General features: G+C 40.7%; 6 protein-coding genes across 7 annotated transcripts; 1 reads left to right on the forward strand and 5 right to left on the reverse strand.

Moving 5' to 3' along the window:
* Positions 1-65,603: 65,603 nt before the first annotated feature.
* bloc1s2 (biogenesis of lysosomal organelles complex-1, subunit 2) lies at positions 65,604-72,657 on the reverse strand. The gene is made up of 5 exons (XM_063001308.1): positions 72,516-72,657; positions 69,988-70,104; positions 69,122-69,241; positions 68,855-68,959; positions 65,604-66,222 (listed from the first exon to the last, which is right to left on the reverse strand). Exons 1-5 carry the CDS (start codon positions 72,655-72,657, stop codon positions 66,191-66,193), a joined length of 516 nt encoding a protein of 171 aa, XP_062857378.1. The 3' UTR covers positions 65,604-66,190.
* A 3,455-nt stretch (positions 72,658-76,112) lies between these two features.
* On the forward strand, positions 76,113-166,322 carry usp24 (ubiquitin specific peptidase 24). Of its 2 annotated transcripts, XM_063002166.1 has the most exons (67): positions 76,113-76,464; positions 99,958-100,126; positions 100,204-100,271; positions 100,370-100,513; positions 102,814-102,936; positions 105,118-105,153; positions 105,358-105,423; positions 111,836-111,901; positions 112,029-112,103; positions 112,199-112,357; positions 113,891-114,005; positions 119,339-119,442; positions 119,605-119,712; positions 119,814-119,909; positions 121,586-121,747; positions 122,915-123,007; positions 127,412-127,519; positions 129,184-129,333; positions 130,041-130,172; positions 130,254-130,365; positions 131,242-131,318; positions 132,008-132,148; positions 132,249-132,302; positions 132,382-132,497; positions 132,586-132,652; positions 133,661-133,771; positions 133,946-134,044; positions 134,934-135,107; positions 135,603-135,688; positions 136,572-136,680; positions 136,833-136,991; positions 137,366-137,463; positions 137,589-137,684; positions 137,850-138,078; positions 138,369-138,531; positions 138,685-138,840; positions 138,927-138,997; positions 139,089-139,249; positions 142,513-142,574; positions 143,173-143,364; positions 144,625-144,739; positions 145,909-146,053; positions 146,778-146,897; positions 147,180-147,305; positions 147,415-147,513; positions 148,281-148,363; positions 149,684-149,825; positions 149,952-150,071; positions 150,198-150,418; positions 151,067-151,191; positions 151,290-151,431; positions 151,521-151,671; positions 152,555-152,650; positions 152,750-152,853; positions 152,951-153,064; positions 156,243-156,450; positions 156,964-157,053; positions 157,226-157,328; positions 158,397-158,518; positions 158,920-159,033; positions 159,112-159,177; positions 159,613-159,679; positions 159,774-159,852; positions 159,975-160,050; positions 160,156-160,242; positions 160,863-160,973; positions 161,642-166,322. In XM_063002166.1, exons 1-67 carry the CDS (start codon positions 76,189-76,191, stop codon positions 161,702-161,704), a joined length of 7,872 nt encoding a protein of 2,623 aa, XP_062858236.1. In that variant the 5' UTR covers positions 76,113-76,188; the 3' UTR covers positions 161,705-166,322. The 2 variants fall into 2 exon arrangements, with proteins under 2 accessions (XP_062858236.1, XP_062858237.1); XM_063002167.1 differs by lacking the exon at positions 122,915-123,007.
* Positions 166,323-170,263: 3,941 nt separating this feature from the next.
* pcsk9 (proprotein convertase subtilisin/kexin type 9) lies at positions 170,264-180,925 on the reverse strand. The gene is made up of 11 exons (XM_063001309.1): positions 180,887-180,925; positions 178,714-178,837; positions 178,447-178,580; positions 176,274-176,415; positions 175,942-176,138; positions 175,176-175,359; positions 174,911-175,087; positions 174,152-174,300; positions 173,774-173,936; positions 173,142-173,314; positions 170,264-170,616 (listed from the first exon to the last, which is right to left on the reverse strand). The coding sequence occupies exons 1-11, from the start codon at positions 180,908-180,910 to the stop codon at positions 170,407-170,409; spliced, it is 1,677 nt and encodes a 558-aa protein (XP_062857379.1). The 5' UTR covers positions 180,911-180,925; the 3' UTR covers positions 170,264-170,406.
* Positions 180,926-194,501: 13,576 nt separating this feature from the next.
* bsnd (barttin CLCNK type accessory subunit beta) lies at positions 194,502-212,998 on the reverse strand. The gene is made up of 3 exons (XM_063002168.1): positions 212,822-212,998; positions 211,533-211,618; positions 194,502-194,889 (listed from the first exon to the last, which is right to left on the reverse strand). Exons 1-3 carry the CDS (start codon positions 212,996-212,998, stop codon positions 194,637-194,639), a joined length of 516 nt encoding a protein of 171 aa, XP_062858238.1. The 3' UTR covers positions 194,502-194,636.
* An 8,483-nt stretch (positions 212,999-221,481) lies between these two features.
* On the reverse strand, positions 221,482-230,368 carry si:dkeyp-51f12.3 (uncharacterized protein LOC107988041 homolog). The gene is made up of 4 exons (XM_063002499.1): positions 230,341-230,368; positions 229,951-229,980; positions 227,029-227,392; positions 221,482-221,664 (listed from the first exon to the last, which is right to left on the reverse strand). The coding sequence occupies exons 1-4, from the start codon at positions 230,366-230,368 to the stop codon at positions 221,490-221,492; spliced, it is 597 nt and encodes a 198-aa protein (XP_062858569.1). The 3' UTR covers positions 221,482-221,489.
* A 4,836-nt stretch (positions 230,369-235,204) lies between these two features.
* Positions 235,205-240,777, reverse strand: si:dkeyp-51f12.2 (uncharacterized protein LOC100151460 homolog). Its single transcript, XM_063001310.1, has 2 exons — positions 240,094-240,777; positions 235,205-235,633 (listed from the first exon to the last, which is right to left on the reverse strand). Exons 1-2 carry the CDS (start codon positions 240,375-240,377, stop codon positions 235,387-235,389), a joined length of 531 nt encoding a protein of 176 aa, XP_062857380.1. The 5' UTR covers positions 240,378-240,777; the 3' UTR covers positions 235,205-235,386.
* Between the last annotated feature and the right edge of the window lie 5,338 nt (positions 240,778-246,115).

Raw genomic sequence — 246,115 nt, forward strand, 5'->3', positions numbered from 1 at the left:
AATGTTTAGTGAGTATATTGTGGCGTCCGCCACTGTGGATTAGGGGGGAGGGCGGAGCGAGCGTTACCCAGAGGGACTCGCGGCCGCGGTGTTAATAACTGTTGCGTTCTTTGTGTACATGTTTATTGGGTTTGTTTATGTTGTTTGGTGTTCTGTTTAATGATGTTAGTTTGTGCATAGTGTATTTGTTTAATTACATGTTGAATCTAAAACCTACCGTAACTGTGTAGCACGGGGTTAGGAATAACGTGGCTGCAATAGCGGGGAATTGGGGGTGTGTTAACACGTGTCTTGAACCGTGTAATCAATAAAGAGCTGATCCTGTTGTCATGGCAACTCGCAACTCCGTCTCTTCTTCGCAAACGCCACATTTGGTGTCAGAAGTGGGATCGCATTGCCCTCTAGACGACATGGGGGTAATTGCTGAAGAAATAAAGTTTAGATAGATGGTTTCTCTGGCGCACGGCGAAAAGACGGCACGGCGAAGACCAGGAAACAGCTCTCTTTCGAACCGGATGGATCAAGCCAGCTACGTCCGAAGCGGCCGAGTCCGGTGGTGACGACAGCAGAAGCGAAGACGACGGCGGCAGCAGCGGTGTCACCAGTGGCGGCGCAGCTTCGTCTCCCCAGCTACGACGGTGGAGCGGATTGGGAGGCGTATGAGGCCCAGCTGGAGATCGTCGCGGCCCGCTCCGGATGGACGGACGGCGACACGGCGGCTCATCTCTGCCTCGCGCTGCAAGGAGAGGCTCTGAGGGTTCTGGTGGAGCTTCCCCCAGAGTGCCGGGGTAATTTGGCTGAGCTGACGGCGGCCCTGCGGAGCCGTTTCGGGCGGTACCGGTGGCAAAGCAGCTGTTGGCGGCAAGACGACGTCGCCATGGTGAGCGGATCAGCGTGCTGGCGTCCGAGGTGGCGCTGTTGGTGCGGCAGGCGTACCCGACATTCCCACGTTCCGTGCAACGGGAGCTATCTCTGGATTACTTCATAAATGCATGAGCTACAGAAGCATGTGCAACTAGCAGCTCCAAGTTCCCTGGGAGCGGCAGTCAAGGAAGCAGAACGCGCAGAGCTTATCTTTTTGAGCCATGCTCGCCAGTCGACAGCAGTAGCCTGGTCTGCGCCTCGGCAACAGGGGTGCTGGGTGTGTGGTGAGCGTGGACATAGAGCCACCCAGTGCCCCACTGCTAGCCCTGCGGGAAACGACCCAGCAGCCACCCAATGAGGGGCGTGGTGGCTCCTGACCCACCTGTCAATCCCTCCTGGTTTTCGTCGGCCAGGGTCGGCGGAAGTAGCGGCCCATATGTAGAATGTTTAATTAATGGGACTCCGGTCATGGCGCTCGTGGACACCGGGTCGTCTGTGTCGCTGATCCGACCGGGAGTTGTACCGGACATCGGGGGCCAATTTTAACTGTCGGCGGTCACTGGCGACCGTGTTGGATTACTAGGGCTGGGAGTACCAACAGACATGGCAGGGGACACGGCAAAATGGAAGCAGGTCCCAACTGAACTGTCGACGGTCACCGGCGACCGTGTTGGATTACTGGGTTGCCGAGCACTTGCGGTCGATTTCGGGGGTGGGCCGGTAACTCATGATTTCTGGTTATGTCCCATCAAAGACTCGTGCATCTTAGGGGCGGATTTTTTTGGGTGCTTGGGCGCTATAATCGACTTTAACAGGGGAACCGTGCAACTGAATGGGTTAACAGTTAAGGTTTGTGATGGGGTTACGGTGTGGGACTGCTCGAACACACAGTTCCCAGCAGAGTCCACCGACACGGGTGGACCACCAAGGGGGCCAGAGAAGTCCCCCAACACCCAAGCGCTGCGTGACCTATGGCAACGCAGTGGTGCAGGCCTTTCGGAGGTGCAGAAACAGCGGCTGTGGGACCTGCTGGAGCGTTTTGCAGGGGTCTTCGCGGCTTCGGAACAGGACTGCACCAGGACCGGGTTGGCGCAGCACGACATCAACGGGCGATGCCTTCTCGATTCGTCTCAGACCACACCGCCTTCCCCTGGCGAAACGACTGGCGGCCGAGCAACAGATCCGGGCGATGGTAGCCTCCGGAGTCATCGAGCCGTCACACAGCCCCTGGACGTCTCCGGTGGTGTTAGCCAAGAAGAAGGATGGGAGCTGGAGATTCTGCGTTGACTATCGCAGGTTGAATGCTGTGACCAAAATGGGCTCCTACCCACTCCCGCGGATTGATGATGCACTCGACCGACTGTCTGGTTCTGCCTGGTTCAGCTCTTTGGATCTACGCAGTGGGTATTGGCAGGTGCCTTTAGCCCCAGGTGCCAAGGAAAAGACCGCCTTCACGTTAGGAACGGAGCTATGGCATTTTAACGTCCTTCCCTTCGGACTTTGCAATGCCCCGGCCACGTTTGAGCGCCTAATGGATCGGGTCCTGGCAGACATCCCCCGTGACAAGTATGTGGTGTATTTGGACGACGTACTCGTGCACGCAGCAGAGTTCGACGGGGCCATGTCTAATCTAGAACTAGTCCTGACAGCGATCCAAGCGGCCAATCTAAAGCTGCACCCCGGGAAGTGCTCTTTCCTTCAGCGGCGCGTGAACTTCCTTGGGCATGTTGTCAGTGGGGCGGGTATTGAGACAGACCCTGGGAAGACGGAGGCTGTGCAAGACTGGTCGACCCCCAGGAACCTCAAGGAGCTGCGGAGCTTCCTGGGCCTCGCGTCTTACTACAGGCGGTTTGTGAAAGGTTTCACAGACATCGCGGCTCCTTTGCACCATCTGACCGGGGGTGGGGTTAAGTTCCGGTGGTCGGAGGACGCCGATCATGCATTCTGTTCTCTGCGGCAGCGGCTGTGTAACGCACTGATCCTGGCGTACCCGAGGCAGGGTGAGGGTTTCATTGTGGACACCGACGCCAGTAACCATGGGTTGGGGGCTGTACTGTCCCAGTTGCAGGATGGAGCCGAGCGTGTCATCGCCTACTTCAGCCGGCGTCTGAACAAAGCAGAGCGGAACTATTGCGTGACACATCGGGAGCTGCTGGCTGTTGTTGCTGGCCTGAGGCATTTTCGCCCTTACCTGTACGGAGTACCCTTTGTGTTGCGGTCGGACCATGCATCGCTCATGTGGCTGATGAGATTCTGGGAACCAGAGGGGCAGCTGGCGAGATGGATTGCCAGGCTGCAGGAGTACAGTTTCCAGATCGAACATCGGGCTGGCCAGCGGCATGGCAACGCAGACGCCTTATCCCGTCGGCCTTGTGTGGACACTGACTGCCGCTACTGTTTGCGCGCGGAGGAGAGATATGTCGGACCCGCCGGTTCCTTGTCTCCAACAGATGTCTCTTGAGGATTTTAGACTGGCACAGATGTCTGACCCAGAGCTCGCCTGGGCATTACAGGGGCTGGACGCATCACACCGACCAGATTGGGCCGAGATATTACCGCACGGACCAGTGGCGAAGGCCCTGCGCTCGAACTGGGACAGTCTTAGGCTCGAAAAAGGACTTTTGTGCCGGGTTTGGGAAGAACCGGTGCCAGGGGGCCGTGTTGTACAGACTGTTGTCCCGCGCGCCCTGAGAACGTTGATACTGCGGGCCATGCATGGTACACCGGGCTCGGGGCACTTTGGGGTCACCAAGACTCGGCAGCGGTTTTACTGGCCTGGCTGTCGTACTGATGTTGAACTGTTTGTTCATTGCTGCACGGCAAAGAAGGGGCCGCCACAGCGAGCAAGGGCCCCGCTTCAACCCATGCGGTCAGGTGCACCGATGGAGAGAGTGGCTGTGGACATCTTGGGGCCGTTTCCGGTGACAGACTCGGGGAACCGCTACGTGCTTGTGGCCATGGACTACTTCACCAAGTGGCCAGAGGCCTATGCTCTGCCGGACCAAAGTGCAAACACAACAGCAGAGCGGCTGGTAGAGGAGTTTTTCTGCCGGTTTGGAGTCCCTGAAGAACTACACAGCGACCAGGGCCGGAACTTTGAGTCCGAGGTGATGAGTGAAGTCTGTCGCCGGCTTGGGGTGCGCAAGACCCGGACAACCCCACTTCATCCACAGAGCGACGGCCTAGTGGAACGTTTTAATAGGACCTTGGCCACGCAATTGGCCGTAGTGACCGCGGAGAACCAGCGGGATTGGGACAAGCAATTGCCTGTGGTACTTCTCGCGTGCCGCTCGGCCGTTCAAGAGACGACAGGGTTCACTCCAGCAATGTTAATGTTTGGGCGAGAGCTACGGACACCTGTGGATCTAGTTTTTGGGGCACCTCCGGATGGGGAAAGTGGTGTTGTACCGGGACCAATCTTTGTCTCAGAGCTCATGTCCCATTTGCAAAGAGTGCACAAGCTGGCCAGGACACATCAGGCGGATGCAGGGGTGAAGCAGAAGCGGGCCTACGATATGCGCTGTGTCGGGGAGCCTCTCATGCCTGGCACCGAGGTCTGGCTGCACAACCCTCGCCGTAAGAAAGGTCGTTGCCCAAAGCTACAGTGCGCGTGGGTCGGGCCCTGCACCGTGAAGGGTCGTTTAGGGGAGGTGGTCTACCGTATTTGTTGGGGGAGAAGGCGTATGGTGGTGCATCGTGATCGGTTGGCCCCGTACAGGCCCAAGGTACCAGACACTGAGCGGGGTTCGGATGCGGCAGTTACAGTACCGGCTCCAGAACGCCCTGAGGCCGTGGTGGATAGACCGCGGCGCGAACGGAGACCGCCGTGCAGGTTTCGGGATTTTGTTGGGGGTTGAGTGAGTCACCGGGACGGTTGACTTTTGGGAGGGGGGCTGTGTGGCGTCCGCCACTGTGGATTAGGGGGGAGGGCGGAGCGAGCGTTACCCAGAGGGACTCGCGGCCGCGGTGTTAATAACTGTTGCGTTCTTTGTGTACATGTTTATTGGGTTTGTTTATGTTGTTTGGTGTTCTGTTTAATGATGTTAGTTTGTGCATAGTGTATTTGTTTAATTACATGTTGAATCTAAAACCTACCGTAACTGTGTAGCACGGGGTTAGGAATAACGTGGCTGCAATAGCGGGGAATTGGGGGGGGTGTTAACACGTGTCTTGAACCGTGTAATCAATAAAGAGCTGATCCTGTTGTCATGGCAACTCCCGACTCCGTCTCTTCTTCGCAAATGGCACAATATCACAGCGTTTTAGTTACAAATTTACCGTCATTAAATACAACTGTTACCGTTACTACTGCAATTAATATCTTTACACACAATTTTAACTCGTTATTTTACCAGATGTAACACTTGACTACAGCTGTGTGCTTTTAGTGTATTAAGTTCTTTATTGTTTTTATTGTTTGTATTTTTACTCTATTTTGATGCACACAGTGTATCACACAGCTGGGGAGCAAATAAAACCGACTGTATTCTGAAGGGAGCTGTCTGTCTGTCTGTCTGTCTGTCTAGCTGATAAAGGGGGATAAACTATTAGTGAGGGCAGAATGATTGTCTTAAAATACACTACATAACCTGCAGTTCTCAGAATGCATGCTAATTTTATGAACTGCAAAGTGACACATCCCACCAGTAGATGATGTTAAGAAATATTTACACATAATCCCAAAATGTACAAGAAGATAATTAAGAAAATTAAGCAGAAGGAGGAAATTTAATGAAAGTGAAAACAAGTTAGTGCTTCAGGAAGAAAAACCGGTGCGTCTCTTGTGTTATGAGGCCGTGTCTGTGGTAAAGTAGAACAATATAAATGCAGAAATCAGCCTCCAAGAAAAACAACAGACTGAAATCACAGCAGGATACGTTACAATCGGCCCTTTGAGGGCCACCATAATGCCGATGTGACCCTCTGTGAAAATGAGTTTGACACCCCTGGTCTAGATGATGACCAACTCAAACAGCAGCAATAGATGATCGATCGTCTCTGACTTTACATCTACAAGGTGGACCAACTAGGTAGGAGTGTCTAATAGAGTGGACAGTGAGTGGACACGGTATTTAAAAACTCCATCAGCGCTGCTGTGTCTGATCCACTCATACCAGCACAACACACACTAACACACCACCACCATGTCAGTGTCACTGCAGTGCTGAGAATGATTCACCACATAAATAATACCTGCTCTGTGGTGGTCCTGTGGGGGGGTCCTGACCATTGAAGAACAGCATGAAAGGGGGCTAACAAAGCATGCAGAGAAACAGATGGACTACAGTCAGTAATTGTAGAACTACAAAGTGCTTCTATATGGTAAGTGGAGCTGATAAAATGGACAGTGAGAGTTAATTTTATGGCTGATCGGTGTAGGAAGAACATCATGTCTTTAGGTACTATGTTGCTGTGCTGCACCCAATCTAGAAAATACACCCATGTGCTTCCCCAGATAATTTAAAGTTTCCAACAACACCCAAAAAATAAAATAAGTAGTGTTGTTCCTGCAGAGTGTCAGGGACCTGGAGACCTGCTTTGATCCTTGTCTTCGGTTACTATCTGTGTTTGGTATGTTCTGTCCACATGGATTTGCAAAGGAGCCAGTATGAAAAAGAGTGAGTGTGTCCGCTCTATTTTGAGGAATTGCTTTAATGTACCCACACTGGAGAGATTTTAATTGTATGTAAATGTAAATTATGACTGTCAGTTCCTGCCACATGCCTTGTGATGAACTGGTGACCTGTCCGGGGTGTTTCCTGCCTTTCACCCAGTGAATCAGACCCAGCGCAACTGAGCGCAAGATAAGACGGCGGTAAAACAGACAATGAATGTATGAATGAATGAGTTCCTGCCAGTGTATCAACAGGGTTCAGTCAGTTCAAGTTTGTTTGAAGAGCTGAAACAATTAAATGTGAGAAATATAAACAAAAAGGAATAAAAAATGGACAAATTTTACGCACAACACTTAATGGATTTAGGCCAACCATATCCATGTATGAGGTTGTGTACCTGGGGGACATGCATGGAGCACCAAAAATAGACTGTGTGGGTCAGAAAAGGCTGAAAACCCCTGGCCAAGCGTACTTGCCCCGCTGCAGGTAGGCATGCTTTTCTGAGTAGAAGGGCCGAAGCACATTTACAGCCCTTCTTTTCATTTATTAATAAACATCCATTCCTACAGTTGGGACAGTAAAGCATTTACCACTTTGTAATGTTGCTATTCCTTTTCACCACACTTTTCACTACCAAGTGATTTAGTGTTTCAGCTTTTATTTTGTCCCATTCTTCCTGCAAACACGTCTTAAGATGTGCAACAGTACGGGGTCGTCGTCGCATTTTTCCTTTCAAAATTCATTATTGGGGACAGGTCAGGACTGCAGGCAGGCCAGTCCAGTACCCGTACCCTCTTCTTCCACAGCCATGCCTTTGTAATGTGTGCAGCATGTGGTTTTGCATTGTCTTGTTGAAAAATGCATGGTCCCTGGAGAAGTTGACGTCTTGAAGGCAGCACATGTTGCTCTAAGATCTTAATGTACTTTTCTGCATTAATGCTGCCATCACAGAAGTGTAAATTACCTTTGCCAAGGGCACTGACACAGCCCCATACCATGACAGACCCTGGCTTTTGGACTTGTTGCTGTTAACAGTCTGGATGGTCCTTTGGTCCGGAGCACACGGCATCCATTTGTAAAAAAAAAAAAAAAAAAAAGACCTGGAATTCTGATTCATCTGACCTACAAAACACATTTCCACTGTGTGATGGTCCATCCTAGATGCCTTCGAGCCCTGAGAAGTCGACGCTGCTTCTGGACATGGTTAACATAAGGCTTCTTTTTTGCACAGTAAAATTTTAGTGGCATTTGTGCATGTAACTCTGTATTGTAGTGCTTGACAAAGGTTTGCCAAAGTAATCCCTCACCCATGTGGTTATATCAGCTATTGTTGAGTGGTGGTTCTTGATGCAGTGCCGTCTGAGGGATGAAAGATCACGGGCGTTCAGCTTAAGCTTGCGCCCTTGGCCTTAACGCACTGAAATTCCTCCTGATTCCTTGAATGGTTTAATGATATTATGCACTGTAGAGGGAGAAATATTAAAATCCCTTCCAATCTTTCTTTGAAGTTCATTGTGTTTAAACATTTCAATCATTTTCTCACACATTTGTTGACAAACTGGACATCCTCTGATCATCTTTGCTCATCAAAGACTCAGCCTTTCCTGGATGCTGCTTTTGTACCAAACCATGATTACAATCACCTGTTGACATCACCTGTTTGGAATCACGTCCATTATTTAGTTTTTTCACCTCATTACTAGCCCTAAATTGCCCCCATCCCAACTTTTTTTGGAATGTGTTGCAGGTCTGAAATGCAGGAATGGAGGTATATTAACAAATGAAATGAAGTTGAGCAGATAAAACATGAAATATCTCAGGTTCATCCTGTCTGCAATCAAATAAAAGTCAAAGTAAATGTGAGGAACACTGCATTATTATTTTATTTGCATTTTCCATACTGTCCCAACTTTTTCTGATTTGGGCTTGTATTTGTATAGCACTTTTTAGGAGGAGGAACCAAACTCAGCAGGAACCCATCCTCCTTGGGTGGCCTGGAGAATAATTTGAATCAATATAATTTACACAAATCATACAAACACAGAATTAAATTAAACTAAAAGTTATAACTAGCAAAAAAATACTAATAGACTAAACAAGTAGTTGGAGTTTTTTTATTTTTCATTCCAGTCCAGAACGAAGTTCGTATTGAGTTCTGGACATTTTTGGTGCAAACATGAATCTGTACTTCACGGTAGACAGTGTTCCAATAAGCAACTCTTATTTAAATTTAGAGATATTAATCTTACACACTTCCAGGTAATACCTCCTTGTATCATCCCGGCGTTCATGCTTCAACCTTTTTAAGTTGTATACAGCAATACGTCTTTATGAACACACTGAACAAACGTCTATCAGATTTCCCACTGGACATTTGACAAGTTTATTTGTGTATGACTAATATTTAATCTTTTGTTGTTGGAGACCAGTATAAATGGAGCTGAGATTTGAACCCTACATGCATCTTTAATTTCTATTGGCCCCAAATCCCCAGAGATCCCCCAGAGCTCGATAACTGCAGTAAGACCTGTTTAGTGTTTACTTCAGATCTTTCTCCGCCAGGAAGAGCTGTCAAAACAAGAGCTTTGACCAACACAAACATATTACAATGACGTAGTACAAGCCTGAGGCCTTAACATGTGTTGCACTCAGTAGTATTAGCCCAAAACCTGACCTGTCTAAAGATATACAACGCCATTTGATTTAGAAAAAAAGGAAACTAAAGCCAGATGGGTCATTAATTTATTATTTGGTGCTTATTATTGCAAACCAGCATCAAATAGACTGGTAAATATGATCAAATAAATGTAAATATTGGCATTAAAGCAAAAGTACTGTATAACTAAGAAAAACACAGAAGCCAGACTGTCCTGTTTACATTTCAGTGGGGAGGTTCTGCTACTGTATTTCTGCTACTGTATGTCTACTTGTGACCCCTAGAGTGAGAACCTTTAATTACTTATCAAGTAATAAAACCTCTTAGGTAGCTTGTTAGTCATTAAAGTTCATTAAAATTAATTAAAATTACATTAGTTTTGGGACAGTGGTAGCCTAGTGGGTAGAGCTTTGGGCTATCAATCCGAAGATTGTCGGTTCAAATCCAGGCTCTGCTATGCAGCCACAGCTGGGCCCTTAAGCAAGGCCCTTAACCCTGCCTGCTCCAGTGGCCTGTGCTCTGACCCCAACTTTCAAACAAGCTGGGATACACGGGAAAAGAATTTCATTGTACTATACACCTGCATAGGGCGGCACAGTGGCTCGGTTGGTAGCACTGTCGCCTCACTGCAAGAAGGTCCTGTGTTTGATCCCCAGGCGGGGTGGTCCGGGTCCTTTCTGTGTGGAGTTTGCATGTTCTCCCCTTGTCTGGGTTTCCTCCGGGAGCTCCGGTTTCCTCCCACAGTCCAAAAACATGCAATCAAGCGTTACAATTATATAGAAAATAAAAATAAAAATAAAAATACTTGCATTAACAATGTAAGGATGCTGCAGCTTGTAGAATCGATGCTGCATAGCAACATGGTTTTGATCCTCTCCTCTGGTTGCTATCTGTGATGAGTTTTGCATGTTTTCCCCATGCCCACTTTGTTTGTTTGTCTGGATGGTCCTTTGGTCCGGAGCACACGGCATCCAATTTTTTTCAAAAAAGACCTGGAATTCTGATTCATCTGACCATAATACACATTTCCACTGTGTGATGGTCCATCGTAGATGCCTTCGAGCCCTGAGAAGTCGACGCCGCTTCTGGACATGGTTAACATAAGGCTTCTTTTTTGCACAATAAAGTTTTAAGTGGCATTTGTGCATGTAACTCTGTATCCATGTGGGTTTTGTCACCCTTTTTGAATACATGCAGAATAAGCACAAGCTACTAAATAACGTAATAATTAAGAAGGATGATTCATGTTTATTAGTATTTTAACGTCATGTTTTACACTTTGGTTACATTCATGCTCCCAGAGGAAACCCACGCGGACACGGGGAGAACATGCAATCTCCACACAGAAAGGACCCGGACCGCCCCACCTGGGGATCGAACCCAAAACCTTCTTGCTGTGAGGCGACAGTGCTACCCACTTAGCCACCATGCCGCCCGAAGGATGATTTAAAGCAATACATTTAGCATATGCAGTAAGTACCCACCTCTGATGGAATACTTCAGCAATGCCGTGTGGTCGGTTATATGGCTATATTTATAGACTTGTATGAGGTATAGGGCTAGAGGGCTCGGGGGGCTCGGGGTATAAAAATGGCATTTATTTATGTGTGAGCTTGTTTGTGGTGTTTTAATTCATACATAAGCTTTGATGGTGAGATGATGTGGTTATATATATTAACATATAAATGTATAAATAATGACTAATAACCAACCAACTTTTTCCCTTTAAGCAGCAGAGATGGAATAATGCAGTAAAACTGGTGTTTAATATAGTGTGAGCCAATGATTGTTTTGATGAGTATGCCAAGTTTTGCTTTTAATTGGTTTTAATTTAAGGAGTACTGGCATAAATACTAGCACAGCTTTATAGTTTAGCTTCAAAAGGAAAATGTAGTTGAGTTGCTGTTTCTGTTCCAGTTACACTGACGTACATAATGTTAACAGATTCACTATGACAAGATAACACATCCACTAGAGACAAAACTCAAATATATTTCACAATTTCTGGTCCTTGGGTGGCATGGTGGCTTGGTGGGTAGCACTGGCACCTCACAGCAAGCGTGACCTGGATTTAAGTCCCAGGTGGAGTGTTCTGGGTCCTTACTGTATGGAGTTTGCATGTTCTCAGCGTGTCTGGATGGGTTTCCTCTGGAACGTATCGGTGTATATTCGGAACATGTGCTTAGATCTTCTTATTAAGACCATTTTTTGACCATTGCTGTTTTCATGACCACATGATTTGTCTTGTCCTTATCATTCTGTTTATCAATCCACCTACCCTTGCTTTTGACCTCAACTATAATTTTGGATTTGCCTTGCTTGTTCTTCGTATCTCTGTAAAAACGCACCTGTTAATGGGTGGGATATATTAGGCAGCAAGTGAACATTTAAGCATGCGTAAGGATTTGAGCGAGTTTCACAAGGGCCAAATTGTGATGGCTAGATGACTGGGTCAGAGCATCTCCAAAACTGCAGCTCTTGTGGGGTGTTTCCGGTCTGCAGTGGTCAGTATCAATCAGAAGTGGTCCAAGGAAGGAACAGTGGTAAACCAGTGACAGGGTCATGGGCGGCCAAGGCTCATTGATGCACGTGGGGAGTGAAGGCTGGCCTTTGTGGTGCGATCCAACAGATGAGCTACTGTAGCTCAAATTGCTGAAGAAGTTAATGCTGGTTCTGATAGAAAGGTGTCAGAATACACAGTGCATCACAGTTTGTTTCGTATGGGGCTGCATAGCCGCAGACCAGTCAGGGTGCCCATGCTGACCCCTGTCCACTGCCAAAAGCTCCAACATTTGGCACATGAGCATCGGAACTGGACCACGGAGCAATGAAAGAAGGTGGCCTGGTCTGATGAATCACATTTTCTTTTACATCATGTGGATGGCCGGGTGCGTGTGTGTCGCTTACTTGGGGAACACATGGCACCAGGATGCACTATGGGAAGAAGGCAAGCCGGCGGAGGCAGTGTGATGCTTTGGGCAATGTTCTGCTGGAAAACCTTGGGTCCTGAAATCCATGTGGATGTTACTTTGACACGTACCACCTACCTAAGCATTGTTGCAGACCATGTACAGCCTTTCATGGAAACAGTATTCCCTGATGGCTGTGGCCTCTTTCAGCAGGATAATGCGCTCTGCCACAAAGCAAAAATGATTCAGGAATGGTTTGAGGAGCACAACAACGAGTTTGAGGTGTTGACTAGACCTTCAAATTCCCTAGATCTCAATCCAATAAAGCATCTGTGGGATAAACAAGTCCGATCCATGGAGGCCCCACCTCACAACTTACAAAAGTTAAAGGACCTGCTGCTTACATCTTGGTGCCAAATACCACAGCACACCTTCAGGGGTGTAGTAGAGTCCATGTCTTAATGGGTCAGGGCTGTTTTGGCAGCAAAAGCTGAACTCAAAACATCCCGTAGAAGTAATGCTTCATGTGGACATCACAGAGGTGAGTCGGAAGTGTTCTCCTGCTGTCCACATCTCTTTCCTTACCAAGCAACACAACCAAAACCACATGCTCTGCTACAAATGCCACTCACATTTATCAGGAGCGATAGCTCATATATAATGAGCTTGGGTCGAGCTTGAAAAGCGGATGAGTTGTGCCCCAGAGTAGAGGTTTTTGTTTATCAAACCAGGGGGCCAAGGATAAGGCAAACCTCGCATATGGTCTAGGTTACGCTGCTGTATTTATTGCCAGTGCCTGTAAGCTGGAGGGCCTCAGGTTATCCATTTGGAGAATGAGGCCCTGCCTCAACATTGTAGGATTAAGGTTACCACATCCCTGCTGGAAGCCACAGGTAGGAGCCCCCCACATGCAGCCCAGGAGTTATGTCTATAGCTTCGGCCCATAAACCGAGGTTAGCCTCATATAACCCTAAACGAGTTTGGAAAGGTGGAAAGTAAAAAAGCATTTCAAGTGTAGAAAATTGTAAATCAGGTGATTAAAACCCTGGCTTAAGCTTAAAAATGCAGTAAAATGTATCTCATTAGAGACACCTGCTAAGGTTTAGCTGCATGCTCAGATAGCGCTTTTCCACCAAAAGAACCATGGTTCTTGAACCGGTTCTGTTCAGGTTTCTTCGAACCTTGGTGTTCTGTAGAGAACCGACCCGCGTTTCCACCAGTTTTTGAGAACCAAGCCTGCGTCATCAATGGTGGACGTTGCTTAACGAAAGTTAAGCGTAGTAATATCATGGCGGAGCGTGTAGATTATGTGTGAGCATTTGTGCTGTTGTTACAGATGTTCTTTTTTATGCAAAAAGCATCGATCAGCTATTGGTGATGAGAAGACGTAGACGTGTTTGTCGCTGTTCTTTAGTTCATTGACGTGAGAAGCGTTTTGCGCTTCGCTTTCACCGCGACTCTCGGCGCAAATAGCCGATTTGCACAGCGCTCGGCTTGAGCAGTGAAACAACACTAAAGTTCCACAACATGAACATCCACCTGTGTGAAATAACCATCAAATCTACTCTAAAATACAACATGTATCTGTGTTTAGCTGTATTTACTTCACGTGTGGTGTTTATGCAGCTCGGGGTTCTGAATCTTCCTGGGAGAGTCGAAAAAGCTCACGGGAAAAAAAAGCGTAACGTGGCTGAATGTACTAAAAGTACGACATAGAAACACTACATTTCTCACCGTTATTACTGGTTATAAGTGTCTCTGTACTGGTTATAAGCGCTCTGTACTGCCCAAATTCATCGGCCGTTGTTTTAGTACAAGCCATGTTACACTTTATTTTTCACGTTAAGCGTTTTTCGTACTGTCTGGGTTACTTTTACCACGTCATATCACACAGTTCATCTTTTTTAAGGCGCTTTAAAAATATCAGCGGCAAACTGGCTCAAAATTTAATCAGGTGAACTTTAAAAGATAAGAATTCAAGCTCTATACGAGACACCAGCACAGTGGTTTAGCAAAGCACCCAAACCTCTACACTTTGACACGCCCACCGATTACGTCATAGTTCGCGCTGAAAAACCGGGTATTCTGTGGTGCCAGATTAGAACACTAGTTCGCTGTCTGGAACCTCTTTCAGAACCGGTTCAAAATCAAGTTCGCGAACCGGAACCGTTCTGCATCGGTGGAAAAGGGGTAAGAAAGTAATCTATAGGCAGGCCTACACTCTGTTTCTAGGTTATCACTGATATTCAACGTCAACAAAATCAATCTAAATGTATGCCACATGATTAGCTTTACGTGATAAGTTTGTCTCTTTACTGATGTGTCAGTAAGTCACCTGAGTTGCTTTTAGCACGTCTTGGTGTCAGTGTCCCCAAGTTCTTTTTTTAAAGCTAGAACATAATGAAATATTCTTAGCTTGCTAAACAGCATAAATAATAGCGTTAATACATTGAGAGCCTGGCGTCTGAGCTCAGACTATGAGGGGATAGCTGTAAGAAGAGAAGGACGAGATGTTGGGAATCATGGCATATACTGTATGTTCTCATAAAGTTGCACTGAACTAGTGCTTGTTTTCCTGGGGACTGGGTTATTGCACAAAATGATGGGGTTGTCTAGATTTACTTAAGGTTATTTTGCAAGAGGAAGATCATTCTTCTTGGATTCGAGGCCCTGATTTATGAAAAAGTTTTAAAAAAGGGATATGGTGAACTTACATACACTGATCAGCCATAACATTAAAACCACCTCCCTGTTTCTACACTCACTGTCCATTTTATCAGCTCCACTTACCATATACAGACATCCCAAGTTGCAAAAACTCATTTCAGGGAGGTACCCCCGGACCCCGACCCCATCCACTTAGTCCCCATCCGTATTAGTTAACGGATTTAGGTTCCCTACATAGTGCACTAAATTGTATATCAGATAACGGATTTATGTTCCCTTCATAGCGCACTAGATAGTATTTTAGATATGAATTTATGTTCCCTACGTAGTGCACTAGATAGTGAATTAGACAATTGGTTTATGTTCCCTACACACTGCACTAGATTGTATATCATATCACGGATTTACAGTATGTTCCCTACATAATTCACTAGATAGTGTATTAGATAACGCATTCATGTTCACTACATAGTGCACTAGAAAGTATAACTAGATGATGATTTGTGTTCTTTACATAGTGCACTAGATTGTATTTTCGATCATAGATTTATGTTCCCTACTTAGTGCACTAGACAGTATATTAGACAATTGATTTATGTTCCCTGCACAGTGCGCTAAATTGTATATCAGATAACGGATTTAATATGCAATCGGGAAAAAAGTCTGTGTCGCCTGCGTGCGATTGTGTGTGTGTGCGCTCTTGGCCGCTCGTTCTAGATTCCGGGAGATTTTATCTGACTTGCGGGCATCAGGGAGCCGCTATGTATATGCGGGAGACTCCCGGAACTTCTGGGAGACTTGGGATGTCTGATATATAGAAGCACTTTGTAGTTCTACAATTACTAACTGTAGTCCATCTGTTTCTCTACTTTGTTGGCCCCCTTTCATGCTGTTCTTCAATGGTCAGGACTCTCCCAGGACCACTACAGAGCAGGTATTATTTAGGTGGTGGATCATTCTCAGCACTGCAGTGACACTGACATGGTGGTGGTGTGTTAGTGTGTGTTGTGCTGGTATGAGTGGATAAGACACAGCAGCGCTGATGGAGTTTTTAAACACCTCACTGTTCCTGCTGGACTGAGAATAGTCCACCAACCAAAATATATCCAGCCAACAGTGCCCCATGGGCAGCGTCCTGTGACCACCGATGAAGGTCTAGAAGATGACCAACTCAAACAGCAGCAATAGATGAGCGATCGTCTCTGACTTTACATCTACAAGGTGGACCAACTAGGTAGGAGTGTCTAACAGAGTGGACAGTGAGTGGACATGGTATTTAAAAACTCCAGCAGCGCTGCTGTGTCTGATCCACTCATAGCAGCACAACACACACTAACACACCACCACCATGTCAGTGTTACTGCAGTGCTGAGAATCATCCACCACCCAAATAATACCTGCTCTGTGATGGTCCTGTGGGGGTCCTGACCATTGAAGAACAGCATGAAAGCTGGCTAAAACAGTATGTAGAGAAACAGATGGACTACAGTCAGTAATTATAGAGCTACAAAGTGCTTCTATATGATAAGTGGAGATGATAAAATGGACAGTAAGTGTAGAAACAAGGAGGTGGTTTTAATGTTATGGCTGATCAGTGTATATATGCAGTTCCGTATATTATTTCAGCTTTGCCTTTTATGTGATACTTTTACTGTACTTTTATATTATAAATTACTGTTATCAACTTTGGGAACTAGGCCATTATTGTCCAAATGCCCAGGGGAAAACATTTGTCCTGAAATCTAAGATGGTGGTTAATGGAGTCTGCTAATCCCCTTACATCTTGGCTCTTAGTCATAGTTCCAAAATATGAACAAGTCTACATCCCAAAGCCACATCTACCTCACCAATTTCTTTCTCTTTTTCTCTTACACACCATCTGTTGTAGTTTGACTCCACTTATGAAGAGTCGGAATTGCTGCTCCTCTTTGAGCATAGTGAAGGGTCTGTATATCTTGTTACTGGGCCATGCACTTGCCATAATGCATATATGGATATGTATGTATGATTTTATTGTTATTTCCTTACCTAACTTTGGATTAATCTGTCCAAAGCACGTTGTTCCAGAAGTCCTGGTCTTTGTCTAGGTGTTTTCATGGCAAACTTTAGTACCAAAGTTAGTTTTTTTTTACAGTAAGGGTTTCCTCCTTTAAAAATCAAACTTGTGCAGTCTTTTTCCAATGAGAGATGCATGTACCTTGACATCAACTGCAGCAAGAGCTACCTGTAGGTCCCGTGATGATATTGTAGGATTCTTTACGCATCTTGTGGTCTGCTCTTGAGCTGAACTTGCTAGGATGGCCTGACCTGGCAGTTGTTTTAAATGTTCTCCACTTGTAAATTATTTTCCGAACAGTGGAATGGCTGATTTCTAATTGTTTTGAGGTCTTTTTAAATCCCTTCCCAGACTCTATATGCATCTACAACCTTCTTTCTGAAGGCCTAGTTTGACTTCACTTATGAAGAGTCAGAGTTGCTGCTCCTCTTTGAGCATAGTGAAGGGTCTAGTATTTCAAAGTAACTATGCACAGGGGACTGATCAGTGTATACCCCCCCCCAATCTAGTCGTGTCCAATTACCCTGAATGCATCCTCTATACTGATTCGACCCTTCACCGCTGACTGAGGACGCCTCTCAACTGACATACGCCCCCTCCGACACGTACAGTCAGTGCAGACTGCATTTTTCACCTGCACGAGTCGAGTTCATACACTTGACGGGCACTGTGTGCGGAGGGCCACACCCCATCAGCATTATTCCTCAGCCCTGTGCAGGCTCCATCAGTCAGTCAGCAGGGGCCGCAGTTGCACCAGTTATGAGGACCTATGATCCGACTTTCTTACCCTCTAACCCTGAACAACAGCCAATCATTGTTCATGCTGCCGCCCAGCCCAGTCGGAAAGGCAGAGCTGAGATTCGATACGATGTATTCGAAATCCCAGCTCTGGTGCGCTAGCGTACTTCACCGCTGCGCCACCTGAGCGGCCTGATCAGTATATCTTGTTACTGGGCCACGCACTTACCATAAGAGTACGTATACCTCACTCAGTCATATGTGATTTCATTATTATTGCCTTACCAAAAAGTTTGGGTGCATTTTGTAAGAACTGCAGTGGTTTTCATAATCATTAAATTGTTATTTTAGTGAACAGTAAGTCTTGGGAAAACAGTAAATGATGGAATGTTTGTGCAGTATGACAACTGGCAAGTTTGTATTGTTTTAACATTTTGGCAATGGTATTAAATGTAGATGACCTTGAGCAAACCACAAAGGCCTTGACCAGGTAGCTGTATTCTGTGAAAACACCCTGTGGGGTATTGTGGAACACTTACACAACATGCCTTTGTGTTAAGCTGATGATTTCTCCTTCTCTAGGGCCCTGATTGTACTGTGATATCTCAGTGGAGGAAGTTGGCAGTACACAGCAGGTCCTGATGCAACTGAGGACCACAGAGGGAAGCTTGTTTTGCTTTTTTAATATCGTATTGAAATATCATCACACTAACAACCTTAACAATGTATTCTGGTTTCTGTTTTCTACCAGTTACATTTTAAAAGCATATATTGTTATTTGAAAAACATATGAGATATAAAACGATATTGACTGTCCCTTTATAAAGCTGAGAAGCCAGTACCAGCTTGTATGACTTTTAGACTGAACCATTGCAATGTTTTACTGGCTGTCTGCCCTGTGTGCTCTTAAAATAGCTTTTACTAGTTTATAATGCTTCCATTATACACTAGTAACTAGTACTTACTCGAGTTCTGACCCAGAAATGGTTAATAAGGTTAATAAGAGACAGAGGACTTCTCAAATTGTGGGTAGCACTGTCGCCTCACAGCAAGAAGGTCCTGGGTTCGATCCCTAGGTGAGGCGTTCCGGGTCCTTTCTGTGCAGAGTTTGCATGTTCTTCCCGTGTCTGCGTGGGTTTCCTCCGGGAGCTCCGGTTTCCTCCCACAGTCCAAAAACATGCTGTCAGGTTAATTGGAGACACTAAATTGCCCTATAGGTGAATGGGTGTGTGTATGTGTTTGTGTGTATGTGTGTGTGTGTATGTGTGTCTGCCCTGCGATGGACTGGCACCCCGTCCAGGGTGTTACTTTGTGCCTTGTGCCCATTGAAAAGCTGGGATAGGCTCCAGCGCTCTGAGCGTTGTTATTTAGATAGCTAGTTTAACCATGACGCATTGAGACATGTATTATTACTGCTTAGTTGTTTGAGAGGAGAAATGACGGTGTCGGATTGGAATCGGTATCGGCAGATACTAAATTGGAAGTATCGGTATCGGACATAAAAAAGTGGTATTGAGCCAGCCCTAGACAGGACAAGTAGTTAATGGTTACACAAGACTCATTAGTTCAAGTATGCATGTCTTTAGACTGTGGGAAACCCACACAGAAAGGAGCTGGACCACTCCACCTGGGAATCAAACCCAGGACCTTCTTGCTGTGAGGCAACAGTGCTACCCACCAAGCCACTGTGCCGCCCAAGTAGCTTTAGTAGAATTAGTAATGGTGGTAATATTGATAGCAGTACCAGTAGTGGTAGTAGTTGTAGTAGTGGGTAGTAATAATGGTATATAAGGCACACTGGATGGAACACATACTTTTTTTCTATTAGCACTTGTGTATAGGGACATGATAATCTATACAGATGACCAGATGTTCATTCATCAAGCACCCAAAACATCATAAAAATCTTTTTAAAATGTTATATTTAAAATGTTATATCGATCATATACATATGAGTAGTAAAAGTCACCTATCAAATTCACTTTAAAGAAAGCCTAAGTGGGAAACTGTAACTGCTTAAGTGGGAAACTTGAACCCATATTTTGTTCTTCCAGTCTTTCTATCCCAGATGTCATGCACAGCAAGACACACTGTGTTCTTTTTATGAATTAAATTATTCAATTTAGCCTTCCACTCCCTGCTAGTGCATTACTGTACCTAAGGGTATTAAACAAAGAACAGCAAATGAAAATCAGATCTGCTTTGGGCTTGGACACCACCACAAACACTGTGTGAATCTAGGACAGTCTGTTTTGTTGTTCCTGTGTTCAGTGGAAGACGCCGAGTCTTTGACCTTCCGTTGGACTCGGTGCCTTTCCCACTTTGTTTGATCTCCCAGTAAAACAATATTGTTTTAAGCTCGTGGTCATTAAAAAGCTCACTTATGTGAGTTTGAGCAGAGGTCTTTTCAAAGTGAAAGTTCACCAGATAAAATCAATTCTTTTAAAGTTATGAACTTTTATATGTCTGGAATAAAACAGAATGCATTATTTCTCAGATATACATGTTTTTTTGCATATCCCAGTTTGTTTGGAAGCTGGGGTCAAAGCGCAGGATCAGTCATTGTATGGAGAGGGTTAAGGGCCTTGCTCAAGGAACCAACAGTGGCTGCACGGTACAACCTTCTGATTGATAGCCCAAAGCTCTACCAGCTAAGCTTCCACTGTTCCTTCAGGCTTCATTCTAAACTAGGGCCCAACCAATATAAAACTTCATCGTCATGTGGGAATCTACAAATGTTCATTTATTTGATTTGGGTTGCCTTATAAGCATTTGGAACAAGGCAGGAATACACACTGGTAAGGCTACCAATACATCCAATATGTTGGCAACACACACTCATACATTGCTTACTCACACCTGCTACAATTTAGAGTAGCTTCTGAATGTGTTACGGAGTGGTGAGCACCTAGTGGCCAAAGTACCAGGTGTAACTCAAGTGCAGAAAAGCCTCAAAAGGTAAAGAAATGGCTTCCAGATGGCACAGTGGGATATTCCACTAGCACACCAGCACCGAGATTCTGAACTCCTCAGTTCGAAACTCGGCGTTTCCACCGGTGGGCTGGGCACCATCCAGCAGGCATAAATGGCACAGTTTTAGAGCTAGGGCGGGATGACCAGACTATGTAGGTGGGGTCTTCAAACACAGTGTAAGGACCCTGATTAGCAGATAGAGAGGCGCCTGTGCAGAGTGCATAGGTGAAAAAGGGTTCCGCTAAGGGCTGCTCGTGGGTCGGAGGAGGCGTGAGCAGCAATATACCCACTTCGACTGCAATCAGGGATCCCCAGCAGCAGAAGACAAATTGAATATGCTAAATTGGAAGAAATTGGCAGAAAATGCATACATTAAAATATGCTACATTAAAAAAAACTCATGTCACAAGGGGGCAAACTTGTAGAAAAAAACAAAACCTATCAAACCAGGAGTGGCAAAGAACATGAAAAGCTGCCTTGCCATTCATGGACAAAACTCAAAGCAGAAGTATGCCATTGGTAGCTTCAGTACAAGAATAGCTCCACTGTTTAGCGACTGGGCTTCAGAAAACAGTGCAGTAGAACACTAACAGAAAGCTAGCAGGAGAAGACAGACAGGTAGTCGAGTCTAGTCCTGAGCTGAGTTCCCCCTTATAAAGTAACATTAGATGAGGTGCAGGGAATGCTTTGAAGTATAGTTCAAAGAGAACTAAATTTTTCATCAATCTGTGCCTCCCTGTCCTCCTGCCATCCACCATGGGTATGCGCTGTTACAGTGTGTTTTTGGAGTTGGGAGGGAACAAATGTAAACACTTCCAGAACATGTAAAATTACAGTAATAGGGTCAAACTTGAGTAGTTTATAAGACCCATCCTGCTTACTGGCACCCACCCACACCACCTCCAGCACTACAGTGCTTGCCAACTACAAATTCTTTCAACCAATATTAGTAGAAGGCATGATTTATAAACCAAAATCAGTAGAAATAAGAAATCAGTAATGGGACCCAGTAAGAGAAAATCATTAAAGGTGGCGCAGCTAAAACATGCTAGCACACCAGAGCTGGGATTTCGAATACATCGTATCGAATGTCAGCTCTGCCATCCGGCTGGGCTGGGTGGCCACATGAACAACGATTGGCTGTTGTTCAGGGTGGGATGAGACGGACCAGGGTTCCTCATAACTGATGCAATTACGACCTCTGCTGGCTGATTGATGACGCCTGCCATAGGGTGCTGTTCATGCACAAGGCTGATCCGCATATGAACTCGCCTCGTGCAGGTGAAAAGATGCAGTCGGTACTGCCCACGTGTCGGAGGGGGCATGTGTCAGTTGTGAAGCTACTCAGTCAGTAGTGGAGGGCTGTAGCGGTCAAGGTGAAGCGTAACATAATCAGGGTAATTAGATACGACTAGATTAGGGAGAAAATTGGGGGGAAAATCTATTAAATAAGTAAACAATATAAAATATTATATACAAGGGAAACTGTCCTGTATTGTTGTTACTTACACCAATGCTGATAAACACTTATAAAAGCCATACCTTACTTTCGACCAATATCTATTTACCTTACTATGGGCCAATATTTATTTATCCACTAACCAGTATAGTGGTCGGAACTGATTCTGAACCTCACGATCTCATAACAGAACAGATGCGGTGAATAGAGAAGACTGTATTTATAGAGTGTTATTACAGATTTCTAAGGAGCCATTGTCCATCCTGCAGCTAAACCCCATGTCCCTCCAGAGGTAACCCCCATGACCTTCACTGTGGGTGTACAGAATATGTGTGTGTAAGACAGAATTGCATTGTTGGTTGTCCCACTGTAACACATTAATCACAGGGAAGCGGGGGATGTCACTTATTAGATTCAGAGGATGTCCAGCCTCCGTTTGGCTTATTAATACACAAACACCATTGTTTGATATTGTTAAAATAAGACCTTTGGTAGACTTTTTGGGTAAAAAAACATTGAGATATACAGTTGTAGTTAAATATTCACATACGCTCATAAAGGACACGTATGTCTTCAGATTTCTGCAACTGTTCTTTTTTAGTAAATGAAAGATTGTTATTTAAGGGGTTTTGATTATTTGCCTGGTCCAAATATACATACATACATATACAGTAGTAGGCCCTTGAGTTACGAACGGTTTACCATACAAACATTTCGGGTTACAAACTTAACGTATGAACAAATTTTGGATTACGAACAGAAATTCGCGAAACACGTGACAAACAAGTTGACTCCAACCGCCTCTCTCTATATATATATACAGTGAGCGAACATTCGGACAGCGGACTGTGTTTTTCCGGTGTTTTCTTTATATTTTGTAAAATTCAATATTAAAATGTCCCCAAAGAAGGTGCAGCGGAAGCATAGTGGTTGTATAATTACTCCTGACCAGTGGCGATTTCTCTAAGACTGCAAGGGAAGCTCAGCTTCCCCTAAAATGTCAAAAATTAAATGGTCAAATATGTGCAGTTGTGTTAACATTTCACTGACTACAAATGCGTTAGAACACGTTCATCTCGAAGACGAGTTCGTTCAGAATCAGCTACTTATCACAAATCGCTGACTCGAACTTCCCATACATTCCCGTAGCGTCAATGCATTTGCCCGTAGAAGCTGAGTGTCTCTTCACTTCAACGGGACTGCATGGAGATTTTTTTTTCATTGCTTCGAAACTCGCCGGTCATTGGATAAATGCAACGATTTTGTCCCGCCCCCAGACGCTGATCAGTCGAAAGGCTGAATCCCGTTTTGATTGACAGCTATCACTGGGAGCTTCAGTCCCATCGCGGATTTTGCGAGTGAAGTCGAAAGACAAACTGCAACCCATTTCAGGCCATTTTCTTGAAAAGGAACGGAGGGCACAATTTTTATATAAATAAATTGACAAATTTAATAATGTAAGCCGACAATGAGCTTCCCCTCTTTGAAAGACCAGCAGCCGCCACTGCTCCTGACAGTAGCTGTCACTGTGTATCAGACAGAGGTGACAGTGAGTGATAGAGAAAAAGGAATTCAGCTCAGTAAAGTATTCTTTCTTTCATGTAATTACACCTACAAAATACAACACTATTGAAATAAAGAGGGAAATAATAGAGAAATATGAGTTATTGTTGTTTCTTGTAGATACATTTTATAAAAAAGAAAGGAATTTATTACGGTGTAAGGTACAGCACACGTACTGTACTGAAATGTGGTGTGTGTTTTATGTACAGTACTACTGTGTATTGTTAATTATTATTATTTATTACAGTAATGTCTATTCTATAATTTAAGATTAAGGGAAAATATACTTGTATTTATAACAAAAAAGAGCATTTAAGACATTAGAAAGGTTAGGTAAGGGGGTGGTTTGGGAGGTCTGGCACGGATTAATTCAATTTACATTATTTCTTATGGGAAAAATAGGTTTAACTAACGAACATTTTGACTTAAGAACAGTGCTTCAGAACCAATTAAATTCGTAAGTCAAGGGTCTATTGTACTGGTTATACACAACATGGACAAAAAATTTAGAATATATCCAATTAAATGCTAACACGTGTAATGTTCGAAAAGCAACATTGAGGAAAATATGAATAATCCAGTTTACATCTGATAATACCTCTTGTTCCTCTGCCTTTTTGTTTTTTTATGCACATCTGGCAGTAAAATGCAAGGCTCCAGTCGGCTCTCTTTAAATTGTTAAATAATTATATTGGCGTGTGATATAAGGGAGATTGTGAGGTAGTTTGCACACTACTTTTTGTCTCCTTTGTTTGGTATTGGGATATAAACTGACCACTTCCAATCTGCCCACCTTCAATTGATTTCCCAGATTTAATAGCATAATTTGGTCAACTGAATCCTCTTCAGAATCTTTAAATAATTCTTCTGCCATTGTTATTGATTCATTTATTCTTTGGCAGTGATCTCAGGGCCTGTCTTACTTAATCTTCAAGTACGGAATGTTCTTTTGTGTGGTTAAGATTTTAGATAAATGTTATGTATTCCTTTCATTATTGTTTGGTCATTGTTTGGTCGGTTATGACCTATCCATGGTTGTCTTTTCATACTAACTTAAAGCTGAAATGTACTCCTGATCTTATAAGATAAGACTTTATTGATCCCCTTGGGGAAATTAACTTGTTAGAGCAGTGTAAACAGAAAAAAAAATACAACTAAGGGAAAAAATTGCACACACATTGTGTAGTTTTTTACTCTAAAAGTGATGTACTACATACACCGATCAGCCATAACATTAAAACCATCTCCTTGTTTTTACACTCAATGTCCATTTTATCAGCTCCACTTACCATATAGAAGCACTTTGTAGTTCTACAATTACTGACTGTAGTCCATCTGTTTCTCTACATATCTTTTTAGCCAGCTTTCCCCCTGTTTTTTAATTGTCAGGACCCCCACAGGACCACTACAGAGTAGGTATTATTTGGGTGGTGGATCATTCTCAGCACTGTAGTGACACTGACATGGTGGTGGTGTGTTAGTGTGTGTTGTGCTGGTATGAGTGGATAAGACACAGCAGCGTTGATGGAGTTTTTAAACACCTCTCTGTCACTGCTGGACTGAGAATAGTCCACCAACCAAAATATATCCAGCCAACAGCGCCCTGTGGGCAGCGTCCTGTGACCACTGATGAAGGTCTCGAAGATGACCCACTCAAACAGCAGCAATAGATGAGCGATCGTCTCTGACTTTACGTCTACAAGGTGGACCAACTAGGTAGGAGTGTCTAATAGAGTGGACAGTGAGTGGACACAGTATTTAAAAACTCCAGCAGCGCTGCTGTGTCTGATCTACTCATACCAGCACAACACACACTAACACACCACCACCATGTCATTGTCACTGCAGTGCTGAGAATGATCCACCACCCAAATAATACCTGCTCTGTGGTGGTCCTGTGGGGGTCCTGACCATTGAAGAATGGCGTTAAAATTGGTGAGAATCAGTTTTTCCGAAAGAGTCTAAAACGTTTATTGTTAAAAAAGCTTAATGTGAGAAAGTCACAGGAGCACTAAACTTCTCTTAATTATTACTGATCATAAGTTCTCTCCACTAATGAAATTCCTTGCTCATTGTTTGAGTACAATAAGTTAAGTTAAGCTTTGTGCACCTCCACACTTAATAGGAAATAACGACACAGCCAGCGCAAAAGCTGTTTAGCCACTTCTCTTGTAATACAAGGTAATACCTTTACTGAATACAGTATTCCAACATCAAACATCTCCATGATTAAGAAGCATAAGGAAACAATAAAGAAGTAAAGATAAAGAGCAGGTTTTATTGTGTTTCAGTGTTTTATATTATATTTGTGTTATTATCAGTGTAAGTGTCAAAAACAACCCCATTATTTTACATTAGCCTAAAATATATGCAGTTCCACAGGAACATTTAACACATTAACAGGTTTTCCATACATACTTATGGGGAAAAAATACCTTAAAACCCAACACCTTTCGAACTTGACGCAACTCCCAGAACCAATTGACGTCGAGTTTCAAGGTACCGCTGTATAAACACATTTGGCTTAATTACACATTTAGCTCAGGAATAGTGCAGCAGGTCACAAGCCTGGCCAGAACTGTGTGGAATGTTTGCATATCTATTCATTTACAATTTTACATTCAGTTAACTAACTAAAAAGACAAAGTTTTAGGTGGTGGAACCCAGCATGACATCCCGTATGTCATTGTATGTGATGAGTTTAGACATGGGTTTCTCTTTTCAATGCCCTACTCATTTTCTTTCTTTCATTCCCCATTTCTCATGCCTAAAATCCATTACTCAGTATGAAATTCAGACCAGTCCATCAATCTGCACCGCTGAATCCTGTTTCAGAGATAAAACAAGTCATGTTTATCTTCCTCTCTGGGTGTGTAAAGGAGAGGAACACTGAAAGGAAAGACATATCCTTTCAAAGTGAAAAAGAGATAGTGACAACAGCCTTGACAGTGATTAATTATGTTTATCTCTTGGGGATTAGCCAACGTAAGAACCAAAATAATGAATGAACCATGATTTAACTCAAACATACTTACAATACAATACTAACTGGCCAAGACTAACAATCACTTTCTACTCTAAGCACATGGCATATTGATTTGTGAACTTGGTGTGGTAAATGCCAAAAGCTGTCCAACATTGTGGTGCATTAATGTATTCATTTACTTTCTTCTTAGTCCTGTTTAAGTTCACTTATACCCAGAACAACTTTGCACAATGCAGAAAACTGGAACAATGTATTAGTTCATTGCAGAGTGATTCCCCCTAAAACAGAGCCAATTGCTAAAAGCTAATCTTAAAAATGGAGTTTAAACAAAAGACACTGCCAGATTTTTACATAGCATTTGTGTCCTTAATTAGCAAATAAGACTTTTAAGAAAGATTTCAATGCTGTTTGCAGCAATGCAGATTTGCTAGAGATGGTTGCCTTATCCCAGTAGGTGTCACAGTTGGTCAGGCGCCACATAAAAATGCTGGGCTTAAGGCAAATAACATTCCCTAGGGTGGGCACACCAGAGCTGATATCTCAAACTCATCTGCTACCTTTCATGCTGTTCTTCAATGGTCAGGACTCTCCCAGGACCACTATAGAGCAGGTATTATTTAGGTGGTGGATCATTCTTAGCACTGCAGTGGCAATGACATGGTGGTGGTGTGTTAGTGTGTGTTGTGCTGGTATGAGTGGATCAGACTACACACACTAACACACCACCACCATGTCATTGTTGAATATGTTTTACCCAATCTATTTTGCTGAAGTAGCGCCTTTATTGGACACTTTGCAGGTCATGCGTTCTGCTTCCCAAGGATGCTGACCGAGAAAGAACACAGATTTTTTCTGTAATTCCTCTGTGAATTTTCATTTGCACTTGGGCATTTTTTAAGAGAAGTGCGAGAAGGTGGGACCTAAAGAGAAAAGTTTAATCAGTGCAAAAACACAGCACACATAGATTACAAAACCTAAATTCCGAACATTTTTGGTGATTTAGAAATCCTGGCCGGGCGCTTTTTTTACGTCCAAAGAAAAGAGGACATGTCCGGAAAAAAGAGGGTGTGTGGTCACCTCAGATTATGATTATGGTGTGCTTGACATGTTTGCCTACTAATAAGTACACCGATCAGCCATAACCTTAAAACCACTTCCTTGTTGCTACACTCACTGTCAATTTTATCAGCTCCACTTACCATATAGGAGGACTTTGTAGTTATACAGTTACTGACTGTAGTCCATCTGTTTCTCTACACACTTTCAGCCTGCTTTCACTCTGTTTTTCATGACCCCCACAGGATCACCACAGAGCAGGTATTATTTAGGTGGTGGATCATTCTCCCACATGGTGGTGGTGTGTTAGTGTGTGTTGTGCTGATATGAGTGGATCAACCAGAATTCTTAAATAGTGTCCACTCACTGTCCACTCTATTAGACACTCCTACCTAGTTCCACCCTGTAGATGTAAAGTCAGAGACGATCACTCATCTATTGCTGCTGTTTGAGTTGGTCATCTTCTAGACCTTCATCAGTGGTCACAGGATGCTGCCCACGGGGCGCTGTTAGCTGGATATATTTTGGTTGGTGGACTATTCTCAGTCCAGCAGTGACAGAGAGGTGTTTAAAAACTCCATCAGCGCTGCTGTGTCTGATCCACTCATACCAGCACAACACACACTAACACACCACCACCATGTCAGTGTCACTGCAGTGCTGAGAATGATCCACCACTCAATTAATACCTGCTCTGTGGTGGTCCTGTGGGGGTCCTGACCATTGAAGAACAGCATGAAAGGGGCTAACAAAGCATGCAGAGAAACAGATGGACAACAGTCAGTAATTGTAGAACTACAAAGTGCTTCTATATGGTAAGTGAAGCTGATAAAATGGACAGTGAGTGTAGAAACAAGGAGGTGGTTTTAATGTTATGGCTGATAAGTGTAAGTTGCAGTTGAAGTTGCTGCACTTATTACATACTGCTTATTACAAAATGTGTGAGAATTTAAACGTTGGTTGTATACAGGTTGGGATGCAGCCAAAAAAATAGATGGTGTTTATTTTATGGGGTGAAATAAAGGTGTTTCTGTGAAGATGTACAGTATCTAGACATTATGTTAAATTATTTTTTTTAAACTGGCAATTTTTTAGACAAATGTTTTATGGACACGTTAAACCATTGCACATTATCGTACATCTGTTCCAAACTAAGTATTTGAATCATGGGTAGGCATGTAATCTTAACATTCAGCTCCAAATCATGTCCATGTTAAAATGTCACTTCATAAATTTCCTCCATTTCTTCCATTTTTCCTCATGCTGCCCCATGCTCATTATGATTATATACTATCATTTATTCTGTTCCTGTACCCCACCGACCGAGGGCATGCCTGACAAGTTTAAGAGAAATACGATATCACCAAAAAGAGCACTGACAACAGTTCACCAGTAATAGGAACCATCTGGATGAAATATTGATTTAAGTGGTCATACATGATAACAATAATGCTCCTCTTCCCCCCTGGGCTTTTTGTAACCTGACCTCAGAACAAATTCTAAATGCAGAGAGGGGGCAAAAATCAAGGCCAAGGGTAAACTCCTCAAGTTGGTACTAGAATAGTTATCAAGGGGGAAACATGAAATTCAGGTGCAAATGTCAAAACTTTTGGTTTGTAGGTTATTACCACAGCTTTCCTTTAGAATCGGTTTAATGCACGGTGTTAGTGTACGAGGCGAGTTCATATGCGGATTAGCTTTGTGTACAGAGATTCACATCCTGATCAACGCATTATCCCTCAACTCTGTGCAATCAGCCAGCAGAGGTCGTAATTGCATCAGTTATGAGGTCCCTATCCGGCTTCCCGTCCTGTATGAACAACAAGCCGATCGTTGTTCACGTAGCCGCCCAGCCCAGACGGATAGCAGGGCTGCGATTTGAACCGACTTGTTCGAAATGTCAGCTCTGGTGCACACATTTTCAAAAAGAGAACCCATACTGTTACATAATGAAGGACAATTTGTCCAGATGGTCTTGTAATTCCAAAACAAACAACAGAATCTGTTATTAATTAAGAGCTAAATTTGAACACAAATTACGCTGTCCACAGTCAACTGTGCCAGATTTAACTAGTATACTGACATTCGTCACTTTGTCCATTGTTACTTTTTTACCACAGCTTTTAAACGTTGTGCCTCAAACACAGTGCAGAGAGGTGAGACCTAACCCATTTTCGTGATTATGCTACAACCTTCTGATAATTAAACGTTTACGCTACAGACAGTGGTTGCATAACGGCACACTTTTCTATTAGGCTATGTCATTCTCTTACATCCTCCCCTCTCATGATACTTAATGTACTTTTAGTCACTTGTAACATTTAAGAACACTGTAGGAAAAACTGGATTCCTGTAAACTGTTTATTGTGTCCCCTTAGTAATTACCTTAGTGACCATGGGCTACAAACAACAATATATTCTCAGCATAACAATCAAAGTGAACAATGGAGCTGTCTAAATCATTTCAACAAGAGATTAGCCAACATTTAATGTGATAATAATGCTTTCAAGGCTTGTGTAAGTTTTTGAGGTAACAAAACACTGCAATGGGGGTAACCACATTTGTTTTTATTCTATAGTACACATTCAGTGCATAGATCCATGTCAGATATACACACTCTTGGATTTGTATGTAAACTAAAAAGTACCTCCTTTTTTCTACACTCATTGTCCATTTTATTAGCTCTACCTACCATATAGAAGCACTTTGTAGCTCTCCAATTATTTACTGTAGTCCATCTGTTTCTCTGCATACTTTTTTAGCCTGCTTTCACCTTGTTCTTCAATGCTCAGGACCACCACAGAGCAGGTATTATTTAGGTGGTGGATCATTCTCAGCACTGCAGTGACACTGACATGGTGGTGGTGTGTTAGTGTGTGTTGTGCTGGTATGAGTGGATCAGACACAGCAGTGCTGCTGGAGTTTTTAAATACCGTGTCCACTCACTGTCCACTCTATTAGACACTCCTACCTAGTTGGTCCACCTTGTAGATGTAAAGTCAGAGACGATCACTCATCTATTGATGCTGTTTGAGTTGGTCATCTTCTTGACCTTTATCAGTGGTCACAGGACGCTGCCCACGGGGCGCTGTTGGCTGGATATATTTTTGGTTGGTGGACTATTCTCAGTTCAGCAGTGACAATGAGGTGTTTAAAACTTCCATTAGCATTGCTGTGTCTTATCCACTCATACCAGCACAACACTCACTAACACACCACCACCATGTCAGTCACTGCAGTGCTGAGAATGCTCCACCACCTTAATAATACCTACTCTGTGGTGGTCCTGTGGCAGTCCTGACCATTGAAGAACAGCATGAACAAAGCATGCAGAGAAACAGATGGACTACAGTCAGTAATTGTAGAACTACAAAGTGCTTCTATATGGTAAGTGGAGCTGATAACATGGACAGTGAGTGTAGAAACATGGAGGTGGTTTTAATGTTATGGCTGATCGGTGTATCTCTTGTAAATAGTTTTAAGGGTAAATAATGCACAATTGTTCTAAGCTTTGGCATTAAACAGCATTTTCCCATATTAAAATACCCAAACATAACTATTCACATTAACAAATACAGCCCTGAATAAACCTTTATGTTTAAAGTAGCACAAAGTAGTACAGTTTACATTTTTGAGACAGAGCCCAAAAAAGGCTTGCAATGAAATGTTATGACACCTGTAATGTAAGGGCTTGACATAATTGTAAATGTATTGTAAATAGATGAAAATATGTTCTTTGTGCTCGCTTTTGGCTATTAAATAACAGTATGGCCTCTAGACAAAAGTTAAGCCCACATCACAATAAGCTGTTACACTTTAATGACCCATTTTACTGCTTGATGTTTTAATAATAATGTATGAACTAACCATTAAATACAGTGGTATGTTGCAAAAAGTTTTTAATACTGAAACAAGATTAGAATATAGCTTTGCACAATAATATTGTATTACAGAAGGGCTTTATTAATAACTGTGCAGTCTTTGGCTGTAGAGGCTGAATATTTGATTATAACTGCTTGTCAAAGCATTGGCCAATGTGTAATTCTATACACCCTGGACTCAACTGGACAGCTAATTCAAACACCTACAGGAATGCTTCTCTCTGGACTGCACTGACTAAGTGTGTAATTCAGCATTTCAGCCAATGCACCAAACCCCTGAGGTATTACACAAGTGTAATATAATATTACTGTCATAATTCTATGAATAACTTCCAAACTCGTGCTTTTACTACTATGTTTTTTTTCATTGCTGGAGGAATAAAGCACTATGGGAATCTTATCTTACCACTGATAGTTTTAAGTTGTTCTGAATGTTACCAACACAGTGCATCTTAAAATTAACTCACAAAACATCTTATTCCTATTAAGAAAAGGAGGAATTTCAACACTAAGATTAAGGGCAGTGTTAATCCTATCATGACAGATGATTTAATGTTCTTGTTACTAAAAACAACTAAAGAAATCTTTTTAATTAAGCAGTAATTACAGGGTACAATGCCTAGTTCACACTACACAGTTTTTGCCCTGATTTTCGCTCGCTGAAGATTTGCCGGCTCGGGAGTAACTCGGCGTTTGCTAGGCGATCGAAGCTCTCAATCGCTATGTGTGAACTACCCAACGACTCGATCAGAGCGGCGAAGCGAGATTTCTAGCATGTCAGATATCTGGATCTGAGTTGCCCGACTGGCAGTAAGTGCTATGTCGAACAGCTAATGAGAACGCAAGATACGGGGTGAGGGGAAATGCAGGGGAGGAGTGTAAAACGTTGGACAGGGGCATAATATAGTTTATATCAGAATATATCAGCACACACACAAGTTTTACAGTATTTTTTACCTTATCGTTCTCTACAAACATAACACCAACGTTGCATTGCGAAAAATATTTATTAATCTCCAACTCACTATAGAACCATCCATGCTGGTCATGTCGCAAACCCACTCAAATTCATTTATTTTTCCTACTTGATTTTACGCCACACATCAGCGCACAAACTTTGATCGCTCACTACTTGTTGACGTGCATTTTTGGACATGGTATTATTAAACCTTTCATCACTTGTCGCGTTTGTTTTCGTGACAGAACGTAGTTTGGGAGACCAGAGAAGCTCGCCTGCGATTCCAGTTAGTAATAGATCATGTAGTGTGAAACCCCCTATCGCCGATCAGTCGTGTAGTATGAAAGCCACTTGAAAGACTCCCGATTACAGGAGATCCAGTCGTGTAGTGTGAACTTGGCATAACAAAGATAGTTTGGGGATGGGGTTAAATCACTCATCACAACTCACATTCAGATTATCCGTAGGAAAATAGCGTCTCACTAAGGTATTTTGGTGATAGGGTTAAACCCCCCATCCTAATTTAAACACAGGTTACCCGTGAGAATATAGGGTCTCCTGAAGTTATTTTTGTGTATAGGGTTAAATCACCCATAATAACACAAATACAGGAAATGGAACAAGTTCTGCTCTAATTAAAGTCATGTTTTAAATTTGGTGGGCCAGAGTCCCAACCTGAGGAGTTTTCTCAAACACACTTCCAAGTCAACTAAAGCTTGGTTAATTAATCAGTCCTGAAATATCCTGGCTCTCTCGATTTCCAGATTTAAATCCCAGTAAACATTGTATTGGTTGTGGTCCTGGTTGAGATGATGGTTGTCCACCTAGCAGCTTCCCTAAGGCTTGCACTACTAGGCATCATTCGTTCTCCAGCCATGGGTCCATCTTCTCCCAGAACTTCAGTGACTCTTAAGTTTCTTGTTTGCGAATCTGTAACAAAACCTTTTTTCCAGGGTGGAGTTGTTAACCCCACGCCCAACCCCCAACCATGTCAGAACCATGTTTGAAACTGGCAAAACAGTGCAAGTGGCGACGGAGATGAGACGCTACAACCTAGATCTCCTGGGAATCAGTGAGTCTAGGTGGACGGGCTCCGGACAACACAAACTAGCCACAGGGGAGCTGCTGCTGTTCTCAGGCCATGAGGAAGCAAACGCACCCCACAGTCAGGGAGTAGCCCTGATGTTAACGAAGATGGCCCAAAGAGCCCTCATTGGATGGGAGACACATGGCCCACGTATCATCACGGCCTGCTTCCGCACAACCAACAGGAAAATCAACATGGATGTCATCCAATGTTATGCCCCGACCAATGAGAGTGAGGAGAACATCAAAGAGGATTTCTATAACAGGTTACAGACCATCATCCAGGCACGGCCAAGAAGAAACATCATTGTCGCCATGGGTGACTTCAACGCCAAGATCGGCAAAAACAACCAAGGGTTTGAAGAAATAATGGGACAAGAAGGATTGGGGGAAATGAATGAGAATGGGGAGAGACTTGCCAACTTGTGTGCCACTACAAACCTAGTCATCGGGGGGAGCTTTTTCCAACACAAGCGGATACACAAGGCTACCTGGGTGTCACCAGACCTCAGGACTGAAAATCAGATTGATCATGTTTGCATTGGAAAAAGGTTCAGAAGATCACTGGTAGACGTACGGGCCAAAAGGGGAGCAGATGCTGCATCGGACCATCATCTACTGAGCGCCCGCATAAAACTCAAGCTGAAGAGAAACTGGACAGGGCAATCCAGTCAGCGCCAGAGGTATGATATCACTTCCCTGGGGGAAAAAGGCAGGCTAGAACAATTTAAAAGCACACTCTCAAAAAGGGCCCAGGTCCTACAACAACAGATGGAGGAAAAGACCATGGATGAAAAGTGGCAGAGCATTAAGGAGGCAATAACATCAACATGCCAAGAAGTGCTGGGTTACAAGAAGCAGGGACATAAAGAATGGATTTCAGCGGAGACGTTAAAAAACATACAGGAGAGGAAAAGGAAGAAGGCAGATATGAACAACAGCCGCACACGTGCTAGAAGAGTCAAGGCCCAAGAAGAATATGCAAAGGCAAATAGAATAGTTAAGAGGGGTTTAAGAGCAGACAAGCGAGGATATATGGAAACACTTGCATCCGAGGCAGAAGATGCAGCACAAAAAGGTAACATGAAAGAGCTGTATGCCAAAATTAAAAAGCTCTCCGGCAAATTCAACCAACCAGAGAGGCCAGTGAAGGACAGAGATGGGAAAAGTATTCCAGGAATAGAGCAACAAAAGCGAAGATGGGCAGAGCATTTTAAGGATCTCTTGAATAGGCCTTCTCCACCGAACCCAATAAATATCCAGCCAGCCAGCTGTGATCTCCCAATTGCCTGTGACGTTCCATCAAAGGAAGAAATTTCTATAGCCATCAAGCAACTGAGAAGTGGGAAGTCCGCTGGACCTGATGGCATTCCTGCAGAAGTTTTGAAGGCAGACGAAGTCACCATGGTGAACATGATCTACCCCCTTTTTGAAAACATCTGGGAGGAGGAAGATATTCCATCAGAATGGAAGGAGGGCCACCTGATCAAGCTCCCAAAGAAGGGGGACCTTAGCTCCTGCTCTAACTACAGAGGGATAACATTGCTCTCAACCCCAGCCAAGATTTTTAACAGAGTCCTCCTAAATAGGATGAAGGACGTGGTCGACCCACATCTTCGAGAACAACAAGCAGGATTCAGGAAGAGTAGATCCTGCATAGACCAGATTACAACACTAAGGATTATCCTTGAGCAATCCTTGGAGTGGAACTCACCTCTGTATATCAACTTTATTGATTACGAGAAGGCTTTTGATAGTATAGACAGACAGACCATCTGGAGAATACTGAGACACTATGGGGTGCCGGAAAAGATAACCAACATCATTAGGAACTCATATGAGGGAATGACCTGCGAAGTGGTACATGGCCAACAGCTCACAGAAGCATTTCACATACGAACAGGAGTTAGACAAGGATGCTTACTATCACCCTTTCTTTTTCTGTTAGCGATAGACTGGGTAATGAAGACATCAACTGCCCAAATGAGGAATGGCATCCAATGGACACCTTGGTTGCAAATGGAGGACCTAGAATTTGCTGATGACCTGGCACTTTTTTCCCACACTCACCAACAAATGCAGGAGAAAACCACAACCATAGCAACTCACTCAGTACGTCTTGGCCTCAATATACACAAAGGGAAGAGCAAGATCCTCAAAATTAACAATAACAACATAACCCCTATCAGGCTAGAGGGAGAAGCACTAGAGGAAGTGGAGAGTTTCACGTTTCTTGGAAGTGTAGTGGACAAAATGGGTGGGACTGATGCCGATGTAAAGGTACGGATTGGAAAGGCAAGGGCAGCTTTCCACCAGCTGAGGAATGTATGGGGATCGTCTGAACTGCCACGCAACATCAAAATCAGGATTTTTAACTCTATGGTGAAGCCTATACTGCTGTATGGCGCGGAGACCTGGAGGACAACAGTCAACACCATGAGTAAAATCCAGACATTTATAAATACCTGCCTCAGGCGGATCCTAAGAATATACTGGCCAATTACTATTAACAACCTGGAGCTGTGGCATCAAACAGGGCAGCAGCCCGTAGAAGAAGAAATCCTCCAAAGAAGATGGAGGTGGGTCGGCCATACCCTTCGCAAACCTGCATCAAATATAACAAGACAGGCCCTCTTCTGGAATCCACAAGGGAAAAGGAAGAGGGGCAGGCCAAGAAACAGCTGGCGCCGTGACCTAGATGCGGATGTGAAGAGGTCGGGGTACACATGGGGACAACTGGAAAAGATGGCCCAGAATCGCGATGACTGGAGAGCACTTGTTCGTGGCCTATGCCCAAAGTTGGGTGGTAAGGCGTAAGAAGAAGAAGAAGAAGAAACATTGTATTATATTTTATTTATTTAGTTTTTATTTATTTAGTTTATTTACTTCTTGTTGTACAACCCCAAATTAGAAAAAGTTGGGACAATATGGAAAATGCGAATAAAATAAAAACACAGAGTTTCTTACATTTACTTTGACTTTTATTTGATTGCAGACAGGATGAACCTGAGATATTTTATGTTTTGTCTGCTCAACTTCATTTCAGTTGTTAATATACCTCTATTCCTGCATTTCAGGCCTGCAAAACATTCCAAAAAAAGTTGGGACGGGGCAATTTTGGGCTAGACGCACCGCCGAGTTCTCTGGGCTCGGAGGCATCTAGGATGGACCATCACACAGAGAAAACATGTATTCCGGTCAGATGAATCAACATTCATTTCATGCATTCATGCATTTTTCAACAAGACAATGCAAAACCACATGCTGCACACATTACAAAGGCATGGCTCCGGAAGAAGAGGGTACGGGTACTGGACTGGCCTGCCTGCAGTCCTGCCCTGTCCCCAATAGAGAATGTGTGGAGAATTTTGAAATGAAAAATGCGACAACGACGACCCCGTACTGTTGCACATCTTAAGACGTGTTTGCAGGAAGAATGGGACAAAATAAAACCTGAAACACAAAATCACTTGGTCTCCTCGGTGCCAAAACATCTTTTAAGAGTGGTGAAAAGAAACGGCAACATTACAAAGTGGTAAATGCTTTATTGTCCCAACTTTTTTTGGAATGTGTTGCAGGCCTGAAATGGAGTAATAATAATAAATTAAATGAAGTCAACCAGACAAAGCATGACATCTCAGGTTCATCCTGTCTGCAATCAAATAAAAGTCAAAGTAAATGTAAGAAACTCTGTTTTTATTATTATTTGCATTTAATTGTCTAAATATCACTGAAATACCTTTAAAGGTGAGTTGAGAGGGGTTGAATATTTCTAATTGCAACTGTAGTGCATTTACAACATTGGAAGATGCTGGGAAATAAACACTTATTATTTTTAAATTTTAGTGAGAGGAGTGTCTTCTGTAGTGCTCACAGGATGTTCACAGGTTAATGATGTTGTTTTGCAATGTGCTGTGTGAATCACTCTTAGGGAAAACAACTAATCTAATAAAATTGAATAAATACAGACCTTACATATTAAACTTCAATGCCAGAACTCAATCCATCCTAGGACAGGATGAAAGACAGCTGTGAGGGCTTATTTACTTGTTGGTGGGTTTTACAGTGAAGTACTATTCCATTTTCTGCCCACAGTGTTGAAAAGAGTGAAAAGAAACAGACAGATCTGTGGAGAGCAAAGTCACGCTTGTAGTAGAGAAGCGCTCTTACTGGCGGCTGTTCTGCTCTTGACTTTGATGCTTACTCGTCAGATCCTGAAAAATAACCCCAATATCCATAAAACCAAAGTTTTAAATCTGCTTATGTGAGTTTGGATGGTATATTGTCTCCAGAACATCTATAACTACATTTCAGCTCACATCAAGGAGCTCAGTTCCAGTGTTGTGTTTGAGCTTGAGTAGAGCTGAGCTGCCCTCCTTATAAACCCACAAGCAAAAACGCACACATACACACAGACATAAAACAACCTAAAGAAGGGTCTACGTTTTAAACCGCAGCCTGTCAAAACAGACCAGCTTGCAAAAACTCGTCACACTCAGATTTGCTTTAAAACATGTTTACTGGCTATACTGGCCTCCTTCCATTTCCAAGAGCAACAGAAACATTTCGTAAATTCATCTGTCATGAATGTGAAACGTCCTGCGTACAATCACTCACATTTACATGATTAAATAAACTACAGTAATGGACTGTATAAACATTATGCATTTTCATAAACATCACAAAAACAATATTTGTTAACACATAACTACAGTTAAATGGTTGATTCTGATTATATAGATTAGCATTTGCTTACAGTTTGTTACCACAGTGCTAAAGTTACATTTTCCTATTTAAAACAAGCCCAAAAGAGTAAAGAATCGATCTATGTACGGTCTGTCATGTTTCAACTTAAATAGTAATGACACTGTTTATCATCCATAACTTTGGGCCAATTATATTCAGTATTTAGGCAATTAGAGGTCCCTGAAAAGTCAAGAGCTTGTTTATTAGCATTTAGTTAGCCAGGCTATAGTGCTATTGGCCTACTAGCTATGTGCAGAGGTGGGAAGTAACAAGCAACAGTTGTACAGTACAGTGGTATGAGTGGATAAGACACAGCAATGCTGATGGAGTTTTTAAACAACTCACTGTCACTGCTGGACTGAGAATAGTCCACCGACCAAAACGGTACCAAAAATATATCCAGCCAACAGCGCCCGTAGGCAGCGTCCTGTGACCACTGATGAAGGTCTAGAAGACGACTCAAACAGCAGCAATAGATGAGCGATCGTCATCTCATCTCACCTCGTCTACAAGGTGGACCAACTAGGTAGGAGTGTCTGTCTAATAGAGTGGACAGTGAGTGGACACAGTATTTAAAAACTCCAGCAGCACTGCTCTGTCTGATCCACTCATGCCAGCACAACACACACTAACACACCACCTCCATGTCAGTGTCAGTGCAGTGCTGAGATCATCCACCATCCAAATAATACCTGCTCTGTGGGGGTCCTGACCATTGAAGAACAGCATGTAAGGGGGGCTAACCATGCATGCAGAGAAACAGATGGACTACAGTCAGTAATTGTAGAACTACAAAGTGCTTCTATATGGTAAGTGGAGCTGATAAAATGAACAGTGAGTGTAGGAACAAGGAGGTGGTTTTAATGTTATGGCTGATATGTGTATAAGCCTGGTACCATTATACTTGTACTATTCTAACATAAAGTTTTGTGTGTTACTAATAACAAATAATAGTAACAAGAACAATTTAATAAAAATAGTCCAGTCAATAAAAACATGTTTGAAAAGGATGTTGATTTTACACTATTGTTTAAAGACCTTCGATTGTCATTTATTTTATTGGAATGACTTAAAACGTTGGTCCTCTTTAAACAAAAATCATATTTTCTTTCAACAGAAACATGTTTTGAAGTTAAATAGTTTTGTACTTTGTCTCTACAGAGAGAGAGAGAGACTCGGGCTGTTCACCAGATCTCATCTGGTGACATTTGCAATGAATATAACCAGGCTCTGTCATTTTTCCTTAGAAGTCTGTTGAGGAAAGATTTCATGCTTTTTATTGCCTGGGTCAGGGTTCAGAGCTCCAGAATACCCTCTCTTCAGCTTATGGGAAACCTCATTCTTAGAACTGTGGTGACAAGGCTACAGCTGCTTTGGGACTGGGGCCTCATCCTAAGGATTCGGGCTAACAACTGGAATAAAAGTCCCAGAAGAGGTCTGGACAATATTATCAAAAGCTGCAGAACTGTTTTACAATCCAGTGTCTCACTATGTGTTTTTCATGTACACGGACCTCAGAAAGCCTTTTTTATTTTACTACCAATTAAGTCTCAAATTTCCTCATATTTCTTCAATGTTTGATTGCACCCCTTCTCTATATGTCATGGCCTCATTGTAGTTCCTCTTTGGCTCTGATGAGACGTAGTTTAATGGCACATATGTAAAAGATTCATCACATCAACTGACAGTTCTATCCTAGACCATGTGGTCTAAATAATTGTGAGAAATGTGGTAAGTCCTCTATATTGGGTTGAATTTGATTGATACCCACTTGGAAACACTGGGTTAAGGATAACCTTTGAAAAACAATGGAAATCAACATTCATTCATTCTGTTTTACCAAAGCCTTATCCTATTAAGGGTCACAGTGTGTCTGATTCACTGGGCAAAAGGCAGGAAGCACCCCGGACAGGTCGCTAGTCCATAGTCCATCACAGGGAAAGGAAACCAACATAATATATTCATTCATTCATTCATTCACTGTCTGTTTTACCACATTATCATTTTAAGGGTAACAGTGGGTCTGATTCAATGGGCAAAAGGCAGGAACACTCCGAACAAGTAATATTTACCCACCAATCAGCCATAACATTAAAACCACCTCCCTGTTTCTACACTCACTGTCCATTTTATCAGCTCCACTTACAATTTAGAAGCACTTTGTAGTTCTACAATTACTAACTGTAGTCCATCTGTTTCATGCTGTTCTTCAATGGTCAGGACCCCCACCGGACAACCACAGAGCAGGTATTATTTAGGTGATGAATCATTCTCAGCACTGCAGTGACAATGATAAGGTGGTGGTGTGTTAGTGTGTGTTGTGCTGGTACAAGTGGATCAGACACAGCAGCGCTGCTGGAGTTTTTAAACACCGTGTCTACTTACTGTGCACTCTATTAGACACTCCTACCTAGTTGGTCCACCTTGTAGATGTAAAGTCAGAGACGATTGCTCATCTATTGCTGCTGTTTGAGTTGGTCATCTTTGAGATCTTCATCTGTGGTCACAGGACGCTGCCCACAGCGGGCTGTTGGCTGGATTTTTTTGGTTGGTGGACTATTCTCAGTCCAGCAGTGACAGTGAGGTGTTTAAAAACTCCATCAGCGCTGCTGTGTCTTATCCACTCATACCAGCACAACACACACTAACACACCACCACCATGTCAGTGTCACTGCAGTGCTGAGAATGATCCACCACCTAAATAATACATTTACATTTTCAGCATTTAGCAGACACCTTTATCCAAAGCGACTTACAGTACAGTTACAGTATACAGTCTGAGCAATTGAGGGTTAAGGGCCTTGCTCAGGGGCCCAACAGCAGCAACCTGGCAGTGGTGGGGATTGAACCAGTGACCCTCTGATCACTGGTCCAGTACCTTAACCCCTAGGCTACAGCTGACCCTAATACCTACTCTGTGGTGGTCCTGTGGGGGTCCTGACCATTGAAGAACAGCATGGAAGGGGGCTAACAAAGCATGCAGAGAAACAGATGGACTCAGGGCCGGAGTGGGCCCCTTTTTCAGCCCGGGAGTTTCATGCCCAAACCCGGCCCACTTTTTCCATGGAGGAGGAATTTGAATAAATGAAACAGCAGCTAGCTCTTACAATGCCTTTTTATTGGGTATAAGTTCAGGTATATGTTGGTAAGTTAACAGAAAACACTTCACTTAAACATGTTTAATTCAAATTTAAATCAGATAAAGATTTAAAAGGTAAAAAAAAATGTGATAAAGATGAAAACGTATTTACATTTGTACAGGAGCAATAAGTTGAAATTAAAATCATTTGAAATTAAAATTGCATTTGTCTTCTCAACAGAGAGGTGCTCTATTGTTAGGTTTACACTAAACTCTTAAGTAGCTTCACTACACGTATATTTAGTAGTCTACCTACAGCATCAAAAGCCTCCTAAGCAGTGCACTGGTTTCTGCAACTTTATTAATAACGGTGTGATTGTCTATAGACATGAGACATTGCTTATCTGCTGCTCTGAGGCTTAAAAAAAGAACATTTCATTAAGGGTTAGCCTATTTTGCTGAATAACATAACATGCTTGAAGTTTTTTTTTTTTTTTTAACAATTTAGCCTATATTATGATGGTGTAAAATTGATAGTGATTTAGGCTATTTGTCTCCATTTGTTAAAATAAATTAGGCTATCGTGCTGACATCTTTCTGAATGTCTGAACAATGTAACATATATCATGTATATTCTCTACGTTATATTTTACATTACAAATAACTATCTTAGTTTAAATAACTGTTAGACTATCCTCTACCTGTCCCTTCAGTAGTCATGACCTCCTCGGGATCATAAGTACAGTAGCGTCGGAACAAAAACATTCCATTAATGAGTTACGCTATTTAATATAATAATAATATATTACACTTCAAATTATGTTTATTATTTTCAGCTTGAAACTGGATATTTCTGATTGATGGTGTGTATTGGGTTCTACAAAATAAACTACGCTAAGTTGACATTGCAAATGTTGCGCAATAGCCTTACAGTGACAATACAAAATTATTTCCATATCTGTCTTTACCGGCTGCAACTGGGGTCTGTCCTCTGGAAAACAGGTCTGTTCATTTGGCACATTTGGCAGCATCTTCTTCCAACACCTTTCTTTTTTTTTTAACCTGACCTTTTCGGCTCCACCTGGCCTCTTCCTGCCCTCCATCACCACCGACTGATGGTTTGCGCTATTCTGTTGCTATATTTACTTTTACCGGCACTCCAGAAAAGACGCCTCGTGGGCCCAACCAACTTAAACATTTGGGAGGGGAGAAAAACCCCCCTTTGGATGGTAGAACCCATGTAATCTACTGCGATTTAGGGGCTGCGCTGTCAGATGAATGGAGAATGAATGCAAGAAGAAGATTATTAGATAAGTGACAGATAAGTGTCAAAATTATTTTTCCCATCCAACCGGCCCAAACTCGAGACTGACATGATCCGGCCCATCGGGAACCCTCCCGAATCTCCCGATTAGCCACTCCGGGCTTGGATGGACTACAGTTAGTAATTGTAGAACTACAAAGTGCTTTTATATGGTAATTGGAGCTGAGTGTAGAAACAAGGTGGTTTTAATGTTATGGCTGATCGGTGTATATTTACACATTAGGTGTTGTATTAAATGTTGCCCTGGGGCAACATTGGCAACCTTGCACTGGTGGGGCTTGAACCTAGTCTTGAACCTTAACCACTGCCCTGTTGGACGCTTTTAGTCCAACAGGGCAGTGGTTAAGGTTCAAGACTAGGTTCAAGCCCCACCAGTGCAAGGTTGCCAATGTTGAGCCCTTGAGCAAGGCTTATATCCCTCAATTGCTTAGACTGTAACCTGTTATACTATTGTAAGTTGTCTTGGTTGCCTTGTGAGTACATTGTAGCTTCTCTGGTTCTCACCATCATACTCATACTAATACTATAAATCAAGTGTCATGCATCCTTTCTGGTCTGTGTGTTTGAATGTTTATGTGAGGTATATTCAATTTAGCATGTAATAAACAAAGTAATACCACATGTGGCCTGGTTTGATTTCTCTGGGTTTAAACATTACCTGCATGCACGTGTGTTTGTGTGTTATGGATTTGAACTCTCACCATGAGTCAGCAAAACACACGATTCGCTTAGCCTGAAACTTCCTGGCTCATCTTTCACCCATATGCTTTCTGTTTATCCTGCCGTAAGGTACTGAGCATCACAACCAAAACACATGCTCTCCCCATCTCACGCACTGCATTACAGATGCTTAACAATCTGTAATACTATTACTTTCATTAATGCCCAGACTTTCAAGTTTTACCAAGCCTTTGAAACCTCCAAATTACCACCATTTGTTGTGCATTACCTAAGCTCACACGCTACAAACGTAGCATCCCGCGGGAACACTTTTCATCCCATAAACTCGTGCAGGATTTAGCTTGGCTTTTTTCAACGTCTTTGTATTCCTGCCTTTGATGTCAGAGTCTCTTATCACTACTATGTGTATGTGTGAGCTGCTCGGGTAGCACAGCAGGCTAATAAGCTAACCTGGATTTAAGTTGGCGCCACCGGCCTGGTCATCCTCACTCCCTACCTATTAAGGGGCTAAATAAACAACAACCATGATGTACCAGCTATGAAGGGCCAGGGTGGTTTGTTAACACAGTAGGTACTTATGGTCAAAGGTCCCACACTTCAATAGCCAAAAGTCATATAAATCAGGTGGCGTAGCTGTAAAAACACACGCTGGAACCAGAGCTGCAATCTCGAATACATCGTATGTAATCTCAGCAAGAGAGCCACATGAACAACGATTGGCCTGTTGTTCAGATATGGGTGGGATTAAGCCGGATAGGGTCTCTCTCTCATAACTCTGCTGGCTGATTAATGGTGCCTGCACAGAGATGAGAAAAGAGTGCTCTCAGGGTGTGTCTCTCCATACACAGTGCTGAGCTGCACTGCACTCGGCAAATTGTAGGTGATAAGATGCATACGATAAGATGCTGCCCACATGTCGGAGGGGTTAGCTTTGTTCTCCTCAATCAGAGCGGGGATCGGCATTGGTGGAGAGGAAGCATGACGCAATCTGGCAATTGGACGCGCTAATAAGGAAGAAAAAGGGAAGAAAATGCATAAACAAATGATCTTGTGGATGATTGTACAAACTGAGAGAAAAGCCAAAAGCGCCCAGCTCTAAAATAATAACGCCCATGGTTTTTGAATGATATATTCGCTCAGCACATATGGATGTAATGACTGGATGTCCACATGTCCAAGTCAAAACCAATTCTGGGAATACAAAAATATGCATAATTAGGGAATAATCCAGATAAAGACTCATTTGATTTTATTCTTATGTGTAAATAAATATTGCATTATAGTAAAAGGCTGTTAATATGAACTTCATTTTAGAGTGGTACCCAGCATGACCCATCAGATATTGAGGAAGCCATCATATGCACCCCTCTGGGTCCACACCTGTTAGTTACATATCAGATTAGATCACATATGAAAGCCATTGTTTTCCTAATATGGGACTTAACATGGGATTGCTGCATGTTTATCACTGCATCATCACCATTCCATTTAACATTGTTCTTTAATTACTTGGAAAGTGGGTTTATTTTTCCCATTCTTGCTTTATATGACACTTCAGTTGCTAAAGAGTTTGGGTCTCTGGTGTTGCATATTGTAAGTATGGACTGCAGGCAGGCCAGATTAGCACCTGCACTCTCGTAAAAATTTACATTTTCAGCTTTTAGCAGACGCTTTTATCCAAAGCGTATAAAGTCTGAGCAATTGAGGGTTAAGGGCATTGCTCAAGGGCAAGCAACCTGGCAGTGGTAGGACTTGAAGCAGCAACCTTCTGATTGCTAGTCCAGTACCTTAACCACGAGGCTACAACTGCCTACATTTACATTTGTGGCATTTGGCAGACGCTTTTATCCAAAGCGACTTACATTACTGTGACAGTACATTGTCTAAGCAATTGACGGTTAAGGGCCTTGCTCAAGGGCCCAACAGCAGCAACCTGGCAGTGGTAGGGATTGAACCAGCAACCTTCTGATTACTAGTCCAGTACCTTAACCACTAGGCTACAACTGCCTACACAAGTACCATGAGTGCAGAGAAAGTGTTGCATTGCTGGATATTGGTGAAATATGACTTCTACTTTGTGGGACTTAAGCTGCATTTCTGGATGTAGTGAAAAAACTGTGTTTACTTACAAGGGTTTCTCCAAATTCTCAAAATCTTTTAATAATGTTTTTGACTGTAGATGGTAAAATCCCTAATACCTTGTCTGCTAATACATACATTGATCAGTCATAACATTAAAACCACCTCCTTGTTTCTACACTCACTGTCCATTTTATCAGCTCCACTTACCATATAGAAGCACTTTGTAGTTCTACAATTACTGACTGTAGTCCATCTGTTTCTCTACATACTTTTTTAGGATCACCACAGGACCACCACAGAGCAGGTATTATTCAGGTGGTGGCTCATTCTCAGCACTGCAGTGACACTGACATGGTGGTGGTGTGTTAGTGTGTGTTGTGCTGGTATGAGTGGATCAGACACAGCAGCGCTGCTGGAGTTTTTAAATACCGTGTCCACTCACTGTCCACGGTCCACCTTGTAGATGTAAAGTCAGAGACGATCGCTCATCTATTGCTTCTGTTTGAGTTGGTCATCTTCGCTGCCCACGGGGTGCTGTTGGCTGGATAGTTTTTTGGTTGGTGGACTATTCTCAGTCCAGCAGGGACAGTGAGGTGTTTAAAAACTCCATCAGCATTTCTGTTGTGTCTTAATCACTCATACCAGCACAACACACACTAACACACCACCACCATGTCAGTGTCACTGCAGTGCTGAGAATGATCCACCACCCAAATAATACCTACTCTGTAGTGGTCCTGGGAGAGTCCTGACCATTGAAGGACAGGGTTAAAGCAGGCTAAAAAAAAGTATGTAGAGAAACAGATGGACTACAGTCAGTAATTGTAGAAAAACAAAGTGCTTCTATATGATAAAATGGACAGTGAGTGTAGAAACAAGGAGGTGGTTTTAATGTTATGGCTGATCGGTGCATGGTCGTTAAGTGTTGAGCCAACTATTACTGTAGTCCAATCCTAATCAGTTGAACAACAAAAATCTGAGCTGCCACAACTGTAGGGAAACTCCTTATAGAGTCTGATGGCAGTGGGTAAGAATAACCTCACATGCCGCTATTTGGCACGGCGCAACTGTTTTTGCCAGTTGCTAAACACACTTCTCGGTTTCATTACTGGAGAACAGAGGGGGTGAGGGGCATTGTCTGTAATCATTACAGATGTGTTGTGTCCCTCTCTCAGTGACAGTTTCCAGGGAATCCAGCCCTCTTCATTAGTTTGTCGAGTCTGTCACAACAGCATAAAACAGAACACTAGCAATGACAGACTGGTAGAACACCCACAGCAGGGACATAAACAAACCAAAAGACCAAAGTTCGATCGAGGCAACTGTGGCTCCTCTTGTATACAGCATCTGTGTTAGTAGTCCTTCCCAATCTGTCATCCAAGTAGACTCCCACTTCAACATCCACACCATCACATATAACTGGTAAAAGAGGAGGCTTGGACCTCCTGAAATCTACCACCATCTCCTTGGTCTTGCTTATGCTGAGCTGTAGCTGGTCTGTACTCCTCCTCCTGTCTACCTCTGATACACCCCACAATGTCTGTGTCCTACAAGAGTTTCTGCAGATGACATGAGCTAAACCTGCATGCAAAGTCCGAGGTGTACAGGTTGAATAGAAAAAGAGCCTGCTAAGTTCCTTGAGGAGCTCTTGTACTGCACATAGCCATCTCATAAACTGTGCTGTTCCAGTTACATAGTCCATAATCCATGGAATGATGTGTTCATCCAACCCCATTACCTGGAGCTTCTCACCCAACAGAACGGGCTGAATGGTGTTAAATGCACTGAAGAAATCGAAAAACATAATCCTCACAATGCTGTTCATGCTGTAAAGATGTGTATATGTTCTTTTATGTTTATAAGGTAGATTATTGCATCATTCACTCCTGTGCCATCTTGGTAGGCGAACACTAGGGGGTCCATGAATGTTCTAACTAAGGGTCAAAGATGAGCCTATACCACTGCGATTAATACACCTGGGCTCTGATTTAGCACTCTCGTGATAGTTGCCTGTATGACGTTACACACCATGTTACATGAGTGAAAGGTGGGATGTAAAGATCACACAGAACAGCATAGGAGAATTCACAGGGTAACTTACACCGATCAGCCATAACATTAAAACCACCTCGTTTTTACACTCACTGTCTATTTTATCAGCTCCACTTACCATATAGAAGCACTTTGTAGTTCTACAATTACTGATTGTGGTCCATCTGTTTCTCTGCATGCTTTGTTAGCCCCCTTTCATGCTGTGCTTCAATGGTCAGGACCCCCACAGGACCACTACACAGCAGGTATTATTTAGGTGGTGGACCATTTTCAGCACTGCAGTGACACTGACATGGTGGTGGTGTGTTAGTGTGTGTTGTGCTGGTATGAGTGGATCAGACACAGCAGCGCTAATGGAGTCTTTAAACACCTCACTGTCACTGCTGGATTGAGAATAGTCCACCAACCAAAAATATCCAGCCAAGAGCACACTGTGGGCAGCATCCTGTGACCACTGATGAAGGTCTAGAAGATGACTGACTCAAACAGCAGCAATAGATGAGCGATCGTCTCAGACTTTACATCTAGGGTGGCACGGTGGCTAAGTGGGTAGCACTGTCGCCTCACAGCAAGAAGGTCCTGGGTTCGATCCCCAGGTGGGGCGGTCTGGGTCCTTTCTGTGTGGAGTTTGCATGTTCTCCCCGTGTCTGCGTGGGTTTACTCCGGGTTACTCCGGTTTCCTCCCACAGTCCAAAGACATGCAAGTGAGGTGAATTGGAGATGCTAAATTGTCCATGACTGTGTTCGATATAACCTTGTGAACTGATTAACCTTGTGTGAAGATAACTACCGTTTCCTGTCATGAATGTAACCAAAAGTGTAAAACATGATGTTAAAATCCTAATAAACAAACAAACAAACAAACTTTACATCTACAAGGTGGACCAACTAGGTAGGAGTGTCTAATAGAGTGGACATGGTTTTTAAACACTCCAGCAGCGCTGCTGTGTCTGATCCACTCATACCAGCACAACACACACTAACACACCACCACCATGTCATTGTCACTGCAGTGCTGAGATTGATCCACCACCTAAATAATACCTGCTCTGTGGGGGTCCTGACCATTGAAGAACATGGTGAAAGTAGGCTAAAAAGGTATGTAGAGAAACCGATGGACTACAGTCAGTAATCGTAGAACTACAAAGTGCTTCTATATGGTAAGTGGAGCTGATAAAATGGACAGTGAGGGTACAAACAAGGAGGTGGTTTTAATGTTACGGTTGATTGGTGTAAATGGACACATAGCAACCAAAAAAAAAGACCTTTTTAATAGTAATGTGACCAGGTGACCATCCAATGTGTTGAATCCATTCAGGTGAGCATGCGAGTCCGGTACACCCTAGTGCAGCCATGATTCATTATGCTGCATTTTCGGTGATCTTGTTGTTTCCAAATTAGAGCATCATTTTATTTGCCAGCGATTGTACATTCCCCATTATGATGGTAGGGGGATACGGCTTATATTGTCATTTCTTTGTCCCCAATTTCACTTTTACTTTGAAGCCCTGAAACTTACATCTCATCTCCAGCCACTGTGGACAGTGGTAGCCTAGTGGATAGAGCTTTGGGCTATCACCTGAATGGTTGAGAGTTTCAAATCCCAGCTCTGCCATGCAGCCCCTGTTGGGCCCTTGAGCAAGGCCCTTAACCCTCTCCGCTCCAGGGGCGCTGTACGATGGCTGACCCTGCGCTCTGACCCCAGTCTTCAAACCAGCTGGGATATGCAAAAAAAGAATTTTGTTGTACTGTACATCTGTATGTGTATGACAAATAAAGGTGTTCTATTAGACAAAGCCGACGAGCTCCTCAATGCTTATAGCTAATCTCTAGTGTAGACAACAAATGTCCAAACTTACAACAGACTTTATCACAGACTGGACTGAACAATGAAGAATTCCAGTTATTTTTTACTAGTTATAACTCTCAGTTCAATTTAATTTTGTGTTTGTATGATTTGTATAAATCCTATTTATTTAAAGTATCCTTCAGGCCACCCAAAGAGGATGGGGGTCCCCGCTGAGTCTGGTTCCTCTTAAGATTTCTTCCTGTAATTAAGGGAGTTTTTCCTTGCCACTGTTGCCCTCGGCTTGTTCAATAGGGGTTTTTGGTCTGTTGGTCCTGGATTCTGTAAAGTTGCTTTGAGACAATGTCCTTTGTAAAAAGCGCTATATAAATAAATTTGACTTGGCTTGACAACACGAGGACATGCAGCGCAAATGTAGCTCGAAAACTCAGACCAGTAAAGCAAACTAAATAGTAAAACATTAGCCATCAAGGAAACAGAAGTTGCCTGGTAGAACACAGTAAAAACAAACAAACAGAGCGCTGTACCAGTCAGCCACTCTCAGATAGTTTCCTCTAATTGATCCATTTTTGCCCATTTCCTAAACACATGTTAAGAGATTAATTTGTGGTATTTTTAAGCTCTAGGAAGAATGTTTTCCTTCCTTGCGCTCAGTGTTTACAGAACAGTTTCTGGACCACCATGACACCAATCAGAAAAAAATAGATACATATGAATGATTAATGAATGATTCCTTCTGGCTGTTCCCATCAGGGGTCACCACAATGGATCATTCGTCTGTGTGTTTAATTTGGCCCAGTCTTTATGCCGGATGCCCTTTGTGATGCAACCCTCTTATTTATTAGGGCTTGGGACTCTCACTAATAGTAAACTGATATGTGTCCCCCCCAATGGTTAGATTAAAGTTGCGCCATGCACCTTCTGTATTTGTAAGACCAGCCTGGGATTCAGCCTAAGATCTCAATGTACTTTTCTGCATTAATGATGCCATCACAGAAGTGTAAATGACCTTTGCCAAGGGCACTGACACAGCCCCATACCATGACAGACCCTGGCTTTTGGACTTGTTGCTAATAACAGTCTGGATGGTCCTTTTTTCCAAAAAAGACTGGAATGCTGATTCATCTGACTACAATATACATTTCCACTGTACAATGGTCCATACTAGATGCCTCAGAGCCCAGAGAAGAATCACATCATTATTTAGTTTTTTCACCTCATTGCTAGCCCTGAATTGCCCCTGTCCCAACTTTTTTGGAATGTGTTGCAGGCCTGAAATGCAGGAATTAATGTATATTAACAAATGAAATTACGTTGAACAGACAAAACATTAAATATCTTGGGTTTAAACTGTCTGCAATCAAACAAAGGTCAAAGTAAATGTAAGGAACACTGCATTTTTATTTATGTTTTCCATACTTTCCCAACTTTTTTTGATTTGGGCTTGTAAATTATCAGGATTCCATGAGAATAAATTCCAATCCAAACACCCCACCTGCTCAACGTCTATCGCCCTCAGTGCCACCCATGTGGCAAGCAGAATGCAAGAGCAGACTGGGCAGATGCTGATGCTTCTTCCCAGCGTGATTACTGAACCATCCTAATCTACATAAACACACAAACTCAGAGCTGCTAAAGATCACACGGTGGGAACAGCACAGGCCACTCAATAGCCTGATCAGCCCCAGACTCTTACTCTCTCTCTGATGCCCTGATTTATACCCGTTGTAAAGAGTGCTGACCGGAGGTGAAGAAAGGGAGAGAGAAACTGAGTGGGGGTTTAGGTTTGCTAAGAGCTATTAGCCTTTTCCCTCTCAGACACCTCTGTCAGGCATCCATTGTTTGAGGAGATTTACAGGCAGAGCGTACGACTGTTCTTGCTAATTCAGCACCACACGCTCCCATCGTGTGACTGCACAATGAGCTCTGGAGCTTCACCAATCAACCAGCAACAAAAGTGAGCAGCCAGCTGTTCCACAGAGCAAGTATGCACCGCAATCCACAAATGCCACTGTCGTCACCAGAGATATTACCAGTGCCATAACCCTGACATAAACATGACATAAACCTGTCATGTTGGATGTCGTGTCCTGGCTGCTCTTAACCATTGATCTAAAATTAGTATTAATGTCATCAGTATTGGTAATTGTCCTGGCAGCTGTAATTATATGAAATGTTAGGTCATGGCAGGTTATAGCACATGCTCATTTTGACTGATGGTAACCTTTGTTGCATTACAGATAAAAATTCTACCAATTGGTTGAATGCTTTAAGACACTTATGACACATCACATGACATAATTTATTACTTGCAACTAGTGGTGGATGAAGTACCTGAAAGCCATACTTGAGTAAAGTTTCCTTTGATAAAATTCAGTCACCTCTTAGATTACTTGAGTAAAACTCTTTAAGTATCTGATGTTTAATGTACTTAAGTATTAAAATGTGATTTTCTGATGTTCTGATTAAACGTACTTAAAAGTAGAAGTACAAGTACATAGAATAAAATGCCTTTGTGCGTTGTGTATGGAGAGACACACCCTGAGAGCACTCTTTTTTCATCTCTGTGCAGGCGCCATCAATCAGCCAGCAGAGGTCGTAATTGCACCAGTCATGAGAGAGAGACCCCATCCGACTTAGTCCCGCCCATCTGAACAACAGGCCAATCGGGGTTTTTTTTCTTTTTTCCCCTTTTTTCTCCCACTTTTTAGCGCATCCAATTTCTGTCCGTCAATCATCCTCTCACTAATGCTGGTCCCTGCTCTTGATTGGGGAGGACGAGGCTGCTCCACGCCCCCTCCGACACGTGCACAGCAACCGAACATCTTATCACCTACACTTGACGAGTGCAGTGCAGTACAGCGCTGTGTACGGAGAGCCACACCCTCTACCGCACTCCTTTCCCATCTCCGTGCAGGCGCCACCAACCAGCCAGCAGAGGTCGTAATCGCACTAGTCTGAGAGAGAGTCCCCATCCGGCTTAGTCAAGCACATCTGAACAACAGGCCAATCGTTGTTCATGTGGCTGCTCAGCCTTAGCCAGCAGGCAGATCCGAGATTCAATACGATGTATTCGAGATCTCAGCTCTGGTGAACAGCGTGTGTTTTTACCTCTGCGCCACCTGAGCGGCCGTGTGCATTAATATGCTTAAGCCCTGATCTAACTAAAACTATCAAAAATCAAAAATTAGCTGTCAACCAATGTAACACAATGTATCACATTTACTTCTAAAGTATTAGTAAAGTAGCCAAGCCACCTTCTGCATTGTTGTGGAACAGTGCAGAAGGAAACCAGCACAAACACAGGAATGACATGCAAAAAACACTACAAACAATAAAAGAAAACAAGGACAGAACATCTTGTTGTGCTGTACCCATTCTACCCGCTGTGCCACTGTAGTGGCTGTGAAAATATTTTATTGGTTGATTGTGGATAAAAGGCATTTGGGAACAGTGTGGCTTTTTAAAAAAAACACTTGTACTAAATGAAGTCATGCTAAATGGCCCACACTTGAAATACACAAACACTGGTGGTTTAATATAGAACACAAAAGTATTTAAGAGTAATTATCTTGCCAATGGAAGTCTCTTGATGCTTTGTATGGTTCATATTCTTGTCATGTTTTGAAACATGTGGTTTCTGAATTTCCTCCTGTTAACAGCTTGGCATGAGAAACCACACACAGTTTTACTTCTCAGTGTTCCCAGAGAATATGGGGTTGAAACAAGGATCACAGCTCAGTTTCTAAGGAACTTTTTTCAGCTATTTTTTGAGAACAAGAGTTAAACAAAGTATAGTGATCAGATGAATAATGTTCTCGCTTTGTGAAGGCATTTCATCTAATTGCTGTACTGACTGCTTTAGATTATGGGAAGGTCTTTTGGACCCCCTCATTCAGTCAGGAAAACAACAAAAAGGCCAGCTCTGAGAGTGCCAACATCTAATGAGATGGTTACAGTGGTGCCTCACTGCCTCAGCATTTATCTGCGAGTGGGACACGGCGAGTCTTCAATCACCGGTCCCAGACTTAAACACTGGCTTATAGGAGGTGATTTCAAAGAGCAGGTCAGCTGCTTTTGGTTACAGTATAAAGCGCTAAAAGTATGAACGTCCTGTCTCATAATGCAGTCTTCTGGGGACTGGGTTGAGGGGAGCTACCCTGTTGCTTAGGAGAAACTAAACAGTTTGCTATACACCGACTAAGAATATCAATATGACCACTGACAGGTGAAGTGAATAACACTGATTATCTCTTCATCACGGCAGCAAGTGACCATTTTATCCTCAAAATCAATGTGTTAGAAGCATGAAAAATGGGCAAGCGTAATTTGAGTGAGTTTGACAAGGGCCAAATTGTGATGGCTGCACGACTGGGTCAGAGCATCTCCAAAACTGCAGCTCCTGTGGGGTGTTTCCGGTCTGCAGTGCACTGTAAGCCCGGATAAGTTCAATCTACTTAAAAAATTTGAGGAAACCGGTTGCCTTAAAAAAGTTAAGTAATGTATAATGAAAACTTGAGTTAGCATAACTTAAAACATTAAGTTATTACACCTAAAAGGCAAGTTGATTAAACTTTCTTTTTTTTGTTATACCAACTGCTTTTCCCAATAATTCTACTTAATATCTTGAGCTCAATGGAAAAAAACTATTGATTTTTTCTTAGTTTTCATGTTAATTACATTTTAAATATGAATTACAAATGTTTATAGAGAAACAGACACAATTATAAAATTATTTTTCTTTATTTCACTTCAGAAGTATTTACTTAAAATACATGTCAAGAAAACATCTTTAAAACTGTACAAACTGTATATAAAGTTCTGATGAAACACAAACAGCTCCTCACAGTAACCATGAACCTGTAAAACAACAAAAAGAAACAAGAAACAGAAGTATTAAAACATTATCAACATTAATAGCATTAATTAAGGATTAAAATAAAGCAAGCCAGCACACTCTTTGCTTCGTATGAAGGCTAGCATGCTAACATGCTAGCATGTAGCCTAAATACGGCAAATAAAGCAGCGCGGTTTAATTATTTATTTAGTGTCAACATTAAGATAATTTATTTTAAACAAAATTGTTAAGTAAAGTACAACACTTACCAACATTAGACGGAAGATGAAAAAGCCCCATCAGACTGGTGTACATGCTACTCAAAAATAGCATAATGAGGAAGAAAATGTTTGTCCACTTAGTTTAACAAAGGTTCCACTTCACAAAAGACATTTCAGGAAGACAAGTTTACTTTTGCAAAAAGCCTTTAATGAAAAGTAAAAAGTAATTTGCAACAACAGGTTTCAAAAGTTAAAACAAATGGCTGCCTGATTCACCAACAGCAAGCTGAAAAAAGGCGGACTTACACGTAAATGGTGGCGTTTTTCTGTTTTATTACCTTAACTTAACTTTTTTAAGTTAATCTGATAGAAAAGTAATTTTTTTTGTTTAGTAAACTTAAATCTTTTAGCACATTTAAATATGTACTCAAATTAGTACAATGTACTCTGCATTTTATAGTAGAGCAAAAAAACTTAAATAATTTATGTATGTTGTACTAAAAATGTTTGATTAAATATAAAGTCCGGGCTTACAGTGTGGTCAGTATCTATCAAAAGTGGTTCAAGGAAGGGGGGGCGCTCAGGTGGCGCAGCGGTAAAAACACACGCTGGAACCAGAGCTGGGATCTCGAATACAATGTATCGAATCTCAGCTCTGCCTGCCGGCTCGGCTGAGCAGCCACATGAACAACAATTGACCTGTTGTTCAGATATGGGCGGGACTAATGCCTAGTTCACACTACACGATTTTTGCCCTGATTTTCGCTCGGCGACTGGTCAGCAATTGATTTTCCGGGTCGGGAGCAACTCAGCGTTCACTCGGCGATCAAAACTCGGCTCTCAGTCGCTATGTGTGAACTATCCAACAACTCGACCCGACCGGCTCGCCGACCGCTCGGCGACTGGATTGAGTTTTCTAGCATGTCAGATATCTGATCTCAGATGGGCAACTGGGAATGAGTGACATGTCGAACAGCCAATGAGAACACAGGATACGGTGTGAGGGGAAATGCAGAAGAGGATATAGTTTATATCAGGATACACCGGCACACACACGTAGTATTTCTGATTTGATCGTCCTCTACAAAACATAACACCCACGCTGCATTACAAAATTATTAATTAACATCCACTTTACTGCAGGACAAGCCATATACTGTTTGTGTTGCCAAATCCACTCAGATTCATTTATTTTTCCTCTTTGATTTTACACTGCACATCAGACCACAAACACTTTGATCACTCGCTACTTGTTGACGTGCATTTTTGGACGTGGTGTCATTAAAACCCTCGTCACTTCTCACGTGTGTTTTTGTTTAAAAGAAGAAAAAAAGGAGACCAGAGAAGCTCGCCTGCGATTCCAGTTGGTGATGGATCGTGTAGTGTGAAACCCCCTATCGCCGATCAGTCGTGTAGTGTGAAATATACACCGACTGAAAGACTCCCGGGTGCAGAAGATTCAGTCGTGTAGTGTGAACTGTACAGCGACCTGACGACTTGGAAAGTCGTGTAGTGTGAACTTGGCATAAGCTGGATAGGGTCTCTCTCTAATAACTAATGCAATTACGACCTCTGCTAGCTGATTGATGGCGCCTGCACAGAGATGAGAGAAGAGTGCTCTCAGGGTGTGTCTCTCCGTACACAGTGCTGAGCTGCACTGCACTCATCAAAGTGTAGGTGATGAGATGCATACGGCATGCTGCCCACGTGTCGGAGCATGTGGTCCAAGGAAGGAACAGTGGTAAACCGGCGACTTGGTCATGGGCCGCCAAGGCTCATTGATGCACGGGGGGAGCGAAGACTGGCCCGTGTGGTCCGATCCAACAGACGAGGTACTGTAGCTCAAATTGCTGAAGAAGTTAATGCTGGTTCTGATAGAAAGGTGTCAGAATGCACAGTGCATCACAGTTGCAGGGCTGTTTTGGCAGCAAAAGGGGACCAACAAAATATTAGGAAGGTGGTCATAATGTTATGTATGATCGGTGTATGTCATGTATGTAAGTTACGAGAAACAGCCAGTTTCACACAGCATTGGTAGAATATACCAGAATTACAAAAATTGCACATGGCATAAGAGAAATACACATTGAAGGTGACTTTTAAGAATCAGATATACCTCACAGCAAGAAGGTCCTAGGTTCTATTCCCAGGAAGAGTGGTCCTGGTCCTTTTTGTGTGGAGTTTGGATGTCCTTCCCGTGTCTGTGTGGGTTTCCTCCAGGTCCACAGTCCTAAGACATGCAGTCAGGTTAATTGGAGCTACTAAAATACCCCTAGGTATGAGTTTGTTTGTGAATGTGTGTATGTATGCTTGCCCTGTGATGGACTGGCAGCCTGCCCAGGGTGTTTCCCTGTAAATCGGACCCACCGCGACCCTAAATAGGATAAATCTGTGGTAAAACAGACAATGAATTAATAAATGAATGAATAATTATATAGCAGTTGATGCTTCTAAGACCAGATAGTCATCTCTACCTAATTCAAGATTCAAGAGTTTTATTGTCATGTGCACAGAAGAACTAGCAGTTACACTGTATAATGAAATTCTTACTTTGTTCGTCCTCCAAACATCAATAAGTATTAAACATAAAACAAAATTAAACTAACAGAATATTACTAGAAAAAACTTTTTTTAAAAATATATCATTTAAACTATAAAAAAAAAAAAAGTTTTATATACAGAGGAAAAAAATAGAAATAAAATAAGGCAGTACAAAAGGCACATAGCAGCAGTTACATAAGGTGCAGAAATTATGCAGTGTTATACAGCATAAATACAGAAAAATACAGCAGCAGTTATTTTAAAGTGTTTTAAATAAATAAATTTAAATAATAAGCAGTTACATAGGGCCTGCAATACCCTTTAAGCAAAATCACCAAAATGGAGACATGGGGTTGAGTCTTATAGGTGAAGGCAAGGTTGGATGGAGAATCATCTCCCATATGCTGTAAGAGAACGTTCTTCTGTCTGGTTAAGGCACCAATACAAGCAAGTGGAAGATAGAGGTCATAGGGCACATTTGTTTTAGTGCTCTCTGTTAGCCCGTATGACCAGTTTAACTCTGGATCTTAAACTGGTTCCATTCAGGTTTCTTAGAATCTTGGTGTTCAGAGAACCAGTCCAGTTTTTACTGGAACAAAGGATCAATGGAGGGCGCTGCACAAAGCATAAAGCATAGATTACACACAAGTATTTGTGCTGTTGTTACAGATGTTTATTTTTATCCAAAAAGCAAGCATGGGTCAACTATTGGTGATAAGAAGACGTTCTCTTCTACAACTTGACTCATTCATGGTTCATTCTGGAAAACCTACTATTCTTTGGTTACAGCTAGGAATGAACATTCCCAGTTTGGAACCTATTTATTTTGGGAGAAAATTGGCTCCACAAACTAGAACGGAACCCATTCCATATGGGTCGAAAAAGGGATACATAAGAATCCACTGTTGGCTGGTGTATAGAACCTAGCACTTTTACACATGCCAGATGAAGTGCTAGACTGTAATCCTTCTTGGCCAACAAGAAAATCATGCACTCAGAGTGCACAGGAGACTTCCACATTGGAACAATTCAAAAAGGAACAAAAATTCCCCCACCCCACCCTACTCCAAAAATAGTCTATTAAAGTACAACCCTGATCATATGCTGATCACATCAAAGAGAGCTATCAACTGTGACTAGCATGAGTGCACACACACACACACACACAGCCCAGTCACTTTTCATATTTATGTATGTTTATTTATCCCAGCACTGTTGGTCTCCAGGGGTCTGCCTGGGTCAATTGCTCCCAAAGGAAACTCAGGAATTTTTCTGTAATTCCTCTCACCACAGAGGTAAACACACAACCACACGTTTCACAGGTCTTTACCGCGGTCTTTCCTCCCACTGGTATGGAACAGAGATAGCCAGAGATTCATTTAGGAAAAGTTATGGGCAGTGGTTTCTCAGCGCCTAGGGTACAGCATTAGTAATTGTAAAGTTGTTGGTTAAAGTTCCACATTTGCCAGGTTGCCACTGTTAGGCCCTTGAGCAAGACCTTAACTCTCAATTGCTTGCAATGTATACAACTGCAATTGTAAGTCGCTTTAAATAAAAGCATCTGCTAAATGCTGAAAATGTAAAAATATACTGCTAAACCTGCTGTGTTTTTCAATAAAATTACAACTGTGCATTTGTAAAATACAGTTACACCAAAGACCTGTCTGTAGTGTTACCATCTTTCAGTTACACCAATGAACTGTCTGTAGTGTTACTATCTTTCAGAGTTACACCAAAGACCTGTCTGTAGTGTTACCATCTTTCACAGTTACACCAAAGAACTGTCTGTAGTGTTACCATCTTTCACAGTTACACCAAAGAACTGTCTGTAGTATTACCATCTTTCACAGCTACACCAAAGACCTGTCTGTAGTGTTACCATCTTTCAGAGTTACACCAAAGACCTGTCTGTAGTGTTACCATCTTTTACAGTTACACCAAAGAACTGTCTGTAGTGTTACTATCTTTCACAGTTACTCAAAAAATGTATGTAGTGTTACCATCTTTCACAGTGCACCAAATAACTGTCTGTAGTGTTACCATCTTTCACAGCTGCACCAAACACCTGTCTGTAGTGTTACCATCTTTCAGTCACACAAAAAATGTATGTAGTGTTACAATATTTCACCGTAACACCAAAGAACTGTCTGTAGTTTTACCGTCTTTCACACTTACACAAAAGACCTGTATGTAGTGTTACCATCTTTTACAATTACACCAAATACCTGTCTGTAGTGTTGTCATCTTTTACAATTACGCCAAAGACCTGTATGTAGTGTTACCATCTTTTACAATTACACCAAATACCTGTCTGTAGTGTTGTCATCTTTTACAATTACGCCAAAGACCTGTCTGTAGTGTTACCATCTTTTACAATTACACCAAATACCTGTCTGTAGTGTTACCATTTTTCAAAGTTACACCAAATACCTGTCTGTAGTGTTACCATTTTTCACAGTTACACCAAATACATGTCTGTAGTGTCACCACCTTTCACAGTAACACCAAGGAACAGTCTGTAATTTTACTCTATAGTGATATTATAGTCATTGTCCTAATATGGGTAATACAAATGTTTTGTAAATGTGGCCTCAGGACTATGAAATAAATAAACAGAAATGTTATGGATTGTTAATGATGAGATATTGTCAGAATTGATTGCCCAGAACACAGTGTTAGGTAGGAGTTAGGGTAGGGTTAGTTGTGTTTGTGTGTGTTTAGGAGTTTACAAAAAATAGTAATGCGCTGCTTTTCATTTACAATACACCCTCGCTTACACAATGATATTTATTCTACCCTTCATGCACGGTAGGCTCATTTCTCACCCAACTGTCATGTTGTCTCCCAGATATAATACATTTCGTGAGAATGTTCAACTCATAAACTTGTGGTAAATGTGTGGGCAGGGATTTGAATTACCTATGTATGTGGGTGGAACAATGCCTGCTGGGATGGTCTTTGTGTTTTTTTCCAGCTGTGGTCAGTGTTTTGCCCAATTGTGTGTAATTTTTACCAGTATGTAAAATGCAGTATATTGTGTATTTAGTATCAGGGAATCTGACACACATCACTGAATTAGAAAAATATTAAACTAAGACATCTCCAGTCACAGAACTAAGTGAGGCAGATGACCAGTTCCCTTCACTGGGTTTTGATAGCTCTTACTATAGTTTTACAAAATTATTTCTGCAGGTGACATTCTGAGCATTCCATTTACTCCCATGTGCATTGCTATGTTAATACAGTAGATTAAGCTTACTGATTTGTGTATTACTATGTAACACTGTGAATACATTAGACATGACCAATGTCTGGCCTATAATTTACCAAATGTAGCATTTTGTCTAATATAAAGCAACTCTGCAAAGAAAAGCATAGCGTGGTGTCAGCCGCCCCAAAAGCTTCTCCATTTTTAATTTTTTTATTAATCTGTTTATGCATTTTCTCCCACCTTTTCTCCTGATTTTAGCGTATCCAATTACCCAATTGCATTATGCTTCCTCTCTACTGATGTTGATCTCCACCCTGGTTCAGGAGAGCCGAGACTGACACACGCCCCCTCCAACACGTAAGTCAAATTTATTTATATAGCGCTTTTTACAATGAACATCGTCTCAAAGCAACTTCACAGAATCTAGGACCAACAGACCAAAAACCACTATTGAGCAAGCCGAGGGCGACAGTGGCAAGGAAAAAACCACTTAAAATTACAGGAAGAAACCTTGAGTGGAACCAGACTCACCAGGGACCCATTCTTCTTGGGTGAATGTGGATATGTGGATCAGCTTTGTGTACAGAGAGCCACACCCTGATCATCGCATTATCTCTCATCTCTGTGCAGGTGCCATCAGTCAGCCAGCAGAGGTCTTAATTGCATCAGTTATGAGGAATCCCCATCTGGCTCCCAACCTGTATGAACAACAGTCAATCTTTCTTCATTTTAAGAGTTGTGTTCCTCTGCCCAGCCTAGTTTGGCTGGCAGTTGGGGTATGGAGTACATTAGCATGTTTATCTGTCAACCTCTCTCAGTTGACAATCACCTGTCCCTTGTATCTCCCTGCGGTGCCAAGTTTGGTCGTCAAATAGTGCACGGAGGCTCACTTGCATGTGACTTGTGGGTTCTGGGTTTGGTATTTCTGTGTAGAGTCTCCATGGGTTTCTGGTTTCCTCTTACAACTACAAGGAATCATCCTGCACCACAAATCAGCTTGTAATGTTTTTTCTAATTGATTTTGAACACCTTTTAGCAATGGAGTGAAACACACATGTACAGCTTTGTCACAATGCATCTTTGATCTTTAATTCTAATTAAGTATTCTACAGTGGGGCAAAAAAGTATTTAGTCAGCCACTGATTGTGCAAGTTCTCCTACTTAGAAAGATGAGAGAGGTCTGTAATTTCCATCATAGGTACACTTCAACTATGAGAGACAAAATGAGAAAAAAAAAATCAATACTTTGTAACATAACCTTTGTTGGAAATGACGAAGGTCAAACGTTTCCTGTAAGTCTTCACCAGGTTTGCACACACTGTAGCTGGTATTTTGGCCCATTCCTCCATGCAGATCTCCTCTAGAGCAGTGATGTTTTGGGGCTGTCGCTGGGCAACACGGACTTTCAACTCCCTCCACAAATTTTCTATGGGGTTGAGGTCTGGAGACTTGCTAGGCCACTCCAGGACCTTGAAATGCTTTTTACGGAGCCACTCCTTCGTTGCCCGAGCGGTGTGTTTGGGATCATTGTCATGCTGGAAGACCCAGCCACGTTCCATCTTCAATGCTCTCACTGATGGAAGGAGGTTTTGGCTTAAAATCTCACGATACATGGCCCCGTTCATTCTTCCCTTAACACGGATCAGTCGTCCTGTCCCCTTTGCAGAAAAACAGCCCCAAAGCATGATGTTTTCACCCCCATGCTTCACAGTAGGTATGGTGTAACTCAGCATTCTTCTTCCTCCAAACATGACGAGTTGAGTTTTCACCAAAAAGTTCCATTTTGGTTTCATCTGACCACATGATATTCTCCCAATCCTCTTCTGGATCATCCATATGCTCTCTGGCAAACATCAGACGGGCCTGGACATGTACTGGCTTAAGCAGGGGGACACGCCTGGCACTGCAGGATTTGAGTCCCTCTCGGCGTAGTGTGTTACTGATGGTAGCCTTTGTTATTTTGGTCCCAGCTCTCTGCAGGTCATTCATCAGGTCCCTCCGTGTAGTTCTGGGATTTTTGCTCACCGTTCTCATGATCATTTTGACCCCACGGGACGAGATCTTGCATGGGGCCCCAGATCGAGGGAGATTATCAATGGTCTTGTATGTCTTCCATTTTCTTACAATTGCTCCCACAGTTGATTTATTCACACCAACCTGCTTGCCTATTGTAGATTCACTCTTCCCAGCCTGGTGCAGGTCTACAATTTTCTTCCTGGTGTCCTTCGACAGCTCTTTGGTCTTGGCCATGGTTGAGTTTGGAGTCTGACTGTTTGAGGCTGTGGACAGGTGTCTTTTATACAGATAACGATGTCAAACAGGTGCCATTATTACAGGTAACGAGTGGAGGACAGAAGAGCTTCTTAAAGAAGAAGTTACAGGTCTGTGAGAGCCAGAAATCTTGCTTGTTTGTGGGTGACCAAATACTTATTTTCCACCATAATTTACAAATAAATTCTTTAACAATCCTACAATGTGATTTCCTAGATTTTTTTTTCTCATTTTGTCTCTCATAGTTGAAGTGTACCTATGATGAAAATTACAGACCTCTCTCATCTTCCTAAGTAGGAGAACTTGCACAATCAGTGGCTGACTAAATACTTTTTGGCCCCACTGTACATGTGTGTTTTGTGTTTTGTGCACAAACCTGCTACAATTGTACAAATAGTGAAATAGTTATGATAATCCATCTTTTTTCTAGAAAAGTCCTAATTTCAGCTTTGGGATGAAATTATAATCATTTACAGACATACATATGCTCCACAGTTTATTGCCTTTTGAGGGCACCCAAAATTGACAATAAGGCACTGGCAGAAATTGAGTTTGACAAAATGAGGTACATTAGCAGTAATTGGGCTTTAATAAATATCCTTAAGGCAGTAGGTGCGTTTAGCACAGGTCACCTTTAATTGCTTGTTTTCACAGGGGACCATGATTATCCCAGTCAAAGAGTGATTAGCACAGGTCCACACACACACACACACACTCAGTTTATCTGTGACCTATAGGGCTCTGGCTGAGCTTTGCCCTTGGGCTTCATTTGGGAAAATTTAATAAAGGTGTAAGAGGCGGCACTGGCAAAAAAAAGTCCTCAACTCAAGCCCACTGAACTCTAAACCTGCTGTAAAGCATAACGTTACATCTCACATGATACTTAATATCACAAGCTTTTAGTGAGATTTTACAAACAAGATCACTCATGTATTGTAAACTAAACTGAATCTAAAGTGGTGTTTACAGGCTCTTATGCTTAGTAACTATTGTCCATCTATGTCTGTCTTTAATTTCCTTCAGGATCAATAAAGTATCTATCTATCTATCTGTCTGTCTGTCTGTCTGTTATCTATCTATCTATCTATCTATCTATCTATTTATCTATCTATCTGTCTATCTGTCTATAAATCTGTCTATTATCTATCTATCTATCTATCTATCTATCTATCTATCTATCTATCTATCTATCTGTCTGTCTGTCTATAAATCTGTCTATTATCTATCTGTCTATAAATCTGTCTATTATTTATCTATCTATTTTTCTATCTATCTGTCTATTATCTATCTATCTGTCTGTCTGTCTGTCTGTCTATTATCTATCTATCTATCTATCTATCTATCTATCTGTCTGTCTGTGTCTATAAATCTGTCTATTATCTGTCTGTCTATAAATCTGTCTATTATCTATCTATCTGTCTGTCTGTCTGTCTGTCTGTCTGTCTGTCTGTCTGTCTGTCTATCTGTCTGTCTGTCTATAAATCTGTCTTATTTATCTATCTATTTTTCTATCTATCTGTCTATTATCTATCTGTCTGTCTGTCTGTCTGTCTGTCTGTCTGTCTGTCTGTCTGTCTGTCTATCTATCTATCTATCTATCTATCTATCTATCTATCTATTTTTCTATCTATCTGTCTATTATCTATCTATCTATCTATCTGTCTTCTGTCTGTCTGTCTGTCTGTCTGTCTGTCTGTCTGTCTATCTATCTATCTATCTATCTATCTATCTATCTGCATGTTTTGGCTGTGGAAGGAAACCGGAGCACCTGGAGGAAACCCACATAGACAGGGGAGAACATGCAAGCTCCACACAGTAAGGATCCTGGCCTTTTGGTCAGGGAATCGAACCCAGGCCCTTCTTGCTGTAAGGCAACAGTGCTACCCACTATGCCACCGTGCTGAGTATATGAGTGAGTGTCCGATTGCTTGCAATGAACTGGCACCCCCTGTCCACCATCCACGGCAACCCTGATTAGGACAATAATCAGGGTACCAACAATTAGGATAAATAAATACTATTCTTTCATGACTTTTACTGGTCAAGTTTCATGATTGATAACAAGGTAGGCATTTTGCAACAGTTTAAACGAAACATCACATCTCTCCTAAAGGTTTATGACAGTTTAATCTGGATGTTTTGTGATCCAGAGGAAAATCTTGAACTGATCATGCATCTGACAGCAGATCTCAGCGCACCATACATGGATAGGAAATCTTCAGCGCTGCTTCCATCAGAACAAGGTAAAAGGTTGATCTAAACACAGAATGAATTGTGGACCTAGTGTGCCACCTGCTGGTAACCCTAAATATCTTGTTTTAAAATGTGTTCTTTAGCCTTGCTGATTAGGGGACATCTCTTCTAATACAGAATGTACGTGTTTCAGTGACAACAACTGCTAACAGGTGTAATATATCAATGATATAAAGGAAATTATGCTTTAGGGAAAGCTCCTTCCGGTTCCAGCATGCCCCTGTACACAAAGAAAGGTTTACAAAGACATGATGAAAAGCTTGGTCTAAAAAAAACTCCAGTGGTCTACACAGAGCCCTGACCTCAGCCCACTGAACAACTTTGGAATGAACTAAACGCTTTCTTGACCAGCATCAGTGCCCAGCAGCCATTCAAATGCTCTTTTGACCGAATAGGCACAAATTCCCTCAGGTGTGCTTCAAAGTCTTGTAAGAAGCCTTCTCAGAAGAGTGGCTGTTGTTTGAGCTGAAAAGATAACACATAGGTCACTATTTTAATAACCTTTGTTTTTGAAACGGGATGTCCATCAAGCTTAAGGTCAGGTGTCCAAATACGTTTTGTCATATAATGCATGTGGACACCCCTTCTGGTACAAACTCCCACAGACACGGTTTAAAGGGGAAACCCTTCCATGTTATAGCACACAGGGGGAGCTAAATCAACCTCTAAAGCAGTGGTCCCCAACCACCGGGCCGTGGACCGGTACCGGTCCGTGGGTCATTTATTACCAGGCCCCACAGAAAGAATAAATAGTTAGAGAAAAACTCTTCAGGTGGTGTTGTCTCTAATCACCCCTAGGTGGGAGCAGCATCTTGTTGCAGCATAAAAAGCTTGGGTTAGCTTCGTTCTCCTCAATCAGAGCAGAGATCGGCATTGGTGGAGAGGAAGCATGACGCAATCGGGCAATTGGACGCGCTAAAAAGGGAGAAAAAGGGGAGAAAATGCATAAAGGAAGAAAAAAAAAAAAGAGCTGGTATGTGAAGTGAATGATCATAAACGTTACATAAGAAATATAATGAACCATAAGACTCCACATTTAATAGTTTATTTTACAAAATTAATTTAATTGTTTTAGAAAACGAAATACAAAGGCTAAACATTTACAAAAATGTTTACATTTACAGCCATTTATGATCTCACATTAGTAACCAATAAACAAAATGAATGGATCCATTAGACACAAATGCTGTGAAATTATACATTATTATTTTAACCCACTATACAGATGTATGTTTTAGCATAACAGTTTTATCTGTATGCTGTATGCTGTACAGCATGCTGTATGCTGTATTCATGCTGTATTCATGCAACACAGATGCAGATAGTTTTGGCAGTACATTAGGTGTTCTATAGATATAAATATGCAAATTCTTATTTAAATACTACAAGCCATACTGTCCATGTTTACATGGAACAATGCAAACGTTGCTGTGGGTCTGTGATCCGTAGTGCCAAAACAATTCTAAACCTGCACACACTTGTGTTTTTCAGGCTCTTACTGTAAACCCAATAATGTAATGCTAGAAGCAGCAGCATGCAGGAAGCCTCCTGAATTAATTAGAACAGTTTCTTCTGTTCTGAAGCTCTAACTACATTTCCACATCAGTCTGCTCAGCTCAGCGCTTCTCCAGTTTCTTAAACTTGGCCTCTGCAAGAAAAAACAAGACAAAATATCCATCATGAAAGGAAAAGTAAAACGAAGTGAAAGTTTATTGTGTGGATCTTATTAGACAGAATACCAGTCCGCATGCAGTCTGACATCATTGAGAAATAGCGACATCTAGTGGTAAAATATTATACATACATAATAATAACACCAAAGTGAGCGGGTTTGTTGTGATTAAATGAAGTACAGTATAATAGATTTATTGATAATGAACAGCATGATGCATTTATTACAATGCTCCAGCGACACGCCCACACACTTTCATATATGAGATGCAACATAAAGCACCTAACAAAAGCCAAACTACTGCAGGTGCAAAATTCACAGCTGAGGATGTATAAGGGAACAGTAATAGGTCTGCTAATGCAGCCTTTCTCAACCGGGGTGCCGTCTGGCTTCATCAGGGGTGCCGTCAAAAATATTCTGATAGTGATGGGTCGTTCCCGAACGATCCGATTCTATTGAACGGCTCTTTAAAAGGAACCGAGTCGCGCTTCTGGGAGCCGCTACATATATGTTTATTTCTGCGCAGTTTGGCTGTAATTCACCCAGTCCGCTTCCATCAGTAGAGGGAATTAATCAGTCATAATAAGAGCTGTTTATTGTCGAAATTCTAATCCGAAAACGGAGAGCGGAGAGCGAGCGAGCGAGACACACACACACACACAGAGCGCGCGCGCGAGAGAGACACTCAAACTCAAAAGAAGCTTTATTGGCATGACAAATAAAGACATTCGTATTTCCAAAGCAAGTTACAGAGAAATAATAAAAATAACAATAAGAAAGAACAAATATATACAAAACAGTTACATGTGCAAAAAATATAAAATAGAATAAAATATTAATAATTAAATATTTAAATTATTAATATATAAAACACACACACACACACAAAAGAGAGAGAGATACACACACACAAACTGATCGTTATTACCTCAATCATGTAAATATTATAATTTTTATTGTAATTATTTTGCAGTTTTTATTAATATTTTATTCTATTTTATATTTTTGCACATGTAACTGTTTTGTATATATTTGTTCTTTTTTATTGTTATTTTTATTATTTCTCTCTAACTTGCTTTGGCAATACGAATGTCCTTATTTGTCATGCCAATAAAGCTTCTTTTGAGTTAAGAGAGCCGTTGCCGAGTTACAGAGAGAACATGCAGAAAAGAAGCAGTGCTCTTAGTATAATGACAAATAATTGAGAAATAAACTATAAACTCATTTAATTATGTTAAATCTGATTTGTTCATGGTGCGAACTGAGCTTTTCGAGCCTAACTTACATCAAAAACAAGTACAGGGAGCGACTGAGGGCTCTGGACCAGGAGCTCCGCATCTGCCTCTCATCCATCCCTGCCAGAATAGGGCGATTGTGTGCATCATCCCAGGCTCAATTTTCCCATTAAAAGTAAGTCACGTTTACCCCTCCCTCCCTAAATGACACCTTATGGTGTGTGTGTGCGTGTGTGTTAGCAGTCCGAGGGATGCAGAGTGTAAGTTTTTTAATACATTTTAGACTGGGGTGACTTGAGATTTTGCATACTTTTAAAGGGTGCCGTGACTGAAAAAAGGTTGAGAAACACTGTGCTAATGTATGTCAAACAGCATGATTATTAGCAGATCAGTTGGTGGAGTTTGCCCATAGCATTAGAGAAACTCGACCTTACCTTGACACTCAACATTTCCCAACTTTACCTTGAAACTCAACCTTACATTGAAATTCAACCTTACTTTGAAACTCATCTTTACCCTGAAACTCAACATTTCCCAACGTTAACTTTGAAACTCAATCTTACCTTAGGTTGACCTTTAAACTCAATCTTACCTTGAAACTCAATCTTACCTTGAAACTCAACATTTCCCAACAATAACTTTGAAACTCAACCTTAACTTGAAACTCAACCTTACCTTAGGTTTACCTTTAAACTCAACCTTACTCTAAAACTCAAACTACCTTAGGTTTACCTTAAAACTCAACCATATCTTAGGTTTGCCTTAAAACACCACCTTACCTTGAAACTCAACCTTACCTTAGGTTTACCTTGAAACTCAACCTTACCTTGAAACTCAACCTTACCTTAGGTTTACCTTAAAACTCAACCTTACATTGAAACTCAACCTTACCTTGAAACTCAACATTTCCCAAATTTACCTTGAAACTCAACCTTACCTTAAACCTCAACATTTCCCAACTTTACCTTGAAACTCAACCTTATCTTGAAACTCAATGTTTCCCAACTTTACCTTTGAAACTCAACCCTATCTTAAAACTTAACCTTACCTTGAAGCTCAACCTTACCTCAGGTTTACCTTTAAACTCAACCTTACCTTGAAACTCAACTTTACCTTGAAACTCAGCCTTACCTTGAAACTCAACATTTCCCAACTTTACCTTAAAACTCAACTTTATCTTGAAACTCAATCTTACCTTAAAACTCAACCTTACCTTAAAACTCAATCTTACTTTGAAACTCAACCTAACCTTGAAACTCAACCATACCTCAAAACTCACCATTTCTTAACTTTACCTTGAAACACAATTTTACCTTGAAACTTTCTTGTGGGTCTTTCAGGTACAGACGCTACATTTAAAGTCATGCACTTACCCAGCTTTTTGGAATACGTGTCCATTTTATATGCTGCTTGCTCCAGAGCTGTTACCTGCTCCTCAATCTGGTTTATCTGGTCTAGATATGGCTGCAAACTCGCATCTACAAAATAAAATCCAAAACATATAAATGTATGAACATATTGACTCCGGCTGCATGAGCCAGTGTTTATTAAAACATATACTGTATGTACTGTATATCTAGTAGCAATAAAATCTTGTGCAACAAATGAGAAAAAATGTGTGAATTAGACAGAAGACTCACATTTTTGATTTAGGTCTTGTAGATTGCGGCTGATGTTAATCGATATGTCCTTCATCTCCATGTACTTCAGGCTGGTGAGTTTGTTCATGTTTTCTAGAAGTTTATAGTCCTCACAAGTGGCTAATAAAAACACATCATACAAAAGTGTTATTTTGGAATAATGATACTCACAGGTCCAGTAAACCAAGTTTGATCCTCTCCTCTAATTACTGTTTGACAGTAGGTGGACTCGCTACTCTATTTTAACAATATATATCATTATTGAGAGTGTGTGGAATGTTTTGTAATTTTTTCCCTTTTAGGTGCTCCCATATTTAGGAGTCGCCAAAGCGGATAATTCTGGTCTGCGTACCTAATTGGGACTGTTTTATCCCGATGCCCTTTCTGGTGCAACCTCCTTATTTTTATCCGGGTTTGAGACCTAATCAAACTAAACACAAGCTGTTCTATAGACATCTATTTTTTCCCCATGTTGTAATTTAAATTTACATACAATATAAACAACTTAAATGCTCTTCCAGGCGTTTTTGTCCCCTGCTTCCACTGTTTCTTAGTGGAACCAGCCCCACTGTGACCCTGACCAGAATAAAGCGGTCTGGTCGAAGTGCCAGCACAAATAGTGGAGATATGCATAGGGCATAGCGTGCCTCTCTATACGTGATACGGGTCTTTATGAGTGTCCACTGCTGACTGGTGTAAAAAGAGTCAGCAACTGCACAAGTCAAAGGGGGTGGGTGCTACACTGTGGCTCTCCTCGGTCAGCATGAGGGTTTCATGCCTCAAAGAGGAACTGGAAATGACTATGTTAAGGGGAAAAAAAAAGCTTAGTGCTAAATAACCATCGCTGGTTTGTACATTATGTGCACCTGTGAGTTCTCCTTGAAGAAAAACTGCCATCTTTTCAAACATGTCTTTGCAGAGTTCATTGATGTCAGGCTCAGCTGGCTCTGTCGCCTCTTCAGCCGTTTCCACACCACCATCATCTGCGAATTACATTTACGGGAAAGTACAAATTTGGGTCAAGAATTTGGCTTTTACTGAACTGGAAAACATGTGGTTGTGGTTAATAGTTTTATGAACACACACTTTGTCACTTAAATGCAATTTGCCTGAGGAAAAACATGGACCAGTGTCAAGTCACTGTTCCACACAGTACTTTGTAGGTCATTGTTCCATACAGTTGAACATTTCTTTTTCACAATATGACAGTCGATAAAACTAAAAGTAAAATGCACAAGACCCATTTACCACTAAATTTAAAACAGTGTATGAGTTAATGTTAGTGATGTAACGATACACTCTACCCACGATGCGATACGATACGATTCACGATACTGGGTTCACGATATGATTTTTTTCCGATTTTTTAAACAAAATGAAATTGAAGACAAATTATGACAAAGTTTCATTTTATTATTTCTCTTTAAAATAAAATAAAATACTGTACTTGTGCTTATCTTTTATTTATCTAAATAATGAATGCCCTTTTATTTCTGAGGTAGGTGCAAACTGCAAAACAATGCTGGTTTCACTGTTTGGGTAAAAAAAATATATTGCACCATCTGCTGTTTAAAGTGAATATCGATTTATCTTAAATGAAAAACTGATTCAAATCGTGGCACATGTGCACCAGTTTTTAACCGTCTTGTGGTGCATCGTTACATCCCTAGTTAATGTGACAATGTTTTTTGGTTTTACCAGTAACATTGTTCCTACACAACACCAGGGACAGTGGTAGCCTAGTGGTAGAGCTTTGGGCTATCAACTTAAGGGTTAAGGGTTTGAATCCCAGCTCTGCCATACAGCCACTGTTGGGCCCTTGAGCAAGGCCCTTAACCCTCTCTGCTCCAGGGGCGCCGTACAATGGCTGACCCTGCGCTCTGACCCCAGCTTCCAAACAAGCTGAGATATGCGAAGAAATAATTTCATTGTACTGTACATATGTATAAATGACAAAAAAAGACAATCTATACATCTATCTATCTATACACAGGTCCTCCTGTAGATACTGGCTTTGAAGTTTAACTTTAATTAAAGTTTGACTAGTAGAAATTAAACAAACAGTTGGATTAGATGGCACAGCAGTCTAAAAATCTAGCACACAATCGCAAAGCGTTCTCTCTCACTGGCCATGTCTGAGGAAAAAAAGAACGAAAAGTTTTTTACTCATTGTCGCTGGTACAAGCAGTAAAGAACACACTGGGTGTAGCATAATTCAATACATGATACAATGTGGCAGTTGTAGCCTAGTGGTTAAGGTACTGGACTAGTAATTAGAAGGTCGCTGGTTCAAGTCCCACCACTGCCGGGTTGCTACCGTTGGGCCCTTGAGCAAGGCCCTTAACCCTCAATTGCTCTGACTGTATACTGTCACAGTACTGTAAGTCGATTTGGATACATGTAAATGATACGGCTCTCAGTGAAAATCCACTGCGACCAACATCTGCACTCATGTCAGAGGGGCCGGATGCCAGTCTGCACCTTCCTCAGCCATGTTGGGGGTGGTGCAAGCAGCAAAAAAAAATTAGAAGGGAATTAGAAATAATTAAACTGGTAAGCAGATGGGAAAACGTAAACAGAATATGGAAAGAAAATAAACTAAGCAAGTAACTCTCAGATGTGCAATCATGTGTGTTTGTACAAGATGGATGGTACACAGTGACCTCACAATCTATATCAACATGTATTATTATTATTTACATTTACATTTTCAGCATTTAGCAGACGCTTTTATCCAAAGCGACTTACAGTACTATGACAGTATACAAGTCTAAGCAATTGAGGGTTAAGGGCCTTGCTCAAGGGCCCAACAGTGGCAACCTGGCAGAGGTGGGGCTTGAACCAGCAACCTTCTGATTACTAGTCCAGTACCTTAACCGCTAGGCTACAACGTCACATATTATTATTATTATTGTTAGTTCTGAAAGCCTAGAACCAACAAAATCCAGTTAGACATGACTGATGGACAATGAAACGATGTGATCATGGTTGTTTTACACAATACATTAATTAAAAGCTGAAAATCACTGATGTCCCCTTTAGGTGTCCAAAAAATTTAATCTAAACTTTATGATGAAACTTGATTCATACCAACAGCTTTAACTTAACAAGTGTGGAAAATAACATTATATATGGAAGACACATAAGTGTATACAGTCTTAAAATTGCACCCAAAACGCAACATCATCTATTAGGAAGAAAGAAAAATGGGAAGCTACTTAGAATGTTGGTTTTATCGCAAATCGCTTCCTACTCAAAAAGTAGTGCACTTCAAATAGCACAAAAGCCATTATTCAATTATCAATGCAGTGCCCTACTAAAGGGATCTGGAAGCGAATTGGGACACAACTATTGTGTTTTGATTATGTCGATCGAATCAAAGTTGAAATCTCACTGTTGTTGGTGGGTCTTTTCGGCGCAGACGCTACATTTAAAGTCGTCGCCCCGTGTCCGGAATCTTCATTCTGATCAGAATCCTTCCTTAGGTTTAAAACGGCTGGATCCACTGCTGATGCTTCCTGTCCTGTCGCTGCCATTTTCACTTTCCCACTGTCACATGATTCTATCACGTTGCTCACGTGACTATAGAGGATTTCCAACCACACCCTAGTGTGGAATTCTTACCGGCTACATTAAAGTATAAAAGCATTATGCGTTAAAGCATTTTGTATGCATGTGCAGTCCTTATTACAAAATTATTCACTAATATTTATTATATTTTTACTTTTTTGTGAAAGTTTCTTTTTTCTGGGAAGGTGATCTGGCGCATATCCAAGTGAAGCCGGCTTGCGACACTATGACGGCTGTACTTTTCAAAATTAAAGTCTGTGTCTTTCTATAAAATCCGTTTTAAAGGGAAAGTCGTTCTGGTCCGGGTTGCGGTGGATGCTGCGCCAGCCGTAAACACTATGTTCAAGGGGCAGTTGTAGCCTAGAGGTTAAGGTACAGAACCAGTAATCGAAAGGTCGCTGGTTCAAGCCCCACCACTGCTAAGTTGCCACTGTTGGGCCCTTAAGCAAGGCAGTGGCGGTTCTAGACCATGTGAGGTGAAGAGCCAGGCAGGGGCCAGAGGCTATGTTAGAGGGGCCAGTTACTTTCTGCCCAAATGTGCATTGTGGGCATTAAGAAGAAACAGTCGATATTCAATAGAATTCAACATTTTATTTATGCAGTTTTCAGTCTAAAAACCCCTTAAGACGGTCCGACTGGAAAATGTGGGTTACTTTGGTGTGCAGCTTAGTCGCCGTGTGTTCTCAAGAGTGAGGTGACCCCCCCCCCCCCCCCGAACCGCCACTGAAGCAAGGCCCTTAACCCTCGACTGCTCAGACTGTATACTGTCACATTATTGTAAGTTGCTTTGAATAAAAGCGTCTGCTAAATGCCGTAAGGCAGGAATACACAATCAACAGGGCACCAATCCCTTGCATGGCAACATACATACACACACACGCACACACTCACATTCTTGTACCTACATCTAGAAACAATTTAGAGCAGCTGTTTGAATACAAAGGTGCACAGAGAAAATATGTACAGACAGGCAGTGATTTGGTGCGAGGACCAAGGTAATTATTGGAACATTATTGCTATTTGATACAACATACAAACATACAACATACAAAGGTGATAAAACATACCAGGGTATGATAAAAAAAAATTTGTAGATACAGGGGGAAATTATCTGTGGCTGTCCCAGGCTCTGCAGTTGGAAAAGAAAGAAAATCAACAGCATGAGGTGGAAAGGACCCTGACTGTTTGACTGAGAAACTGAACCCAGGCCATTTTTGCTGTGAGGTGACAGTGCTACCCACTGCACCACTGTGCTGCTCCGGTATTAATTACACCCCAGTAAAACAGAATTTTATAGTTTATAGTTTTTGGACACTCAGGTAAAGTCAAATGAAAATATAGACTTAGTTAATTTACATCTTGTTGTGATTTCTATGAGTGCCTACAGCTGTGATTTTGTAAAAAAAAAAAATAATAATAATAATATTTCTGGACACTCAGGTGGTGCAGCAGTAAAACTCATGAGTTAAAATCTCAGCTTGCCTATAGGGACAATGATTGGCTTGTCTGCAGGTGGGATTGCTAGAGGGGATTCCACATGACTGCAGCAATCACGAGACCTGGCTTGATTACAATGTCTGTATGATGAGGGAACAAAACTGTTTCTGACTTAACTTCCAAAAGTAATTTTTAGGTACTATTTGTGAAAAGGCAGTCTGAGAAATATTATTTAGTTCCTTCACTGCTATAGGAAAGCAAAATTACATAATTAGTCTAGTTTGCTATGGCTTTTTTCATTGATGGTTGTAATGGCATTCATACTTTGGGATGCAAAGTAATGGGATTCAAAGCTCTGATATTACACAACCTTTTTGCTATTAAAATAAATAAATTATTAATTTGGTTGACATAATTGCATCACATAATTGCTGCAGATGTGTTAGTTAAACATTCATGCTGAGAATCTCTTATTCTACCATGTCTTAAAAGCACTTTACTGGATTCAGAGCTATTGACTAGACAAGCACCATAGCTGGTACAGGGTGTCACACAGCAACATGGGTTCTGAGGACATAGGTTTAATCCCTGCTATGGTTAGGATTTTCACGTATCCTGTTGTCCACATAGGTTTCCCAAAAACTAACAGAAATTGGATTCGCTTCTTTAAATTGCCCTTAGGTTTTAGTGAATAAGTAAAATGGTTAGTGTGATGCCCTGCAGTAGGTTGGCTGAAAAATTAAAATGCAGATACGGGATTATCCCAGCAAATTAGACCACTGTGGGCGCTCAGGTGGTGCAGCATTAAAACAAGCTAGCACACCAGAGCTGACATTTCTAACTCACCGGTTCGAAAATTAGCTCAGCTATCCGGCTGGGCTGGGTGCCTACATGAACAATGATAGGCTGTTGTTCATACATAGTGGAAGACGGACGGGACCTTATAAATGGCAAAGCTGATCCACATATGAACTCGCTTCATGCAGGTGAAAAGATGCAGTTGGCTACTGCACATGTCGGAGGGGGCGTGTGTCAGTCTCGCTCTCCTCAACCAGGGTGGAGGGTCAACATCAGTAAAGAGGAAGCGTAATGCAATCGGGTATTTGGATATGACTAGATTGGGAGGAAAATTTGAATAAAAGCAAAATAAATAAATAAAATAAATTAGACCATTGTGGGCACTCAGGTTGCACAGCGGTAAAACATGCTAGCACACCGGAGCTGACATTTCGAACTCATCGGTTCGAAACTTAGCTCTGCTATCCGGCTGGGCTGGGTGCCTACATGAACAATGATAGGCTGTTGTTCATACATAGTGGAAGACGGACGGGACCTCATAAATGGCTGATTGATGGCGCCTGGGTTAATGCGTTGATCAGAGTGTGGCTCTCCATACACAAAGCTGATCCACATATGAACTCGCTTCATGCAGGTGAAAAGATGCAGTTGGCTACTGCACTGGGGGCGTGTGTCAGTCTCGCTCTCCTCAACCAGGGTGGAGGGTCAACATCAGTAGAGAGAAAGGCGTAATGCAATCGGGTAATTGGATATGACTAGATTGAGAGGAAAATTAGAATAAAAGCAAAATAAATAAATAAATAAAATAAATTAGATCATTGTTGCAGCTGTTGGGTCACCACAATGACGTGGATTTGAAAGAAAGAAACCAGTTAAAAGCTGAACAAATATTTGGAACGTTATCCTATTGTACTGCATCTCTTATATAAGTAGTTGGTTTTTAACAGCTAAACCCCACTGAATGTGTTTTTAAATAGTTCTTTGTCTGAAGAAATACATTAAAAGTCGCCGTTACTATTAAAAGACGGTAATGTTACGTTTTGCGGCTTGTGCTTTATTTTGACACGCTCTGTAGTGCACTAGAACGCGGTTTGGGACACAGCCCGTTTCTGGCAGCGGTTCCCACTTCTCAGGCTGCGGTGACGATGCGAGTGTGTAGTGACAGGGCAGGACGGAGTGTAAACATGGCGGCATGCACAGCCACAAGCCTGCGCTGCTCTTCTCCTCTCTATTAAAGGCCAAAGAGTCGAGACAGCGGAAACATGGAGACCGAGGAGGAGCAGCACATGACCACGCTGCTGTGCATGGGCTTTCCGGACCCGGTCGCCATTCGTAAAGCGCTGAGGCTGGCCAAGAACGACATTAACGAGGCCGTGGCGTTCCTGACCAACGAAAGCCCCGGACTCGGCTTCGGATATGAGCCGATGGAGAGCGGACCCAGCCCGGGTTCAGGGTCTGGAGGAGACGGTGAGAACAGCGGTAGGACCGGCAGCGGCTTCGACCCTCCGCCTGCTTACCACGACGTCGTGGAGAGTGAGGTAAAAACCCCGTAATGGCTGAAAGCTTGTAGTTTTAGTTCTCCTAATGACTTACAAGCGGGGCATTTTAGAGCAAATGAAGTTAGTTAGCATGGCTAGTTAGCGGCTTAAATCCCCCTCAGGGCTGCTGTCAAACGCTGGAGGGAAAAGCGCGGGTAGTGATTTCCACTCAGGCTGTGTCTAAATTCTCACAGTTCTGTACTAAATAGTATGTAAATAAGTAGTCCAGACACCATTCATTTTGCATTAATTTGACACACTTTTATAAACGGTAGCATGCGGTTGGAGACACAGCCCCTGTCCAGGACCAGTTGCTTGGGCAGCGTGTGGGAAATGAAGCATGGCAAATGTGTAACAGTCAGGACTCACTGTTTAAATACATTTTACTATGCAAATATTCATGTAAAACCTTTAACACTGGCAGAATTGGGCACTTGACCCAGCATTTAGGGTCAGTATATAACAGTGCTGGTTGGTTTGTGGTTGGAAGGGGTGTTTACGAGCTACAGTTGGAGTCAAAAGTATACATACACTTGTAAGAGAGTCTTTTCTTTTTGTGATTAATATGTTAAGTGTGTGGGTGGGTGTGTGGGTTTTGATTTGCAATATTAGCCCCTAATTTACTATTTTAGTCACAGAAAGTGAACAACCCATGCTGATGTAAAGCTTGCTTGTGGGCAGGGTCACTTATATTTTTAGAAAACCCATAATAAGCCCTTTATTTATAAAATAAACCCCTCAAAAGTAATGTGTTTTTTTTTATTATTTAATTTTTATTTTACTCTATTTAATATTTTTTTTGCAAAATTGAAATAAGATCATCTAGTAGCAATGTAAAGCTTGCTCGATTGTGGACAGTTTTATACAGATTGTCAGTAAACCAATAGTACACTTGTGGTGGGAGACCTTAAAACAAATATGTGAATTTTTTTGTTGCAAAATTGAAAAAGCGTTCCAATTATTAAGTCACATCCAGATAACGACTAGTGGCAATGTAAAGCTTGCTCGATTGTGGACAGTTTTATACAGATTTTCAGTAAACCAATAGTACACTTGTGGTGGTGGGAGACCTTAAAAATGAGTATGTGAATTTTTTTTGTGCAAAATTGGAAAAGCGTTTCAATTACAGTATTTAGTCACTTCCAAATAACAACTCATGGCAATGTAAAGCTTGCTCGATTGTGGACAGTGTCACCCAGATTTTAATTCATTCATTCATTTTCTTATCCGCTTATCCAATTAGAGTCGCGGGGGTCGCGCCAGTCCATTGCAGGGCAGACACACACACACACACACAAATACACCCATTCACTTATATTCAGTGTCTCCAATTAACCTGAGTGCATGTTTTTGGACTGTGGGAGAAAACCGGAGCTTTTCAATTTTCAGTAAACCAATAATAAGCTTGTGGTTGTGGGGAACCCTAAAAACTACTATGTGCATTTTTTTGTTGCAAAATTGTAAAGCAATTCACCTCACTTGCATGTTTTTGGACCGTGGGAGGAAACCGGAGCTCCCAGAGGAAACCCACGCAGACACGGGGAGAACGTGCAAACTCCACACAGAAAGGACCCGGACCGCCCCACCTGGGGATCGAACCCAGGACCTTCTTGCTGTGAGGCAACAGTGCTACCCACTTAGCCACCGTGCCGCCCTATTCCAATCATTTAGTCACAGACAAAGAACAATTCATGGCAATGTAAAGCTTGCTTGATTGAGAAAAGAACTCAAAATTAGGGTGTGTTTCAGTTAATTAGACTTTACACGAGTGACATTGACCACAGTCAAGCAAGTTTTCAATGACGGGACTTTACGGCTGCCATGCAAGAAAGTAACCCCAGCTTCTGCTTTTTCTTTCTCCATGTGAAACAAACATCAGTCTAGCTTTAAAGGTGGCAATTTTAAGCAGGTGCATGCCAGCCTTCAGGCTCACTGTGATGTAAAGCTTACCTTACTGGAACTGTGTTACTTGTTTAAGCAGCCTCTAGTTTATGGCAGACCTTTTATTTATTTGTTTATTTATTTATCTGGGCATCTATCATTTATCTATTACATCTAACCATCCGGATAAATTTCCTTTCTGCATCAGATGACTGTTTCTTGGCTAGAGGCCACTGATTCATGTGATAGACGCACTCAAACTTCAGTCAAGCTTTTAACTGTCAGTCTGTTACAATTACAACTCAGTATGCTAAGGGAAATGCAATCTTAATGTTAAAGGTACTCTAAGTATAGAAATATGACACACATTTATCCACATGTGCAGAGTTTATTCGAATATTTTTCAGTTCAATTCAATGCAATTCCACCTTCAATTCCTCAATTCAATTTTCCTCCCAATCTAATTGTATCCAGTTACCCAGTTGCGTTACGCTTCCTCTCTTCCGATGCTGATCCCTACTTCTGATTGAGGTGAGCGAGACTGTCACACGCCCCCTCCGACACGTGTGCAGTAGCCGACTGCATTTTTTCACCTGCACAAAGCGAGTTCATATGTGCATCAGCTTTGTGTACGGAGAGCCACACCCTGATCCACATTATTCCTTAACTCTGTGCAGGCCCCATCAATCAGCCAGCAGAGGTTGTATTTGCATCAGTTATGGGGTCTCTATCTGGCTTCCCGCCCTGTGTTAACAACAAGCCAATCGTTGTTCATATAGCCGCCCAGCCGGATGGCAGAGACGAGTTCAAAATGTCAGCTCTGGTGTGCTAGGATGTTTTACCGCTGCGCCACCTGAGCGGCTCAGCTCACTTTCCAAAGTGATGCTCTTGACAGCAGTTTTGTAGGTATAAATAAAATGAATTGATTTGCTCTTTAACCAAAATCCACTCTTTTAATGATAAACATCTCTGATCTGTATAATGTCATTTGGTCAGGGTATGTATTTAGTTCATATTTGTTTTTATTTTGCTTGTAGCTGTTTGAGGAAAGCCCTTAATTCAAAGCTGTAATTACTTGTGTTGAATATCTTCTTCGCACCACATGTATCGAAGAAAGCATTTAGTTGAATCTGCAGATTACAGCATCCTGCTCCCCTACATGCTAAAACCTGAAATGACCTGGCTTTGGAAGCATGTTGTGTTTATTCAAGCGAACGATAAATAACTGCTTTCACACGTGCCCAAACATATGAAACTTGTGATCCAAGTGGACTTGGTTCTGGAACTAAAGTGCATGTATAAAATGCCCTGATAGAATATTCAAATTCAAAAGTGAAATAATGTCCCCTTAGTTCTTTGTTAGCCTACATTTTTGGTTAATTTATTGTCATAAGTTTGCCAAAGAGCTGTTTGTTCATCACCTGTGCTTGTCCCTGATCGCTAGTTTTCTGCTAAATGACTAGTGCTCAGCTAGAATTGTCAGATTACAGCTTTGCTAAAACCAAACGTAATGGGATTTCAGTTGGTTGCTTTATTTATTGCTTGAAAATACATATTTCAGATACTTTTTCGTGGTGTATTAGGGGCAAGTTAAAAGCAATGCCATTGGCAACTGGCATTTCAAAATTGTCTCTGAAGTAGTAAGATTGATTTTAAAAAAACCTTTTTTAACCTGCTTTCACCCTGTTCTTCAATGGTCAGGACCACCACTGGACCACCACAGAGCAGGTATTATTTAGGTGGTGGATCATTCTCAGCACTGCAGTGACACTGACATGGTGGTGGTGTGTGCTGAAGTTTTTAAATAGTGTCCACTCACTGTCCACCCTATTAGACACTCCTACCTAGTTGGTCCACCTTGTAAATGTAAAGTCAGAGACGATCGCTCATCTATTGCTGCCGTTTGAGTTGGTCATCTTCTAGACCTTCATCAGTGGTCACAGGATGTTGCCCACGGGGCGCTGTTGGCTGGATATTTTTGGTTGGTGGACTATTCTCAGTCCAGCAGTGACAGTGAGGTATTTAAAAACTCCATCAGCGCTGCTGTGTCTGATCCACTTATACCAGCACAACACACACTAACACACCACCACCACACACATATATGTCAGTGTCACTGCAGTGCTGAGAATGATCCACCACCCAAATAATACCTACTCTGTATTGGTCCTGTGAGAGTCCTGACCATTGAAGAACAGCATGAAAGGGGGCTAACAAAGCATGCAGAGAAACAGATGGACTACAGTCAGTAATTGTAGAACTACAAAGTGCTTCTATATGATAAGTGGAGCTGATAAAATGAACAGTGAGTGTAGAAACAAGGAGGTGATTTTTTTTTAAATGGCACATCATTACAGTTCATTTTAAGTGTGTTTCCATGCCAAGAGTGGCTTTTGCTAATTTTGCCTTGTAGAAGAAATGATACTGAAACTGAGTTTCTGTTGAGTAGTTACTGCGGCTTACTCATTGAACTCAAAACGCCTTTCCGAAAGTCACCTCACTGCTAGGACACTCGCAGGCGTCTCTCGAGCAAAACCAGTTTGATGGCTGAAGTGTTAATACGAACTGGTTGAGCAGCTGTTTGGGCGATCCGTAAGCGTGATTGTTTTGAAACGCGGGGCATTCCTATTAGCTAACCATTTCTCGTCATTTATTTATATCGCAGTGCTGGTTTTGGTGTCTTTGTTACTCATACTGAAACGTGGAAATTATATTCCACAGACGAAGTTCTTTAAACTGGCTGCCGTTAGTGGTGATTTAGGTGTTCTATGCTATTTCAAGAAGCGTCTCGCTTCTGCTTTCGGTGTCCCCTGTTAACACGTTAGAATCTTCACGCTGCATGAGTAAACGGTACAGTGGTGTTCCAAGAGTGTCCCAGACGTGACATAGCATCCAGAGATTAGACGCACAGCCTTTTATTTCCTGTGGTGCACATAGCGCACAGCAGAAAACATTTGTGGATACTAATGAAAATAAAAAGCAAACAGAAATAAAATGCTACATTTGCAGTTTGTCTGGCAACTGTGCATGCTTATGGCTATTGTTGTAAAGCAAAAATGATATCAGGATTATTTAAAAGATAAATACATTTTAAAAGGGAGGAGACACAGTTTCACAATCAACACAAAATTCAGCAAATTTTTATTATTATTTGTTTTTTAGGTCCACTGTGTGGTAAAGTGTTTAAACACTGTAGCTTTAGCAGTCTCTCAGCTGCTGTGCTCATGTAACACATGATAGTAGTATGCGTGAAATCGGCCCTCATGGGAGGATGTTGTATCGAGGAATGCTAATGATTTACTGGTAAATCGACAGAGAAGTTATTGTTCGATTAATGCCGACGCTTACACAGCTGATGCTGGATTTGAGCTCGATTTGTGTCAGGATGGAGTTTAACTTAGACATGCGGATCTGTGTAATGGTAGTTTTAAAAAAATGATGTGGATATTTAGCATCATGTTCCAGTATAAACTTTGAATTTTGCATATTATTTTATAACAACACTAATGTTGTCAGGAAAAACCCAGATATATCAACTGCATCTTTAATGATTATAATTAACATGTGTAATTAGCTGCAATGGATTAGCACTTTGTCTAGGTATTCCTGCCTTGTGTCCAGTGTTTCCGGTTGGAACTGGACTCACAGTGTTTCTAACCAGGATAAAGCAGCTGATGGAAAAAAAATGGGGTGGCACAGTTTCTTCGTGGGTAGCCTTGTCGCCTCACAGCAAGAAGGTCCTGGGTTTGTTTTCCAGGCGGGGCGGTCCGGGTCGTTTCTGTGTGGAGTTTGCATGTTCTCCACGTGTCTGCATGAGATTTCTTCTGGGAGCTCCGGTATCCTCCCACAGTCCAAAGACATGCAAGTGAGGTGAATTGGAGATACAAAATTGTCCATGACTGTGTTAACATTAAACTTGATCTGATGAATCTTGATTAACCAGTAATTACCTGCCCTGTCATGAATGTAACCAAAGTGTGTAAAACATGACGTTAAAATCTTAATAAATAAATACTGCCATGTTCACTGTTACTACGCTCACTGCTATGTTTTGTAGTATGATGCAAACTTGTGACCAAACATTGTTTTTTCTTCTTGTTTTTAGCAGTTGGGCTATGCATCTTGCACTTATGGTCCTGTTCAGCCCTATGATAATAAACCAGCATGGTCTGTCATTATGTCACATGAACACATACCATAAAAGAACTAAAATAGTAGCATCCAGAATTAAGAGCCTGTAGTTTTGTATGTCGTTTTAGCAATTATTCTACTTTTTGCACATACTTTTGGAGGCATAAAATGTTCTCCCAAAGTAAAAACTGAACTTTGAGCTATTACAGTGGCATATTTTTTTTTACTGATATAGGTTAATGGATAGTTAGTTTATAGAGATGCATGAGTACCGATACTGGTATTGGGTATTGGCCCGATACCGCGCTCATTAACTCGTACTTGTACTCGCAAACGAGGCTCCGATACTAAACATCCGATACCGTGTGCCTAGTGCACGTTGCTGCGTTATGCCTAGTTCACACTACACGACTTTTGCCCTGATTTTCGCTCGGCGACTGGTCGGCGCTAGATTTGCCGGCTCGGGAGCAACTCGGCGTTCGCTCGGCGATCAAAACTCGGCTCTCGATCGCTAAGTGTGAACTATCCAACAACTCGATCCGACCGGCTCGCCGAGCGCTCGTCTAGCATGTCAGATATCTGATCTCAGATGTGCGACTGGCAGTGAGTGACATGTCGAACAGCCAATGAGAACGCAGGATACGGTGTGAGGTGTGAAATAAATATAGTTTATTTCAGAATACACCGGCACACACACGTTACAGTATTTCTGACCTGATCGTTCTCTACAAAACATAACAACAAAACACCAACATTGCAAAAATATTTATTAACCTCCAACTCACTACAGAACAATCCATGCTATTCGTGTTGCCAAATCCACTCAGATTCATTTATTTTTCCTCCTTGATTTCATCACGTCAGCGCACAAACACTTTGATCACTCGCTACTTGTTGACGTGCATTTTTGGACGTGGTATCATTAAACTTCTCGTCACTTCTCACGTGTGTTTTTGTTTTTAAAAAAAACGGTATTCTAAATAGGTATCGGTATCGGCAAGTACAAAAATAAATGTACTTGTACTCGTACTCGGTTGTGAAAAAATGGTATCGATGCATCCCTATTAGTTTATTATTTTTATTATAGACATTCTGTAATCGTACAAGGCGTTACTGTAATAAAGGGAAAAAGAATGTAGATTTCAGACTGAACAGTTCGGTACAAGCTCTAACATTAGGGTTGGGCGATATGGCTAAAAAAAAGTCATATCTCGATATGCTTTTGAGAAGTGGCGATATACGATTCGATATAATGTAAACTTAAAGTACAATGGCAGGCCACCGCCCGTATTTTATCTTATATTGTTTATAAGTCTTAAAAACACAACACTGTAGTTCTGATAAATTCTGACTGATTTACAGTGTTTATATTTTGTATTATTACAGGCTGTATTTGTATTCATATTAACAACATTTCTATTAAACAAACCAAATCTCACAATCACATTTATGCTGTTTTAATTTTACTTCAAATTAATGAGCATAAAAAAAAAATCCCAAAAACGTTTAGTGTTTGATAATGCTTTGCTATCATTGCAAAATGAAATCGCACAGTAAACAGCAGCACCGCGACCCAGAAGAAAAGAGTCGTTTCGTTGTTAGGTTTGGCATGTTCGTTCACTGACAGCTTTTGGCCTCACATCATTCTCGGACTCACGCATTGACTGATGCTCCTCGTACTCACGCGGGTGCTTTTGCTTTAGGTGGTGAAATAAATTTGATGTGTTGCCACCTTTTGTCGTCACAGTATTTTTGCACATTTTGCAAATTACAGTCGTTTGTTTTGGAGTCTGACCTTCTGTATCCAAAAAACTTCCACACTAGTGATGTAGCTCCCCTTTTAGGGACTAATTCATCCTCAGTGCTAATTCCGGTACTACTCTCTGCATTGGTCGCCATTATTTCACTGTTACATGCTTGAGAGCGAGTGACGCGCATTTGCTAACAATATCGCGATATGGCAAAAATCATATCGAATTTACAACTATACCGGTATTATCGTGAACGATATTATATCGCCCAGCCCTAGCTAACATACTAATCATAGTAATTAAAAATGCAGTCAGTATATTAGCTTTTCCTGACAACTTGATTTATTATAAGATGATAAGCAGAGTTTTACCTTTATACTGGAGTATGATGCAAAATATTGACATTATTTTTGTAAAAACAATCAAAGAAGTTATACACAGATCCACATGTGCAAAGTTTAACATAGTGAGATTCTGTACTGATGCAAGCTGGCTTCAAATTTGTGATTTTAATGTGTAATAATTTATTGTTTAAATAAAATAAATGCATAAAAAGTTTTTCTTTTTGGGTTACAATCTCCAAGTGCAGTATGTAAATAAAGCTGGTGCATGAGCACTGAAGGTGGGCGAAAGTGAGTTTCAAATCGGTACGCTTTTCCTGTACAGACACTCTAGATTAGAATCAAGCATCAGCTATTGAAAACGAATGTTACTGACATTTTTTAGCCGACAGTTTTAATCCAGCACTCCATTTCTGGTTCATTATTGGCTAACCCAGTGGTGGTTCCCAGCCTTTTTTTCCCTTGGATTCTTCCCCTACGAGTATCTAAGAAAAGCTGAGCCGCCCAGCCCACACACACACAGACCTATTATAGCATTAATTAACATCAATTAGCTTTTTCATTTTCTCTTGGGTTCCCTTTAATAGTTTTTTTTTCCTTTTCACACTGGTTTCTTTTCTCTTTTCAAGACAACTAAACATTTAGCTGTTTCCTGGAGTCGTCTCATTTTGCCTCATACTGCCTCTCACCACAAATAACACATTCTGGTCAAGTTCTCTCCTTCAGTAAAAACAAAGTTAAGGTAAATCTTGAGATGTAGCAATTCTTTTTTTTTTTTTATACAGCAGCACTTTAATGTTTCTTAGAAATTTTTCATTCATTAAATAGTGATTCTGTGACTGGAGGAATACCAGGGTAATCTAGTCAACTGGCTGATCTGATAAAACTGAGAGCATGGGTCACAGAGGCGAGACTAATGTTTTTGAGTGGAAAATATCATTTAAAAAAACTTTTATATACAGGTTTTTTTATTTTATTTATTTATTTCCTTTTCTCCGAAATTTTCCCCCAATTTTCTAGTCGTATCCAATTACCCTGTTATGCTTCACCTCCACCGATACAACCCTCCACTGCTGACTGAGGAGCTTCGCAATTGACACATGCCCCCTCTGACACATGTGCAGTACCGACTGCCTCTTTTCACCTGCACTAGGCAAGTTATATGCAGACCAGCCTTGTGCATGGAGAGCCACACCCTGATCAGCATTATTCCCCAACTCAGCCAGCAGAGGTAGTAATTTTACCAGTTTACCCGGTTTACACACCCTGTGAACAACAGCCAATCGTGAACAACAGCCAGCCGGATGGCAGAGCTAAGATTCGATACGATGTATTCGAAATCCCAGCTCTGCTGTGCTAGCGTGTTTTACCGCTGCGCCACCCGAGCGGCATATACAGATTATTTGAGTGTACTGAAAAAAAAAATATATATATATATTCACATGTACAATTTGTATTTTGACAAACTCCACGTTGGGAACAATGGGGTTTACTGGGTTACGACTGACATCCCTGGTACTGACACTAAAGAGCTTCTGTTTGTGATTTTAATGTGTAATAGTTCCGTCATTTATGATTTTAAGTAATAAGCACACATTCTCTAAAAGCAAGTGACATTCCTAATACGACAATTGTATACAGCTGAAACATACCGTCTCATACTATTTCTGTTTTATTAGCGGTATTAGGTGCCAACATGCCATTCCTGTTGCCTTATACTGGATGTAAACACCAATAGCCTGTCAGCCAATTTCTGACAGTTCATTCGACTTTATCTAGCTGTGTGTATAATCTGAGTATCAGGCCATGTTTGTTTGTGTCAGGTGTTGCGTGACACAGGTCACGAGTCTTAAGGCTATATAAATAGCACAGAGGGAAACACTGTTCCCCAGGTTATGCTCTTCTTAACAGAGGACTGGTCCACATGGCAACAAACCAAGGCTGAAGTTAACCCAACACACATGCAATACTGAGAAACACATGGCACAAATACACACGGTCACATGCACATGCATGCCCACTGAACTTGGGTGACTGAACTGAACTGAAAAGGTGTGTATACATTCATCCAAAATCAGCTATGCAGCACATGGTTCTGTGAAGGTGTGTGACAAGTAAAGACTGATGGGTTGAGCTGGAAACTGTATTCAGTCATGTTCTCTGGGACAAAACAAAAACTTAGTACATAGCAGAGAAAGTGTAACAGCAAGCAGAGCTGTTTATAGATAAGCTGGAGTAAGTGGTGTGATGATGGAACTTTGTTGACATGCAGTGAGGCATGTGGGCATTCTGACTTTTGTATTTATTCTTTCTAGTTGTTAATGGAAATGACTTGTAGTGAAGTGTTTTGGCTTGCAGATTACTCACTCACAGTTAAGTTCACACTACTCAACATTCAATGTGTCCAGATTGCTGTGCAGTTCACACTACACAACTTGATCTCTTGTAACTTAACTCTATGTGATGGATAGATGATAGGGGGTCACACACTACACGATCTATCACCAGGAGGAATCTTAGACGAGTCTGTCCGGTCTCCCAAACTCCGTTTTGTCATGAAAACACACAGGAGGAGTGACAAGGGGTTTAATAATACAATGTCCAAAAATCCACGTCAACAAGAAATGAGCGATCAAAGTTGTTTGTGCGCTGATGTGCAGCGTTAAAGCAAGGAGGAAAAAGAGCTACGTGGCCAGCAAGGATGATGTGTTTTGCAGAGAGAGTTATGTTGCCTCACACATTTACAACTCCTCCCCCTGGTTTCCCCCTCACTTCATATCGTGCGTTCTCATTGGCTGTAGTTTGACACCGCACTCACTGCCAGTCACAACCTGATAGCAACACTTCACACTGCATTATTTTGAGTCGCTGACCAGTCCAGATATTAGCATATACTATACTCGTGTAGAGCAGTCACACTGGTGCTGGAGCTTTACATCAGTGACATGGCATTCTTATACTTGTGAAGACTATATTAATGTGTAAATATTAACTATTTGATCTTTTACTGCTTTTTATGTATATATAAATTTTTAGCATCATGTTAATTGTTAATACCAACACTATAGAGGCCCATCTGATACAGTTTGCATTACAGTTGAATCTAGCCCACCACTGCTGAGATTTTAAGCTCTTGAGTTTGAATCTCTGCTCTGCTACAGGCAGGCTGGGTGCCTACACCGACTAGATTTGCTATGTCGGAGGGTAGACGGGCCAAAGGGATTCCTCTTCATGCCTGGCAATGGCGCCTGCACAGAGGCGGTGAATAATGGAGATGATTGCATAATTCTCTGTACATCATACTGCCTCGTGCAGGTGAAACAGAGTGATTGACACAGCCATCCTCGTTCAGTGTAGGGGTCTGCAGGAGTAGAGTAGAGTTACTACCGAGTAATTGGATATGACTAGATTGGGAGAAAATAGTTTTTTTTAAAAAAGCGGTAAAAACACGCTGCAACCGGAGCTGGATCTCGAATACGTCGTATCGAATCTAGCTCTGCCTTACCGGCCGAGGCTGAGCGGCTATATGAGAAACGATTGGCCTGTTGGGCGGGACTAAGGTCGGAAGTGGGTCTCTCTCTGTCAGAATGGTGCAGTTACGACCTCTGCTGGCTGATTAGAGGCGCCTACATGGAGATGAGGAAGGAGTGCTCTTAGGGTGTGTCTCTCCGTACGCAAGGCTAGGTGGCGTAACACTCGTCAATGTGTGGGTGGCAAGATGCGTACGGCTTGCTGCTCACGTGTCGGAGGGGATGTGGGTTCGGGCAGGGATCGGCAGAGAGGAAAAGGACGCGCTAAAGGGGGAGAAATATTTTTTTATGAATGGGGGGAAAACCATCGACTTCGGCGTTAGAGATAGCTTAAAGAATACACACACACACACTTCCATTGTAATTTCTCACTGTGCTACATTCACTCCCTGAAGCCCAGGCCAGCTGTCACACAACCACAGCCCTCAAACTACCTAAATGTGTACTGCAAGGGCAGGGCTAATTTATGCAGCTCTGTGGTTTTTCTTAAGCTAAAAACATTTGTACATCTGAATGCTATTGATGTTGGTGTTCCTGGAAGTGGTTTCACACCTGCGGTATATTATGAGCTGATTCATAGGGATGTCATAATAAAAGCTCTGGTAGTAACTGTATGTCAAGTGTAAATATTAGCTGGATTTTAGTGAATGTAATTAATAATATTGTTGTTTTTGACTTGAACAAGACCAGTTGTTGTAAAACATTTAATCATAATGTAATGACACAAAGGGTTGGATGATACATGGTACCCTGTAGTACACAACATTTTAAAATATGTGATCTAGTGGTTGTTTCTATTTCCAAGTGTCTGTGCTAAATTTGGTTACCCTTTTTCAAATCTCACCAAAGAATTTCTTTAGGGTTTCAAGTCAGGTGACTGTGACGGACGGTACTGTGACCTTCTTCTGAAACCAAGCCTTGGTGGACTTTAAGTTATGCTTGGGATCATTGTCCTGTTGGAAGGTGCAGTGATGCCCAATACCAAGCCACCACCCTGGTTTGAGCATAGTGGAGCCCACTTTTCTTGTGCTTTAGGGTCAGTAAAGGTGTATGTTTTGGAGTTTCATGGAGACCTTCAGCGTTTAGTATGCGCCCTAGTGCCTGCTGCTACCGGATTTGCTTCAGTAAACAGTTACAAACCGGGTCCATAATGTACTTTACTTCATTGTGCTATCACCTAATTTATATTGTAACTCTAATAAGCATTATTATTAATGAATTTGCCAATGCTTCTTTGATCATATTGTTTTGGTTGATGTGTTAGAAGCAGGAAAAATGGGCAAGGGCCATATTGTAATGGCTAGACCAGTGTTTCTCAACCTTTTTTCAGTCACGGCACCCTTTAAAAGTATTCAAAATCTCAAGTCACCCCAGTCTAAAATGTATTAAAAAACTTACGCTCTGCATCCCTCGGACTGCTAACACACAAAAACACTACAGGTACTGTGGTTTCAGAAAAACTCTCTTGTGCAGAGATGTGCCTGTGTTTGTTTCTGCTTTAAAACATACGCGCCATGAACCAATCAGATTTAACATCATTAAACAAGTTTATAGTTTATTTCTCAATTATTTGTCATTATACCACTAGCACTGCTCATTGTCTGCATGGTTTCTCTGTAGCTCGGTTATGGCTCTCATACTCAAACTCAAAAGAAGCTTTATTGGCATGACAAATAAGGACACTCGTATTGCCAAAGCAAGTTAGAGAGAAATAATAAAAATAACAATAAAAAAGTACAAATATATACAAAACAGTTACATGTGCAAAAATATAAAATATTAATAAAAACAGTGCAAAATAATAACAATAAAAATTATAATATTTACATTAATGAGGTAATTACCTCTCTCTCTGTGTGTGTGTGTCTGTGTGTGTGTGTGTCTGTGTGTGTGTGTCTGTGTGTGTGTGTGTGTGTGTGTGTCTGTGTCGCTTGCTCTCTCCGTGATACTGAAAGTGATTTATATTTCGACAATAAACAGCTCTTAGTATGACTGATTAATTCCCTCTACTGACAAAAGTGGAATGGTTGAATTACAGCCGATAAGAACTGCACAGAAATATAAATATATATAGAATCGGATCGTTCGCAAACGACTCATCACTATAGGCAACGCACGCAACCCGCGTTGACGTTGTAGCGTGGGGAAAGGGGTGTGTGAGACAAATTTTGATGTTTGAGGCGGCTAATGGTCTACAAGTTGACTTTTTTGTATTTAAAATTTATTTCATTTTCAATATCAGTAATATCAGAATATTTTTGACGGCACCCCGACAAAGCCAGACGGCACCCCGGTTGAGAAAGGCTGGGCTAGACGACTGGGTCAGAGCATCTCCAAAACTGCAGCTCTTGTGGGGTGTTCCTGGTCTGCAGTGGTCAGTATGTATCAAAAGCAGTCCAAGGAAGGAACAGTGGTAAACCGGTGACAGGGTCATGGGCGGCCAAAGCTCATTGATGCACGTGGGGAGTAAAGGCTGGCCTTTTCTCTCTTAAAACTGCGTTTCACTTCTGAGTTTTTATTCATAAATTGATTTTCTTCTTCCACTTTTCCATGTCAGAGGAAACTCCAGGTGTGAAGTGGATCAAATTCAATAAAGCTTTTTATTAGAAGCCCACAGAAAGCCAGACGGTGAGCTAAAGCCCTGAGCATGCTGGAACCTGAATATTTACAGCCAGTCCGTGTGCCGTGTGGAAGCAAGTTCAGAATGTAAAGTGACATTCTGGCACCTGTAAAGTCTTTAGCTTCTCAGCAGCTTCCACAAATGTATTTATCTCTGGCACATGCCAGCAACAATGCGTATCAGTTCATGTTCATTTGTTCTGCAAAATGTCAACACGGGATGAGGCTGCATTATTGATATATGCCAATTGTTTACAATGACTAAGCAGAATTTCACAGTTGGGAGCAAGTCTCTGTTGTGGAACTTTAATGTGCCAATGCTCTGTTTAGTCTGTGTGTTTGTAGTTGCTAGTGCACTGAACTGAGTAATCGTTTACCCCAAAGGTTAATCTTTTATTGGCTTTTAACAATCTGTTATATTCGTTTATTTTAAACACACATCTCCAATGCTAAAATGGTATGAAAATTCCTATCAGTGTATTAATGATAAAAAATGATTATGGATAATTATTAATGCAGTAATATTCAAATAGGTCAAAATTATATTAATCAGATATTGAAGTTGTTGTACTACTAAGAATATTCAGTGTAACCGGTTGGTGCACCACAAACGCTGTCACTACTGTTTCTTTACATACCACTAATGCAGAAATCTGTGAACTCAATGTTAGGTATGGTAGAGAATGTGACATTTTCAGGCAGTTTCTCTTCAAAGACTCAGGGAACCTTGTTAGTATGTATATCATCTTGGAATCTATGAGGTAATTGATTTATTTTTTTTAAATATCGCATCCCTTCACAAAGCTGTGTGTGCTGAGGAGCTCACAGTTTGATTGACATCCCCTTGGGAGAGATTGAGAGAGGCTAGCGCACAGTTTCATTATGCTGCGTTTATGTATAATTAACAAGGAATACATGTAGGCAGTAAGGTATTGTCATTTTAGGTCTTTAACATGCATATTGATGCTGCCATATTGCTCAGACTGAAATACTGATTTCGGTCCTCATCAAAGCAAAAGAATAAGGACTGAAGCTCAAGTATCATTTACTGATGCAAGCTCTAACAAATTCCAATCATTTTCATCATTTGGCTTAACATTAAAGGTTTCCAGTTGTTATTTACACTTGAAAATAAAATTGCATCAATTTAAAGATGTTTTGAGAAATTTGTCCAAAATGATTGGAGGTTTCTATACCAACCAAGCACAAGCTACACCTGATTGCACTTTTATTTAGTTGGGCATGGTTTTCCAACTGCTGATCAGTTCAGTAAGATGAAGCTCCTTCTTAGTTGGTTTGAGAATCTGCAGCCACACCATCCTTTTATTGATAAGATTGAAATATAAACAGTTACAAGAAGATAAGGAACAAAAATGGTTTTAACCAGAGATTTCTAGCACTGTCGCCTCACAGCAAAAAGGTCCTGGGTTTGTTCCTCGGGTGGGGTGGAGCGGTCCTTTCTGTGTGGAGTTTGCATGTTCTCCCCGTGTCTGTGTGGGTTTCCTCCAGGATCTCCGGTTTCCTCGCATAGTCCAAAGATGTGCAAGTGAGGTGAATTAAAGAAAAAAAATTGTCCATGACTGTGTGTGTTTGGCATTAAACTTGTGAACTGATCAATCTTGTGTAATAAGTAACTACCGTTCCTGTCTTGAATGTAACCAAAGTTTGTAAAACATGATGTTGAAATCCTAATAAATAAATAACCAGATATTTCTAAGTTTCTAGCCATTTTACTATTTTTAAATTAGATTAGATTAGATTCAACTTTATTGTTATTGTGCAGAGTGAACAAGTACAAAAAAAGCCAACGAAATGCAGTAGCATCTAACCAGAAGTGCAACACAGAGATATTTACTAGAGATGGACCGATCAGGGTTTTTGGCACCGATTCCGATCTCCGATCTCCTCTCAGGGACATCGGCCGATAGCCGATTCCGATCGGGGGGGATTTAGCAGTAAATAAACTTAAAGCAGCGCGTGTGTGTGTGTGTGTGTTTGTGCCTTTAGAAGATACGCTTTGTTCACAGTATCGCTAGAAGTGATTCATGAGTTGATTCGTTTTTATGTGAAGCGTAAGTTTCTCTTCTCAGTTATCTCTCCGTGTTTACTGTTATTAATTAAATGTCGTGGTTTTAAATAAACACCAGCTACTACAGAACATTTTGTGTGACTCTCTTACATTAAAAAGCTTCATTAAACTGCTATTACCACAGATCTGTAACCGACCGTCAGACTCGTTCCGTCTAAGGAGCTAAAAGTTTTCTAAAAGTTCAGCAGATGATCCTGAACTAACGAATTTGGTAATGAATAAACTTTTGCCTCGGATTGGCTCTGTAACGTTTTCTGTTCTCATCTACATCACAAGTAAGAACCGCTTACGATTTACCAAAGTGAACCAGGAGTTTATATAACGTGCTGATAGAATCGACTCAGATGTGACCGGGTTGAATTATCTTTTTAAAGTAAATATTACAATCAGCAAAATTACATCGTAAGAGCTTTCACGATGGTTTCTGTACGATTGTTGATGAATGGTGATGCGATGGTTGGTGCTTCGTAGCTCAAAGTCTGGATCAATCCACTGAGCTGTTAACTTAACATGGTCTTTATATATCACACGATCAGATCGATTCGTAGCCGATCGATCGTCCCATCTCTAATATTTACATATATTACAGTTAAAGTGCAGAAGTGACCCAATAAGTGAAATGAGGAGACCTAAGTTAAGAATATTAAACAGATGATGTTGATATTAACAGATAATGATGATTGTACAGTGTATTTATTTAGTGCATTATAACCCATTTTTAGCAGTTTTCTACTGCCATACACTTAATGAGACTCCTTTATCACATAACAGCCAACGACCCAGAAGAGTAAGGGCTTACATGCTTCCTTTAAGGCTGTGGCTTATGTAATGTTACTGGGGCTGATAAATCGGCCTGGAAGAGCAAGCTAACTACCCTGATGCCATAGATGTGTAATGAATTTAATCTTTGATGAGAAAACAGAAGTGCCAGCCCTCCCACCTAAAAACATGTGCCAGTTATCTTTCAGCTCCTGAAAGACTTTAAAGTTTGTAACTTTTGTATGACTCATTTGACTCATTTACATACAACATGACTGGATTATATTTGCAGTGTAGCATTTGCTTCTGTCTATTTTTAGTAACTGACTGCCTACCAACCACTCAAAACGTTAGTAATGGAGTGACTGTAAATTCAGACTGTAATGCGTGAGCACAGCCATATATCCCGCTGCTCCACCTGGGCGCCAGACAGCGTTTTGTTAACCAAGTTTTTGTCAGTTTCACTCACCAGTTAATAATCCTAGTGGGAAGATTATTAAACCATGTTTAAGCCACCATGTTTATCCAAAAACTTGCAAACACTGATGTAGGTGTAAAGTTAATGTTTTGAGTTGGTGGGGAGTGGGGGGTGGGGAGTGTTTTAGATTTGTTTTATGCGATAGCGACACCCAGAGTTCAAACAGTTCAAGCAATTAAAAAAAAAAAACTGTTTAATAGCAGGCCAACTTTAATTTTATTTTAAAAATACCCCGCAAGCCGTTTCAAAAATGGTGACAGGCTGCAAATGGCTTGCGGGCTGTAGTTTGGACATCCCTGATCTAAAGGTACTGGTCTCCTGAGCATCCAAGTGTGATTTCAAGCAGCTAGCTGGTATCTCGCAGCTGTCTAGGAGGGATGGATAGATTATTAGTCATGAGCTCAAGTATGTACAAGGGCAATTAGCACCCCATCATCAAGGCCATTGATCTGCCCTGTGATATTACATGACCTACAGCTTGTAAAGCTCGTGGCTGACCGGCCGGCTTCTTTGGTCACAGGGTTCCTTCACCCTTCTGGATTGGTGAATGATGTGTGACGAGAGGTAATAAGCAAGGACTAAATTGAGACAAAATAGGGTTAAAAAAATGGAACAACAAATACTGTTGCCACGTTTACATCCAGCCTGATAATCGGTTATCAATCTGACTAATAGCTCAGTTGGAATAGAATGCATCCATGTGTGCACCTCAGTCAGAATAGACTAGTCTGATTGAGGCCATTCTGAATACTACAAAGTTTTCCAGGTTGTGGTGCAGCGATGTAACTACACAGTCACACTACTGTTGGTTAGCTGGGAGATATCCTGTAAACACCTAATTTAAAAGTCTGTCTAGTCTCTTTAGTATTGATGAGACATAAATACTGACCTTAGCAAAGCTTAGATATGTATGATCTGCTTTTATGATCTGTATAGGTCATTTGCTGGAGTGTCTTATTAGGCTTAAGGATTCTGTGCAGAATTCTGTGTTCTATGGTAAAGTTTGTGCAATGAGAAATTTTCAGACCCACCGTCAGTACACTCATGGATTCCTCATGTGCAGGAAGCCTTTTTGACATTATGGAAGCAGCAAGCTTTAACATGAAGCAACAGCTGACTGGTCAGATTCCTACACACAAATACAGCCATGACTTTCACTCACCCCCTCCCCACACAAACACACACAGTATATGCATGCTATAATGCAGCGCTTCCCAACCTTTTTTTGCACCACGGACCAGTTTCATATAAAATATATTTTCATGGACCGGCGGAGGGACTTAAAATAGAATAACTATACTGCTTACAAATGAGCATTTTTTCGCTGCAACGAGACGCTGCTTCCACCCAGGGGGTGATATGAGACGATAAACACCCGTGTGTTGGAAATAAAAGCAGTGTTTTCATGGCTGATGTAGCGATCTCTAATTATTTATTCCTTCTGTGTGGCCCGCTAATAAATGACCCACAGACCGGTACCGGTCCACAGCCCAGTGGGTGGGGACCTCTGCTATAATGCACTCTGTTTAAAAGGTATTATCTACAGTGTATCACAAAAGTGAGTACACCCCTCACATTTCTGCAAATATTTTATTATATCTTTTCATGGGACAACACTATAGACATGAAACTTGGATATAAGTTAGAGTAGTCAGTGTACAGCTTGTATAGCAGTGTAGATTTACTGTCTTCTGAAAATAACTCAACACACAGCCATTAATGTCTAAATGGCTGGCAACATAAGTGAGTACACCCCACAGTGAACATGTCCAAATTGTGCCCAAAGTGTCAATATTTTGTGTGACCACCATTATTATCCAGCACTGCCTTAACCCTCCTGGGCATGGAATTCACCAGAGCTGCACAGGTTGCTACTGGAATCCTCTTCCACTCCTCCATGATGACATCACGGAGCTGGTGGATGTTAGACACCTTGAACTCCTCCACCTTCCACTTGAGGATGAGCCACAGGTGCTCAATTGGGTTTAGTCCATCACCTTTACCTTCAGCTTCCTCAGCAAGGCAGTTGTCATCTTGGAGGTTGTGTTTGGGGTCGTTATCCTGTTGGAAAACTGCCATGAGGCCCAGTTTTCAAAGGGAGGGGATCATGCTCTGTTTCAGAATGTCACAGTACATGTTGGAATTCATGTTTCCCTCAATGAACTGGAGCTCCCCAGTGCCAGCAACACTCATGCAGCCCAAGACCATGATGCTACCACCACCATGCTTGACTGTAGGCAAGATACAGTTGTCTTGGCACTTCTCACCAGGGCGCCGCCACACATGCTGGACACCATCTGAGCCAAACAAGTTTATCTTGGTCTCGTCAGACCACAGGGCATTCCAGTAATCCATGTTCTTGGACTGCTTGTTTTCAGCAAACTTTGCTGGCTTTCTTGTGCGTCAGCTTCCTTCTGGGATGACGACCATGCAGACCGAGTTGATGCAGTGTGCGGCGTATGGTCTGAGCACTGACAGGCTGACCTCCCATGTCTTCAACCTCTGCAGCAATGCTGGCAGCACTCGTGTCTATTTTTTAAAGCCAACCTCTGGATATGACGCCGAACACGTGGACTCAACTTCTTTGGTCGACCCTGGCGAAGCCTGTTCCGAGTGGAACCTGTCCTGGAAAACCGCTGTATGACCTTGGCCACCATGCTGTAGCTCAGTTTCAGGGTGTTAGCAATCTTCTTATAGCCTAGGCCATCTTTGTGGAGAGCAACAATTCTATTTCTCACATCCTCAGAGAGTTCTTTGCCATGAGGTGCCATGTTGAATATCCAGTGGCCAGTATGAGAGAATTGTACCCAAAACACCAAATTTAACAGCCCTGCTCCCCATTTACACCTGGGACCTTGACACATGACACCAGGGAGGGACAACGACACATTTGGGCACAATTTGGACATGTTCACTGTGGGGTGTACTCACTTATGTTGCCAGCTATTTAGACATTAATGGCTGTGTGTTGAGTTATTTTCAGAAGACAGTAAATCTACACTGCTATACAAGCTGTACACTGACTACTCTAAGTTATATCCAAGTTTCATGTCTATAGTGTTGTCCCATGAAAAGATATAATGAAATATTTGCAGAAATGTGAGGGGTGTACTCACTTTTGTGATACACTGTACATCTGGTTGACTTTTTACTGCCATTTCTGTTATAGACGCATCTGCATGCAAAACATGAATGAAATAGGATCAAATGAAATAGCATATGCAGTGCGAGGTTAGGAATGAAGTGTTAACCATATTGTGTGTGTGGTAATTGGTTAGGATGCAATTTCCTGAATTAGCATCAAGTGGTTTGGTATGACTAAGCTCTTTAAGCTTCTAGGGCAGTTCCAAAAGATTCAGAGCCGAACAGGAACAGATGCCTACTCCTAATTGTATTAGATGGGAGAGTCAATAGAATGCTCATTATGGTGTACATCTTCATGTCATGATGTGTTGTTACACCACTATTTGATGGAGCGGTTATTGAAATTTTTTTTTATTTAGTTTCTTGCAGTCAAAGCCAGTCACTGTTCAAAGTGTCATACATGAAGATTTACTGTAGTCACCAGGGCTTGTTTAAAAAGTGAAGCCACCATTTGTGTTTCAGTAGTAGAACTGTAGTAAACACTACATAGAACAATTACAGCCCCTTCTAATCAGACCAAACACGTGTCTATGTTTATGATCTTTGTACATTTTATATGATTTTAAATGCATTTTATAGAGATTGTAATAATCAACAAGTAACTGAAATATGTCACCAATTTTTTTTTTCTCCTTTTGGCTGCTCCCATATTTCATTGGTCAGCACATTGGTTCATTTTGGTTCACATCCCTGTTTTGGTCCAGTTTTTAAACTGGATGCCCTTTCAGACTCAGCAGTCCTTATTTTCTCTGTGATTGGGATGTCAAGTGCACCTCCCAATGTTTACCTAAAGATTTTTGTTTGTTTGTTTATTAGGATTTTAACGTCATGTTTTACACTTTGGTTACATTCATGACTGGAACGGTAGTTACTCATTACATAAGGTTCATCAGTTCACAAGGTTATATTGAACACAGTCATGGACAATGTAGTGTCTCCAATTCACCTCACTTGCATGTCTTTGGAAAGTGGGAGGAAACCGGAGCGCCCGGCGGAAACCCCACGCGGACACGGGGAGAACATGCAAACTCCACACAGAATGAACCCAGGACCTTCTTGCTGTGATCCAACAGTGCTACCCACTTAGCCACTGTGCTGCCCTACCCAAAGATATTAAGCCTTTTTAAGAAGCCCACATAGAAGAAGATAATTTTAATCAACAGTAATTTAGTTATCATCTTAAGTGCACCTTACATAAGAGTTCTATATTGGGCATCTAGTTCACAGGACGACACTTAGAAGGAGATTTAGCCAAGGTAATGAATTGCGGCAGGGTAAACATGTAAAAATGTGGTTTAAAACTACATTTTGTCTTTACAAACTTTAATAAGAGTAAAGGTCTTAACTAGAGATGGGACGATCGATCGGCTACGAATCGGTATCGGCTGATTTTTAATCAAAATATGCGATCGGCGATATTTCCTAAAAGTAGCCGATCCGATCGTGTGATATATAAAGACCATGTTAAGTTAACAGCTCAGTGGATTGATCCAGACTTTGAGCTACGAAGCACCAACCATCGCATCACCATTCATCAACAATCGTACAGAAACCATCGTGAAAGCTCTTACGATGTAATTTTGCTGATTGTAATATTTACTTTAAAAAGATAATTCAACCCGGTCACATCTGAGTCGATTCTATCAGCACGTTATATGAACTCCTGGTTCACTTTGGTAAATCGTAAGCGGTTCTTACTTGTGATGTAGATGAGAACAGAAAACGTTACAGAGCCAATCCGAGGCAAAAGTTTATTCATTACCAAATTCGTTAGTTCAGGATCATCTGCTGAACTTTTAGAAAACTTTTAGCTCCTTAGACGGAACGAGTCTGACTCGGTTACAGATCTGTGGTAATAGCAGTTTAATGAAGCTTTTTAATGTAAGAGAGTCACACAAAATGTTCTGTAGTAGTTGGTGTTTATTTAAAACCACGACATTTAATTAATAACAGTAAACACGGAGAGATAACTGAGAAGAGAGACTTACGCTTCACATAAAAACGAATCAACTCATGAATCAATGAATCACTTATAGCGATACTGTGAACTCTGCGTCTCTGTAACTCTGTAACTGCGTCTCTTCTAAAGGCACAAACACACACACACACACACACACGCGCTGCTCCGGTTTATCTTTACTGTGAGGCTCTTTTTAAGTTTATTTACTACTAATTACACCCCCCCCCTCCCCCCCCGATCGGAATCGGCTATCAGCCGATGTCCCTGAAAGGAGATCGGAATCGGTGCCAAAAACCCCGATCGGTCCATCTCTAGTCTTAACACCTGTGATAGCAACTGCTCATACACATGACATGCAGGGATGCAATTTAGCCCAATTCTTGTAACCAGGGACCAACTTTTATTAGTTAAAGGTTAGCCATTGATGGCTCACAGTGAGCAAATCTTAATCCTTTTGTGTTTTTGATCATTACTTCTTAGCATGAACTATTTTTATTTAATAAATAGTTATCTGAATAACAAAGTGCTCGACTCGAGGCTTAATGTGTGCTCACAGATTTCATTTTTTTAAGAATTGTGGGAGTAAATTCTAGGATTGCTGATTGTACACTGTTGGGTTTATAATGGGGCAAATAATCAACAGGGAGTCGGAAATCTGTGACTGATTGAAGCATCTTTACACTGTGTAAGAAGCACTGTCATGAAATTGTAAACAGCATGGTGAATTGCTCTGAATGATTTATGCCTTAGGAAATAATTGAAACATATTTAACATAGGATGTCTTTCATGTGTCCTTGTCTCTTTCACAGAGAGCAAATGATGAGAATGGCAACTGTTCGGGCGCCAGCATGGAATTTCCCACCACTAACCTGTATGAGTTGGAGAGCAGAGTGTTCACTGACCATTGGTCAATCCCATACAAAAGAGAGGAGTCACTGGGCAAGTGCCTCATCGCCTCCACCAGCCTGGCCAGACTCGGTAAGACTGCATCAATGTGTTTGTGTTTAAATGTGTCTGGATTTGAAATTGATTTGATAGCTTTTTGCTTTCTGCAGGTCTGGCTGATGCAGATGAAAACTGTAAGAGATTTATTGACAGGTGCATGCCCGAGGCCTTCAAAAAGGTGTGTATGTGTGTGTGCCCTTTTATGCATATGCAGTTATTACACAGTGTAAAATCCTTCCTCTCACTTTCTTTCTCTGCTTCTTAATGGCCCTTTAGTTGTTGACATCGAGTGCAGTGCACAAGTGGGGAACAGAGATTCATGAGGGCATCTATAACATGCTGATGCTGTTGGTTGAGCTGGTGGCAGAGAGGGTCAAGCAGGACCCCATTCCTATTGGCCTTATGGGAGTACTTACTATGGTGAGAGTCCACATACACACACACACACACACACACACGCAAACACAGTCACTATAGGTGCGTCTCACTCCAAGAACCTTTTCAGGAAGCTATTTTGGGACTGCAGGTGTGTGTCCAAAACATCCAGTGCTGTTTTACTCTGTTTGGGCTTCATAGTTCTTTTCAGTGGACTAGAGACTGCTGCTATACTAAAAGAAAATGATATTTTGGGCCTGTTTCATTATTCTACTTTAAAACTCAATACAAACCAGAGCAAAGATCTAAATGTTCTACATTAGGTCAGCAATTTCCAGAAAAAAAAAAATCCAAACATGTAATAAAAATTTAGGGGTGCTAGGGCTGATGCTCTAGCCACCATCTGCTGGGGCCTGGAGCTGTTGAATTTAAATCTCAGCTCTGCTATCAGCCAGCCAGGTGCCTACACAAATGTGATAAGCTATGTCTGAGAGTGGACAACCAAATTATGCAATTATGGCCTCTGCAGGTTGATCTATGGCAGGGTTTCTTAAACTTACTCACATTTTGTTCATATTTTTTTTTTTACCGCGACCCAGGCAACACAAACAATGCATCAAAACAAAACGAAATGGACTTCATTGATGAAATTGGTGTCAGTGTGGTTTACAAGGTGGACTGTAAAGCCTCCACAAGGGGGCGTTCGTATACAAGTTAATTTCGTGTTTGTGTGCCTGTTAAAATGTAAGTATAATAATTTTTTTTGCAACCCATTGTTTTGGCTTGCGATTTTTATGGCACCTGCACAGAGACGGAGGATAATAGAGATCAGTGCATGACTCCACATACATGATACTGATCCTTGTCTGAACCCGCCTCGTGCAGGTGAAAAGCAGTGGCTGGCTACTACATATAGGTCAGAGGTGGCATATGTTAGGTACAGCGCTCCTCGATCAGGGGAGCGGTCTGCAGCAGTAGAGATGCAACTTGGTCATTGGATATGACTAAATTGGGAGAATACAGAAATATACAGAAATGAAACAATTATAATTATTAAAGTTAGTAGGTACATTTTTGTATGTTTTGTGTTTAAATACAGTTTAAAGTAAATTCACAGATCGCATGTGAAATATTGTGTGTACATTCCTGTTTTAATATTATTTTATAATTTTTAATTGTATATTTAAACTTTTTTAAATGGATAATGGACGGCATGACGGCGCAGTGGGTAGCACTGTCGCCTCACAGCCAAAAGGTCCTGGGTTCGATTCCTAGGTGGAGCGGTCCTGGTCCTTTCTGTGTGGAGTTTGCATGTTCTCCCCGTGTCTGCGTGGGTTTCCTCCGGGAGCTCCGGTTTCCTCCCACAGTCCAAAGACGTGCAAGTGAGGTGAATTGGAGATACAAAATTGTCCATGACTGTTTGACATTAAAAACTAGAACTGATGAATCTTGTGTAACCAGTAACTACCTGTCCTGTCATGAATGTAACCAAAGTGTGTAAAATATGACATTAAAATCCTAATAAATAAATAAAATCCTAATAAATAAATAAAATCCTAATAAAATAAATAAATGAATAATGTTTATGTTTATAATGTTTTTCTGATTTATCTGTTTTACATAACACAGACCCTGCTGTGTGAAACTGTGTAGGAACTGTCTAGTTCTTATTCATGATAACAGAATAAGGCAGAGCACCTTATTTAATAAAATGTCCCCAACCTTCAATGCAAATATACCCAGTGTCTTTGAAGCATGGCCTTTCCCGCAAGACAAGCTTCTAGGATAAGATTAACTTGCCACAGCTAAATGTACAGGTAGTGGTGTTATTTTTAGACCTGTGTTACACTTCCACACAAGGAGTCTAGCAAGCTTTTTATCCTTTTAAACAAATGTCATTGTCTTACAGAACATGTGAGAACCAGCATGTATTTTATTTTTAATTCAAACTGAGGTAACAATTTAGCTACTAAACATTCTTACCACAAAACCTACAAGGGATAATAGTTGCCTCACAGCAAGAAGGTTCTGATTCCCAGGTAGAGTTGTTTGTTGCATGTTCTCCCCACGTCTCTGTGGGGTTTTTTCTGGCAGCTTCAGTTTTCACACACAGTCCAAAGACATGCAAGTGAGCTGAATTAAAGATATAAAATTGCCCATAATTGTGTTTGACATTGATGTTGACTTGATGAATCATGTGTAACCTGTAACTACCTGCCCTGTCATATATGTAACCAAGTGTAAAACATGATGATATCAAAATTCTTGCCCTGTTATGTGAACGCAGGGCTGCACTGTTGTAATTCACTCAAGCACTTCTCTGTGTCTGTGTTTTTATTTCTCAGGCCTTTAATCCTGATAACGAGTATCACTTTAAGAACCGTATGAAGGCGAATCAGAGGAATTGGTCCGAGGTGTTTGGTGAGGACAGCATGTTTGCGGTCTCCCCCAGCTCTACTTATCAGAAGGTGAAATGCATTACAGTGTCTCATTCAGTTCATCAAATTGCTGTTGTGTGTGTGTGTGTGTGTGTGTGTGTGTGTGTGTGTGTGTGTGTGTGTGTGTGTGTGTGTGCTTTGCTATTGTCTGTTGCTCAGACGATAAATTTCTTCTGTTGAAGGTCAGACAGACTGGTTTTCTAGTTTCAGTCGTGTGTGTGTGTGCGCGTGTAATTGAACAAGTATGAATCTCAGATGTACTTACTGTAAGACTGAGAATATGGTTTCATTTCTGAAAGACCATGACATGTCTGCTTTGCACTCTGTGTGTGTGTGTGTGTGTGTGTGTGTGTGTGTGTGTGTGTGTGTGTGTGTGTGTGTGTGTGTGTGTGTGTGTGTGTGTGTGTGTGTTACAACAATCTAATACCTGCTATATGTGTTTAAGGGAGCATTATTGCTTTATGGATTAGTTCAAAGCATTTTGCAAGTTATTATTAAAGAGTAATCCGGAATGAAGGACATGGTAAAAATATAATGTTGCAGGCTGTTGTAGCCTAGTGGTTAAGGTACTGGACGAGCAATTCGAAAGGTTGCTGGTTCAAGCCCCACCATTGCCAGGTTGCCACTGTTGGGCTCTTGAGCAAGGCCTTTAACCCTTAATTGCTTAGATGATATACTGTCACAGTACTGTAAGTCACTTTGGATAAAAAGCATCTGCTAAATGCCAAAAATATAAATGTTGTAATTAGAGATGGGACGATCGATCGGCTATGAATCGGTATCGGCCGATTTTTAATCAAAATATGCGATCGGCGATATTTCCTAAAAGTAGCCGATCCGATCGTGTGATATATAAAGACCATGTTAAGTTAACAGCTCAGTGGATTGATCCAGACTTTGAGCTACGAAGCACCAACCATCACATCACCATTCATCAACCATCGTACAGAAACCATCGTGAAAGCTCTTACGATGTAATTTTGCTGATTGTAATATTTACTTTAAAAAGATAATTCAACCCGGTCACATCTGAGTCGATTCTATCAGCACGTTATATGAACTCCTGGTTCACTTTAGTAAATCGTGAGCGGTTCTTACTTGTGATGTAGATGAGAACAGAAAACGTTACAGAGCCAATCAGAGGCAAAAGTTTATTCATTACCAAATTCGTTAGTTCAGGATCATCTGCTGAACTTTTAGAAAACTTTTAGCTGCTTAGACGGAACGAGTCTGACTCGGTTACAGATCTGTGGTAATAGCAGTTTAATTAAGCTTTTTAATTAAGCTTTTTAATGTAAGAGAGTCACACAAAATGTTCTGTAGTAGCTGGTGTTTATTTAAAACCACGACATTTAATTAATAACAGTAAACACGGAGAGATAACTGAGAAGAGAAACTTACGCTTCACATAAAAACGAATCAACTCATGAATCAATGAATCACTTCTAGCGATACTGTGAACAAAGCGTCTCTTCTAAAGGCACACACACGCGCGCGCGCTGCTCCGGTTTATCTTCACTGTGAGGCTCTTTTTAAGTTTATTTACTGCTAATCCACCCGACCCCCCCCCGATCGGAATCGGCTATCGGCCGATGTCCCTGATCGGAGATCGGAATCGGTGCCAAAAACCCCGATCGGTCCATCTCTAGTTGTAATGCGATTATAATACACACTACATTTCAAAATATTTATTTTTACTTTTAAACCTTTTTAAGATAATACGTGACCATAAGGCCTGTCACAGTTTTTGTTCAAATGAATATTCATAGTACCAACATTTATATCTGAATCATTATTGTCAGCCAAAGACTTAGATTTATGAACTGGACCAGAAGTATGTAGAATTACAACGTACATTACAATGCTAGTTCAGTACATAGGCATTTTACATTATTGTCATGCCCAGATCAAAAAATATACAATAGTAAGTCAAAACAATGGACACAATTATGTGTTAAAGAATTGTATTACGTTTAAATACTAAGTAAAGTAGATTCTGGTATATTCACTTATTTGAAGTTAATTGCACTTTTAATAAGTGGGCATAGAACAACATACATAGTGTCAAACCAAGTTTATTTATCAGAATATTAAGAGTCGTATGTAATGTTTCAACAATCAGTAGCAATTTGCCTAGTGTTCATGAACTAAAAGGATATATTCTTTGTAATTTGCTTTTGTGTGTGTGTGTGTGTGTGTGTGTGTGTACAGGAGCCTCATGGATGGCTAGTGGATCTTGTAAATCGGGTAAATATCTCTTAAATCTTAATGCATTCTTTCACTTGCAGCATTTTCACTTAGGGTCAATTTTCCAGTGGATGTTTGAAATGTTGTTTAAAGCATACGTCACCTCATGGCTTTTAGTAAAACAAGAATGTCAGTTAAACAGGACACAAAGCTGCTGGTAAATCTGTTAATGGATTTTCTCTCTTACTTTCTCTGTCTTTGTAGTTTGGTGAGATGGGGGGCTTTAATGCCATTCAGAGCAAGCTGAATCAAGAGGAAATGGAGATCGGGGTAAGATAGTCATATTACGTGTCCACTTGCCTTTTCGCTTTGCCGCATTCAGTTCATTTCAATTTGCAGCACAGCCGCATCCAGAGGAAGCCTGATGTATTATAACTTTAAACAAATGAGTATGAAAGCCGCCTCAGCAAATCATTTGCCCTGTTTTAGTCCAAACCAGACTTTGCAGCAGAGATCATTCAGTGTTTTTGAATCTTACTTTTATAGAACCTTCTGTTTAGCAGGTTATTAGTGGTTTGGGACAGATCCTTAATCCTACAGGCAGTAGAAATTATAGTGAAATGTTTCATGCTACGTGTGATGTTTGGCTCACAAGTGGTGCTTGTTTATTTGAGGGTTGTACATTTAGACCCTGATAATGAAAGCCATTTTGCGACTGGGTGCTAATTGAACTTTCTGACTGGTTGGGAGGGGTGGCATCTGTAGGCGTATGTGTATTAGGCCTGTCAAAAAGCTTCAAATGTGTTTAAAAAAAGAACAGACAAAAGGTTGATGATGCAGATACACTCTAACCCGTCCGTAAAAATGTTTCAAAGCAATGCAAGCACATTTTCTACTGGGGCAGTAGAAGCTCAGTGGTTAAAGCACCTTTCCTATTGGTTCTAATGTATTTAATGAATGTAATTTAAGTACATTTTGGTCTGTTCATTGCAGTATCTATCTCATGCCATGTGTTAATTAATTTATTATATATAGTGTTGTGTTTTTTAATTGGAAAGATCACTTTACTTCAGTTAAAAGTTAACAAATTTGTTTATTACAAATTGTAGGAAAACCAAGGGTACAACTGCTGGGCCGAGGACTCCTTTTTACCTAATATCAGGCGCATGCAAAAAAGAAGCCCCGATTGTCTCTCCATACACACTCTTATAGTCCCCTTATCTATGCCGGGGGCGTGCTCACATTCTTACACATTCTTTGTTCTCAAACTGATTTCATCAAGTCTTAATCAACTAAGGCATAGTCCAGTCTCTTTCTGCTGCAGTCAGCATACATGCCAGCTGACCCATACACACTGTTTTTCTACTTATCTGCTCCATTCTTTATACAAGGACTTTGCTTAACCCTTTATACATAACATTCTGTGGCTTCGGCCTTCACAGTATCATAATTAAGTTTTACATTGTTAATTTAATAATCTTACAATAGCCACCCTTCTTTTCAATAACAGTCATAAGCCTTCCATTCATGGAGTCTGTCAGTTCCTTGATCTGTTGACGATCACCTTTTTGTGCAGCAACAACCACAGCATCCCAGACACTGTTCAGAGAGATGTACTGTTTTCCTTCACCTTAAATCTCCCGTTTAAGAAGGGCCCACAAATTCTCAATAGGGTTTAGGTCGATGAGGAAGGGGCCATGTCATTATTCTTTTATCCTTAAGGCCTTTACTGGCTAGCCACACAGTGAAGTACTTTGATGCATGCGATGGAGCATTGTCCTGCATAAAAATGATTGTCTTCTTGAAAGACTTTTTCCTGTACCATTGCTTGAAGAAAGTGTCTTCTACAAACTGGCAGTAGGTTTGAGAGTTGATTTTGAGTCCATATTCAACCAAAAAAGGTCCAACTAGCTCATCTTTAATAATACCGGCCCATAGCAGTACCCCACCTCCATCTTGCTGGTGTCTGAGTTGAAGTGGAGCTCTATGCTTGTTACTGATCCAGCCACGGGCCCATCCATCTGGTTCGTCAATAGTCACTCTCATCTCATCAGTCCATAGAACCTTTGATAAATCTGTCTTCAGATATTTCCTGGCTTTGTCTTGATGTTTTTTTGTAGAAATTAGGTTTGTCTGTGGTCAGTCATGTATGCCGCTGTCGCGTTTTTTTGTGCGTGTGTTTTCCGCTAGGTTAAAGAGAGTATGGTATGTGAGCCTTGTCTGTGATTGGGTAACGTCCACCCCAGTTTAAGAGAGTATGGTGTATGAGTTTTGTCTATGATTGCGTTACATCCACCCCAGTTTAAGAGAGTATGGTGTATGAGTTTTGTCTATGATTGTGTTACATCCACCCCAGTTTAAGAGAGTATGGTGTATGAGTTTTGTCTATGATTGTGTTACATCCACCCCAGTTTAAGAGAGTATGGTGTATGAGTTTTGTCTATGATTGTGTTACATCCACCCCAGTTTAAGAGAGTATGGTGTATGAGTTTTGTCTATGATTGTGTTACATCCACCCCAGTTTAAGAGAGTATGGTGTATGAGTTTTGTCTGTGATTGCGTTACATCCACCCCAGTTTAAGAGAGTATGGTGTATGAGTTTTGTCTATGATTGTGTTACATCCACCCCAGTTTAAGAGAGTATGGTGTATGAGTTTTGTCTATGATTGCGTTACATCCACCCCAGTTAAAGAGAGTATGGTATGTGAGCCTTGTCTGTGATTGGGTAACGTCCACCCCAGTTTAAGAGAGTATGGTGTATGAGTTTTGTCTATGATTGCGTTACATCCACCCCAGTTAAAGAGAGTATGGTGTATGAGTTTTGTCTGTGATTGCGTTACATCCACCCCAGTTAAAGAGAGTATGGTGTATGAGTTTTGTCTATGATTGTGTTACATCCACCCCAGTTTAAGAGAGTATGGTGTATGAGTTTTGTCTATGATTGTGTTACATCCACCCCAGTTTAAGAGAGTATGGTGTATGAGTTTTGTCTATGATTGTGTTACATCCACCCCAGTTTAAGAGAGTATGGTGTATGAGTTTTGTCTATGATTGTGTTACATCCACCCCAGTTTAAGAGAGTATGGTGTATGAGTTTTGTCTATGATTGTGTTACATCCACCCCAGTTTAAGAGAGTATGGTGTATGAGTTTTGTCTATGATTGTGTTACATCCACCCCAGTTTAAGAGAGTATGGTGTATGAGTTTTGTCTATGATTGTGTTACATCCACCCCAGTTAAAGAGAGTATGGTGTATGAGTTTTGTCTGTGATTGCGTTACATCCACCCCAGTTTAAGAGAGTATGGTGTATGAGTTTTGTCTATGATTGCGTTACATCCACCCCAGTTAAAGAGAGTATGGTATGTGAGCCTTGTCTGTGATTGGGTAACGTCCACCCCAGTTTAAGAGAGTATGGTGTATGAGTTTTGTCTATGATTGTGTTACATCCACCCCAGTTAAAGAGAGTATGGTGTATGAGTTTTGTCTGTGATTGCGTTACATCCACCCCAGTTTAAGAGAGTATGGTGTATGAGTTTTGTCTATGATTGCGTTACATCCACCCCAGTTTAAGAGAGTATGGTGTATGAGTTTTGTCTGTGATTGCGTTACATCCACCCCAGTTTAAGAGAGTATGGTGTATGAGTTTTGTCTATGATTGTGTTACATCCACCCCAGTTAAAGAGAGTATGGTGTATGAGTTTTGTCTGTGATTGCGTTACATCCACCCCAGTTTAAGAGAGTATGGTGTATGAGTTTTGTCTGTGATTGCGTTACATCCACCCCAGTTAAAGAGAGTATGGTGTATGAGTTTTGTCTATGATTGCGTTACATCCACCCCAGTTAAAGAGAGTATGGTGTATGAGTTTTGTCTGTGATTGCGTTACATCCACCCCAGTTTAAGAGAGTATGGTGTATGAGTTTTGTCTATGATTGTGTTACATCCACCCCAGTTTAAGAGAGTATGGTGTATGAGTTTTGTCTATGATTGCATTACATCCACCCCAGTTAAAGAGAGTATGGTATGTGAGCCTTGTCTATGATTGCGTTACATCCACCCCAGTTAAAGAGAGTATGGTGTATGAGTTTTGTCTGTGATTGCGTTACATCCACCCCAGTTTAAGAGAGTATGGTGTATGAGTTTTGTCTGTGATTGCGTTACATCCACCCCAGTTTAAGAGAGTATGGTGTATGAGTTTTGTCTGTGATTGCGTTACATCCACCCCAGTTAAAGAGAGTATGGTATGTGAGCCTTGTCTATGATTGCGTTACATCCACCCCAGTTAAAGAGAGTATGGTGTATGAGTTTTGTCTGTGATTGCGTTACATCCACCCCAGTTAAAGAGAGTATGGTATGTGAGCCTTGTCTATGATTGCGTTACATCCACCCCAGTTTAAGAGAGTATGGTGTATGAGTTTTGTCTGTGATTGCGTTACATCCACCCCAGTTAAAGAGAGTATGGTATGTGAGCCTTGTCTATGATTGCGTTACATCCACCCCAGTTTAAGAGAGTATGGTGTATGAGTTTTGTCTGTGATTGCGTTACATCCACCCCAGTTAAAGAGAGTATGGTATGTGAGCCTTGTCTATGATTGCGTTACATCCACCCCATTTAAAGAGAGTGAGCCTTGTCTGTGATTGCGTAATGTCCACTCCAGTTAAAGAAAGTGTAGTATGAGAGCTTTGTTTTTAATTGCATAATGTCCACTCCTTTATGACCATAAGATTTGCTCCAGGCTGTACATGATGAGTTCACTGCTTGCAAGTTCCATAGAGTTTTAGCGAGACAAGCCTCGCTCTGGTCATTGCATTAAATGCTCTTTTCTCGTCTGTGGCTCTAAAGCCACATTGTTTTGGGTTCTATCTGCTTTTATTAAAGGAAGGCACACATTAGAATGTGCTGAACTGCAGGGCTGGAAGATAGCGTTCTGACAGGGAAAAGATGCTTTGATTTTAGATTTGCATGCGAATGAGTGACACAGGAACAGGATGTGGGAGACATCTTTAAGGAAAGGGGACGATTTCCACCACTACACCTGACCTACCGTAGCAGCCACGCTGCTGGCCGGGAGCCAGGCATGGTGAGCGCTCTGCGAGTAGCGAGTTTTCCCGAAAGCAAGGGGGCCGCAGTACTGAATGAGAGCCTAATGGGAAGAATAGAGGGAGGAAGCTCCCTCCTCCACTCCCCTGAGCTGCTTTATTCATTCCCACCATGCGAACGGAAGAGGAATCATTTCATTCAGAACAGAGGACTGATTCATCCCAGATTTCTGTCTCTGCTGCTGGCATAAAAGAGTGTGTGTTTAAAGGTGTGTATCTTCCTAAGGACTTGGCCATTTTCAGTTTGGACAGCTGGGAAAGTACACTTTTCCTAGGGGGTCTAATTTTTGGCCTGAATGTTGCAGTATGTATTTTACGCCATGTTTTACCTTGTAAATTAATTTATTGTGATCAGAGCCAAAGTGATGTTATTTTTATGACTTGTTAAGATGTATTTACGACCAATCTGGCAAATTTGCATATAAGCAGATTTTTCTTATTTGTGTTATGGCCACAATAAACACAAACGCACTAGCACATAAAATACTATACCAAATCAGAAAAAGTTGGGACGGTATGGAAATGCAAATAAAAAATGCATTGTTTCTTACACTTACATTGCAGACAGTATGAACCCAAGATATTTTGTTTTGTCTGGTCAACAACTTCTTATTTCTTAATATACATCCATTTGGGCCTGCAACACACTTCACAAAAGGTTGAGACAGGCATTTTTTTTTTATTTAGGATTGTAAAATAGTTCTTTATTTGGTGAGTGGAAACTGGCTATTTAGCACTTTGTCTATAATCTAATCTGAAATTTAAATAAAACCCCAGCTGCCTTTAAAAATATATTTTTTTTAACCCTCTAATGGGCTCTGCTATCCGGCTGGGCTTGGCGGCTATATGAACAATGATTGGCTTGTTGTTCATACAGGGAGAGACAAGCCGGAACCTCATAACTGCTGCAATTACGACCTCTGCTGGCTGATTGATGGCGTATGCACAGTCAAGTGATAATGCATTGATCAGGGTGTGGCTCCCCGTACACAAAGCTGATCTGCATGTGAACTCGCCTTGTGCAGGTGAAACGATGCAGTAGGCTACTGCACACGTGTCGGAGGGGGCATGTATCGGTGTGTGTCAGTTTGCTCTCCTCAATCAGGGTGGGAGTTGGCACCAGTAAAGAGGAAGCATACCGCAATTGGGTAAAAATTGGACGCGCTATAAAATCGGTAGAAAAGGGGAGAAAATGCATTAAAAATAATCAAAAATAAACTGTTTTTAAATAATCTTGTTTGGGCTGTATCTATTACTTGGTTGACATGTGTTAAACTCAAAAATACTCTAAACTACACCCCCAAATCAGAAAAAGTTGGGACAGCATGGAAAATGCAAATAATAAAAAAACTCAAGAGTTTCTTACATTTACTTTGGTGACTTTTATCTCATTGCAGACAGAATGAACCTGAGATATTTTTGTCTGCTCAACTTTATTTCGTTCATTAATAAACATCCATTCCTGCATTTCAGGCCTGCAACACATTCCAAAAATAGTTGGGACAGTAAACCATTTACCACTTTGTAATGTTGTCATTCCTTTTCATACTGTTCCAACTTTTTCTGATTGGGGTTGTAAGAAATGCAAAGAAATAATATACCATAGTGAGACATTTTGCTCACTGCAGTTTTCTTTCTTTTAGTGTGTGTCTGCTCTGGTACAGCCGCTTGGTGTGTGTGCAGAATACCTCAACTCCAGCCTGGTTCAGGTCGGTATTCCTATGCCCTCTGCCCACACATATGGCCACTTTCTTGCTCTTACTTGTCATACCTCTCACTTATATATTACGTGACATACAGCCATTAAAATTGTATTGACTTGATCGTACGTTGCAGCCCATGCTGGACCCGGTCATCCACAAGATGATCACATATGTGCAGAATCTGGAAGAAAAAGACTTGAAAGACAAGGTGCACATCTTGCACACATGAACATATTCTGCAGTATATCAGTCTTCATAGGTGGTTTTTGTTGTTGTTTTATTACAAAACATTTTCCTCTGCAGAGGTTGGTTAGTATTCCAGACCTGCTATCTGCCATTAAACTGCTGTGCATGAGGTTCCAGCGAGAGCTGGTTAACGTAGTGGACGATCTCAGGTTGGACATCCTTCTGCGGATGTTAAAGACTCCTCACTTCAGTGCCAAGATGAACTCGCTCAAAGAGGTAGGGATGTGATTTTTGCTGCTTTTAACACAAACTTCATGGTCTTTAATTTCTAATAGAAATTTTGGGTGCTTTGTCTTGAAAGCAACCTGGGATTATGCCCGGTCAAGCATCACACATTTGTTAGCAATTAAGGATTGAGGATTATTCTAAACTTCAAAGCCTGTTGGTGTTTCAGCAATTTCAGTAAATGTTTTTTTCACTAGTATGAAAACTTTTATCTTACTTTATGTTCCTGTATTATTTCTAGGTGGTTTCTGATCTAAATAAAGAGTATCATTATGTCTTTATTATAAATATTTTACTAACAATAGCTTAATGTGAAAAGTACTTTCACTTCCATGTTTTACCACAACTTTATCCTGGTCAGGGTCGTGATGGGTCTGATTTCCTTTGAATCACCGGGTGCAATGCAGTAATGAACCCTAAACAGGATGCCAGTCCATCCCGGATCTCAGCCAGTTCCCTAAACATAGCCAGTCATATATGTATTCAGATGCCTGACCAGCTGATAGCATTGCTGGTGATTCAAACCCTGGATCCCAGAGTTAGTGGCCTAGTGCCACCCACTGCACCTCTGAAAAGTACTATTAATAAAAAATTATGTTTGTAGGAGTCACAGGCTCTTCGTATGCTATTCTGCTCTGTGTGGAAACCCAATACTAACAGGTGATTGGAAGCTGTGGCAGATTGGACATGTCGACTGGAACTGGTTATATGTCTCTCCTAAATCAGGGTGTGCAAGCCGCAGTCAAGAATTAAAAACGACTCCTCGGTTCTAAAATTGGTGTTTGCACCTGTCAGCTAGGCGCCATCTAGTGGGCATAATTGGCAGTGCCTGCAGCAGACAAGCTTCTGCCAGGGCGGGATGACCGGACTATGTGGGTGGGGTCTTCAAGCGCTGTGTAAGGACCCTGATTAGCAGATAGAGAGGCACCTGTACATAATGCATGGGTGAAAAAGGGTTCCGCTAAGGGCTGCATGTGGGTCGGAGGAGGCGTGAGCAGCAATATACCCACCTCAACTGCAATCAAGGATCCCCCAGCAGCGGAAGACAAATTGACTACGCTAAATTGGGAGAAAATGCCTAAATAAAATAGAAAAAAATAAAAACAACTAAATTTGGGGATAACAGAAAAAAGAAAGCTTTAAGATTTGTTTAGGCAATTTCTTCGCGATGCTAAGCGATTTTACGTTTACATTAGATATTATTACCTTATTTGGGCTGCACATTTGATTAAAAATACGGTAATTTATACAGTACTTTTTAAAATGTGTGTGTGATTCCCAACAAATAATTTAAAATCTTATGATATATACAGTTACCGTAATATAAAAATGTTTTTCTTATTTCATTTTTGAGGATTTGGTCGAAGTCACCCACCCTTAAGCATCAGCTGAAGTGTCTTTTAGGGCAGAAAATAGAATACATCTAAGCCATGTAAACCTCAGAAAATAGTGGTAAAGAATATTTTCTGCACATGGACAGTTTCAGCCCATTACTGTCTAGCTTACTTCAGTCTTTCTTTTCAGGTCACCAAATTGATAGAGGAGAGCACAGTGTCTAAGACAATAAAGAATGCAATAGACACCGACCGGCTTCTTGACTGGCTGGTGGAAAACTCTGTTCTCTCGATAGCACTGGAAGGTAAGCTGATAATATGATATATATCGCAAACGAGGCTCCGATACTAAACATCCGATACCGTGTGCCTAGTGCACGTTGCTGCGTTATGCCTAGTTCACACTACACGATTTTTGCCCTGATTTTCGCTCGGCGACTGGTCGGCGCTAGATTTGCCGGCTCGGGAGCAACTCGGCGTTCGCTCGGCGATCAAAACTCTGCTTTCGATCGCTAAGTGTGAACTATCCAACAACTCGATCCGACCGGCTCACCGAGCGCTCGGCGACCGGATCGAGTTTTCTAGCACGTCAGATGTCTGATGAGTGACATGTCGAACAGCCAATGAGAACGCAGGATACAGTGCGAGGGGAAACACAGGAGAGGAGTGTAAACCGGTGGGACAGGGGTTTAATATAGTTTATATCTGAATCCACTGGCACACACACACGTTTTACAGTATTTCTGACCTGATCGTTCTCTACAAAATATAACAACAAAACACCAACATTGCAAAAATATTTATTAACCTCCAACTCACTACAGAACAATCCATGCTATTCGTGTTGCCAAATCCACTCAGATTCATTCATTTTTCCTCCTTGATTTCATCACATCAGCGCACAAACACTTTGATCACTCGCTACTTGTTGACGTGCATTTTTGGACGTGGTATCATTAAACTTCTCGTCACTTCTCACGTGTGTTTTTGTTTAAAAAAAACGGTATTCTAAATAGGTATCGGTATCGGCATCGGCAAGTACAAAAATTCATGTACTTGTACTCGTACTCGCTTGGGAAAAAAATGGTATTGATGCATCCCTAGTAATAATAGGTGTTTGACTTGGAGGTGCCCAACACCTGGTAGCAATTTGACTTGGGAATAAATAAGTCAGTGTTTCTAGTCGAACACGACTGATAACCATGATATTTGATGCAGCGAGTTAGTCCAAGGCATCACAAGTCAGAATAAAATCTTTTTAAAATTATTTTTATATCGTTTTACAAGGCGGCTCAGTGGGTGGCACTGTCGCCTCACAGCAAAGGATGTGGTGAGGGAGAACATGCGTGTGGTCGGGGTGCCAGAGGAGGATGTTCAGGATAGAGCAATATAGAGAAGAATGATCCACTCTAGTGACTCCTAATGGGAGCAGCTGAAATAATAAGAACAGATTTGGATTGAAATGTCTAAACTTATAATCATTAAGCAAATAAATGGATTAGGTTGATCTTGAGTTGTAAAACTAGCTTAATTCATGATTGTTAACCACAAGCTGGCTGTTAGTGGAATCTTGAAAGTAAGCAAACTCAGCTGTCCAACTGATTGCCTACTGTAGCTGTCTAAGCACTGTAGCACTAAAAAAATTTTCTAGTGTCTTAATTTCATGGTGGTTCTACAGTCACTGTTTTATATTCTTGTACCACAAAGTCAAAAGCGAGGCATTACGTTTCTGTTGTGTTTGTGCTGGGCTAATAAACAGGTGCATTAAGAAGCGTGTGGCGTGTGTGATGCGTTCACAATGCTGAGAGATTCATGTGTTGTCCTATTCACAGACCAGATGGACATCCCACCACTGTTTCATTGTTAGCTCATGCTTGAAATTACTTGCCTTTAGCTCAGCTTTCTATTTTTTAATTCCTTTTTTGTTACTCATTTTATTCATCATTGCCTTTCTTTCCCCCCATACTGTATCTCACTCTTTGAGATATGTGGAGTATGTTCTTACCCACTACAAATTCTGACACCTGTTTTCGAAAGGGGCGGCACGGTGGCTCGGTGGTTAGCACTGTCACCTCACAGCAAGAAGGTCCTGGGTTCGATCCCAAGGTGGAGTGGTTTGGAAACTCCTTTCTGTGTGGAGTTTGCATGTTCTCCCCGTGTCTGCGTGGGTTTCCTCTGGGAGCTCCGGTTTCCTCCCACAGTCCAGAAACATGCAGTCAAGTTAATTGGAGACACTGAATTGCCCTATAGGAGAATGGGTGGACTGGCGCCTTGTCAAGGGTGTTACTTGCGCCCATTGAAAAGCTGGGATAGGCTCTAGCACCCCTAAGCCCCCCCCCCGATTGGATAAGCAGTTAAGAGAGAGAGTGCGTGAGTGAGTGTTTTCAAAAGCAGACAGAAATGCATTGCTGTGGGATGTGGTTCACATCCAGTTTGTGCCTTTATAATAAATTGTTTATTATTAACAATAAAAATATTAAGATTAATTATCCAGCTGTGTCATCACAGCAGCCTTAGTTGTGCCGTCGCTTCATGCGTTTAAAGCCTTTTATCCCACTGTAGAACCTCACAGCTGGCAGCATAAATAATAGAGTACAACAGCGACATGTAAGTGATTTCCAGCTTACATGAAAAGAGGGAAGAGTGCGATTCCAGACAGTGCCAAATACTCAGAACCAAGGTGCAGTCAAAACAAGCTATCGGTCCACTGTCTATAGCAAAGCAATGGGAGTGTCCAAACCAAGAGAAAATATAAACATGGGACCAAATTACACTAACCCACTACTGCTGTGGGATCAAGGGTTTGGATTGTTAGTGCTATCGGTCGGTCTGGCGTCTACATTAGACAATTGTCTATGGGTCTGTTCGAAAACCTACTGAGTCTTGCTGCCTACTGCCTACCTCGGCAGCTGCCTAGGTAGAGAGGATTCTGATAAAACATTGAACTCATAAGGCAGATTATTCAGACGCACTACTTAGACCGTAATTACGTCACCGCAGTTTTTGCTTTCTAAGCTAACACAGTTAGCCTCAGGCCATTCAAACCAATGGTCTGAGGTAGCACAACCCGCTAGTATGCCAGCTAATATTTCCTACCCGTCACTGACATTTGAAAAGAACCGCCAAGGGACAGTTGTAGCCTAGTGGGTAGAGCTTTGGGCTATCAACCAGAAGATTGGCGGTTCAAATCCAGGCTCTGCTATGCAGCCACTGCTCCAGGGGCGCCATACGATGGCTGACCCTGCGCTCTGACCCCAGCTTCCAAACAAGCTGGGATAGGCAAAGAAAATAATTTCATTGTACTGTACGACTATATACAGTATGTATATATGACTATATATGACAAATAAAGGATATCTTCTTATATTTGTAATTTTTGGTGAGAAAAGTTGTTCTGCACTGAATGCTGGGATTGCCTACACATATCAGATTATTGCTTCAAAATAAGGCACCTTAGTAGGCAGCATTTTGAGGCATCTAAGAATTCAGACAGCCTTTTTCTCGGGAGCTCGCCACAGATGACGTTTGTTTGTTTGTTTGTTTATTAGGATTTTAACGTCATGTTTTACACTTTGGTTCACTAGGTTATACAGTGCCTTGCAAAAGTATTCAGCCCCCTTGAACTTTTCAACCTTTTGCCACATTTCAGGCTTCAAACATAACGATATGAAATTGTAATTTTTTGTGAAGAATCAACAACAAGTGGGACACAATCGTGAAGTGGAACGAAATTTATTGGATATTTTAAACTTTTTTTAGAAATAAAAAACTAAAAAGTGGGGCGTGCAATATTATTCAGCCCCTTTACTTTCAGTGCAGCAAACTCACTCCAGAAGTTCAGTGAGGATCTCTGAATGATCCAATGTTGACCTAAATGACTGATGGTGATAAATAGAATCCACCTGTGTGTAATCAAGTCTCCGTATAAATGCACCTGCTCTGTGACAGTCTCAGAGTTCTGTTTAAAGCGCAGAGAGCATCATGAAGACCAAGGAACACACCAGGCAGGTCCGAGATACTGTTGTGGAGAAGTTTAAAGCCGGATTTGGATACAAAAAGATTTCCCAAGCTTTAAACATCTCAAGGAGCACTGTGCAAGCGATCATATTGAAGTGGAAGGAGTATCAGACCACTGCAAATCTACCAAGACCCGGCCATCCCTCTAAACTTTCAGCTCAAACAAGGAGAAGGCTGATCAGAGATGCAGCCAAGAGGCCCATGATCACTCTGAATGAACTGCAGAGATCTACAGCTGAGGTGGGAGACTCTGTCCATAGGACACAATCAGTCGTACACTGCACAAATCTGGCCTTTATGTAAGAGTGGCAAGAAGAAAGCCATTTCTCAAAGATATCTATAAAAAGTCACCTGGGAGACACACCAAACATGTGGAAGAAGGTGCTCTGGTCAGATGAAACCAAAATCGAACTTTTTGGCCACAACGCAAAACGTTATGTTTGGCGTAAAAGCAACACAGCTCATCACCCTGAACACACCATCCCCACTGTCAAACATGGTGGTGGCAGCATCATGGTTTGGGCCTGCTTTTCTTCAGCAGGGACAGGGAAGATGGTTAAAATTGATGGGAAGATGGATGGAGCCAAATACAGGACCATTCTGGAAGAAAACCTGTTGCAGTCTGCAAAAGACCTGAGACTGGGACGGAGATTTATCTTCCAACAAGACAATGAACCAAAACATAAAGCAAAATCTACAATGGAATGGTTCACAAATAAACGTATGCAGGTGTTAGAATGGCCAAGTCAAAGTCCAGACCTGAATCCCATCGAGAATCTGTGGAAAGAGCTGAAAACTGCTGTTCACAAACGCTCTCCATCCAACCTCACTGAGCTCGAGCTGTTTTGCAAGGAAGAATGGGCAAAAATTTCTGTCTCTCGATGTGCAAAACTGATAGAGACATACCCCAAGCGACTTGCAGCTGTAATCGCAGCAAAAGGTGGCGCTACAAAGTATTAACGCAAGGGGGCTGAATAATATTGCACGCCCCACTTTTCAGTTTTTTATTTCTAAAAAAAGTTTAAAATATCCAATAAATTTCGTTCCACTTCACGATTGTGTCCCACTTGTTGTTGATTCTTCACAAAAAATTACAATTTCACATCGTTATGTTTGAAGCCTGAAATGTGGCAAAAGGTTGAAAAGTTCAAGGGGGCTGAATACTTTTGCAAGGCACTGTATCTAACACGCTTATGGACAATTTAGTATCTCCAATTCACCTCACTTGCATGTCTTTGGATTGTGGGAGGAAACCGGAGCACCCGGAGGGAACCCACGTGGACACGGGGAGAACATGCAAACTATACACAGAAAGGACCCAGACCTCCCCACCTGGGGATCGAACCCAGGACCTTCTTACTGTGAGGCAACAGTGATACCCACTTAGCCACTGTGCCGCCCGCCAAGAGGACGTAAAATGCTGTCCATATAGAGAGATCACTAGGTTTTTGGACAGACCCTATATCTGGGGTAGCGTTTGGCTGATGGCCTGCGATGGATAGGTGTCCTGTCCAGGGTGTGTTGCTGCAGAATAGCATCAGAAGAAGAATTGTGTAATCGATTCAACATGTTTGTTTTCCTCTCTTTTTCTTCATGTCTCGCTTCTCTTTTTTTTCTATAGGAAACATTGACCAGGCACAGTACTGTGATAGAATTAAGGGAATCATTGAGCTGCTGGGCAGTAAGCTTTCTTTAGATGAGCTCTCTAAAATCTGGAAAATACAAGTGAGTCACCCAAATATGTTTGCCTCTATTTATCCATCTCTCTCTTACACATACACACACACACACAATCGGAATAATAGTAGCAGAATTCATGTACATACAGTATATATTGTGTAGCTTTGGTCTTCTCTAAAGGTTCTCTTTCTGACCCTGTTTTTGCAGTCTGGCCAGTCCTCCACTGTCATAGAGAACATCCACGCAATCATCGCTGCTGCCGCCGTCAAATTTAATTTCGATCAGCTAAGCCACCTCTTTGTTCTCATACAGAAAGTAAGATTTCATAGTTTTACTTTCCTTTATTATGGTGATGATTCAGTGATGAGTGTTAGTTATGTTGGTAATGTTTTGTTATGTGCATTATGTGCTTTTAGAGCTGGGAGGTTGAGAGTGATCGAGTCAGACAGAAGCTGCTAAGCCTGATTGGGCGGATCGGCAGAGAGGCCCGTTCCGAAGCAACAACTGGAAAGGTGTGTGTTAGTAGTTGCTACAAAATAATTAAAAGATGCTGATTTTTGTTGTAAGTGAAGATAGAAAGAATTCTGGCTTCAAGGTCTCTGGTTTGATCTGGTAAAGCACATGATCATCTTTGGGTTGAATCATTGACCAAATAAAGAAGGGTGACTTTTCCTGCAGTGATCTGACTATGGTGTGCATGTAAACTTACTCAGTAATGAATACTACGGTTAAATAAAAACATATGCCACTCAGGTGGCGCAGCGGTAAAAACACACGCTGGAACACTAGAGCTGGGATCTAGAATACATCGTATCGAGTCTCAGCGCTGCCTGCCGGCTGGGCTAAGCAGCCACATGAACAACGATTGGCCTGTTGTTCAGATAGGGGTGGGATATTAAGCCGAATAGAGACTCTCTCATAATTAATGCAGTTACAACCTCTGCTGGCTGATTGATGGCGCCTGCACTGAGACGGGGAAAAGAGTGCTGTCAGGGTGGGTCTCTCCATACATTGCTGATCCGCATTGCACTTATCAAAGTGTAGGTGACAAAATGCATATGGCTGCTGCCCACGTGTCAGAGGGGGCATGGGTTAGCTTTGTTCTCCTTAATCAGAGTGGGGATCGGCATTGGTGGAGAGGAAGCATAACGTTATACGTTATATATAATAACTATAACATATACTTTCTTGTTAGACAACAGTTACACACACCTGGAACTGTTATATAAACCCTCAGCCAAGAAAACACAGAGCAATCCTAAACTTCCTGGCAGAAACAAGGAAAAATTACTTAAACATAACATAGATTGTGCTATAAATTACACAGTAATCTGTATAAAGTGGCATAAAACTAAAATAAATACATAAATATTTCCTTGTCACAAACTCCTTGGCAGGAACCACATATGACTGACGAGAAACGAGGAATCGAGGGATAATGTGGATCAGGGTGTGTCTCTTTGTACACAAAGTTGATACGCATATGAACTCTCCCTGTGTGGGTGAAAAGATGCAGTCTACTGCACACCTGTCGGAGAGGGTGTGTGTTAGTCACGGCTCTCCTCAATCAGGTTGGAGATCAACATCAGTAGAGAGGAAGCGTAATGCAATAGGGCAGAGGTGCCCAATACGTCGATCACGATCTACCAGTCGATCGCACAGTGCACGCTGGTAGATCGCGCCTCGTTCAAACAGGTCAGCGTGATTGACATAAAATGTGGCCACTGTTTCTTTAATTTGCGGCTTTGAAAAGGTGCCAGTAGGTGTAGTTGATGCTCTAAATTGCACCTGTATGTGTAAGTGAGTGGATAAATGAGTGTGATGCTTTGCGATGGTTTGACGGGCCCTGTCCAGGGTGTATTTTTGTGACTCTGGACCCATGCTTGCCCTGTAATGCTGAATATCAATATAGGCAACTGAAGCACATTTTAAAAAAGCTTTTTTGAAAAACATCTGTCGACTGAAAATAGTAGATCTCAAGCCACTAAAGTATGGGCACCCCTGCAATAGGGTAATTGGATGCAACTACATTGGGAGGAAAATTGGGTGGGGGGGCATTGTTAGGTTCATTGCTTTTAAAGTCTGTTGTCTGTGTTCACATTGATATGCATCTTGTTTATAGACGAATCAGTCTGGCCCAAGCACTGGCCATGCTGCACCCAATTCCATATATTTGTGTCTTTCACAGGTGTTGGAGGTATTGTGGGAGCTGGCTCACCTTCCCACTCTTCCAACTACACTGGTCCAACAAGCTCTGGAGGAACATCTGGCCATTCTGAGTGATGCTTATGCTGTTAAAGAAACTGTCAAAAAGAGCTACATCATCAAGTGTATTGAGGATATCAAGAAGGTAAGAAGTGGTTATTTAACCCACAGAACAAAAAATGTTGTTCCCTAGGAGTTGTTCAGGATTCTTTTTGGGGAAATTGACATTTTAATTAATTTAAATGTTTTTAATTGTATGTAGTTTTAAATGTATTTAATTTCTGTTATCAAGTTATTTGCTTTTTGTTGTCTTTTGCTGGCTTGCATCTGGTAAACATGTTGATAACACTATTTAAATGGCATTAGTTTGTTTGGGAAACGAGAGTAATTCTGCCTTTTTCACCATTCTCCTCTCCCAATTTTGACATATAGCTAACACAACAGCATTAACATTTGGCTTTATAGGGGGTGGGCTCAGTGGGTAGCACTGTTGCCTCACAGCAAGAAGGTCCTGGGTTCGGTTCCCAGGTGGAGCGTTCCAGGTCATTTCTGTGGAGTTTGCATGTTCTCCCCGTGCCTGTGTGGGTTTACTCCGGGAGCTCCGGTTTCCTCCCACAGTCCAAAGACATGCAGTCAGGTGAATTGGAGATACAAAATTGTCCATGACTGTGTTTCAAGTTAAACTTGTGAACTGATGAATCTTGTGTAACCAGCGACTTCCTGTTCTGTCATGAATGTAATCAAAGTGTGTAAAACATGACGTTAAAATCTTAATAAATAAATTGACCTTGTAGGAAAACATTTGCTTAAAATGGGCTTGTCCTATACAAATTTGTTTACCTCCAGATGTGAGACGTAATCACAGAGAAGTGTTTGACGTCATTAGAAATCATGCAGACAAACTAATCCCATCTAAATAGGGCTACAGTGTGCTATGTTGCATTCTTTCAAACAAATCCTATATTTCCCTCTTGCCTTTTCGCACTTCTCCTTATTTTAAATAAAAATTGCAGCATAACTTGCAACATCAGAAAACATGCAGTCCCTGTGCGAACGCTAATATTTTGCAGTCCTCTAAGAGCTATGTTAAGAGCCGAGCCGGGTGTTCAAAGGTGTCATCCTATCTCTGATGCCAGACAGCTATTTGGAGCGTCACTTGCCTTCCCACATTCTCACACTTGCGCACTTCTTCTAGCTCCCATTCTGTGCTTCAGGCTCTATTCCAGGGTGATCGGGTTACTGCATTACTCACAGATATTCACAGGAACTCCGAACAGAGCTCACTGAATGCAACTGCAGTTTATGTCTTCAGATACAAATACAGGAGGACTCAAAGTGTACCAGCGAGATACAGGGCTCTTTTTTTACTGGCTCCTGGGGCAAGAAGAAACCAAGCTGGGCTAAAGTAAGAGAAGCATTAGGGTCTACAATGGCCCTACTTTTATGTATAATACTGACCAATCACAACTTACCTTCAATCTCATGCCAGTCTGTCACAGTCCATCGAGGTGGCTTTGGTTGCAAGGGGATTTCGATTTGGGAATTATCTTTATTTGATTCTTAGGGATATCGTGTCCTGTTGATTGCAAAGCACATGGCCAATATGTGTTGAATGTCAGAAATGTCTGGGAAGCTTGGGATTCATTGGTGAAATTTGCAAAATGATTTAGGACTGGGCGATTTATAACATTATAGTATTATTGGGAGAAACAAATCACCATTAAACTACAATCATGGTTCTTAAATATAACATAGCTATTAACCTGTTGTCACATTTTATTTACATTATTTCCATATTTGTAAAGTGGACATGAAATAAAAAGGCAGTTATTAAAGTTGCATAAATATGTGCAGCAAAATACAAATGTTGGTGGGAAAACCTAAAACAATAAGTCATATATTTGTCAATGTATATATATATACTGTATATATATATATATATATATATATATATATATATATATATATATATATATATATATATATATACACAGGGGTTGGACAAAATAACTGAAACACCTGGTTTTAGACCACAATAATTTATTAGTATGGTGTAGGGCCTCCTACGGCCAATACAGCGTCAATTCGTCTTGGAAATGACATATACAAGTCCTGCACAGTGGTCAGAGGGATTTTAAGCCATTCTTCTTGCAGGATAGTGGCCAGGTCACTACGTGATGCTGGTGGAGGAAAACGTTTCCTGACTCGCTTCTCCAAAACACCCCAAAGTGGCTCAATAATATTTAGATCTGGTGACTGTGCAGGCCATGGGAGATGTTCAACTTCACTTTCATGTTCATCAAACCAATCTTTCACCAGTCGTGCTGTGTGTATTGGTGCATTGTCATCCTGATACACGGCACCGCCATTGGATGCACATGTTCCTCCAGAATGGTTCGGTAGTCCTTGGCAGTGACGCGCCCATCTAGCACAAGTATTGGGCCAAGGGAATGCCATGATATGGCAGCCCAAACCATCACTGATCCACCCCCATGCTTCACTCTGGGCATGCAACAGTCTGGGTGGTACGCTTCTTTGGGGCTTCTCCACACCGTAACTCTCCCGGATGTGGGGAAAACAGTAAAGGTGGACTCATCAGAGAACAATACATGTTTCACATTGTCCACAGCCCAAGATTTGCGCTCCTTGCACCATTGAAACCGACGTTTGGCATCGGCACGAGTGACCAAAGGTTTGGCTATAGCAGCCCGGCCGTGTATATCGACCCTGTGGAGCTCCCGACGGACAGTTCTGGTGGAAACAGGAGAGTTGAGGTGCACATTTAATTCTGCCGTGATTTGGGCAGCCGTGGTTTTATGTTTTTTGGATACAATCCGGGTTAGCACCCGAACATCCCTTTCAGACAGCTTCCTCTTGCGTCCACAGTTAATCCTGTTGGATGTGGTTTGTCCTTCTTGGTGGTATGCTGACATTACCCTGGATACCGTGGCTCTTGATACATCACAAAGACTTGCTGTCTTGGTCACAGATGCGCCAGCAACACGTGCACCAACAATTTGTCCTCTTTTGAACTCTGGTATGTCACCCATAATGTTGTGTGCATTGCAATATTTTGAGCAAAACTGTGCTCTTACCCTGCTAATTGAACCTTCACACTCTGCTCTTACTGGTGCAATGTGCAATTAATGAAGATTGGCCACCAGACTGGTCCAATTTAGCCATGAAACCTCCCACACTAAAATGACAGGTGTTTCAGTTATTTTGTCCAACCCCTGTATATATATATATATTTTATTTAAGTTCTAAATTGTATTGCTGACTTGTTCTAATTATTTGTTAATTAATTAATAAATGAAAACTAAAATGCCAGTTTGCATAAATATAGTGGAATTGTGGTACCCCAATTAGTGTTACATATTGACTTTCTGCATTTATTTGTGGGATTTTTGATAACTGTCTTTTTATTTATTTAATTTTGCCTCAAATTGCACTCCATGTTGTTAACTAAATCATCTATAAAATAAAATGGATTTGAATTAACAAGCCATGCCGTTAACCCCTTAAGCTGTATGTTGTTATGTATTAAATATGCAGATGCAAAGCACCTTCTACACCTGGCATTTGTTGCACGGGCAGTAGGCGTGGGCATAAATCAGGGGAAACTCTGAATTTTGAGTTATGGTTCTATATTTTCTACCCACGCTGCTATAAAGCATATGCAAAGTGGAGTAATTAGCTCAAAACTTTAGGACTAGGCACACACAGTACTATATACAAAGCCAAATTATTAGGACCACCTAATATTCTGTCAAAATCAAAACATCTCTGACTTGCCGACAAATGAACGCCACAAGGGATCTAAGGGCATCCTGTTGTATCTATCTGATGCCTGAACCTTACCTGCAGGTTCTTCAACTTCTGTACTATGCAAGGTTGATCTTGCTACACTGCGGCCAGTTGGCATCTTTTTCATGAGTAAATGATGCACGCTTGCCGCTGCACAATTCCCATCGACGTGACTTAGTTAGTTGAACCAGTTGACCTTCTTCCATTGATCCAGTGTTCAGTTTCAATGCATAAAAGCCCATTAATTTCAATGGTGGACAGGAATTAGCATGTGCACTTTGACTATGCAGCCCTATACACAGAAGGATTTGATGATCTGTAATTTGAGCCACAGTACTTGGCTTCTGTTGATCTGTACCAGGCATCATAGCCTCCATGTCCTTTGGCATTAATGAGCCTTGGTTGCAAAACAACCTGAGTAGCAAAACAGCTTGTTCCATCTTGAAGAATACAGCCCAGGCCTGAGATGTTCACAAGTGACAAAATACAAGTCCGAGTCAAGTCACAAGTGTTTAGGCTAGAGTCCAAGTCAAGTCACAAGTCAATATAATATACACAAAACATGTATTGGAAATGTAGCGTAGAAATAAACGAATATGTAAGTTCAGATAAAAAAAAAAACCAACAACAGATTAGCGACTGTATTTTGCTGTTTTACTTAGTGCCTTTACTTTCCTAGTCATTGTGCAAATGAATGTAATTTCCGTAACAAGAAGGTACCAGTTAAAAGTCTAAACTGATTTAAACGTTTTGTTTTCATTGCAAAATAAAAGCGCGCAATAAATAACGGCACAGCGGCCAAAATCCAAAACACAGCAAAATAAATGTGTAAAGTAAATGTGCTTATAATTAAAAACCAACTTTTCCCGGTTGTGAAGTAAAACACGAACTCGTTAGAAAGCCAATCAAGCGTTTCATTGACAATCATCTGTGTGACGCAAACTGAATACATGCAAATAACAGCATTTCTTACTAAAAATTGAAATCAGAAGGTCTGATTGGTTCAGAAAGCGGTTCTTACAACCATTAGTTCCAATTCTGTGGGAGCATTCCATTCACCCCAGTTGTTCCTGTGAAGTGCACTACGTAGGGTATTCCACCATTTTAAGTGAGATTCCAATCCAAAGGTAACGAAAATGTTCAAATGAAGTGTCCGAGTCGAGTCTGAAGTCGCTGTGTGTGCGACTTACGTGGCCCATCTCTGGCCCAGGCAGGTGTAAAGAAGCAACTTGTGGCTTCACACTTGTAAAAAGAAGTTGTCAAACAGTGGTGCTTTGCATCTGTATTTTTATACTTGCATTGTTACCCTTTTTCCACTGAATGGGTGCTGGTGCACAGAGGCCTCAGTTTATGTTTAAAGCAATGAACAAAACTATGCACCCTGCTATATGACCAGTGTGTTTCTCCACTTCATGTGGTGGTGCTTAGACCAGACAGACAGCATGAGACGTTGTCGCTACGGCAGTCTGAAGAAACGCTGTCTGCCATTTGACCCTCGGACACTGCCAGTTTTGTCTATTAAGAACCAGGCAGATAGCACCAATCAGACTTTATCTGGCAATTTCTAAGTCTCAGTGTTGTTGGGCAAATGTATTAGACTCTGCTGCAGCACTGTTGTCCCTTTAATGGCAGCCATAAAAATAACTTTAAGATGTTGTCATGGCTACAAGAGGATGCTGCCCTTTAGACAGCATTACCACTTCCTAAATGCAAACCTACAACATTTTGAGGATATAAACAAATCAATTTTACTGCCTAGGAACTATCTGATTTGAGAAAAAAAGCACAAACAATGACTGTAGATCTGACACCAGTACTTTATCAGTGGAAATAGGTCATGTACGTGTTTATTTATTCTGAATATATTTTTATAAATTGTCTGCTTTAGTTTTTCAATAGTTCATGAATTTTATCTTTGTATTAAGCACATATTTTAAGCTATTGTGAATTTGATTCTGCTTTGTGTGTGACTGGTATGTGTGTGTGTATGTGTGTGTTGCAGTCATCCCAGCAAAGTAACCCTCAGTCAGTATGGGTTGTTCCAGCTTTACGGCAGCTCCATGAGATTACACGCTCCTTTATCAAACAGACCTACCAAAAACAAGACAAGGTAACCATCACCTGTGTGTATATATTTACAAACCAACCTTTGCTACACCGGTATTAGAAATAAAATGAGAGCATGCCCGATTTTACAGCTACAGCTAATTTTATTAATAAAGATATCCTATGAATTTTTGGACTGTGGCTTACTATAGTCCAGTGGTGGGCAAACTACGGCCCGCGGGCCATATACGGCCCGTTAGGCTGTTTAATCAGGCCCGCTGAGTATTTTGAGTATTTACAAAATTGTCCTAAAACCGCATTAATTTCACCTTTTTCCTGCACACCCTGCGTTTCAATTGATTCCACTAGATGGTGCACGCCAAACGCTTCCGATCTTTGCTAAAGCCGAGTGTATCTGGTCTACACACAGATATTCATTCATCACATTTGCCATCACACTGAGCCCTTCTACCCCTCTGGGAGTCGCCTGCCAGCGTGATCTAACCACCTGACTGGTTTGAAACGTCACACATAGACCATTAACTTATGTCGAAAGTGCTGCTTTGAACTCTGAATTGGTTTTGTTTAGACGGTGATACACAAAGTAGAAACAAAGATAAAAAATAATATAAAATACATTAAAAAATCACATTCACGCATGTGTAAACGTGCACATAATGGGATGAGTCTGACGTTTCATTTATATTCAAAAATTCATCCTTTAATCACGAAAATACAGGTTTAAATGAGAATTTATATTAGTTCCAAACCCCCACACCCACCCAGCCCATCTGTCAATTTTTACAACCCGGTGTGGCCCTTGAGCCGAAAAGTTTGCCCACCCCTGCTATAGACCATCATTGGATGAACTGGGTCTCTGAGTGGAATTTGGATACGTATTAAATAGTTTTTGTGCAGAATTAGAACACAATTCAGTGCTGCCACAGTCTAGCCAGAGGTCTGGAAAAGAGAAGGCTGGCTAACGGATCACCAGTAGCTGCTGGTGAAGGTGATGGCACGGACGGAGGAGGAATACAGGAAAACGATATGATGCGCTGCATGTTTTAACGCTCTCTTTATAATCAAGAGGACATGAGGAGGCATGTTCCAGCATCAGCCATCCTTGGCCTCAACCAACAGCTGTCAATAGAGTTAACATGGAAATTAAGTACATTTTAAATGGGGACAGTGCAGAAAGGAGAGATGCTTTCTAAAACCACAAACAGGACTATAAAACCCAAACAAGCAGGTTTTTTTTTGGACTTAATATTGTCAATCTAGTGGCACCCAGGCGGCGCAACGAAGTAATCTGCTAGTGCACCAGAGCTGAGATTCTGAGCTCCCAAATTCGAATCTTGGCTCCGCTACCGGCACAATTGGCAGTGCATGGAGCAAAATTCACCTCTAGTCTGCTGGGTGGGAAAAGACTGGACTATTAAGGGGTGGTGTTATCAACGATGTGTTAGGACTTTAGTTGCCCTGGCCGCATGTACAGAAGTGGAGGTGCACAGTGATCGGGGCGTGGCTCTCCGTACATGAAGTATGGGAGAATAAGAAGGGAGAATAAAACTGCACACACGTTGGAGGGAGTGTGTGCCAGGCAAATATACACCCTCCTTGGACGCCGTTGGGGTCCCCAGCAGCAGATTGGTTACACTAAATTGGGAGAAAATGGGGGAAAATTCATACAAAAACTGTATCAGATATCATTGTTTTGTCTTTTTACAGAGTATAATCCAGGACCTGAAGAAGAACTTTGAAATAGTGAAGCTTATTACAGGCTCTCTGGTGGCATGTCATCGTCTGGCAGTGTCAGCTGCAGGTCCTGGTGGTCTCTCTGGTTCCACTCTGGTGGATGGACGATACTCTTATCAAGAGGTATTCATGCTAAAGAAATTTCATTTTTTATTTAATGATAGATTATTTAAATGAACATGCTCATGTATATATATTATTTTAATGCCCAAGAAACTACAACATCCTAGACAAATTGTGACACATTAACTCTTAAACCACATACAAGGATGCCATCTTTCAATATTTACAACTATGATAGCAGGCTGGTTAGCCATCATGTAATGATCACTTGTAGCTCATATTTGTCTTGGGGAGGAAAAAAAAAATTTCACTGCTTAGGTGGCACAATGGTCTAACGCTAGCCTGCCACAGCTAGGATCTTGGGTTCGAATTACTGCTGTGCTATCAGCCAGCTGGGCACATACACAGACACACAGTTGTGTTTGTAGGGGGAGGGACAATTATAAAAGCTGGGTTTCTTGTCACTGCTGCAATAATGACCTGCAGGCCACTCAAGGAGGCTGATTACTGCTGGCAGTGTGCAGCTCTTCACACGCTATACTGCACTTCTTTTATATATATGAATTTTATACTGCAATTCACCTTTTACCAGTTAAACTCCTAATTGTGAAAACTTTCCAGAACAGTGTTACTTGTATATTCTTAGTTTTATTTTCCCTCTGTGTTTATTGCATTTGGGTGTTGTATATAAGACCAGTTAAAGTTAATGGGGAAAAAAGTTTATAGTATGTCTTACTAATGACTCTGTGTAACCTCTTTGTGTGCAGTATTTGGAAGGGCACTTGAAATTTTTGGCATTCTTTCTACAAGAAGCCAGTCTGTACTTGGTGTGGAATCGAGCTAAAGAGATCTGGGAGTGCCTGGTGTCTGGCATGGACGTCTGTGAGCTAGACCGGGAGGTAAAGCCAGACCCTGTTTATCAGTGTAATAAGCTGCTTGAATGTAAGTTCAGTAACTAAGTGGTGTTTGCCTCTGTACAGATGTGTTTTGAATGGTTCACTAAAGGACAACATGATCTTGAGAGTGACGTTCAGCAGCAGCTCTTCAAAGAGAAGATCCTCAAACTCGAGCCTTATGAGATTACAATGAACGGTAGCACTTATAATTTTACGCTTATTATTAAGGTATCATAACCATAATAATAGAATTGTTGGTATTTGTTGGACTCTGGAAAGGTTCTTCAAATGAAGCAGAATGATGCACAAATCAAAATGTAACCTTATAGCTGTTCAGGTGGCGCAGCGGTAAAAACACACGCTGCAACCAGAGCTGGATCTCTAATACATTGTATTGGATCTCAGCTCTTCCTTGCCGGCTGAGGATGAGCGGCCACATGAACAACGATTGGCCTGTTGTTCAGATGGGCGGGACTAAGCCGGATATGGGTCTCTCTCTGTCAGACTGGTGCAATTACGACCTCTGCTGGCTGATTAGAGGTGCCTACACAGAGATGAGGAAAGAGTGCTCTTAGGGTGTGTGTCTCCGTACACAACGCTAGGTGGCACAACACTCATCAATGTGTGGGTGATAAGATGCATACAGCTTGCTGCCCACGTGTCGGAGGGGGCGTGGGTTAGCTTCGATCTCCTCGGTCAGAGCGGGGATTGGCATAGGCGGAAAGGAAACATGATGCAATTGGGCAATTGGACATGCTAAAGAGGGAGAATAAAAGGGGGGTGAATGTAACCTTATGAAAGACAGGGCATAGCTTCCTACTTAGGACTATGCGTTCTATGAGACCCCAATCCTGGCAGGTGAAACGGGCAGGGGTGGCAGCAACAAAGCGAGAGGCTTTACTTAAACATGACTGGATTAGGTGAACAAAGGGAAAAATAAGTAAAAAGAAGATTTAAAAAACATCACCCTGAAATTGCTTTAAAATCTGAAAACACACTTAATTATGATTATTTATGAGAACTGATAATAATTGATATGACTGTATGATTGATTTCTGTGTCTCATTTTTAGGGTTCAATCTTTTTAAGACCTTCTTTGAGAATGTGAATCTCTGTGATCATCGTCTTAAACGGCAGGGAACGCAGCTGGTAAGACCGTCATGCTTTAATACAAGAGTAGCTAGGATTTTTTAAAGTGGATTTATCTTTAAATAAGTGAGTTTATTTCCTCAGTGTGGATGCCTTTATTAGTCAGTATTCTGGAATTTTGTAATGACCATGTTTTTGGCAGAACTTTTAGTGCAGGGTTCAGATCCTTGAGAAGCTGTTATACAGAAGAACGCATTGTTATTAGTAGGGATGCATCAATACCATTTTTTCCCAACCGAGTACAAGTACATGTATTTTTGTACTTGCCGATACCGATACCAATACCTATTGGATCAGATATCTGACATGCTAGAAAACTCGATCCAGTCGCCGAGAGCTCGGATCGAGTTATTGGATAGTTCACTCTTAGCGATCGAGAGCCGAGTTTTGATCGCCGAGCGAACGCCGAGTTGCTCCCGAGCCGGCAAATCTAGCACCGACCAGTCGCCGAGCGAAAATCAGGGCAAAAATCGTGTAGGGTGAACTAGGTATAACGCAGCAACGTGCACTAGGCACACGGTATCGGATGTTTAGTATCGGAGCCTCGTTTGCGAGTACGAGTACAAGTTAATGAGCGCGGTATCGGGCAAATACCCGATACCAGTATCGGTACTCATGCATCTCTAGTTATTAGTATTATTATTACTTTATTACTTGATTTATTTATTTATTTGCATTTATTTGGACAGTGTGTGGAGCGTTTGGACCTTATTGGCATGGACTTTATTTGGAGAATTGCTATGGAGTCTCCTGACGAGGACATCGCCAACGAGGCCATTCAGCTCATCATAACCTACAGTTACATCAACCTCAACCCTAAAATAAAAAAGGTCAGCACTTGGTCAGACCTTGAAATGATGATTTTCTATTTGTTTAGCTGAAACACCTAGATAAAATCTAATCTGTGCTCTTTTGTATTCTTTCACACAGGATTCGGTGTCCTTGCATAAGAAGTTTATAGCTGATTGCTATAAGAGGTTGGAGGTAGGTGTCAGAATCTTGTGCAGTGGAGTAAACATATCCAGCCTTTTCATCTTCCATGTTTTTTTTGTCCCTTTTACAGGCTGCCAGCTCTGCCCTGGGTGGCCCCACTTTGACCCACGCTGTTACACGTGCAACGAAGATGCTGACGGCCACAGCCATGCCAACAGTCGCCACGTCCGTGCAATCACCTTCCAGGTAGACAATAGCTTTTGTACATTATAATGAATATTTGTTGGTACAGATCCATCCTGGTGTGTGACTATGTTGTGTTTTATTGTGGCAGGTCTACTAAGCTGGTGATCATTGAGAGGTTGCTGTTGTTAGCTGAGAGATATGTCATTACCATTGAGGTTAGCCTCATCTAAATGAATTTTTAAGTTTTGACTGCACTTATCTGAGGGGCATGTTTGATGACACACACTATTGCTTAAGACAAAAACAGTCATTTAGGATGTGCTCTGTACTAGAGAAGTGTCTTAGGGGCTTTATCTAAGCAATGGCATAGCTTTGTTTGTCAGACTTCATTATTAACTACAGTGCTGTGAATAATACTTTCTGACTGCCTCCTTTCTTACATATTTGCCACGCTTTATGATTTGCAATCATCATATAACACATGCATAAATAGGGAAAATGATGCTCTTGCAAAATAAGGGAAAATGCATTTTGTAAAATTTTACCCTAAAAAGTTATTGCCTCACATGGTTATTCCATCAACAATAAAAAATGGTATTCATAAGTCTGTTGATCTAATTAAGCAAAACACGGCTTGAGTTCAGTTGACCTCAGCTGTCTTATGTGCTAGCCCACCACTGTGTAGATCCCAGTTCCAGTCTCAGCTGTGCTATCGACCAACCAACCACCTACACACCACATGATTAATTGTGTGTATTAATTATCATGATTAAACTCTATGGGGTGGGACAGTGATCGAGCAGGGGATTCCTCATCACCGCAATTACAGCCTCTGTTGGCTGGTTGATCGTGGATGGCACTGCATGGACATTGTTTAACAGACGTCAAAGAGAGCAGCTGACAGTGTGCGGTCATTCTTAGATAGCATAAGGTGGAGCAAGTTTGCGATTGGTTATGACTATGTTGAGTAAAAAGGGGAAAATTAATAAATAGTAAAATAATAATTACTAAAAATTGTAAACCCTATTCTTTAAGTGTGGGATCAGGAGCATTTTGTGGTTTGCTGGTCAAGAACACTGCTTTTAAATATACACCAATCAATTTCTAAACTATACACAGTGTACGGTGTAACCCTGAGGCAGTTGCTTATGTTTCTTATGTCAGAAAGCACTGCTTATTGTATTTGTAGAACGTGAGTGCATTATTTTTGTGTGTTTTCATAGGACCTGTACTCTGTTCCTCGTACTATTCTACCTCATGGAGCTTCCTTCAACGGCCACCCAGTGACGCTGCACATAACCTACGAATCTACCAAAGACACTTTCACTTTGGAGGTACAGCCATGACTTTTAAATGCAAAACCACACATTTTTTGTGGATCTCAGATTTAAACACTAGTACTAAGACTCCAGTGAATGGAAAGATTTATCTTTTACTGACCTCAAGAAAATATCCTATGTCCTATATGAATAAATATCAGAACTGTGTGTGTGTGTGTATGTGTGCAGGCTCACAGTAATGAAACAGTTGGAAGCATCAGGTGGAAGATCGCAGAGCAACTTGGCTGTCCAGTGGACAATGTGCAAATCTTTGCCAACGACAGCATGGTGAGAGTCACCCACATGACATACAAGTCATACACCGATATGGCTTATTGACACACAAACAATGTTTACTCAGTTTGATATCACAGCACATATTTGCAGCAGCAGATTGTGTTTATTTTCTTGCAACAGGTTTGTCCGGTGACTCGCCGTTCAGTATGCAAGTTTATCATAGTTGCCTTTTTGAACAGTAAAGGTGGGAGGTAGACTTGGTGGGGCTTTTGGGAATGCATCTCTTAAAACACGTGAATAATACTAATAAAGATAAAAGCAAGCCCAGACCTCCCAGGTAATTAATCAACTGAAAAGGACCATCACTAACCAAATGTTATTTGGTACACCAATAACATGGTAATGTGTGTTACACTGCTCTAGGTATATCAGGTGCAACAGTGTTGTTTGGATTTTAAACTTTTTAACACTTTCAGTGCTGGAAGTATAATTTAGCTCCAGCCAAAAATGCAAAGCCAACAGTGTCCTCTGATCAGAAAGTGTCAACTGATTAGACTAGAAGTAGATACATGTTGTGTATGAAAACCATACGAGTGCTATTGCAGTGCTGAGAATGATCCATCACCCAAACATCTGGTCAGTGGGAATCCCTAAATGGTGTCCCTTTAGATTGATAACTGGGTTACAGGGGTGACCACGTGTACAGAGCAGTAAATGTGCCACAGTCAGTTATTGTATACCCAAAAAATTTATCTGTATGATAGGTGTAGCGTAGTAAATAAAAGGCCATGTTTCAAAATGTAGACTGCGTTCTACAATGCGTGTCAGAATTGTAGTCTGACTATTAATTTATTGGTTACAGTTTTATGCAGTTGTTGTATGGACATGTATTGGTTACTAATACTTGTTTGTGTATGTGTGTGTCTGTCTGTGTGTCCAGCTGACAATGAACAGGGATCAGAAGTTGTTAAATCAGCTGGGTTTCTCAGATGAGCAGAGTCTGACAGTGAAGAGTTCAGGAACAGGCACTCCCTCCGGCAGCTCAGCGGATAGCTCAGCCTCTGCCAGCTCCAGCAGCAGCGGGGTCTTCAACTCAGCATATGCATTGGAACAGGTACACACTCACTTTCTTTGGCTGTAATGTCATCTTTATTTAAATAAGTATACACATAGGCTGTTTAATTTACTTTGTTATAAACCAGTGTATCGTGAAATAAAAAGTAAATGGGTTTTTGAAAACAGTCTAAATATTTTAGTCCACCACTGCTTGGAGACCTGAATTTTTGTCTGTGTCTAATCAAGCGCTCAGAGTGTCTGAGGGAGGGACTGGATGGGGATTCACTTCCTTGCAGAAGCAACAACAACCCCTATTAACCCCTATGCTCCCTAGTTAAGAGAAATACAGGCTGCACATTTCTCCATATTTGTTAAAGCTCTCTGTAGAAATTCGCCACTGTGTTGTGTAAACAAGCAGCTAACGATTTCAAACCAGTTGAGGGTTCATATATTTTTCTCCTGTAATTTGCATTTTTATTAGTAATAGTTTGGAATTATAATTCTAAAAGTTTAGAATTCGGTGTGGCTTTTTACTCCCTTGTATGTGTTGTAGGAGAAGTCTCTGCCTGGTGTGGTAATGGCATTGGTGTGTAACGTGTTCGAGATGCTTTATCAACTAGCCAACCTCGAGGAGCCTAGGTGAGGCCACAGCACTACGTTTACATTTAAAGCATATATGTACGTATGTATATACCTTGGCACGGCGGTCTATTACGCTAGCCCCCCACAGCTGAAGTTTGGGTTTGAATGTTGGTGGAGCTATCTGCCGGTCGGGTGTCTAGACAGACATAATTGGCTATGCCTGAGGGTGGAAGATGGCTGAAGCCCTGCAATAGATTGGCACCCTGTTCAGGGTATTTCTGGTTTGCACCATTTTCTCTGTGGAACTGTACCTTGTTGACAGTGACCCAGGGAAAGTCACAGAAGGTCACAAATAAAGAACAGTTAGAGAAATGATGAAAATCCCAAGCCCACCATGATGTCCAGCAACTTCATGGTCAGGTGTCCACATGCTTTTGGTCATATATTAAACACATCTTATAAGTATGTAACTGTATGTTGTACCTAGTAGCCATTTTCATTAAGTTAACCTCCCTAGGAAAGCAAAAAATGTATCTGCAAAATTCTAGAGATGACACTAGAGATGCCATCCCCACCCCCATTACAACTGCAAGTAAACCAAATGTTCCATCCCTACCCCAGTTCACCTCCAGGTTTATTAAGATATGTGGAAAGCCAGGTTTGAATTCTGCCATTTTCAGTGGTCTTAAAAGGTCAGTACTTGTCACGCTGTATGAGATTCATTCTAAAAATATCTGCTTGGTCTCAGCAGTGCTGAATCAGCCACCGGTGAGCATGTCACATTGTGTGTTCCAAGACTGCCAAACCTTACTTACCGCCCAAAAAAATCGGTCCAACTATTGCACAGAGTAACCCTGACTTAAAACACTATTTAATAATATTGGTGTGTCTGTATATTCACAGCTGTTCAAGCCCTTACGTCTTTGTGTTTCCGATGCAGGATTACTTTGCGTGTAAGAAAGCTGTTACTGCTCATACCAACTGATCCGGAGGTACAGGATGCCCTGGATAACTTTGTACCCAAAGAATCCAGTGTGTGGAGCCACCAGGTATTAAAGAAACACTCACAGCTATTGCACACTGCCCGCAGCATGCTCGCTGAGCCGTGTGACTGACAGAACAGTTAAAAAAATCTGTTTATTGATTTGATAAAGAACAGTATGTGCCGCGCATCATCTACTCTCTTCCATCCTTTTTATAGAAAACACTGTTCACACTGGGTTCTGGCTCTCAGGCCTCCAAATCTCCATCACTGTCTACCAAACAGCAACATCAGCAGAGTGCAGCTTCCATCCTGGAGTCCCTGTTTCGCTCTTCTGCCCCGGGCATGTCCACCTTTAGAGTGCTCTACAATCTGGAGGTACACTAGAGGGTTTTTTCATTTTGTTTTTTAGTCCTGAACAAGTCTTGTCAGTGCTTTTGCTGTCATTTAAGCGTAAGGCAGACAGACAGATCACTTTATTAATCCCAAAGGAAAAGTCAGGTATTACAGCAGCTCAAGGTACTGTGAGTAAAGTATATTGAAGTAAAAGTTATATAATAAACTATTATGAAAGTGTCCTCCGCATTAAAACTAACAGATGTGCTATGTACAATACTGTGTCTGCATAGGTGAACAAACAGAATAGATATACAACTTGTAATATAATAAACTATTTGTGTCCTTTGCCATAAATATTAAACATTACAAATGTGCAATGGCATGCTCACTTCTGTTCTTAATTCCTTTTTCAGGTGTTAAGCTCCAAATTAATGCCGACGTCTGATGATGAGATGGCAAAGACCAGTGTCAAGTCCTTCTGTGAGAATTTCCTCAAGGCTGGGGGTCTTAGGTAATACTTTGCTCAGGTGTGACTGAATTGGTGGCAACAGTTCAGGAAGGCCTATTTCTGTTCAAGCGTGACCTTTTTTTTAATTCTTTCTACTTTAATGCCTAGTGTTGTATGTGTTCCCTCAGTTTGGTGGTTAATGTCATGCAGAGGGACTCCATTCCATCGGAGGTGGACTATGAGACCAGACAAGGAGTCTACTCTATCTGCCTGCAGCTTGCCAGGTGGGTTTGGAAACGATGTTTCAACTACATTCTCTCAGGCTGTTATATGCTTGTTTGTGCTAGCATTTTCTGATTTCATATATTTAAATATATTTTTTAATGCATATTTGTATTCATCTTTTATCATCAGTAGACTTGACCGGTGCTTTGGCTTTCCCTTTGCAGGTTTTTACTGGTAGGACAAACAATGCCAAGCATTCTGGAGGAAGAGTTAAGTAAGGACGGCATCGACACACTGTCCTCAAGACCCTTCCGGAACGCAGGCAGGCAGAGTGGGCGGCAGCTCTCCCTCTGTGGAACACCAGAGAAATCTTCCTACAGGCAGATGTCCATGTCTGACAGGTCCTCAATTAGAGTGGAGGAGATCATCCCGGCAGCACGTGTTGCCATTCAGGTGTGTTTGTTGAATGATGATTATCTGTATGTCTTGGGGCTTGTTAGCTACAGAAGGGAATACAATCTTGTCATATGCATCTATAAAATAACTTGGTTAAGGGGAATCCATTCACTTGCTGGTAATAGTGCCACATAGTATTACTGACTACATTTCCCAGTCTCCTTCGCACCACTTCACAAGATGCCAGCTCCTATAAAAAAAAAACACAGTACAGTTAATATACCAGCCAGTCTTGTAGTAACAAGCTGTTTTGTCTGTACTTGTTTCCATTGTTGCTGTGGAAATAGACAATGGAGGTGGGGGACTTTACTTCCACGGTGGCCTGCTTCATGCGCCTTACCTGGGCTGCTGCCGCTGGCCGATTAGACCTCGTTGGCAGCAGCCAGCCCATCAGAGAAAGCACCAATTCCCTACTGCCCCTGGGAGTCCGCAGCAGGGTTAGCAGCACAGGTAAAACACTGTCCTGTCCTTACTGTTGCTTTACACATCATAACTAAATGCATTTCCAGAATGAACATGGATGTGTGAATGAATTGAGTACTGGACCTGCTTTATGCGTTCCATCCTTTAGTCATTGTGTGTGTCTCCCTCTGTGGATCGCAGGCAGTAACTGCAGCTCCAGCAGTGAAGGAGAGGCCACCACATTGCAGGCTGGAATCTGTGTCAAACAGCAGTGCGTGTCCATTAAGGACACAATAATCGCCAGAGAAGCGCTGTCACTATTAGTCACCTGCCTGCAACTTCGATGCCAGCAGCTTTGTAAGATCCTGCACAAATACATACAAGACACTGCATCACTTCTGTACTGCAATGGTCTTTTTAATGCCTTTTCTCTTATTCCACAGCTTCTTTTTATAACCTGCCCTGTGTAAATGATTTTATTATTGATATCCTGCTGGGCTCACACAGTGGAGAGGTACGTCGAGTCATCTACATTTGCGTTGTGTAGGTGGGTTAATTAAGTTTCACAGTTCATACGAGCTTCCTCTATACGTCTCCCATTACAGATCCGACGGGTGGCGTGCGATCAGCTGTACACGCTGAGTCAGACTGATACATCCGGGTTTCCAGAGCTGCAGAAGCCTAATCTGTTCTTGCTGAAAGTGGTGCTGACTGCCCAGCTTCCTCTCTGGTCTCCTACCAGTGTCATGAGGGGAATCAATCAGAGGTCTCGCACAAACACACATAACATATAACCACCATACAAAGACATTGTGAAGAGCTGACATATTATTATCACTGTCACTCTGTACACCAGTCGTGTGTCATGCGAATGGATTGAAATTAGCTATCAAATGATGCTCTGTATGGACAAAAGTATTTGGACACCATCCTAATTTTTAAATTCATGTATTTTAGCCTCAACAGTTGTAGCAGGTGTAACATATGTATACGTAGTATATATATAGTATTTTGCTATATAGTTGTAATTTGTCATACAGCTATATAATGGTAATTGCATTACATAATCAATATTTTTATTGTTTTCTACTCTATTGTATTTACTCTAACTGTATTTACTCTGTGCTGGAGCTGCTGTAAATTTTCCTTATAAGGATCAATAAAGGAATCTTCTTTTATCTTATAAATCAATTATAGTATATACACCGATCAACCATAACATTAAAACCACCTCCTTATTTCTGCACACACTGTCTATTTTATCAGCTCCACTTATAGGAGCACTTTGTAGTTCTACAATTACTGACTGTAGTCCATCTATTTCTTTACATACTTTTTTAGCCTGCTTTCACCTGGTCTTCAATGGTCAAGACCACCACAGAGCAGGTATTATTTAGGTGGTGGATCATTCTCAGCACTGCAGTTACAATGACATGGTGGTGGTGTGTTAGTGTGTGTTGTGCTGGTATGATGTGCTGGATAAGACACAGCAGCACCGTGCCCACTCACTGTCCACTCTATTAGACACTCCTACCTAGTTGGTCCACCTTGTAGATGTAAAGTCAGAGACGATCGCTCATCTATTGCTGCTGTTTGAGTTGGTCATCTTTGAGATTTTCATCAGTGGGTCACAGGACGTGGCCCATGGTTGGTGGACTATTCTCAGTCCAGCAGTGACAGTGAGGCATTTAAAAACTCCATCAGCGCTGTTGTGTCTTATCCACTCATACCAGAATGATCCACCACCGAAATAATACCTACTCTGTAGTGGTCCTGGGAGAGTCCTGACCATTGAAGAACAGCATGAAAGGGGGCTAACAAAGCATGCAGAGAAACAGATGAACTACAGTCAGTAATTGCAGAACTACAAAGTGCTCCTATATGGTAAGTGAAGCTGATAAAATAACAAGGAGGTGGTTTTAATGTTATGGCTGATTGGTGTGTGTGTGTATATATACAGTGTATCACGAAAGTGAGTACACCCCTCACATTTCTGCAAATATTTCATTATATCTTTTCATGGGACAACACTATAGACATGAAACTTGGATATAACTAAGAGTAGTCAGTGTACAACTTGTATAGCAGTGTAGATTTACTGTCTTCTGAAAATAACTCAACACACAGCCATTAATGTCTAAATAGCTGGCAACATAAGTGAGTACACCCCACAGTGAACATGTCCAAATTGTGCCTAAAGTGTCAATATTTTGTGTGACCACCATTATTATCACTGCCTTAACCCTCCTGGGCATGGAATTCACCAGAGCTGCACAGGTTGCTACTGGAATCCTCTTCCACTCCTCCGTGATGACATCACGGAGCTGGTGGATGTTAGACACCTTAAACTCCTCCACCTTCCACTTGAGGATGCGCCACAGGTGCTCAATTGGGTTTAGTCCATCACCTTTACCTTCAGCTTCCTCAGCAAGGCAGTTGTCATCTTGGAGGTTGTGTTTGGGGTCGTTATCCTGTTGGAAAACTGCCATGAGGCCCAGTTTTCGAAGGGAGGGGATCATGCTCTGTTTCAGAATGTCACAGTACATGTTGGAATTCATGTTTCCCTCAATGAACCGCAGCTCCCCAGTGCCAGCAACACTCATGCAGCCCAAGACCATGATGCTACCACCACCATGCTTGACTGTAGGCAAGATACAGTTGTCTTGGTACTTCTCACCAGGGCGCCGCCACACATGCTGGACACCATCTGAGCCAAACAAGTTTATCTTGGTCTCGTCAGACCACAGGGCATTCCAGTAATCCATGTTCTTGGACTGCTTGTCTTCAGCAAACTGTTTGCTGGCTTTCTTGTGCGTCAGCTTCCTTCTGAAATGACGACCATGCAGACCGAGTTGATGCAGTGTGCGGCGTATGGTCTGAGCACTGACAGGCTGACCTCCCACGTCTTCAACCTCTGCAGCAATGCTGGCAGCACTCATGTGTCTATTTTTTAAAGCCAACCTCTGGATATGACGCCGAACACGTGGACTCAACTTCTTTGGTCGACCCTGGCGAAGCCTGTTCCGAGTGGAACCTGTCCTGGAAAACCGCTGTATGACCTTGGCCACCATGCTGTAGCTCAGTTTCAGGGTGTTAGCAATCTTCTTATAGCCCAGGCCATCTTTGTGGAGAGCAACAATTCTATTTCTCACATCCTCAGAGAGTTCTTTGCCATGAGGTGCCATGTTGAATATCCAGTGGCCAGTATGAGAGAATTGTACCCAAAACACCAAATTTAACAGCCCTGCTCCCCATTTACACCTGGGACCTTGACACATGACACCAGGGAGGGACAACGACACATTTGGGCACAATTTGGACATGTTCACTGTGGGGTGTACTCACTTATGTTGCCAGCTATTTAGACATTAATGGCTGTGTGTTGAGTTATTTTCAGAAGACAGTAAATCTACACTGCTATACAAGCTGTACACTGACTACTCTAAGTTATATCCAAGTTTCATGTCTATAGTGTTGTCCCATGAAAAGATATAATGAAATATTTGCAGAAATGTGAGGGGTGTACTCACTTTCGTGATACACTGTATATATATATATATATATATATATATATATATATATATATAACTATATGCTTAGCACTTTTAAGCAGCCGTTTAAAAAAGGCATTTCATGTTCCACTTTGACTGTGCCCAAGTGCAGAAAGTGAAGTCAGTAAAGACAAAGAAAACGATTTGTTTAAAGAAACTTCAGTGGCTTGCAAAATAATAAACTACACCATCAATTGAGACTTTCTTGGCTAACATCAGTGCCCAGCCATACAAATGCTCTTTTGACTAAATAGGCACAAATTCCCACTGACCTACTTCAAAGTCTTGTAAGAAGCCTTTGTAAGAGTGGCTGCTGTTATATCTGAAATGATCACATAGAGGTCACTCTATTTTAATAGCATTTGTTTTTGAAATGGGATGTCCAACAAGCTCTTGGCCAGGTGTCCACATACCTAAACATACAGCCATATGTATATATTTAACACCCCAGCTGAAGTTTTGTATTTGGTTTTTCTAGGTTGCTTTCACAGTGCACTGAGTATTTTGACCTGCGATGCCAGCTTCTGGATGATCTCACTAGTAAGAATCCTTCTTATTTAATTGTGAGATCTGCATTTGGGACTGAACTTGTTTGTTTGGTTGTCGTCTTGTTAATTCATTTTTAATTCTGGATCAGATTGTTCTCTTTTTTCAATACCAAGTTGGATCAAGTTAAATGCATAATTAAGAAGTGATATTAATTTTATTAAGCTGTTATGTTGATTGGTGCAGATCACATGCAGTTTAGTCTGAAGTAGAGGTTACTTTACAATGAAGTATGCACAAACAGACAGTAAAAATGTTAGGATAAGTTTCAATGTAATGAAAACTCAGTTCTGGACAGTCGCATTGGAAAGGGGTGAAGTGGAAAAGGTAGTTGCTGGCTGGCCAACTTACACTACACTATTAAGCAAAGTGCATGTGTTTATCCAACATGTTAAAATATTGCACAAGTAGCAAGAGGTCTTCAGTAATAAATAAAGCACTCCCTTAAAATACAAATACCTCAACATAAGCTCTATTGGTTCATTCTGCTATTGTCTGCCGTAATAACTTTGTATAAAATGATGTAGTTCATTTGCACTGGACATTTCGTGTATTCGTGTGTGATCCATTGTTCATTAACTTTTGTCTTTAGGCACAGAGATGGAGCAGCTGCAGATCAGTCCGGCAGCCATGTTGGAGGATGAGATCAGCTGGCTGGATAACTTTGAGCCTACGTGGACCAGCGAGCTGGAGACCAGTGAGGCCGACAACATCCTGCAGGCTGGCCATCTGCGCCTCATTAAGACTCTGCTGTCGCTCTGCGGCAACGAGAAGGAGCAGTTTGGTAAGATCTTTGAAACGTACACGGGCAACGATTAGTCTTTTAAACGCTTGTGCGCTCACTTGGCCAGATGTTTCTGATTAGCAGTCAGTTATCTCTGCCTTTCATCTCACTTGTTTTCAAGCGAGGATGTGGTTTCATTAATTAGAGCGTGTTCAAAGATGTGTGCCTTAATGTCCAAGTAGGTCATTTGGGTAGGTGATGTTGGGTTAACCCATAGTTAGGCTTCCTTGTGAATCAGCCTTATTTACTGATCACTTGTGGCAGTCGTATAGGTGTGAAACAGTTTTATAAATAATCAGAGCATGCTATGCAAGGGGTTCCATGCTAAAAAAATGTGCTATTAATATGCTATTCTTGCTGTATTATGCAGTCGGCCCAAAATTGCACATAGGCTATATTTTAGCGCTGCTACAACAGCAGCAGTTTGTAAACTTCTCGCTGTAATCTTTGTGGCTTGCCTGGCAGGATGCATCGCTTTTGGTGGAAAATGGGTGGTACAATTAGGATTACGAAAATGTGGTGCCAGGGGGATATAGCATCTGTGTCTGTGAAAGTTAAACCTGAAGATGATAAGTACAACTGGATTAGATTAGATTAGATTCAACTTTATTGTCATTACACATGTACAAGTACAAGGCAACGAAATGCAGTTTAGCATCTAACCAGAAGTGCAATAAGCAGCAAGTGCAGGATAAACGGTATCTACGATATACATTATTTACAGGATATGGGCAGTGGTATGAACAAGATAAAGGGAACTGCTAAAGGGAGACCAGGCCCCCACTTGCCCCCTCTGTGGAGCAAGAACCTCTGTTAAACAGTTTCTCCACGCATGCCAAAAGATTTTTTTCTGTAAAAATTTACAGTACAAACAACTACAAATAAATCTTTACCTCAGCACACTCCCCCCCCTTTCCATTTCTGAAACACACTGAGATTTAGAGTGAATGTGGGTAGTAAATAGGCTTGGGTACCCTTAGCTAGTTGTGCATACAGTCTACCAACTCTACCAAGTCTACTCAACTAAAAAGTGGAGCTATAAAAAAAGTTTTCCGTTTGAATGCGAATGAAATCTAGAGAGTGGATCTGGAGTGTGAGTAGAAACAAACACTGACAGCCACAGTTGGTTAGATTAGTCCTATTACAAGAGAGGTTTCTCCAGGAACATGAGTTATTCAGGGAAATCTCATTGACCTTATGAATCTCAAAGGCTTTTCACGTTGATACTGCACCTGATATATGGTTTTACTTTTTGTTTAGGCCCCTCACTCATTCAGCAACTATTGGATGATTTCCTGTTTCGAGCATCACGCATCATCCTGAACAGCAACAACCCTTCCAGTAGCACAGCTCCTCTTCATGATTTTCACCCAAAGTAAGTATATGCACGCACACAGACACACACTCAAAACTAATCGCCAGTCTGACTGGTGATTTTGAGACTGATATACAGATAAAGTGCACACAATTAACTTTAATGCTAGGTACATTCTTACAATTTAACATGCAATAACACACAGTGGCCAAAAGTGTGTGGACACCTCTACTAATTACTGAGTTTAGTTCATGTTTCAGCCACATCAGTTGCTAATAAATATATAAAATGTGCTGTTATAAACTATATGCTTCCATTACTGTGGCAAAAGTTTGAACAGCATGTTCCAGCATGACACTGTCACTAAGCACTGAAGTTTGGTGTAAATGCTCAAAGCCCTGACCTCAGCCCTTTTCAGCATCACAGTAATGAATTAGAACGTTAATTGTGACCCAGGCCTATTCAGCTAAAATTAGTGCCATTAAATGGGCAAAGAACCACTTCAAAATCTCGTGAAACGCCTTTTCAGAAGTCTGTCATGGCCACAATAAGGTTGGGCCAGCTTCTTATTAATGCACATGGTTTTGAATTGGGATGTCCAACAAGCTAATGGTCATGTGTCTACATACTTTTGACCGTATAATTTATGTAAATATGTTTTTAGAGCAGGACATTTGGTATAGAGTGTAATGTAACACCCTGGTCAAACCGTCGCATCAGGCTAACACGCTAGCATCTTACTGCTGAGTGTAGAGCCACCGAGCTGGCGTATCATAATTGGCCACGTAAGGAGTGAAAGGTTGGACAGGATCTCTTTCTGTGATATGCGGGGATTCCTATTGAGCCCAGCTTGGCTCTTGAACGTGATATGACTCTGTGTTGGAGCCCCACACTGGCAGGTGATAAAAAGCGGCCACAGATAGGACACCTATCGGAGGGGATGTGTGATGATCTGGCTCTTTTTGATCAGACCGGGGAAAATTCAAGCAGAGCGTGATTAGGAATTGGAAATTACTAAAAAATTACTAAAAATAATTTTATAATTTAAAACGCATTGTATTAAATGACACACATGTGTTTAACATGGCGTAAAATCCCAAATAAATAAATAAAACGCATTGTGGCACATTTAAAAGTTATGGCACATCATACTCATACAGAATCCCACATCTCAGTCTTAACTCCCTCTCCCGGTTGTGCTTGTTCTCTTTCTGTTATTCCTCTCTTAGGTGCAGTACAGTCAGTAGTCGGTTGGCAGCATATGAGGTGTTGGTGATGTTAGCTGACAGCTCTCTCACAAACCTGCAGCTCATCACTCGAGAGCTGCTGTCTATGCACCACCAGTCTGATCCCTCTCTCTCCAAAGAGTTTGATGTGAGTATTTTATATGTTACCTTCTTGTTTTTGACTGTTAACATTTCCAGAACATTGGAGAACATTGAAAACATTAACAGCTCTGAAAATGATATTGCTTATTATAGATTTATCCTGTTTACTCCGATAGTCCAAAGACATGCAGTCAGGTTATTTCGAAATAATTGCCCCTGACTGTGTTTGACATTAAACTTGAACTTGAAGTGTAAAACATGACGTTAAAATCCTAAACAAACAAATTTGATCAAGTCACTTCTTATTAATTAATAAACAGTGTAGTGAACATGGCAGTAATGTAGAGCAGTGAGTTGAACATAAACATGGTGAGCCTTTTCTAACAGCATTAGTTTGTTTATTGGGAATTAATCATCGAAGTAATATCCACATCATTTTAAGGAAAGCAACCAACCACAGTTGTGTGTGTAAGTAGACCACAACTCCCTGTGTTTTACCCACATAGCCAAAAAACCATTCAGTGTTATAAATTAATTATATAAAGGAAATATGCTTCCATCACTATAGGGAAGTCCTGTTCCTCTTCCATCATGACTGCACAAAGCAAGGTCTAATCTTAACCTCCTTTTTAATCCTACACTTTGCACTTTATCTGTAGTATTTACAATGAAACAACAAATCTATCCACCACTAGCATATAGATGTCTGATCACATGTCAGTAATTCCAAATCGATGATGTGCGTGTATCGGTAATGTTTTATTTCTCAGTACCTCCCTCCTGTGGATGGGCGATCTGTATCAGGGTTTGTGGGGCTGAAGAACGGAGGGGCCACGTGCTACATGAATGCAGTGTTTCAGCAACTCTACATGCAGCCTGGCTTATCTGAGGTGTGTATTAGAGAGCCATCACGGCTGAACTTCTCTTAGTGCGTAGTTTTGGTCAAATTTGTCTGCAGCATTACACATTAATGGCTTAAATAGCCATTTGGCCAGCTAGTGTCTAGGTTTGGTATGTGTTTGGTTTCTTACTCGTCTTCCACAAGAGGGGGCTACATACTGCAAATAAAATACATCTACACAACAGTGTGTAAGAATACTAATAAATAGAAATCATCACTCATTCTGTATTAGCAAATTCAAGATCCAAAAATGTTTCCCTCTGTGTGTCAGTCCATTCTGTCAATAGAAGATGATGCAGAGAATCCAGAAGAAAGTGTTTTCTGTCAGGTGCAATCCCTGTTCGGCCATCTAATGGAAAGCAAGCTGCAGTACTATGTACCTGAGAACTTCTGGAAGGTAAGCCGAGTGTTTGCTCATGTGATCTGTTCATATTTAGCTAATAATAGCTTAATAATAGAAAAATTAATAATGTTTTTAACAGCTGTATGATGTTGTTTCTGTGCAGATCTTTAAGATGTGGAACAAAGAGCTGTATGTGCGAGAGCAGCAGGATGCCTATGAGTTTTTTACCAGCCTGGTGGATCAGCTGGACGAGCATCTAAAAGTACGGCACATGCAATATCAACCAGCTCTTTTTTTTTTTTTTTTTTTTTAATAGAATTATATTATGCTCTGATTAAAGAGGGAAGTGTATAAGCATCTATAGCCATTTTGCACTGTCATAGTTCAAATGCAGGTTTAAGTCCTGGGGCTTAATCTGAAACCATCCTGCACATTAAAGCCCACGGTAACTACAGTACATTATGACATTATGACCAAATCCAAAGCGATCCTTATCCCTAACTAATGTGCTGTTGTCCGTTTCCAGTTGTACAAGGGTACTCATGAAATTAGGAGGAGTTTGCTGTAGGTTTTTCTGCCTAATTATTTAATAATATTTTTAGCTTCAAGGAGTGAACTTGGCTGTACTGTAGAACAATAACGCAAAACAGTTGCAAGCTTCAACTAAACATGCTAATTAAAGAATAAAGATGCAGCCAGTATCTTAAAGCTATTCCTGGCAACATTAGTATATTTATTATAAGAGGATGAGCAGAGTTCTTTCTTTATATTGGGCATGATGCAAAAATCCACATTTTTACAATAATAATAATTGTTATTACTGCATTTTTCTCCAGTTCCTTTTTTTAAAAAGACATGTACAATTTCTCCAAGCATAAATGTTTCTATACAGTGCAAATAAATGACTTTAATTACAGCATGTGGCAGTGTTCTAGAAAGGCATTTCACTTTTTAGAAAATTCCACCTAATCGTTCTTGTTAATACTACGTTTGAATTTTGATACAAAGGCATCTCTTTCTTGCCTGTAGAAAATTGGACGTGAGCAGATCTTCAAAAATACATTCCAGGGGATTTTCTCAGACCAGAAAATATGCAAAGACTGTCCTCATAGGTAAGTAATATTGTCTAGCGATGATGTTTATTACAGATGCAGTAAATAGGAGCCAGTCATTGCGTGTGTTCTGCTTCTTGATATTCAACCACATGCATTCCCACCTGCAGTAAAATTTGTCTTCAGTTAGGCAGATTAATATGATTTTGCTTTCTGCCGTACAATATATGGAATATTATTTAACAGTTTCCTCTATTTAACATTAAGTTGCGTTTTTGCAAAAGTTTGGTGCCACCTCAAATACTAAGATTTTGCTTGGCATTTTTGGCATTTACTTAAACAATATTTTAATGGACCCTGTGAGTTACTCCATGAAGACACTAATACAGTTATTATTAATGTAACTAAAATGCATTTCAAAACTTTTTTTTCTGAAAGTGATTTGAGCAATCTAATTTAATATTTTATTAATTTAATATTTTTTGCGGATGAATGACATGATTTAAGTTAATCAAAATTCACAACAATTTCAAGTAAGAATGTTTTATAAAAAATAAGTGTGTCCATGTGGTTTAATTTGATTGTTTGATATCAAATGGCCGTCTAATGAGTTTGATTCATTTATTATTTCATTTTCTTAACCCATCTTCTTTTTATTTGTTTGCTAATGTTAGTGCAAAGTCTTAAGTGATTATGAAAAGCCCACAAATCCCCCCTCCCCCTTCCTTAAAAATGGCTTTGGGGTTAAGTGTTGCATTTCATGAGTTCTAATAATAATAATAATGAAAAATGCTCTATAGTGCCAGAGCATTGAGGAAAATGGCAACAGTTCTTATTAATGACGCCAAATAAGTCCTCTATGATAAAGAATGCAGGTGGTGCACAGATTTATGACCAGCTCAATAGAGCCAGAAATGAATAAATAAATCACACGAAAGCATGTCGCATCAACTCATTTATTAAATACTTAGTGTTGTGTAGTGTGAATGTTGTGTCATAAAAGCAACTTCTATATCTGTACATTTTAATAATTAATGAATAACAATAGCCTGTCTGAACATTTGGTACAGCTATTCTTGGTCAGGGTAGGAGTCTGCAGCAGTAGAGTAGATTGGAAAATAATGGGAAAATGTGAGAATAGAATTAAGGTAGCCCTGTATTTACACAGGCATACAGAACGAATGGGTTTTCTGTCCCTATATAAAAAGAGGTTGTGCATGAATAACAATGTTATTGTTAACTTCACATGACTCTGATCTTCATCCATTTGGGGTTAACTTATATCATTTAGTTTTAAAGAAAATAATAGTTTTGACTAGTGTAACTAAGTATTTTCTGTACCTCCCTCCCTCTATATCGGTCTTTCTCTCTGTGGAATAGGTATGAGCGTGAGGAGACCTTCATGGCATTGAATCTGGGAGTGACGTCATGTCAGAGTCTGGAGATTTCTCTGGACCAGTTTGTCAGAGGAGAGGTGCTAGAGGGCAGCAATGCTTACTACTGTGAGAAATGCAAAGAGAAGGTAATAATCTGAATGTGCACATGACCGTTCTTGGTGGCAGGAATAAAAACAAAGACTCTCTGGTTGGGCTGATTTTTTTTTTAATGATCTTGACTGATGTTGTCTGTGTTAATTATCTGTTTTCAGAGGACAACAGTAAAGCGCACGTGTATAAAGTCATTGCCCAGTGTGCTGTGTATCCATCTCATGCGTTTTGGCTTTGACTGGGAGAGTGGACGCTCTATTAAATATGATGAACAGATAAGGGTAAGGCATAAAACATCATGGCATTTACCCCAAATCACCTTAATTTTGTTTGTTTTACAGTGTTTAACAGCATGCGATCAGAGAAAGCTGTGTTAATTCTTTTGTTGTTTTATGGTTACCCCCTAGTTCCCGTGGGTACTGAACATGGAGCCGTACACAGTGTCTGGCATGGCTCGACAGGACTCTAGTTCAGATCATGGAGAAAACAGCAGGGGTGGGGAGGCAGGGCCTGGAGGCTCCCCACGAAAGAAAGTCACAATCTCTGAGAACTATGAACTGGTGGGAGTCGTGGTTCACAGTGGCCAGGCACATGCAGGACATTACTACTCCTTCATCAAAGATCGCAGGTGTGTGTTTGTGTTTTGCTCCTTCTTACATTAGTCAATATATCATATAGGTATATTTATGCCTACATAAATACAGTTGCTATTGGCAATATTACCTTAAAAGATAATATGGTGATGTACTGTACAGTAGATTTAAATGAAATTATACAAAAAGAGAAGCGACAATCAGGATTGCCATATGCATATTTTTATATATAGAATAATCATTACTACTTTCATATATAGAATAATCATTACTACTATATATATATACATTTCCATGATTAACCCTATTTCCAGTTATATTTTGTGTGATGTTTCTTTTTAATATTAGGAAAATAACACGGCCCCACAGAGCACATGCTTTCACTTGTTGACGACCACATTTTGTCGGTGTGTGGCTTTAAACTGTTGGCACCTTTGCCACATGTGTGCTTCCTAGTTGTTAGTGGTCATGTTTGGGAAAGGCCCAAGTCTGATTTGCCTCAGGATTTTCTGTAAGTGGTTTTGCATCCTTAAAACAGTTCCAGATGCCTGGCTGAGTCATATCTTTTCAAAACGAATTCAGAATCCTCCGTTCCAGGGAATGCACAAACAACCCAAGCACGTTTAATAAGCAATTCTTCTCTCTTTTTCTTCTATGTTTCTTTTTTCTTCTTTCTTTATTAGGGGGAGTTCCCGAAACAGATGGTATAAGTTTAACGATAATGTTGTTGAAGACTTTGACATGAATGATGAAACCCTGGAGTATGAGTGTTTCGGTGGAGAATACAGACCCAAAGTCTATGATCAGTGTAGGTCACCTAAAACTAGGTTACTCAAACTTAACCCTTTCACATGATCGTCACTAGTTAGTCATTTCTTTACTGTATGTTGTGCTGTGTTGCTGTAGCTAACCCGTATCCAGATGTGCGGAGACGGTACTGGAACGCTTATATGCTGTTCTACCAGCGCATCAGTGACCAGAACTCACCGGTTTTACCCAAAAAGAGCCGTGTCAGTGTCATGAGACAGGAAGCAGAAGACCTGTCTCTGTGAGTCACATATTTTAACAGCAGTATTTTACTTTATAAATCTATTTTCTGTGCTTCTATTACATTTACCTGATGTGGTGTTTTTACAGGTCAGCCCCTTCCTCTCCTGACATCTCCCCACAGTCGTCCCCACGACCCCCGAGAGCCAATAACGATCGGCTCACCCTGCTCACTCGCCTGGTCAAGAAAGGAGAGAAAAAGGGCCTGTTTGTGGAGAAGATGCCAGCAAGAATATTCCAGGTACACCTGCATTCCATCTCATAGTAAATGAAAGAGGGTTTCAAACCTTTCTTCTGGCCTAAACACTGTAAAAGTTGGTTTGTATTCTTTACTAAAGGTAATGAAGTAAAGCGTAATAGTAATTACATTGAAATCCCAATATAAGCTAAGTGGCTAACTGGCTTTAGCTAAGTGACACTAGAGAGGATTGTAAAGGTTGTACTTACCACTGCTTACTGCAAAAGTATGGGGACACACAACCGTTAACTTGTTGCTAATCCCATTCCACAACCATGGCCCAGAGGAATAGTCAAACTGGAACAAGAAAGAGCATTCTCTAAATTGTTACCACACAATTGAAGTTATAGCATTTTCTACACCTGAATGTGTGAATTACCAGAACTCAATAATTACACAGCATGTCCACATCCTTTTGGCTGTATAGTGTATTTTACTATTGTTAGGTGTAATACTGGGTCTTTGCCTGGTAACTCTTTTATCATTAAATATGTGGGGCAGCACGGTGGCTCGGTAGGTAGCACTGTCGCCTCACAGCAAGTAGGTCCTGGGTTCGATTCCCAGGCGAAGCGGTCCGGGTCCTTTGTCTGTGGAGTTTGCATGTTCTCCCCACGTATGTGTGAGTTTTCTCCGGGAGCTCCGATTTCCTCCCACAGTCCAAGGACATGCAAGTGAGGTGAATTAGAGATACAAAATTGTCCATGACTGTGTATGACATTAAAAACTGTCCTGTCGTGAATGTAAGCAAAGTGTGTAAAGCAAGGCGTTAATCCTAATAAATAAATAAATAAGTAAATCATTTAATATGTACAAAAATATTACAATTGTAAGATATATACCTTTCCTGTGAAATAAATGTGGTTTAACAGCCAGTCGTATTTTCCAGATGGTGAGGGATGAGAACCTAAGGTTCATGAAGAACAGAGATGTCTATAATAGTGATTATTTTAACTTTACACTTTCCTTGGCCTCTGTCAACTCGGTAAGATGCTTCATTTTTTCCTAATTAAGTACCTAAAACACTCGTAAAATAATTTACAAGAACTAAAATGTGTGCCCCCCTCCCCTATATTACTTGTAGACAAAGCTGAAGCATCCTTACTATCAAGCCATGGCAAAGACTAGCCTGCAGCTGGCTGTACAGTTCCTTTTCCACACCTACCTGCATACCAAGAAGAAACTCCGGTATGAAAGTTTACCTTTATTCAACATTGGACTTGTATAAATTTCACTGCAGAATTAACTTGGATATGTGACTTTTTTTTGTCCCTATCTTGTATAGGGTGGACACAGAGGAGTGGATAGCTACAGTAGAGATGCTGCTCTCAAAAAGCAGTGAGGCGTGCCAGTGGATGGTGCAGTACTTGGTGGCCACAGAAGGACGGGAGATCATCAAGTGAGTGGAAGTCAGATGACAGTGACTTAATCATTTTATGTTCTTATTTGTAGTTATATTTCCACAAATTAAATAATGATGAATTACGTGCATCACTTATTGTTTTGTGTTGTGCTTTTTGTGATCGTGTGCATGTTTGTGAGTATATTCCCAGCAAGAACTGATGAACATAAATGACTTGCACCTGTGTATGTGGGTGTGGCTGCATTTGTGAGAGCTAACTGGCTAAGAGAATGCAGCGTGGGGTTCGGGTGCAGAATGTAAACACGTTGATGGAGGCTGTGGGTGTCCTGGATGAACATGCATGTGGGTGTAGTGCACGTTAGTGGTAAAGCGCTGGAAGGGTGGATTACAGTGTGCTTCATCAGGATTGGAGGGTTTGTATCGGATGGTAGGGTAGGACTGCCCTAATATCACGCCATGACTCGTCAAGGCCAGAGAATGTGCCAAATTGGCAATCCACATGGCTACTCCCTTTATCTCTTCTCCAGTTTTGTGGTACTGAAGTACTGACATCTGGACCAATAAAAAGCAAACAACAGTTTTAAACACAAACGCAGAATGTGCATATGATTTGTGTGAACTGGGAATTAATGCTTTGCAAAACCTCACAGAAATCTCAAATCTTATTTTGCTATATAGAACAATGTATTACATTCCCCACTAAGGGCACAGAAGCATGATACCATAAAATACGACTTTTAAAACACTGAATACAATTAATTCTTAGCTATGTAAATCTAAGCATATAGGTGCATTTTTTTCTCTCTTTCTTTTTGTCCCAATTTAGTAATTTCCAGTTCCCTATTATGAGCCTTTTGCCATTAGCACCACCCAATGCTGACCAAAGAGGGCCACAGACAAGCACCTGCCCTCTGTCCTTATGACATACCTTTTGCAGCCAGCCACTTGTTTAACGTCTACAACATCAACTGTATATACTGGTGCTGGTCATAAAATTAGAATATCATGAAAAAGTTGATTTATTTCAGTAATTCCATTCAAAAAGTGAAGCTTGTATATTATATTCATTCATTACACACAGACTTATATATTTCAAATGTTTATTTCTTGTAATGTTGATTATAACTGACAACTAATGAAAACCCCAAATTCAGTATCTCAGAAAATTAGAATATTGTGACAAGGTACAATATTGAAGACACCTGGTGCCACACTCTAATCAGCTAATTAACTCAAAACACCTGCAAAGGCCTTTAAATGGTCTCTCAGTGTAGTTCTGTAGGCTACACAATCATGGGTCAGACTGCTGACTTGACAGTTGTCCAAAAGACGACCATTGACACCTTGCACAAGGAGGGCAAGACACAAAAGGCCATTGCTAAAGAGGCTGGCTGTTCACAGAGCTCTGTGTCCAAGCACATTAATAGAGAGGCGAAGGGAAGGAAAAGATGTGGTAGAAAAAAGTGTACAAGCAATAGGGATAACCACACCCTGGAGAGGATTGTGAAACAAAACCCATTCAAAAATGTGGGGGAGATTCACAAAGAGTGGACTGCAGCTGGAGTCAGTGCTTCAAGAACCACCACGCACAGACGTATGCAAGACATGGGTTTCAGCTGTCGCATTCCTTGTGTCAAGCCACAAGAGACAGCGTCAGAAGCGTCTCGCCTGGGCTAAAGACAAAAAGGACTGCTGAGTGGTCCAAAGTTATGTTCTCTGATGAAAGTACATTTTGCATTACCTTTGGAAATCAAGGTCCCAGAGTCTGGAGGAAGAGAGGAGAGGCACAGAATCCACGTTGCTTGAGGTCCAGTGTAAAGTTTCCACAGTCAGTGATGGTTTGGAGTGCCATGTCATCTGCTGGTGTTGGTCCACTGTGTTTTCTGAGGTCCAGGGTCAACGCAGCCGTCTACCAGGAAGTTTTAGAGCACTTCATGCTTCCTGCTGCTGACCAACTTTATGGAGATGCAGATTTCATTTTCCAACAGGACTTGGCACCTGCACACAGTGCCAAAGCTACCAGTACCTGGTTTAAAGACCATGGTATCCCTGTTCTTAATTGGCCTGCAAACTCGCCTGACCTTAACCCCATAGAAAATCTATGGGGTATTGTGAAGAGGAAGATGCGATACGCCAGACCCAACAATTCAGAAGAGCTGAAGGCCACTATCAGAGCAACCTGGGCTCTCATAACACCTGAGCAGTGCCACAGACTGATGGACTCCATGCCACGCCGCATTGCTGCAGTAATCCAGGCTAAAGGAGCCCCAACTAAGTATTGAGTGCTGTACATGCTCATACTTTTCATCTTCATACTTTTCAATTGGTCAACATTTCTAAAAATCCTTTTTTTGTATTGGTCTTAAGTAATATTCTTATTTTCTGAGATACTGAATTTGGGGTTTTCATTAGTTGTCAGTATTAATCATCAACATTAAAAGAAATAAACATTTGAAATATATCAGTCTGTGTGTAATGAATGAATATAATATACAAGTTTCACTTTTTGAATGGAATTACTAAAATAAATCAACTTTTTCATGATATTCTCATTTTATGACCAGCACCAGTATATGCTCTTGGCTGGTGCAGCAGTCTATTACAGTAGTTTACCATTGCTTTACCATGAGATTTGGGTTTGAATCCCAGCTGTGCTATCGGCCAGCTAGACGTCTACACAGACATGATTGACTGTGTCTTAGGGGAGGATGTCTAAAGCCCTGTAATGAATTGGCACCCTATCCAGTGTATGTCTGCCTTGCGCCTAGTCGTCACTGCTGGTACTGAACCCTCCGAGACCCTGACCAGCATGAAGCAGTTGAAAAAAGGACATTTATAAACATGACTATGCCCCCATGCACAAAGTGAGGTCCATAGAGACCTAGTTTAATGGGTTTGCATACACTGACTTAAACACCGAACACATTTGGGATAAATTGGAATGTCAAATTCGAGTCAGGCCTTCTTGTCCAACATTAGTGTCTGAATTTTGACACCGAATCCCACAGACACACTCCGACATCTGAGTGGGGTGGTGCAACTCCTAACATCTACCAACGCCCATGGTTTTGGAATGGATGCCCAACAAACTTAACGGTTATGTGTCCACATTCTTTTGTCCATATAGTGTATATTGTGTAACTATGATTGAATAGAAGTATTTTTTACTTACTGTACATCTCTATTGACTTTTTTTCTTTTTCTTTCCCTCTAGAAACTGCCTGCTGGAATGCAATGTGCGGGAGGTCCGGGGGGTGGTGGCCTCCATCCTCGAGAAGACTCTAGAGAGTGCGCTGTGTTTCCAGGACACAGGGCTGGACTGCCTCGTGGACATGCTGCTCTCGTTGCTAGACAAGGACGTCCCAGAGAACTGCAAAAATTGCTCACAGTACTTTACCCTGTTCAGCAACTTTGCCCAGAGGGTGAGAAGTAGTATTAAAAAGCACATTGTAAATTGGATGATGTTTTTTATGGTCATTGGCACTAAAATATTTAACAGATTTTAATCAATAATAATGTTTTTTACATTTTTGTTCAAAAGGCAAATAGTTCATAGGTTACTGTTAGCTAGATCAGCTATTAAGAAAGCTGAAAATGATCAATGCTTCAGCGGTTAAATTATCATTCATTCCGTTTTAATTTTTTTACCACAGTTTTATGCTGTTTGGGGTGGCAGTGTGCCCGGAATCATAGGGCAGAAAATAATAACGCACCCCAAATAGGACGCAATCCATTGCATGGCTTTTGTATATTGCCCTCCTTTCTCAGACATAACCAATCATGTCTGTATGTAGACACTTGACCGGCCAATAGCACCACTGGGGATTCAAACCTTGGATCTTGTTATTAATATTAACAATATAATAAATTGTTAGTTTTGATTACCCATCATGTATTGTTTATAATTAAATGTGTCTGTGTGTTTCCACTTTTAGGGATTTGGGCCTTGTCAGTTATTGCTGAAACATGCTGCTTATCAGCGAATGCTCATGTTCCTGTTTGGTCCTAACAGGCAGAACAATCAGGTATGGCTGTCTGTATTACCATGATCTGAAACGCTCCTCATCAAACATCAGATTGTTTTTATTTAGTTTTTTATTGGAAGTGAATACTTTTTAAATTTGTCTAATTTATACCTCTGCATTTGAGTATTTAAAGTGTTTCCTGTGTCTGAGGGTGTTCCTCATTCTGTTTCAGAACCGCAGGTGGAGTTCGGCTCAAGCACGAGAGTTCCTGCACTTGCATAACACGCTGGCTCTGATAGTGCTCCACACAGACCTCACGTCTCAGAGGACAGAAAGTAAGCAAGCACACCCATACACACATCTAGCTCAATAGGTCCATACATGCATCAATAGGGCCCTACCTAATTCACGGCCGTGAAAATCGCGTCAATTTGCTGTGAAATTCGAACTTTAAGGTTTGTGTTTAGCGATTTAAAGTTTTTCATGTTTACTGGTTAATTTGCACTACGACGCTGTCCTAGCAATCCTACGGTTAGTCAGAATGTCCAAGATGTCTAAAGCAGCTAAAAACACTACTCAGGCCGCTCAGGTTGCGCAGCGGTAAAAAGAAACGCGCTGCAACCAGGGCTGGATTCTGAGAAGCGTGGTATCGAATCCAGCCTTGCTTTACCGGTTCGAAGCTGAGTGGCTGTATGAGCAACGATTGGCCGGTTGCTCATGTGAGGGGTGGGACAAAGAACCGGATGTGGGTCTCTCTCTGTCAGAATGCGATTGCGTTCTCTGCCGGCTGATTGGAGGCGCTTACACAGAGATGGGAGAGGGTGCCCTTAGGGTGTGTCTCTCCGCATGCAACGCTAGGTGGCGCCAAAACTCGTCAATGTGTGGGTGGCAAAGATGCATCTGGCTGCTGCTCGTGTTTCGGAGGGGATACGGGTTAGCTTCAATCACCTCCGTCAGGGCAGGGTTCGGCATAGACAGAGAGGAAGCACGATGCAAATTGAACAATTGGATGTGCTAAAAAGGGGAGAAAAAGAAACACTACTCGGTTAACTGAGTTTGGAAAACTCCCAACTAATTCTGTGGATGTGGGGGGAGGGTGTCAAAACACAGAAGAGAATGTTTATTGACATGATGCCTCGCACCGTCGCTGAATGTTCTAGGTTTACATTCAATCATTACAATTGGCTACACTGTTTATTGTAGCTTCTATTATTCTGTCATTCAATTTATGAGCGTAATTTAATGACTGCCGTTAAACAAGGTTCTTAACATTTAGGACATTTTCCCATGAATTTAGTAGGGCCCTATACATAAAGTATTCACCTGGGACTTTGACAGTGGGTTGCTTTTAGTAGTGCAAGATTTGAGAGCAAAAGAGCATAAGAATCTTTCTGTGTGTTTAGCCCCTGGCGCATTCAGACACAAGTCATCTGGTCTGGTGTCTTCCTCTTCACCACTCCTTCCATTGCACCCAGACATCAACACACTGCTCTTCAAACCTGATGGACAGCTCTACCTTATGGAGGTAACGAACACACACTGCATTATTTTCTCTCTTTCTCTTTGTAAAAATCCATTCCTGTCGGTATTACAAAAAGCAGCCATCAAATGCATGAGTGGGTGCTAAGTTGTGGCTCTCCACAGCCAGTGCAGCACAGTGCAGGCAGCAGAGGAATTGCAATAAGGAGTTGGAAATGTCTAGATTAAAAGAAAAAGGGGGAAACAATTTTTAAAAAATTGGTTAAAAATAAAATGGAGAAGCTTAAATTTGTAAATGGTTTTTCGTTGTCGTTATGAGACCTGATATTGTATGTTGGAAAATATAAGTGATTTTGGACCTTGTGGGTTTTTGGAGTTTAGAAGGTTGGATGCTCTTAAGTGAGTGATACAAGTTATTTTACGGAGCTGCTTTTTTTTTTTTTACAGGTAATGTTTGCTATGCGCGAACTGTCCGGGCCACTCTCCTTCCTAATTGAGATGGTGACGTACTGCTGCTTCTGTAATGAAAATTTCTCTCTGGAAGTGCTGCATCTGCTTAAGGTAAGATCTCCCATACACTTCCACATCCTGAAAACTACAACTGCTGGTGCTAACTCTATTTGTCTGTGTGCTTTGTAGAATCAGTTGGATACTGCCCCTCCTCATGAGCTCAAGAACGTTTTCCAAATGCTTCTAGAAATACTGGTAAGTGACACTGAAGTAGATCTGCATACTTGAGTACTCGAAAATAACATAACTAGCTTCTTTATTCCCAAGTGGAGCAGTCCAGGTTCTTTCTTTGTGGAGTTTCCTCCGGGAGCTCCAGTTTTCTCCCACAGTAAAAAGACGTGCAAGTGAGATGAATTGGAGATACAAAATTGTCCATGACTGTGTTTGACAATAAAAACTAGAGCTGATGAATCTTGTAATTACCTGCCCTGTCATGAATGTAACCAAAGAGTGTAAAACATGATGTTAAAATCCTAATAAATAAATAACTGAAAGACATTTCACCTTTTTTATTTAATAGACATAATGTCAGCAATTTCATATGAATTCTGCTGGTTGTGTCGCTTCATGCAAGTGTTTTATTCACTATAGTGTATAGTCACTGTATTGTATGTTTTCTTGATTTTCCAGATGGTAGAGGATCCTCTGCAGTTTCAGAGATTCAAATTTGCTTTTGAATCAGAGAAAGGCCTTCTTGGTAGATATTATACACCTTATCTTATATCGTGTAAAATAAAGCCATTCATTTGCTCTTACAATGGGGTCATTATGTATAATATTGCCATTTCTAGCTTTGATGCATCAGAGCAACAATGTGGACAGCAGCCGCTGCTACCAGTGTGTCAAGTTCCTGGTCACTTTAGCTCAAAAGTAAGTGAGGAGCAGATATTCTTTCTCAACATCTCTGTACTTTTAGCTTTGCTTGTTTTAAAATTGGGTAGTAGTTGTGTGTAAAACTGCCATTTGTTGAATTTTTTTTGTGTATTGGTCAGGTGCGTTCCTGCTAAAGACTATTTCAAGGAGCTGTCAGGACACTGGAGCTGGGCAGTTCAGTGGCTGCAAAAAAAGGCAAGAATTTTGCTATTAACTTGCACCAATACATTCTACGTTTGACGTTTCCTTTTGAGCTTAAGAGTTTTTTTTCTTTTACAATTGCATTTTTCTGATTTGTAGATGTCTGAGCATTACTGGACTCCTCAAAGCAACGTGTCAAATGAAACATCTACAGCTAAGACGTTCCAGAGGACCATCTCTGCACAGGTATAGAGTTTCTGCTTGTACAATATCTTATATGGGGGGTTTTGGGGGGTTTTTCCCCTTTTTATGTTGTGTATGCAAACAGCGGACTGTGATAGTGTGTGGCAGTAGTAGCTCAGCAGTTAAGGTAATGAATTAGGAATTGAATTTCACTGGTATAAACAATCACCAGGCTACTGCTGGACACTTGAGCAAGTTCTTAAACCTTCAATTGCTTGGATTGTGTTTGATTACATTTGTGGGCGGCACAGTGGCTCCCTGGGTTGCACTGTTGCCTCACAGCAAGAAGGTCCTGGGTTCGATTCCCAGGTGGACCGGCCCGGTTGTTTCTGCACGGAGTTTGCATGTTCTCTTTGTGTCTGTGTGGGTTTCCTCCAGGAGCTTGGGTTTACTCCCACACTCCAAAGACATGCAAGTGAGGTTAATTGGAGATACTATATTGTTCCTGACTGTGTTTGACATTTAAAACTTGAACTGATGAATGTTGTGTATCATGAATGTAACCAAAATGTGTAAATCATGATGTTAAAATCCTAATAAATAAGTAAGATTACATTTGTGTGTTTGAATAATAAGAGTCCACTGAATGCTAACAATTGTGTTGTTTGTGACTGTGTGTGTAGGACACGCTGGCCTACGCCACTGCTCTGCTAAATGAGAAGGAACAGTCTGGTAGCAGCAATGGCTCTGATGGCAGCCCAGCTAATGAGAACTCTGACCGCAGCCTCAGACAGGTACACACCTCAACTCACAGGTCTAAATGACTGCATGTGTTTGTATGTTAAGGATAATTAGCAAAGTATCTCATAGCCAAATGTATGTGGACAACCCTTCTAACTGCCAATGTTGCCCTAGTCAACTGTGGTGTCTCAGCCACTCCAGTCTATGACATTTACGACATTGTTTGACGGTGGCGGCACAGTGGCTCGGTGGGTAGCACTGTCGCCTCACAGCAAGAAGATCCTGGGTTCGATTTCCAGGCCCTTTCTGTGTGAAGTTTGCATGTACTCTGTGTGTCTGCGTGGGTTTCCTCAGAGAGCTCCAGTTTCTTCCCACAGTCCAAAGACGTGCAAGTGGGGTGAATTGAAGATACAAAATGGTCGGTGACTGGGATTAAACTTGAACTGATGAATCTTATGTAACCAGTAAATACCTGTTCTGTCATGAATGTAACCAAAGTGTGTAAAACATGATGTTAAAATTCTAATAAATAAAAAAAACAAAAACAAATAGATAACATTGTTTGACGAATGAGCAGCGATCCTGTAGCACAAGGAGTTGACTGGATGAATGAGATGTTTGGCTGTTCACAAACTTTTAAACATGTTATATGTTTTAGATGGGTCTTATCTATCAGTAAAATGCTGCATTATGATGTCCTCTGTTTTTTTTTTTTTTTCAGGGCTCAGAGTCACCGATGATGCTGGGTGATTCCAAGAGTGATTTAGAAGATGTTGACCCCTAAATCATAACATCAGCAAAAGGGGCAATTTTTTTACACAAGCAAAAAAACCCAATATTCCCTCCAATGGAGAGATATGTAGCTCCAAGCAGCCAATGGAAAGACTGCATTTTACCTCCCATGGGCAGGAAATGGATTGCCAAGAAACAGTAGCGCAACTGTCAACGAGAACACTCTCAAACGGTTGCTCTGACAGGCATGAAGTCGTGATAAGAGCTTCTTTGAGATGTCAGAGCAAAGCCCAGGGTTGATACACCAGAGCTCATGTCTCGCTGGATACCAAGGCTTTAACTGAGTCCCATCATGCAACCGAAGCTCGGTAGAAGATGGAGGAGGTTTTTGTTTTGTGTCAGTTTTTACACACATTCAAGATTCATGGTGCTGAGAAAGGCCGTTATATATGCACAAGCAGAAAAAAGTGGAAGGGAAAATGCTGTTTGTGGATATTCGCCAATATTCTAAGAGTTACTATCATAACAGTTTAAAAGTGTGTTCCATAGGTGTAATTTCAAATGTAAAATAATAGGATTCTATGCGGTTTTTTTGTTGTTTTTTTTTGTTTTTTTCTCTTTCGGTTTGGGAGGTGCCTCATTATCAGTTCGAGGATCTTTCATCTCACTCTTGCTGGTATTTTTTTAAAATGCACTTTATATAACTTCAGTTTATCAGGTTGGGACAAGGTGATGCCCAGAATTAGAGGTAATTAGGTGGTTATATCCCTTGCTGCTTCGCTTTTTTTGGTTTGTTTCTGCACTGCCAGAAAGAGGGTGTAAAATCTGATTGTAGTCTTTGATCAGCTTTACCACAGCCATGGTAGCTAGTAATGTTTCCATGGCAATGTTTCTCCATTAATATGAGGTCATTTAAACAGATGAAGAGCAGGTCACCTATCTGAATTAGAGTTCTCAAATTCATAGTCAGCACTGAAAAATCATCATAGACAGACGTTCTTTATGTAAAAAAAAATGAAGACATTGTGAAGCTGAACTATAAATCTATCTGGTTTTAATTTCTCTCAAGAACAAAGTGCCAGAAGCCAGTTGGTTTCTTCATGCTGTTTTGTTTTGCTGGTGGATGTATTTTTTTCGTTTTGTCTCAGGCCTGCTGCAGATTGTGCCACTGTATTTAAAATGAATCTTATTCTCATATAGACGTCAAAACAAAATACCACACATACCCACTCCTTGGGCCAGTTGCACCATTAAGATGAATACCTTGTTGTATCATGAACTGGTTGTTAGTTCCAAAATTTGACTGTTGCACCAACTTGCTAAGTAGACAGAAAAACAGCAAATTCAAGCACTTTGTGCACATGCATGTCCAGTCAAACCCGTTGGTTGCAGTACAGCACTGTTAGGTTAATAATCAAAGTAAACTAGGTTAATAAAATGACCTGGTAATTATCACTTCAATAATATTTTTAGTATTTCCATGTAGCTAGCAGACCAACACAACTTCTTAGAGGCACAGGTACTCCCCATGCCACAAAGGCTTTATATCCAATCACGCTCATCCGTCAGAAGTAACAGTGAAAGTCTGGCTTTTAAGAGATGAGTCGCAAAATCATGGAAGGATTTTATATTTGAAATCTGTTGCTCAAACCCAAAATGCCACTGCGTTCTTTTCATGTTTATTTGCTCAAGGGCCCAACAGCAGTGGTGGGAATTGAACCAGCGACCTTTAGATTACTAGTCCAGTACCTTAACCACTAAGCTACAGCTGCCATACTGCCATATGAATGTTCTCCAGATCTGTACATTACAGAACATAATTTAGTTGAAATAAACATGCACATAACCAGTCATAGTTGTGGCTCGGTGTTACTTGTTTGGCGCATTTAGCATAACGTTCACTCTAACATCAGGTTTTAGGGTATGAGATTTCAAGCTGTGAAGACCAACTTTAGATCTACTGGTGCAGCTGGCCCAAGGATTTCTGTTGATACTGTTAGCAAAGGTCTACATGTCCTGCAGCTTTTGTGTCTGTCTGTAACCTCACCCACATTTTATCCAGCACATGTGCAAACACATTTATTCTATTAAAAAAAAAAAAAAAAAAGCCTTGTGCTAAACGTACACTGCCTAAAGAGAGACTACGGTAAGCTGATGGAGCTAGTCATATCACATGGCCAACCTCATATGCAATGCTTTGAGCTTTAACGTTGATGCTTGTTCAGGGATTTATTTTGCCAAGAGCTGTTTTTATGATTTATTTGCCTGTAATTGTTTGTCTAGCAATGTCTGCCTTATTCCACACACACACACACACACACACACACACACACACACACACACACACACACAGTTAAAAGAATAGAAGTCTAGAAAAACTATAGCTAATAAATTACAGTTTAGTACACAGCCTGCAAGTGCCTTTACCCCAGTTTTTCTGCATAAAATACTCTACATGGCCAAAGGATGTGGGCGTTTAATACTTCATGGTCAAAACTATGTGTAAACGATTATTTAGAGGATTTTTTACGTTCTACTTTGGTTTTGCAAAATCATCCAGGCATCGACATTGACCATTGAGACTTTCTTACAGACTGCATTCCAGTTGATTCGGATGAAATCAGTCTTTGTTCAGGCCAATCAAGTTTTTTTTTTTTTTTTACATCACATCTTTAGTAAGCCTGTGTATCCTAGAGCATTAAGAGTTCCATTCCATGGAACCAACAAGTTCTAGCCCAAGCCATTAACAATACCACCAGTTTACCAATCCTAGCTACGTGGTAGTCAGCAGAAGTTTTGTCTTTATATAGGCCAAACCCAGATTTGGCCAGATAATAAAGCACTATTCCTCACTGCAAAATCATATTTCTACTGCTTCAAAGTTTGATGCTGGTGTGTTATACACCTCTTTAGTCAATGTTTGGAATTGTGCATGCTAATCTTAAACTGTGTGGTGGATTAGCCTTAAAAACCCAATCCACACCAATGCTACTGGTCAATGACAATAGGAATATTTTATGCAACATGTTTTTTTGGGGGGGATTCAACAGTTCCACATCATCGTGGCTGTTGTTGCTTTTAGACACTTTCATTTAACATGAACAGCTGTTGGACATCATGGTGGCGAAGAAGGTTGTATGGGTGCGGCAAAGTACCAGGGTCTTGGGAACTGGATTCACTGGTTTTCTCCAGATACCCTGGTTTCCTCATAACTCCTAAAACACACGGAAGGTAAATTAGCTGCTCTAAATTACTTGTATGAGTCATGTGTGGTGCCCTGTAGTGTATTGTCACCAAAGAGAAAAAGTGGAGCTCCAGATATAAATCCTGATCAAGAGTAACCAGTTAGTATAGGTTCACTCAATAAATTGTTAAATCATTGGGACTCATACTAGTACCAATTCTAGCCTCCAAATGACTTTGACTTTTACACATTAATTGGGAAAAGTAAAAAAGCCTAATTCAACTAGTGTCTACACATTTTTGGCCATGTAGTATATTTCCGCCCCCCTACCAAACATCATACACAGAGATTGCACCAATGTGCTTGTAATCTAGTGCCCATAAGGTGAAGAAAGGGTGTTGTAGTGCCAAGGTCAGTGGTTCTTTTTTGCACCTAGCTTTACTCATGTTGACTGGATTCTTGCTGCAAGGACTATTGGAAACACTTTCTTTGCTCTATGTCTTTCTCTCTGTCTTTACCAGAGGTGAAATAAGGGTCAATGAGTGTCTGCTGCTTTGTTTTTATTTAGTCTGGAGCACTTAGCTACATTCACAATGTTTACAGAAGGCAATCACAACACTGGGTTAAAAAAGGCATTTGCTTTCATGAATTAAGAAAAGAGAAAATAGACACTGCATGAGTCATGTTTTGATTAGCATTTATGCTTTAATTTGAGTAATAACAGTGGAGAGAAGTCTTTAAAACCCTGTACTGCTTACCTCTCATGTTCATCCGTATATACCCTAGTGTTTTACAGTTACTGTGCTTCTTTGCTTATGCATGTATGTCTTTGAATGTAAGAGGGAAAGTTTGCCATTGATCTTTTGGCAAAGGTGGCCTGATTTTGTTTTTAAATATGTCTACATATAACGATCAAACTATAGTCATCTACTGTAGCTTAATGTCACATCTTGGATTCGATGAATGAACTGTTTTTAGGATAATCAAAAGTGAAGTTCACCATGCTGTACTGATGATAGCCCAGGGTTTTAACCATTGGGGTTTAGTGCCAGCGCTCAATTCTTACCTGTTTTTAGCAATGACACAAGGGACAACTCTGAATGAAATGCTTTCTCTTACAATCTTCAGAGTTCTCCGGGATTTGACATGCACTTCAACGCCGAAGAACTGTTTTTCACAGCTTGACAGCTAGCCAGAACACAATTCTCAATACAAGCTTAACTAAAGTAGGCACTCCGGAAAACTTTGAATTCAACATCTGTACATTTCCCACCCCTTTTGTAACTTAGTGTTCCACGCTTGAGTGTTTTTAAATGATAGGCGATCGACTGGGCCTGGATCACTTCAGTGGTTTTATTACTTGCAACTTGTGTGGACGGTCAGAATTCAAGAAATGCATGTTAAGCCATTTTAATTTGTAAATCAGAGTTTGATTATGGGACTATTTGATATAAAAATGAATAAAACTGGAATGCGCAACATTTCATACATTGTGTAACTGTCTCTGTAAATAGTGGGAACTGAAAAGGGTTAATGACTGTCAAAAGGAGTTTGTAATGTTCTAAGAATATGCATTTCATATCAGTAATAATCTATTTTATTTAATGTTATTTATTTCATAGATGATGCATCACTTTCTTTACTTCACACACATGCAATGGCAATTTATAGCAGCCATTGAACTTTCCTGGTTTTTTTTTTTTTTTCATGTGGAGCTGATTGAATTCAGGCCAGACTTAGCATTAAAAATACCAAACACATTTTAATGCCCTTTTCACTGAAACACAAAGGTCAAATAAGGATTTTCAAGCTATGTCCACATTTTATAGCAAACTAAAATTAATAAAGCTGTATTGCAATTCGTTTTCGCACCAGTCAGTGAAGTGGTATTATGGAAGCTGCTGTAAACATTGTATGGCAGACAGTTAAAACACAAATGTAGTCAAAGGTACTGTATGTGGACATGTGGTCTCTCTCCTAAGGTTTTTCAGCCACATCCAGGTCTATGAAATCAATTACCTGAAATAAATGGTATTCTTTCATCTCAGTGGGAACAGTTTAGCTAAAGTCCATACCTGTCCCAGCATGATTGCTCCCCTGTGCTTAAAGTTGCATTTAGGGTGAATGCGCACACATTAGTATAGACGTATGCCAGAATTTCATGGAAAGTCTGTGTGAAGGCTCACTAGAAACTGAATTTCATATTAATGCTCAATAAAAATATTTTAAAAAAATGTTGTTTGAACAGCTCATGATCAGGTGTGTATGTTCTTTTGAGTATACAGTATATTGTGTGGTCATACATTCCAAAATATGGGAAACCATAGTTAATCTTTGTTAGTTTTGTTGTTGTTTTTCTGTAGGGGAGATCTTATTTTCAGCAGAAAAATCCACAATATATGAACATTAGCCAGAGGTGTCTAAACAAGGACTATAAAAGCCAAACAGGTAAGCAAATCAGTCTATGCTGCACTATATTGTTAATAATTAACCAATTTTTGTAAGAATGTGAGTGACCAGGAAAAGTACAGTAGAACCATACTGATGAACCACATTTGGCAAATAATGTAAAATGGGGAGCAGGCAGCAAAAGGAATGTTTGCCCTACCCTTGATTTTACAAGCAGCCTGAGGTTCTTAAGGTGTGCCACTGACCCAACACCATTAAAATAAATAGATAATAGTAGTGCATTAAAGTGCTGTGGTATTCCTCTGTGTTTTCCGCTTACATCAGTTCTTCTTACAAGATGTGCTGCTTTTTGAGACCTTTTTGCCTGCTTCACATTGTTAAACAGGTTCTATTAAGTGATTTAACAGGTCTGAAAGTAATCATGCCAGGGTGTGACTAATGAAATTGAACCCAACTGATTAACTGTTAGCCAAGAGGGCAATAATTATTTCACATAGGGTCAGCTATGGCAGAACAGCATTCATTATATTATCAATTAATAAAAGCATTATTTAATTTGGGTTATTGTTGTCTAATATTAAAAGAAGTTTAATGGTTTAATGACTATATCAATGTATTTATTTTGCCCTATTTTTTTTTTTTTTTTTAAGAGAAGTCTCATACTAAACACTGCCAAGTTATTTGCGTAGAATTAATATCACTTTATTATTGGTAACAGCTTATCTTCACATATGGTCACAATCTGCCATTTAAAAAAAGCCTAAAATAACTTAAAAGATGCACTGAGAGGCGCCCAGGTGGCACACTGTGATATTCCGCTAGCACACCAGCACCAAGTTTCTGAACTCCTTGGTGTTGCCACCGGTCGGCTGGGCACCATCTAGCAGGCATAATTGGCAGTGCCTGCAGCAGATACTATTTGGCCACCGTATCTGCAGGGTGGGGGCCGGACTGTGTGTGGGTGAGTGGGTCTTCATAAGTTGGACCCAGATTGGCGGAAGAGACGCCTGTGCAGAATGCATGGGCGAGAAGAGGAGGGCTGTGCACGTGTCGGAAGAGGCGTGTACAGTGACATGCTCTCCTCAGATGCAATCTGGTACCGCTTAGCAGAAATTGTGTGTTATATCGGGAGGAAAATAGGGAGAAAATGCATTAAAAAAAAAAAAGATGCACTGATAATGTAAAGCTCTGTGGATTAGTTTCTATTAGGATGTAACAATCAGATGAGTATTGAAAATCCACCACTACTCAATTTTATTTTCAGTTGCATATCTAAAATCGTGAATAAATAAAAAAAAAATCACTGACATACCTTTTAAACTTTATTAATACAAAACATGATCAGTGCATGCAAAAAGCAAATTGTTTTTTTTATAAGTAACAATAGTTTGTATCATATAAACAACAGCATAGTAAACTAAAAAGAGAAACAAAGTCCTCAAGTGCATAATTATGCTACAGTAGTGTTACACTAGCAGTGGTTTATATATTTAAATGGGTGATAATGCAGTAGGTATGACTGATGTGTTAATGGTATAAAAGGCTAGTTTTAACATGACTGGCATTCATTCACAGTCCATTCATTCACTTTTGCTGCTGATTAGATCTCATTACTACAAGAACTATAATAATCACAAGATGCTTGTTTTCCGACATCCAGTATTCATTAAGTGTAATGTGATTACTACTCTGCCATTCCATAATGAATTTTCTTAATAATCACCTTTTTTCATTCTAATGAAAAGCTGTCAAGCCCTAAGTTAGCCAATTACCCCAACCATGCTTCTCTCCATCATACTTTACATTTCCTCATTCAACATTCACTTTGTGCTCTTGTTGCAATCTTTGCAGACTGGCCACTCCTAGGAAGAGTAATAACATTACTGAATTCCTAATGTTCATTCATTTGTCTTGTTCATTAAAACCGGTCTTAAGAATAGAGTTTGCAGCATTTTAAGATTCCTTTATTCTAAGATAAACTAAAAATCATTTTGATTACAGCATGGATAAACAGATCTTTTTGAGCAATTTGTTTAGCAGAGTTTAATGTGTAATTAAGTATTTTTATCTGATTGCTTGACAAACTCAGAGTAGACAGGCAAAAAACACATACAGGTCTTCTAGGCCTCTAACTGTGAATCCAAAAAGTAAAAGTTTTTATTTTTTGTACTTCTCCTTAGAATACCACTACTAAATTGCTTAGGTTTGTGGGTATAAAGGTTGTAATTTGAAAGGAGTGGCACATAACTATAACTTAGTTTGGACAGAAACATACAGTGCCTAAAGCAAATCATCACACCCTGTCGAACCCCCACATTTTGGCACATTACACACTACAACAGTAAAATATATTTCTATCTTTATCTAGCTGTGTTTTACACAACCTAACCATCAACAAACAAAAACCAGCCTTTTAGAGTAACAATTTTAAACTTGCTCAGGTAAAATCATATTTCAGTTCACACACCAAGCAATTTAAGCTCTGCTTGACATTAAGTCTAGTGGTTTTGAATACTTCAGAATAAAAGCATATTTTCTCTAAGAATTCCATTACTAGTGGTACATGATAACACAATTCACTATGGCTGTAACGGTACTTTCATAAAGCATCCAGGAAGTCAGGACACAGATACAAAAGTATTTAAACGGCTTTGACTTTCCTTTTACGTAATGTTGATAACATTATTAAAAATGGAAAAAGCAACCAGAACGACATCTATCATGGGAGCTATTTAGAGGTGAATGGCAACCTTAAAAGACTCACAATTGGTGGGTTTGTGCATGTAACAGCAATTTCAAAAACTTTAAACAAGCTGGCTATTGCAGGGTGGCAAAAAAAAGAAATCTCTTTTAAACTAGACTCCTGACATGTTTTGGAGGTCATGCTTAATTAACTTTTATATCTTTTGAAACCTGGCTTACTCACAGATACTTTGAAGCAGGATTAAGTGATAGATGTAAAAGCTTTTATGTATATCAAGATCATTTATGTTTAATCAGTTATACAATTAGCCAAGTAATTAACAATTTGATTAATGCCTTAGTAAACAAGCATTTCTAACCTTTCCTTTCTCCTTGTTCTTGAAGTAAGGAACTAGGAATCAACATAAAGAAAAAAGAAATAAAAGAAATGAAGGCACCCATTGGTCTGTGGACAGTTATTAGCTGTTTTGCTTCAGCCCCCTTTTGTGGCTCTGCTGGTGGGGTGGCTGAAACCTGCAGCAGATGGCGATGGCTGAAGCTTCTCCATCCTCTTTGGACTTTGGGATTACACAGGTGTTTTCTCGTATGTATGCCCCATGTGTGACAGAACCATGTGACAGAGTATCACACCCTGTTAGTGTCCAAGACTCCTCACATGACACCTCCACCTGAGAGAAACAGAAGAAGAGGATAGAGTCGTATGTTGTTTATTTAACCTTTTTTTCAATTATTATTTTAGCAGTATGTATTGGGGCATAGTGTTCCTCAAATATCGGAGCTCTGTTGGTTGCTCTGTAGCTTGAAATCTCACATTTCAAATAATTTGCTCATTATTAGAGGTTATTAATAGCTGATAAATGCTATTTACACTTACAAACCTTTTTTTAGCAAAGTGGCTTACAGTTATGACTGATTAAAATATAAGCAATTGAACTGAATACAGTTTAAGCAATTGAGGGTTAAGGGCCCTCCTTAGGGCCCCAACAGTGTCAACTTGGCACCCTTCTGATTACTAGTTCAGTTGCTTAATCACTGAGCTGCCACTGCCCTGCTGTACTGTTAATTAATCTCTGTACTGTTAATTAATCGCTGGTTAAATCGCTTAGCGGTTAAGGTACTGGACTAGTAATCATGAGGTTGCTGGTTCAAGCCCTGTGATCACCAAGTTGCCACTGTTGGGCCTCTAAGCAAGGCCCTTAACCCTCAATTGCTTGAATTGTGTTCAGTGATGTGTAATTCACTTTGGATGAAAGCATCTGCTAAATGCTGCAAATGTAAATATATTTAACAATCAACCTAATTCACATGTGCAGTTGTTTGTGAGTGTGATTTAGTTACATTAAGCTCTTCAGACCTCTGGATTCTGCCAGCTCAGGCATCAGTTAAAATAGTTTCATTGATGCTTTAATTAAAATCACAGCTAAAACGGTATCAGAAATGTCCTCACATCTAATTTAACCACTAATCCACATTACTCCAAGACGATGTTTCCTAACACTGTCTTTTGCAATTTGACCTCATTATGTATGTTTACCCAGGCCCAAGGATGATGTACATTCATTGGTAGTTAGATTAGTAAGGAAAATATACATTTATGCTATACATTTATATGGTATCTAGATTCTCTTTTTTAGGTACTTCCCATATTTATAAAAAAAAGCTGTAATAATATTACAGTGGGGGAAATAAGTATTTGATCCCCTGCTGATTTTGTAAGTTTACCCCCTTACAAAGACTTGAACAGTCTATAATTTTTATGGAAGGTTTATTTTAACAGAGAGAGACAGAATATCAACAAAAAATCCAGAAAAAAAACATTAAATAAAAGTTATAAATTAATTTGTATTTAATTAAGGGAAATAAGTATTTGATCCCCTACAAACCAGCAAGAATTCTGACCCCCACAGACCGGTTATGTGCCCATGAGGAACACAAATTAGTCCTGTCCCTGTATAAAAGACTCCTGTCACAGAATCAGTTTCTTCCGTTCAAATCTCTTGACCACCATGGGCAAGACCAAAGAGCTATCAAAGGACATCAGGGACAAGTTGTAGACCTGCACAAGGCTGGAATGGGCTACAAGACCATCAGCAAGAAGCTTGGTGAGAAAGAGACCACTGTTGGTGCGATTATTCGAAAATTGAAGAAATACAAGATCACAGTCAATCACCCTCGCTCTGGAGCTCCATGCAAGATCTCACCTGGTGGGGTAAGAATGATTCTGAGAAAGGTGAGGTCAGTCCAGAATTACACGGGAGGAGCTTGTCAATGATCTCAAGGGAGCTGGGAGCACAGTCACCAAGAAAACCATTAGTAACACACTTCGCTGTAATGGATTGAGATCCTGCAGTGCCCGCAAAGTCCCTCTGCTCAAGAAGGCTCATGTACAGGCCCATCTGAAGTTTGCCAATGAACACCTGAATGATTCAGAGAAAGCTTGGGAGAATGTGATATGGTCAGATGAGACCAAAATTGAGCTCTTTGGCATCAACTCCACTCGCCGTGTTTGAAGGCAGAGAAATGCCCAGTGGGGATGGTGTTCTTGGGGTCTTATCCAACATTTCTCTGCTCCCAGCTCCCTTGAGATCATTGACAAGCTCCTCCCGTGTAATTCTGGACTGACCTCACCTTTCTCAGAATCATTCTTACCCCACAAGGTGAGATCTTGCATGGAGCTCCAGAGCGAGGGTGATTGACTGTGATCTTGTATTTCTTCCATTTTCGAATTATCGCACCAACAGTGGTCTCTTTCTCACCAAACTTCTTGCTGATGGTCTTGTAGCCCATTCCAGCCTTGTGCAGGTCTACAATCTTGTCCCTGACGTCCTTTGATAGCTCGTTGGTCTTGCCCATGGTGGTCAAGAGATTTGAACGGAAGAAACTGATTCTGTGACAGGAGTCTTTTATACAGGGACAGGACTAATTTGTGTGCCTTTTGTGCACATAACCGGTCTGTGGGGGTCAGAATTCTTGCTGGTTGGTAGGGGATCAAATACTTATTTCCCTTAATTAAATACTTTTATTTCATGTTTTTTTTCTGGATTTTTTGTTGATATTCTGTCTTTCTCTGTTAAAATAAACCTTCCATAAAAATTATAGACTGTTCAAGTCTTTGTAAGGGGTCAAACTTACAAAATCAGCAGGGGATCAAATACTTATTTCCCCCACTGTATGTATTAGTATTGTGTTTAACCTGTTCCATTAATCCAGAGGAGCCATGTTCAATCAGACGACATTCAAGATTGGGGGCACGGCAACAGGAGGCGTGTGATGTTCCACCCTTTTTTGCTGGACACACCTTACGGTTAGCATTGAGAGGTTGTGTGGAGTCAGTCGTGACTTTGGATTTAAAGTAAGAGCTGCAGCCTGCAGAAATGGAGAAACAGCTGAAACACCACATGCAGGTACACGTGTAGTTACAAGTGTCCACTAAATGTGAAGTATGTAGACACCACTCCTAATTTTTTGTTTCAGATTCAGTATTTCAGAGACAAACATTGATAATGCCCAACAAGCTCATGGCCAGGTGTCCATATACTTTTGGCTATATTATTTATCTTATATATGTTTCTTATTATAATAGGATGACATAAATAAAAGTAACTACAATTTTTTCCATTTCATTTAATCCCCGGCTTTATGCTTGTCTGGACTGCAGCGGGTCTGGTTTCACTAGGCGTAAGACAGGGCCACCCTTGACAGGGTGCCAATCCATTGAGGGTTTTGCCCATCCTTCTCCCCTAAGACATAGCGAATCATATCTGTCTAGACACCGGCGAACAGCACTGCTGAGACAATGGTCTTAAGACACATTTCATGTATTACCTGTAAGTTGATGCTCTAGGCTGGGGCATACTGCATCCATGCCGACCTGGACACTGGCACTGGCCTGGCACTGCACCCTGTTTCCTGTGCAGCAGCGGGCTATTGCATACACACCTCCTTCAATGTCACTGTGGGCCACACATACGTTTTGTCCATCCTGTATCTGATAACACACACATGCACAAACACAAAAGTTATATTTTCCCCCCAAATACAACTACTTACAACTAATTTTCCCTTTTAACATGTAGGAGGAAGAGAGGAAAGTCCAAGAGGAGGTTTATGGATGCAGTAAGGGAGTACAGTCATGTAGTTTGGGTGCCAGAGGAGGATGTTCTAGACAGAGCCAAAAAAGAAGTGACTGTCATTTTCTCTCACCTCTACTCTTTCTCCAGATCGCCCTCCACTTGGTGAGTAGCTAGAACAGCTAAACATCTCTTCACCGTGGCGACAACGAGCCACTGCTGTGCCAAAGTTTCCAACCCCTGACCTGATAGACCAAACGGAGCGACAAAGCAGCATCTCACCTGGGACAGAACAAATACATACACAACATAGCCAAAAGTATATGGACGCCCTTTCCAGTGATTAAGTTTAGGAGTTTCAGTCCTACCTGTTGATGTTCTATTATGACTGTGTCCCTTTGCACAAGTTTTACTCTACAAAAACATGGTTTGATGAGTCTGGTATAAACTCCTGTGCCCTGTACCTCAACCCAATCGAACAGATGAATTGAGATGAATTGTAATGCCAACCCTTGCTCATTTTATAGCCGCAATAGGGAAGGGTTGGGGGCATTGGTACTCCATATTTTTTGCCCATGGTTTTGGAATGTCAAGCGTATGGTCAGGTGTTCACATATTGACCATATGAATATTTAAAATTTGTGAACACCCCTTTTAATGTTTCTTTAATCAACCATTTTTGATCAATCAAGTTAAGTAAAGTTCTAATGATACAGCAAACAATAGCATTCCAGAAAATTCTGGAAGTCCTAGAATATCGGTGGCTGTTATAGCAATAAAACATTTTGGAATTTGGCAATGGATTAAATATTTACCACTTACATTAGTCATTACAATCATTCATACTGGGACAAAACATTAAACATTAAGACTGTAACCCCTGGATTCTAACCTGTGACTGTAGTGGTAGTCTTGGGCAGGGCTACCACCACGTTTGGGGTAGTTAGTCGATATTCAGCAGGAAGCAAGCTTGGATTTATCACCCTCTGGACTGAGTGGTAATTAAGCAACTGCAGAACCTCAGCAGGGCTGAGACTGGGTTTCTCATTTAGAAGCACTGCAGCTATACCTAAACACAAAGCAATAGGTTAAAAGTGCAGGCAGATTTTTAACTAGTGGACTTAATGTCTAAATGACACATGAATGTGTGTTCTAACCAGCAACAAGTGCCGCTGCTTGTGAGGTACCACTCTTGGTGGTGAAGCAGGTAGGGCAGTCACTGGAGGCACTTATGATGTCTTTTCCTGGAGCAAATAGATTCACACAGCGACCCAGGTTGGTGCCTGTGTTTCCCAAACTCAGCAGCTGATCAGCAGCGTTGGTTGCTCCCACTGTGATCACCTGTTTATGGTCAGTGAAAATAATTAACAATTATTATGTTGCACCTGCACCTGCCACTGGTTCCATCTTAGTAAAAATGCTGGGAAAAACAGACCACAGAACAATTCATATGTGTGTACTGATAAACCAGAGTGGGAAACCTAATAAGTGAATGAATGAATACAGAATATGATACAGAAATGGAACCACAACTAATATTCTGAGTCTCTCTGCTTCCAGTCTAGGACTAGCCAGTGCACACAGATTTATGTTACTGTGATGCATCAGGCAGATACTGCTATCTGATTGTCTGACTGTCCTGCAGGCACAGTGATGCCCAAGATGTTTTTAATACTTTTATAAGTATCATGAGGTACACAGGACATAGACTGACTCAGCAAGAGCATTCATGTCCGCATAGCCAGTGTTAATCTGAGGATCAATCCAGGGACCTTGTATTTTGTTGCCACCAACATTACAGACTACACAACCATGCTGACCAGCAAATACATTCAAATACAACTGCATAATAAGCTTCTTGTTATATCTGTTCCCAGCTCAGTGCATATTAGATTATATACATCACTGGTTTGAGGGTAATACCTCTGGTTCTGAGGCTGGTGAATATAAGCAGGCATCATCCTGGTAATTTCCAGCTGCAGCTATAATGACCACGCCGGACTGTACCATCTCTCGACATGCAGTATTCAGAGTGCGACTGAAACCCCCAACAAATGGTAGCAGTACAATCACAGGGATAATGGGCTGAACCTGCAAAGATGCACGGATGTACTCCAGACCTGTAGAAAAATGGCACAGTGAAAAATACTATAAAATAATAGGTGAAAATATTTGCCATAAACATCTATATATTCCCTTTAAATTAGTGTTTATTGTGCTAACTTTGAGTCTTCGCAGAATACACTTGAGTTTACCTGCCAGTGCACTAGACACAGTGCCTTTGCCTTGGCAGTTTAGTACTCGCACAGTATTTATACTGACACCACGTGCAACACCAGAGTCTTGTCCGCTCACCACTCCGGCTATGTGTGTTCCATGGCTTTCACACTCGCTGGCCTGTTATGGAGGCAGAACAGATAAATAGATGAAAGCATGGACAGATCTTTAAGACATCACTGTATGCTGTTAGCCCCACAATTTTAATCCTCCTTTATCAAAATTCACATTTGGTACAACAGTAGCCAAGTGTTCCTTTTACATGGTATCAACAAAACCAAATGATCTAGAGTAATAGACCATGTCAGAGAATCACTTCCACCACACCAAAGTCAAATGCTGATGTACTTAACACTTTGGCAGATAACACTCGGCATTGACCATGATTATTTTATGTGTGTGCAGCTTCTTTGTCGTGGATACCCAAACCATTAAACTCCTGATGAACATACCGCTGTACCCAGTTGTCCTGTACGCTTAGCATACTGCTTTGTGATTGACTTGTTGCTTTTTAACACTTTCACTCCATAATATCAACACATTTAGGGAAGCTTTAGCATAATTATTGGAAAGGTGGTATATCGACAGTGACATTAAAAAAAAATCAATAAGCTTATCAATATGGTTCAGTCTTGTTACCAGTTCTTATCCGCTGTGGGTCGGGGGAATCAACATCTGTCCCATGCCATTTCTCAACTAAAGTCTGACAGGGTTTAGTGCAGTCCTATTTCCACCTGTCACATGGCTGCTCAGACCATTCATATGAAGTTAATACTCAACTTATTTTGTCCTTCTCTGCCTAAGACACTTTAGGTTTAATCATTTTAGTATCTCTGGCAGATATCTCATTATGGATTATGGACCAAAACCCAGATCACATCATCTGCGAATTCAAGAAACCTTGAAGTAGTTTTGGACAAGCTACATTTATGATGTTTAGCAGACACCTTTATCCAAAGCAACGTCCATTGTAGTTAATTATAATGATGCCAAATAAGAGTTAAAATGGGTCCAAAAGTGGTGACTTGTTGGTACTGGTGGGGCACGAACAAGCAACCCTCTGATTACTAGTTCAGTTCCTTAACTGCTAAGCTACCACTGCATTCATTCTCAGTTCAAGTTGCTAACCAAACTTGATCATGCAGATTTCTTCTTTTTTACATCAGGAAGGTTTTACCCTTTCTCTCCAAGGAAGCCATTCAGATCCCAAGTATAACATCAGACCCCTTTAACCAATTCAAAATGTCACTGATCCCAGGCTACACACCTTTAAGCACTGCTGCACTTTGTTCTCTAGTATTCTGTAGCTGCACATTAAATTAAAATAATGATGCTTGCATACAAAGCTGAAAATTGACCAACTCCCATCTACCTAAAAGCCTTTTCCTTGAGTCCTTCGAACAACAAATCTGACTTGTCTTGACTCACCCTTTAGAACTTAAGGAACACTCTCTGTACTACCCTTGGAATGTCACTCTCCTGGCTACCTGAACAGCCTCCTGCAGTCTCTTGCTCTTTTCATTATTTACATGTATTTTAACTGGGTTATATATAAAGTGTGTTCTTTTATGGTTCTCTAATTGTGTTAGTCAGGCAGTGTTTACTAAGGAAGATACTAGGCACTACTGCAAGTTGGTCCAGATAAAGAGTGCCTGCTAATGCTGTAAATGTACTGCCAAATTGCAGGGGTATGCTTCATTTTAATGAAATGTGTGTGGCTAAAAAGCAAAACCAACATACAAAGAGGGGTTTCTAGATTTTTGTTATTCCATAAGTTCCATACTTTTTGTATGAAGTACTTCATTTAAGTAAAGGTATCCTAACTTCAATTTGAAGTGTTCTTTTGTGCTTTATGACCTCCATTGCCACCTGGTGCTGGTAATCCTGAATTGCAAGCCTTGATTTAAAAAAAAATACATCTTAACCTAAGCACAGCATGTAGAGCAACATGTTTTTTGAGGTTCTCTCAAACTTGCAAGATGTTTATTGGCTGTACTAAATTGCCCTTTAGTTGTTAAGTGAGAATGTCATCCATCATTGGACTGGTGCCCTGCTGGACCCATTTATCCCTGACCAGAAGGTTGTTAGTGAGAATCATGAATGAATCTCTTGAATAATATACCCACACTTGGAGTAACAACAGTCTCTAACCTGCCTGTGATTTCTGATGCCATCTTCTTCAGGTACACTGTTAAAGTCTGTTACCATCACTCTCCCCTTGATCTCTCTGTGACTCGCCTGAACACTGGTGTCCATGAGGTAAACAGTAATTTTTGCTCCATCGTCTACACATGTACAAAAGTCATTCACATTCACGTAAAAAACGTCGAATGAACAAGAGAGAAGACAAGATATAAAAGTAAACAAATTATTTTTGTATATTTGTGGCTGTGGCTGTGTGTGTGAAGGTGCACTCACTGGGTGGAGTGTATTTCCCAGCTTCGTGCTTCGTCTGGATGATGTGCTCCAAGTTCCATGGAATGCCCTGGGCAAAAATGGACGAGTCTTCTTCAATGTAGTCAATGTGCGGTAGCTTTAAAGCCTTTAGGTAAAAAGACATAATTGAGAAGGTTAACACTTGGATGAGACACAAGCTCTATTCACAAATGAACTCTCAGATGCCAGTTATTAGACAGTGTTGATTGGGGAGACAAGAATGCCATCCTTCCCACCCAGAAAGCAAGACCAGTTATGCTTTCCTTTGCAAAACTGTAATTCTACAGTTTTTCTATATCTCATTTCCATAGTTTGACAGGTACACTATATGGTAGACACCAGACTCTGAGCTTGTGAGGCATAACATTTCAAAACTGAAAGCATAATTATGGAGCCCCCATCTCTTGGTTGAAATACCCAATGCTTTGTTGTTTTTACTATTTTATTTATGCATAGCAAATAGTCTTCCACTGCTGGGGACCCCAATCATGTCCGAGGAGAGTATATTTGCCCAATACACGCTCCCTCCGAAATGCACAGAAGTGATGGCATAGTTACCTTGAAAAAGTCATCTGATTACTGATTACTCCTTTAAAAAGTAACTTAGTTACTTTATGGATTACTTGATTTTAAAAGTAACTAAGTTACATTACAAGTTACTTTATTAGTTATATAATGCGGTCCGCTAAAGTATCCCATAATGCAACTGGAGCTGCGTAGGCGATTAAAGCGGAATAAGAAACAAGAAAGATAGCGGAAAACGGAGTCCTCTGTTCTTAAGTAAGATAAATAAAATAAATTTTTTTAAAGACAAATAAATAACAAAAAGACGATAAATATCCTACATTTTGGCGAGTGGGATTTGTAATGAGTCTGTAACTATGGTGATATTACGTCATCACGTCCCCACGTCATCACTTGACCGGCCGAGTAGTGCATACTTCCTCCAATCTAGTACAGACTCTGTAAGTATGCGATTCCGGACGCAGCCCGTGACTTAATTGTCGCATAGGACAGACGTCACTCCCCGAGACGCAAAAAGAAAGCAAAAATATATCTTTTTACTAAACAAAAATAGTAACGCGCAGTAACTTGGATAAGTAACTTTAATCTGATTACTGGATTGGAAATAGTAACGCGTTAGATTACTCGTTATTGAAAAATGTGGTCAGATTAGAGTAACGCGTTACGTGACATCAGTGGTGCACAGTCCACCAAACCCCTCTTATTTGCCCATACTTTGGTGAATTCACTGATCTCCGCGTTCCTTCACTTTTGTACAGGTGCCTTGGACCAGCCTTTCTCAACCGGGGTGCCGTCAAAAATATTCTGAAAGTGATGAGTCGTTCGCGAACGATCCGATTCTCTTAAACGGCTCTTTAAAATGAACAAAAGGAACCGAGACTGTGTGCATCATCTCATCCATCCCCCCCCCCCCCCCCCCCCCAGATGACACCTTATGGTGTGTGTGCGTGTGTTAGCAGTCCAAGGGCTTGCAGACATTTTAGACTGGGGTGACTTGAGATTTTGCATACTTTCAAAGGGTGCCGTGACTGAAAAAAGGTTGAGAAACACTGCCTTGGACTACTAACCAGGGTCCTTACACAGCATTGTCTGCTGCAGGCAGGGCCTGCTAGGGGCGCCCAACCGACGCAGAAGCAGAGCTGATATTCAGAATCCCAGCACTGGTGCGCAAGCGTAATAGCCCACTGGCAGCAAGTTTTTGAACTGTAAAGCATCATAATTTGGGGCTGCTTTACAAATGGGTCTGGACAGCTTGCGGTAAATGAGGGATGGATTCAATTAGGGATGGCATCAAGAAACTAGTGGCACCTAACGTAAAGCCTAACAGAAGTTGGATAACACCAAAAAAGACAGTGATTCAAATTCCCCATAAAAATCCACAAAGACATCCTAGATTACTCTATTAATATGACTGGGATGAAAATCAAACCACATTGGATGAGTAATTAATATAACTCTCATAAACACTTGGTTGGAAAAGTAGGCATAAAAACATACATATCATTCTTATCACATCATTTTTAAATTCGTTTACATTAGTGCAGTATAATGTTTGTGAATCAGAAATGCACCTGTCCTGCACACACTGTTGTTCAGTTATCATGCATATAAACAATGGATGCTTAATTACCAAGGGCAGGATGTCGCTGCTCATTTTCACCAGGAATCCGTGGAAGGCTCCGGAGTAAGTGTATGGTATATGGATGATGTGACCCTTCTTGGCAGCCTGTGCCCGAAGTGTAGCCACCAATCGTTCAACATGACTGTCATGCGATCCCTTCTGCAATACCACAATGTACTGACCCGGCACTCGCCACACACCCTATGTATTAGAGCAGCACAGTAATAGCACATTCATTAATATCTGGCACAAAACACCTAATGCATTAACACCTGCAGTGTTTATTCTGTGTAATAGTTTTGTTTATAAGAGATTCCAGTTTTTAAATGTTATTTATTAATTTTTTTGAATAGTGTAGAATGTTGGATAAAAATCCGACCACTTGATTTTTTTTTTTTTTTACTTTATTCTGACTTTATTTAGCAAATGGAAATAATTGTCATGTTCACCCATTAATTTACACTTAATCACCCATATTGATGAATTGATAAATTCAAAAAAATATTTTTTTAAAGTAATTTAAATCAAAAACTGAAAAATACGCACACAAGTATTTAGACGCTTTATTTAATACTTTACTATTTAATAGTTGTTTCTTTGGCAGATTCTCTCAATCTCCATCAGATTGCAAGGTGACCTTCTGTGAACTGCTATTTCAGGTCTTTTTCCAGATGTTTGATGGGATTTAAGTCTGGGCTTTTGCTGGGTCATTCTAGAACATTCAGCGACTGTTTGGTTCTTTCATACCTCTCTGACCAAAACCCTTCTTGTCTTGATGCCCAATATAGAAAACCTTAAGGGGGGTGTTTCAAGCTTTTTCTATTTCATAATTATGTGGTACTGGGAACACTCGTGGCATTGGATAATGTCCTGCAACATCACTATCACAATTTGGTCACAATTTGATCATGGAGATCACAGACATTTCCTTGAACTATATGGTTTGGTTTTAGTCTGACAGTGTGTTAATTGTGGGCCTTTATAGATCCAGGTGTGGGCTCCAAATCAATTCTAGAATTAATTAATCAACTGAATTAATTATCAGAAAGATAGTTAAAGTAGTTTGGATGCATTGAGAACTACAACAAAGGGACTGAATATTTTTTACGAGTAAGGGATTTCAGTTTTTGAATTTTAATAAATAAATGAAATCAGAGAAGATAAATCATACAGTATAGAGCAGCAGGATATTTTGTTATTACTGCAATGTCACAATTATTTAACTCCAACATAATATTGCTGATCCTATAATCTACTGCTAGTCTGTATGAAATTATAAAATGGTAAGAAGACATACCCATTTTATAATGGCAACTTCCAGCATGATAGTACACCATGTCACAAAGCACCAATCATTTCAAACTGGATCCATAAATATAACTATGAGTTTAGTGTATCTCAGTAGCCTCCTCAGTCAGTCCATCCATCCATCCATCCATCCATCCACAATTTTTAAAGCTGACAAATTTGTTTTGAGGTTACATGATGCAAGTATGTCAACGTAGACCAAATTCTCTCTCTCTCGTTCTCCCTCTCTGATGCTTCTTCCTTACAATCTTTAATTCTAATTTGATCTGCTGCTAATCAGCTTTGCATCAGAGAATCATTGACTAAAAAAGCAAAATGACCAGAGCAATTCATGTTTTTATAATAGTGAATAGTACTGTGCGCAAAAACGCGCGCCTTTATTTTGACACATGTAGTTGAGTGCGGTCTTTCTACAGGGGGAAACTAAAACGCATTTACTGTAACAGTAACCAAAACTTCTGAAGATATAAGTCTGATACCTTCATCATGGTGTATTACTGTCTGTGGTACCTGCATGACGTTCAGTCACAAAAAAAACGGTAAGTTTTTACGCACGGTCCTTGATCATAAATAGCATTTTGTTTTCAATTCTTAACAAGTGTAAATAAATAATACATTTATTTAAAATTAATAAATAAATACATAAAATATATTGAACCTCTTTAAGAGAATTACAGCTACTTTATATTGCTTATCTGTGTGTGTGGTTCAGGTTGCAGTGTCACCTTGGTGCACCTGACAAACTCAGCAGTCGTTCCACCTGTAGCTTGAGGATCTTGATGAACATCTTGATGTTCAGTCAGGGGTGCGTTTATATCTTTATCCTTGGAGCAGCCACATTCAGCCAGACACAAAATGAGGAAAAATCCAAAAAAGAGCCCCATTGTTCCAAAGTTTTACTCAACTTCAGCATCAACAATCTCACCTGATGTTCCTCTAATGAGAGCTATACTGAAGTGCTTATTAAATATTGCTTCCTATGAGATCTGATCAGATGATGGTATACTGCGCACCTTGCTGGTCTCTTTTCACTTTAGTCCATGTGTGATGGAGCCTTTGATTAAAAGCACAAAGATTTAAATAAAGTCAGTTGTTTAGGGCGGGGCCTGATGACGTATCAGAGCCTCACACCATAGCCTTCGGATCGAACGATCACTCATTACGTAAGGAAAGGTATCAGATTTCAATGAGGTTTTGGGTGCCAAATCGTTCCATCAGAGAAAGTTTGAGAACATTTAGAAATTGTATTACTCTCTGCTGTCCACTGTCAGTTATGTTCCCTACATAGTGCACTAGATTGTATATTAGAAAAAAAAATTATGTTCCTTACTTAGTGCACTAGATAGTGTACTAGATAATAGACTTATGTTTCTTACATAATGCTTTAGGTAGCGTATTAGTTAACGGATTTAGGTTCCCTACATAGTGCACTAGATAGTATATTAGAAAAGAATTTATGTTCCTAACACGGTACACTAGATAGTGTACTAGATAATAGACTTATGTTTCTTACATAATGCTTTTGGTAGCGTATTAGTTAACGGATTTAGGTTCCCTACATAGTGCACTAAATTGTATATCAGATAACGGATTTATGTTCCCTACATAGTGCACTAAGTTGTGTATCAGATAACGGATTTATGTTCCCTACATAGCACTAGATAGTGTATTAGATAACGCATTCATGTTCACTACATAGTGCACTAGAAAATATAACTAGATGATGATTTGTGTTTCTTACATAGTGCACTAGATAGTGTATTACATAATTAATTATGTTCCCAAATAGTGCACTAAATTGTATATCAGATAACGGATTTATGTTCCCTACATAGTGCACTAGACAGTATATTAGACAATTGATTTATGTTCCCTAAATAGTGCACTAGACAGTATATTAGAAAATTGATTTATGTTCCCTACACAGTGTGCTAGATTGTGTATCAGATAACGGATTTAATACACGATCGGGGAAAAAAAGTCTGTTTCGCCTGCGTGTGTGTGTGTCGCTCTTGGCCGCTCGTTCTAGATTCCGGGAGATTTTATCTGACTTGCGGGCATCAGGGAGCGGCTATGTACAGTACAGGCCAAAAGTTTGGACACACCAGCCAAAAGTTTGGACACACCTTCTCTTCAATGTTTTTTCTTGATTATTTTTATTTTCTACATTGTAGATTAATACTGAAGACATCCAAACTATGAAGAATTATGTAGTGAACCAAAAAGTGTTAAACAAACCAGAATATGTTTTATATTTTACCAACTCTACCTCTGCACAACCCAACTGATGGTCTCAAACACATTAAAAAAAGCAATAAATTCCAAAAATTCACTCTAGACAAGGCACAAACATTCATTGAAAACCATTCCAGGTGGAAACCTAATAAAGCTGGTTGAGAAAATTTCAAAGAGTGTGCAAATCTGTCATTAAAGCAAAAGATGGCTACTTTAAAGAATCTAAAATATAAAACATATTCTGGTTTGTTTAACACTTTTTTGTTTACTACATAATTCCATATGTGTTCCTTCATAGTTTGGATGTCTTTAGTATTAATCTACAATGTAGAAAATTTAAAAAAAATTAAGAAAAACCACAGGAATGAGAAGGTGTGTCCAAACTTTTGGCCTGTACTGTATATGCGGGAGAGTCCCGGAACTTCCGGGAGACTTGAGATGTCTGGGTATACTAGTTCATCAGTTTTGGTGGTAAACCATTATCAGATCTGCAGTTAAGACTTGATGATTGTTGGTGAAGCATTTTTTTATATATTTCGTTTTTATGCATTTTCTCCCCCTTTTTTTTTTTCCCTTTTAAGGCGTCCAGTTGCCCGATTGAGTCATGCTGCCTCTCCACTAATGCCGATCCCCGCTCTGATTGAGGAGAACGAAGCTAATCCACGCCCTCTCCGACACGTGGGCAGCAGCCGTATGCATTTTGTCAGCCAGCAGAGGTCATAATTGCATTAGTTATGAGAAACTCCCTATCAGGCTTAACATCCCACCCCTATCTGAACAACAGGCCAATTCGTTGCCGCTCAGGCAAAGAAATCTTCCCAGGGCCACCACTCACCACATTGTTTTGTTAATGAACCACTGTAACCAGTTTGCTATAGACCAGATATTGTTTTTGGTTTGTGTTAACATTCTTAGCACTAGACTAAGACTAATCCACCAGTGAAAATGAACCTTTACAGACCAGATATCGTTTTTATGATGATGGACTGTTGTTAACAATGCTGGTGCAGATATTCAATGCACTAGCCCAACACCCCTAAGATCTTGAGCTATTGAGATTGAATCTTGTACAGCAACACTGCTGGAGCTACTATCTGTATATGTTACAGCTTGTGTAATATGGTCTTATGTATAAGTTACCCATGCTCTCCTGGTCAAGTTGAGGTTGCTGGTGTAAAATTAGGTAAAGGCAGCATAGCATCCTTTTTGTCATTTGCTCTAATAACCTTGATGTCTATGTTCATGTTTGTAGCCTGACCTTGAGATCTATGTTTCTGTTATAGTTATGCTTAGTCCATGTGCCTTGTTCTAGCCTGACCTTAAGATCCATGTTTCTTGTCGTATCCTAGGTCTAGTATCACCTGGATTTTCATGTGCCTTGTTCTAGCCTGACCTAGATACCCATGTCCCTTATTGCAGTTGAACTTTAGTCTTAGTCTTATTTTGGTCCTAGTTTTGTCCTTGTTCTAGTATTTGTCTTTGTATTTCCCATGGTGTCTTACTTTCATATTCTTGGCACTTGGATTAACTTTAGCTCAGGATCTAGCATTTCTTATTTAGTTTAGAGTTATTGGCTAAAGGTTTTAATCCGAATATCTCCATGTATTAATTAGCATTTAGCATTAGCACAGCCATTAGCCAAGCATTACACTTTAGCCTAGTCATTCGTGTTGATAGTGTATCTCTCGGTTCTGTGCCTGACTTGTTCTTGCCTCGTTTTGTATCTGTGTATTCATGTAAATTATCTGTCTATAATAGGCAGACTAGTGTGACGATATATGCACACAAAGTGCAACTGTATTGTAGCTATATCTTTACAAATGTGAATTCTTACTCGAAGTTAACCAGGCGCTTAATTGATTATCATATCTGTACATCTAGGTAGGGAACAATTTTAATGTGCAGTGAAGCTTCACACATTTATTTATTCATTTACTAATTATTTCATCCTGCTCACTACTGTGGTGGTATAGGTGCCCCCCAGAAACACACCTAGGAGTCAGTCCATTGCCGGAAACCACACACTAACATTCATTAATTTACTAAAACCTGGGTGCAATTTATAGAAGCAAATTCACCTATTATCCATAATTTTGAATGAATACATGCTAACAGACTAGACTTGAAATGAGGATAGAACTCCAGTCCCCAGGGCCCATCTTGTGTAGCACCCACTTTATTAGCTGTGTCACCATGTCACTAGCCTGAATCTTTCCTTTACATTGTCTGTCTAAAATTACCACTGCCCCATCCTGGCCATTTAATACATACAGTATACCCTTGATTCGATACTTTTGATTCAGAAAGTATTCACAATCCTTGACTGTTGGCACACTTTACTGTGTTTTAGATTTTAAATTGGTGGAATTGCCATCAATCTACACTTAATCGACCATGATGACAAAGTGCCGCTCTAGTCGGGTTTTGAGTGCTCTCTGGTGGAGGTTTTCTTCAGGGACGTTTCTGAATTTGGCTGCACTCATCTGCTCCCTAAATCTCACCAGTATTCCTATGATGATGCTGTCACAATCATGTTATACTGTAAGGACTGTGTTAACCAGATGATGTGCAGTGTCTTTCACCAGATATAGTGCTTGCTGTTCTGCTCGAAGATTTTAATCTTTGTCCACCAGACCAGATAATTATTTTGTTTTCAGTCTTCCAGGTTGCCATATGCTCTTAACAGTGGCTTCTGTAGGTCCTCCAAGCTTTGCACTTTATTTGCAGAGTTCTTTTAGAGTGATCACTGGGTTCTTTCTTACCTCTTTGGCCAGTGTGAAAAATGAAAGGCCAAAATATCATTTTCTATATTTGTCATTTATGCCTTGCCACAATCTGATTGTGGAGATCCACAGACAGTTTCCTAAACTCATGGCTTGGTTTTTGTCCTGACAATGCAGAGTAAATTATGAGTTCTAATAGAACCAGATGTGTTCTTTCCCAAACTATATTATATATACAAACGTATTGGGGCACACCTTTTAATTATTATATTCATTAATTCATTCAAGTCTGTTTTACCATCAGAAAATCCTTCTCTGGGTCGCAGTGGGTACAATTCACTGGGCAAAGGGTAGGAAAAACCCTGGACAGGTTGCCAGTCAATCACAAGGAAAAAAAACACATTCACACCTAGGGCAATCTTGGTTGTTCCAGTTAAACTGACGGCATGTCTTTGGACTGTGGGAGGAAACCAGAGCTTCCATAGGAAATTCAAGCAGAATTTTGGGATATGTAACTGAGAACCGGTTGTCACAATATGTCACAATTCAGTTCTTAAAAAAAGGGGAATCCTAAGAAAAAAAAACAGGGCCACCAATGCATGAACAGCACCCCACACCAACATGCCACCTCAGGGCCATATGAAAGATTTATCTTATAAACAAAAAATGCTACCACTATTATTCATTGTCACTACTGTATTCAGTGCTCAAACTTCAAATTTTACGTAGCAGTCATTTATCAGTATCAGATAACCCAAACTGTCACCCATTGCTGACAGATGTAATTTAAGAACCACAAAAAACTGTTCTGCCTTAAACGTAAAGCTGCTGGAACTTTTTGAATCCATGTTTTGTTAATCCATGTGATCAACAAACTTTAGTTGAGTTTTGAGGTGAAACTGGAGGTGCTTCCATCCTGCAAGGCAGACTCTAAACAACACCAATGTACTCACACACAAAGTGTTTTGATGAAATAGATGTAATCCAATCTAATGTAGATATACTTTTCTGTTTTTTGAATATTTATATTATATACCAATTAGATTCACAGTTTAGACTGACTACATAAACGTTTAACTACCGTAATTTAATAATATTTTGTTCTTTTTAAAGTGTATCTTTATGACATGCTGACAGTCATGTCATTTTCTCACCAAGGTTTAAAATAATTGTAGTGGGTCTGGATTGTATCCCATTAGTCCTAGGCTGAAGGCGGACAAGAAGTCTGCTCAAACAGAAGCATTATTTACAGGGTGCTGAGACATGACTTGGGACTTGAGGAAATGGTTTGGGACCCACTGTCCAGAAAATTGTTACCTAATACAGTAATACTGATCCAATGCTGCCCTCGGCTGGTCTGTAACAATGATTGCATTGTTTACCAGATTCAACCAGTATAATCGACAATTCAATTTAATTCAACTTTAGAAGAAAACCAGGAACCAAGAAGAAAACCAGTAATGCTTCAAAGTCTCTTTCCATTATACAGTAATATATACTGTATCACACCTCACACATATAACATCCCTCTGATGTCTCCTATTATCCACAAGAGCTAATGTATCACACACACATACACTTACTTTGGACAAGTGCTGACTTCCCGTCTTCACACTTTATCTCACACACACAAACACAGAGTGCTCTTCCAATCTTGGCAGTGATCCTGTGGTAGGCAGAGATCCAGGGATCAGCTACTACTAAATATTAAAATAAGTAAAAGACTATATATATATATATATATATATATATATATATACAGTGTATCACAAAAGTGAGTACACCCCTCACATTTCTGCAAATATTTCATTATATCTTTTCATGGGACAACACTATAGACATGAAACTTGGATATAACTTAGAGTAGTCAGTGTACAACTTGTATAGCAGTGTAGATTTACTGTCTTCTGAAAATAACTCAACACACAGCCATTAATGTCTAAATGGCTGGCAACATAAGTGAGTACACCCCACAGTGAACATGTCCAAATTGTGCCCAAAGTGTCAATATTTTGTGTGACCACCATTATTATCCAGCACTGCCTTAACCCTCCTGGGTGTGGAATTCACCAGAGCTGCACAGGTTGCTACTGGAATCCTCTTCCACTCCTCCATGATGACATCACGGAGCTGGTGGATGTTAGACACCTTGAACTCCTCCACCTTCCACTTGAGGATGCGCCACAGGTGCTCAATTGGGTTTAGTCCATCACCTTTACCTTCAGCTTCCTCAGCAAGGCAGTTGTCATCTTGGAGGTTGTGTTTGGGGTCGTTATCCTGTTGGAAAACTGCCATGAGGCCCAGTTTTCGAAGGGAGGGGATCATGCTCTGTTTCAGAATGTCACAGTACATGTTGGAATTCATGTTTCCCTCAATGAACTGCAGCTCCCCAGTGCCAGCAACACTCATGCAGCCCAAGACCATGATGCTACCACCACCATGCTTGACTGTAGGCAAGATACAGTTGTCTTGGTACTTCTCACCAGGGCGCCGCCACACATGCTGGACACCATCTGAGCCAAACAAGTTTATCTTGGTCTCGTCAGACCACAGGGCATTCCAGTAATCCATGTTCTTGGACTGCTTGTCTTCAGCAAACTGTTTGCGGGCTTTCTTGTGCGTCAGCTTCCTTCTGGGATGACGACCATGCAGACCGAGTTGATGCAGTGTGCGGCATATGGTCTGAGCACTGACAGGCTGACCTCCCACGTCTTCAACCTCTGCAGCAATGCTGGCAGCACTCATGTGTCTATTTTTTAAAGCCAACCTCTGGATATGACGCCGAACACGTGGACTCAACTTCTTTGGTCGACCCTGGCGAAGCCTGTTCCGAGTGGAACCTGTCCTGGAAAACCGCTGTATGACCTTGGCCACCATGCTGTAGCTCAGTTTCAGGGTGTTAGCAATCTTCTTATAGCCCAGGCCATCTTTGTGGAGAGCAACAATTCTATTTCTCACATCCTCAGAGAGTTCTTTGCCATGAGGTGCCATGTTGAATATCCAGTGGCCAGTATGAGAGAATTGTACCCAAAACACCAAATTAAACAGCCCTGCTCCCCATTTACACCTGGGACCTTGACACATGACACCAGGGAGGGACAACGACACATTTGGGCACAATTTGGACATGTTCACTGTGGGGTGTACTCACTTATGTTGCCAGCTATTTAGACATTAATGGCTGTGTGTTGAGTTATTTTCAGAAGACAGTAAATCTACACTGCTATACAAGCTGTACACTGACTACTCTAAGTTATATCCAAGTTTCATGTCTATAGTGTTGTCCCATGAAAAGATATAATGAAATATTTGCAGAAATGTGAGGGGTGTACTCACTTTTGTGATACACTGTATATATATATATATACAGTGCCTTGCAAAAGTATTCAGCCCCCTTAAACTTTTCAACCTTTTGCCACATTTCAGGCTTCAAACATAACGATATGAAATTGTAATTTTTTGTGAAGAATCAACAACAAGTGGGACACAATCGTGAAGTGGAACGAAATTTATTGGATATTTTAAACTTTTTTTAGAAATAAAAAACTGAAAAGTGGGGCGTGCAATATTATTCAGCCCCCTTGCGTTAATACTTTGTAGCGCCACCTTTTGCTGTGATTACAGCTGCAAGTCGCTTGGGGTATGTCTCTATCAGTTTTGCACATCGAGAGACTGAAATTTTTGCCCATTCTTCCTTGCAAAACAGCTCGAGCTCAGTGAGGTTGGATGGAGAGCGTTTGTGAACAGCAGTTTTCAGCTCTTTCCACAGATTCTCGATGGGATTCAGGTCTGGACTTTGACTTGGCCATTCTAACACCTGGATACGTTTATTTGTGAACCATTCCATTGTAGATTTTGCTTTATGTTTTGGATCATTGTCTTGTTGGAAGATAAATCTCCGTCCCAGTCTCAGGTCTTTTGCAGACTGCAACAGGTTTTCTTCCAGAATGGTCCTGTATTTGGCTCCATCCATCTTCCCATCAATTTTAACCATCTTCCCTGCCCCTGCTGAAGAAAAGCAGGCCCAAACCATGATGCTGCCACCACCATGTTTGACAGTGGGGATGGTGTGTTCAGGGTGATGAGCTGTGTTGCTTTTACGCCAAACATAACGTTTTGCATTGTGGCCAAAAAGTTCGATTTTGGTTTCATCTGACCAGAGCACCTTCTTCCACATGTTTGGTGTGTCTCCCAGGTGACTTTTTATGGATATCTTTGAGAAATGGCTTTCTTCTTGCCACTCTTCCATAAAGGCCAGATTTGTGCAGTGTACGACTGATTGTGTCCTATGGACAGAGTCTCCCACCTCAGCTGTAGATCTCTGCAGTTCATTCAGAGTGATCATGGGCCTCTTGGCTGCATCTCTGATCAGTCTTCTCCTTGTTTGAGCTGAAAGTTTAGAGGGACGGCCGGGTCTTGGTAGATTTGCAGTGGTCTGATACTCCTTCCATTTCAATATGATCGCTTGCACAGTGCTCCTTGAGATGTTTAAAGCTTGGGAAATCTTTTTGTATCCAAATCCGGCTTTAAACTTCTCCACAACAGTATCTCGGACCTGCCTGGTGTGTTCCTTGGTCTTCATGATGCTCTCTGCGCTTTAAACAGAACTCTGAGACTGTCACAGAGCAGGTGCATTTATACGGAGACTTGATTACACACAGGTGGATTCTATTTATCACCATCAGTCATTTAGGTCAACATTGGATCATTCAGAGATCCTCACTGAACTTCTGGAGTGAGTTTGCTGCACTGAAAGTAAAGGGGCTGAATAATATTGCACGCCCCACTTTTTAGTTTTTTATTTCTAAAAAAAGTTTAAAATATCCAATAAATTTCGTTCCACTTCATGATTGTGTCCCACTTGTTGTTGATTCTTCACAAAAAATTACAATTTCATATCGTTATGTTTGAAGCCTGAAATGTGGCAAAAGGTTGAAAAGTTCAAGGGGGCTGAATACTTTTGCAAGGCACTGTATATATATATATACACAGTATATATACACAGTATATATATATATATATATATAGTCTTTTACTTATTTTAATATTTAGTAGTAGCTGAATATTTTACTTAACAAAAATATTGTAATATAATAATTAGAGATGCATGAGTACCGATACTGGTATCGGGTATTTGCCCGATACCGCACTCATTAACTTGTACTCGTACTCGCAAACGAGGCTCCGATACTAAACATCCGATACTGTGTGCCTAGTGCACATTGCTGCGTTATGCCTAGTTCACCCTACACGATTTTTGCCCTGATTTTCGCTCGGCGACTGGTCGGCGCTAGATTTGCCAGCTCGGGAGCAACTCTGCGTTCGCTCGGCGATCAAAACTCGGCTCTCGATCGCTAAGTGTGAACTACTCAACAACTTGATCCGACCGGCTCGCCGAGCGCTCGGCGACCGGATCGAGTTTTCTAGCATGTCAGATATCTGATCCAATAGGTATTGGTATCGGTATCGGCAAGTACAAAAATACATGTACTTGTACTTGTACTCGGTTGGGAAAAAATGGTATTGATGCATCCCTAATAATAATAACGACCTGGCGAGTGCAGCCAATGGGTGGGCAGTGAGGTGGGGGGTTGAGTTCATGTCGTGGGGGGCCTCCCCTCGCCATGGGCCCCAGTGCACCAGCCCCCCTGCACCACAACCCCCAGTAGTTATGCCCCTGCTACTTTAACCTTACATATAAGAGAGTAAACTTTAAAAGGCAGTTGACTTACCTGTCAAATGGGTTTTAAAATACAAAATGTACATAATAAAAACAAACATTTTAAAATATGAGCTATGTTATGGTGTGAGTGCAGCAAAGGTCCAGGATCCCTGGGACATGATTTTAAGCCTTGCTTTATGTCATCGTCTGTAAAAAAGCTTCTAACTACACAGAATATACTTTTAAAAGAAATAACTCCAGATGTGATTCATTTCCATTAATTTATTAATTCATACATTCCGTTACATCTGGCAGAGCAGATGATGCACAGCAAAATGGTGTTTTGCATTTCCCTCATTTGCATGGGTTTCCTCTGTGTTCTTGTAGTCTTGTAATTTCCATCTCTACAAAGCATGCAGAATGCTAAATAAATTATCTAAATTCCCCTAAAATTCCACCTAGACTACACTAAAATTATGTGTGATTCCCTGTGATGGCCTAGCATAACCTAGAAACTCTGGGTTTAAGGCAAGAATATACCCTGATCAGGGTGCCAATCCATCCAAGACATCAGGAAATCATACACTTGCACACTTACATTTAACGAGCAATTCAAAGACACCAACCCATATATGGGCATGATTTTAGGAGGTGGAAGGAAACCAGAGTACTTGGAGGAACCCCAAGAAACGTAGGAAGAACATGGCAAGCTCTGTACAAACGGTAATCAGAAATACGCGTCAGGTGTTCCAAGGTTAAACCCAAGTCCATAATACTGAATGCCACAAAAGTCTCCTGTTGAGTCGATACTGGTTTGTAAAGTGTGTAAAGTTTAGTGAGTAAATTCACTACTCTAGTCTAATTAACTGAATTTTGTTGTTGTTGTTATTTTGCTGAGCAGTATGGATTAGCATTTACCAGAATCATTCAGCGACAGTGACTTTGAGTAAACCTTGTCCACACGTCTTTGTTTTCCTTAGAAAAGCAGCAGCTCTGGTGGTCTGGTTATTTTCACAGTGGTGCTGCTGTCATGTCTGTAAGCTGGCAGATGGGATAAACACGGCTAAAGCTAAATATTAATCAACCTCAACCTTCTTTCATAACAACAACTGCTACTACTTGTCGGGGAGGACATGGAGGAAGGGGTTCGATTTAGCTTTTTGATATACAGTACTTTTATTGTATACATCCACTTTGAATTTGGATAAGCAAGCATGGGCCAAACTTCCCAGTGTACTTATTGGCAAAGGTGATTTAACACAGCGGTAAACATCGCTTTACAGCAAGAAGGTCCTGGGTTCGATTTCAAGGTGGAACGATCTCGGTCCTTTCTGTGTGAAGTTTGCATGTTCTCCCTGTGTCCATTTGTGTTTCCTCCCACAGTCCAAAGACAAGAGACCAGGTTAATTGGAGATACAAAATTGCTCTAGGTGTAACTGTGTGTGTGTTTGCTCTGTTATGGACTGGCGACCTGTTGAGGGTGTTCCCTACCTTTGGCCCAGTGAATTGCACCTACTGCAACCCTGACCAGGACAAAGCACTGGTAAAACAAACATTGAATGAATGAATACAGTTACGTTGGTCAGTAAAAACACTGGAAATCAGAGAATTAACAAATCACATTTTTTTTTTTTTATTGCATTTTACAAAATGTTCTAACCTTTCTGGATGTGGGGTTTGTACAAATGACCACTGGCAGCTCCCATTTATATTATATGATTGCTTTAAAGTACAGAGTCGTGTGTACTGGTGTCACTTTGCATTAATTATTTACACAATATTGCATACAAAATCACATACATTCCTTAGTTTAAAAATCACTGCAAACTAGCTATTCGCTATCAAGATCTAGTGTGACCTTGCAGGTATCTTCCACTTCTCCGTAGTAGAGATCAGTTTCGGATTGTGCATCCGTGCTGTCTGGGTAAGGTGTATTAGAGCAGGACCACTGCATGCTGGGAGAGCTTACTCTGATCTCAGGTGATTTTTCTGTCTGGGCTAGTAAGACAGTTTCATCTTTTTCAACAATCTCTAGTTCACCAAAATCTGCCAAGGGAGCCTTGATGGGTTCTGTCGAGCTGTCACTGTGAAAACAAAGTAATAAATATGTGTAAACATAGGTGGCTGTGAGAAGCTAGTAACATATAAAACTACAGGAATATTTATAATTGTCTACAGCTAAAACTGGAAAGATGTCTACTTGTGCTTAGCACCCTGCCCATTTTGATTAAACAATTTACTTGTTGTTTGATGCTATCAGTTTATGGATTCAGATAATACACAGCTTAATAATATCCCAGTGATGGGTAGCACAGTAAAACAGCTGGAATTTTTTGGCACTGCAAAGTTTCTTAAACCTGATAAAGAAAAACAAGCTCAACACAGATTGATTGGCTACTTTAATATGCTTAATGTGTGATTGAGTATGAAAAAAGGGTGTGATGTACTGCAATTGACTGGTGCCCTGTCAGATCTTTCAAATATTCCTGTTCCATGCCCAGGCTAGGCTTCAAACATTAAAAAAAACAAAATAAAATCACTAAAAAGGAAAGTACTATTTATAAAAGTGCCTTACTGTGTTACTATCCGCCATTAAAATGTCTATTTCCATTCCACCAGATCCTATACAATAAACATTCATTGTCTGTTTTACCACTGCTATATCCTATTCAGAGTTGCAATTGGTACAATTCACCAGACGAAAGGTAGGAAACACCCTGGACAGGTCGCCAGTCTAGGGCAATTTTAGTATCTCCAGTTAACCTGACTGCATGTATTTGGATTGTGGGAGAAAACCAGAGTTCCCGGAGGAAAACCCATGCAGGCATGGGGAGAACATGCTAACTCAACAAAGAAAAGAGCCAGATTGCTCCACCTGGGTACTGAACCTATGGCTTTCTTGCTGTGAGGCGACAGTACTACTCACCAAACCACTGTGCCGCTCTATGCAATACACATTTTGTAGATTATTTTATTGCTATTAATATGTGTGTTTTCTGTTTGCCATGTCTGCATGGTCTTTATCTAGGTCCATTTTTTACCACATACCTCCCAAAATATGTGTTGGTAGACTTGCCTGTGCGTAAACAAATAAACAACTTAATTAATAATGAAATAAAAAAATGAAAAAATGTTTAATACCGGTAAAGGATTGGCACCATGTCTAGGGTACATTTTCACCTTGTGCCCAGTGTTCCATTGACATGCCTTAAATCAGGCTGAAGCCGTAACTAAGATAAATAATTAGATGAAGTGCCATAGTGGCACAATGTGAATTATTGGCTTCATACAGCTGGCAAGAACTCAACATTCTTTGTATCTGTTTGAGTTTCTTTTGGTTACTCTGGTTTTGTCTCACCTCCAAAAACTGCCCCTAGTGTAAATATGTACATGTGTTGTAATAAGCTTGCAGTGTGTCCAGTGTGTACTACATATGTCTTGGACCCAATAAAATACACTGAAATCAAAGCATCAGTTGTTTAGTTGAGCACTAAAATGGGCAAATTGATGGAACCTTGTTAAATTAATGGTGGTATGATGGCATCTTCAGAATAGCCTGGGCTTGTTACACACAACTGTCTTGTCTTGTTGAATTATGTGTGTACAGTAAAATCTACCAAAGTCTGACGATCCAGTTGATGAAAGCAGCTTGTCAATCATAGAGGAAATGAAAAACAGCAAGAATACCCCAGAACAAAGAAAGACCATAACCATGTAAACAACATTCAAATTCCAACTGTGTGCAGAAAGCCATGCCAAATGATGGCAGATGCTGAACTTTGTAATGGGTTACAAGTACTGTACATTAAGCCATGTTAGTGGTGTCAGTAAAAAAAACAAGAAAGATTATTTCCTTTGGGCGCATGGACAGAAAAATTGGACCCCTTAGGAGCAGAAAAATGTGTGGGGTTGGACAAATTCAGGTTCTCTGTGAATCATGCAGACGGAAGGGTCTGAATTGGTGGAAGCATGAGTCCATGGCCCCATCCTGTTTGGTACTGGCAGTGTGTTGTGGTAAAGTTTTTTTCTAACACATTTGATTACTGGATACCAAACGGAAGAATGTCTTGATTGACACTGCTGACCAAGTTTATCTCTCCATGAGCAAACTTTACCCACACTCTGATAAGTATTTCAGGAATAATAATATACCATGTGACAGTATCATTACAGACTGATTACTGGAACATGACAGAAAAATTTACTGCTTTAGTGGACTACACAATTCACAGATCTCAACCAGAAGAATCACAGGTTTGGTAAAAGACTGTCCAATCTGCACAACAAAAACATTTTAAAATATTACAGCAAAACGTTATTAATAAGGTGCATTTGTGCTTTGTTAAGAGTCAATGGAGGTGCTAGGGCTGTACAACAGGGTGTTCAAGAGAAGAAACTACACCTAAGCCTGAATCATTAAGGTGATTATTGACAGACAATATTAAAAAGACTCTTTTTGATTTAAAAGAATATAAAGACAGTGCCTGAAAGAAAAGAGAATCGGTCATGTACGAGTGACATCCCACCCATGAGTAACCTGCTTTACCTGCTGTAGGTTTAAATACAGCAAATACAGCAATGCTACTGATTTAACACTTGTGGTCATTATCCTTCTTTCACATGTACTATGTCTGTTAAGTCCAAGTTAGTAGAGATTCCAAATGAGAAAGATGTAACCAAGGCCATAATCAAACTACAGTTTAATTGGCTTAACAACAAAAAAAGAAATATCTCATGGGAACAATGACTGAGACAAATCCCACAGCACATGGACTTTTGTTTATTGTTCAGTTCCACGCCCCCTCTGTCTCCACCACTGCCTTTTGATTTGCCTTCACGCTCATGAGGATCACCTGTTTCTTGTTAGATAATTATTATCTTATGTATAAGTTACCCATGCTTCCCTATTCAGATTAAGGATTGTTGGTATAAAATTGGGTTGAAGTTGGATTGGAAAGCTTTGCCCTATGTCCATGTTTGCAGCCTGACCTTGAGATATATGTTCTTTGTTAGTTAGCCTTAGTTCCTGTGCCTTGTTCTAGCCTGACCTAGAGATTCATGTTCTTTGTTGTAGCCTAGACCTAGTGTGCTTTCCATGTTCCTTGTAATAGTCTGACCTTAGTATAATCTGAACATTTCCATGTATAAGACTTAATAGACTTAAGCCTAGCATTCCATGTTGGTAGTGTAGCTCCCCTTTGTGTTCCTAGTGTGTGTTTGTTTCATGTTTACAGTTCTAGCCTTGTTTCTTGTCTTGCTTTACTAGATTTGTCTTTAAATAATCTACAAACATCTCTGCCCAAGGGTGCCAGTAGAGTAGATGCTAAACAGTGTTGTTCCTGAGGTTGTAGGTTTGATCCACACTTTTTGCCTCTGTCTGTCATGTGTTAAGCATGTTCCTCCCGTGCCAGAGTGGGTTTTCTTAAAGTACTTTGGTTTCTTCCCACTTTACATAAACATACAAAAGCATGTGCAGCAAACTGCCTCATGGCTGTGAATGTGCACATCTTTTAGAGCAGTGGTTCTCAAACTTTTTAGACCAAGTACCACCCATTATCAAACCAAAACTTCCAAGTACCACCTATGTTTCTCATCACAGAACCACATATGGCACACATTAATTAGGTGTGTGTGTATATATTAGTGGTGGGAATTATGGCTTCTTGAAGGGAGCCGGATCTTTTGGCTCGGTTCCTTTTAAAGAGCCGTTCAAAGAAATGGCTCTTCGTTCTTCGGGAGGCGCTACTGGGTAAACTATAAGATACCCCCGATATTAATATCAAATTTTGCTACCTTGTCTTAAATGTATTCCTAATTCAAACAACACTTAAACGAAAGGAAAAAAACTACAGAGAAGAGACACACTGTGGTTTGTTAGGTTTTTAACATATCATTATTAAACATAAATTACATCCAGACCACATGGTCTATTGTTCAAAATGACGCCGTGACCCGGATCCCCCCCCCCTGACTCATACCGAAGGGGGGAGGCGGAGCCCGGGGCTTTTTAGCACATTTCATTGGCTCCAACAGCAGCGGCGTAGGAGGAGCCTAGACTAGTTTAAAAAAAGGGATGGCGGGCTCAGATCTGCCTCTTTCTTACGTGGTGTGTCTAGACTGCAGGAGTAAGGAGCGCCGGCCGGCTTAGCTCTGATATATATTCACAGATTATTTTTACACTTAATAAAGTGTTTTAAAGAGTACTTTCTGGACTTCCTTCGACTGCTTTCTTCAGGACCTTTTGAACAAAAGATTTATCCTAACAAATGGTAGCCAGAGGATGGTTCAGGAGGTCTGAGGATAGCATCGAATTAATTCAGCTGACTGAGGTAAGACCAGGAATTCTGAAAAAATCTTTTGTACTCAGTACAAGGCGCGCGCCTGCTTAAGGTAAACAGAAGTTCTCTGTATATATATTAGATGCATTTATTATTTAGTGTACTGAGTGTGAAAGTGAATCTCAGAATCCGTAAGTGTCTGATTAAATTACTAAAGTATCATTAGATAGTTTAAAACTGTGAATATATGTTGGAGCTAAAAAATTTATGTTTCCTGATTGCTGAGTTTGAATCAGACCGAGCAAAATAAACGGTAAAGGGCTGTTCGGCAGAGGCTTCACCCGGAACACCATTGGAGCGAAACGTGTCTGTCTGTTTCAAAAGCAGGGGCGCGTGATTCGAAAGATCTAAGTTTTAACGAGTCTGGGACTGGGTTAATTCTATAGATCTCAAATTTTCGAGCGTTGGATCTAGAAGTCTGGCAGTTTGAAAAACGAGATTCTATGATTCGAGCGTTGGAAATAATAGGGTCTGGCAGTTTTAAAAACGAGATTCTATAATTCGAGCGTTGTAAAACCTAGGGTCTGGCAGTTTTAAAAACGGGATTCTATGAATGAGCAAACGTTGGAAATCTATTACCTGGCAGTTCAAAGGACGGGGTTCTATGATTTGAACGTGGAAATCTTAGGCGTCTGGCAGTTTAAAAAAACGGGATTCTATGAAAAAGATTGTCCTAAAATTCGGACTTGACTGTTTCGGGAACGGAGTTCGGTTAATTAGACTACTTTAAATTCTAAATTTGGTTCGAAAACAGTACATCGGGAGTTTGTTTGTCAGTGTTTCTGTGCGTATTTATATGTAACCTTTTGTTTGTCCGCCATCTTGCACACGCGTGTTTTTCTGTCTGTCCGCCATTTTGGCTTTCTGTCTGTACGCCATTTTGTCTTGGGAATGCAACGTGGTCTCCCGTCTATCCGCCATTTTGTTTCTTGAGAACGCAGCGTGGCTTTCTGTCTGTACGCCATTTTGTCTTGGGAATACAACGTGGTCTCCCGTCTATCCGCCATTTTGTTTCTTGAGAACGCAGCGTGGCTTTGTCTGTCCGCCATTTTGGCTCTGGGTTGCGCAGCGTGGTTTCTTTTGTTCGGCGGCCATTTTGGACCAGAGAGCTGAGCGTGGTTTTCTGTCTGTCCACCATTTTGGCTCTGGGAGAGCTGAGCGTGGTTTTCTGTCTGTCCACCATTTTGGCTCTGGGAGAGCTGAGCGTATTTTTCTGTGTATCCGCCTTTTTGGCTCCATGTGAGCAGCTTGCCGTATCTTGTCCATCGGCTATCTTTGTACGCCTGGATTGGGTAAGTGCTGCAGTTAATTTTATAATCAACTTTATTTTTATAATCTTAAGATAACTGAGTTAAGATGAAGTATTTATGGTACCTTATTAAGTGTGTTTTAAGGTAGATAGCGCTCTTGAACTTTAAGGTTCTTAAACCAGGAAAGAGTGGAATTCATCCATGTGTGACATAGGACATTTTCACACAAATAGTTAAGGAAAATCTCCTTAATCAGAGTTGTTATAGTGAATAAGATTAAAAAATTTTTGACTAACCCAACGCTTGTTAATCGTGTTAGGAGCTTTGCATGTATTGTTGAGAGATTGTTATATTGTTTTTTGTTTTAATGTGTGGGGTAATGCTGGGCAATAATTCGACATCAATATGTCGCAAGTGGGGAATGTTTCAATAGCGGGGATATGATTTTAAACAAATTCGATCAATACACATACATACACGAAACCAGAGCCGTAGATAGAGAGAGTTGCGACACTCCTTGATCTCGCCGCCACGCGGTCACGTGGTTCATGTAACCCTCCGATAGTTCCAAACAAACCCGGCGCTGTCATGTTCTCATATGGGACAGGCAGCAGTAAATGAAATATTAAACGGCAAATAATAAACATTTGTACAATTTCTGGGTATTTTCAACTGCGTTTACATTTACTGCATCTGCTTTAATGTCAATTTGGTATATAAAGTGGAAGCTTGATGTTTATAATGACTTGTTAATAGGTCGTTCTTGTTAACACACAGTACATTATATTAGCATACATTACATAATGCGATATCATTAAGTAGTAGAGACAATATACAGTACAGAGATTAAAGTTTTTTTATGTTTTGTTTTTTACATAAACTAATCTCCCTTCACTTTCCTGAGGATTCATAATAATAATCATTTTGGCTAAACACTCATGTCACTAAACCATGTGGCTGGATTCATAAGGTTTACCTGCACTGAAGGAACAGATTGATAAACACACTACCGTACCTTTAAGGTACATGAAAAAGCATTCATTCATCTCTTATTTCATGAGTGATTAATAATTGATTCCTACATGTAATACATTAATGAATTCATTATGAATATGCACTAGTTCATTTTGTCTAATGTAAGTGGTGGACAAGGTACACAAACCATGCAGTTGAGTTAAAGTAGAGATATCCAAGGTAACATATTACTCCAGTAAAAGTAGTAGTAAAAGTAAAAATACTCTTTACCTCCACTAAAGTACTAAACTAAATTTACCTTCAAATGTACTGAAGTATGAAAGTAAAAGTATAATGATTTATTGTGGTTCTAATATTTTATTATCATTTCTGTAACAAGACTCTTGATTAATCAACTCATTTTAGGTGAAAAGACTCGTGTGTCATTAATTAAGCTAAACTGAATAAGCTAAATTCAGTTATACCTATTAATTAAGATAAACATGTAACATTTAGTGCTGAGCAAATGCTAAACAATAACAGTATTAAGTATATTAATGACATTAAATTCATAATTGTTTTAAAACAAAGCAACATACAGCTAAAAATGCTGGATAAGTAGTGGAAATGAATGGGGCTCTATGGGTTGTTTGGAACTATACAGAGCTCCACAACCCGGAAGCTGCGCAGAAAAAATGTCCCGCCCCCTTTCCAACGGTTCCCTATGAGAGTGTCGCCACTCTGTTCTCTCTACCGCTCTGCACGAAACCAGTGCTTAGTGTTACCGCTCTGATCGCACTGGTTACTGTAACACAGTAGTTTTTAAAGCACATTTCACAGACTGTAATTTTGCTTTTGCTTAAGTATGTTTTGTATTAGTGATTGTTACATTTTGAATAGCATCTGTTACCGAGCAAAATAAAAATAAAAACCGCTAAAGAAATCGCGAATTCAGTGAGTTGCGACAGGGAGTCGAGTCTTTTGTCTCGGTTCCTTTTGAAGAGCCGCGTATTTACATGGCGACTGCTGGAAGAGTCGGTTCCTTTGTTTCGGTTAGAAGAGCCGATTCATGGATTCGAATCATTTTACGACACATCGCTAGTGATTATACAAGTTGAAAAAGTTTTATGTCATTTGAAATGACGCATTACACATCCCTAACTGTTTTAATTGTTGTATCAACATGTTACTTCTATTGCATTTGAGTTAAGGACAACGTTTCTACTGTTGCATTTGAATTAAATACTACTGTTGTGAGGTTTGTATCCACTCCTGTTTACATTACACAGAGGAGACCCCCTGCTGTTTACTCGGTGAGTACATTTTAAATGAGTTACTTTCTACTTTTTGCTTGAGTGGATTTTCAGAGTAGTAACTTTACTTGTAATTAAGTAAAGATTAATTAAAGTAATAGTACTTTTACTTGAATACAATTTTTTGGTACTCTTTCCACCTCTGATTAGGACATATGGTAATATATTAGATTATATATTGTCAAAGCTTATGTTTATTTGAGAGTGATGTCGTGTTTTTCTCTGTATACAAATGCTGAATACAAGTAAAAGGTAAAAGCTATTATATTACTGTTTCTAAAATATTGTGTAGTTGTGAAGAGTGAGATTTCATAGCCCTATAAATCTTATGAGGTGTGATCATTTGTTTGCCTCTTGAATTAAATTGGAAATAATGCCTGAAGGTACCACTATTTCTGTACAGGACAGGGACTCTGATCCCTTCTGGATTTGTGCAGAATTTTCTTTCTGTCTCTGTCTGCTACAGAAATATCCGTAGTTATACTAAGTGATCTTGAGGGTTATACTTATCTAACTCGGTTAGTGCCAAATTATGTTCTATAACTGAAAGGAAAACATCTCACGTATCAAGTTAATGATTGTATAAATACTACAGTGTACTTCTAAAATTTAACATTATTATCAAATGCTGTAATGTACTTAATCCTACCACTTTTTACTAATTGCAGGAGATGGTGAACATCATGACTGTATTACTCTATCTATTTTTTCTGGGCCTGATAGGAATCCTGAATTGGAAATGTTTGTGAAAGGATTTGCATCCAGAGATGCTGCAACAGACAGGAAACAAGTGGGCTTAGTTAAAATTTTAGCAAATGATACTTTGTGTCATTGTCCCTCCTATTCAATTTAAGTGGAACTACTTAAGTAAAGTTTTGTTCCAATTTTACAGGACAATGCCAGAGGTGACACTGCTGACAAAGCTGTTACACCCCTTCCACTGCTCAATAACGACATTATTTGTTTACAGGTCCAGCTAACACCAGACTTTGATTGAACTAACTTTAAAATTCTGTGCTTTCCAACAGGATAAACACATTTAGAAGGTTTATTTAATATTTTATTTTCAAGATTTGATTGTAAAATTTGAAAAAGGGGGGAGTATTATGGCAGGAATAAGAATTTATGTTTAATATGCCGCTTTGTGTATGAAATCCTGTGATACATTGTGCTGGGGCAGCTGGACTGGCAGACCTACGGATATGCATGCAGATTCAGGTACGTATATGCATGCAGATTCAGGGACGCCTGGTGAAGGTAATCTTCAGCCTTACCTCACCTATGAGGACATTACATTTTGGTTTTGTTATGCCTTATTCCTTGACCTGCTAAACCTCGATCGATTGTCCCCATTGGTGGACACTTTTGTCTGCCAGCTAGTGGTAGCAAAAGTACTAGAACACTAATAAAGTTTGTTTGCTTCTTTATTAAGATTTTGACGTTATGTTTTGCACTTTGGTTACATTTATGACAGGAAACGGTGGTTGCTCATTGCACGGGATTCAGGTTATATCGGGCACAGACATGGACAGTTCAGTGTCTCTGGTTCGCCTCGCTGGCATGTCTTTGGACTGTGGGAGGAAACCGGAGCACCCGGGGAAAACCCACACGACAACACGTCCGCGGAGGGGGGACCTTCTTGCTGTGACAGTGTGCGACGGTGCTGCCCACTGAGCCACCGTGTCGCCCAACTAATAAGGTTAAAAACAAAAGGAATAGGAAAAATGCATTGAAAAAATCAAAGCTCGGGTCTCAGGAGATTAAATATAATTGCTTACACGGACTCCGGTAAGATTCAATTTAATTGGTAATATTTTTTGGAAATTGTTAATTGGCAGTTGGTAATATTTGATGCTTGTGTTGTATCCGATGAATCTTTTCTAGCTAATTGATCAGGTCAACTCACTCAGTTTATACTATATAGTTTATTGAAGAAGTTAGATTGGTTCAATGTGGTGCAGTAAACCTTGTGGCAATACTATGCATGATCATAGATGAGTGCAGTTTAAAGATTGAGGAAACAGTGAAGAAAATAACTTGTTAGGAGAGAAGTACATGAAGGGGGGTGACTGGAGACCCAGGTCATAGGTTTCACAGACACACAGCAACCCAGCGGGGGGTTGAGGCCATAAAACTGCAGGCCCTGCATGAGTAAAGAGAAGTCTGATATTTAATCTACTGTGTATTGGCTGAGGATGGTGGACACTTATGCAGTACCAAAGATGATGTAAAAATTATGAATACCAGATCTTGCAGATGTATGTCATGGCTGTTGTTGCATTCTGATGTTTGAGTAAAGCAGTGTTCAAGAGGCATATGGGGTGCTGAGGTACAGAATGCCAAAGTAATGACATCATCAGACAAGAGGAAGGGAAAGCTGATGTGAGACTGGATGGAGACGTTATGCAGTGAAATCTCAAGACCGTGTGGGACAGTAGTGTGTTTTAATAGACATCCACCTGAAGATCTGGGTTCCATAATAAAAAGTGAGGGGTTCGGTAACATCTTATAGAGGTTTTGGATGTATTTTACAGTAAGGTATTAGAATAACAATAATTCGTGTAGAAAAAGTTTTGGTTACAAGAGTAAATTAGAAAGAGCTACAAGTGCTTGTGTTTTAGTGAGAGTAGGGATGCAGGTACCATAGTGATGTGGGGTTAATGACATTTGTAGGGAGATGTAACAATAATACAATAGAGATAGTATAGGTTGGTAGTACTTTGCAGTGAGTTAACTAAATGGAACTGTTTAAGTAGAGTTTAATGATTCAAGAAAGCCAAAGTGGATCAAAGCGCTGGTGATGATGAGCATGAAGGATTGGCTGACTAGGAGCAGGAGATGATCATGTGAGAGTCTGTTGGATTGTGGGAAATGGAGTCTGTATTGTTAGAAGCAGGAGGTGTGTTAGTACCAGTGACCAAAAGTTGGGGAAAAAAAAAAAATCTGAATGAATAAATAATATAAGTCAGGGGTTTGTAGGACTGATGGAAGTTGATATAGCAGAGCTGTTGTTATTTTAAGTATGGCAGAGTAAATAATAAATAGTGGATTGGTGATTTGTATTGGGAAAAATGTGATTTAGAAAATTTGAAGGCTCTCTAGCATGGGGCGATGATGAAGTAGAATAAGTGTAGAAAATGTTATATGTAATGTGTATGCACCTTCTGCTCTGATCAGTTTGAACTGTTTGAAGGGGAATTTTATATAGCAGGAAGGGTTAATGCAGTATGAGAGACAAGTAATGAACTATATGTTTGTTTCCATAGGACCATTGTCGGTCGCTGTGAAGTAATTGTTTGTTTCCAGGGGATCACTGTCGATTGCCCTGAAGTATATGTTTGTTTCCATAGGGCCATTGTCGGTCGCGGTGAAGTGATTGTTTGTTTCCATAGGGCCATTGTCGGTCGCGGTGAAGTATATGTTTGTTTCCATAGGGCCATTGTCGGTCGCGGTGAAGTAATTGTTTGTTTCCAGGGGATCACTGTCGATTGCCCTGAACTATATGTTTGTTTCCATAGGGCCATTGTCGGTCGCGGTGAAGTAATTGTTTGTTTCCAGGGGATCACTGTCGATTGCCCTGAAGTATATGTTTGTTTCCATAGGGCCATTGTCGGTCGCGGTGAAGTGATTGTTTGTTTCCAGGGGATCACTGTCGATTGCCCTGAAGTATATGTTTGTTTCCATAGGGCCATTGTCGGTCGCGGTGAAGTGATTGTTTGTTTCCAGGGGATCACTGTCGATTGCCCTGAAGTATATGTTTGTTTCCATAGGGCCATTGTCGGTCGCGGTGAAGTAATTGTTTGTTTCCAGTAGACACTGTTGTTGTACTGAGGTTTACGTTCTTTTGTCTGAGTTGTGTTTGGACAACCGAGTGAGTTGTGCCAGTGAATGTTAAAAGAATGCTCGTATTCTTCGACTAGGCAGGAATCTTCTGTTCTAGGGTGTGTCTCGTTAAAACCTATCAGTTTATCTTTTTCTTAATACGTGTTACAGATTTTGCTCGGAAGGTTGTTTAAAGCGGTCTAAAATGTCTAATTTAACACATAGAGAATTTATCCATGTCTCACCCACTAACTCAGGAACCAACCCCAACCAACACCAAAGCTTATAAAGACAATTACACCTGTTTCAGGAGCAACAAACCAGAACCGATAAACAGGGGACATTTTTCAGAAGGGATGTGTGTATGAATGGGTGTCTGTCCCTAAAACACTGAATGAACTGCCAAAGGCAGCTCACTTGCGGCCCTGACGCTAACCTTCCTTACTCGCCGGCGCCACATTGGTGTCAGAAGTGGGATCGTGGTGTTTGGGTGGCTCTGATGGTTTGGTGAGCCAATATGCCCGGTCTGTGCGAGTGCGCTAGCCCAGGTGGCTGTAGGGGCAGGGTGCCCGGTCCAGCAGTGGGTGGAAGAGCGACTCGGCAGTGTAATGGGGTGCGGTCCGGACATGGAGCCACCCAGTGGACGCTGGTGAGTGGGTCACCGGGACGGTTGACCATTAGGGAGGGGGCAGTGTAGCGTCGCCACTGGGTCTGGCACGGGCTTTACCCAGAAAGCCTTGCGGCAGTGGTGTCTAAGCTCACCGTGGCCGTGTATCCCGTTGTTGGGAGTGGGGTGGCTGCGGTGAGGGCTGGGTAAGTAGCTTATATGTTTGTCTGTTGTATGATTGTATGTGTGTATGAATGGGTTAAGTGGCTAGAAGGGATGTTTGGGCCATGGAAGGAAGTTATTGCAAGTTTGGTGATGTCAGCATGCGTGGGAACGGCAATTTTAGTGGTATGTGGTTGTTGTGTCCCGTGTATCAGGGTGTTAATGGGAAGATTTGTAATAGATATAGTGAGTAGAGGAAGCAGAGGGGGGGCAGGATCCACCAGTTATCCAGATGGTGTTGGCTGATTTGTCGAGATATCAGGTAGATGATGATGAGGAGGATACCCTTGAAGGTGGGCCGGAAGACCCACTTCGAGCGGCATAAGTGCTACTAACTCTGCTTAATTAAAGGTAAAACCGACCAGACAAGATGAGGAGAGAGGACCAGCACTACGGATCATACACCGAGAGGAAGGAAGGACTGGCAGAGGCAGACACTGAGGGGACTGGAAGACCCACTCCGAGAGACAGAAGGGACACCAACTGAACCAGCCAACAGGGAACTAAACACAGCAGAAAGCCCGACAAAACCGACTATGTGGAAGAAGAGTCCAGCGGAATCAACGGAGCGGAACAAGACGAGGGGGGAGAATTTAGTTAGACTAGGAGAAAAAAACATAAACATATAGTTCGCAGACACATAGACCATCTTTGAAAACACTAGTTAAGTGCAACACACATAGTTTAGCTACAAAACGCAAGGGGTTAGTTCAGGATTGTTTACAATGTATATATGTTTGGTACTCTGCTATTTTTAGGAAATGTTTGTGCTGCTGTGGAAACAGGTAAGGCCGACAGGGGAGAATCCATAAGACATTAGGAGTCATGCAGAGACACAGGAGCTATGGGCCCCTTCTGAATATCTGCAGCTCTGTCTGGTGGAGGACAACCTGAACGGACTTCCTGTAGAAGCCACGCACCCATTGTTTTTATTTTATTTTTCTCGTGTTTGATTTCCTATTTTTTAAATTACTTTATTTTGATTTCCTGTTTTTATTATTTTTTGTTTGTTTGTTTGTTTCAGGGTTAGGAGCTGTTGCGATAGGTACGGTTCCTTTAGTTTAACTGGTAGCCTTTTTATTTTTAGAAACGTTTTATTGTATAAAATTCAGCCCAGTGGCCATGTAGTCAGAAGGGGTTAAATTGGGGGGTTGCTGACAGCTATCCTTATCTCCTGGGATCTAGAAACACCTAACCTATAGTTAAAAGTTATTGTGAAAGCATTAAGATGCTTTCAAGGGGGGATGGTTAGGTTTTTAACATATCATTATTAAACATAAATTACATCCAGACCACATGGTCTATTGTTCAAAATGACGCCGTGACCCGGATCCCCCCCCCCTGACTCATACCGAAGGGGGGAGGCGGAGCCCGGGGCTTTTTAGCACATTTCATTGGCTCCAACAGCAGCGGCGTAGGAGGAGCCTAGACTAGTTTAAAAAAAGGGATGGCGGGCTCAGATCTGCCTCTTTCTTACGTGGTGTGTCTAGACTGCAGGAGTAAGGAGCGCCGGCCGGCTTAGCTCTGATATATATTCACAGATTATTTTTACACTTAATAAAGTGTTTTAAAGAGTACTTTCTGGACTTCCTTCGACTGCTTTCTTCAGGACCTTTTGAACAAAAGATTTATCCTAACAGGTTGCATCGCATTAAGTTTCAGAAAAATCCTCTCTTGTGCAGAGATGTGACTGTGTTTGTTTCTGCTTTAAAACATAAGCGCCATGAAATAATCAGATTTAACAGAATTAAACAAGTTTATAGTTTATTTCTCAATTATTTGCCATTATACTACTAGCTCTCTCTCTCTCTCTCTCTCGGTGTGTGTGTGTGTGTGTGTCTCGTTCTCCGTGATACTGAAAGTGTTTCGGATTTGAATATCGACAATAAACAGCTCTTATTACAATTTACGATTAATTCCCTCTACTGATGTGAAGCTGAATGGGTGGATTACAGTCTAGAACTGCGCAGAAATAAAAGACTCGGTTCCTTTCGTTCATTTCAAAGATCCGTTCAATAGAATCGGATCGTTCGCGAACGACTCATCACTAGTATATCTGCAGTTACTGACCATTTCAGTGAGTGCGCCTGTTTAGCGGAGCAGCCTTGTGATGTCAGGAACGAGATCAGTGAGATTCAAACGCAGATCTGCTCTGATAAAAGCGAGAGAGCTACTGATAACTTTACTGATAACTTTTCTGAAATTTCGAGATGGAAACCGCGAACGTGAAGTATAGACGTAATGAAGTACGGTGCCTGCATAGCCCCGAATGTTTTTAAAAACACATTCGTTTTAATTAAACTGATTTTATTAAAACAGAATTATAAGAACTTTGAAACAGATTTTATTAGTAATTTCCACATTTTTTGTCATTTTTTTAATTATTAAATTATTTATTTTTTCGGTGCATGTAATTATTTTTCCGAGATTATTTGGCGTACCACCTCGTGCTGCTTCACGTACCACCAGTGTACCAGCGTACCACAGTTTGAGAACCACTGTTTTAGAGTAATGCCAGACCCACCACGATCCTGCCCAGGATATATTGGGTTGTAAAAATAAACTAAGCTGCCATGCTGTGACAACCTAAACTAAAAATGTGTATTTAAAATGTGAGTAAAGCAGAAAAGAAAACTCTGTGTCCAGTAGAAATAGCTAAAAATTGGCCGATTGTGTTTACAAAGAGGTTAAAGAGAAACGGGCAGATGGACAAAGAAACTTGGAGAAGAGAAACAACGACTACAACAGAACATCAAGAATTATTATATTTGACACTCATGCTGGTTGCACTGGTTTTCAAAAAGCAACACACTAGTTTTAAGGATTATTTAATAAACTATCAAATTGCACACTCATCATGGCTAGTTCTCTAAAACAGACGAGCTCTTTTTATTAGCTTTCCACGTCTGCAGGAATATAAATTTAACCCCTTCAAAAATCCCATTAATATAATCTTATCATAGACTACATCACCATATTCACCACATGGCCAAATCAAATCAGTTGATGTTGAAGCCTTGTTAGGGCAGGACTAATGAGACTACTTAGAGGTGATGAATGATGTTAGGTAACACAAGAACATAGTCAGACTGACAAAGCTTGTCTGTCTGCTGCGATGAGATGAAGTTAGTACAGATTAATCGATTTTTAATATGTCGTCTGTAGTCTGTTTGGATACTGTTGCATTATTCAACTTTAATTTAGCTTTCTGTAGTGGATCTGACTTCTATGTACATTTCTGGATCCAATTTAACAATTTTGTTCCCTCAGTGGAAGCTGTTCAGGCCCTAAGCCAACAAATTGTGCTCAAACTATGCTCCTTCCACCATGCTTCACAGTTAAGATAAGGATTGTTTAAAAAAGTACATGTTTTGGTCTTGGTGTTAACTTTGGTAGAGGAGCAATTGTCTATTATGTTATTGTGTATTGAACACCCAGGTCTTTACAACCTATGTACTACCATGCAGTTTGGTGGCTCGATGGGTAGCACTGTTACCTCAAAGCAAGAAAGTCCTGATTTTAATTCCCAGGTAGAGCTGGGAGCTCATCAAGTTTGATGAACTGGAGATACAAAACTGCCCATGACTGTGTTTGACGTTGAACCTAAACTGCCTGGACTACTTGTTCTTTCATGAATGTAACCAAAGTGTAAAATCTAACATCATGCCATTCACTAGAACACAGACTTACATACTTTTTCCAGCCTGAGCAGTAAATAATTAATAAAAATTTGTTGTTGTTTGATTTATGTAAGTAACCTGCATTCATGACAGTACAGGTGGTTACAGATTACATGATAAATCAGTTGAAATTCAATGTAAACACCATCACAGGTTATTTTGTATCTCTAATGCCCCTAACTTACAGTTTGTGGACTGTGGTAGGAAACCCGGAGCTCCCGGAGAAAACCCACACAGACACGGGGAGAACATGCAAAGGCCGCTTCACATGGGAATTGAACCCAGGACCTTCTTGCTGGTGACACACTACCCACTAAGCCACCATGCCGTGACTATTATATGGCTTGAGTGCAATTATAGAAGTACCTGTAATTACACTAATTTTTGGTAATAATGGGATGAACATTTTAGCTTATTATGCAACCAAAGCTGTACATTGATTATTAAAAAGGAAATATACTTTTCGCAAAGAAAATATATTTTCATTAAAAAAAAATCCCTGCCAGCATAGAAAGCTGGTGTTTATGCTGTTGTGACCTACCTGACCTGCAAGACCTTGGCTTCAGGACATAGCTCCTGTTTCTCAGCATTACTCTGCATTTCCTGCTCTGGCAGTACAAACGTGACCTAAAAACACAGCAGCATTCTTTGTATAATGCAGAGCAATAATGGTTGGTTGTACTTGTTTTCTGAGTTAATTCCTGAGAAATAGGGTCAAACACATAGTGAAGAACTGCATGTTTTGTCCAATTAAAACACAACAATTGTTACTTATAGTCCAGTCTAAAAACTATATGTTAACATCAGGTGTAATCATATGTTTTAATTTCAAGTATGATTAATGAGGTGTTGTAGAAAGATAGTTGATGTTGTAGAAAGTTCTTTTAAAGGCACACTTTCTTTTAAAAAGTACATCATGTCCCAAACAAAATAATTAGACAAAAACTGCATGAAGCCGAAAAAGGTTTAAAGCATCTTAGAAGATGGTGTCCATTAAAGTACAAAAATACAAAGATCTGCAAATATCATATAAGGAGCACAATGTGCAACAATTAACAAGGTCACTGCACATCATCCCACCTGTATAGCATGGTGAAGGAAGCATTATGAATTGAGACTGGACAACCTGTAGTTACTAAGGGAACATTTATTCATTGTATGTTTTACCACCGCTTCATTCTATTCCGGGTCGTGGTGGGTACGTTTTACTGGGCAAGGAAACAGGTAGGAAACACCCTGGACAGGTTGCCAGTCCACCAAAGGGCACACACACATACCTAGGGCAATTTTAGTATCTCCAGTTAACCTGACTGTGTGTCTTTGGACTGAGGGAAGCACTTTGAGTAAACCCATGCAGACACAGGACTGAAAGAACATGCAAACTCCACACAGAAAGGTGGCAACTGTGAGGCAACAGTTCTTAGTGCCGCCCCAAAGCGACAAGTCAATGATCCAAAACAAAGCGAGTTTTTAACTAGGAATTCCTTTTTTCTGATCATTGTGCATTTCTAATGAGCTGCTACAGGAAAATGTACTGTTGCTAAATTTTCAACCTAGATTAATAAACTATAAACTACTAAACAATCAAAAAATCTTTCTAGTTTTGGCAAAACACTTGTCTGTACTTGAAACTTGGATGAAGATCAGACCAAAATGATTGCAGAAATCTATATAATTGCAAAGGGTTAACAAACATGTAAAGTGCAAATGTAAAATCTGCTCCTATAACATGCAGTGTGTCTTCTATATATTACCTGCAATATAAATGAAGTACTTACAGCAACTAAACATTTAAAGAAAATGCATTAATTCAAATGTCTTTTCTCTCACCTTTGGGTAGCACTGGCACACACTCCACACTGTCCCAATACCTGATATCAGTGCCCCCATGGCACAGAAAGTGGCGAACACTTGTGGCTCCTCAACAGCCATTAAGAAGACACCCAGAGCCACCAACACGAGCCCCAGGACGATGAGCCCATAACGGTAAGGCTTGTACTCTGCCATGTTGATAAATGTAAAACTCTGCTGAAAGAGTCTGATGAACACTCTAGTTACTTTGACTGAAATCAGAGATCATGTAGGTGTGCGACTGGCAGTTAGAATGACCAATGAGAGAAATAGGTTTTAGAACGATTGTAGCGCTAATGGGCCTTGACTAGGTGACCTTCCCTCAGGGTGCACCTGTACTGAAACTGAGCATTCCTCTTAATGTCTTAACTCTAAATGGAAAGTAATTATAGCAGCTGTGTATGACTTGGGCTTATAAAGACTAACAAAGTAATACGAAGAAACCATTTGCATAAAGCTAATAGTTAAGCATTAAAGCATTATACAAGTTAAAATCACTTTAAATCCAGTAAGCAGGATTTAAATACACTGGGCAGGCTGTCTGTGGAGTTGTACAGTACATTTATTTTAGAGATGGGTTAAGAGAAAAAATTGTATTTACATTTAAGCAGTGGGCCAGGGTCAAAGAGTTTGCAATATATTCAAGAGGGCTGCAGATAGTGTTGGTGCTGCAGTGCTTCAGGCAGTATTTTGGGGACCGGATTCAATGCTCACCTCTAGTTACTGTGTGTGGCTCTGGGTGCACTTGCAACATGTGGATAGTGGTAGCCTAGTGAGTAGAGCTTTGGGCTATCAACGGAAAAGTTGAGAGTTTGAATCCTAGCTCTGCCATGCAGGCCCTTAACTCTCTCTGCTCCAGAGGCGCTGTACTATGGCTGACCCTGCGCTCTGACCCCATCTTCCAAACAAGCTGGGATACGTGAATACCTGTATATGTATATATGACAAATAAAGGCATTCTATCTATCTATTAGCAACTCTTAACTGTCCCCGGGTGTGAGTAAATGTGTACGTCTGTAATACCCTGTGATTAATGGGTGCCCTGATCAGAATGTACACCTTGCCCTGGTCCATATGAAAGATTTTTAAATGTGATTGAATAAAGAAAAGGTCTGTTTAAAAATGTTACTTGTTTGTAGTGTCTACAATGCATAAGGGGCTGGCATCGTGTCTCAGTTGGTAGCACTGTCGCCTCACAGCAAGAAGCGTGGGTTCTGGGTTCGATCCCCTGGTGGGGTGGTTCGGGTCATTTATTGTGTGAAGTTTGCATGTTCCCCCCGTGTCTGTGTGGGTTACCTCCAGGAGCTCTGGTTTCCTCCCACAGTCCAAAGACATGCAAGTGAGGTTAAATGGAGGTTCAAAATTGTCCATGACTGTATTTGACATAAAAACTTGTGAACTGATGAATCTTGTGTAATGAGTAACTACCGTTTTTATTATGAATGTAACCAAAGTGTGTAAAACATGAGATTAAAATCCTAATAAATAAATAAATAAACAATGCATAAGGTAATGTAAGAAGGTATTTATAATAAAATGCAAATAAAAACAAAAAGCAATGATTTGCAAATTGTCCTTTGTACGTATTTAAATGACAGCAGCACTAAAAAGAGATATTTAATGTTTTTTTAAATCTCATTAACCTCAATTTTTTTCGTTTTCACAGGCAAACAGGTTAATAATGACGTCAATGAAATGCTCATTTGTTTACAAGCAATGGTTTGCCACTGAAAAAAATGCATTAATTAAACATTTAAAACATTAGCATTTTTTTTTATATATATATTTTGTTTATGCATTTTCTCCCCTTTTTCTCCCTTTTTAGCACGTCCAATTGCCCCATTGCATCATGCTTCCTCTCCACCAATGCTGATCTCTGCTCTGATTGAGGAGAACGAATCTAACCCACGCCCCCTCCGACACGTGGGCAGCATGCCGTATGCATCTTATCACCTACACTTTGACGAGTGCAGTGCAGCCTAGCTGCGTGTATGGAGGGACACACCCTAAGAGCACTCTTTTCTCATCTCTGTGCAGGCGCCAGATTCGATACGATGTATTCGAGATCCAGCTCTGGTTCCAGCGTGTGTTTTTACTGATGCGCCACCTGAGCAGCCTAAAACATTATCATTTAAAACATTATGATTTACCATCCATAATTTAAAAAATCTAAATACAAATCTGCAAAAACCTGTGACCTTCAGTCCCTTAGCTGCACAGCATAAAAGTGACATGCTTCTGTAATGATCACATGGGCTCAGGAATCCTTTTAAAAATCCTCAACAGTAAACACAGTTCATCACTACATATACAAATCTCGAAGCCATATATGAACATACACACATAATACATACCTCTCTAATACATACCTCTCCGGGCTCAAGCTCATCTGAGATGGGCAAAGTGGAAAATGTGTGCAGTGATCTGATAAGTCCATCTTTGGGATTGTTATTGTAAATCAGGACACAAAGAAAGAAATTATTATCCTGATTTTTACCAAAGCAAAATTGAAAAGAGATCATGTTGTGGTATGGGGTGTTTGCCAGTGACATGGCATGAGGGGTGCATGCATATTTTGGTGCAACATAAGCTGCTATTCAGATGAAAATTTTCAGCTAGACAATGCCAAGCCACATTCTGTGTGTTATACCAATGTGGCTTTGTAACTAGAGCGTGCAGCTGGGATTTTTCCATCCCCGGCCACAAATTGGTCCTTTGCCTGGGGATCCCCAGGCATTTCCAATCCAGCTGCAAGATATAATTCTTCTGGCAGGTCCTGTGTTTATCCTGTGACTCCCATCTAGTGAGGGGGCTTATCCTTCATGGACCATTGACCTAGTCATGGTAAAATGGCTTGTGTACTTTAGTGAACCTCATGGCTTATGTCAGCAGGAGTTTAATGCTTGATGTCACCCCAGCTGAACAGGTGTGATAGTGGAGGTCAGACATCGAGCAATTGTACTCCCTCATATAAGCTACAAAAGTGTTTTCTGTCTGAATTGGAGCCAAGCCTTGGGGTTGCTTTTACAGGTGATCACCTGATAAAATATATACACCGATAACATTAAATAACATTAAAACCACCTCCTGGTTTCTCCACACACTGTCTATTTTATCAGCTCCACTTACCATATAGAAGCACTTTATAGTTCTACAATTACTGACTGTAGTCCATCTATTTCTCTACATACCTTTTTAGCCTGCTTTCACCCTATTCTTCAATGGTCAGGACCCCCACAGAGCAGGTATTATTTAGGTGGTGGATCATTCTCAGCACTGCAGTGACAATGACATGGTGGTGGTGTGTTAGTGTGTGTTGTGCTGGTGGATCAGACACAGCAGCGCTGCTGGAGTTTTTAAATACCGTGTCCACTCACTGTCCACTCTATTACACTCCTATTTAGTTGGTCCACCTTGTAGATGTAAAGTCAGAGACGATCGCTCATCTATTGCTACTGTTTGAGTTGGTCATCTTCTAGACCTTCATCAGTGGTCATAGGACGCTCCCCATGGGGCGCTGTTGGCTGGATATTTTTAGTTGGTGGACTATTCTCAGTCCAGCAGTGACAGTGAGGTGTTTAAAAACTCCATCAGCATTGCTGTGTCTGATCCACTCATACCAGCACAACACACACTAACACACCACCACCATGTCAGTATTACTGCAGTGCTGAGAATGATCCACCACCTAAATAATACCTACTCTGTAGTGGTCCTGACCATTAAAGAACAGGGTGAAAGCAGGCTTTAAAAGTATGTGGAGAAACAGATGGACTACAGTCAGTAATTGTAGAACTACAAAGTGCTTCTATATGGTAAGTGGAGCTGATAACATGGACAGTGAGTTTGAAAACAAGGAGGTGGTCATAATGTTATGCCTATTCAGTGTATGTAAAGCAGTTAAGATTAACTAAGATGTATTAAAATAAATCATTTGGTGAGGGGTCAAAATAGTTTTTTACTCATGTATATGCAGCATGTTTAATTCATAGACAAACTCGTCTACAAGTCTACAAGCAGGAATAACAGCAGTCTACTCATCTCAGCCAGAGATAAAACAATTTATATTAATTTATAAAGTCTTTATTTGGCTTTAAACATCATAAAATCATAGAAAATTACATATGGTTTAAACACTGTTGCACATTAGCATCTAGAGTAGATTTTAGAAAGTGGTTTACATTTATTAAAGGCAGTACAAGTTTTACCAAATACATTCATAAACATAATGAAAAATAACATTTGGCTTTTTTTTTTTCTTTCTTTCAAAAATAACATATGCTGGTCCAAGAAAACGAGTTATAAAAGTGCTAATGTTTTCAAGGCACTACCTAGTGTTTCAATTGTTTAAAATAGGCACAGTCTGAATGCAGATGCTTACAAACAACAAACTAGTCAATCAATAAGCCTATAGTTACAAAGCCACTCCCTCTGAGAGCAGTGTTATAGCTTTAATAAGATTGTCACTAAACTGTGAACCTGATCGTAATGTTACACAAGGTTTAGGTGAAGTAAAGAAGGTCGAGTGAACCTTACAGGATCAATGAGTCAGTACCCAGCATTCTTAATGGGATAGTTTCACTTGCATCTTTCACATCTCAAAACCATTTACATTCATTGTTTGATTTACATACTGCCTAACTTCTAAGCACTGGGACTGAATCTCACAGTAATTTCTTTGTAGGGTGTTTTGCTTTGACTCTTTTTACAGCTAGTTTGCAAACACCACAGTTTACCAAATGGATCTGAATTGGGTAATTATCTTTGAAGTAAAGGCATGTAAAGAGGTAAAAACAGAAATTAAATACATACTACACTGATCAGCCATAACAATAAAACCACCACCTCGTTTCTACCATTTTATCAGCTCCACTTACTATATAGAAGCACTTTGTAGTTCTACAATTACTGACTGTAGTCCACCTGTTTCTCTGCATGCTTTGTTAGCCCCCTTTCATGCTGTTCTTCAATGGTCAGGACCCTCACAGGACCACTACAGAGCAGGTATTATTTAGGTGGTGGATCATTCTCAGCACTGCAGTGACACTGACATGGTGGTGGTGTGTTAGTGTGTGTTGTGCTGGTATGAGTGGATCAGACACAGCAGCACTGCTAGAGTTTTTAAATACTGTGTCCACTCACTGTCCACTCTATTAGATACTCCTACCAAGTTGGTTCACCTTGTAGATTTAAAGTCAGAGACGATCGCTCATCTATTGCTGCTGTTTGAGTTGGTCATCTTCTAGATCTTTATCAGTGGTCACAAGATGCTGCCCACAGGGCGCTGTTGGCTGGATATATTTTTGGTTGATGGACTATTCTCAGTCCAGCAGCGCTGCTGTGTCTTATCCACTCATACCAGCACAACACACACTAACACACCACCACCATGTCACTGCAGTGCTGAGAATGGTCCACCACCCAAATAATACCTGCTCTGTGGTGGTCCTGGGAAAGTCCATTGAAGAACAGCATGAAAGGGATCTAACAAAGCATGCAGAGAAACAGATGGACTACAGTCAATAATTGTAGAACTACAAAGTGCTTCTATATGGTAAGTGGAGCTGATAAAATGGACAAGGAGGTGGTTTTAATCTTATGGTTGATCGGTGTATAATCCCTTTTACACAAGCACTTTAACTTTGGACTTATAAGCACAGAATTTGTGAGCATGGTACATTCTTTACCCCCTACAGAAATAGCTAAATCAGATCCAAGAGGCACAAGATAACATGCCAGCCAGCTACCATGCCAAGTGTCAAAGCAACATTCATTGAATCCACCTTATCAGATAATCCAGTAACAGTGAAAGAACACCCAAGCTATTTTAATTGAGCTTTTATTTATCATCACAGTAAAAAGATAATTAAATTTAAAGCAATAAAGAAAATTATTAGTGAGAACTAAAAGTGTGGTGTTAGACCATGCAATCCTGCCTCAATGAATGAGCCTTAGGAGTCATTTATTGCCCCGTCTGAATCAGGCTTTGAATGCAAAATCTTTAAAAGTACTTATACAGCCTGAGCAAACCAGTAACATACTAGAAAAAAAATAGCCAAAGATTGCTGAGTATAAATAGAAGCTCTCAATGTGATTCTCCAAGCTTTATACCCAGTCTTTGCTTTACCATTCCTAGGCTCTGTCTGCAAATGGAGCACTGACACACCCCCACTGATGTATACTATTAAGGAGTTCCAAATCACCAGGCTGTGGGCAAGGAGCAGCTTGGTCGGATATGGCACTCCCTAAATTCCTATCTCTACCAACCCCGTGCAATTGGGAACGTTAGGGCTTCATTAGCTTGCAGAAAATGTACAGCTCAGCAACAAGAAAATGACCCACCAGGCAAGAAGGAAATAATAATGAATATGCCAAGACATTGAGGTGGAGTTTATAAAAGGGTTACACAGCAAGCTTAGATCTCTCATGGAGAGACAGACATGATCACCAGGTTGAAACTCAGACGTCTGCTTGTGATTGTGCAACGCTTTCAGACTGTGTGTGTTTTCCTCCTCCAAACTTTGCAGCAAGTCTGAAAGCCTAACAATTTAGGAAAGAATTCCTAACAATTTGTCCCTCTGATTAATAGGGCTGCAGCGAGCAAAGTACAGGGTTAGATTCCCAGGTGGAGCAGTCCAGGTCCTTTCTGTGTGGGTTTCCTCCGGGAGCTCCGGTTTCCTCCCACAATCCAAAGACATGTAAGTTAGGTAAATTGGAGGTACAGAATTGCCTATTATTGTGTTATTATGATGTTAAAATCCTAAAAAAACAAAAACTTTGATAAATACCTAGAGGATGGTTTTTTCTTAATGCATTTTCTCCCCTTTTTCTCCCTCTTTAGCACGTCCAATTGCCCAATTGCATCATGCATCCTCTCTGCCTATGCCGATCCCTGCTCTGACCGAGGAGATCGAAGCTAACCCACGCCCCCTCTGACACGTGGGCAGCAAGCCGTATGCATCTTATCACCCACACATTGACGAGTGTTGTGCCACCTAGCGTTGTGTACGGAGAGACACCCCCTAAGAGCACTCTTTCCTCATCTCTGTGTAGGCGCCTCTAATCAGCCAGCAGAGGTCGTAATTGCAACAGTCTGACAGAGAGAGACCCATATCCGGCTTAGTCTCGCCCATCTGAACAACAGGCCAATCGTTGTTCATGTAGCCACTCAGCCTCAGCCGGCAAGGCAGAGCTGAGATTCGATACGATGTATTCGAGTTCATAGCTCTGGTTGCAGCGTGTGTTTTTACCTAGAGGTTTAATGCATTTAATGCTTTCCAAGTTACCTGGTCTTGATGGCCCAAATAAGAGACACGATCCATTCATATTATAAGGTTTCTGTGTGCTTTTAGATCAACATACTTTCTTTGTGCTTGTGGGTCAAAGCTCAAATTAATGAAAATTTGCAGTCAGGTTAATTGGAGACACTAAATTGTCCTATAGGTAAATGGGTGTGTGTGTGTATGTGTGTCTGTCCTGCGATGGACTGGCGCCCCGCCCAGGGTGTTACTGTGTGCCTTGCGCCCATTGAAAAGCTGGGATAGGCTCCAGCACCCCACCACGATCCTAATTGGATAAGCAGTTAAGAAAGTGAGTGAGTGAGTGTTTTACCACCGCTTCATCCTGGTCAGGGGTGCGGTGGGTCTGATTTATTGGGTGAAAGGCAGGAAACACCCCGGAGGTCATCAGTCCATTACAGGGCAGACAAAAAACATACACACACATATCTGCGCACACACACTTACACTTAGGATTTTTAGTAGCAATTTTAGTAACTCCAGTTGGCCTGACTGCATGTCTTTGGACTTGTGGGAGGAAACTGGAGCACCTGGAGGAAACCCACACCGACACAGGGAGACACAAAACACCACATAAAAAACCACCCTGGACGCCTGGTTGGGAAATCAAACCCAGGCCCTTCTGGCTGTGAGGTGACAGCGCTGCTCATGCGCCACCTGGAGCGTTGACTCATAAATACCCTACTACTGGGCTCAACTAGCATCTTACCTTCATTTAATATGGCTTAGTAAAGGTCAATATCCCTTCGTTTTTTATGCTGACACCTAAAGTGCTCGCTGTATTCATATTAAAGGTAAATCTGCTGTCACAGCAACACTGAGGACAGATTTGCAGAACAATTATTATCCATAAATACAAGAGACAATGAGCATCAAGAGCAAATAAAGTAATACAAGTATAGAAAAATGTAAAAAAAAAAAAAAAAAAGTTGACAATGCTTGTACACTCTCTAGCTAAGTAGGCACGTGTGAGTCTGATCAGCAAAGGCAATGGCTTAGTAGGCCAGCAAGGCAGAAAGCTGAAATAGCCATCCAGGAATGTGAGTGGACTGGGAGATGTCACAACCTCAGTCAAAATGCTAAATACTGGAGCACTGACACACCCACACTGATGTATACTGTTAAAGAGTTCCAAATCACCAGACTGTGAGCAAGAAACAGCTCACTGGGTCTCTACCAACCCCTTAGTGCAAATGGATATGTTAGAGCTCAGCAACAAGAAAATGACTCACCAGGCAAAAAAAAGCAAAATACTTAAAGGCAATACCTAGCCAGTGACGTGTCATTTGGCTAGCATTAATTCCTAATTGCTGGTTCATCCTTTTTTGGTAAAGTGGGCAGAGCAGTGATTATAGCTGGTTGAGGGCTGTAGTGGTCTTCATAACGGTTTCATAGGATGGTGGGGGCTCCATGTCCCAAGGAGGCGGTGTCCCAGGTAGACTATGAAAACTGTTGTCTGCTGGCGGTGGGGGCTGGGCCAAGCGCCGCTCTTCTGCGGAAGCCCTGCGGATCCTGTCCAGCCTCCTGCAAAAGAGGGAGGGTTTTACATGAGCACCTAGCCAAAAATATAAAACTGTAAGTTGCCAGATACACAGATTCACTGTCCATGTTATCAGCTCCACTTACCATATAGAAGCACTTTGTAGTTCTACAATTACTGACTGTAGTCCATCTGTTTCTCTGCATGCTTTGTTAGCCCCTTTCATGCTGTTCTTCAGTGGTCAGGACTCTCCCAGGACCACTACAGAGCAGGTATTATTTGGTTGGTGGGTCATTCTCAGCACTGCAGTGACACTGACATGGTGGTGGTGTGTTAGTGTGTGTTGTGCTGGTATGAGTGGATAAGACTCAGCAGCGCTGCTGGAGTTTTTAAACACCTCACTGTCACTGCTGGACTGAGAATAGTCCACCAACCAAAAATATCCAGCCAACAGCGCCCCATGGGCAGCGTCCTGTGACCACTGATGAAGGTCTAGAAGATGACCAACTCAAACAGCAGCAATAGATGAGCGATCGTCTCTGACTTTACATCTACAAGGTGGACCACCTAGGTAGGAGTGTCTAATAGAGTGGACAGTGAGTGGACACGATATTTAAAACTCTAGCAGCGCTGCTGTGTCTGATCCACTCATACCAGCACAACACACACTAACACACCACCACCGTGTCAGTGTCACTGCAGTGCTGAGAATGATCCACCACCTAAATAATACCTGCTCTGTGGGGGTCCTGTCCATTGCAGAACAGGGTGAAAGCAGGCTAAAAAGGTATGTAGAGAAACAGATGGACTACAGTCAGTAATTGTAGAACTACAAAGTGCTTCTATATGATAAGTGGAGCTGATAAAATGAACAGTGAGTGTAGAAACAAGGAGGTGGTTTTAATGTTATGGCTGATCAGTGTATGTTTGTCTATAGAAAGGCACTGGCTCTAAACTAAAAGTACTTCTTCTAGACATCTTTACAAACCTCTACGCCCTGAGTGAGACATAAAAAAGATATTAGAGATGTTGTCACATGTCACAGGCTAATGTTAGGATATGTCTAATATATTAATCAATTAAAGGTTGTTCAGGAGTGGGACCTGTGTTTGTTTGTAGCTTATCCCGCCTTTTTTTTTTAGACATTTCAATCACTTGTTAACTGTTCTATCTAACTCTTCTGTAAGAAAAGTGTCAGTTCTGTGCTTTACATTTACATTTACATTTTTAGCATTTAGCAGACGCTCTTATCCAGAGCGACTTACAGAAGTGCTTCAATAGTAGACTGTACCTTACTCTAGTTTAAGTGGACAACAGTCAAAGAATACAAATCTGCTGAAAACCCTGTTAGATTTTTTTTTGCAGAATAAGAGCTTTAGTAAGTAAGTACATGTAAGTTTAAGTGCTTATTTAAGAGGTGGCTTTTTAATTATCTTTTGAAGACAGCAAGAGACTCAGATGTTCAAGGGACAAGGGATGACAAGGGAAGCTCATTCCATCATTTGGGTGAAAGTACAGAGAAGAGGCTTGATGCTTGTCTTCCTTGAGTTCTGGGTGGAGGATCAAGTCGAGTGAGACTAGTGGCTTGGAGGTTGCGCGGTACAGAGCGGGGTTTTATTAGACCTCGAAGGTAGTTTGGAGCTGGTCCATTTTTGGCTTTGTAGCCGAGCATCAGTGTTTTAAACTGAATGTGTGCAGCTACAGGAAGCCAGTGAAGAGATCGCAGCAGTGGGGTGATGTGATAGTGTTTAGGTTGGTTCAAAACCTTGGTTTAACTCAACTTAACTCAAACTAGGCTTTAACTCAAACAGAGAAAGTCCAGATCTTGTTAATGTCAGACAGCTTTAGTCTAAACTTTGAGCAGTATAACATTGATCAACTGTCTGCTTACACATGTTGTTTTAAAAGGTTTCTTTGGGCAAAGCAGTCTTTCAAGATCAAATTGAGTTTGCTTTTTCTTCACTGACTTTACCATACACTTATATACTTTACCATATACTTTTACATAGAAACTTCTACAACCCAACCCTATCATAATAACTTTCTGTACAGTCTTTGTAAGAATCCATGCAAAAAAAATAACATATTCCTTTATAGGACACTAGAGCCAGCTTTGAGTTTATACAGCTACGTGGAGTGTTTACAGTCCCATACAAATTCCTTTTATTCCAGAGAGAGTCATAGAGAAGAAAAATGGGTAAAGAGACCCCCCTCCAGCAAGAAAAGCTGTACCAGCTCCTGCAAAGCTTACCATCTACTTTGGATGAGCATATACAGCTGACTCTGGTTCCTGTTAACGTTTGTTTTTCTAATCATTTTATTTGCGTTAGCGAGCACATGATCTTGGCAACAAATTCCTTTTATTCCTGGTTTCTTGTCTCCTTCGGCTAAGACACAGACCTATCATTATCTCATGTGTCACTGAGTACGGTCCAGCAAGAGGCCGCTTTTAGAACATACAAGCAGCACAAAGGAATCTGATTTGTAACTGGCTGTCTTTTTCTTTAGTTTAAGGCTTAGACTATTAAATTTTTGGTCCAGTTAAACTCCAGCAACGGAAAAAAGTGTATAGAGAAAAAGATTAGCTAAGGTTTTATGGTTCTTGGCTTTCCCTCACAATTTGTAAGCTTGAACTGGACTAAAGTACAAACATAAAAGAACACAGGGCTGCAACCCATTATGTGATCCATCTGAGGAAACACTACAGACTTACTCCCACTATTTTCTCTCGACTTATTTTCACAGTGTAATGACAAAGACTACGTTTCTGCTGTATTAACTGTAAGAAAAATGACTTTTAAAAGTAATCTTAAGCAGTTCAACCCTGACACAAGCACTAATAATTTTATTATAAGCAGAGCCACAGTATAACAAGAATAAAAGTAGAAAGTTGTAAGCAATTTTGGCTTACAAATGTCGGTTTTTATAAGCCAACCTTTGCATGCTGTTAGAAAAAGCTGGATGAAATAACAGTGATTACAAGCCTTCCCTGGGGTCAAAACCTTTATATGCATATCTGGGACTCGGTCTGATTATTCTGACTTCCTGATGGCTACCTGAATGTGCTACTGCTAACCACTTTGCCAGCATTATTCACATCTTGGTTCCTGGGAACTACAGTAGACCCTTGAGTTTTGAACGGTTTACCATATGAACAAATTTTGGATTACGAACCAGAATTTGCGAAACACGTGACGAACAAGTTGACTTTTCTCTGAGCATTTCTCTCTCTCTGTATATATATATATATATATATATATATATATATATATATATATATATATATATATGAGGAAACGTTCGGACAGTGGATGGTGTTTTTTCGGTGTTGTCTTTATATTTTGTAAAATTCTATATTAAAATGGCCCCAAATAAGGTGCAGAGAAAGCCTAGTGGTGAGAAAATGAACAAATCTATTACATTTGTTGTTGTGTAATTACTCCTGCTAGTAGCTGTCACTGTGTATCAGACAGAGGGGACAGTGAGTGAGAGAGAAGAAGGAAGACGGCTGAGTAAAATATTCTTTCTTTTGTGCAATTACACCGACAAAATACAACACTATTGAAATAAAGAGTGAAATAATAGGGACATATGAGTTATTGTTGTTTCTGGTAGATACATTTTATAAAAAAATAAGGAAATTTATTATGGTGTATGGTACAGCACACGTACTGTACTGAGATGTGTGTTTTTTTATGTACAGTACTACTGTGTATTGTTGTTTATTATTATTTATTACAGTCATTTCTATTCTATAATTTAAGATATACTTGTATTTATAACAAAAAAGACCATTTAAGACATTAGAAAGGTTAGGTAAGGGGGTGGTTTGGGAGGTCTGGCACAGATGAATTCTATTTACATGATTTCTTATGGGAAAAATAGGTTTAACTAACAAACATTTTGACTTAAGAACAGCCCTTTGGAACCAATTAAAATTCGTAAGTCAAGGATCCACTGTAACTTGGTGAAATGTAGTGGTTTTTCGGTTTTTGTAGCTGCCACAGGCATCCTTTAGTTCTGGGTTCTCCCATGGGTGTAATGGAAGCTTTCCAAATTTCGTAGGCAGAACTGATTCTCTGCATTCCCCTGTCTTTTCCTCTGGTGAGAGTTTGGGCTGTTATGAGCACCCCTTTTTGTTTCTTCATCAGTATTTCCCTTCATTTCCAGAGTTTCCTGGTGAGTGTGTTGGGCAGATTGCTGTGGTACTGATCCTGTGATGTGGTCACCTATCTGTGTTTCTATTCTTGAGTCGTGCCCTGGGCTGTAGCTTTGATTTAGCTCTGTGTTATTTATTCCTTGGGTTTTAATATTTTATGTTATGTTGTGTTATGTGGTTATACCTGGCATCTAAGTCACCTATGCATACCCCATGTGACATAGGTGTTGGTATAACCACACACCTGAGATATTAGAAGATTTACACAATTAGATATTTACACACATTCAATATGTCTAATTAATGCCACACCAAAAGTATAGTTACACATCATGTATTGAATCAGTGCAACTCATTCACAGCCAGGAAATCAGTAGTGTGTGATGTGTGAACTATATGTTTGCAAAACTGGAGCTCAGTGGTGCACAACTTTCCAACAGACATACACTGGTGAACTGAAACAGAGACAACTAAATTAAATAGCAAGTTTATTTCTAAATCAAATATTTAGACGATTTTAGTTATTTACTAGATTATAAGACATCATTTTGCATGTGTTAAAGATCTCTCCTTTTAAAGATCACTCTCAAAGATCATTTTTTAATCCAAGACAAACTGTTGGAGTAGCAACATCCAGTGCATTTACAGGTTTTCTCCAGATGTAATATATCATATAACATAAAATAGTGCCCACATCATTACTTTTTTAATGCATTTTCTCCCCTTTTTCTCCCTCTTTAGCGCGTCCAATTGCCTAATTGCATCATGCTTCCTCTCTGCCTATGCCGATCCCTGCTCTGACCGAGAAGATCGAAGCTAACCCACGCCCCCTCAGACACGTGGGCAGCAAGCCGTATGCATCTTATCACCCACCCATTGATGAGTGTTGTGCCACCTAGCGTTGTGTACGGAGAGACACACCCTAAGAGCACTCTTTCCTTATCTATATGTAGGCGCCTCTAATCAGCCAGCAGAGGTCGTAATTGCACCAGTCTGACAGAGAGAGACCCATATCCGGCTTAGTCCCGCCCATCTGAACAACAGGCCAATCGTTGTTCATGTAGCCACTCAGCCTCAGCCAGCAAGGCAGAGCTGAGATTCGATACGATGTATTCGAGATCCAGCTCTGGTTGCAGCGTATGTTTTTACCGCTGCGCCACCTGAGCGGCTCCCACATCATTACTTAAATCCTAATATTCTATTTACTTTTCAGCTCTTTGAATTCACGTCAAACAATGAAATCCTTTACCTCTGCAGAGCGATAGCTTGCTCGTAGGTGAATCGGGTGCCAGTCCGTGGGTGCAGCAAGAAGTGACCAGGTAGGGTCATGTTGTGACTGCTGGACTTCATTACTTGGCAAAAAGAGTAGATGAGAACACAAAAGCCTAGGGCGGCGATGGAAGTCCCAATGACGGCTGTGTAGACTGTCGCGAACATGACAAGTACGACACCAAGTGCCAGCAGCAGCACTCCCACGCTGACCCTTGCTCCCTGGGGCAAAGGCACACAGCCTCTGTCCTCTGAGGCATCGCGTTCTGCCTCACCGCCCGCCACGCTGCTCAAACCAAACGCGTGTATGAGTGTGTACACAGGGGTCTGTTTGGTGTCCGTCCCTACAGCTCAGAAAAAAAGAAAACACCAGTCAATAAGTAGCTAAATTTGTTTATAGACAGGTGTACAATTAACAGTGTATAAAATAATGCATAAACACACAATTAACAGTTTATTAGATATATTTACCTTACTTTTTAAGGTGCCTACCATAGATGCAGTTCATAGGTATACAATTAGTATTGCAAGTAAATATTTGTCAGTATGAAAACCACTGAGGAGATACTATGTGTGGTGTGAACCATTCTCACCAACAGTGACACTGACATTTAATAACATCATGGTATCTTTTGTACAGAAATGATTGTATCAGGCACATAAACATTGCTGAAGTTTTAAAACAGTATGTATAGTTACAGGCCATATTAGTCATACTTTGTCTACTGCCATGCACAATTTTATTAGTCTGCATTTAGCCTTTCATCACTGGTCTGTTTTTGTTTCAGTTACTGGTAAGTGTTCAATAAATGTTTGGCAGCCAGGTTCAAGCCACATTTCTAAACACTTTAAAAATATAAAACCAGCAGGATAAGTCCCAGAAGGTTAGAATGTCAGCCTGGTGCAATAAAACGTGACACTGATTAGTTAAACATTTACAGACATTTGTATGGGACATGCATGTCATGGATGTCTTGACAATTCCAACAATTCCAATTATTTATACATTCATTGTGGGGTTTTACGTAAATATGTTTAACATTTTGGCATGGTCTTACAAATCATCAGTCCTGATTATGATTAACTAGTGTAAACCCTATGTCAGAAAACTGGCAAACATATTGAGTTAGTATGTTGTCATATCTTTAAAAAGCTCACAATAACCTTTAGAAAGAACATTTTTAGAAAATTTATTCCACAGACTTTTGCAAATACACAGATCAGCCATAAAATTAAAACCACCTCCTTGTTTCTACGCTCACTGTCCATTTTATCAGCTCCACTTACCATATAGAAGCACTTTGTTGTTCTACAATTACTGACTGTAGTCCATCTGTTTTTCTACAAACTTTTTTTTAAGCCTGCTTTCACCCTGTTCTTCAGTGGTCAGGACCCCCACAGGACCACCACCGAGTAGGTATTATTTAGGTGGTGGATCATTCTCAGCACTGAAGTGACAATGACATGGTGGTGGTGTGTTAGCGTGTGTTGTGCTGGTATGAGTGGTCAGACAGCAGCGCTGCTGGAGTTTTGAAATACCGTGTCCACGCACTGTCCACTCTATTAGACACTCCTACCTAGTTGGTCCACCTTGTAGATGTAAAGTCAGAGACGATCGCTCATCTATTGCTGCTGTTTGAGTTGGTCATCTTCTAGACCTTCATCAGTGGTCACAGGATGCTGCCCACAGGGTGCTGGTGGCTGTATATTTTTGATTGGTGGACTATTCTCAGTCCAGCAGTGACAGTGAGGTGTTTAAAAACTCCATTAGTGCTGTTGTGTCTTATCCACTCATACCAGCACAACACACACTAACACACCAACACCATGTCAGTGTCACTGCAGTGCAGAGAATGATCCACCACCCAAATAATACCTACTCTGTAGTGGTCCTGTGGGGGTCCTGACCATTGAAGAACAGCATGAAAGGGGGCTAACAAAGCATGCAGAGAAACAGATGGACTACAGTCAGTAATTGTAGAACTACAAAGAGCTTCTATATGGTAAGTGGAGCTGATATAATGGACAGTGAGTGTAGAAACAAGGAGGTGGTTTTAATGTTATGGCTGATCGGTGTAAGTCAAAGGAACCATGCCACAGTAACTATTCACGAGTGTCCTTCTTGTCTTATCTTGACAGAGGTGTCATGAGCTCTAGGCAGTGTTAGATTATTATTCTTCAGATTTGTGCTTCTCTATAATTAGATCCCTAACTTGCCTTGTAAGCTCCTTAGTCTCCACCATACTGGATAACCTTAAAAAAGGGGTTATTTTCCCTCTAATGTAACTGAAATAGGTTGATCCACAAGTTTCTTATACAGGTTTTGACTATCAACAAATGAAGTAAGGAATCTTGTAATCACCCATTTTTTTATATTTGACTAAATTGTTAAAATGATTTAGTTCTACTAAGCTAATATAATGCAAAAACAAATAAATATATAAAAAAATAATAAAACACCTATTTTACTACTTTATTTTATTCTATTTTAGGACAATGTAGATTACCAATTCCTGCACCAAACATATAATTATACAAAACCATAACCATAACATTATAGAATATTTATTGGAATAAATAAATTATACTGTTGGATATTTTACAGTCTACAAACATTTAGGTTGCTCTTATTTAGAACCATGTACTACTGTGTACACCAAATGATGAACCACTAATGTTCAACTGCAGGAGAGAATGGTTTAACAATAAATACGTCATGATCTAAATATGATCTTAAAAGACGAATAATAATATAAATTTTCATGAAATATAAAGTGTCCACAGACAGCCATGTAGTTTTATAGGCGTCAAACTGCTAAACGTTAGTTTCTATAGGATGCAGCATATGTTTCCTCTCTACTACAGTGTTCATGTTCTCTGTTTTCATTTAATTACAACTTACCTTCTTTATGTCCAAGCAGCTGCTCTATTCCTGTGAAAAATCCGGATTTAAAAGCATAGAGATCGATGTTATAGGTGTTCTAAGTATTTAAATAAGACAGGCGTCCATGCAGAATCAGTTCAGCACATGTACAGAGATGAAAACGACAACTCGAGCAGCGGAGCTGCAGCCGAGTCACCGAAGGATGGGCGGATTGACACTGTAGTACCGACACTTCCTATCCTAACATCAGCCTTCAGAATTAAATAGTAACAAAATAGTTAAAATATATTCCTTTATCACATTGAATATGCGCCCGTCCTGGTATAAAATGGTAAAGAAAGTAAAATAAAGCGAATTATAGTGAAGGAAAAAGAACTACTTCTCCTTCCGCCTTTTTCCTGCGCTCACTCACAGACACATAGGCGCGTGCACACATACGCGCGTACTCACACGCTGGAAGCAAGCGCGGTCACACAACGGGAAGCTGGAACGCTTGGCTTAGATCCACTAAACTACTTTCTAATACGTTTAACTAAATTAAATACTTAAAAAATATATAGTTATAATACAAATATTATAAGTCCCGTTTAATAATTGAAAATTGTATGAAATACAATCTTCTAAAACATCTTAAAATTCAGTCACTTAAAACGCAGGGTCAGAAAAAGGCCTTCCAGCAAACACAAATTTGTGGCCACAAGATTTTTTACAACAACTAATTTAAATTGCAAAGTAGTTAGAAAGGTAAACAAACACTTTTAGGGTTGTAGTAAAGTTGTGCAGCGTTTTGTGGTAACCACCAGACAATCTCTTTAATGTGACGTAGTAGCAATTGTACTTGATGTTTTACAATTCGTCATACATAACTAAACAGTAACAGTATTTAGTACAGTAAAATAACAAAATTTTTACAAATTAACCAATGTTTAATTATATAAATGTAAGAGAATAAACTCAGGAGTATTACTACCTACTCACTCTCAAATATTTTAGCTGAAGCATATAGCTTAACTTACTTAGCTATGAAGTGATATGTTAACCAATAGCCTAACATTTAATAAAAGCATGGTTGAACTAACTGTACCTGCAACAGTGGGACCTGATCATTGTAAGGGTCTTATCTAAATTTCAAGCCCTAAATTGTTTAATTTTGACCAGTTAAATTAAGAATAAGACAAATATGATTTTGTACTTGCTGTATAAGGAATTATACTGATAAGATAAATCCATTTTGTTCTTACATCATCTTTACTGCTTTTTTCATAACAAAATCCTATTATTTGACTTTGGGCCTGGGGCCACACAATGGCTACATTCGGCCAGAATAAAGTTCTCTTAGTTAACAGCATAACAAATTTTGAAATATGCTACTATATAACTTGTTTTTAAGCTGTTTATGACCATTGTCTAAACAGAAAGCCAGAAGACTTTAGAAAAGCAGCCAAAGTGTAGTTTTCATTTACCGGCAAAATGTAAAATTCCTGCACTTTTCAAAGTAAGAGGCTGTGGGTTACCCACAAGTGCACAGAAGGGACAGCATCACTGGTTGTCAAAGCTTACACAGCCAAGTTGTCAGAACTTAAATTATTGGTTATGTAATTTCTAACTCAAAGAACAAAGAACTGCGTTCTTTTACACAGGTTCATATGAAGTACACATTTTGTTGGGGCAAACTTCATGTATTGAATTGTAGGAAAAAATGTGGATGCTATGTAATGTTTCCATCAACATATTTACAATTTATCCTTGAGGTTAATGGCTGATTATATTTCATTTTTGCAGCTTATGAGCACAGGTAGGGTCAGGCATGGGAGTGGCAGTCCATTTTTGTTTATTGTTTAGTCTCTGGCACTTTTATGGAGTTCACTGCCCTTGTTCTTTTTTCTTGAGTCTTGAGTTGCCATTGCAGGTTGATGAGTAGCTGGTATAGGTGGCGACTTGGCTTTCGTACATTTACTGTATCAATTCTTTCCAGCTTTTCTTAGTGGTTGTGCTTTTTGCTGGGGGCTTATCACAGATGCCTCTGTAGAAGTGCATGGCAACCTGCCTTTTCTAATGTTTGCTGAGGTAGCATAGCTGCTGTAGGGCGAACATCCTTATTTTCTTTTCTGAGCAAGTGTGCTGAGTGTGATATGCCCTATTTCTAATGCCACGCCAGTTTATCTTTTCTTTCACCTCTCCACTTTTCTTTTTTTGTTTCACTTTCTCTTATTTTGGCCAATTGATGTTTTTCTTACCATTTATTTGTGGCTTATTAGCCACAATATTCTACCTTGGTTAAGTGTCCTACAGTTGGATTCTTTCTCTTATGAACTAGCAGGTTTTGGGCTTCTATCTGATGCCTCTATAACAAGGTGCAACCCACCCTGTTACTTTCTGTTGGTAGTGCACTAATTTGATAAATTTTTCAGTATTGTCAAGAATGGTTTTGATGTAGTCCATTTAAATCAATGCTTCTTTAAGCTTTGCCTTCAAAAGCAGAGTGTGACAATTACCCCAGGCTAATCTTTAAAGATAAAAATGGCACAGATAGACCAACACACAAACAAAAAAACAAATTCTGATTTCTGTTTGATATAACACCTTTTCAGTAGGAGACAGGTTTGGACTGCAGTCAAGCAGCCACACTTTTGTAACATTTGCAGAATGTGGCTTGGTATTGTCTAAAACAATCTGTGATGTCCTTGCAAAATATCTTGTCTAAATAACAGCTGGTTGCTTCAAATTGGCATTAATGGTGCTTTTGCAGATGTGCAAGTAACCCATCTGATGATTGAATTCTCTTGATTTTTTAATAATATTACAGACTGTTTTTGTACATTGACAGATATTTGTAAAAAGTGGTAATAATAGTGACATGGCTTGGACTATTTATTTAGGCATTTTTTGCTAAACTTGATCCATAACTGCACATAAACAACATAGAACCTTTATAAATGCATTTTCTAAAACAAATAATAATATCACATGTAACAGTTTTCAAAATATGTTTGTAATTGTTCCAAAAACAGTTTAGTCATATATTGCTTATTTTTTAGAATGTGTTGCAGGCATCTAATTAAGAATTAATGTCAATTTACAAAAACCAGTGAAGTTAATAGGGGAAAAAACATCTCTCATCTTTGTTCTATTTAAAATTAAATGCCTGTAATTTATTTGATTAATTTCTACTTACTGTTATTTTTTACTTAGGTTCTTTTGGAATTGGGGTTGTAAGTACAAACTGCCCCTGAGTGGGAGACAATGGAAGTGTTGGTCCCACACTGCTCTTGGCTGTCAGGTTTACCTTTGGTAAGTGTCTGTTGTGTTTGTCATGTCCTTCCTGGATACGTGCTGGCTTCTTTTGGGTACTTACCTTTGTCCCACAACTAAAAACATGCACATTAGTAGTCTTAATTGCCTCCTATGTTTCAGTGAGTGTGAATTACCCTTCAATGCACTGTACAGGGTGTATTCCTGTCTTTGTTTTTTGGAATCCAGGCCGATTATGACACTGATAAGATTGCCACTGAAGAGGACTTGATGAATAAATTCATGAGTTTGATCTATAATTATGAAATATCCCTTTTTTGGATGGGGGTAGTATAGGTACTGCAGACAAGTTAATTTAATTGCGTGTATGAGTACACCATGAAATAGTAACAACATACTTATTTTATAACATTATAACATATATATTTTTTTATTTAACCACACAGTATTCCTTCTTTGTTATTACTTTATTTTAAACACAATGAAATAAATAATTTTCACCTGACAATATACTCTTTGGGAACATTCACATAAACCACATACTGTTCTGTATATTCTACAGTGTCTAGTACAAAGTTCTTGTAGACATTGAATTGAGGCACATTATTTTACTGTTGCTTCGAGTGGAGAAAGCAATCACTGAATACTTTAGATTTTACAGTGTTGAACACATGCCCATAAAGAGCCCACTGTAATATAAAACCTGCTAATGCACTGTGGTCATTTTTAATGGCATTAGTAAAGCATTCTGTTACCAAACACTACATTTACATGACATTACAGATCAATGCCTTCCATAAAGCCTGTTTCCTCCACGTGACTATAAGCCCATTGGTGACCTGATAGACAGTAATGGAACTTTTTCAGATAATGGTTTTGAAAAACAAAGGAGAAGTATTTGTATTCAGTCCAAGATATATTCGGAAAGGGCATTATTTAGAATGCAGTTACTTTTTTTATTTAAGAGCGAACACTGTATCCTTTAAAGATAAAAATCATAGTTTAATTACATGCACACTCTGCACTTTGAATGTGGTTATTCACAGTTTCAGTTGTTGCATCTGTTTCACCTTTCAAAACACTTTATTTAAAAATCTAATTTTAAGTAAAATGATGTTCAGTGTTCATGTTGCAGGTTACATTTTTTTGACCTGAATACACACTAATAGCAGATTGGTGCACTAAATCCAGAGACTATATTTGCTGCTTATTAAAGCAGACGAGTAGACCTTAGTGCAAAACACCTTTTGGACCTTGTTAAAATGACAGCTGTTAAATGACTTTAAATGTAATACTGTTTGTGTCTGTTTATTGGGCACATTTAGTTTGGCATTGAACTGGTTTATCATGTCACCAGTTGCAGAAATTAATTAAGTAACTGAGTGTCAAACCACCCCAGTGACTAACCCACCCAGCCAGAAGCACCCATTATTAACTTTAAAAAATAGACCTAATTGGTTGTGGGCATTTTCATAATACGTTCTACATGTATTCTTAAATATTGTACTCTTATTTTGCATTGCAGTGGTATACATTAGTAAACACATTTAGGATGCTGTAATCAATATTTAGTATTTTCCCAGCTGTGCTGACCAGATTTACTGAAATCTACCTTACTGCAATAGACAGTAAAAGATAAAAAATAATCCATATCCATTTTCATGGTGGCATAAATATCTTTGATCTGGTGTCATTTTCTACAACTATGGTTTCTGGTTTGCGTCAGTGTTTGTCTTTTTGTTTAAAACACTGGTGAGATTAAATCACTGCGCATAGGATCAGACTAGATTTGCATAGCCAGGCATTTGCACTGTTTTGTAAGCTTGTGCTTGGATTAAGTGACCATACACACATACATACATACATACATACATGTTCACAGGTCTAGGGCACTGTGATTTAAGTACAAACGTCTATCACTGTACTTAAATCTCAACTGTGATCCAAAGTTCAAGCACTGATTGTGGTCCATACAAATATTTGCACTGAATTTATAAATAAAAGATTATACAGCAGAGTAATACGTAGTCCTTGGGGCCTTCCCTTTTTATAAAGTTACACAATTACTTAATAATTACTATATTAAAAATAGCATTTAGAAAGGTAGGACTGGGACAAAAAAAAAAACATAAATGGCTTGCCCAATACTAGTTAATGGCTCCACTAAGGAAGAGAAAACTTATAGCTGACTTTGCCAGTGAATTACACCTCAAAGCTTATCTCACGGGAACGACTGAAGAGCGGCTCAGTGGGCAACAGCGTGTCCGAGTAGCTTCGTCGCAGATGCGTGGAGCTACATGTCGTTTTGATGGCCACTTCGTATGGAGGAGGAGGCTCCATCTCCCAATGGGGGGGTGGCCCTCGAGCAGCTGGGCTAAAACAAGTTGGCTCCATAGGAGGATAGTCAAAATCCTCTCCATACACTGCTCGCCTCTGCCGTTCCAAAGTTCTTAAGAGACACAGAAACAAACACACATGTTATGGGTTTAAATCCACTTAAATCTGAACCTAAATTCATGAAGCATGTGAGAAAAAGACAAGTCCACCTTTGAATTTATCACTTTGCTTTTTAAGTTATATTTATTCATTTGTTTTTACTAACTGGTTCATCCTGTTCATATTCGTAGTGGGTCTAACACCACCTAGAAACTGGTCATAAGGCAAGAATACACTTCGTATGGCAAAGAAATAGGTAAGAGTAGTCAATACATCTACTGGATGTTTTTAGGATACTGACTTTCTGGGAGAAATACACTATAAACTACCCAAATAAAGCTTACATTTAATAACAGATCTCATTTGTTGAAGAATTTCACTATGGTGATAATATTAGCACGTCTACAGTAGGTGGCGACTTTAAGCTTTCAAAGCTAGAGATGCTCAACAAACTCTACATGGACAAAAGTATTTGGACACATACACAATTGACCTACAGAAAATTTCATGACATCCCATTCTAAATCCATATCTATTATGAAGCTGCCCCCCCTCTTTGCAGCTACAACAACTTCACTCTTCTGGAACAGCTTTCTACAAGATATTGGCATGTGTCTGTGGGAATTTTTGGCCATTAATACAAAAGAGGTCAAACACCGATGTTGGATGAGAGAGCCTAACTCGCAAACACAGTTCTAGTTCATCCCAAAGGTGTTTGATGGTGTTGAGGTCAGGGCTCTGTGCAGGTCACTCAAGTTTTTCTGCACCAAACTCACCCAGTTATGCCTTTATCCATCCTGCTTTGTGCACTAGGGCACAGTCATGCTGGAACGGAAAAGAACCATCTTCAAACTGTTTCCACAAAGTTGGAAACAAACAATTGTCCAAAATGTCTTGGTTTGCTGAAGCATTAAAATGTCCCTTTATTTAAACTGAGGAACCTAGGCCAACCCCTAAATAACAACCCCATAGCATTATCCCTCAACCAAACTTTACAATTGGCACAATGCAGTCAGGCAGGTAACATTCTCCTGGAATTCACCAAACCTACACTCATCCACCAGACTGCTAGATAGAGAAGTTTGATTTGTCACTTAACACAACACAATTCCATTGCTACAGAGTACAATTGCGACATGCTTTACACCACTGATTACATCTGACACTTGGCATTGCGCTTGGTGATGTAAGGCTTGCATGCAACTGCTTGCAACTGGCCATGGAAGCCCATGCCATGCCTGATGCACAGTTTTTGTGCTGATGTTAATATCAGATGAGGTTTGGAACTCTGCAGTTATTGAGTCAGCAGAGCGTTGGCGACTTTTCTAGCACAATGTGCCTCAGCACTCATTAACCCCGCTCTGTAACTTTGTGTGGTCTGCCACTTCATGGCTGAGTTGCTGTGGTTCCTTAATGTTTCCACTTTTCTTTAAACTGCTCTGCAAAAGGTCGGCCCACATCCCCTGTTTCTCCAGCTGGTCCTTTTGCTCTGGTTTCTAGCGACTCAGCCAATGCCTTGTTACTCTTCTTGTGTATTGTCGTCTGCATTTCAAAGTAGTGGGAAAATCATACTGGACACAAACCTTTAGTGGTGACATGGCAGCATTATCTGCGTGCACCTGTCATGAGAGACCTATCCTGGGCTCCAACGGTGGCATTGTCAGTCATATTGTATTTTTGTAATGACCACTGCTAGTTTTACTGAGTTTATTTTCTTGGTTCTCTTTTAAGAGCAAGGCTTTTTACAATCCAGCTATCTTTCTGTTCTGGGTTTCGGGGCAGTCACTGATTAAGATCACGTCCTGTAGAGTGCAATGTGCGTTCGCCCGTCTGTGCTATTCTTTAACACCGCTTCAGGCTATGGCATATGGTTAGGTCTTGTTTATCTTCAGTTTTCTATGCTTACTTCTTTAACCATTATTTTCCTTCTTTTATTTTGTGGCCCTTTAGCCATTGTATTGTTATGCTTCGTTTAAGTATCCTGCAGTTGGTTCTGTGCCTTTTAACATCACAGGTTCGTCAGACCAGGCGCTTTTTATTAGGCATTCAACAAAATTAGCAAAGATGAAATAAATAATATAATAAAAGTGTCTAAATCTATTTATACAGTGTAATTTTTCATTTCCTTGTAATAAACTCATTAAAACAAACTTGTCTGTTTTACCACCACATTATCCAGTTCAAGGTCGCGGTGGGTACTGGGCAAAATGCAGGCTTGTAGACTTTTTATATCCACTGCATTTATGTATATTTTTCATCTTTACCTTACATACTCATTTTAAGACATATTGAGATGAGGTTTTCATATTTGCATTCTAATAAAAAACACAGTGTGTTTAGTGCGTAAATAAAATACTGCATAGTCTACTCCAACACCAAACTTCACTAGATTAATCGCCATCTTGATCCTTCAGAGATTCATCTTTCCAAAGCCCACCAGTTTTGCCAGAAAAATCAGGGTAGTAGTTGGTCAAAAAAGCTAAGCTAAAATGACACAATTTACTTCCAAACATTAACACTGCGAGTGAATCAGCCTGAGGTTTCATACCCCAGAGAACGCTTCAAGTCATCATATTTTTTTTTACAGCAAGTCACTTCCTCCAAATGAACACTTTTCTCAAAAACAGCAAACCAGGACTAAAAAGAATTAATAAAATATATATTTGTCTTAATGATTCTCGATTTTTGCTACATATAATAAGGTATGATTTTGACCCAAATGAATAGATAGACCCAACCTGCCTTGTTTTAAAAGTTAAGGGTTGTATTTATATTGGTGGTTTAATATGTTCTTGGCACAAAGTAGCCCTATTAAAAAGTATTTAAATGCAGCAGCATATTGTTGCTGGCATCCCTTTATGACCTTGACATACTCATCTTATAATGACTACTTCCAACATAATAATGCATCATCTCAAATAAAATACTGCATAGTCTACTCCGACACCAAACTTCACTAGATTAATCGCCATCTTGATCCTTCAGAGATTCATCTTTCAAAAGCCCACCAGTTTTGCCAGGATAATCAGGGTATTAGTTGGTCAAAAAAGCTAAGCTAAAATGACACAATTTACTTCCAAACATTAACACTGCGAGTGAATCAGCCTGAGGTTTCATACCCAGAGAACGCTTTACCTAGTCCTAGAAGACTTAACGCTTATTTTATTATTATTATTATTATTATTTTAAATAAGTCATCATATTTTTTACAGCAAGTCACTTCCTCCAAATGAACACTTTTCTCAAAAACAGCAGACCAGGACTAAAAAGAATTAATAAAATATATATTTGTCTTAATGATTCTCGATTGCTGATGCATATAATAATAATGCATATAATAAGGTATGATTCTGACCCAAAATATGTTAATATAATATTATAATATGTTAATATAATATAATATGTTAATATAGTATAATATAATATTTGTTTAATATGTTCTTGGCACAAAGTAGCCCTATTAAAAAGTATTTAAATGCAGCAGCATATTCTCGCTGGCATTCCTTTATGACCTTGACATACTCATCTTATAATGACAGCTCCCAACATGAACAGAATGTAGCTGACAAATCTGCAGCAGTTATAATACAAAACCAGGAAACCAGATTACACAGAGAAAATATTCAGTATTCAATTTCTCCTGATCAGGGTTTTGGTGAGTCCACAAAGCAGGAATAAATCAAGCCAGGTTACAAATTAACCACTCACTACTTAAACAAATTTTTCATATTTTTGGAAAGTAACATACAACCAGAGTGCTTGGAGGAAATTTGGACACCAAGCACACCACACACAATAAGCTTTGAAAAAAGGTCCCAAGGACCCTGAAGCTGTACAGCACTCACATAACCTATTGCACCAGTACAAGACACATTCATTCACTTATTGTTGGTTTTACCAACGTTTTATCCTGTTCAGGGTTGTGGTGGGTCTGACTCACAGGGCGAAAGGCAGAAAAAACACCCTGGACAGGTCGCCAACTATCAAAGGGCCAACACCCATACACACACTCATACCTAGGGGAACTTTAGTATCTCCAGTTATCCTGACTGCATGTCTTTGGACTGTGGGAGGAAACCGGCACAATAGGTTTTGAGCTATTTGCCTAAATATATATCAAAAAATTACTGTAGCCTACTTTTGGGTAACACCCAATCTATTGCGATCTATTCACATTTGAGTACCACCCAAGCTGGGAGTGTAAAGACCTTTGCAAGAGGAAATCGGAGTACCTGGGGGAAAACATGCAAACCTCACACAGAAAGGACCCAGACTGCTCCACCTGTGAATCAAACCCAGGACCTTATTGCTCTGAAGCAACAGTGCTACCCACCTATCCACTAAATGATCTGCTTAAATGTATAGCAAAAGTACTGTAGTCTACTTTTAGGTAACACATTGGGTCAGATGTACCCTGTCATGTTTACACACGTGTGTACCACCCCAGCTGATGGTAAAAAAGTTCATGTTTACCTTTGTAAGAAGACGGACTGAGTTTCGGGGAAGTGGCTGCCCGGCGGCGGGCTGAACATCACGTGTCCGTAGTCGTGCGTGTACTCGTTATTGTAGGAGCTGTTCCTGTTCTTGCCGTTCATGGCCCAAAAGAGGCCGAGGATGAGCATGACCGCTCCGAGCACCACACAGCACAGGCTAAAAGCTTGCAGTCTGCTCTGGGTGGACGTGAGGAAGGCGGTAGCGCCACCGGTTACGATCAGAAAGACGCCAATAAACACGGCGCAGTGGTGCAGAGAAGGCATCACTACCACACTGCACCTGCGCTCCGGTTTCCGTGGCGACCGACGACCGTTAAACTCCGCGCAAGAAATCGGCCTCTCAAGTTACAAGCTTCAAAATCCTTTACCACCGAGTAAAATGTAGCTTTTAAAAGAGCTTTCTGTGTTTTTTTCTATTCCAGACCAATATTTGTTACATTTTCAGACCGAAGGAGTTTTTTTTGCGGTGTGTTCCGTTAGTTCCTGAAAAGTATCCTTGAACAGAACCATCAAAGTCAGAACTCTCCCCTCCAGACTCCATGTTTTCCTCCAGAAATGTCCACTCTTTTTAAAAAGAGAACAGAAATAACCCCACGCTCGTAAGAATCGCTTTATTCAGCTCTTGTCGAGTCCTGAAATCTACAGAGAAAAACACGAGTGTACACTCGCCCCACCCCACTGATTAATGCAGCTGAGGCTGGGCTTTACAGTCATCCACATGCCTTCAATTAATGCAGACCCAAGCAACTTCTTAATGCACACCAAAGCAACAAATATCTACTGTTCCATTTTCAATATTTTATTAAAGGATATTCAACCCCAAATCAGAAAAAGTTGAGACAGTATGGAAAAAATGCAGTGTTCCTTACATTCACTTTGACTTGTATTTGATTGAACCCAAGATATTTTATGTGTTGTCTGCTCAACTTCATTTCATTTATTAATATACCTCCATTCCTGCATTTCAGGCCTGCAACACATTCCAGAAAAAGTTGGGACGGGGGCAATTTAGGGCTAATAACGAGGTAAAAAAAAATCTAAATACAGTGGACCCTTGACTTACAATTTAATTGGTTCCAAAGGACTGTTCTTAAGTCAAGATGTTCGTTAGTTAAACCCCTTACCTAACCTTTCTAATTCAAGATTCAAGATTCAAGAGTTTTATTGTCATGTGCACAGAAGAACCAGCAGTTACACTGTACAATGAAATTCCTACTTTGTTCGTCCTCCAAACGTCAATATAAGTATTATACATAAGAACAAAATTAAACTAACAATAAAAGCTTAGTATAAAAACTTTTTTTTTAAATATAAATTTTAACTATAAAAACTTTTATATACAATGAATAAAAAGGCACATAGCAGCAGTCATATTAGGTGCAGAAAGATTTGAAAATATATCAGCATTTTTAGTTATATTTTTAAGTTATTTTTAGGTGCAAATTATGCATAGATGCAGTCGTTGTGATGTACAATTGTGATGTACTGACTGAGTTCTGTCAGATAGAAAATTTAGTGCAAATTATGCATAGCTGCAGTCATTGTGATGTACAATTGTGCATTGTATGATGAGGTTTAATGTTCATGAGGTAGGTTGTGTGTGTAATAGTCCATGTTTGTTCACAAGCCTGACTGCCTGTGGGTAAAAACTGTTGGTCAGTCTTGTTGTTTTGGCCAGTATGCTTCTAAAACGTTTGCCTGATGGCAGAAGAGTGAAGAGGTAGTTTTGGGTGTGTGTGCTGTCCTTAATTGTCAGGAGAGCCCACAACATCATGTCTTAAATGGTCTTTTTTTGTTATAAATACAAGTATATTTTCCCTTAATCTTAAATTATAGAATAGACATTATTGTTATAAAAAATAATAAACAATACACACTAGTACTGTACTGTACATAAAACACACATCACATTTCAGTACAGTATGTGTGCTGTACCATACACCATAATACATTTCCTATAAAATGTATCTACCAGAAACAACAATAACTCTCATATTTCTCTATTATTTCCTTCTTTATTTCAATAGTGTTGTATTTTGTAGGTGTAATTGCATGAAAGAAAGAATACTTTACTGAGCCGAATTCCTTCTTCTCTCTCACTCACTGTCCCCTCTGTCTGATACACAGTGACAGCTACTGGCAGGAGTAATTATACAACACAACAAATAGTGATTTTTCATTTTCTCAGCCCTGCGCTTCCTCTGCACCTTCTTTGGGGACATTTTAATAATGAATTTTACAAAATATAAAGAAAACACCGGAAAAACACCATCCGCTGTCTGAATGTTCACTCACTATATGTATTATATATATATATATATATACATTTCTGTTCGTAATCCGAAATTTGTTCATACGTTAAGTTGAAAAAGATCGTTCGTAACCCGAAATGTTCGTGAACTCAAGGGTCTACTGTAATGATGTGATTTCAAACATGTGATGTCAACAGGTGATTGTAATCATGGTTTGGAACAAAAGCAGCATCCAGGAAAGGCCGAGTCTCTGATGAGCAAAGATGATCAGAGGATCTCCAGTTTGTCAACAAATGCGTGACAAAATTATTGCAATTTTTAAAAACAATGTACCACAAAAAACGATTGATCTGTCCCCAATAGAGAATGTGTGGAGAATTTTGAAACGAAAAATGCTACAAGACCACCCCGTACTGCTGCACATCTTAAGACGTGTTTGCAGGAAGAATGAGACAAAATAAAAGCTGAAACACTAAATCACTAGGTGTCCTTGGTGCCAAAACGTCTTTTAAGTGTGGTGAAAAGGAATAGCAACATTACAAAGTGGTAAATGCTTTACTGTCCCAACTTTTTTGGAATGTGTTGCAGGCCTGAAATACAGGAATGGATGTTTATTAATAAATGAAATGAAGCTGACCAGACAAAATATGAAATATCTCAGGTTCATCCTGTCTGCAAGTCAAAGTAAATTAAGAAACTCTGTGTTTATTTTATTATTTGCATTTTTCATGCTGTCCCAACTTTTTCTGATTTGGGGTTGTAGTCTGAAGCTATACTTTACTATACATAATTATACATACTTTAACATTACTAAAAACTCAGAAGAATGAATCACTTTACCCACATCCACTCATTCCATCACTGAACCAACTATGGCCAGGAATTGGAAAACATGTCAGTTCTCCGATTTTACACCTTGGTAATAGGGAGTCAACATCAAATCCTTTTGATTTTACAGTATGAAACATTTCGAGACAGCACTTTGGTGCAGTGAGTAGCACTGTTACCTCAAAGCAAGAAAGGCCTGGGCTCGATTCCCCAGCCAGGCAGCCAGCGTCTTTTCGGCGTTGAGTTTGTATGTTCTTTTTGTGTGTGCATGGATTTCCTTCAGGTGCTTGGGATTCCTCTGACAAATCCAAAGACATGCAGTCAGGCCAACTGGAGGTACTCAGATTGCTCTAAGCGTGTGTGTGAACTTGTGTGAATGTGTGTGTATACTGGACCTGTCTGGGTAGTTTCCTGTTTTTATTTACATATTTTCTACTGTTCAAACTTTTGGCAGTGGGCAGTGCTATTGCCTAACAACAAGAAAGGCCTGGGTTTGATTTTGTGTGGAGTGTGCATGTTCTCTTTGTCTTTGTGTGCTCAAGTGCTCTGGTTTCCTCCCACAAGTCCAAAGACATGCAGTCATGCCAGTTGGAGATACTGAAATTGCTACTGAAATTGTGAGTGTATGTGTGTGTCTGGCCTGTGATGGATTAGTGACCTGTCCGGGGTGTTTTATGCCGACAATCTGCACAAACAATTGATCTTAAGTACAAGGAAAATTAACCTGGGGTCTCTTTAACAAGGTTAGAAAGAACTGTTGTTTATATCAATCGAAATTTACATCACCATAAAAAGTTCCATGCAAGGAAAAAGCCCCTTCTCTAAAACTGCCATATTAAAACTGGGCCAAAATTAGTTGCTAATTGCTGGCAAACATAGTGGTTGTAGTATTATTCTCTAAGGGTTTTTCTGCAGTTGGAACAAGAGCAGTGCAGAAAATGGATGGAAATATAAAAAAGGAAAATGAAATCAAAAGTTTTCAGTATGAATGAATTGGTTTACCTGGACAATTATATAAAAATGTAAAATGTAAAAACTACTTTAAAATAGATAAAATTGTAAATTACAAGTTATGTGGAATTTTAAACACAGTTTTATATGTCAAACTATTCTATTTTTGTAAATATATGCAGTTCTTGGGGGTCTACAATTATTTATTTTGTTGTTTGGCAAGTTGTACTAGCAAAGTAAATGTAATTATTTGACAGATCAATGTTATGCACCATTTCTTGCTCCACCCATATGGCCTGCTTTGCTTTGCTTGGACCATAGTAAAGAAGCAAAACCAAACTTAATCACAGATTTCAAAATACAGTGCAATGTAAAAGAGCCAAAATGGTTACATTTGATCAATATAATTTTGATTAAATTACAAACCCCATTTGCAGAAAAGTTGGGACACTTAAATTATGCAATAAACTAAAACTAAAATAATTTAACTGATAAAAATACAAAGAAAACAATTTCAGTGATTTCACAGGCAAACCTAATTGTATTGTGTTAATATAAATATAAATAGAATGTTACTTCTGCAACACACTTAAAGAAGTTGGAACAGAAGCCAAATAAGACTAAGGTTATTCAAGTAACTGGAAGGTTCCAAAATTAGCAGTTTAACTGGTAACAAGTGAGTTCATCAAGACTGGGTATAAAAAGAGCATCCACCACAGGCTTGGTCTTTGTAAACAAGGAGGGTCATCGTTCACCACTTGTCAGTCAGTTCAAAGACAATGTTTCTGAGTGCAAGATTGCAACTAATTTAGGTTATTCACCATCAAGTTCAAAATATCTTTACTTTTAGGTAACACAGTGGGTATGAGGTACCCTGCGATGTATTCACATGTGGGTACCACCCCAGCTAAGTTCAAGCACCATCAAGTTCAAAATATCATGAATAGATTCAGGGAGTGAGGGGAAAAAAGAAGACCAGAAACTGCTGCTGAATGTGGGTGACCGTCAAGCCCTCATGCGGCATTGTCTGAGAAACCGTAATGCTACTGTCATAATGGACATAACCACATGACCACGGCCAAGGACGGATTAAGGATAGTCTGGGCCCCTGGGCAAGGGCCCTCTAATGGTATGCCCTGCTCTTCTCTAGGGCCCCCTGGTAGGGGCTCTCATAACCAGGGCCCTCTAAAAATATGCCCCCCTCTTTCCTAGGACCCCTAATAGCCAGAAGTCGAAGTCAGAGCAGTGCCACAACGCCTCATCCATTTTCATAAGGGGCCCAAAAGCATGGCTAGGGCCCAAAAGCATGACTAGGGCCCCCAAAAGCATGGCTAGGGCCCAAAAGCATGGCTAGGGGCCCCAAAAGCATGGCTAGGGCCCCCAAGAGGCCCTGGGGTCAAAGTCCCTAATAGTCAGAGGATCCTTAAAATGGAGGGCCCTCGGAAATAAAAATATATTGTATCATAAATGTTGATAGGCATCGCAAAATGTTTTGGGCCAGGGCCCCCCCGGGGCCCCCTGACCTCAAGGGCCCCTGGGCGCTGGCCCCACTGGCCCGGTCAGTAATCCAGCCATGACCACGGCTCTGGAGTACTTTGGAAAATCATTGTCACCTAACACATTCTGCCACTGCATCAAAAAAGCAACCTGAACTATATTATGCAAAAAGGAAGCCATATATTCATTTCGTGCTGAAGCGCCGGCAAGTTCTCTGGGCCCAAAGTCATCTGAGATGGCCTGAAATATGGTCAGCTGCATCCATGTTTTGGTTACAAAAATGGACGTCAAATATTTGCTGCTTATGGGTAAGGAGATTCATGTGCAGTTCTCTTGGTCACATGGCTTTCCTTGAGATATTCAGATTGAGTTGTTTACAGGTTTAGGGTGTGAACAGTATTATGAGTACTTTTTTTTTTTAAGTAAATTACTTGAATTTATGTTTTATTGCGTGTGTTCGGTTACTGTCCAGCC

This window comes from Trichomycterus rosablanca, chromosome 9, assembly GCF_030014385.1.
Source record: "Trichomycterus rosablanca isolate fTriRos1 chromosome 9, fTriRos1.hap1, whole genome shotgun sequence".
Lineage (NCBI taxonomy): Eukaryota > Metazoa > Chordata > Actinopteri > Siluriformes > Trichomycteridae > Trichomycterus > Trichomycterus rosablanca.

Excerpts from the sequence above, each read along its gene's own strand:
- si:dkeyp-51f12.3 (XM_063002499.1), bottom strand. The coding sequence starts at position 230,368 with ATGTGTGCACGCGCCTATGTGTCTGTGA. Across the intron at positions 227,393-229,950 it reads GCTGCTTGGACATAAAGAAG|GGACGGACACCAAACAGACC; the intron begins GTAAGTTGTAAT and ends TCTGAGCTGTAG. Across the intron at positions 221,665-227,028 it reads CAAGCTATCGCTCTGCAGAG|GAGGCTGGACAGGATCCGCA; the intron begins GTAAAGGATTTC and ends CCTCTTTTGCAG.
- bloc1s2 (XM_063001308.1), bottom strand. The coding sequence starts at position 72,657 with ATGGCAGCGACAGGACAGGAAGCATCAGCAGTGGATCCAGCCGTTTTA. Across the intron at positions 68,960-69,121 it reads ACAAGACCTAAATCAAAAAT|ATGCGAGTTTGCAGCCATAT; the intron begins GTGAGTCTTCTG and ends TTTATTTTGTAG. Across the intron at positions 66,223-68,854 it reads CACGTATTCCAAAAAGCTGG|AGGCCAAGTTTAAGAAACTG; the intron begins GTAAGTGCATGA and ends TTTTTCTTGCAG.
- pcsk9 (XM_063001309.1), bottom strand. The coding sequence starts at position 180,910 with ATGAGCAGCGACATCCTGCCCTTG. Across the intron at positions 176,416-178,446 it reads GCATCAGAAATCACAGGCAG|GCCAGCGAGTGTGAAAGCCA; the intron begins GTTAGAGACTGT and ends CCTCCATAACAG. Across the intron at positions 175,088-175,175 it reads AGCAGCGGCACTTGTTGCTG|GTATAGCTGCAGTGCTTCTA; the intron begins GTTAGAACACAC and ends CTTTGTGTTTAG.
- bsnd (XM_063002168.1), bottom strand. The coding sequence starts at position 212,998 with ATGGCAGAGTACAAGCCTTACCGTTATGGGCTCATCGTCCTGGGGCTC. Across the intron at positions 211,619-212,821 it reads TGTGCCAGTGCTACCCAAAG|GTCACGTTTGTACTGCCAGA; the intron begins GTGAGAGAAAAG and ends CTGTGTTTTTAG. Across the intron at positions 194,890-211,532 it reads GCCAAGGTCTTGCAGGTCAG|TGACAGCTCGACAGAACCCA; the intron begins GTAGGTCACAAC and ends TTGTTTTCACAG.
- si:dkeyp-51f12.2 (XM_063001310.1), bottom strand. The coding sequence starts at position 240,377 with ATGCCTTCTCTGCACCACTGCGCCGTGTTTATTGGCGTCTTTCTGATC. Across the intron at positions 235,634-240,093 it reads CAGTCCGTCTTCTTACAAAG|AACTTTGGAACGGCAGAGGC; the intron begins GTAAACATGAAC and ends GTGTCTCTTAAG.
- usp24 (XM_063002166.1), top strand. The coding sequence starts at position 76,189 with ATGGAGACCGAGGAGGAGCAGCACATGACCACGCTGCTGTGCATGGGC. Across the intron at positions 132,653-133,660 it reads GATATGTCATTACCATTGAG|GACCTGTACTCTGTTCCTCG; the intron begins GTTAGCCTCATC and ends GTGTTTTCATAG. Across the intron at positions 148,364-149,683 it reads TGCAAAGACTGTCCTCATAG|GTATGAGCGTGAGGAGACCT; the intron begins GTAAGTAATATT and ends TCTGTGGAATAG.